This window comes from Rhinatrema bivittatum, chromosome 14 (assembly GCF_901001135.1).
Source record: "Rhinatrema bivittatum chromosome 14, aRhiBiv1.1, whole genome shotgun sequence".
Taxonomy (NCBI): Eukaryota; Metazoa; Chordata; class Amphibia; order Gymnophiona; family Rhinatrematidae; genus Rhinatrema; species Rhinatrema bivittatum.
Window position 1 is genome coordinate 7675555 of NC_042628.1, and position 240740 is coordinate 7916294.

The 240740-nt window shown below is 45.6% G+C and overlaps 1 protein-coding gene and 1 non-coding gene across 6 annotated transcripts; both read right to left on the reverse strand.

Moving 5' to 3' along the window:
• Positions 1–84737: 84737 nt before the first annotated feature.
• Positions 84738–221446, reverse strand: USP22 (ubiquitin specific peptidase 22). Of its 5 annotated transcripts, XM_029576576.1 has the most exons (17): positions 220835–220971; positions 218238–218400; positions 217614–217837; positions 215449–215533; positions 177772–177904; positions 156677–156790; positions 156242–156286; positions 152566–152667; positions 119131–119300; positions 106648–106795; positions 100412–100517; positions 91646–91804; positions 90682–90808; positions 89827–89918; positions 88723–88785; positions 87768–87917; positions 84738–85363 (listed from the first exon to the last, which is right to left on the reverse strand). In XM_029576576.1, exons 5-17 carry the CDS (start codon positions 177881–177883, stop codon positions 85321–85323), a joined length of 1431 nt encoding a protein of 476 aa, XP_029432436.1. In that variant the 5' UTR covers positions 177884–177904; positions 215449–215533; positions 217614–217837; positions 218238–218400; positions 220835–220971; the 3' UTR covers positions 84738–85320. The 5 variants fall into 5 exon arrangements, with proteins under 5 accessions (XP_029432436.1, XP_029432437.1, XP_029432434.1 ...); XM_029576577.1 differs by lacking the exon at positions 215449–215533; XM_029576574.1 differs by lacking the exons at positions 215449–215533; positions 217614–217837; positions 218238–218400 and having other exon boundaries at positions 220835–220987.
• On the reverse strand, positions 196725–196811 carry LOC115076369. Its single transcript, XR_003852737.1, has one exon. It is a non-coding gene; the product is annotated as a small nucleolar RNA snoR110 (small nucleolar RNA).
• Positions 221447–240740: the final 19294 nt, after the last annotated feature.

Genomic DNA, 240740 nt, shown 5'->3' on the forward strand with positions numbered 1-240740 from the left:
GCCCTAGGCCGAGGGCCACACAGGACCCAACTCCGGCCACTAGGTGTCGCCGTTGCAGAACTCCCCCCCCCCCCCCCCCCCCGAGGACCACGAGCACTGCCGGTGCACCATCCCCGGGAAAGACGCAAGACCCGAGGCAGGAATCAAAGCCATGACTCCTCGCCCCCCCGCAATGCCCGAAAGGTTTGCTGGCTTTGCAGAAGCACTGGTTCTCCCGCATGGAAAACTACTAAGACATGAAGCAAACAGTGCAAGCACAGCCTACCAGAGCTCGGATAATCTTGGGTTTTTATTTACCAAGTTTCAGTTCAGCAACTTCAGCCTTTGGCCCACAGCCAAGACCACTGAATACCAGCTCGAAGCACTCAGAGGAGAGCTCCTGGGGCACATCCTTCCTTATTTTATAAATATCTTTAAAGCACAACAAGGAAGGATGTGCCCCAGGAGCTCTGCTCTGAGAACGTCTCTGTGAGAAGCCTCCACACCCCAAGGATGCCATGAAGATTCAGGAAAAAATGCTTTTCCTCGGCCACGGCCGCGCCATTCAATAAGAGGCACATTAAATGCAGAAAGGGTTAAAAGACGACAGCCCTTCAACTTGCTAGAGGGGAAAAAGGAGAGGTCACTCGCAGAACCAGGGAAGTGGCGGTGGTGGCAGGACTAATTCAGGTCCAGGCGGCCTTCTCAGGTTCTCTCACCATCGTCTCTTCATTGTACTTTCAACTGAAACAAATCCTCCCCATCGCCTAAATCCCTCCTCCAGCCAAAACCATCATGTGCTCAATGCTACGAATTAAGCACCAACTGAAATAGCTCCCAGGTTCAGCTACCCTCCATAAAATGGAGATAGCTCCATGACCTTCTCCGTACCTCCCACAGATACCCAATAAAAAATCAACCGGCACATCCCAACCATGAGGTCATTCAAATGGATGCATTTACCCCCTTTTTAACCCTCTCTTGCTTCTGTGCACGTGAAATGATGTGATAGGTCTTTGACATCAAACACCATCAACAGCTGTCGGCAGAACGTGATGGGGAACCCAGGGTCAAACCCAGCTTCCTCCACCAATGCTCCTTGCGATCTTGGGCAAGTCGCTTCACCATATACCAACTTAAGATTCTCTGGGGCAGGATCATCCCTACTATACCTAAACTAACTCGCCATGCGCAGATTTGGAAGGCGAGTAACACAAATCCAACCTTCCTGCAGTGAGTTCAACACCTCTGTGTTCAATAAAGGCATCAAAAGTCTCCAGCTAAATGATGAATCACCTCCAGCTCAGTGCAAAAAGCCACTCGACGGCACGGGGAAAGGGCAGGAAGGAAGGCATCATGAGACATCTAGAAGGATACACAGAAGCAGAGGGGGTCAGGAGGACTCCCTGCTTTAGGTTCTTACAAGGTAAATATAATCACAACCACCAACTAAACTTTTGGGAGGGAAGAAACATTTTGCCTGTAAACTGAGGATGGTAATCCTTCCATGGCTCTTCCCTCTAGGGAAGGGGATGTTAGGTACAGACATGCGAGCGAGCTCTCAAACATTCCCAGCTTGCCTGCTAAACGCCTGGGGCCTTGGTTAATGAATGATCAGCTTTGGATTGCAGGAGCCTTATTCTCTTACATAACTTCAAATGAGTCATCTGAAATCTAAAGCAAAGGGCTGGGAGCAGGGCTCAGGGTTTCACATCCTGCCAAAAGAGTCGAAGCTTCACGCCAACTTCCCTCCCTTGCCAAGCTGGTTTCTTGGGCCCCTGTGACAGAAAGGCTCCCTGTGCTGGAACGAGCGAGGTACACCTTTCCCTCTGCAAACACATCACGTACTGTACAACACACTAAGACAAAGCAGAGGGGGAACCAAGGTGGTCACAGGAGCTCTGCTCCGATCTAAGGAATTCTCTTCCTCTTCAGTTTCTTTTCCCCCTATCAAATATTCCTTTTTCTAATGGGAAAAAGAAAAGGGAAAGCTCGTATCCTTCCGGAGGCTTCAGCAACACTGTTAGTAGGCCCCATGGATAGACATCTCCCCAGACTGCTGCGTTTGATCTCCGTTGGACTCAGATGAGTCGCCTGACTTATCCTTTTACTCTGGAACAGCACTTGACTCCCTTGGACCCGGGATGCAGATGGTCGATAGAGGAGAGCCTGCTGTATCTTCGCTGTAGGCGGATGACATCGCAATTCAGCCCAGGACATCATCGCTAGACTCCCGGATGGGGGGGAGAGATTGGACCCCATCGAGTGGCGTACAGATGGAGGCTCTCCCCAGGGGGACAACTGGATCTCAGGTACAGCAGCGACAGGATGAGACACCTACTTTTGCCATGCCCAAAGCACCTGCTAATAGCTTTGGATCTCATATGGGAAGCAATCTCAAATTTATCCTCGCCAGTGGGAACAGCAGGGGCTAACCCTCTATGTTACAGACTTGCCAGAAAGATGGCCTCCGTCTCAAAAGGCTGGAAGTTTGGAAATTAAAAACGACAACGTCGCAAGACTCTGTCAGGTCTCTGTCTAAAGGCCACTCGTTTCTCCAAAATAAGTTCGAGGTATTGGAAAATGAGGTTTGTCAGAGGAACGTTTTCTAAAAATAAATAAAACTTGTTTCTGTCCTTGGTAAATCACTAAGGAAATAATTTATGGAGATATTCAAAATCTCAGAAAATATTTTACCTCCTATATCGAGGTAAAAGCAAATGTTCCAAATAAATCTGATTTATAGGGCACAGCACATCAGATTACGCTGTGCAGGTGTGTGCTACAGACAGAGCCATCATGTACAGTGTTATACAGGAGCCCCAGCTAGAACAGCCAGGATACCACTATGGGGCTGGTTGGGTACCATACAGATACTGGTTTTAAAAACAACAAAACAGAGCACAATGATTAAATATCTAAAATATTAGTCAGAGCTTCCACGGGATTAAACAGAAGGTTAATCCGAGATTCCTTTGCGTGGGGCTGGTACCTTCTGTGGTTTGGTATTGTGCAATGGGGCATATGTGGATTATGTACAAAGCTTTAGTAAGGTTCGTGTTACTGGCTGGCACCAAAGGCTGCCTCAAACAGCCAGGGAGAGTAGGTCCAGGGCAAACCTGATGTGGGGGCGATAAGAGAATTCCACAGAGTTGGGACCAGTCCTGCAAAGCTTTCTCTTGTGTTGAGGCGGCGCATTGTTCTGCTGAGTACAGGGAGCACGTGGATACGCACAAGGTTAGGGATCTGGTGAAGTAGGCAGGTGCTAGGCCTTTGAGAGCTTGGTACACTAGAATAGGAGTTTGAATTTGGTGAAGTAGAGCGCTGACAGCAACGTGGGGCTTTTAGGACAGATGTGCTCAAATTTGGCAGGCTGCAGCATGTTGGATGAGCTGTGGGTGGTGGTTAAGGGTATTTGGCGTTCCAGCAGTCTGGGTGGGAGATTACAGTGGCTCAAACATCAGAAAGGGGCAGAGATGGGGGAGTTGGAGGTGGTAGAAGGTGGTCGTTCTGGTCACAGCTGGGATCTGGGGTTTGGTGGGATTCAAATTGAGGCCCCCAGGCTTGGGAATTAAGGGTTAGGGTTCCATTCAAGGTCACTAGGTTCAATTTTCTGAATCCCATAGCATCGTTTTTGGATTTAGGATTAGTTAGCCATGTGTGACTGAAGAGCCAGATGTTATCCTTCTCCCTTTGAATTATCCTACTGGCAAGTGACTTCCACAAGATGATACCATCTTGATAACTCTCAGCAGCTGCTATTTAAGAATGTAAGACATGTCATGGTGGGTCAGACCAATGGTCCACTGAGCCCAGCATCCTATTTCTGACAGTGGCTAATCTGGGTCACCAGGAAGACTCAGCAAATCCCAAATTTCCTGAGCCATCTCCTCTTTGGAGATATTTCACCTTCAATTTCTCATTTAAACAAGATTCTCTTACAGAGAACTGGATCAGGATTTCCTCTATGAGACCACCCCAGGTTCCTAGCTTGTCAGCTCTCTCTCATCAATCTTGTGTTGAACCATCAAGCTCCATTTCCTTCTGAGCAGTTCCAGCCTCTCCGCTCCGGTTCTGGGTCTGAATGCTGCTGCTGGTAGGGGGTGTGGAGTCTTCTTACCCTTCTGTTCACAGAGATCACGGATTTTGGCACCAAAACGTTTTTTATGGAAACTCACAGCTATTATAGTTCAAATTACAAGGTGCAATCGGTTCTATTAAAATTATAGCTTTGCTTTGCTCCAGAACCGAACACAATGAAGAAAGAAAGGCAAAAGCTTATAACAGCTTACATCAACTCGGGAATTCTCCTTTTCTCAGCCTCCCCTGCAGTCTTAAAAGGGTACAGTGATCAATTTCGTCAACATGTATTTACAGATTCAATATTTCCAAAGAGGCAGCCTTCAGTAGCCACCTCAGAAAATATTTCTTCATACAAAAGGGGGGTGGAGGATGCATGAAAACAGCCTCCCAGGGAAGGTCGTGAAGGTAAACAGTTGAAGGAGGCCTGGGATAAACAGAGAGGATCTCTAGCTGTACAGGAATGAAGGGAAAAGCCAGAAATCAACCGAAGTCTACATTGCCACAGGAATGAAAACGGAGCAGACAGGCCTCGCGCGCCTCATCTGCCGTCAGATATTCTGTTTCTATGCCAACTGCATTGCAATACGGCCAATCCAGCATTAGCCACGCCGAAATCCTAACCTGCAAGGTTACAGCTATTATACACACCCCAGGGAAATATTAAGCAAGAGGTTTAATGGCCTCCAACTCTGAGCAGCCAACAAAGCAGTAAACCCGGGCTGAAGGCTTATTCCCTGGGAAGGAACGCAGTGTTCCCGGAGCGCACTCCTCCACAACTTATGGCAGGCATTCCTTCCTGACAGACGCACAACCCTACAGCACATGCATTGCCAGGAAACAGCCTTACTGGGCTATTACCACACGCTTCAGGTGCACTGTGGCACCAGTTCAAAGGCCAAGTGACCCTCGTAAAGGGCCAGAAAAAGCATAGCCCGGAGGCGCTGGCTGCAATTATAATAGACTTTTTTTTTTAAGACGCGCACAAGGACAATTTACTTCGCTGCACGGTATCCTCACGTAATACGCTTCCAGCTTGATATTTAGAACAACCGTCAAATAATCACAAATAAAAATCATTTTCTCAAACCTCAGTCCTCCTCCGTGATCAATATTTATTCCAGACATAGCGAACCCCAAAATCAAGTTTGTATCACCCTGCCAGGACTCCACTTACACCAAATCACAAGCACGGATGCCAGAACAAATGAATAAATACCACCAAAGCCCACCTTAAAATACAATAACAATCAAAGAAAGAACAGATACAATAAGTGCGTGTTGGAATAAACGAAATCTCATTGGAGATGTCTCTGTCTTTGCTTGCTCTGGCAAAGCATCCCATTAAAAGCGAAAAAAGCTTCTCTAGATTCCACTAAACAAATTTGTCAAACAGAGGGACTTGTTAAATTTTGGTCTGAGGATCTTGGAGTGCAGGCAGGATGGTGAACTTTTGAATTAAAACATAATTGGAGCCAGTCTACGAGTCAAGGCCTTGAATTTCATTCGTCAACTTACAGTAACCAACGTAGACGACTTAGCACAGTCCTGTGATCGCGAAGCAGCATTTTGAATGATCTGAACACAATCCACTACAGAAACGACAAAAGCATGCGTCGGAGTCCGGAAACCCGTTTCACTCGGAAACAGCTCGAGGTGCCGAAGCAAGCGGAGTCTATAAAAACTTCAAACCGCATTCCCAGCTTGAAGTCTGAATGACAAAAAAAAAGGACCCAACACGATCCCTAAATTACAAATCTTTTTAAAGATCCTTAATGTCCACATCTGTGCCAGAAATCTCAGCCAAAGCCGGGAGTCTGGGCCTAAAATCAATGGTGATAGCAGGTGTATTAACTGCTAAAGGCAAGAGCAGAGTTCCTGCAGATCTTCCGGGTGCTACACCGAGCCGGCAGAATAAGATTATTTCTTCATACACATCTGTAGGCGTAGGAATCTTGTGATTTTTCAGGCCATGGTTGACCAGAATCTGAACCCATCCGTGCCCTTGGGTTGCTAATACCTAATCATGTTACCTGGCTGCAGTATCTGGAAGGTCCACACCGCCAGAGTGGTAAATTTAATGCCTGGTATTTTTCTGTACTAAATAAAACGGAGATATACTGCTCCTTAGCAAACCAAAGGGCAGGATACAAGGAAGATGCTAAAAGGAATACAGTAATGGAGGTTAATATTTTAATAAATGTTAAACTCTGCCCTTCCAGGATACAGGAAAAGAAATCCATCACTCAAGATCTGCCTTAATGTTTTGGATAATAGGAACATAATTAGCCTTATGCAGATGATGTAGTTTGGGAGTCACTTGTATTTCCCAGGTACATAAATCTCAGAATTGGCATCTCTCACAGGCGATGGACGACGAGGTGGTTTCATTTCAGGGACTAGCCCACATATTTCAGGCTCTGAGTAATTTATTTAATATCCTGAGATTCTGCTGTCAACATTTAGTAAATTAAGTAAGGCTGGCGAACAGGACATCAGCCTGGAGATTCAGATCTTATGGACGGAGACCTTGGTATACAAAAAACCCTGTTATCTACAGCGCGTTAACAGGCCCGGTGCTGAGCACTGCCGCATGGCCGGCTCCCAGTTCTGGTTGTCTGCTCCCGGGTCAACTGGGGCTGGGGGAGCTGTGGTCACCAGGGAAGGGTGAAATCTGGTAGCAGGACTGCAGGGTCTCAGCTCAGCGGTGTCACTGCAATGACCAGACCGATGGCGGGAAGAGGCTAAATTTAAAAAATCCCCAGGTAGCTGTAATGGCAGATCACAGTCCCGGTTCCGATTGAGCTGAAAGTACTAAAGAGCAGGAGGAAAATAATCCAAAACATTCGATTTAAATATTGTATGAAACTGCCTGAATGCTTTTACAGCACAGGAAGAGCATAATGGAAACACTAGCCCCATCGGCCAGTCAAAGTACTGCTGTCATTCACCAGTATTGAAGGGTAGCACAGGGCATTTCAAGATGGCCGACTGACAAGGGACCTATTCAAACTCCCCCCTGGAATAAAGGTAAAGAGAAGCATCTGCATGCGTCTGCTTCTAAGAAAGTTATCCAGCTTGTCTCTACACGTCCAATCGCAATCCTTTCCCCGCAGTCTCATTCAGTGGCAAAAAGCAAAGAACAAAAAATAGCTTGGCTATGGCAGGGCCAGGAGAGGATCACGTTTTCCAGCATTTAGTGGAATGTCCAAAGTCAGGGTGTTGGGAACAAACTTGGCCCATGGCAACGCTCTTAATCCATAGCTCAGATGCCATGGGTGCAGGGCGTTGCCAACGCACGGCATAAGGGATTTGCTAATGGAAAACATGGCTCAGGGACTTTGGAGCATGTGTTTACGTATGGATGGAGGCAGCCGTAGCATTACACATCAGGATTTACAACGGGTGGGGACACGAGCTGAACAAACGGAATCTGACGCAGCCCTCAGCCAAGACCGAACACGACTTCTGAACAGCCAAGCAGCCAGAGATCATTTATTCACAGAGCGCAAATGTGCAAACACACGGGTTGAATACTGAGCCCTTACTGTGTGTGTATAAGTGCATGCAGGGCTAGGCGGCAGGAGGGATTAGTCCACGCAACGATTACACTTTTTAAGTCACCACCTAACTCTGCGCCCTGCTTCGCTGCAGATGGAAAAAGTCCGCAGTGCACCGGCCCCCGTATTATCAAACGTGAAGCATGCTGGGGCGTTCCCCTTTGAAAATGAACTTTACAAATGCTAAGTCACAAATTACAAATCACGTGTGCCGACTGCTTTAGCATCGGAAATTATTCTACACCTTCCTCAGCTGGAAACATGCTTCGCTTTGACATTTCACACTTCCACGGCGCATTTATCAAAAGTGCTTTGCAAATTCCTGACACGTCAGGAGGGTCATACGTAGGGACATCAAGGCTAGCATATGATGGGGGGAGGGGAATATCTCACAGGAATTAAGCAGAAATAGATTTCTGAAGCGAACGGGAACCTTGTGGCCGGAGCTTTACCATGGAGAAGCGGCTCAGGGTCACCAGTTCAAGGCTTCACGTCAAACTCCCGCTGTTGGGTGGAGCCGATTAGGGGCCTAGAGAGAGTTCAGGCAGGTACCATAGTTACTCCAGCACCCAACCGCTGAACGAACTGGAAAACCAGTGGCGGAAACGTTCCCTCCGCTCTCCCAGCTGGAGAAGGTGGGGTAGAGATGATTGGGACGCCCTGATGTAAACAGGGTGGGGTGTAGAGAAGGGAAGAGAGGCAATGTACAGCTTTGCCCACGTAAGCAGTGGTTAAAAATAAATAGATTTGCAAAACGATTCTCTCCTTGGTTTGGGTTTTTCTCCCCCTCACATTTTTTGGCTGAAATCTGACTGCCCTCCAGTTAGTAATGGATGAACGCCCTTCCCGTCAAGCACTCTTTGCTGGATCCATGCACGAGACTCTGCCAGAGCAGGTGGCATCATACAAAATCAGCCCCCACCTGCCCCCCCTGCCACCGCTACTGCCAGCAGCAGAGGGTAGCGTCAGAATGCACGCTCACAAGAAAAATACGCAAACTCCCAACACAAGCAGTGGATTCCTCACAGTGTCACGGGATTACGCAAATTCCCAACACAAGCAGTGGATTCCTCACAGTGTCACGGGATTACGCAAATTCCCAACACAAGCAGCGGATTCCTCACAGTGTCACGGGATTACGTCGTGCTGCCCAAGAAATGGGCACGGAGTGAACAAAAGTTACCCGGGTCACCAGAACTGTAGGTTCATGCCCTGAAGAATTTACCATCCCTCTGATGAGCAAAAGCAACGGGCAAGCCACAGAGGGCCATCTAGCACAAAACAGCAAGTCAGACTAGCACACGGTTTTGCAAAAATTCAAACAGAAAAGCTAATGGCAGCTATCAGCCTATTGTGCCCAATTTAATTCCCTTTATATTGCTGTAAGCTCTCACTTTATATCTTGGTCTTCCCATTTGCAGCTAAGGATCCCCTGCCTTCCTAACTTCTGTCACCACTTCACTAGGGAGCTGTTCCATGTTACTCTGAAGCGTATCCTCAATGAGCTTTTGAGGAAATGCGTGGTCAAGCTGGTGCTGTCACCAAGGAACAACTGGGACCCTCAAAAAAACAAGGCATCTTTTGCTGCTCAACAAAGCAGGAAGCCATGTTGGCATCCCTACCAGAATTTAGTGAGGCAGGCACCTGACTCGCCCACAGGCCTGGCCACTGCGTGGCAGAGCAGATTCAGTTCTCGTGACCAGAGCTACCCAGAGAGCTCCACCACTTCCTGCACCACCAGGCAGTGTTTACAGCTGCCGAGCTCACCAGGAAGTATCCTTCCCTTACGTCCTCCCTGCTCCAGCAGACGGACCTTTCTCTGTCCTCATTTGCATCAGAACCCTCAACTTTTAATTTCGCCTGGCCCGACCAGACTCATATTTTGGAACAAGTTTTGCTGCCTCGAGGCTGGGGAGGGTGGCATCCTGCTGCACCCACAACTGGCATGGCAAGTGACGGAGGGGGGGGGGGGGGGGGGGGGGAGATGCATTTTATTCCAAAGGGGGAAAAGGAGCAGCTGCTGGGAGTGTCTGTGCGCCCGGGAGCTGGAGCCGGAGCCCTGAAAGAATGAGTCAAAACCCTTCCTTGTTTCCAAATAACAGGTTGAAGTGGAGAGAGAAAGCTTTAGAGCAGGACACACACAGGGAGGGACTCTCCTTGCATTTTCATTCTGCTCTGTCCTATTCCAAAGTAGCAGGAACCGAGACTGGTAAGCACACCCAAAGCGTTCGAAACTGGAGGGCTTGCCCCGGCCCATGTTGAGAAATCAGTAGCAGGCGCAACAGGATACGGAGTCACCCCCTGTGCCGGAAGAACGCCAAAACCAGGGGCTCCCTTCCCACTCCTGGCAACTGCTGAGCGTCCGTTCACAGGGAAGGACGTGCCATGCAGTCCAATCGTTCTGGACAGACAGGAGGGCAAACAAATGGCCTTCTCATGTGATACCTACACCCAGGAAACTGTAGCCATGCTACCCCCTCACCAGCAGCTGGCGCCAGAACTGTGCTCCCCGGCCAACGGCTGAGCCAACCTCAAGTCCACAAACAAACATCACAAGAGTCCACACCTACGAGGCCTTAATTTAGCAGACGTACATTATTCATATCGGACATATTTCAGTCGGTTCTGTATTTTGCTGGACTGGTTTGGGGCATAACGAGGGATGAGACAGAATAAAAGAAGGTTTAGGTTCTTTAGATTGACAGAAACGGTGCAACAATTGACTACCAAGCTTCAAACCTGTAACCCAGGCAGCCGGTAATCCGAAGAGCCATAAAGCAAACGGTCAGTGGTTTTTCATCTCTTCCTCCGAAGAGAACGTGCATCGCGACATCAGACGCTGTACAAGGAGCGGCATCCTCACTGGGGGCAATAATCAAACTGCCCGTGGCGGTGCAAATCCTTTAGGTACTTTTTCCCTTCAGGCTGTTTTGCTTTTGGATTTTTGTCCCTGGAAGGGGAAAAAAAAAATTTTACCCCCAGAGATTTTGCCTCCTTTCTCCACAGGGAATTTTACCCTGAACAATGCCTACGTTAGTGGTGGCCTCCCCGTGTCCACGGAAAAACGCTTTTCTACCCATGGAAACGGCTTTGAAAGCCGAAAGAAGGGCTTCTGACCGGCTGCGCGTTCCTTTCACGCGATGGATCAACTGCAAACGCAGAGAACTAATGCTCAGGTGACGGGCGGATTCCTCAGGGCTAGAGCCACGCAGCCGGGCGCACCTGAAGTGAGGCGTCCACCACAAGCATGAGATGCACGAAAGACTCTCCCGACGTGGCAGGTCAGGCCCATCTCCATCAACGGGCACTCACAAACATTAAAGAAGAATTACGCGCCAGCACAGCCGCACGCCAAACAAGCCAAGAGTCGTTGCAGGAGCGGCCAAATGAGGTTCCCCAATACTCTGGCTGTCTATGCCCCGTTTCCTCCCTGCCGACAGGGACAGTGCTGGAAGCCAAGATTAGCCACAGCTGCGACCGACCGACAGCTGCCCCAGCCTGAGACATCCCTTCCAAGCAGGAAATTCCAGCCCATTTAGAATTCTCTTCTGCATCCAGGGGAGCTTTTAAGGCGGTGGGGGCACATCTAGGGGCGTCACACCCCTGTTTAGGATGCTGGCTGAGGGTACTCTATGGGGAGGTCTATCACGGTGGATTGGTAAGTGCAGAAGCCATGCTGAAAGGGACTGCAACTTTATTCTCCCTAGAAAGCGTGGGGTGAGCCAGGGTTCTGGAGCAGTTTTTTGTATTCGCTGATGTTCCTATTTTTTAGGCTTTATTACTGTGCGTTGTATTTTATTGATGGATTGTTTATTTTATGTTGTATTTATTGCTTGATGTAACCCACTTCTGAGTTGAACTTACTTTGAGGAAAGCAGAATAGAAATATAACATAAGGAGATTAAAAATAAAATAGTAATTGGCAAAGGAGCACCTCAGTAAAAAGCACCTCCTACTACTGAAACAAATTAACCTCCAGGGTAAATATGGTTAATAAGAATATTCCTCTATTTTCAAAGAAACTTTTTTGGTGATGTGATTTTAGAAATTTTTAAGAGGCAAAGCACCATGAGAGGTTTTAGGAGGGGGACCAGACTTTCAGAAGAGCACGAAAATCCTTGGCAAGTTCACAATGCCGGGCGGGAAAGGCACCAGGGAGGAGGCTCTAGCCGAGAGGCTGTGAATGAGAGTTGGGTTGGGTTGTAAACAGAAACCTTTCCCAAAGTGCTTAGTCTGAATTAAGGGAAAGTGCCAGGAACAGCACAAGTGATTCTAACACCAACGCTGTCTTGTTAATTTAAACCCCCATCAGTTAACAGAAGCATCACCTTCTTCCGCCAACACCACATCCAGGAGCCTTGGAACAATTTTTAGAGCAAGGGTGCGGAGAAGGGGTAAAACGGAAGCCTGCGACCTCCAGGGCTGCTGCAAGGCCCCGGCACCCACGACAGTATCTGCTCCGCACAGCCCTCTACCCTGTGCAGGCCTCTCCTCACGGACAACAGCGCCTGGCTTAGCCCGAAGGACTCTAGCACAGCACCTGATGCCATGCAGGTAGCGCGTTACTTCCCGACAAAGGCCCAATTGTTCCATCATCATCTCTGCTTCTAACAAATGCGGCCCGACAGGTTCCCACGTCTCCCGACTGGCTTGTTCGGCTTGACATGTTAGCACGTCGCCCCCTGTTATAAAACCCACACTCATGGAGCATGTTACTATGTGTGTGCAAACAAAGCTTGAAGCGTCGCCAAGCCTGCAGGGGGAATGCCTTCCATTTTAAAGAGAGAGGCCGTTCCTGGAATTCCAAAGCTCCTAGCAGCAGTCGATAGAAATGGTAAACCGGCACCAGCAAGCCAGCCCCATGCCCCCCCCAACCTAGTCATGCACCTACAGGCTAGCTGGACCAGTGGCCCAGCGTTGCCACTAAACAAATCCACATGAAAGCCAGTTTACAAGCACCCAGAGGGGCATTGTCCTAAGCCCTGGTGAGGAAGAAGCAATCTGCTCCACTCCCGGGAGGCCAATTAAAAGCAGCTTTGCACTACGGAGAAGTCCATGACCTACAAAAACCATAGGGGTGCACAAGATCTCGTAAGATAATTGGACAAAATCAAATTTATCATCTCATCTTCAATATAACAAGCCAATATAACAAATATAACATCAAAAATTCTTTAGCCACAAAAACAGACATTGTAAGTGCCCACAAACATGCAACGTACAAACCGTTTGCGCGCACACCAAATATACACACCTACCCGCCATCTACGCAAACCGTTCACGCACACCTACCCCCCCCAACTGCGCAAACCGTTCACGCACACCTACCCTCCCAACTGCGCAAACCGTTCACGCACACCTACCCCCCCCAACTGCGCAAACCATTCACGCACACCTACCCCCCCAACTGCGCAAACCATTCACGCACACCTACCCCCCCCTACGCAAACCATTCACGCACACCTACCCCCCCCCTACGCAAACCGTTCACGCACACCTACCCCCCCCCTACGCAAACCGTTCACGCACACCTACCCCCCCCTCTACGCAAACCGTTCACGCACACCTACCCCCCCTCTACACAAACCGTTCACGCACACCTACCCACCCCAACTGCGCAAACCGTTCATGCACACCTACCCCCCAAATATACATAAAGCGCCCCCAAACCCCCATAGGATTTAGCTTCTTACAAAAGCCTTCACACTTAAAGGTCTCTCCCTAGGGTTGATTCACTCATTTCATACCCCATCACATTAGAACTACGACGCCGTAGCCCTTAATTCTCCTGTCTGGCTCCACACTTACTTCAATCTTCACCCATGTTTATTAAGTCGGTTGTAATTCAGACTTTGTTAATTGTTGTTTATTTATTTATTATTTGTAATAATAATGTTAATTTTAATCCTAAATAGTTTTCAGCTCTATCTATAAGTTCTCAGCATTAGCTGTAATTTCTCATGATGTTAGACCTGTTATTTGTACCCTCTTGTTTGATATAATGTTCGATTGTTCGATGTAATTTCCAACTTTGGTTTTATGTAAACCGACGTGATATGTACCAGTACATGAACATCGGTATATAAAAGCTTTTAAATAAATAAATAAAATAGGAAGAAATATCATTTTGATATTATAGTTATTATATTGGTTTGCTATGTTGAAGATGATGTAATAAATTTGATTTTACACAATTTTTTGAAGTCGCCTTGGCACACCTTTATGATATTTTGCATTTGATTGGGGAGGTACCTTTTAAACCTTCATGTATATAGTTCTGTGAGACTGCAGGTGCTCCCAGACACCAGCCTCGAAGGCGGGACAGAGGAAGACAAAAATCATTTTTAAAAACCCCAAACAAGCTGCAGGAATGACAACGCATCAGAACCTCATCAGGCCTTCTACCTCTGCAAAGCTACAAAAGCCGCCTGGCTCCTAGCCGGGGCCCTTTGCAGGAGGAGGAGGAGGATGGATGACCGTGCAGATGATATACAAGTCAGAGCACTGGGCGAGAGCTGGAGAGAACGAGAAGGAAGGGTCCCAGGGTAGATCAGATAAGGTCCTTCCGCTTCTTATTTAGGGGAATTCTGATTGCTAAGTAGCAGGCAGAGCGAGCACCTAAAACTGAAGGCAAGAGTAAATGAGTGACAGGGCAGGGGGGGGCAGGGAGAGGGCGTCCCTCCCTGCCTGCCAGAGGGGAGCACATTTGTCCAGGCCATTACATAAACCATAGGAGGCTCAGCCACATACCTCCGACAGCTCCTGTGTACGTGTGGTGCATTAGAAATGTTCAATGGTGGCGCCAAGAAGATTGATCACCTCCATGGTTAGCCAGAGGCTACAGCACACGAGGAAGCAGCAGGAGAGCAAATAGAGAGGGGGCCAGAGACGAGCCTGGGGCTAGGAGGAGCTCCAAATCTACAGGTAACGCGAGGGAGGGGACCGACCCGTCATCAGAACTCTTCTCAGTAAGACAACGTTCCCAGTGTTGCAAAGGGCCAGCAGCCTTCAACCCAACATTTGCGAGCGAGGACAAAGCTTCTGGGGGGGTTTGTTTGGGGTTTGGGTTTTTTTTCAATTAAAATTGTACTGAACCACAGCAAAGCAATAAAGGACAGAAAAGAAAAAACAGCCGAAGAAACCCAGCAAAGCACCTCCTTGCATCTGCCTTGGGGTTCAATCATTTTAACCATAACATCCATCTCCCCACCATCCCAACACCACCCCAGCATGGGAAAAAAACAAACCAAAAAAACACCATAAAGCACTGAAGCATTCAAAGCATAACTGGCTGGGATCATACTCATTTCTCTGAGCAGAACTGAAAAGGTTTCCAAACGGCATTGAATTTCTCCTCCTCACTACACTTAACTGTTGTCTGCTTATTAAGGTAAGTCGTAACAACCCCACGGAACACGCTGAGGCACTCCTTCAATAGTGAGCGACTGCCAGCCCAGCTGCAACAATAATTTGAAAAATAAGTTGCATTGGCAGGAAATTTCAGGTCAGGGGGAACCTAGCAGGAACCCTGGGGGTTGGCGATCTCATGAGCGCAACACCTCCGGCACCTCTGGACAATCCCACCTGAGCGGAACTTCTCCATCAGACCTCCTGTACCTCGGGGTGCAACTTACACAGCCTCGCCGGCGTCAAGTACCAATAATATAATCAATTCAAACCATCTTCCTTGATGAGAGCCAGAAAGGCCCTTGACCGGTGGGAGTGTGAACATAGCACACCAAGAAAAACCAAGGTGGTAGAAAGGAGTCACGCACAGGGGGAGAGAATTAAAAAAGCTACGCGACGCGAGCAGGGCTTCCCCAGTTCCCTCCCCGACCCCTAACCCACTGCTCCTCAGGAGCAGAAGTAATCTCCTCGCGCTTCCCCGGGGCAGCCCAGACCCCGCCCCCAGCCCGCTTCTTTAGAGAGGCCCGGCACTTCGGCGCGCAACGGGGTTTATGCGCATGCCTGGGCCCTTCCGAAAGTGCGCGCAGCACCCGGCCAGGCACATACCTCCCCATTTTTATGCGCACGGGCTTCTGAAAATTAGCCCGTAAGCATTTTCCATAGACAAAGAATGGGAGAAAGGGGCCTGATCTGCTGAGGCTTGAGTGAGGATACACAACACCCAAGCAGCATCTCCGAAACCGGCCCAGCATGCAAGCGGCTCTTTTTAGCTCTCTGATAGGGTTCTCTGCTGAGAATGAGAGTTTTAAATTCACATCCCTGGATCACCAGCTGGAGAGGAAACGAGGAGGCTGCAGTGCTACAGCGAGCACGGAACGTCAAAGAACAGCAGGCAAGGAACAGAGGTCCGGCAAGTAAAGCCATCCCCTGGAAACACCACCCCCAAGATAAGTCAACGGACTCAACTTGATTTAACCAGCATGATGTGATTGTATCATGAATGCCGGTATATAAAAATTTTAAATACATTTTAAATAAATAAATAATTGGAAAACAATTAAGGCAAATAATTCCCAGACTGTACCCTGGAGCTCCCCCAAAATCAATTCATTCATGAAAAGAAAAGTAATTCTATAACCAGTTTCAATATAGGTTAGTGGTACAAAATATCACCTGGAACCGCCAGGCCAACCTCTCTGAGCGGGCGAACAAAGAATTAGATTGGAGCGATTGCAGGATGTGGTACACTTAGATTTCAGTAAAGCTCTAGACGCTGTCTTACCGGAGAGGCTGGGAGGTGGATCCTCCAGTGTGACCAGGGAGGCTGCACTCGGCTGTGCGTGCACAGCCTTACTCTTGATTTAACGCAGAAACCAGAGCAAAAACGTGCACACAGATTAGTGCTCCTCCATGCAAGTCCCAAGTTATGCAAGACATTAGCTATTTCTCCCCAGTGCGGAGAGGTGCCAAGGCTTAACCAGTTTTCTTAATGCTGGAAATGTAACTCCTGGTCAGAGGTGAAGTAAGGTTTCTGGAGCTGATCCTGGAGTTTGTAGTACACAGGGGTCCTGTACTCAGCATTTATGCACAGAGAATGTGCTTTATGCAAAAATTGTGTTTTCAGCACATAATATGCACACATGAAATGTTGTATGGAGTTAGCACTTTTTTTATTTTCCAATGCATTGGTTTACTGCATCGGGAGTTAACTTTTTTTTTTTACGCAGAAGTAAAGAAAACAGGCGGTGAAGTTTAGTGTGCACACACATTTTTTACTTGCGTCTTTGGGTTAGAAAGTGGTTGATGGATGGGTGACAGAGGTCTCTCCTGGCAGGGAGAATCATCAATGGCGTGTGCCTGAGGGATCAGTCCCAGGGCCAGCACTGGTCAGTTTTATAATGCAGAGGAAAGGTTTGCATTTGGTCAGATGTAAGTAAAGAAAGGTGATTCCCAAGACCTGCAACACAATGGACTCTCCGTGGTGTAGACATAAACGAGGCCTGATTTAAGAAAGCTTGAGGAGCGATCAAGAGGTTTGGCAACAAAGCTTTCATCCGCAAAAACTGCAGAGCCATGTTTTTGGGATGCAGAAAACCAAGAGTGGCAGACGGGTGTGTGCGCGGGAGGAGGGGAGAAGAGTGAGATCTGATGTGTGCCAAGCAGGCGAGGGACATCCGATGATCGATGAGAGCTACGGTAGGAGCACGCGCAAACCTGTGGTGCGGGGAGCTTGCTATTCATGTTGCTAATGTTGCTTCACTGCCCAAAGATTGATTCCATCCGCGCTCTGCTACACCGCCAGTGCCAAGGAAGAGAGCCAGAGAAAAGAAGGATGTTTATCTTCAATGGGATTAGAGCCTACTTAAGGCACTACAATGAAAGTCCATTTACAGCTTTTGCGCCTATTGACACCGTGCTTACAGGAAAGCCACAGACCAATGCAGAACAAGATAAAACACACAAGCCTGCCGACAGGGCCAAGGCGCTCTAGGAAACAGATTTCTCTGGACGCGCAGGAACTCCTTAAGGACAGGAGCGCATGCTGAGTTGCTGAAGTGCATAGCTGAGGATGACCAGTACTAAATGAAGCACTCGCTCGGTATGTACCGAATGACGGTATATAAAACTCGATAAATATGCAGTCTTTGTACACGTCCAGCCTTAAATCCAAAAAAACTATTTTAGTAGGTAAAGCGAGAGGGGTGCATGGTTTTTAAATTTTAGAAATTAAAAACAAAAAATACATACACACAAGCTAGGCAGGCAAAGTACTTCCTAATCCAAAAATGATTCAAAATGAACTCTGCTGTGAGAAAAATAATCTGCCAATATAAAATAAAGACAGACAGACATATAAGGTCATTTCATTAGCTCCTGATGAGATCAGGAAACACTAGGGATCAACGCAAGATAAAATATTGCACTCATCCAACAAGGTTCATAAATGTCATCAGAAGTTCGAGAATGGCAACTTTTCTTACCATCCGTTCCCAACCTATTCACTCCTGCCGCCGTCTGACCTTCCCCTCCTGTATCTATCCAGTCCGAGCAATCCCCCAGAAAGTCAGGAGCAGAAATGCACACCTCAATGGTGTTAATCAGAGCAGCACTACACAGGCAAAGCGCACACCCAAAACATTCACGGGAGGATCGGTCCAGACTGTCATCAAAAAAAAAAGAGAAAAAAAACCCTTGCCCTTCTATGACCCTCCCCAGCACGTGGCAGAGCAGCATCGCACAGAGCGGGAGTCCTTGTAGCACGGAAAACGCCACCCACTGATTACGTCCACCTACCCACCCACCGTTTCATGAAGACATGGAGTCCCTTATTTCTACTTTCGCTAGGCCGAGTTCTGTGGCCTTCCTTGTGCCACTGCAATTCCATGCAGAGGCCAGGAACTCCTTCTTAGAAGCACCACACGAGCTGAGTAATTGTTAACACTTCCTGAAAATCCCGTCTCTCCCTGATAGTACTTTAATGCACTTTATGACTGGAGAGCGAAGTTTCACCTCTTTAGGATTCAGAAAGTCCATCTGCTGGCAGGGGAGCACAAACCCTCTGGTCCCCAGTCCATCTGTCTACACGAGAACACTAGGAAATGCGTGAAATGATTTCTTGGTTAATGTGCTTGGAAATAATTCAACTGGACACCAACGTGGAAAAGTACCTACCATCAGGTTATCCGGGGGAAGAAAAAGTGACACCAAGAACTGCGTTTCATTTCACTTCCACTCCCTCAAACCAGTGTGAAACTCAAAGGCAGCAGCGACCTCTGTACCTGCTCTGTTTTCACAGACCTTGGCGACCACGGGACTGATTTTCTTGGTAAAATACTACAATCTTCTGTACCCGCAGCACCCTGACATCACAAGCAGCCTTCCCATCTAGGCACTGCCTAGGCCCCGCACTGCTTAGCTTCCAAGACCTGACGGGACTGGGTTAATTCAGGGGGATGCTACAGGGGACAATTCTTTAAGGCATCTGCAAATTCGCTGCTCTTGAAAGAGAAAACCTCAGCTGGATAAGAGACAAAAATACCATCAATCAAACCACCAATGCTGTAATTATGTAATCTCCTGGGCAAGATCAATCATGTCGGGCTTGGGAGCCGCCCAGCGCGGTGTTCAGCTGCCTGCTTCATAGCACCATCGCATCCTGCATCCACCGGAGTCTGCCGTCACAGGGAGGGTAATCTCATCAGTTTTCAAAGCAAACATATGCGTAAGCTGAAGGTTACCCCCACCCAAGGGTGCAAGGCCAGAGCAGTGCCCCCCAGCCTAACTCTTTGAAGAGTCCCCATGGCGAGCTCAGACGCACTGCTTCCCACTCCCCGACTCCGACAGCTCTGCTCTCCCTCCCCTCGCTCTTCAGTCTGAGCAACTCAACCCCCCCCCAGGGCTGATCTCTCCAAGGAGAGGAGGGGAGCACAGACTTTGCTTGTCCAGGAGAAAACCAAAAACAAGAGGACAAAACTACTACACTGGCTTCTAAAATGCAATACACTAGAACTGTATTACCTGCGGCTATCTCACGATTATGACCAAACACACAAACGGCCTCTGACCTTAACTTAAAAGTGAAGGCAAGAGAGGACTCAAAGCATGGAAAGTCAGAGGCTGGGCCGGCCTGAAGTTTGATCTCCCCCCAACTCCGAGGCTGGCTGGCAATGAGGATGCTGCAGACCGTGCTCACAGGCCCTGGGGTGGGGGGCAGACGCACCAAGCAGCCAGAATCGGGGCCGGTTGTGAATAAAGGTTCCTGGTGCCCGATGCCATCCCCGGCTCCAGGGGAAAAGGAGCAGGGGAAAAAAAAAAAAAAAAGTCAGAGGTTAATACCAACTGTGATGCACACTCCAGAGAGCGCGGCAAGTCAAGAAAACTGGCCCGACATCTTCAACATATACGTACGGGATACAAGCGCACAGACTGGCCAAGTCACCTTTGACGTACCAAGAAGTGGAATAGGTTGAAATGCTGTGGTTGTACCGTGCTGCACCATAGTCTACGCGAACACAGCCAACAGCACAGGCCGAAGGATGAGCAACAAAGTGAGGCGAAAATGCAAGGCATATTTTCTGTAAGTCAGGGCTCGCTTTGGTCGTGCCAAAATAAAATTTGCTCCTTCCCTTGCAGAGCGGCACCCCCTTTTAAGGCCACAGGAGTAGAATTACACCCTCCCGCAGAAGAATATGTGCACCCCCTTTTAAGGCCACAGGAGTAGAATCACACCCTCTCGCAGAAGAATATGTGCACCCCCTTTTAAGGCCACAGGAGTAGAATTACACCCTCTCACAGAAGAATATGTGCACCCCCCCTTTTAAGGCCACAGGAGTAGAATTACACCCTCTCGCAGAAGAATATGTGCACCCCCTTTTAAGGCCACAGGAGTAGAATTACACCCTCTCGCAGAAGAATATGTGCACCCCCTTTTAAGGCCACAGGAGTAGAATCACACCCTCCCGCAGAAGAATATGTGCACCTCCCTTTTAAGGCCACAGGAGTAGAATTACACCCTCTCGCAGAAGAATATGTGCACCCCCTTTTAAGGCCACAGGAGTAGAATTACACCCTCCCACAGAAAAAATAAAGCCCCAAGTGGAAGAAAATCACAGGAATTAAATGGAAGCAGCGTCTCCCCCTGCTCTGCACATACAATGGTGCAAACCACACGCCGACAACGGCAGAGACGTCCAGGATGGGACCCAGAGGCAATCTAAGCCCTCCGAGCACCACACGGTGCATCCAGATCAAGAGAAGGTAGCACGAGTAGCCAGAAGTTACAGGTGAACCTTCTCTGGTTTATTTTTGGGGGGGCACTGATGCACAGGAATATCCGGCCTGCTTATCTTGCTGTCCTCAGTCTCTCTACTCCGCAGTCACCTTTCTTTACTGCCCCCCCCACTCTCCGCAGACACCTGGCGTCCCCTCTGTGGGGGGAGAAGCAACGTGACAGTGCATAAGGGAGGAGAGAGATCAGAAAGGGAGATCCTCTCGGTCCTCTGCGCCCCTGAAAGCCGGGTCAGGTCAGACCGGGAAAGATGCCGGGGACTGCGATCACAGGAACAGGACACGAGCACCGCCCCACGCCCAAGGAGAGCCAGCGCCAACGAGACAAAAGCGAGGCCCTGCTGGGCAGTACCGACACCGGACCTCAACAGAGGCCTCCACCCTGAGCCCGGCGCCGGGCTGGGAACGCAGAGTTCTCGCTCGCGCGCGCGGCAGGAAAACCTTCCAGCGCCGGGGCGAGGCTGAAGCTGCAGTACGTGTGGGGAACCCTCCATTTTAAATGCCGATTTATAAATATTTGAAATTCCAGATTGATTTGCCGGAAACCTCACCCGCATCCCGCCCCCCCCTCCAAGAGTAAACAAGACTTAAAGGCCCATTGTTAAATCCCCTAAGAGTGCGGATGGCAGTTTCCCTAACCTGCATGCAGAGTAATTACAGGAGCTGAAGGAGAGCTTTGATGAGCAGCGCCAGACGCATGTTTTAAAAGCAAACAATGCAGCCTTTTGTTGGGTCGGACGTGCGAGTCAGACGCCGGAATCACCGCTGCTGCCCAGGGAAGGTGCGAATCCTGTCCCTCCTGCAGCCTGAACCCTGCGTGTGCTTGTACGGGCTCCGCCGCCCAGCCGGGGAATTTCAGTCCACACGGGTCGACCTTGCTGGAGGCTGACAAAATAGGCAGAGGCTGAAGGTGGGTGCAAGGGGTGGACCAGGCACTGGGGCCTGCGGCGCAGGAGCTGCAGACAAAACACGGCAGCGCGATACCAGCACCGGCAAGCATGCAAACGTGGCCACAAAAATCCGCGAGCGCCCAACATCGCCTCGCCTGCCGCACAACTGGATATGTGTGTCTTGCCTTTCACCTCTTCTTGTCTGGATTAATCATGGGAACAGCGCTATGAAGAGTCTCTGGTTTATCCCACAGATTTCTTCAAGAACGGACCTGCAATTGCACTTTTCCCCCCTCCCCTCTATTGGTGAAAGGAAATCGTGGTTGCAATGCCTCCCAGCTCACAGAACGAGAGCCACAGAAGCATCAATCGCACGCCTACTCTAGAAGGCAGTGCGGATGAAGGGGGAAACGTGGCTCTCGGGACAGCTGGAGGGAACGTGGCAGGGAAGGGAGGGGGGGGGGAGGTGAGGCGGCAGACAGTGATACGGTGGGAGCTGTCAGGTCAGCAAATGAGTTCCAGCCGGCTCCCTCTCTGTGTCCCGGATGGGGGTGGAAGTGACCCTCCAGACTATTCACAGACCCCTCAGCAGCTCCTTCCTGCCTTGCACAGCCCCCCCTGACCCCCTCCAACATCCTCCAAGCTCCTCTGGGACAAAGCAACGCAGATAATTCTGTTTATGGTGCAGGCACTGGGGAGGAGGTGTAGGCCTCGCTTATTCATCCCGACTCATTCTCGCTGGGAAAATGTGGGAACAAAGCCTCAATTAGGCAGGGGCGGTAGGGGAAAAAAAAAAGAAGAAGTCTGTGTCCAAATTTAGGAATGCCTGAGAAAGCTTCAGGGGCCTGAGGCAGGCGTGGAGGATGTGGGCTTCCCACAGACTCTGGGAGCTAAATTCTATTCCCACATGAAATGTTAACCACGTAAAGCTCGTTCTGCCACCGAGGGAAGAGAGAAACGCCATGCGCCGCGGACAGGGGAGAAGCAGAGACCCAAACCTGCACAGAACTGCGACCGCACGCTCGCTCCATTCTCGTTTAAGGCTAAAAACAAGAGCACAGGGGACCTTTTTATCATCATCATCGATCCTGGCCCCAAAAGTAAAGAGAGAGAAAGAAAATTACACCCAAACTCTCCCAAAGGGGTTCCACGTATCTTATACACACGAGGGGACAAGAACCCGTCCATACCCCGATGCTGCCCGCTGTAGGTCAGAGAGACTCGGCCCAGATTAGGAGAAAGGTCAGGCACCGGCCGCACAGCGTGGGGCAGCAGCGGCAAAACTAAAACCACTGTTCACAAAAAAAAACCAAAAAACAGTGATGGCAGCGCGTACAACGCCACTCAAAAGCCACCCATATGCCCGTAACACCCCCGTCCCGGGGAGCCGAAATTCTTCCCTTTGAGAATGGCAGGGTGAGCTGAGCCGATCAGGTTTACGGGATGAGAGGATGAGAAGGCGTCTCGGCCGCTCCGTGGCCACGCTGCCAAATCCTGAGTGGCAAAGCGCCTGGGCCTTACGGTTCACATTCACGGGCGTTTCTCTGGCGAGACAGCAGAGGCCTTCACTTCCCACGCTGTGAACTCGCGAGCCAGACGGACTCGGTGCCGCGTAACGCCCAGCTCCAGCCCGTCAACGGGCCACCCCCCGTGCATGCACTCTTTTTCACTTTATTTGGGGAGTGGGGGGGGGGAAGAGTAATTCTATGAAAAACTGAGGATGCCAAAAACGAGCGAGTAAGAGGACATAGGAGTTCAGCTGCCAATACACAGCGGAAAGGGAGGACAGGCCGGTAACAGTAATTAGAAGTGACAGATAACTGGAAGCACGGAACATCACTGACAATTAATCAGAAACACGGCTCTGCCGACAGGCTTCCAGCATCCGGAGAGGAGACTTTTCCATTCTCATGTCCTTATTTCTCACATTTACCCGACGTAACTCCTAATTTAACAAAGGAAAACCAGTTACAGGGGGTGTGGGTAGCGGGGTTTCTGCAGAGGCGCACCCGGACTAATGGTGAAGAGGTTCTGGGGGAGCCGGCTCCCGACATGGATACTTTTCCAGTGAAGCCAGCTCTCCTCCCAGCACGCGGCTCCCTAATTTCTCCTTCATCAGGAAACCCCGTTATCGACCACCGCTGGAATTCCTCTTCAATTACTCTCCCTTAGGTGCCTACCTTCCCATTTGCTCAGCAGCGCTCTACATCTTATTACCTTCCTCTCCCATCCAGGACCACGCTCATCCCCCTCGTTCCCGTAATCACCTCTCCTCAATAAGGCCCCACCCTTCCCATTTATATGCACCTCCCTTCCGGACTCCCGGGCTCACTGCAAACAGAGACCCAAACGTAACTGGAATTGAGGTATAAAATTCGTTTGAAATCTGCCTTGGAAGAGGCGGAATATCCAATGTTTCTAGCAAGCCTTGAAGGACGCGCCACGGGACGGAGACGAGCACTGGCGCCAGGGAGCAGACGCTGAAAGCAAAGCGCAGCCAGGATCAGGGAGGCCGGCCCTCCAGGGCCACAAAAACCGGGCTCCTAACTGGCACTTTTGGTGGAGGAGCCAAGGCCAAGGGAAGGAGGAGAGGAGGAGCGGGCGGCAGCAGCCGTCAGGGCCAGAAAAAGCAGCGGCAAACCCTGGCCAAGGAGGAGGAGCAGAAGAAGCCGCCGGGACGGACGTGAGCAGCGGCGTTCGGGGCTGGGAGTACACGGAGGAAGGAGAAAATATATCGGGAGAGCAAAGGCAAAAAAAAGATAAAAAAAATGCAGTGAAGATTTTCCCTCCCCCACAGATCCATGAATTTTGGCCAGAAACTTGAGTTATCGAAAAATATTCTACCCCCATTATGAAAGAGAGAGGCAGAGAAGGCGCCTGCCAAGCATAGAAACCTCTTATGAAATGAGGAGCTTCACCAGAAAAAACAAAGACGAGCCAGGGAGGTTTCATCTGCTTTTATAGCGAGGTGAAACGGAGCCACTCGAGTGGCAGAGACCCCATCCCTACGCCGATCTAACAGACGAGGGGCTCGACGTGCGTCCACAACCCCCCAAGCTCTAAGGGCAGCAGCGTTTCCAAACTCACCCCTAGCTAACCACACGTAAATGCCACGTAGAGGAGGCTATTAACCGGTACTCTGCGACGCAATACACTGCCGCTCGCCCAACGCGCCTTGCTAATGCGGCAAATTTAAACGCCAGCCCCGGAGATGGCGTTAAGCTTTGCTGCACGTCAAGGACTCACAACAAAAAAAAAAAAAAAGCCACAACAAATTCCTGCTTTCTGTGGTGCCTCCTACTTATTATCGCGTCGCTCCTGAGGAACCACAGAAGGCTGCGGCGTGACAAAACGAAGAGGGGAAACAAATATTCCGGGCGCGCGCAATCCGCACGCAGAATATCGTGCCGGTGGCTCGCGCCGAGCGTCCCGTTTTCCTAACCCACTCACGGCCACGTTCCCTGGGCACCCATCGCCAGGGACGCCCAGTTTTCCCTAGCGCGTCTTTTAGCGAGGCAGCTCGTTTTCTTATTGCATCGGGCGCGCCCAAGGGGGTGTGGATGCGCCCGTGTCAGGAACACGGGCGCCCAACACGCGCGCGCTTTCATTGCATTGCCCGCCCCCCCCCCTCGAGCGGTACAGAAGCCCCAGCTAATTTAACACAGTCCAGCAACGCTGCGAGGAAGCGCCTGGAAAACAGCTGAACCCCCAGTGCAGCAAGAAAGCGTGCGAATGCATCACGCGTTAAAGCGTGCGGACCCCGGTTTCCATGTGCACGCAGGGCAGGGACTCGGAGCAAGGTCCAGTGCTGGGCGCCTTCTCCTCCCCGTTATGCACAGAAAACCTGCTCTGTGTGTGTGTGTTTTCCGCACGTAACGTGATTTTTAGGCCCTGAGCATGCATTTGGCACATAAATCCCAAATGACAGGTCCCGGCACTGCACCGCCAGCTTCTGCCCATGGCCTGACAGTAACCCCAGAAACTTAACTCCACCTCAGTCTAGAAGACAAGCTTCCAGCGCTAAGAAAACACGAGTTAATAGGCACCTCTCAGTTTACAGAGCTGTGACCATGCTCAACTGTGTGTTCCTTTTATTTTTATTTGAAATTAATACAAATTTCAAACAAAAAAAAAATAAATCTGTGGGATTCTAATCCTGGCTGTGTCTGTCCATCCTTCCGCCACGTTATATCATTCACTGCCAGTGTGCTGTCAGCTCCTTGGACAAAGACCGGGTAAGCTCTCGTTTTCAGCACCACATCCAACGCACAATAAATATTTCATGTGCAATCAAAGCTCCTTGCCATCAGCTCCCATCCTGTCATCTTCCAGGGCCCACCCCCACTGAGGAGGAGGGGAGACACACTGCCCGGGGGCGGTGGGAACAGGACTCTCTCCTAGCCGGCCACATAAATCCATGTAAGGAAGCAGAAACCACAGAAGCGTGACCACCAGCGCACACACAAAACCCAGAGGAGCCACACACACTGCAAGAGACAGCTCCATCACCCCAACCACGGGCGGCTCCGGGGGCCTCCTCTCATCTGCCCTCGCAACTCCTCCAGATTCAAATCTGCTCCGTGTGCTCATCAGGGTCTTCTCTCTCCTATCAAGTGGACCTGCCGCCAGCACTGCTGCCGCCGCGGAATCAGATTTCCATAGGTCAGTGCACAAAAACGCAGAGGTAGCTGCATCTCGACAGCAGGTCCTTAATGTCTGCACTCGGAGCAGAGCAGCAAGGACCGACGGCCTCACTCACAGGAGCAAAGGCTCCCGTTCCCCGGCCAGGTCACTGCGGCTGGACAGTGGAAGAGCATTAACCAGAGTCCAGCAGCAACGCCACGAAACCCAGCTCCAGTCCCTCGACCTTCCTCTCTCGCTCCAACTCGGAAACCTCTCAACTCACTCCTCCTGTACTGCGCCGGGAGGGGGCACGAACCACATCTACCTCCAGCGCCAAGGGGGTCCGCTTCGTCCTGCTTTCCCCTCTCCTCAACACATCAGGTAACTTTCAGCAAGTCACGTCACCCAGCCCCACATAAGCGATCTCGTGCAGTGCTAGATAAAGCAGAAAAAGGCCACAAAAACGCAAGGCCCGGGCCGTCCCCATGCTTCCTGGACAGGCACGGGAGGGACGCTCTTACTGATTAATGCTGCACTCACATCCCCTCCCGCCCACGGCTGGCGCCTTCCACACGCAGCAGGAGGGCACCCGGCACAGCCACGTTTTCTGAGCTCAGCCGCCTGGGGCGCTCCCCAGCATTTCCACGGACCCCCAGAATTCCCCTTTCAAGGAGCACAGCCAGCAGGGCGCTACTCACTTGGGCTTCAGGGCCCACGGCGCTGCGTGATTCAGCGGCCAGAGTCTTCCCAACCCACTGGCATTCTCCCACGCCGTTTGCATCCATTAAAGGCTGAAGCTACCAACAGCAAAATTACTGCATAAAATTATAGCAAGAAACAAAAGGGGAGCCTGGAATATGAACGCGCTCAGCCGGAAAACAGCATTAAAAAAAAAAAAAAAAAAGTCCAACCGAGTTAGTGCAGTAAGAGCGGGACAGGGCCTGACCAGCACCGCACCCCGCCAATGACAGGAGCTATAAACTGGAGATTTTGCGATTAGCCGTCGAGACATTCATTCTTAAAAGCCTGGGCGCCTTTCATGCAAGCAAAAAAAAAAATAGGAATTAATCCTCCTGAATCCACGTCAGTTGATTTTGTTTCTAGCGTGGAAAAGCGTGCGAGTACTTTTTTTTGGCTGCATTAAAGAGAATCATGTGAGGAGTAAGGGGGCAGTTTCTGACAAGTCCACACGTAGCGGGGCCTGCCACCAACACATGCCCTACACGCCATCGGCCGCATCGCCGACCGGATATTCAAACTCTGCACATGGGCACCCCCCCCGTGACGGGTGCTCAGACCTTTCCGTGTTTTTGGCTCGGTTCCAGTTCACATGAGGAAATTTAAATGCAAGGCACGTTACGGTGCCTGGTGCAAGCTGAGAGATCTAAATCCGTCGCAGCTAACCTCAAGCCACAAGTGCCGGGAAGCATGCATGAAACTCTACATTTATTCAAAGCTCCTAAAAATAAATCCCACGCACTTATTTGTAGCGTCAGACCCAAAAGGCAAATCCTTCCGGATAACGTAACTCATTCTGAATCTGTGGTGGGTTTTTATTTTGGTTTTTTAAGTGACCCCTTATTCTAAATCTGTTAACCTGAATGTTTTGGGGTCTGTTCCAGGTCAGGTTCAAGAGAGACTTTCACACAGTATCTCTGGATCTGTTTGGTTCACATTCCCTGGTGTGAAAATTTACCAGAAAAAAGACGCGTCGTGTTAAGACAGCGGCTGTGCTCACGTTTTCAGCCACCACTGCGCACACCCATGCATTTTATAAAAAAATGTTTTCTGGCTGCACTAACTTTATTGGCTTTCTAAGGAGGCTATGAACGTCGTTTTGGATAGTCTGATCTGTTCCTTTTTGTTGTTCTGTTTGCAATTAAGGGACGTTCAACCACAGATTAGAAAGGCCTTCAAAAAGCCAAAATTCTTCCCACACGTGCAGAACCAGACGTACTTTTCCAAGGCCCATTCTCTCAGAAGATGTGACAAGCCAGCTCTTTACCGTCCAATTCTGGGGGCTTGCTGTCAGTGCCAGGCTGCCCGCTGCCCTCTGGCGCCCCCGTTACACAGAGCAGTTCCTGCAGTGCATACCCTTCAGAGGAGATCCCGGAGGAAACTGCATGCCCAACCTTCGCAGTGCATCCCCTGGCCAAGAGCCACAGGGGTATCTGACACGCATTTTGCACAGTAACAGGAAGTGCCTGCCCCGACAGAAAAGTGGGAGACATGTACTAACATACACACACAGGGGCTGCTGCGATATTTCTTCAAGTATTCTGCAAGCAAACTCACCAGCTACAAAAAGAAGAGGACCTATGAGATTCTCCCTATATAGTGCTCCGAGAACCACATGCAACTTACTCCCAGCATCTCATCTCGCGGAGCTATGGCAGAACACAACGTTTCTCTAAGACAAATACATTAGCCAGAGCCCAGGGGACACGAGGGTGGTCAGATTTCAAGCCCTTATCGCAGAGAGTTCTCACTAAACCGTCTCGCGCACTCTCCAGACCTCAGCGCTGGCAGCAACTGTGGTTTCGGCCTGCATCTAGGCGCTACTATTCCATCCTGGCAGTAAATCAAGTTTACACTGCTCAAGCCCTGGGCAGGCCTTAAGGAAGATACTTCGTAGAGGAAACCGATGAGAGCCGTATGAAAAATGCCAACCCTTCGTTTATCACCATAAACCCACTGGTGTCAACTCGACACCCATTAACGCTCCGCAAGGGTGTCAACGAGTTTGTGGGGCTGAATGATGGCGAGAAAGGATGGAGAGTGCATCCAACGGGCTTCACTGGTGTTGTCTGGGGAGAACAGGGGTATGAGGACAGACTGCATGTCCAAAGATAGGTCACAGGGTTAACTTGACTCTTTGCCCTCCCAGTGCCAGAAGGCGAGATTCCCAGACTGGACCAGAGACTCATGAAAGAGTTTATAAAGTCAACCAAAAGCCAAGGCTCTAAACACACATATTGACCCCTTCCAGTATAAATACTTAAAAATGCAATTCCATTATCAGATAAGCGTCTTCAAGGCACACACCACTCCATGTCGACATACAAGGCAAGATCCCATATCTGTTGACCCAATGTAACAAAACAGATTTTTGCTCCATGTAAAACAGGTCCCTATAAAACAATGCATCCAGTAAAAAACTAAGCAACTATGCACACACCTACACTGAGTCAATAAACCTGGAAGTCAATAAACCAAGCATTCTCCTAACTTCAGCGTTTATGTTTATTCCAACCTATGATCCCTTTCATAGGTAACCCCCAGAGAGCAATATTAAAAACCTAGCCTTATGCCCAACACCTGTTCGTAACTCCAGCCTACATTAGGCCCCATATCTGTTACTTTATGTTGTTAACCCCTTTATTTTTATCCAAGTTCACTTTCCCTGTTTATTGTAAGACATCCTCTTGTCATGGTTATTGTTTAGAATGTAAACCGACTTGATTAGTAATTCTGTTACTGGAAAATCGGTATATAAAAGTGCTAAATAAATAAATAATAAATAAGTCATGCAAAGTAGCACAACACGAGCTGCATTGGTACAATGCAATTGTTTACAAAAATCTCCCTGACACAGTGGGCTTAGAAATACAGAAAGATCTGTACGCATAAGCGCAAACACCTCACGTTCCAGCTCTGAATCTCCCCAGCGTGGAAGAGCTGGTGAGGAGCACCCCATTAAAGATTTAAAGAAGCCAGCACGGAGGCTTACCCATATCCATCTGGGTGGTCACTTCGTTTGTGCTGCTGCTGAGCCCAAATCTTGCCAGCGGAGGCTATCACAAACTTTCCCCCCCTCACTCCCACCCGCGACACTGTCTAAGGATTCCAGCAGCGCGGCCTCAGGTCCAGCGAAGCCAGGACTGAAATCACACTGCCTTCTCCTTGTGACCTTAGGCTTCATGTGCAAACTTAGGGGCCGATGCAATAAGACGCTCGCTGAAAACAGGCGCTCGTATAATTTGCCAAGCCCTGTTGCTTCGAGAATGGACGTGGCCATTATATTAAAGAAAAAAAAAAGTGAATGCCTTTGGTTCTAACCATATGCACATTTTTAAGAAATAAAATACCATTGGACTAAAAATAAAGCAGAGTGTGTTACATCAGTTAAATAAAAATTAGAAAAAATAATAAGAAAGCAGGGAGAAGATGGAGAAGTAGAAGACCAACAGCGGGAGACGCGTCTCTGAGAAACAGCGTGTTGAGGTTCCGAAGAAATCGGCTTTAACTCAGGTAGCAAGCCGCGATATGGGGACAAAGCAGGAAGTATCTCCTTACACTTCATGCATGAACTCAATTAGCTTCGTAGCCAAAGACGAAAAGGACTTTCCGCTCAGGGAAGGCGGACGGAGTAAGGGGAGCAGTACGTACGGGTACGGCTTCAGCCAGCCACGAAGGCTCTGCTGTCCTTCATGTGGGATGCAGATGTTTGCACAAGGTCATCTCCAGAAGGAAAGAGAGATGGAGGAGGAGAGAATCAAGACTGGAGGACAAATGCAAACCACCTAGGGCCTTGCTACAGGTTGGTGCAAGACAGTTCTCCGAGATGAATTCATTTGAAGGCACCTGGGAGTCTCTCTCTTGACCGACCACCACCAGAAATGTGACAAATATGGCCGGCTGTATCAGACTCCCCCCTGAGGGAAGAATTGAGTTTATCCTCCGAGCAGCCCCTTCCAGGCAAAGATGTTAGCACATCTGCATAACAGCGTTTTAAGAAAATATTTAAGTTAATAAAATGCATAAAGAACTTTATACTAAAAAATAAATGGTCCCTACTGAGTATGGGCCTCCACGGAGACAGATTCTGTCGAAAGCTTCTTATTCTTTGATAGTTTACACACTTTGCTCCCTAAGTCCATGTACATAGAGGCATCCAAAATATGTACACGTAATTCTCTCCTCTGTATCTCCTGGAGACTCAAACTCCCCTCAGGCACCACCTCCCTTATCCCGGCCTTAACAAACCGAGCTTCCTGTATCAAGGTCCCTCCACCCACCTCTACCCAGGAGAATTCCCCCACTATCCATCTCCCTAACGTTTCCACACTGCTGCATAAGAACATAACCTCCCACCAGACCAGGTCAGTCGAAGGTCCACTGAGCCCAGCATTTGCCTCCAACAGTGGACGATTCAAGGCGCAAGTACCCGGTGGAGCCCAAAAAGGTAGATCGGTGTCTGGTTGCCCATTCCTAGTTTACCTGGCTAATGATGTGTTATGGGCTTTTTCTTCAGGTGTTTCCCTCAAACCTCTTTTAAAGCTGCCCTGACCACCTGCCCCAGCAACAGATTCCACAGCTTGATCGTGTGCAGAGTGAAAAAATACTTTTGACAATTTGGTTTAAATCTGCTACCTGCTGGTTTAATGACGAGCCCCTTGTCTTAATATCATGTGAAAAAAATGTCTATTTGCCCTTTCCATGGCACTCGTGATTTTTATAAGCTTCGCTCATATCCTCTTCCAAGGTGAAGAGCCTTAACCCGTTCAGCCTCTCTCTATAAAGGGAGCCATTTTTCTATTGTGTCTTAAGACAGGGTGCGCAGGTGTGGGCACATCATGGGTCAAAGATGTTATGATATTCTCTGTTTTATTCTCCATTCCTTTCCAAATAATTCCTAATACTGTATTTGGTTTTTGACCGCCATCACACACTGAGCTGAGGATTTCAAAGTATTGGCCACAAGGACTCCAAGGTCCTTTTCCTGGATAGTGACCGACTCCTTATATGGAATCCGGTATTGTGTTCCTGTAGTCGGGATTATTTTTCCTTATGTGCATCACTTTGCATTCGTCCACATTAAATTTCACCTGCCATTTAGATACCGAACCTCCTAACCTTGCAAGGTCCTTCTGCAATTCCTCAATCTATTTTAACAACTTTGAATAATTTCACATCATCTACAGATGTGATCACTTTTCTCAATGCTTCCTTTTTCAGATCATTTAAGAATATGTTAAACAGAACAGGCCCCAGTATAGATCCCTTGGGGCACTCCACTACTGACCTCTCTCCATTCGGAAAACAGACCATTTAATCCTACTCTGTTTCATATCTTCTAACCATTTACCAACCAACAGGTCTCTACCTCCTATCCCATGACTTAATTTCCTGAGGAGTCTCTTATGAGGGACTTCGTCAAACGTCTTCTGAAAATCCAAGGACATGTTTATTTACACTTTAAAAAAAATGTAATAGATTAATGCAAGACTTCCCTTTGCTAAAACCATGTAGACTCTTCCCCATTAAGCTATTTCTATCTATATAAGCACACATATATATATATATACATACACATATACACACATATACATACACATGTTTTTTGGTTTTTTTTTTAATAGCAGCTTCTATTATTTTGCCTGGCACAGACTCACCAGTCTACAGTTTCCCAGAACACTCATGGAGCCCTTTTTTAAAGATTGGTGTTACATTGGCCACCATCACTATTTGCTACTCGCTGAAGATCTCATTGCTCTTCTAAACGCAGGAAGCTCTGGGTGTTGCTTACAGCTCCAGGATCACTTCACTTCGCTTTCTGAAGGTAGATTTCCCTAGGACACCAGTGATTGAGACGCTGCTGTTATTCTTAGATGTTTAAATGATTGACCCCTGAAGCAAGCGACTTGTTTGCTGAAGCATGGGCTTATGTTGGGACTTCAGAGTAATACAGTGAAGTTTTAGGGCTACATAGGTAGACAGAACAGGGCAGTGTGCAGATATTTCAATAGTTTTTAAAAGGAGTTCTATATATTAAGATAATTGCTTCTCATTTTTTTTAAATCTTTTGGTATTAAGATGATGAATAAAATAAGTCTAAAATGATAGATTGGATAACAGTTGAACCAGTAAGTGGTAATTTTTAATACTGTTTTCTGATACCTCATGCTGCCCATAGCAAGGCGAGAGGCGGTGGATTAGATCCTTTGCGCATTTTACCTGATACTGTGCTCACAATATTTTATTTATAACATTGATACTGTGTTCATCTACACAAATAAGAACTCACTGCTGACAGGAGTTTCTCCAGTTATTCATTACTAGTAACAGGTTTGCCATTTCACATCCGAGTCCTTTCTGCGATGAATACCATCCGGTCCTGGTGATCCGTTACACTTTAGTTGGGTGATCTGAACTATTACATCTTCCAGTTTCACAGCGATTTGCTTTAATTGCTCAGAATAACCACCAAAGACCATTTCCTCCTCAGGAAAGACAGAGAAAGAGCAGCAACTAAATGAATTCTATTTTCTTTGTCCCTCTGTCATCTAGAGATCCAGCTGACATCTTCACAGCCTTTCTTCCTTCGAGTGAGCTGAAATTACGGTGGCCTCTACCTCTACAGCAAGTTTCTTTTCAAATTCTCTCTTGGCTTTCCATCCAACGTGCCATTCCCTCCTCGATCATCGCACACCCCCCAGTTTGTGAACAAATGCCTTAAACAGGGGCTGGAAATATATCTAGAAAATTTAGGCACCGGTCAAAACATTTTAGGAGCTTTAGAAAATGTTCCCTTTTTTTTGTACTTCACCATTTGCCTTTTTTCTTCTTTTGCTCTTTAACTGAATTTAATTGTATTTCTTTTATTTATTTACAGTATTTTATATCCTGCTACTTCCTATATCAGTGTTCAGAATGGGTGACAATTAAATAAGTGTTTTTGCTTATTTTTACTCTTCACTTTTTTGAATTTTAGCCATCAAGTTTCATAGTGTCGCTGGGAGGCGGGGGATTCACATCCAGTTCGCCCAGAGACCGCTATGCAGAAGACAAGGCACGGGCGGCTCACCACTACAATGAGAGAGAGAGGGGACGACAAGCATGGTGGGTGACCAGAGGAAGCAGCACCAGGTTAAGCAGTGATGGAAGGATCCAGGAGCACCACCACACCACACAGCCACCTAAGCAATGCCTCCGATCTCTTCACTGGGAGTCTCCACAATCTCCTCCTGCAGGCACCCTCAAAACGTAGGTTCGAGAAAGGATATTCTCCACTGAGAGCAGACACAGCAAACCCACATCTCTAACATGTGCAAGGGGCTGGCCAGGGAAGAGAGAGCAGTCTCCAGAACCGTCCATCTGGAGTTAATCACAAGGGTTTTGGCTTGTAGCTACTTCTTGTGTTTGATACTTTAAGAGTAGATGTTGAAGGCTGGAGCAGTGACACAACTCTCCCCCCCCCCCCCGACAAAGCAGAGCGACACAGCTGGCATTCTTGACTCCGCGACCTTGAAAGTCTCCTTCAGCGGCACAAGCTCAGAGATTTCCCACACAATCCCCTCCCGTGCACGGACTGAGAGGAGCGGGGATCGGTTTTGACTCCCTATTATAATTCTCCTCCCTAAACATCTCAGAAACAGGAAGGGGACAGAGACCCCCATCTTCCCCACTAAACAAGAAGCAGGTTCCCCCAGAGGCGATAGAAACCCAGAAGGGACGCGTGCACACAGTGGCCTGGGAAGCTGCCACAAAAACAAAGCTGGTCTTCCGTAACGTCGCGATGGATCGATGCGGACTGAGACGTCACGAACGCCGGACCCTCCAGAGGAGACAGTCTGCGTTACACGCATGAATCTCATCAAACAGCACGGCAGAGAAGAGCTTCACGGGTTTTTTTCCCAGCTCTGGAATGAATGTTACACAACACACAAAGATACGCACACAGCTTGGCTGATTGAAATCAGTCCCGGGCTGGAATGCCGAAGACGTCCGTCCACCTCCAGCCCTCTCTGCCAGCATCGTCACTGCAGAAAGCCACGTTTCAGGAGGAATTCTAAACTTTAAACATTCCCTTCTTCTCCCTTGTCCATTTAGGGTTTGCAGAGGAGAATGGAATGTGCCTCGTATTTATAAACCACTTCCCTTCGGATCGGCGCTGCTCAGCACCCAGCCGACTCCATTGCTCACTCTGGCCTGTACCATGGAGCTTCGTCACCCACCCACCCATCCTTCCCCCCCCGTGTCATGGAGCATAGCGCAATCAGACGCAAAGGAAAAATTCTGTCCCAACAAAGAGAGAGTAGGGAAAAATAAATAAACTGAGAGAGCCCCACCCCCAGAGGGCATCCTCATGCGAGCAGTTCCTCCGAGGACGGAGGCCTAAAGCTCGTCTCTCTAATTTCATCCCAAGATAAACGAAGCGAGCAGCCCAGTACAAAACAATGAACAAGATCAGAATGTGCCGACTTGCAAACGACACTATCGCTGCTGCCATCAATCTCTTGGCTGCCATGAGAGCAGAGGACGCTCTCTACAAAGGTTGCACCAGCAAGTCAGGATGGGGAGAATGTGAGGCAGCAGGAAGACAGGGGCTGAAGGGGGTGAGGGCGGGGGGGGGGGGGGATTGTAACCGGGAAGATGGTAGAACTGTTTGACTTCTGCTGACATAAGAACATAAGACTTGCATACTGGGTCAGACCAAAAGGTCCATCAAGCTCAGTTTCCTGTTGCCAACAGTGGCCAATTGAGGCCACATGTACCTGGCAGGATCCCAAGCTTATCATCCCAGGCAACTCCACCTTAACATCCCAGGCAACTCCACCTTAACAGTGTTTATATGGACGTTTCCTCCCGGAATTTGTCCAAACCTTTTTTTAAACCAGCTATACTAACAGCTTTCACCACATCCTCTGGCACTGAATTCCAGAGCTTAATCATGTATTGAGTAAAAAAATATTTTCTCTTATTAGTTTTAAATGGATCACCCTGTAACTTCATTGTGTGTCCCCTGGTCTTTGTACTTTTCGAAAGAGTAAACAACTGATTAATGTTTACTCATTCCATTCATTTTATAGGTTTATTTTATTTAAGACTATGTTTTTTCCATCTATACTGGAGACCTGTGCTAGGCAGATTACAGTAAAGTTAGAATTATATCAGTAAAATCACATTACTGATATTAAATATATAAAAAATGAACAGATTTGACTAAATAAAATTAAATTACGGTAAACTGTACTGTTAAAAGCTAAATTTATACAGAGCCATAAACCACTGACATACTTGTACACAAAAATGGTTTTCAACTGCTTGCAAACTCTCTCCCCTCAGGCATCTCTTCTCCAGGCTGAAGAGGGGAATCGTTCCATCCTCTGACTGTTAAGAGCCCTGAAAAGGACATTTCTTCTGTTTCTCCACAGGGCCACAATAAGTGCAGTCAGCACTGCGGTTTCCCCTGCCCTGATCCACGGAGGTGGAAGGCACCATCTGCTCTTCTCTACCTGAAGCAGATCACAACCACCAAGAGAGAGTTCGCTTTCATCCAGGAGCTACTGAAGGACAACGTCCACTATGCTACAGAAAGCCAAGTACTTGGGACAGTGAACACCAACAAACTGGTTACATGGAAAACTCTTAGGAGAGTCAAGGATGACCATTATCAATGCCATGGCCAACAGATTTTCTGTTTTGCAAACCCATATTTATTAAAGAGGAAGACAGCAGAGGGAAGAGGGTAAAGCCAGGAGAGTGCTAGCTCTGCCCAAGTCTTCAGACAAGGCATGTCTGTCATGTCCCCCCGTCCTGCTCATGAAGCCGAGATGTGGAGGTCAATCACCATAAACAGAGGAACCTGCTGCTATGCTTCTATGCCTTCCTGGAGTTTCAGAAAGACTCTCGTATACACTCAGCCGCCACTCCCACCTCATCTCAAAACTAAGAGTACACAATGAGCAGCTTGAGTGGCAGCTCACCAACTGCAAGAGTGCCTGGTGCTCTCCCAGGGGCCACGCCACACTACTCCCCTCCCAAATCCATCAATAGCGGTATCGGTCAGGGGCCACTCCACCAACCTTGCACGGAAGCAAGAGATTTGCACCCCCTTCCTTGGTCTGACTACAGAGTACACTTGAAGGGCCACCCATAACTCACAAATATCACAAGGAGAACCAAACCCTTCCTCCAGACCTTTCAGCAGGACACAGCAATGAGCAACTATAAACAGCAGGTCAACCAGCTCTGCACTCGCTAGCCTCAGGCAAATGCTGCTGTCCACCAGACGTCCTCAGAGAGGCCCAAATCTACTGTGTAAATCATCAACTTCAGTAATGCTGAATTCCACAGCAAGTCACCGTGATGAGTTATTGAACCAGCAAATCAGAGTCGGCAGGTTGTAGCAAGAAAAGACTTAGTTGGATACTAATTGTACCAGGCCGGGAAGGCACTGGACAACATGGAGACAAAAAACAAACATTACTTTAAAACCCAACTGAGCAAGTCAACATTTTTAAACGAAGCAATGACCCCTTGCATACATCATCTAACACCCAGCCTGCAGCATCCCACATCCTTGAAGGCTTGTGGTGGCTTTAATGCACCGGCCTCGGGAATTGTGAGCACAAAAAAAAAGTCACAAAGTCCTGTATTCAATCAACAAAAACGGCCAAATCGCTGTGAGCAGTCACTTATGTCTGGAAAAAAGAGTCAGGCATGCCTTTTCACTTGATGCGTCCGATCCAATCCCCTGATCTACAGATACGCCTCCGGGATAAGCCTTGGATTTTAGGGATCTTTGGAGGACTCTGGATACAAAAAATAAACCAAGAGGAGCTTTCTAACAATAGAACAGGATTTCAGAGACTGGAGGAATCTGGAAGCCCCTGACGCTCCCTTTAAAAGGAGGGAGCAGAAGAGAGCGTGGGGGTGGCCACAATTACTGAAACAGAAACATTACCTACAGGGCCTGCAGAATGACCTTTTTCACAATCTCTCTCTAATGCATCTGTTTAAAGAGGAAGGGAAAAACACACCAGGGAGTATTCAGATGCAAGAAATAGGGGAAGACGCAAGCAGTGGCGTTCAGGAGGCAAAGCAGATAAACCCATGCGGACATCACAGGGGAATAAGGCTGACATTTCCGGCTTTCCGCTGAACCTGGACACCGGTCGGCCCATCCCATGCAGTACAATAACGGACTTTGTTCATGTCCTTTTGCCCTGCAAATGTTTCACTTTCCTAGTGCCTGAAAGCTCACAGAAACATCAGAAGGAAAGCCACTGGGGAACAGTTTAATTTATACCCGAGGAGTCAGGAAACCAGGATAGCAGGGGGTGAAGAGGGGGACAGAGAAGGGCATGATCAGACCATCCATCCATGGGTCCACCCAAGACCCGTATCAGCCATGATTCCTGGGATTCCCTACACAACTGCCACTCGGGAGATGGTTCGACGCAGTCGGGAACCTGAAAAACGATGGAGGCCCGGGGACTGGGAAAGCAGCCTGTTCTGTAAAACTTGTGGACAGGCCTCGCGGGCGATCAACATGCAGCCGAGAACATGGCTCAGCACTTCCAGAGAGAGGTCAGAGGGTCACCGTCACTCCCTCATTCGCTTGCCCCTTCCAGACCACAGCGTTTGACAACGAAAAGCTTTTTGTATATAAACTGTTCTTATGTTTGTATTTACAACAAAATATCTGCAAGGAAAACCCACTTCTTCCGTTTCTTTCTGGTGCTGAAGCTGGGCTTCCTCGCACTCACCTGGCAAGAGCGGGGACTGTCCCCGCCAGACAGCGAGCACAGCTTCCCGCGCCATCCTCACAGGTTCCTGAAAGCAAGGTCAACATTCACTGCCTGGGTTCTCAGCTCAACCCACAGATATCAGCTGCAGACCTGGCTTTATTCCTTGTTTGGGTTTAACTTTTTTTTTTTTTTCAATTTAGAAGGCAACCGTGCACAATATTAAACCCCCAGTAATTGCCCTGGGGGGGGGGCTCGGGCCAGTGCTTTGCTTCTGGATGACTTCCGGCTTTGCACCCGTGACGGGGATTCACCGCACAAGAACGCACTATAATCTCTGTTATGTACAAAACAAAGCCCCAAAGATAAATCAGGTGACGATCAACCACCTCTCTCCAATCTTCCCAAGGGATATCGGCCACCGCAGCAGCATTCGCAGCTCCTAGAGGGGGGTAAGGGGTGGCCGGATGTAGAGAGCCTAATACAGAGTTCCAGAAGGAGCCCTGGTGTGTGGCTCCCGGACGGGCAACGGTGGGAGCAGGGTCAGAACATTGCCACCACGCGGAAGAGGGCGGCGAGGGCTCTGCGCCTGGAGATGCCGAGGGGCCAGCGCCCAGGCTGAGGGCTCTGCAGGCTGCAGCCATTTGTCTCCCCGGCTGGGGAACGCTGCTACCACGGCTCAGCGGAGTTGGGAAGGAGGGAATGAAGACGCCCGGCACCGTAGCCCAACAAAGAGAGAGAGAGAGAGAGAGAGAGAGAGGCTCTGATTGAGCTGCGAGAGCCCAAGAGGAGGAAGAGGAAACCGCTGGGCCGAGAAAAAAAAATATTCTACTGGACAAAGAAAGCTCAGCTGGCACCATTCAGACCCCGTGCAGCACTTCCCTCCCAAGAGCCGAAGGAGAAGCTGGTTCCCCCCCCCCCCGGCAGTAAATCCTCCTTCCTGGCGGGAGGGAGGAGCCCGGCTCTCTCTTTGTTCTGCAATGTGAAATATTACGCCAGCCAGCGGCCCCGTCGCTGGGATACCAAACATTTACTGCAAGCTGCTGCTGCTGCTCCCGACCTAAACCTAAATAATTTAGAATGAGCAGGGATGTGCTGTGGGGAAGCTGCTTTTGAACTATTATGACATGTGCACATCAAACATGCAAACGGTAACAGGTAAAGAGGGAGAAACGCTGCACAGCTGTTATTTCCTCTGCCAGGGAACGAGGAAGAGGGGGGCCAGGGCTGCGTGGAGAGCCCCCTTTTCAAAATGCCAGCCCTTCATGCCAGTAATCCATCTGGGCTCGATCATGCAAGCATGAGAGGGGGGGAAAAAAAAAAAAAAACAGACCTGCAACAAAGGCGAACGCTATTTCCAGCCAAAGAACTGAAACCAAGCCGAGGAAAACTAAGGTCCTCCCCCGAAGTGGCATTATTCTGCCCAGCACCAGCACAAAAGCGGCCTGAATACTCAGCACGAGAACAGAGGCAGCAGCGGGAGGGGGGCGGCTGGCATGGGGAGAGCAGCTCAGGCCCTGAGATCTGTGCCAGGGAAAAATTCTACTGCGTTACTTCCCAGGCAGCGAGGGCGCCAGCCATGCAAGCGGACGCTCCTGCAGCCAGGGTCCTCCACCATGACGGAGACGACAGCCGGAACATGCAAGTCAGCAGTCGGGCTCCTGCACAAGTCACAGAAGTGCCTCTCTCTCGTCCGTGGCTGGAATTCCCGCAGACTGAAAAATGGCACCAGAGGGGCATAAAATGGCTCACAGGAGCCACGCTGGGCTCCGTGGGCCTCAGAGTCGCTTGGTCTCCGGTCTTGCACTGCGTTCCACGGGAGGGGGGGGGGGCAGGTTAAGCTCGCCCCCCCCCCCGGTGGGGTCCTAATGCCGCATCACGGCGTGGCCCTGACTGGCTAGAGTGGTCAAGTCAACCTTGTACCTACCGACCACGTCTGAAAACCCGAACCTCAAGCCACACACGACTGCTCCCTACGTCCCCCTCTCACTAACGCCCTCCCCACTGCCACATCAAGCAACCCGGTCGCACGTTTGAGGTTGAAAGGTGGGGACGGGGAAGGTTTGAATCATAAATCTGGGTACCCCCACACCACCCCCAGTGCGTCTTAATGCAGCGCTGTGGACTACACCCGGTAACAGCACCGGTCCGCTGCCAACTGTCTGCACCGGTCCCAAACACAGAACCCAAACCTAGTGACCAGAACAAAATTCCTGGAGCTCTCTCTCACCAGCCACACGTACTCCATCAGAAAGCGGCAATGCTCAGCCCATCATCTCCGCTTCAATGCCAGAAAACAGGCCCCAGCACTTACGGGACCACAAAATGCTCCACTTTCTGAATGGAAGTACGAGAATTCCCAAAACTTAGCCCTCCATCTAAGAAATAAAACATCACCACTAACGTTGCCAGGATTAGCAGATCGACCCATCGGGCAGGCCAATTCTTGACATCAAGTCTGAAGAAATCCCAAGGCAATTCAAAATACACAGAACCAATGGGGTTAAAAGCGTGACGGGGTTATCGCCATCCAGACCCTGCCGAAATCTACCATTAACAGCAAAAAAAAAAAAATTAAAAGACCCATGCAAACACCACCCAGACTGCTGCCAAGAACGACGTCACCAGAGAGGTAGAGAAGGGGTCGTCACTTACCATCTCGTCCAGGGCGTAGCGCAGCAGCCCGTGCTCATACAGGATAAAGAACCTTCGCTGCCATTTCTGAGGTGAAAGCGCAGGCCGTTGGGGAAATCATTGGAAAAAGAGAGAGAGAAAGAAGACCTGGGTTAGAATTTGGCTCTGAGTTCCAATCCTTCAGTAAACAGTCACAGGCTACCGGAGGTGGGGACAGGCTGAGCCAGAGGGGCAACTTCCCTGCCACCCACAGCCCCAACCTCCCCAAAGAAAGGGAAAAGAAAAATACAAAAATTACACGAAACCAACATTCAGCAGGATGACAGGAGTGCAGAGTAAAATCAGAGGTTTGCATTAGGAAGAGGAGGACGGCCACAGCGAGCTAGGGAACCTGCAGCTGAGCAATCTGTTCATTTCTGATCCCGAGTCCCCGGTGCGGGAAGGCTGGAGCCCTCCGCTAAGCCCACGGGCAACCCCCCCCCCCCCCTCCCTTTATCTGTTGGTCACAAGCACACAAAACAAGTCAGGCCTCTGGTGCAGAGTTTCCCGAAAACGCGTCTACACTCCACCCTCTTCCACGTGCCATCCCAAGGGGCTCCGCCGGCCAACATCATGCGACAGAAGACGGGGCCCGGTCGTCGCATTCCGACGTGGCCAGAAAGATGCTGGGAGCAGGCACGCAACCGCCCGGCCTCGCTTCCCGCACAAAGACATCTTTGATTGCTGGAAGGACACGTTCCTGCTCTACGCATTTGTCACACCGCGCAAAAGAAGGAAAAAACAACAAAAAAAAAAAAGAGAGAGAGGCGAGAGAGATCATCTCCTTCATTTTGATTCTCCTGGATCGTCTTTCAACTTCAGCTCACGTGCCCAGGCCCTGCCAGTGCAAAGGCTCGGCGGCTGCTACCCTTTAACTACGTGGCCACAGAGGGCCCTCCGCCCACCCGGCACCTTTGCATCGCATTCCTCGCCTCTCCCCGACTGCTGCTCCTCGATTCTGTAAGGTGCACTCGAGCGGCATCAGACGGACGCCACCGGAATGCAAAGTCCTCCGACTCGCCGAAGCCACAGACGTCACACGCGCCCTCACGGTCAGAACCAAGGACCGAGACGTCCAGAGGCCCGGGTGTCCGGTCCCGACCCCAGCGCTTCCCGCGAGAGCTTCCAAACGCCTCGCGACGGATCGGAAGCCACCCCAAGCCCTCGAGGCCCTCAAACACGAGCGTTTTTCCACGCCCCCCCCCCCCCCATGCTCGCAATGTGCGCGCGGTTAACGGCGTCCGTTATTCTGGAGCACGGACGCGGGGAGAGGCCCTCGAGGAACGAGGGAGACCACGCTAGGTCCTAGAAGGGGGCGAAAGAAACTTGGGAGCAGCACAAAAAAGCGTGCGACGACTCTACGAAAAAAGCAGGGAACAAACCGGCGTCCTTTGCAGTGCGGGAAAGCCAACTTTACGCTTCTTTCCCAGAGAGCGTTTCAAAGGATGGAAGCAGGAGAGGGAGGACAAGGAATCAGCAGGAAGGGGTTGTTTTTGGGTTTGGTTTTTTTTGACTGTTCTGCGTCCCCAATCCCCCCCCCATACTTTGCTTCAATTTTTACAGTTCCGGGAAAAATAAACCAGGCTCCCACAGCAGCAAACATCTGCTGGAAATTAACAGCAACAGCTGGGCAGAGTTTGCCGTGCAGTGGGTGGGGAGGGACAGAGAGGGAGTGGAGAACTCTGCCCTTACACTTCCTTCCTTACCCGGGACCTGTGGACGGGATTATCAAAATCTGTCCCCTCGGGAGCCAGCAGCAGCCATCCACCGTAAATGGGCTTAGCCTGAAAGAGAGAGAGAAAAACACAACGTCAACAGGAAGGTCAGACGCCCGCACCTGTCCCCAGGTGACACCCCCCCCCCACCGCATGCAGGTTCCACCGGGGAAACCCAACCGGCCTCGGGGGGTCTGTGCCAGAGCCCTTTCAAGACCCACATCCCCTCTGCCCTCCCTCAACCCTGCTCCCCAGGGGTCCTCCGCCCCCCCACACTCCAGGACACCACTTCCCCCTCCAGCTCGCCAGCAGAGATGGGGGGTCATCGCCAAGTGCCCAGGAGAGACGAACAGACGGGCGACACGCGGAGGGGGGTGAACTCAACTGGACTCCCTTTTACTGATCTAGGACCGGCACTGTAAAGACGAAAATCCCGCCCGAGCTCACGAGGCCACACAAAAATGCCACCCTGTGCAGTTTGCAGGTACGAAAACAAAGGGAAAGCAAACCATTTCACTGTAAGGAAGGGAAGGGGGAACATCTTCAGTTTAATTTAAGAAAACATTCAGGAACATGAAACTGGCAGGTGTAAGACTTTAAGAAGTGATGCTCCCAGAGGTACCTCGGGGGGGTTAATAAAATTAAGGACGACGACGACAGCACAACTAGCACGAGATTAAAACCCTATGAGCTTCAGAAGCAGAGAAAAAACACTCAACGTACCCTGGCCTAGGAGCGAGGTTCATCCCCGTCAGGCTACGTGTGACTGGGAGTGAAAGGACGAGGCACCCTACAGCCAGCAGAGACTGTAATGACGGTGGCCATGTCACCCTCGGGTACAGGAAGTGAAGTAACCTTTCCCTTGGCTGTGAAGCACTAAGTATGCGTCATGTGTTATTGGTTGGTGGATTTCCTACACGTTATCAGACACTGCCGGGCTGTGCACAGATGTCCTCCTGGGATCCTCCACACCAGAGGAAAAAAAGCAACCTCTTCCAAAACACACAACCACCTTTCCTGCCTCTCAGAGATGAAAGATTTGCCTCGATCCCAGTCAGGCAGCGAACAGGAAACGCGATGGCCTGGATCCCGCACAATACTGTCTCAGGCAAGCTCCAACAAATATAGCTTCATCTGAACAGAGCACCGGCACTGCCAAGGAACACGGCCAGGAACGCGGCAACGAGAACCAGAGCACCGGCAGGGCCAGGGAACACGGCAACGAGAACCAGAGCACCGGCAGGGCCAAGGAACGTGGCAACGAGAACCAGAGCACCGGCAGGGCCAAGGAACGTGGCAACGAGAACCAGAGCACCGGCAGGGCCAAGGAACACGGCCACGAGAACCAGAGCACCGGCAGGGCCAGGGAACGCGGCCACGAGAACCAGAGCACCGGCAGGGCCAGGGAACGCGGCCACGAGAACCAGAGCACCGGCAGGGCCAGGGAACACAGGCCACGAGAACCAGAGCACCGGCAGGGCCAGGGAACACAGCCACGAGAACCAGAGCACCGGCAGGGCCAGGGAACACAGCCACGAGAACCAGAGCACCGGCAGGGCCAGGAACACAGCCCGAGGCAGCAACGAGAACCAGAGCACCGGCACGGCCAGGAACACGGCCCAGGGTGACGACGAGAACCAAAGAATCGGCACTGCCAAGGAACACGGCCAGGAACGCGGCAACGAGAACCAGAGCACCGGCAGGGCCAGGGAACACGGCCACGAGAACCAGAGCACCGGCAGGGCCAGGGAACACGGCCACGAGAACCAGAGCACCGGCAGGGCCAGGAACACAGCCACGAGAACCAGAGCACCGGCAGGGCCAGGAACACAGCCCGAGGCAGCAACGAGAACCAGAGCACCGGCACGGCCAGGAACACAGCCCAGGGTGACGACGAGAACCAAAGAACCGGCACGGCCAGGAACACAGCCCGAGGCAGCAACGAGAACCAGAGCACAAGCATTGCCAGGAACAGCCCGAGGCAGCAACGAGAACCAGAGCACAAGCATTGCCAGGAACAGCCCGAGGCAGCAACGAGAACCAGAGCACCAGCAGGGCCAGGAACAGAGCCCAGGGTGACGACAAGAACCAGAGCACCGGCAGGGCCAGGAACAGAGCCCCAGGACAGCGAACAGAACCAGAGAACCGGCACGACCAGGAACACAGCCAAAGACGGCAACAAGAACAAAAGTCCAGAACAGCAACGAGAACCAGAAAATCAGCACCGGCAGGATCACAGCTCAGGATGGCAAGAACCAGAGCACCAGCACAGCCGGGAACACAGCCCAGGGCAGCTATGACTACCAGAGCACCCCCTCCTCTTCTCTCTTACAATCTCCCTTTCCTCCCACCAAATTTTATTTCCTTAAATTTGATATTCTATGCTTTCATAGACCATAAGTAGGATTACAAGAAATCTTGACACAATCATAATACAAATTTCACAGTTTGGATCAGGTGCCCACTTTTGCCCTTTTGAAAATTTTATATTTTATTAAAATAATAATTAAAAAAAAAAAAAAAAAGAAAACCATTTCTAGTCCACCTTTTCCAAGCAGGGTTTGTCCAAAGCATTCGAGTGTCTAAAAATAGGCTCCTGGTTTCACGACTCAGCTCTTAACTTTAGGAGCCTAAAAAGTGGGTCCTACAGGTCAGGGAAAAGGCGATAGGCTTTTCCCTGACCTGTACCAACAATTTCAATGTGTTATCCACTATGATGCCTAGATCTCTTTCTTGGGTTGTAGCACCTAATATGGAACCTAACATCGTGTAACTACAGCACGGGTTATTTTTCCCTATATGCATCACCTTGCACTTGTCCACTTAAATTTCATCTGCCATTTGGAAGCCCAATCTTCCAGTCTCGCAAGGTCCTCCTGCAAATTACCACAATCTGCTTGTGATTTCACTACGGTACTCTGAATAATTTTGTATCATAAATATATTGAAAACCAGTCCAAGTATAGATCCCTGAGGCACTCCACTCTTTACCCTTTTCCATTGAGAAAATTGACCATTTAATCCTACTCTCTGTTTCCTGTCTTTTAACCAGTTTGTAATCCACGAAAGGACATCGCCTCCTATCCCATGACTTTTTAGTTTCCTTGGAAGCCTCTCATGAAGGACTTTGTCAAACGCCTTCTGAAAATCCAAGTATACTACATCTACCGGTTCACCTTTATCCACATGTTTATTAACCCCTTCAAAAAAATGAAGCAGATTTGTAAGGCAAGACTTCCCTTGGGTAAATCCATGTTGACTGTGTTCCATTAAACCATCTTTCTATCTGCTCTACGATTTTGATCTTTAGAATAGTTTTCACTATTTTTCCTGGCACTGAAGTCAGGCTCATTGGACTATAGTTACCTAGATCGCCCCTTTTTAAATATTGAGGTTACATTGACCATCCTCCAGTCTTCAGGTACAATGGATGATTTTAATGATAGGTTACAAATTTTAACTAATAGATCAGAAATTTCATTTAGTTCCTTCAGAACCCTGAGGTGCATACCATCCAGTCCAGGTGATTTGCTACTCTTTAGTTTGTCAATCTGGCCTACTACATCTTCCAGATTCACAGTGATTTGGTTCAGTTCATATCACTCATCACCCTTGAAAACCATCTCCATAACCGGTATTTCTCCAACATTCATAAAATAAAATAGACATAAAATTAAAATGAGTACCTAAGACTACCTTCATGACAAACATTGGATTAACATAATCCTCAAAGTCAATTTACTTATCAAATACTGCAAAGTAATACTTATTTATAAAAATACAAGGGAAAGCCAGGACTACCAGATATACGAGCACAGGCACTCCTTGTATAATCACATGAGAGAAAGTGTACAGAAATATTACTATCAGATCTGTAAAACGCATGACAAGAGCGCTCACAAAATATATCTTAGCATTTGCTCTTAAACCCATAAATCACGCTCAATCAGCCCAGCTGTAAAAGGTCATTTTCTGTTGCATTACTAGCCTCTCGTGGTGGCCGGGTGGTAATTTTAATGCTGCCCTTCTAGCTGCTTCAACCCCTGGGCACCACCAACGTGGCAATCAGGCAGATAAGCAATGCCACCATTACCAGCTACCAGGACAAAGGGCTTCAGAGCTCCCCAAAGTCCACTTCTGTTCCACCTTGTCCTGGCATCATGAGGAACCAGAGAAAAAAACCTTTACATGGGACCGACTAGGGCTCCTTCCACTCGATGCTGGCCCGATGAAGGGAGAATACTCATCTATACACATTCAAGCGGATACTACGCAATATTCTCCGTTCCAGAGGCTGTTTCTATCAAAGGATTCCCACTGCAGGAGGATGTGCGTGCTTCCACATGGCAAATCCTCTGACAGCCGTCTCCATACCCCTCCTGATACCAAGAGCCCTACGTAACTCGTGCACCTGAGTGAGGGAGCAAGAGGAGAGGTTATCCAAACAGGAAAGATCCACTACAATGGAAAAATCGGACCGCAAATCCTAAATAACCTCTCTTTTTAAGAACAACCCTGGAAACTAAGCAATTACCCCTGTAAAAAGAAATTTACATCCTTATTCAACTTTTATGATACAATTAGTTTTACATATGATACAATGCTGTGGCATAAATTGCATTTGTAGAATCAGTGGTTAACTGCTCAATGTTTAACTATTGTACCAGGCCTAGAGAATTAATTTATAGCATGTAATAAAAACTGTAATCTGTATTCTCCAATCATTTTTTGAGACATTTGAACCTTTAAATGAAAATCATGTTGAAGAAATCTTCCTAAGGTACGGAGTGTGAGGTTCCCCCCAGTTTGAAGTCTGCGGCGTTCTGTGCGAGTAGAGCACCGGTGCGAGGGGGTCCCACATTGGGCGCCGGATGCAAGCTACGAGGAGAGACACACAGCGACAAACCAGAAAGCTGTCTGCATCTCAGGCTCTGCTCCAAAAAAGTCAGATAAAAAAAAAAAAGTCCAAGTGCTTTATTTTTAGAACGCAGTATCTTGCTCTGCAAATCAAAACTAGGTCAGCCTGGGATGGAGGCGGGCGAGAGAAGAGAAGAGGGAGCTGCGTGCAGCTGAGCTCCAATACCTCCCTAGGCTGGAGCACATCAGTGCGGGTAGCAGACAGAGCAGTGCACGCCAGCTCCAGGCAATATCTTTCCTCCGTGGGAGGGAACCCCCCCCCCCTGCTCTGCAGACCTCAATGGCAGGATGTAAATTTAACAGCAGCATCAGGAACTCCATCGTGGTGATTACATTTCACTCCCCCAATCCAAAAACAATATCCCACCTTCCTTACCAGTTCAGCCGAAAAAAGATTTTCCCGTTAAGAAGAGGCCCTCAGCCAGCTCAGCAGGGAGCTGCAGAAGGTGAAGTTTTACCCCCTTAATCTCTCCCCCCCCCCCCCCAAGCAGCAGCAAAAGTGTGGCTCTGGTTGCACCCCAATGCTTTTCTTAGGAAAACCCGCAGTACACGTCCCTGCATGCAACGTGGATCCTCCCTGCCCCGAGGAAATGGAGCCAGCTGGCAGCCCCATCTCACATGCTCAGCAGAGAGGGGGGGGGGGGGGGCAAGGGACTGAACTTGCCAGAAGCCCCAAGAAACAGCTGCTGGACACTTGGAAATTTCACAGTAAGGGCAAGGCCTCAATGACTTCCCAGTCTGCCCCGTTGACCACGCTGCACATCCATGGGGGCTCTAAGGCAAGGTCCTCCCCTCACTCCTGTGAATTACTTCCTGGGACGGAAGAGAGCTCATAAACTCCTGGTTAGATGAGTCTCTAGCTGGCCTGGAGGGTCATCGGCAATGTTGCAGACCTGGGTTTGATTCCTGCGGCTAGCACCTGCTCCAGAGGCAGCGTTCAAGAGTCCCCTGGGAGAGGAAGTCAACATACAGGCGGGCTGTGGAGGGAGCTGCGGTCTGTGGTCCCTAATTGAGGAAATGTTGCTGTAATGGGTGGGCTTGATCGGAGAGCGGTTTATGAACTGGAGGAAACCCCCTGGTAACTGCAAACAAAGACTCATGGGGCCATAGCCCAATCTGATTGAGCTGGACACCCAAAAGGAAGAGGAAACTGACAGTTCAAGAATACAGAAACAGGCCAGCCGAAAAAGACCCAATGGCCCAAATTATCCGCCCATCCCCAGAGCTGCTCAGCTCTACAATCCCTGCCACTCCCTCAGGAATCCAAGGCGCTTCTATCAGGCTTTCTTGAATTCAGATACTGGTTTTATATCCACCACTTCCAATGGGGGGGCCGTTCCACGCATTCACCACCCTCTCTGTAAAGAAATATTTCCTAAGATTACACCTGAGTCTACCCCCTTTTAACCTCATCCCATGACCCCTCGTTCCTTTCCACTGAAAGAGTCTGCCTCCTATGCATGGAAACCTTTGAGATATTTGAATGTCTCCTCTATCTCACATTTCCTCTAAGGAATAATTTTTAGATCTTTAAGTCTATCCCCATATGCTTCAGACCGAAGACCACTGGCCATTTTAGTAGCCGCCCTCTGGAGCGACTCCATCCTGTTTATGTCCTTTGGAAGGTGTGGTCTCCAGAATTACAAATGAGGTCTCACCAGGGACCTTTACAGGGGCAATATCACCTCCCTTTTCCTGCTGACCAGCCCTCTCCCTATGCAGCCAAGCATCTTCCTGGCTTTTACCATCGCTTCATCCACCTGTTTGGCCACCTTAAGATCATCAGATAGAGTTATCCCCAGATCCCTGATCTTCCTTTGTGCTTAGAAGAATTTCACCTCCAATACTGCTCCTTCCCCTTGAGATTTTGCAGCCCGAATGCATTACTCTGCATTTTTTTAGCATTAAATCGTAGCTGCCAGACCCAAGACCATTCCTCAAACTTCACTAGAGCCCTCCTGATGTTTTTCACACCTCTGACTGTCTACTCAGTGGCAGATCTTCGGCAAAAAAACAAACCTCTCTCAACAGTCCTTCAGCTATTTGCTCCCAATAATGTAAAAAAAAAAAAAATGGTCGAAAGAGCGATCCCTGAAGCGCACCTCAGAGTAAACTCCATTTATCTCTACCTTTTGTTGCCTCCCACTCAGCCAGTCCTTAACCCCATCAGTCACTCTAGGTCCCATCCCAAGGGAGCTCTGTTTAATTATAAGTCACTTATGCGGTGCAGAGTCACCGGCCTTACTGAAATCCACCTGGGCTACATCTAGCGCTCTCCCTTGATCCAGCTCTCTGGTCACCCAAAGAACGTGATCAGATTGTCCTTTATACCGGGCTACCGTCTATTCAGAAAGCACGGGGTGTTTGAAGGATACTGCCTCAGGGACTGATATCCAAAACCTACAAATTATTGGCAAAGCGTCCATTAACTAAACCTGCTCATCTACTAGCTTGGGAACGAGATCTCGGTAAGACACTTACTGAAGAGGAATGGGCAAGCATCTTCACTCGACCTCCACATGGGTCAGTTCCGCCCATATCATGGAAGCCAATTACAAAGTTTTATATAGATGGCATCATTTCTGTACAACTAATGATCTGCTTTGCTGGCGTAAATGTCGCCAACTGGGTACCTATCGTCACACGTGGTGGGACTGCATCTTTATCCAACCGGTCTGGCAGTATACGTCCGAGGTCCTACACCGCACCTTTTACCTCGCTAAAGAGCAGGTACTCCTCCATACCCCGGATGATTTATTTATTTATTTTATTTGTTTGCAGTTTTTATATACCGACATTTGTTTAGTAACCTCACATCGGTTCACAGATAAACATTGCAGCTGTGCGAACTAGAACAAACATATGCAACAGTGCTTTACAATAAACATTTACAATAATCAATAAACTTGCCTGATCCCTTGTCTGCATCCACACAAACCTTTCTACAAATGGTTTTTACAGCCACCAACATGGAAATTGCTGCCACATGGAAGAGGACCATACCACTGACTCCGTCCGAGAACCTGGGCTGCCTTGACAGGGTCTGCACCCTCTACCGATTCACAGCGCGTAAATACCACAAATCTATCTAAATTCAACCTCGATTGGAATCCACATCTCGTGGAGACAACTGACGTTTTCATCATTCCACTAACAGCAATCCCTTTACTTTAATATAAAACTTTATCCAGCCTACTGTAGTCATGCTATGGCATTGGGGGGGGGAGGGGGAAATTACGAGCTATGATTGTATAATGCTGTTCAATTCTTGCTTCTTGCTGATGTTGTTTATAAATGTTTTTGATTGCCAGCAATAAAAATGACTAAAAAAAAAAGGAAGCACGGGGTGGGAGGGAGGCGGTGGGATAGTGAGCGATATATGAAAGCGCCAGAACCGCAGGGCTTATGAGGTAAGGAGGCGACATTGGGGGTTAGTCTGGAAAGAGGGGGCGGAACATATCACCATCACCCATGCCCACCTCGGCCAGGCGGCAGCCGACTCCCAAATCAACCTGCGTCACCAGACCTTCTGCCTCCCCCCCCCCCCCCCCGCTGCCAGATCCGAAGGTGGGGATTTGTCCCGTCTCACGTGGCTCGGGCCAAGCTCGGCGGCAGTAACGCGAGGGGTGCTGGGGGGACGCGCGTACCGAGGGGGCTCTCTTGCTCAGTCCATCCCCTGGCCCGGCCTCGCTAAAAGTCAACGACAGCGGGAGCCGTACAACCAGGAAGGAGGTTTAATGGCCAGGAGGGGCGAGGGGCACCGCGTATTGTGTTACACAGTCTTCCTTCTCCAAAAGGAAATCAGGGAAGAAAAACAAGAACATAACAATGTGTTCACTCATGGCCAAAACTCTGCAGCTGGATTTAAAAACAGGTGCAGAGAAACAGGGGAAAAAAAAAAAACCCAAAACCTACAGAGCTCACCCCAGACAGCTGGAACAGAGCTCTCGTCTTACCTTGCTACCGTCACTGCTGATGCACTCAGCAACGCAGCGCTACACATAGCGCTCCCCTCCCCAGGGAGACACGCAGCTACACAGCCGAGCCACGACAGACACGAGTCAGCCGTGCTAACGCTGCAACATGGCACCGTGGCAGGAAGGGCCTTGGTGCGACGCCAAAGTGGCTTCCTCAGAGCTCTCAGAGTCCCGATTGCCTGGGAAGCGGGGACATTTGGCCTAATCCCCGGAGATACCGGGACACGCGAGGGCAGGGTCACGTTAAACCGAAATGCTCGCCAGGAAGGGAGCATCCGCTTGCATCAGAGGAATCTCCGGCTGGAAGGGCGATTACAGAGCTTTCACGTGCTCCTTGCCCACGTTATGTGACCTGGTCCACACCACTGGCAGCCTAAAGCTAGGCGCGCTGCACAGTGACCCACATAACCCTCCCGCCAACCTGTACTCTGTGGCAGAAGGGAGGAAAGACGATCCCTCAGTCACGCAGAGAGAACTGAAAAGCAGGGAAACGGGTGCCTGGGACCCCAACCTGAGAGCCAACATCAGCGACTCAAACAGACCCCCTGGCACTTGGTGGCATCAATGTCAGCCTTCCACCCAGGAGGCCACACTCAGAAACAAAAAGATCTTAAAATGCCGATGCTACAAGAAAACTCACAAGACCTAAGGTATTTGCCTGGCAATTCTTTTCCAAGCTGCGTTCCAGCTGCCACGGCCTCCTCCGATGCCCAAAGCACATCATCAGCAGGGAAGGCAAACAGACATCGACCTCCATAAATGGGATGGAGCAGATCACAGTGGAGCAATCCTAAAACCTCTCTCACAAAATCAAGTTCACCACAAAACGCCAACCTCCAGGGAGACAAAACGGTTCCTTTCTTTCACTAAATCTGTACAGAGTTCCACGTCTGGCGACACCCACCCTACCCGAGGCAGGGGGTCTATCGACACCCGCCCTGGGCATGCCCTGCTGCCCTGTTATGTAACGTTGGCCGAGTGACTCACTGGCAGGAAGTCACTTACAGGAAAACAATTCCAAGACAGGGGACCTGGCGTTCTGTCCTTCCACACCGGCTCAGATCAGAAGGAGGCTGCTTTGAACTTGTCCTTGTACACACACAAAAAAAAAACACACTTGAATGGGAACAAATGCACTAAAAATGTCACTTTTGGGCATGGTGGGGATTAAGATGCTTTACCTGCCTTCCCTGTGCTGGGAAACAGATTGGGTGATCAGTCCCTGCTGCCGGCGTTATTACATAACATCCTAAATGGCGACAGATAAAAGACCAAGCCTGTAGTTTTCTCAGAAGACCCCCTTGTAGGCTGGATAATACCCCCCCACACACGCAGGATGTTTCCTGCCCTCCTGACCCGGACTTGGCAATGCCAGAGTACAGAGAAGGGCGACCAAAATGATAAAGGGGATGGAACACAGAAAATGCTGAAGAGGTTAGGACTGTTCAGCTTGGAGAAGAGACGGCTGAGGGGGGATATGATAGAGGTGTTTAAAATCATGAGAGGTCTAGAACAGGTAAAAGTGAATCTGTTATTTACTCTCTCAGATAATAGAAGGACTAGGGGGGTATTCCATGAAGTTAGCAAGTAGCACATTTAAAACTAATCGGAGAAAATTCTCTCTCACTCATAGAAACATAGAAATGACGGCAGAAGACCACCAAATGGCCCATCCAGTCTGCCCAGCAAGCTTCACACATTTCTCCTCTCATACTTATCTGTTTCTCTTAGCTCTTGGTTCTATTTCCCTTCCACCCCCACCTTTAATGTAGAGAGCAGTGATGGAGCTGCATCCAAATGAAATATCTAGCTTGATTAGTTAGGGGTAGTAGCCGCCGCAATAAGCAAGCTACACCCATGCTTATTTGTTTTACCCAGACTATGTTATACAGCCCTTATTGGTTGTTTTTCTTCTCCCCTGCCGTTGAAGCAGAGAGCCATGCTGGATATGCATCGAAAGTCACTCAACGCACAATTAAGCTCTGGAATTTGTTGGCAGAGGATGTGGTTAGTGCAGTTGTTTATTTATTTATTTTATGTGTTTTATATATTTATAAATTTATTTATTTATATATACCATCGTTCCAAAAGAAGATCACAACAATCAAAGGAGCCTAAATGGGAGATTCCTGCACTTCCCTACGACGCAGGGATTCCTCGTACAGACAGACATGTTTAGGACACACTCAAAGGGTTTCCACCAGAGACCGTCCCTCCTTTATCCAAAATGTATTAGTCTTTGACGCTCTGATCTATCAAAGCTGACGCAGTGCCTGTTTCGTTACCGGTCTCAACGGTTTAGAAGCTCCAGAGAGAGGGAGAGACTGCATCTTAGGAATGGTTTTTTGTCATAAAGAAAAAAAAAAAAAAAGAAAAACAATCCATCTTAGGTCTTTGCATTACTACCCCTCCCTCACCAGAGGTCTCTAAACTCCGTCAGCGGCAATAGTTTTCTTTACATGCCGGTATTTAAGTGCATCTCCTGAAATATCAAGGGAGCAGTCATTCTGACACACATCACATGAACTCTGTCCTGCTGGCTCTCCGCGAGATGTTATTTACTCTCTGGATCCTGGTTCCTACATCCTGCCTAGCTGCACTAGATAAGGACGGGGATGTTGCTGTTTTGCTTGCAATTCCTTGGGGGGGGGGGGGGGGGGGGTTTATGACGACTATTTGTCCTGACAGCCTTCAATTCTGTCCATTCTTGGCCCCTCATAGGGCTACAAGGCTTTTGGTATTATCTAACTTGACTTTAAGCGATGTGGATTTTTCAATGGGCCACTGTATTTCTTTCAAATATGTGTATTTGATATCTAATTCTGAAATTTAAAAAAAAAAATCACTTTTCGCAGCTGCCCAGTGCAAAACTGCATACTGCAGTTTTGCAAATCCGGGTGGGCTGACAGTAGTTTTAGTTTGCAGTTCAAAACCAAGCTGAAACCAAACTTCCAATCCTGCTGGATTAGAAAGTCAGATCCGGGTGGTTTTGCATCCGATCTGCTGCCACGGCAGAGTGTGGCTCCAGCCCTTTAATGTCCGCCCAGGCAGAGACCCCGCTGCCATCCAGCAAAGGCTCCCGGGCATTTGAGCGGAGGTTTCTAGAAAGCGCGCTCCGGGGCAGGTGCTGCAGAGTGGGACGGGTTAACTCAGAGCGGCGGTGCCCACATGCTTGGCCGCACACAGCGAGGAAGGGAACAGCGTTCTTTTCCTCAACCAGGCCTGCTGCCAAGGACAGGACGCACAGGCCCCCTGCGTGCTGCAGAATATTCCAGGCTTGCACACAGGCAGTCAGACATTAGGATTCAACTACATTTACCTTCCCACCCCCCCCCCCCTCTTTTTGTATTTCCAGTCACTGCCTCTTTCAAAATGGAGTCAGCGTGTTCCTGTTTCCCATCCTCGGGAACCAGCAATGCACGGGCCCAGTCTCACACTGATCGACAGGAGGGAGGGGGGATGGAGCATGAAAACTGCGGAGGGTTCCCACAGGAGAGCGGGGCTGTGTGAAGGAAGGGTGAACGCTCTCTCTCAGAAGGCAGTTAACAAGGTCTGGAAGAAGCAAGACTGGTTGATGCAGCTCTCGCACTACATCTTCCAACTCATCTGTAAACACAGCAAAACCCCACAAGCACCTGGAATAGCTGCTAAGAACCAGTATAGCCCCCCCCCCCCCCAAGCCTCTGCAAGGAAGGCACCCAGCACAAGCTTGTTTGGAGGAAGAAACAACCCAGAGGCGTCACAATGCACCCCCGGAGCCGGCGTTAAGTCTAGCGTCACGGGCTCACTAAAAAAACAAAAAAATGATCCTGCTTTCTGTGATTCCTCCTACTTTTAGTATCATGGCAGCCACAAAAAGCAGCAAAATGGGGGGAAAAAAAAAAGTCAACAGCAGTCAGGTTAGGAAAATGAATGCTCAACTGAACAGCATCTATTTTCCTAACCCGTGGCTGTGCGCACAGCCTCGTCTCCTGGGCGCCTGACGCCAAGGACGCACTAGGGAGGCACAATTGATCCCTAGTGCCTCCACTTTAGCGTGGCGCCCAGGAAACGTGGCTGTGTGTGAATGTTAAAAAAATAAATAAATAAAAGACGCCCAGTTTGGATGCACATTTTTATGCGCGGCTTACTGCACCGCGCGTTAACAAGAGGCTGTAACACACGTATCAGCAGCCTGGACAAGGGTAAAGCCTTTAGTGAACAGAGGGGCCGATGCAGTAAGGTGCACTCAACAGAGTGCAGCCTTACCCACATGTGCGCATAAAACAGTGCATCCTGCTTAGCACCCTCGAATGGACATCCCATGCAAACCAGGGCATTAAGCTATTAGCCCCTCAAAGCAGAGAGAGAGAGAGAGGTTTTCTGCGCTGAAAGCATTTGTGTGTCCAATCACAAATGAGAGTCTCCCACAAATTTACAGTGCGCGTTCAGCCTGTGCCGAGTGCACGTTTCACTTCGAGTTTGATGCATCACCAAGCCATTAGCTTACTGCATAGGGAGGTAAAAACCTGGGCTTGTGAATTCAGTGCAGAGTTTTAAACCAAAGGCTACATTTAAATATTAATCCGCTCAGTCACATCTGAATGTAAAAATCCAAGTTAACCAGCGTTACCACTAACAAAGGCACATTAGGGCCAATTCATAAATAGACCCCCTGTCATGTTTAGAGCAGGACATCAGAGGAGTTTTATGTTCATCCTCATAAGAACATAAGAAATTGCCATACTGGGTCAGACCAAGGGTCCATCAAGCCCAGCATCCTGTTTCCAACAGTGGCCAATCCAGGTTACAAGTACCTGGCAAGTACCCAAACACTAAAAAGATCCCATGTTACTGTTGCTAGTAATAGCAGTGGCTATTCCCTAAGTCAACTTGATTAATAGCAGTTAATGGACTTCTCCTCCAAGAACTTATCCAAACCTTTTTTAAACCCGGCTAGACTAACTGCACTAACCACATCCTCTGGCAACAAATTCCAGAGCTTTATTGTGCATTGAGTGTCTTTTTATATGCTCTGTGATTTTGATCTTTAGAATAGTTTCCACTATTTTTCCTGGCACTGAAGTCAGGCTCACTGGTCTATAGTTTCCCAGATCGCCTCTTGGAGCCCTTTTTAAATATTGGGGTTATTGGCCCCCTCCAGTCTTCAGGTACAATGGATGATTTTAAATGATAGGTTACAAGTTTTAACTAATAGATCTGAAATTTCATTTTTTAGTTCCTTCAGAACCCTGAGGTGCATACCATCTGGTCCAGGTGATTTGCTATTCTTTAGTTTGTCAAATCTGGCCTACTACATCTTCCAAGTTTACAGTGATTTGGTTCAGTTCATCTGACTCATCACCCTTGAAAACCATCTCGGCAACCAGTATCTCTCCAACATCTTCATTAGTAAACACTAAAGCAAAGAATTCATTTAGTCTTTCTGCAATGGCCTTATCTTCCCCCTAAGAGCCCCTTTAACACCTTGGTTTATCTAATGGTTCAACCGACTCCCTCACAGGTTTCTTGCTTGGGATATTTTTTTAAAAGCTATTATTATGAGTTTTTGCTCTATGGCCAACTTAGTTTCAAATTCTCTCTTAGCCTGCCTTATCAATGTTTTACACTTAACTTGATAATGTTTATGCTTTTTCCTATTTTCTTCAGATGGATCCTTCTTCCAATTTTTGAAGGATTCTTTTTGGCTAAAATAGTCTCTTCCACCTTAACTTAACCATGCCAATAATCGTTTTGCCTTCCTTCCACCTTTCCTAATGCATGGAATACATCTGAACTGCGCTTCTAAGATTGCATTTTTAAACAATGTCCATGCCTGTTGAACACTTAACCTTTGCAGCTGCACCTTTCAGTTTTTTTCTATTTCATTTTATCAAAGTTTTCCTTTTGAAAATGTAGTTAGAGTTGTTGATTTAGATAGTCCCCCTTCCAGTCATTAGTTCAAATTTGATCATGTTATGATCACTATTGCCAAGTGGCCCCACCAGCATTACCTCTCTCACCAAATCCTGCTTTCCACTAAGAATTAAATCAAAAATAGCTCCTTCTCTCCTTGGTTCCTGAACCAATTGCTCCATGAAGCAGTCATTTATTCCATGCAGGAATTTTGTCTCTAGCATGTCCTGATGTTACCCCAATATTGACTGGGTAAATGTAATTGAAATATCCCATTATTACTGCACTGCCAAATTGGCCAGGTTGACTGTAGTATACTCCTATCACTATACTCTTACCCAACACACATGGGATTTCTACCCATATAGATTCTACTGAGCATTTACTCTCTTGTATGATTTTTATCCTGTAGGACTCTATACCCTCCTGGATAAAGTGCCAGACCCTCACAAAGTTGATCCTCCCTACCATTGCGGTATAATTTGTACCCTGATATAGCACTCTCCCATTGGTTAGCCTCCTTCCACCATGTCTGTGAGATGCCAATTATGTCTCTCTCATCATTTACTACTATACACTCTAACTCTCCCATCTTACTTCTGGCATTGGCATACAGACATTTCAAAGTGTGTTTTTTTGTTTGTATTAACAACCTGCTTTTCAATGGATATCAACTGAAAATGTGATATGGATAATTTGGAATTCTTTAGCTCAGGTGATTCTTTACTTATAGGCCCATGGACTATGTTTGCTTTATTGGAACCTCTCTGTTGGGATGCCCTAACTCTCCTGTTTATTACTATCCTTTGAAGATACCTCCCTCCAAACCATGCACTGCTGAGTGACTGTCGGCTTTCCCCTGTGTTCTAGTTTAAAAGCTGCTCTCTCTCCTTTTTAAAGGTTAGCACCAGCAGTCTGGTTCCATCCTGGATAAGGTGGAGCCCATCCCTTTGGAAAAGTCTCCCCCTTCCCCAAAAGGTTCCCCAGTTCCTATAAAACCGAATCCCTCTTCCCTGCACCATCGTCTCATCCACGCATTGAGACTCCGGCGCTCTGCCTGCCTCTGGGGACCTGCGCGTGGAACAGGGAAGCATTTCTGAGAATGCGTTGAGTGAAAAAGAATTTTCTACTATTAGTTTTAAAATGTGGAGCTCTCTGCCCTCTGTAAAGATTCCTTCGACCTGTGCCTGCCCGCTCAAGGCTTTGTCTCTTTTGTATTTCTGGTGATTATCTTCATTTAAAAAAAATAAATCTTTTTGAAAAACCCAAATGTGTGTAATTATTATGTATCCCAAGTTAACATTTTTTCCGGTTATTAAACTAATATACGCTGATATAACAAATTAATACTGATTAATTCATGTATTCAAAGCATGGAAAAAAATCTGAATATTGTAATGAGGGCCCTAATAATGTGAAATCAAAACATTTCTATAAGTACCTGCAGAATGTAAAGTCTAAACGCATGGTGAGAGAACGGCTCCTTAAAAAAAAAAAAATCCTCCAGCACTGTTAGAACTTTAAATAATTCAGAGAGGCGAGAGAGAATGTCTGAAGAAATGTCAAATATTTGGAATCCAACGTGGCAAATGTATTGTAAACGGATGATATAAACACACAACACTCCCAAGTATTTTATGTCAGAAAGAAGGGTTGATTTTGTTTGTTTATTTTTTTTTTGTTTTGTTTTTTTTTTAAAAGCAGCCCATACCGTTACCAGGCAGGCCACAGTATCAGGTACAAATGCTACGAGGTAGAGATGCAACCAGAATCTCCCCAATTAATTCATCTGCGATCTGCTCCCAAGATAGGAGGCAGCTGCCAGGGCCTGCAAAGATTCCTGTAGCAGGATCTCTCACATCAGGCACTGCCCTCCGAAAGGCAGTCGACTGGTTCAGCAATTCCTGGAAAATCTCCGGTGCATGAAACACATTAACTGGGAAACAGGAAGAATTCTGAATGCCACATTAATAACCGAGCAACACCAGAGCAAAGGGCCACACCAGAGGGGAAATGCAATACTAGCTGGGGGGGGGGGGGGGCTAATTTTATAGGGCCAGGAGACAAAGGGGGCCTGCGCTACAGGGCCAGAACAAGGGTGGCTGAACTCCAGAAAAGGATGAGCTACTGGGGCAGTACAGGGCCAGGGGGAGCAGAGCCCCAGAGAGCCTGGGCTATTGGCTCAGTGCAGGCCAGGGTTGGGGGGGGATGTTGAATGTTACTTTTGTAATCCCTTGCGCTCTTCGTTTGGAACCAGGTATATAAAGTGTCTTAAATAAATAAAACCATGCATGCATGGAGTGAAGAGAGGGGAATTCATTTCCTGCCTCCTAGGGTGGATTTAGGTGCAACATTTCCTTAAAAAAAAGCTTGGAACTGGATTCCGGCTCCAGATGTCAATCCTCAGGCCGGGAAACAGGGACTTGGAAGAGGCAGTGATCCTAAGCTCTGAGCGGCGCCTACCGGGGAGCCCAAACCCCCAAGACACAACCAACATGGCAAGGGCAAGAGAGGCCCGTTTCCTTCAGGAAACCCCAAGGGCAGGCCCGGCCGGGCTCAATGGGAAGCGCCCCTTCCTCTGGTTTGTTTCTCTTTGCACTGCCACTGTTGCATATTTGCTGATTTGTTTCATTAACCCCCTCCTCCCCCTCGCAGGCAGCTTAATCCGATTTCCTGCCCAGGCACTGGGATCAGGGAGGGCAGCGAGGAGTCGGCGCAGAAAAGGGAGCCAGGGATGGGATGCAAGCACCACTTTCTCTGCCCGATCGCCGGTGCAGCCATCCACGCAGGGGATCCGGGCCGAATTACCCCGATAACGCAAAGAAATTACAAAAAAAATAAAAAATATATCTTTCAAATGCGAGGCCCCGCAGGCGGAAAGGCTCCTTCCTTCGCACGCCAGATTCTATCATCCTCCGGGTCAAGGGGGGGGGGGGGAAGCGAATCCCCCTCCCCCCCATTATATAAGATGATAAAACTGTGCACCGTGCAAGCAACCTGCAAAGACCACAATCCTGGGCAGCGAGAAAGGCAGACAATGCACTCCCCGAGCCTGGGATCGGGCTCCTGGCCCGCAGAGCAAACGAGAAAACATGGAAAAGGACGGACTCACCTGGTTCAAATCCTCGTCGTTTAGCAAATGCGACTCCCGAGGCTTAAAGCAATTCTGGCATTTGCTTTTATTGAAAATATTTGCCTGAAACTTCCTGCATGGATTGTCTTTAGTAGACATATTTCTGCCCTGAAAACCCGATGGTCTCTGCCCAAATCAAAGAAAGCGACCTCCGCTCCGGGCTTCTCTTCCAAAAAGGACAATCCTCCGGCGTTAGGGGTGGGAGGAACCCGCTCGCAGATCTCCGTGTCTCTCCCCCCCACCCTGCAAGCGCCCTGTGGCATCAGAAGGCCATGGGCTCCAAGCCTTCCCCGGCTCAGCGGATCGGGCTCCAAGTTCCAGAAGTACGAAGCAGGGCAACGAATCGGAGACAGAACCAAGCGCGCGCTCACACCCCAAGCAAGATAAAGAAACGGAAAAGAAGGGTCCTTTTCACCGGCCCATATTCCTTCCACAGGAGGGGGGGCAATGCCCCCTCCCCCCCAAACGTAAGGAGCCGGTGCCACCGGCCCGAGCGTAGCGGTCACGGAGCGAGCAGCGCGAGCCGGAGAGTGAACGAGGGCGCTCTCGCGCACAGTCTGCGCCGCGCTAGCCCCGCCCCTCCTGGCTTCCCTGCGGGAGGCGGGGCCTAGGAACGCGCTCCGCCGTGCCGCTGTCGCCACGCCCTCCCCCCAGGGGAGGTGGGACCTAAGAGCGTGCTACGCTGCGTCGCAGTAACCCCGCCCCCTCGAGGCCTAGCCCCGGCCCTTTCTTCCCTGGGATTGCAGCAGGCGGAGTGCGCAGGGTGCTGTGCGCCTTCCAGCTCCTCTCCTGTGCGCACACCGTACACCCCCTCACGTTACCCCGTGATCAGACAGTAAGCCCCATCCCAGCAGCAACTGCAAGAGACGCGCGTGTACCCTCCCCCTCCTGCCCCAGCCCCCCGTTCTAAAGGACCTCGGATACAAAACTGCAGACACAACTATGGCAAGCCCTCATGTCCCAGTCCAAGCCGCCTCTGGAGCCGAGGAGAGCACATAATGTAACACCAACTTTCCAAAAAGGCTCCAGGGTGAGCCAAGTAACTACAGGCTGCTGAGCCTGCCTCAGTGCCAGGAAAAAACGGTGCAAGCTATTGCTAAGAATAAAATTACTAAACATAGGAAACAGGGAAGAGCCAGCATGGATTTAGCAAAGGGAAAACGTGCTTTTTCTTTGAAGGTGTGAACGAGCCTGTAGACAAAGATGAGGAAGTCAACGTAGTGTATTTAACAGGGTAACGTAGCAATTGGTCCATCCAGTCCGCCCAGCAAGGAGCTTGGGGGTTGTTATTGCGGCGGCTACTACCCCTAACGAATCAAGCTAGATATTTCACTTGGATGCAGCTCCATCACTGCTCTCTACATTAAAGGTGGGGATGGAAGGGAAATAGAACCAAGAGCTAAGAGAAACAGATAAGTATGAGAGAAAATATGTGTGAAGCTTGCTGGGCAGACTAGATGGGCCATTTGGTCTTCTTCTGCCGTCATTTCTATGTTTCTATGTAACTGCCGCTTCATGCACATTACCCCATCCCTTCTGTTTTGGGTTGTAACTGCAGTCTGTGTGGGTTACGTCCATGCAGAAATGTTACAGTAAAAGTTAACAGCGGTTGCACCATTTCTTCATCTCAGTCCTCCCATTTTCTCCCGCTCAAGCAGAATCGGAGTCTTGGGCTATGGCGTCCTGAGATTTCATTCACATTTAACCAAGGGTTCCCACGTTATATCCCTCCCTCCCCACCACAGTCCTCAAGTAGGGGGTCACAGACCATAGCCCCTTCCACCTCTCTCCCAGCTCAAATAACCCAGTCCTTGGCCAGAGGCCATGCACCAGGGCTCTCTCCAGCATCCTGCAGGCGTGGGCCCTAGGTTTGATCACTGGGTGTTACCATTGCATCATGGATGGGTCGCCCCAAGGCCTGTGAATGCTGCCTTCACATCCTCCACCTCCATCCTGCCACCTTCTTGTGACCTGGATTGGCCACTGTCAGAAACAGGAGACTAAGCTTGATGGACCCTCACTCTGAGCCAGTATGGCAACTTATATTCTTATGTACTAAGATATCACTCTCACTCTCCCAATCTCTCGCTGGCTCTCTTTTTTTTAAATTTGTAAATCTTCCTTTCCCATTGCTGCTCCTTGTGACCTTGAGAAGTCACTTCACCCTCCATTTAATCAGGTACAACTCGGGGGCTAATGCAGTAAAGTGTGCGTAAAAAATGTGCTTCCAAATTGGATGCCCATCTTTTAATGTGTGTACATTCACCTCTCTTGCATAGCCAATGCAATAGGCAAATGAGCTCCCGCGCTGAAAAAGACACGCCTGGGAAAATTGCACGTTCTTGGCATCGGGCGTCCAGGAAACGTGGCTGTGGGTGGGTTAAGAAAACAGATGCTCAATACTAGTGTCCACTTTATCCCACCACCGGCATAATATACACAGCCTGGAGCATGTATATTGCGTGTGTAAATTGTGGGCCCGGAATTCTTTTTCCCCCTAGCTTGATGGACTCTCTACCAGGGTACTATCAAGCTCGGGTGAGAGAACACTGAAGTAATCTCAGCTTAGTCTGACTTTCCTCACTCCAAATGATGTCAAATCTTCACTGAGGGTCTACTGTGCTGTTCATACGTCTCACTCTGCCTGTAGGCTCTCTCTCTCTCTCCCCACACCCACAAAAGTAAGGAAATGCCTATGTGAGCACTTGGCGAGTAGCAAAGTACAAATATCGCAGGCTGCAAAAACTTTAACACACGTTGCGATAAACTACCTCTGCGAAGCGTTAACATAGCGTGCGGTAATTCTAAAATTAACATAGCCACGCCCCTTTTTCTTAGCACAGGCGTTATCCATGCAAAAATTATAGCATTTTGATGAATCTAGGGGTAAGTTCTTTAATGGTAATTGTCACACACCCCGCTTCATTTACGCTGCAAATATGTGCAAAAGTTACACCAAAGGGGACGGACGTGCACAAGTCCCGCCAAAATTCCCCCGTACAAGTTACACCTACAATTTGGTGCGCACAAAATTTTCTGGAAAATTCACAGGCATATGGTCAAATTTTAACAAGTATGCATGTAAATCCAGACCCCCTCCACAACTCCTCCCCTAGTAACACCTCTGCGCCCACAGGCGCACGTTTGCAGGTTTACCGGCATATTGGGCAGGCAGTTTGGTAAAAGATCATTTCTGCCCAGAAGATTCTTTGAAACCTTCTCCCTTTATGTATTTGCATCTATTATCTGCCCGTACAGATAGCGTAAACAAAATTCAACACACGTCTTGGGCTGTAGCTGAAGCAGTACAATGGAAAGAATCTTTTTTTTTAAAGATTCTACTTGTTTTATGTTCAAATATTTATATACTTGCCTTTTTTAATTGTATAACGCTTATATAACTCTGTTAAATGTAAAACGCTCCGGCGTAAGTTCCTGTTCACTGTACACCGACGTGATATCTTTGATGAGCGGCGGTATATAAAAATTTATAAATAAATAAATAAATAAATAAATAAGTTCACTCTTCCTTTTGCTGCCCTGGTAGTGATCACTGCCCCCCTCTCTCCCCCCCCCCCCCCCAGGTACCACCAAGCACCATGTGGCCTCCTCTCGTTACCTGGCACTGGCAACCTCCAGTCTCCAAGCTGGAGTGTGGAGTCTCAGCCTGAGCTGGTCAAGTCTGGGGCCCTTTGCTGCTGGGGCTGATGGGTCTCTAATGCCCCCTGCAGGCGAGACTGAGAAATCTCTGCTCTGTGAGAGTAACCTGGACAGGAGGAGGTGAGGAGAAAAAAGCAGAAAAACCTCAAGGAATGTAAATCTGAATACTAGAGAGAAGTGTTGTGTGATGGCAGTCCCTGTATACTTTTGTTAAGAGGGAATGCTCCATTCTGACTATTGGCTTCCAATCTGAAAACCTGTAGGAGCGGGAGGCTAGCACTTCACATATTTCTCTGTTGCACACTCAGGTTTCCAGTATATCCTAACGAGTATGCATGAAAAATATTTGCATATGTAGGAGGTAGTGCATACAAATAAATCTCATGCATATTCATAGAAACAGAAATGACAGTAGAAAAGGACCAAATGGTTCATCCAGTCTGCCCTGCAAGCTTATGGTAGTATCTGCCGTGCCGTACAGGTCACCCCCATACTTATCAGTTTCCAGACCGTCAAAGTCAGGGCTCTTGTTGGTTGCTGCTTGAGTCCAATTTCCCGTTACCTCTTGCCATTGAAGCAGAGAGCAATGTTGGAGTTGCATTAACAGTAGGAAGGCCCATTGGTTAAGGGTAGTAGCCGCCAATCAGCAAGTTACCCCCATGCACTCTATTCCTCATTTCCATCCTCGAGCCTTCTGGGATCCAACAGTGTTTATCCCACGCCCCTTTGAATTCTCTCACTATTTCATCTTCACCACCTCCTCCGGAAGAGCATCCCAGGCATCCACCACCCTCTCCATGAAGAAATATTTCCTGACGTTGATTATCAGTCGTCTTCCCTGCAGTTTCTTTTCATTTCTCACTCATCCTCCCTGGAATTTCAAATTTGTGACCCCTAGTTCTACTGTTTCCTTTCCAATGGAAAAGGTTCAAAGTCCATGCATCATCAAAACCTTTCAGGTATCTGAAGGTCTGAATCATACCTCCAGGACTGGTGCTAGCTTTTTCTAATGCCCTACGTGTATATGCAGCCCACCCCCTCCCCACCCTCCGTCCTGCACCCATCAAAAAAAGCCCAGCTCCCTCCAGCAATCTTATTTTTAAAAACTGACACCCCCATGGTCAAGGGAAGGGTGTCAGTGTGCAAGGCTGTAAGGCCAACCTTACAGCCTTGCGCACACACACACACAGTTCAGACTTACAACTCTATGCTCTCTTCAGCCTAGGACACTCTTGTTCCTTCTCTTACCCACCCTGTAAGGCGCACTAAACCCCAGCCTTTGCTCACCCCCTACAATTGTTCCTGCACCCACTTTGTAGAACGTCTCTGCCTAAAATCCCATTGTCTATCTGCTTGGTATTTCTACTGGCTGAGGATCCTGGAAGGCATTTAACCATTGTGTCCCCATCAAAATGATTTCCCAAATTGGTTCCTCTGATGACCGAGTCTCCCAGAAGAAGCAGCTTCCTTTTATGATCTTCGATACTGTTTAAAGGTTTCTGGGTACACAGGGAGCCCTCATTCCTTTCAGGCATCAGCTCATTTTCCTTTCCTGGAGCTTCTTTGTTCTCCGATGCAGAGACGGTGGGGAGAGTGGGTGTCACTTCATCACAGGCCTTATTCTGCCAGAGCCCACTGTAATCCATTTATTCCTGGGTTGCTGAATCCTGAATGTCCAATTTCCTTAGAGACATCCTGAAAACTTAACTGACCGATTGGAGCACCCCTGCCCCAGGTGGCTGCCGAGTCTGCCTAGGGCTTCCACTGGCCCTGCCGGACTCTGCTTTGGCACAGACACAACTAGGACGCATTGACCTCCAAGAGTCAGGATGTGGCATTGCTTCCAAAATAAAACAGCAAGAGGTGCTGCTGCCAGGATATTAGCCAGACCGGGCCCTGTAAACGTAGGTCTGAGATTACGTAAGAGGCATCTGTGAGCGGATCGCCTATGACAGGCAAACAACTCTGTGCACCGGCTTTGTGGTTCCCTGCCTGCCTCCGCACAGTAGGGGACACAGGTCCGGTCCACTCGAGGTGCCCACGGTGTGCCAAGCAGAACCATGTCCATGGTGCCAGTAGAACAGGAGCACAGAAGCTCTGCCAGTCTGGAAGTGGCTGCAGGAGCACACAGGGGTCACAGGCATCACATTTGCTCTCTTATTCGTTTAGTTTTGTTTTTTGGGTTTTTTTGCTGCTTTGGCCTTCCAAGTTAATTGGAGCCTACGATAACAAGGTCATATGTCACGGGTCCTCGTTCACAGCTACCCAGGATTTTCCTCCATTTTTATTCCTTCTGTCTCTCCCATCCCATCCTACCCACGGCAGCAACAGCCTCCAAGAAAGCAGAACCGCAGTTCCCAGCAGAATCTGACACATTCGTTTGCTTTCTTGTCCGCCATTGCACCTGGAGTGGAAGGTGGAGGCTGCCCCCCCCCCCCCCCCTGGCATCCAGAGCAGCTTGTCCCAGCCAGCCCACGAAAACAGCGGCTGGGTCTGGAGTTGAACTCGGGTCTCCTGCCCAGGAGGAACAAGGAAATCAGGTCAGCCCTTGCATTCTAAAGGCTCCTGACAGAACAGATGCAGTTCACCCTCCCGCTGACAGCTTTTTCCCTGCTGACACAACTTTTTAAGAATTCTAGCGTTCATTGTACCAGCAGGAAACACCACTGGCAGGGCTTCAGCGTGCGCTTCTCACTTCCGTTCTCAGGACCTGCCCTACGAACTCCTGGCTGTTACTTACAGACGGTGGCTTCCCCCTTGTAAAACTCTTGGCTCTGGTGGAGGGGATGGGGGCAGGGGGAGAGAAGCAATCCACATGGAAACTCAGGGCTGGCAGAGGCAGGACAGAACTGATAATGGTGGCAAGAGCACTGGCTCTGAGGAACAGGACCCAGAGCAAACACTACAGGATACCTTTCATTAAGTCCAGGATCCTGCCTTACTTAGTTATTCAAAAAATGCGTATTCCGCTGACCATAAATCTCAGCAGATTACAAGTAACATACACAAAAATATTTAATGACAGCAATGAAACAGCAATTGATTACAAAACAAATAGTGAGAAACAATAGTCATGAGAAGAAAGGCAAATATTCATTAACCAGCGAACCTAAGTTCTGTCAGGAACAGCCAGAGAGAAAAAAATGTTTTCAGCTGCTTTCTGAACCGTAACAGGTCACTCTGTACTCTGATCTCAGCAAAGTATAACTGCAGCTACACTGAAACTCTGTTTACAGGATCCCAAGAGGTGAGCCTGCTTGAGAGAGGGTAATCCCATTGTTATTTCTCTTCTCTCCGGCCTCCCTCACCGTTCATTTACACTTAGAACGTTATTTGGCGTCTCAAAGACAGAGGAATGGGTTGAGGGCCGGAACCAATCTATTTTTATAGAGAGAAACTGTTTTCTTATAGAACATGGGGTAGGCATTTTCGGTCCCGGAGGGCCATCAATGGGTCTGGTTTTCAAGACATCCACAATGACCATGCAGAGAGACCATGGGCTGACAGAGAAGATTCCCCAGCCTCCTCCTTGTGTAAGCACAGCCTTCAGAGACCATCACCACTGCAGCCTGAATCCCATGGGATTGGGATTCTCTGCCCACCCCAAGTGCTGTAACTAGTGTCACGTCCTCCCAAGCTCCTGCCTGCCTGCTGAGCAAAAACCATTCAGGAATCAAACCTTGGCCTCTCGCTTGGCGACCTACGACCCCTGTCACTGGGCCAGCCTTGGGATTACTATTTCGTTTTGGGAGCAAGACTGGCACGTTCAATTCATAGGAAGAAAATAAAAATATATATATATATAAATCCATATACACTTATCTATATCTAAAGTCATGATCCCTTGCTTTCCCAAAAGGAACAATGAAAGCAGTATCACAGAGGAAAGAGAGATAGGATGCTTGGCTCCATGGACCTTGGCCTGACCCAGCTTGGCCTTTCCTCTATTCTAAAGCCTGCACAGGTACAGCTAAGGGGCTGCTGCTTTTTCCTTTCAGTGTACTTTTTTTTTTTTTTAATGTAACCCAAGCTTATTACTTTAGAAGAGAGAAATGTAGGCGGGTTCTTATCCCACTGGGTGGGAGAGAGAAGAAGCATCTCCAGGTCCAGTGCTGGAGGCACCACAATCAGAAAGGTATTTACAGCAGAGCACAAAGGGAGTTGTCCCCCCACGCGCATCTCCCCCTCCCTTCCCTGGCCAGGATGGGCGCTCAGAGATTTGGGAATCCACTTTTCAGGCCCTGCACAAGGACAGGGCGGCGTCTGAATTCCTCGGATCAGGCAGGGCTGATCTGCTCTCCTGGCCTCTCCACCACTCTTCCTGGGGCAAAATCTCCCCCCCCCCCCCCAGCTCTGTGCTCTGCTGAAAGCTCAGACCTCCCCTCACCTCCGGGGAAGATCAAGACCCGGATCTTGCTCTCTACAGCGTTCTCCGCGCGCCCTCTCCTGGCAGAAACCGGAAGGGACCATCCTCAGCTCAGCTCTTAACATTTGATTTAGCCAAAAAGAGACAGATTAAAAAAAACAAAAAAAAAACATGTCACGGCCTTCCTTCTAATTCTATCCCGTAATTCCATGAATTATGCTGCTGTTGGAACCTGCCCCAGAAAGGTGTTTGGGGTAGGAGCAAAGATGCAAGATTTCCCTCCTCCTGTCCCCCTCAACCACCATTGCAAATCGTTTTCTACAAAGCTTGTTTAAATTGGGCTGTTCTGGACCGTCCCTGTGACAGGTCCTAGAATGACGCTGGCATTGACCTTGAGCCTTGTTATGTTTTGTAGTAAAAAATAAGGTAAAAACACATGAAATAATCGGCTTTGCAACGCCCACACCACAGAAGCCCCAACCTTGATCCATGCCCACACCCCAACATGGGCTCTGCTGAGACAGGACGCTCAGCACCTGAATCCATGGGAGGCAGAGAATGGTAAAGACAAGAGAAACCGCACGCCTGCTTTTGTTGCAGAATCAAAGAGCTGGCTGTGCAGGAGGGGGAGGCTTTCGCCTTTCACAAGGCAGCTCCATGAAGGTCTCACAGCAGGGATGAACGAAAGCTTGGCTGTCAAGTGGCAAAACCTGGCTGCAGATTCCTCGCTGGCCACCAGAGGGCAGCCTTGCTACACAAAGGCAAGAATATCATTATTTTGGGAGTGGGGGGCAGTTCTAGCGTCACTTTTGTGGGACCCTACAGATTAAGATAACGTTACGAGCAAGACAGTTCATTTTTTTATGAATTTTATTTCTATTCATTTGATATACCACCTTGTTCAGGCAGACGTAGGGATATTTGTTTTTATTTTATTTTTCCTAGGAATTTCAAGGTTATAACAAAAAAAATAAATAAATAGTGTAAAAACGACATTTGCACTGATTTTGCTCCTGTGTGCTTTTTGCACAGACTTTGTTTCTTTATAACAGTGAAAATGAAGGTTCCTAATGATAAGGCAGAAGTTTGCATATGGGCACCAGCAAAGTAAATGACGAGCAGGCCGATCCAATAAAGCAGCACGGAAAACGGGCACTCACTGGTGAGCCACCTTCTTGGGCGTGCGATAGAATATTTAAATGAGGGGGGGGGGGGGGCCACGCTACCAAGAGGATGCCAGGGACAAGTGTGCACCCCTCGCTCCTCCTTGGCAGAGGTGGCTGTCAGTGGCTTAGGGAAACAGACGCTCAATTTTACGAGCATCCGTTTTCCAAACCTGGGCACAGCCATGGGTTAGGAAAATGGATGCTTGTTAATTGAGCTATCCTGACCGCCAGCACACTTTATTTATTTTTAAAGTTTTTATTTTACATTCTCATCCTTTTTGTTCCTCTGACTTAGTATCACCACAATATTAAGTCAGAGGAAGTACAGAAAAGCAGTATTTTCTGCTTTTTTTTTTTTTACACTTTTCGGGCTGCTCAGAAATTAACGCCTGGTCAGGAGAAGGCATGGGGGAACGACGGCCCTTCCTGGTAGCTTCAGCGGTGGAAGACATGGCCTCAGCCACACGCACGCGGCCCACCAGCTAGAGCTGCAGGCGCACAGCCAGAGCCTCGAGAGCAGGTACAGAATAAGATAAGCAATGGCTTCTGCTGAGCCCAGGCCTCTCACTCACATTCCTAGCCAAGAGTGCTGATCTGCCCTAACTTCAAGCCAGAAATAAAATGAGTCAGTCCAGGGGCGGATTGGCCTAGCGGGGGATCGGGCATCCCCCCGATGGGCTGATCATCCAGTCACGTGGTCTGCCGTGCACGGCCGTGACAGAGCCGCGGTCAGCAGACCACGTGATATTTTCTGGGTGGCGAATACCCGGGCTGGTCCGACATCGTGACTCTGCCACTGAGTCAGGCACAGACAGACCCTGCCTCTTACACACTGCTAGCATGGGAGATGATTATAGAGATAAAGGGTTTTAGCTCCAGGTTTTCCCCCCATTTTGTTGTCCAGAACTAAACAGGAAGGACTTCTTCTAGCACTAAATGCTGGACCTTATATTTCATGAAGGGTTACAGGGGCAGAAATCCACCCCTGCCAGCACTGGCACAATAGTATCACTTTAGCAATGGGGGAGATACTGGGATGAACAGCTTGGGCCAAGCCCCAGGGTGTAACTCCTGACAATGTTTGCTAATTGACAGCACTCCCTGTTTTACCAGGGCCATCTGGTGCACAGCTGGACTTTCCAGGCAGAGATTCATGCCTTTATGTACCCAGATGTAGGCCCCTGCCTCCCTGATACATAGGACCCTAGTAACAGACAGCAAATAAAAACCAAACGCAGCCCTGCAGGCACCCAGCCAGGGGTTTGGGGCTGTAAGTGCAGCTCAGTGCAGGTTAGCCCATGCCTTCAGCTTAGCATCGTAACTGCAGCCTCACAGACAGAGCCTAGGCCCCTAGTGCTCCTAAGACTTTTACCAACATTGCAGTTGTATTATGCATATTTGTTTTCTTTTAACTCACAGTTGGCTTTGACTGCTGCAGTTTAGCGAGGAGGAGGATGGCCCACCGAAGTCTGAATTTTGTCATGAGTAGGAGAGAAGGCATCGAAGCTGTGGCCGTATTCCCTTCCTGCTGCAACAGTGTAGACCCCACTGCAGCTCCAGCTTTACTCCCACCGCCCCTATGGACCATTCTTTCAGGGAGGTAGGGAGATGTGGTACCCCCTCTCCCCGTTTAGTGGAGGGCTGTTCTGTGCCTTTCCTGGTAGCGACTGAAAGCTGAATAGCTAGCGGGTGTGGATTGGGCGGACATGATGGGCCTCGTGGCTTTTTTTTCTGCCATCCCATTTCCTCCTTGCTGCCAATGGCCTTGGTAACATTAATCAGCCTCAGCTACGACCAGTTCAGATGTGAGCAGTAACTTTTTATGCACAGGTCCCAGTTGCCACATCTCATTTTCTTAAATCCTGCCGGTATTGCCTTTTGCTTGGCAGTGTCACCACTATCCATGCCATACGCAACAGCTCCTGGGCTTTGTGCAAGATCCCCATTTCTTTACAGATGAGGTGGACGAGAGCCTAACCCTCGAACAGTTTACACATTATAAAGTGCACCGTGCCTAGGTTAAAGCTGGTCGTGAACACACATCCATAACTCCCGCTGCAATAAGGCTAAAGGAAGAATTATTTTGTATTTATATGACATAAAAAGAATTTGAAATTTCACATCTGAGATAGCACAGCCCTTAGGATAAATACATTGGAAAAGGTCCGAGACGCTTGAGGGATCAGTGGCAAGACAGAAAGCAAGAACACCACTATTAATAAGCACTTTTACACAAATCAACAAACATTCACAAGGTATGGAGTCTATTGTCTCTTTTGGAAAGGGTAGGTGTCGTTTTGGAAGGGCCAGGGTTTTTACTGCGAATATTCCAAAAGCAAAGTCAGCATTGCACAATTTTCTGGAAGGCGCCTCACCAGTAAAACACAGTTGCTAGCAGTAATTGTTTTTTGGATTTGATAGTTGTTTGGTTTTTTATTGCAAATATTACTACCCTTATCATAAGGATTGGGGGTAACTCTACAGACTACCCTTAAGCGAAAGCTGGGGGTGACCTACACAGCACCATAGATATTAGCATAAGAAGCTTGCCGGGCAGACTGCATGGAGCATTTGGTCCTTTGCTGCGGTTGTTATTCTGCATTTTATAATGAAACAGCAGGCACAGACTCTGAACATGCAGGCGGGCTGATACTACCACAGCACTTTGCAGAAGTAGCAGTGCCACACACACAGTCCCAGGCAGGGCTAAGGAGGCCATCAAGGCAACATTATCATCTCATGAGGGGGGAGGGAGTAAGTGATGGCCCCATCTATGGGTTGGATTTAGGGGCCATGATAGCAAGGAGGGCTGCTGTATGAGCCCTAGCTACAGCCAGGCAAGAGGCAACATAACTGAGGAAAGAGAAGAGGCCTCCCGGCCCGTGGCTGCTGTAGAAGCCAAGACTCCAGGCCACCCTGTCCGCCAGAAGGCTGCTGCCACCTCCGTGAAAGCAATCACCCGTTTCTGGATGCTTGAAGGAGGTTGTTATGGCGACAGTGCACTTTCAAATAAAATTCAGAGGCTGTTTTATGCATGCATTAATCAGCAAGCTGGGCCGCTGTCTGTTATAGCAAAGGTTTACAGTTAGTATTCTCTCATTTGTGGGGTACCTGCCCCGCAGGAAGAATATTACAAGTGGCTTAGTCCTCAACTTCAAAGCCCAAATAGTTTGTACTGATAAATTCATGGGCCCACAACGCTTCACTGATACTCGAGCCCGATGGCTCCTGCCATCTGTTTAAAAGAGAGAGCCCCCCAGGTACAACCCCCCCCCTGCAGTTGAAAACATTACATCCCTCCCTCCATCCCTTTCTTTTGCTCTCTGGTTACCAGGCGACTGCAGCGGAGTCCACGTTGCCTCCACTGCCCAGCAATTATTACCTGGCCCGAGCTTTCTAGTGCACGGATTGGACTGGTTCAGAAGTGTTAAAACGCAGCACATTTCTGCACCGCTTAACAAACAGAAAGCTAAGTTGGAGTGGACTGGGGCTTGGGTGTTGGATGTGAAAGAGGCTCTGCCCTGCTGGGGGTGGCTTTGCCATTGTCTTCCTTACTATTTCTGAATTAAAGAGGAGAAGCACCAGAAACAGATGACTGTTTCCACCCCTGCACACAGAAGACACAAATGCTAAACCCCACCCAACCTTAGAGAGGGTTTTGTTTTTTTAATCCAACACGTAGCTTAACAAAGCTCCATTTCAACTCAGCTTTTTGTAAAAAAATAAATAAATAAATAAATTCTTAACTTTAAAACCAAATATCCACAGCAGAAAGTTATTTTGTTTGTTTATGTTAAGACACACACAAAGCTGTTTGCAAAAATTTAGCCACCCTTGGTCAGCCTGTAGGTTTCAATGAATCTCTGAGTGAAAGGAAGCTGACACAACCTCTACCTGGTACAAAGTTAAACAGCTTTCTGCAATGTTTAATGCAAAATTACTATTTGCTAATTTTAACCAATTGAAAAATTGCATGGGCAAAAGTTTGAACACCCTTTCAGTTGATTCATTACTCTAAAAAAACAAAACAAAACAAAAAACTTAATAAGGCCCCAAAAATTGATTGACTCAGGCAGCCTTCAATTAGAGCTGAACAAATACTCTGATACTTCTAAGCTCTCAGGTTTGATTGTTTTATCTGCTTTCAAGAACCTTGGCCTCTCCTAAGCAACAGCTGTCTAAGCATTTGAAAATGAAGATTTTTCACTCTTAGAAAGAAAGAAAAGGAAGGCTATAAAAAAATCTCTGAAGTAGCAATTTCAACTATCAGAAACATGGTGAAGAAATGTAAGTTACAGTACCTTGTATAATTGTGGTTGAACAGTTAACTTTTAATTTCATCAGCAGCAAGCACTTTGTTCCAAAAACGTTTCAGGCGTTTCAAGATTTTTTTTAATTTTTTTGCATACTTTAGACATTGTGGAAAATGTTTCCCCACTGACAACTCTCCCATGCAAATAATTGTTATGTAAACAACATTGTACTGTGGACAGCTAATCCAGCGTCAGTTACACTTTTCAGAAGGTCATTTGTAAAGATCTGTGAGTTCTGTTGCACAGATCTGACCAGTTTTCTGACCGTTCTTTCAGAGATTTTTCTTGGTCTTCCAAATCTTGCCTTGCCTTCAACAGTTTCATGTAGCTTCCATTTTTTTAACACTGTTTCTGACCATTGAAATTGCTAGCAGGAAGTGTTTGAAGATTTTTTTTTTTTAATATTTTATGGGAAAGTTAATTGAGACTATTAAAGGAAAAAACATAGTAAAGTATCTAGAATCCAGCAGGGTGCAAGAACTGAGGCAGCATTTTTTTTTTTTTACCTGAAAGAACTGGTGTCTACAACTGTGATTAGTTTATTTGAATGTGAGACTAGATAATTAGATCAACAGCCTGTGTTGGATGTGGTTTACTTGGATCTCAGCAAAGCTTTCAATGGTGTCCTGCACAAGAGGCTCATTAATAAACTGAGCAGCCTGGGAAGTAAGCTCCAAGGTGGCAAACTGGATTAGAAACAGACTGAATGATAAGCAATAAGAAAGAGTAATAGTAAATTAAATTCATCCCAAAGAGAGCAAGATGATTAGTGAAGTGTCTCATGAATCTGTCCTAGAGCTGGCTCTGTTCAAGAAACTGATGTGCATCAACCAAGGGTGAGATCTTGGGATGTTCGTGTCTGATTATCTGGATTGTAAGTCTTGGAAGGAGATTCATACATTTTTACAAATAAATGAAATAGCGAGGGGGATGCTGAAGCACATGAGAGCAACAGAACCAGCAGAAACAAGGTGGTTAGCGTGGCCTCATCTACAACAGTGGTTCTCAGCCTGGTCCGTAGGGACTACAAGGCCAGTCTGGTTTTTCAGGATATCCTGGACAAGCATGCACAAGATGTACCTGCATACTTTGAAAATCACCCGTCCATATTCATTAGGGGTAGCCTAAAAACTAGACTGGTTAATTGGTTCCCAGGAGCTGGGTCGAGCATCACTGATCTAGAATACTGTATCCAGTTCTGGAGGCTGCACCTCCAAAAGGAAGTCCAGCTAAGGGCTATCTAATGGCACAAAAATCCCATGAGAAGACTTCTGAACTGAATGTGTATCCCTTAGAGAAGTGGAGATAAGATGGGGGGTGTGGGATAGGACTAAGGTATCAATTTCTCTAAGACAGTGGTTCCCAAACCTGTCCTAGCCAGTCAGGATTTCAGGGTATCTGCAGTGAATATGCAGGAGATTAATTTGCATACACTGCCTCCACTGCATGCAAATTTGTCATGTGTACTCATTGTGAATATTCTGAGAACCTTACTGGCTGGGGGAACCACTATTAAAGATATAAATCAGGCAGAAAAAGTAAATCTTTTTTCCAGAGGAAAGATAGCACTAGAACAAGGTATCATCCATGGTATGAGATTTGGGGAGTGGTCGGGGAGGTACATCAGGAGCAACATCAGACAATATTTCTTCAGAGAAAGGCTGGTGAAATCATGGAATAAGCTCCTGAGGAAGTGATAGAGATAAAAACAGTAACAGAATTCAAGAAAGCCCAGCGGATCCCCAATTGCAAAGTAGTGAGGGAAAGACAGAGATCAGCCGGGGTCTATGGCACTGCCTCAGTAATGAAACTGCAGACAGAGATTAGAGGGGCCTTGTGATCCTTTGCCACTCTCACACCTACCGTATGTTTCAAAAATAAGAAAAAAAAAAAAAAGCTGTGTCCTAAAAGAAAATCTTCTTATAGAGGCAAAGACCATAACCAGCTAGCTTTCTGGCCCAATGACTTTTCCCAAAGGTCAAAGGGTGTTTTTAGGTGCCCAAAATCACTGCAATTAAAAGTTCTGCACCGTGGGATTTTTAAGATAAAAAAAAAAGCAGCAGCTAAAAGCAGCATAAGACATCACTGGCTGCAACAGCTTTGCCTGTTAGGAGTTCACACAAGCTGAAACTAGAGCGATGCGTCAGTCCCCTGCTCATCCAGTGCCTCTGCAGCTGGCCCAGTGAGAGCATGGAAATGAATATTCCTCTACGAGGCTGAGAAAAGGATTCTAACATTTCTGACAGCTGCTGGGCCCAGAACACATTCATTTATTTCTAGAATACTTTGCCACCAGGGGCTATGCATCTCCCAGTTAATTTACCTTACCGCAAGTCTAAATTTAATGCAATGACCACAGATTTAATCAGCAGCAAGGTAAGTTTTCTCATTACGCGAGCTTTCCCATGCTTTCCTGTTAAAGGCACCTCTATGCTAAATCAGGCTGATGCAATGCCGTGTGCTTGCGGCCAGCGCATGGCTTAACATGCGATTGGACGCGCGTTTTGGACTGCGTCCATAACCCCCCGATGCAATACGGGGATTAGCGTGTCCAAAATGCGCCCACACGGCCAAGGCGCCCATTGTAACACGGCAAACCTTTCGCCAGCTCGGGGCTGGCGTTTAGGGTTTTTGCAGCACTCAAGGTCTCACTGGAAAACAAAATTCCTGCTTTCTGTATCGTCGTGACACTAAAGTAGCAGGAACCACAGAAAGCAGACTGAAGGTAAAAATTTAAAAAAAAAGTCTTGAAAAAAAAAATTCTGGGTGCCCAATATAGACGGCCCAGGCAGAGCATCTTGAGGGGGAAAGGACACTTGCACTGAGCGTCCGTTTTCCCAGCCCGCACTGACAGCCACCTCTCCTGTGCACCCCAACGCAGAGGAAGTGCCAAGGACGCACAACTTTCCCTAGCGCCTTTTCAGTGCGACCCCCTCATTTAAATAATGCATCGCGCCCCCAGGAGAGGTGGCTAGACGCGCATTAAGAGAGCGGGCCGCTCAAAGGAAAATTAGTTTCTTACCTGATAATTTTCGTTCCTGTAGTACCAAGGATCAGTCCAGGACACCTGGGTTGTGACTCCGCACCAGTAGATGGAGACAGACTAAAACTTGTGGGCGGAGCCATATATGCCCCTGTGCCAGTCACAGCCCCTCAGTCTTACGGAATGTCAAAGTAAAACACAACCAGAGAAGTAAACAAAACTAGATACCGCTAACTAACGGGGAAAGAACACCCCTTCTGGAAACGGACTCTCCAACCGAGAGAGCGAACAAGCGGAACAGAGCAAATCAAAACACAGAGCGGACTCTCCATTACTTCAGCGCAGCACCGCGGGCGGGATCCTGGACTGATCCTTGGTACTACAGGAACGAAAATTATCAGGTAAGAAACTAATTTTCCTTTCCCTGTACGTACCAGGATCAGTCCAGGACACCTGGGATGTACCAGAGCAACCTACTGAGGGTGGGAAGCAGAGAGTCCCGCTCGGAGTACCCTCTCTCCAAAACCCCCGGAATCGGTAGCCCGGACATCCAGCCGGTAATGCCGGACAAAAGTATGCAACGACTTCCAGGTGGCCGCCCTACAAATCTCTTGAGGCGACACCTGAGAAGCTTCCGCCCAAGACGCTGCTTGGGATCGAGTCGAGTGAGCCCGCAGCCCCACGGGAAGGGGTTTTCCCCGCACCAAGTACGCCGAACCAATGGCCTCCTTGAGCCAACGGGCGATAGTTGTGCGGGACGCTGCAGCTCCTTTCTTTGGTCCAGAGAACAGGACAAACAGATGATCTGTGACCCGAAACGGATTAGTGACCTCCAGATATCTGAGAAGGGATCTCCGCACGTCAAGCTTCCGTAACTCCCTCTCTTCGGTAGCAGAGGAGTCTCCGCATGCAAAAGCGGGCAACTCCACCGATTGATTCACGTGAAACGACGAGACCACTTTCGGAAGAAAGGAAGGAACCGTCCGTAAGGAAACCCCCGAATCGGAGATACGCAAGAAAGGTTCCCTACAGGACAGGGCCTGCAACTCGGAAACACGCCGTGCCGAGGCAATCGCCACCAAGAATGCCGTTTTTAAAGTGAGATCCTTAAGAGTTGCGCGTTTCAAGGGCTCAAACGGCGCCGTGCCTAGAGCGGAGAGAACCCAATTGAGGTTCCAAGCCGGACAAGGAAGACGTAACGGGGGGCGAAGGTGCTTAGCCCCCCGAAGAAAACGAGCAATATCCGGGTGAAGCGCCAGAGACTTACCTCGCAAACACCCCAGCGCCGCCACTTGGACCCGTAGGGAACTGCACGCCAGACCTTTGGCCAGACCCGCCTGGAGGAACGCTAGAACATCAGAGACGGAAGCCGAGATGGGGTCCACCCCTCGCTGCACGCACCAGTCCTCAAAGACCACCCAGACACGGACGTAAGCCAAAGACGTCGATTGTTTTTTTTTTTTTTTTTTTTAAGAAAAGCGCCTGTCGCTGTCCACGGTCCTGGAACCCTAATCCAGCAGGGGTGAGTGAACCGGGCTCCCCGGTGTCACCCCTGACGCTGCTACTAGGCCAGCTGGGTCCTCGACCCTAGCAGCGGCCTCAACCAGGGGGGGGTGGTCCCCTCAGAACCTCACAACCCCCCTGGGAGGCAGGGCGAAAGGGACCTAAGGACAATTTAGAAAAATATTCCCAAATAGAAATCCGTAGCCTAAAACTGGCCTAAACAAATCAAAAAAGGAACCAACCCTGACGGAATACCAGAACCAGGGCAGGCAGGGCTGTGACCGGACCTGCACCATCTACTGGAGACAGAGTAAGACTGAGGGGCTGTGACTGGCACAGGGGCATATATGGCTCCGCCCACAAGTTTTAGTCTGTCTCCATCTACTGGTGCGGAGTCACAACCCAGGTGTCCTGGACTGATCCTGGTACGTACAGGGAATGGTGGACGCCCGTTTTACGCGAGCAGATATTGCAGCGGCCTGAACCCGTGGATTTCAAACACACATAGAGATGGAAAACCACATTGCAACCAAGTACATTTAACAATGCAGCGGAAAACCAAGCCTAACGGGAACATCTCGGGCACAAGTTCGAGCACTTCCCTGAGCTACGAGCAGGCTTCGAACCAGCTAGGGCCAGCACTCTTTCAGCCAGGCAAGTCAGACTCCTCTGAAATTGTTCCTTCTCATTTTCTGTGCCCCCTAAAGTAAACCTAAGGCCCTTCTGGGGCTGCTGATTTTGACTTAACTAAGGGCCAGGCACACAAGGTCCAGCCGTGCTGGATCAGGTTTACTGGGTTATTAAATGCAGCAGAAGAGACTGTAAAAAAAAAAAAAAGTTAAGTGCCGGTGTAGTTCAAATGGCGCGAGAGCGCGCATTCTCTTCCTCCAACCACCAACAAAATCAAATCTTTCCACCCGTTCTCCACCTTCATGACAGAAAGCTTCTGCAGTGAGGCAGAGCAGCCTTTTTGTGAAAAAGCAGCTCCAAAGGACTGAACAACAACAGACAGAATCTTTCTAATGCACTAGGTCAAGCGAAAATCCCTTCCTGGAACAAAGACTGGGACAGAGTAAGAATACTCGGTCATTGTTTAAAGGAGAGGAAAGCAAACAGCAGTATCCCACTAGGATCGAGGCTGTTCAATATATTTACAACCAATTTGGAAAAGGGAATAAACAGCAAAGTGGTGTCCAAGTCTGCAGATAATACTCGACTTTGGAAGCTCAAACCAACGTGGATGGTGACGAGCTAGCAGGGAATCTCATAAAACCAAGTAAACGAGCAATAAAATGGTGGATCAGTTTCAGCACCAAAAAAAATTACAAAGTAAAGAACATGGGATTTAAAAAAAATCCAGTCTTCTCAAACACAATGAATAGTAAACTCGGGAAAGACCTCGTTGGACAGTTCTCTAAAACAATCAGCGCAACGAGTGGCAGCAGAGAAAGAGGATAATATAATGTTAGGAATTAAGATAAGATTTACAAACCAAACAGAAGACGTCATGATTACATTATACTAATTATTAATTTAGCACCGTTCTATGACAATCGCAGTGGTTCACAATGCACAGATCCATGGTGCATCCGTATCTTCAGTTTTAGGTGCAATTCTCAGGGTGGTCTCATGGGGGTGGGACAAGCAGGGAGACTGCCCAGGACCCCATGCTGAGGCAGCACCTCATCTCAAAAAGGACACAGCACACCTAGGAAAATGCAAGGCAGCCATGTTCATAAAATGCCTCTCTGAAGGGGACGTGAACTAGAACTGGAGGGAAAGGCATCTGTCCAGCCTTCATAAGGGCATCAAAATGCTGAAAAGCATCTGCATTACAGCAGTTTTGCAAAAACGAGTTGTTCAAACTTGTATGCAAGTAGGAAGAAAGAGGTCATGGGCCTGGGATTATTTGCAGCTTTCCTCCATCTGGTAACAAGTGGTTGGTTCATAAGAACTCATTTATAATCGCGTTACGTTAAGGGCAGGAAAGCAAAACCTGAGACTATGTCAGGAATGGGGTCTCCAGCTTCTTCACGTTTTGGTTTGCACATGAAAGCCTTTGCTGTCCGAACACAGAGGGAAAATAAAACAGAATAAACTTGTGAAAGGGGGAACCGTAATCCCAGAACATTTGAACTGATTGCACTCAAACTTCACTTGGAAAATACGGCAAATCCCGGCGTGCATGAACTGACAGCACCGGGCAGCGTTCTCTGGTTATTAACGGGGGTATGCACGTTTCTACAGACTTACCTTTTTTCAGTTTAATGTTATGACTGAAGAATAGAAAAACACTTATAAATCCAAGTGTCCTACCCTCTGCTGTGGGAGCTGCTTCTGTGCCTTGACGGTCAATACTGGTGCGAAGCTTCAGGACTTGCAAGCACCGCATGGATGCTGTGGGCCAAAAGCCAGAGTTTAGACATTTGTTGGGTTTTTTTTTTATATTGTTGCTAGGCTTTTCCTGTCTCTAGTTAGAATGAGAACATAACTAAACTCAGAGCCAAGCCCATATCCTCTCACACTCATCTTCATCAGGCTGAGCTTGGTCCAGACTGGAAGACGCTCACAAAGAATCAGAAGTGAGAGATTTCTACTTCTGCCACATAAAAGACTTACCGCACACCTGTGCTCTTCTCGGATGGGTTAAATCTTGCTTGCAGAACTCTTCTCTTGAGTGCATCAGGTTTACTAAAGATGTGTACTGAACTCCAAATGCTGGCCTTAAAAATATTTGCCACCCATGCATCCTCTCTCTTTCTCTGCCTGTGAAATCATCACAGAGCTCACTGCATGAACTATTAAAGATTGGGGTCAAAAAGCCTCTCTCAATGGATGTTGCCAATCTTCCGTTCACAGACCAGGTAGTTTCATCTAGCATTGGTCAGAGATCTGTTCCCCACAATCTGGGCAGGAAAAAACCCCCAAGCCCTTTTATTTGCCCTCGTATTTCTTCTCCAAGAGGAAATAAGTACGGTAGTGGTCCCCAGCGTTGGCCCTACAGTCAGATGGAGTGTCAGAATATTCACAATGAATATGCATGAGAAATATATGCAAATTTGTCAGGCATATTTATCGTGCAGATCCTAAAATCCCAATTAGTTGTGGAGTTATCAAGATAAACCATTAGACTAGGAGCTTTCTTAAAATCTGTTTGCTATTTGTTCTGCAGCTGGTCCTGGACACCTTGGCACATCTCTCTTCCTTCTCTCAAGATCGTTCTTCCCCTGAGCTAGTCAGTGTCCATTCAGGCCCACGGCCCTCCTGCATTCCCACCCACATCCCCGGATTTGGGGGTGAGCATGGCTGTGGTCAGATTTTGGGCCACTCTGACAGATAAACTCTCCAGTAAATGTCAGCTGTGCTACAGGAACCAATGGCCACCCCCATCCAGGGTGCTGCATGAGGATCCCACTTTCACATCAACTGAGCAATGAGGAGACTCAGTGAAATGCCCCATCTCAAAGAAGAGATAGTAGAACTAGAAAAGGTACAAAGAAGGGTGATCAAAATGATAAAAAGGGGATGGGATGGGCTCCTCTATGAAGAAAGCCTGGAGAAGAGACTGCAGAGAGGATGATAGAGGTCTATAAAATTCTGAACAAGGCAGAACAGCTAAACAAGGAATTATTCTTTACCCTTTCCAATAGTACTAGGACACATTTAAAACAAATCAGAGAAAGAACTTTTTCATTCATTCATTGCACAATTAAATTGTGGAATTTGCTGCCAGAGGATGAGGTGAAAACGGGTAGCTTAAGTGCGTTTAAAAAGGGTTCAGACAAGTTTCTGGAGGAAAAGTCCTGAAGCCATTATTAACCAGGTAGACTTGGGAAAGCCACTGCCTATCCCTGGTTATGAGCAAGGGGAGGACTGGAATTATTCTTTGGGATCCTGTCAGATACCCGTGACCTGGATTGGCAACTCTCTAACACAAGATGCTGGGCTTGATGGACCTTTGTTCTGACCTAGTATTGGTATTTCTTATATTCTTATGAGGAAGGTGAGATGGAGAAGAGTTGGCATTGAACCCTATATGATGCAGGCAGACATGCAAGAATACATGCAACCACCACACTGATTTTCAGACAGCTTCAGAAGAGGTTCCAAAAGATTCCTGCCCCGATAGAGTCTGAAACAACATTTTGCAGTGTTTTTCCAGTTCCTCGTTTCCTGCTTTAAGTACCCTCTCTAAAACGACTGCAATAAAAATCCATCGTAGCTGCCCTTCTTCCTCACACTGCTGCTAAAATCTCTTACCAACATTAGACCTTTAACATTTTCAACCAGAGGCCTTTTAATCTCTAACAGATTAGCTAATTGCTCCAAATAATTTAAACTTGCTTTCAGAATTCATACAAAAATACATCAGTGCCTGTAAACGCACAGCAGAAAAAGGGCAGACCTTTTTCCTTGTCATCAGAAGGTTCAGTGGTTGAGCATTTTACAGTTAGGATGTAAATAATCCTTGCTCTCGATAGCTGCCTGCAATCCAATTTGTGAAGCTGTCTCTTGGGAGTCGAATAACCAGCAAGGACAAGCAAAATGTCTAGACAAGGAAATGGAGTGCAGTGAAGTCAGTATCCTTCCTGCTCCTGCAAAGTGCTTGGATCTGTGCCTTACTGAAGATGCCTTCATAGAGTAAACAATGAATAATGGATGATATTAAACGGGCTCTTCTCATGGACCGTTTGTGAACAGTTACTTCGAAACTCACAAGTGGCATAGTGGAAGCTCCTCCTCTCATAAGTGAACGGCGAGAATAAAATCTCTCTTCTGAAGTTAAACAAAATTCTAAATTACTAAAGATAACGAAAGAGTTTTTATCCAATGGGCCACCATCATGGATTATGCCAGTTCTCTAGCTTGACAGCTTTTAGACTGCATTCTTCGGACTAAGCAGGTGAATGCTTTTGCAATGCTGTCAAGTACTGTGAGATAGCTAGGGCTCGCCATCAGATGGCTCACTGCAGTCAAATGGCAATGCAGGACTCAATCAAGCGCTGGAGTGCCACCATGCCAGCCAGGTACAGTGTGAGGCACAGGGCCAAGGGTCATAGTTCAAGTTAAATCCACCATCTAGCCTTTGACCCTTCCTTCCACTCCGCCTCCCGTCCAATTATCTAGACCAATGCAAGCTCGATCACATTCCTCAGCTGTAAGCAGCAGACAGGTCTTGTATTTTGAAAACCACTATAAGGTGGGGGAAGGGGGGACGGACGACCCCTCCCCCCCGCCTCAGTCAAACAGGAATAAGAACACAGTTTTCAAGAAAGATTTGTTCATAACATTAAAAACATATAAATAAAGAATCAAGACTGCTTTTTACAGTATAAACATGCCAATTCATTAATTTTACTGATATTGCATTGATGAATTTCATTGTTGTGAAAAGGGAATAAAGGAAAAAAAATTAAGAAAATAGTTATCCATAGAAAAAAAAACAAAACAAAACAAAAAAAACGGGCTCAACAACAACACAAAAAAAAAAGTGATAAAAAAAATCCCCCAGCATGTTCTGCAATGCCTCCGTCAGCAGCAGTGTAAGGGCGTCTCGTCACCTGCACAGCAGCAGCTTCCCTCAGTCCTGGGATTCACAACGGCGTTTGCATTGGTGGAGAAAAAGAGAGCTCTTAATAGTTTCATACTGTATTTATTTAATAACTAAAATTCACAAATAAAGAGAGACTTGCAAGGTCCTTTAGTTTTGTAATACCATCCCCTCTTCCGTTTGCACTGCATCCAAAAAAAAAATTGCTTGGATTTTTTTAAATCAATAATAATAGCTGTTATATGATTGGTCAGTTGGAGCTGAAGCACCAATGGAAAAGATGCTTGATGGAGATGAGGGCGTCCCTCCCTCCCCCCCCCCCATTGCCTTCCCACACATTTTTCCCGGGGACCGTGAGGCGGGGGGACTCTGTGCCAAGGCTGCTCGGCCCCCCCCCCCCCCCCCTCCATTCACACTGTCCGCTCTCATTCCTCTGCCACTGGCTGTAGCCTCCGTCCTGGACTGCTGTGCCCGCCGAATGTTCCTGCTCCGCCACGCGAGTGAGAGAGCCGGTGTCAAGTAGGTCCTGTTACAGCTCAGTGCTAGTTGCTTTGAAAAGTTTTTAAAGTTTTTATTTTTATTTTTTTCTTCTTTCCAGGTAGGTTTGTGTGTTTATTTCAGAAGGCTTGCTTTGTTTTGAGTTCTTTTCTGAAAATCTGTTGGATAAGGCTACTCGTACTCGAGGAACTTCTTGTGATAGAAAAGCAGATACCTGAAAGAAGAGAGAACACCCCCCCCCCCCCAGAAAGAATTAGATCCTACTCTCAAGTTGCACTACAGCTCTTACCACTCAGTGTTAGATCTGGAACCAGACTTCTTAATGAGCAGGTAACACTAGTTTGGTTATGCACCATGTATTTTAGCCAGGAGTGGAATACAGAGTAAATCAGTGGTACAAGTTTGCAAGCAGAAAGGTCAACAAGCAAGCTGTAGATGAGGCCTTTTTATTGGGCTAACGTAATAGCAATTAATGTATATCTGTTAGTCCAATAAAAAGACGTCTCACCTACTGCTTTGCTTGTTGACCTTTATTTCTGTGCATCCAAGCGGACCTGACTTACAGAGTTCTGAAATGCTTCCTCTTTCAGTTTTTGCAAGGGCAAAATTCCACCCAAAAGGTTTCCTAAGTAAAAGCTTGTGCAGACAGCACAGTGGAACATTTAAAGATCAGGTAAAAATCCTTATGTGGCCTTCCACCCTGGCAAAAGTTTAAAAAAAATCAAAGCAGATTAGGCAAAGGATGCAGCATTCTGAACCCCTGCAAGTAAACTGCCTTGCAGGCTTTTGGCATTTCTTCACTTTTTTTTTTTTTTACCCAATCTTTACAAATTTGATTTCTAGTTGAAGACCCCAGGGGCTGGGAAGTGGAGAGTAGCCTCGGCTGTTGCACAGCTGTGACAGCCAGAGTTCAGGGTCTGGCTGGTGGCCTGGGCCAAGGAGAAAGAGTTAATAACAGGGAAAGTCCCCACATGCTTGTAGTGCAATAACCTCAGTAACCTGGGAAAAGCAAAAAGAAACTGCTGAGCCAGAAAGTGATTAATGCACAGGTTCCCCACAACCGGTCAGGTTTTCAGGGTTTTCGTAATGAATATGCATGAGAGAGATTTGCATATATTGGAGATCTGGTATAAACAAACTTCTCTCGTCCATATTCATTGTGGACCGTTGTGGGGTTAACAGGGGGCGTTTGGCAACCACTGTATTAATGACTGCCAAATGGGAAAAAACTGATGAACACAAGAGAACGAGAATCAGATGCACTACCAAGCTCAGTGTGGAAAAAGGAACAAACGAACAACTCTCTTTTGTGGGGGAGCAAAGAAACAGCAGAGAAAAAAGGATCACAGGGCAAAGGAGACTGAATAAGGTTGACTGGACTTTGTAATCTGTAACTAATTTTCGGTTAAATGCTTTATATAATGTACGGCTCGCCTTCTAAGCAGGGTTATGTTCTTTTCGTTTGAATAAAAAACGAATCCAAAATAGGTGCACAAAAGAACCACCAGGAAACTCAGCAAGTCATGGGCGGTCTGTGTCTATTTTTAAGAAAGAAATTGACCTTACAGCTAAAATCTTGTCTGGGATATGGGGCGTACACCATGCTGTGCATCATGGGAATTAGTTCAAGGGCTGCATTTTATTCTCTCTTGGATATATTTAGAACATTCGAGACTTTATATCCTGGATAATGATGCTCTGTCATACATTAAAGTTCCCGCTTGTGGCAGAGGAAGCCTCATTCCCTCAGAGTAAGTTCTCTCTCTCGCACATCTGGAGACAGAGCAGCAGATACTTTCTCTTCTGAACAGAAGGCATCCATGTGCATTTCTCTCTTTCATCTTACTCTTATGATTCAACAGCCAATTACACACTTGTAATTAGAAGGCTTAGTTTGCATTTAACAACCCAATTCAACCAAGCAAGTTTTATACTGGAGAACTCAAGAGACCATCACAGGGTCTCTGTCCTTATTAAAATACATGAGAAGCTAATGAAAGTGGAGAATCCCTGCCTCCATGAGAAAGCCACTCCCCTGGTAATGTGCAGCCAGGCCTCCCTGCAGCGCTGCCCAGCAGGTATTTAAGTCCTTTTCTGGTCCCACCTGACTACAGACTGCTGGGGAATTGACAGTCAGTTGTATTTTTCCTTTTTATAGCAGCTTAAGCAGGAAAACAGAATCCTCCTTCTAAGTCCTTTCCAACTGAGCTGCACTGGCAAATTCAAGTATTGAACCCCTTCAGGGCCTGACCTTGCCGCAGTACAGAGAAGGAAAGAAGTGGCTTTCAGGGATCAAAACTGATTTTTTGGATGGCTGTGCTCTCACAAGCCTTACTCTGAAGTCACCCTGCACGCGCCCCGTCTCTTCATAATGCTTACTGTGGACAAGGATATCGAAGTGGGGGTCAGAGGAGAAGATCAAAGAGTATTACTGCAGTATTAATGAAGCCTTACTAAGAGCCGGAGCACCACCAGGGTTACAGCCCTTTGACAGATAAGCTGCAGCCAAAACCTGGTAAGCAGATCCCCGAAGCCTTCACTGGCCATAAGGAAAGAATGACAGACCTGCCCTGTTACCTGGTATCTACAGTGGTTTGGCATTCTGGCAATACACATACCCTTCACTGTCTAGAACATCTTTAATGCTAGCCTTGGTAATAATGGCGTCATCACATTTGAACCACTGGTCCTTGTGCTGCCGGATGAAGCTGGTATAGTGCCCGCTCTCCAATGTTCCTTGGTGATTAACTACTGCAAACAAGGAATACCTACAGAAGAAATTATGGAATCAATGGGCATTCAACACAGTTTTAGTACAGACTGTGTGCCTGGTATAATCTTGTATAGGAGACACAAATTTTCCTCAAATTTATTACAAGTGCAATACAAAAAAACTGGTTGAAACTGTTTTGGTTTTTATTAAGAAACTGTTTTAATAGATTCATTTTTCAAATGCACACACTGACGTATCTGGCACGAGTGGAGACTTCCTCCTCCCTTACCATGTCAGATCCAGATTTAGGGAGCAAGTTAATCCAACTGATATAGAAAACACCTTGCTTACGTGCACACCAAGCAATTCAAACTCTTCTGCATTTGGGTGAGCTTTCCTCTCTCTGCCCCAAGCAAAGCTAGCTTCCGCTCCAGTACACTACACGCCGCCTATGGAAATGGTATGACCGAATAGGGAAGGGCCTCATCTCACCTTCAGGCCACAGACAACAGGCCTGTTACAGAGATGCTTTGCAAACTGGGAAAAGCTGAACACAAACTCATACTCAGGTTTTATTTGCATGAGGGGGTGGCCAATTCAGGATTTTACTTAAAACCCTTGCCCGACTCTGCTGGAGTTGAAAGCCTCATACCAGCAGATGTCGTGCACAGGGAAGGTTCTTTTAATAAGCAAAACCAACGCCTGTTTATATCTTTAAAAGGAGGGACGCCAGCGATGTTCCCGGCCATTCTCTACGTAAAACATGGTATTTTCATACTAATCACAACCCTAATGCCTACTAATGTAATGTTACCCTAAAATGGAGGAGGGGGAGGGGGGTAGCCAGATGACACACTTACTTGTTGTCGTTGTTTAGACTATCTGTCGGCTGTGGATATTGACCATTCATTCTGCTCTCTTTACTGCAATAAAAACACACAAAATAGATGCTATGTAAATCCCAAACTTGTAATCCATGACGATAAGAAACCAAGGATGGTATTTTAAAACCTAACGGTGCTGACGAGATCCCACAGAAATACAGAGATCTCCCCCCCTTTGGCATGCATTGGCACAATCTGTGCATCCTCACAAAATGCCCCGGTCAGATTCACACTCCTACACGACGAAACAGAAGGATTCTCCACTGGGAGCAGCACTGCTGCCAGGAAAACTCTGTTCCAGGAGAGTGGATCTGAGGGGAGGAGAGGAGAGATATGGGACAGCTCTCAGCAGCTCCTGATATCCAGCACTGCAGTTAGTTACTGACGAGATGAGGATGTAGTGGGGGGCTTCCTTGCACTGCTGGCTATAAAGGATGATGATATTCTTCCATGGGCTTAACTCCCCCCCACCACCACTGCATTACAATGTTTGGTTACAAAATAGTGTTTCCAATATCGTTGGGTATTAAAATAATGATAATAGCTCGGGCTGGGTTCATGGCCCCCTGAGGGAAGGGAGTCATGGGCAAGAGTGACACCTAGTGGTCAGCTTCAGGGCCCACGACTGCAAAGTTCCAGAAGGAGCCCCCCTAGCACATGACGTCCAGCCCTGGACTCTCACTGCAATAACCAGAATGGGCATGTTGGGGGAAGAGGGGTTATAAAATAGGGGGAAATCCCCAGGTGGCTGCAAATGGAAGGCCCATAGCACCAAATTCCCAGCCCTGGCTCTCATTAAGATGGAAACTGCAGGGTCGAAAAAAAGAGAAGAAAAATAATGCCATCGTCTCATCTGCCACGGTGGGTCCAGGGCACTTATGGACGGCTAGTGAAGAGATTATTTTATCTTTAGCCACAGATCAACCTCCTGGAGGACAGAGACACATTTCTATACAGGCAGCAGTTAGGCAACCCATAAACGTATGCTCTCCTGCCGTGCCACCTTACAGAATCACAATCTGCATCAAGGAGCTGCCAGCCACACAACGCGGCTCTGCTCCCATTCTCTCCACACCTTACCTTGAGGCCATAAATGGCGTCATGTCCAGCTCCAAAGGAAAAGAGACGTACGTAGTGATCTTTCGCCTTAGTTTGGCTGAGTGTTCAAACCGCTGTACAGAGAAGAGAGTAATGGGCAAGGGAGGGAGGTTAAGTTCTGCTATTCCATGCATTATGTGGAAAGGAAGCTTGGGGGTGCCCCTTGGCTGAGATCGCCCTCCCTGTCAGCGCGGTGGATCTGCTGAGCAGCCCTGCCTCATACCAGCGCTCGCCTAGAGCAGGAGGCTGACGGAATCACAAGCCGTCTTTGTAAAGTTAGATTCAAAATCTAGATGTGCGTAAAGCAGGAAGGAAATCCTTCAAACCACAACAGGAAACCTGACTCTATTCTATTTTAAAACTTTAAATTCATGAACTATAAATGAGATGAAGCAGGAAGATGCCAAGCAATACATATTGGTTACATATTTGCTGTTTAATACTATTACAGTGGATAAATGTCTACAGAACATAGATATAGAAATGTAAGAAGAGATTATGAATTCATTTAATATGATGAAAGTAATCATTCCAATTCCCCAGTACATTGGGATTGCACCTATTAAGTACAGTGGTTGTGAACCGCCCAGTAAGAACTGGGGTATCATAAAACGGGAGGCACGGATACATCTGTCCGAGGGCAAGGTTGGGTCACCCGGCACCCACAAATAGAATGACATTAATCAGGAGCAGGAGATGAGAAGGAAAGCAATCAAAAAGGTCAAATGTGACAAGAGATGCTCTTTGCTTCTCTGTGCTGAGGGAGGGGCTTTAAAACACAAGCAATAAAAGCAGCTGACATGCTAGCGATGTGTATTCCCTCACCCCATCACTTACTTTGAGATGAAAACAGGCCACAATAGGTAATTTCTTCATAGTGAGTTGTTTGGTAGATTCCTGGTAGCTATGGCAACCGCTACATTTGATTTTGGCACTGCTTCCTAAATGTTCCGGCCTTGTAAACCTGGCAAACGTTAAGAAACAGAGAGAGAAACACAGCAGCATGAAAGAGGGCGGCAGATAGGCCAGAGGGTTTGCCTCGTCGCTACCCTTCCCCGGGAGGCCCTGCGCTCTTCCCACGCTGCAGCCATGCAGGAGAGAGCTTTGCCCTATAGACGAGGGGCGTGGGCTTGAGGGGCCCCGAGAGGCCTAGCATGAAATCCAAAGGCCAAGCTCTACAATCTGATTTAGGGAGGCAGGACGCCTGAGCATTTCCAGCTCTGTAGCAGCTGTGCCTTACTCCTGGGTGCTGCGTATCAGGTCAGCGGGGCCTCTCCTGCCGGGAGTAAAGCTTCAGTTCTTTCGTTTCACTATTGCCATGCCAGGGGATAAAGGTGCTTAAAAGACAGAAACCGTCAAGTCGGTCCACGTAGAAATTTCTCTGCCACTGGAATCAGGCAATTATGTATATTGTAAGTGCCCTGTAAACCATTCTTTGTCCTTAATAAAGAGACTGCCCCATTCATTAACACTATCTGAGAGGGTTATATAAACAGAGGCTTCTTGTCTGTCTCCACTGCCTTCAAAGCTGATTTGCATTTACTCATTTAAAAAGCAGCTTTAGAGTTTTACCAAAAAAATATTTGTTCTCTGATCAATTCGGATTCCTCTTTTGGCAGGCGAATTTACTGTGCGCTTACAGTGGAAATTCCAGCTCGGCTTTAAGGTGCAGGCATTACCACTGGTAGTTAGGATATGTTGTAAAACCCCGCTTCACAGAAACTTTGCAAAATAAAGCTGGAAACGAAGCCCTGCATAGAAAAGGAGACGGCAAAAGAACCTGAAGCAAGGAGTGCTCTACCTTCTCAGGCAGTCTGTGAGCGTGGTGCTTCCCGACACATGGCTTTCCCCGTTCACCGTACTGCCGTCACTCCCTGGGCTCAGCGGCCAGAATGGGGTGGAGGAGCCTGGCAAGTCCAAACTGATGTCCCAAAAGGGATCTATTGTTGTGGAAACACCACTGTGGGGGGAAAAAAGCAAAGGGAAAGCATTAAGTACAAAAGGAAAAGCCTTTGCCAGCTGCTACAAAAGAGGACGTAAAGTTACTAGACTTAACCACTAGAGGGCGCTCCAAGATTTAAAGTGCTGGCAGGCTTGTACCATGCCTGATGCTGCATTTAACATAAGCGACTCCTCTAAAGACTGATTTCCAAACACACACAAAACCCACAGACTGAAAAATAACTGCATTGCACACACTGAACTCAGGATATACATTTCTTACAATGTACAGCTAAATAAGATGCAAGTGAGTTAGAGCCTTCAACGATATAGGGACTGGCCAGTAACTGGTAGAGCAGCGCAGCCCTCCTCCCTAGGCAGAGCTGCAAAGCATCCTGGGATACAAGAGCAAAGCCAGTCAGACCGACAGCGAGACCGCTGCAGACTCATTGAAAGATGGAAGGCAGCCAATGGCTTCTGCCATAGGGAAAGAGGGCAGCAGAGACCCACCCTGATAAATACAATACTGCCGTCGCTTAGTCATGAGCCTGGGGATCATCTGAACAAAAGCAGACTGCGGTGCCAAGTCAACGATTTCAAGCCCAGAACAGATCGGCTCCAGGAGGGGGCATCGTTCACCTTATTTTCAAATTGTGACATTCTAGTGGCCACATCGCTCCCGGAGAGAAGTAGATTCTTTGCCAGCAGCACACGAGCGAATGAGACCGCACAGGTCCCCTTCTTCAGAACCTCAAACCATTTAAGATGGTTCCGATTACGAGCTCCATTTAGACCCAATTTGGTGGTCGTGGTCACGGTCTCTCTACGTTAAGTGGCATCTACACCGCTTCTGGCGCTAACAACGCGCGATGCCGTTCCATCTCAAATGTCAAGCATCCATGTTTTCATGACAAAGGAATTTCACGAGAACACAAAGCAAATAGGTCCCTCTGCGTTATCAATTCAGGGATCGCTGTTGCAGCAGAGTGCAGGGTCGATGCCAAAAAGGCAAAATCTGTCTTGAAGGATTTTGCTGGAGGGAGAAGATTAAGTTGGCTCACCTGTAACTATTGTTCTCCGCAGACACAGCAGGAGAAATCAGCACCGAGACGGAACAGCTCTCCAAAGCTCAGAAAAACTTAAGTGTTTTTTTCTGAGCTTGTGTGGGTTACTCCTGCACAACCACCAGTGTACGAGTCTCCTCATTCTCTTTACCAAGTCTGCCTTCAACTCTGTGGGGAGGAAGGAGAGATTGTGCGGCTGGGTCTGTCCTGCTGTCCATGGAGAAAACCCTTTACAGGTCAGGAACCCTGCGTTCTCCGTAGACAAGCAGGACAGTAATCGGCCACGCAAGTAGGGACTCCCAAGCTAAGGGTCACGTGAATCAGTTCTCTTTTTTTTTTTAAAACATGCGACTCTGAGGTATGGCAGCAGGTATTAAGTAAAAAGGCTCTTTAGTACTGCTTGCCCAAAACTGCTGTCGTGAAGCATTCTCTAGACCAGTGTTTCTCAACTACTGGTCCATGGACCGGCACAGGCCCCTGGTGGCATTTCTGCAGGTCCGCAGAGTGACGTTGACTGCAGGAAGTAGCACTGCACCCTGCACCACAGTCAGCAGAGACTTTTCTTAACCCCCTTGCCCCTGCTCTGTGGACCTTTTTTTTTTTTCCAGCTGGGGTCAGTCCCGAGGCCCCATCTCCGAGAGCCGAAGGTTAATGAGCCGGTGTGAGACCGAGTCAGCATCTGCTCCGCCTCCCGTACAGAAGCCAGGAGGGGACGGGCCTGAGAGCGGAGCAGACGCTGACTCTTAACATTCGGCTGCAGTTGCTCCCCTCCCTGCGAATGGGCCTCAGGACCAGCCCCCAACTGGAAAAAGAAAGTCCAGGGGGGGGGGGGGGAGAATTTCTCATCTTTCTTATTTTTTATGAGGAGCTGGTGGCTGACTGGGATGGAGGGGGAGATTTTTTTTCTCTTTTCTGAGGATAGTACTACTGGCTGGCTGGGAAGAGAGAGAGAGGGGGGACATTTGTTTTTGTTTAAGAGCAATGCAATTTTCCTAAACTGGCTAATCATCTTCTTAAAATGACAGAGCAGCTGCAGGGCTGAGCCATAACATTAAAGACTGGGTGGGGGAGGCAGTCTGTCCTTCCCCAACTCCGCTCTTTCATTTTCTGGGGCTCTCCCCCTCCCTCTCTCTACTTACCACCACCACAACTGGTTCCCATAGTTTAAGGAAGGTAGTCAGTCAGTTTCTGGTTTGCAAAAGGCTGAGAAACAACTCGAGACAAGGAGGTATTGAAGTAAAATAAAAGGGGAACGAGACACTTGAAGGAGGTTCTGACTGTACAGAATCTTTTCCATTTGAAATTGTAATATCTTCTGGTAGAGTTGTTTTCGCAAAACTAGGAGAACTCTGCTCACTTCAGAGAGCAAGTGCCTGGCAGATGTCAGGAACCTGTCAACATCCAGTTGGTGCCAAGGAAGGAATATTGGGATGAAGAAGATTCCTGTTGGCTTGAATGATACGAATGTGGGCAGCCTGAGCAGGTGTTGAGTTGCTAGGTATTGCAATCTAGGAAACCAGGCTTGACAAAGCCTCCTTCACTTCTTAATTTTTGAATAGCTCTGGCAAAAAGAGAAATTAGTGGATATGCATATAGAAGGCCCCGATTCCACAGAATAGAGAAGGTATCTGCCACCAGCCTGTTCATCAAGAGTGCTCTGCAACAGTAAATGGGAACACTGTTTACTAGTGTTGAAAAAAGGTCTGACAAATTCGTGTGTGTGTCGTATACGTGTGTGCCTGAGAGAGAAGGAATATGTGCACATGTGTGTCTGAGTGTGGGTGTTTAAAAAAAGGGAGCATAGCCTTGGTTGCTTTGTTGCTCTCTTTGAGCTCATGTTGTTACACTGTATAATTTATTACACGCTCACGATGATGAGTGTGAGGATGAATGTGTGAGCATAAACGAGAGGAGAACATTTGTGACTCCCTTCCCCTCCCACTAATCCAGGACAATCTCGGGGTGAATGGAATTCAAAAAGTTCCCAGGTATGGACAGTGAATGATTTTTTTTGAATCCTTATTGGTTTTAATTAAATCAGGTGTTATTTGATGTGTATGCTGTTTTGAAATATTTTATTGGTATTTGGGAAATTTAAAAATAAATTGAGTTTTTAATTGGATGTTATTCTGTTCAACTGGTTTGAAATATTCTTTTCATTAGTATTAGTATGACTAGTATGACTTAATATAGTTTTACTATTATGATTGATGTTTTATATTTCTTGATTTTGTTTGATGTTCTCTGAGGAATGGTGACGTTTGTTTTTTCATTGTTGCACTACATATAGAGTCTGACTTGCTGCAGTCTCCAGTTCAGTTTTTGTCCACACTTTTCCATTTATACTTTACTGTCACTTTATTCTGTATTTGGCAAGAGTCTGTCCGTGTTCCGTATGTGTGACTTAGGTGAAATATTCTACTAATGTGTCGTTTCTATGTAGGGATCTATAGCAGCTTGGCTTGTTCTGTTTTCCTAATAGGAAGGAAGCATATTGAACCTTGGGACACAGACGATGAAATCTAGGGTTTGAAAGGTTTCCATGGTAACAGTGGGAGAATCAGGAGTAAGCCTCTTGATGAGTTGACTAAAAATAAGCCAATCATCCAAATAAGGGAATACAAATATGATTTTTATCCTCAAGTGGGCAGCTAGTACAGCACAACATTTTCTGGGTAGAAAAGGAAGAATCAGCATCCTCTATTATGAGGTGCAGGAATCTCCTGTGGGATTTGTGAATTTAGGATGAAACCATTCTTGAGGTATAGGGTGGTCAGCTGATCTTCAACTAAGGGAGGATGGTACCTAAGAAGTTCATTTTGAACCTCTAAGATCCAAAACGGGACGGAAACGTCCTTTCTTTTTGGCATCAAAAAGTAGCTGGAATAGAATCCTTTGCTCCTTTCCTGAATAGGGACAAGTTCTATAGTGTTGGACTGGAGGAGCGTTGCCATCTCCTGCAGAAGTGTCGGCTGATGATTGTGCAATAAATTGAATCCTTTGCTCCTTTCCTGACTAGGGACAGGTTCTATAGTGTTGGACTGGAGGAGCGTTGCCATCTCCTGCAGAAGTGTCGGCTGATGATTGTGCAATAAATTGAATCTTTTGCTCCTTTCCTGAATAGGGACAGGTTCTATAGTGTTGGACTGGAGGAGTGTTGCTATCTCCTGCAGAAGTGTCGGCTGATGATTGTGCAATAAATTGAATCTTTTGCTCCTTTCCTGACTAGGGACAGGTTCTATAGTGTTGGACTGGAGGAGCGTTGCCATCTCCTGCAGAAGTGTCGGCTGATGATTGTGCAATAAATTGAATCCTTTGCTCCTTTCCTGACTAGGGACAGGTTCTATAGTGTTGGACTGGAGGAGCGTTGCCATCTCCTGCAGAAGTGTCGGCTGATGATTGTGCAATAAATTGAATCCTTTGCTCCTTTCCTGAATAGGGACAGGTTATATAGTGTTGGACTGGAGGAGTGTTGCTATCTCCTGCAGAAGGGTCAGCTGATGATTGCGCAGTGAATTGTTCAGGGGAACGTCTGTGAAGTGGTATGTCACAAAATAACCTTTAAAACCCACCAGTGTTTTGTTAGCAATGACCAAGGTAGGAAAACTAAAATGTGTAGTCTTCTCCTCCCCCCCAATCCCGACATACACACTGGAAGATTGCCAAATCGCCATGGGGAATCCAGTGAGAATTGTGGTCAAAAACTTTGATTTAGCTTTGAAGGCTGCTGAAGACATTTTTGATTGGATCTCTCTGCTACAGGTCTCACTGCCATTGGGGTTGAGGCCACTAGTAAGGGTAGGCTAGTGGTATTGCCCAGGACAGAAATATTGCCTTTTATTATACTGAAGACAGGTCTTCGGAGATGTTGATGATAGTTTCTTTGCTGATGAGAGAGTAAGCGAAGCAGCACAATGATCCTTTATATGCTCTACTGTCTGTAACTCTCTCTTTGAAGAAACTGTACCCAGGACATGGGACATCAGCAAGCTTTCCATGAACATCCTCATGGAGACTGGAAGCTCAAAGCCAGGCTAGTCTTGTGGTTCCAATGGCTACTGCAGATATCCCAGAAGAAGTGTCATAGGCCTCATAAGCTAACATATTCAAGTGTTTACCACATTCCTCAACATCTGGAGCAGCGGTAACAGAGAATCCTTTGCCTCTGGCGAAGAGTCTTACACCACATTTTCCACAAACATCAATGCATGCATTGTCCCATGCATAACTGGTGTGCTGCTATCCTGGAGTTTAATATTGCACCGTCCAAGAAGGCAGAACCTTTACTAAGTGCTGAACCACAATGCGTCTTTCCATGCTTTGCCCTTTTCAGAGCTAATTGCACCACAACAAACTGGTGGGGGAATCTGAACCTTTGACTTTGTACTTTTATATCTAACATTTTGGAAACTGGAAGTGTCTGCCACATCCCTGACTGAAATTCCTGTAAAAGTCTGAGCACCGTACAAGCACTGCCTGTTTGGGATACTTGAACTTTAAACTGGCCAAAAATATCCTCTCTGGGTTCCATCTGCTGCTGCAAGAAGAGAATCTCTTGCCATATTTTGCAAAAAAAAAAAGCTGGATATTCAATATCTTGTGGAAAAGTACCCGAGGAGGCTGCAGAGATGGGGACAAAGGAAGCCCGGTGACAGAATTCCCGTGAATTTGACAGAACTATTGATGTCTCCTCTGCTTTTCCCCCTAAAGGATTGGCATCATGAGATCGCAGCTGTATCTCAGGCTGGTAGTCCCCTTACCCAAAGTGGCATGGGGGAGTATAAAACAGTTTCCTTCATAGGAGCCAATGACTCCAAATCTGGATACAGCTGCTCCAATGGTGGAGGAGGAGGAGGAGGAGGAATTAGATCAGGGAGACAGCGCTTCACAAAATCCACCCACCTGTTTCTTACAAATATACAGTATGTTGCTTAGATGGAGGAAAAGCACTAGAACTGCCCAACTCAGACAGCAAAATGGAGAGCACTGTTTCCAAGCGGAAGCTTTCATCGAGTTTTCCCATTTAAGTCTGTAGAGAGATCGCCTCAGCAAAGCCTCTGTGCTGAAAGAGAAGTGCCACTCAGGTTTGGTGCTGAGAAGGAAGTCTGCCGAAAGCAGGTACTTCTGTTTTGACCTGAGTCGAGTGAGTCGTGCCTGCAATGCAGGACCCTCTTTAGCAGACACTGAATCTTTTCCTTTCCTACGGTCTCTGAGCAAGGAAATGCTTCCTCTTCACTGAAAACGTGCAAGCTTCAGGAGACTCCAGAGAATCCCTCAAAACATGGCTTCTCCTGGCAAACGGGCAGACCGTGGGACGGTCCCAGGCAGCAAACGCACCAGTCACGCTGGCCTGAGGGACATCTCTTGAATCCTGGCTCGTTCACCTAAGCCGCACTCAATTCTGAATGGAAAATGAGGAAAAAGAAGAAAATAAGCCTGCTCTCCTTTTATTTTTGAGATTCACAACAAATAAAGTTATAAGATAAAAAGAAAATACCAAGAATTGAAAAACTAAAACCTCTGATGAGTGGCAATAAGGAGAATGGAAAAAGACATCTTTACTTACTAGTGGAAAACGGACGACCAAGAAGGCTTACGCGGCAGCGGCTGTGCAGGAAAACCTCGGGAGAGCTGTTCCATCTCCGCGCTGTCGAGAGGTCACCACCTATTTGTATGGTGGATGATTGTCCCTGCTTGTCCACGGAGAACACATTCTGTACCCCAGATCAAGCATAAAGCTCCGAAGTGTTTGAGAAATCCCTTCGCTAAATGCGGTCGCAGTTATTTATATCGAACGACTCAGCTACCGTCTCTCTTCTGTGACGGGGGGGGGGGAAGCAAAACTGCCCACACTGGTGCACAGGGGTGGATTGGCCCACCGGGGGATCAGGCATCCCCCGGTGGGCCGATCGCTCCAGTCACATGGTCTGCCGTGCGCAGCCGTGACAGAGCCACGCTCGGCAGACCACGTGATGTATCCTGGGCCGGCCTGGGCGGCGAATACCCAGGCCAGTCCGACATCGTGAATCCGCCGCTGCTGGTGCAAACTCTGCAGCCACTTTTACCCGTGGGATTTGCACCAATAATCAAAGCAAAAAGCCCATACTTGCTTTTGCTTGGATTACTGCCCCCTTTAAAAGTTACCTGCAAAGATCGTGCACCTTCCGAGTGAAACTTTCCCTCTTGGGAACAACGCACATTGTTCCAATGATACTAAACTCTCTGCGTTGTTCCGGATCTCCGCCACTGTCCACCCCCCACCCTAGACTGCAGGTAAGGGTATGCAGGTCAGGCAATAACAAAAAGCACACATTTCTAGCATTTCCCCCGTGGAAAGCGTTTTCATTATTGCCCCTTTTATGAACAAGCACATAACTGTACAGCTGCTTTAGACAGCAAAAGCAGCGGGCCTATACTCTATTGAGAAATGACTTCATGCTGGAGATTACAGGATTTACGACAGTATAATAAAAAAAAAAATATGCAGAAGGAAAGAACATTTTGAGAAACCAGATTTACTTGCTTTAGACCAGCGTTTCCTAATCCTTTCAACTCCAAGGCACAGCTACATTAACAAAAAGGTTGCATGGCACATCAGCCTTCTCCGAGGAGGCAGTGCAGACATGGCGAGGACTCATATGGCCAAAAGAAGAGCTTAGGAGGCACTGCAAGCCCCTCCAGTCTCTCTTCCAAACTATAAAACAAAGGGGGAGAGGGGACTGACGCAAACAGGGACCTGTCACAACGCAGCAGCGTTCCAGTGATTTTTGAAATTAACGGATCCACCAGCTTCTTTCCCAGCTTTAAGCAGAGAAAGGACGAGGAGACGTGCTGACAACGAGTTTTCCTTCACCATCTCCATGGCTCCTCTGGCAATGAACGAGGAAGTTGCTTTTGTGGGTTATGTACAACTTCTTTCGCTAACGTTTTCCTGGACTTCAGCTACAAATCCGGCCCTACTGGTGGGCAAAGAGGGATCTCACCGTGGCGCCCTGCCCAAACTTCTGATGCTCTTCGCTTCAGTCTCTCCACGCTCAGCTGTTTTTACATCTGGGTCGCATCCAGCGCTCGCTCCTCCCAACTCACTTGGCATGAGGATAAAAAAAGGATGGAAGGACTCCAAGGAGGCAGCTCACGAGGAGAGAGAGAGAGAGAGAGAGAGAGAGAGAGAGAGAGAGAGAGAGAGAGAGAGAGAGAGAGAGAGAGAGAGATGGTGGTGTTTGTACAGCACAGACACTGCACACAAGTAGGGCCACTCCTGCCATTGGCCTGCATGCTGCCCATTAATTCCCACGCTGCAGCCTGGAAGGAGAGGCGTACGTGACTGCAGACCTACTCAGAAAGCAGCTCCTGAACATCCGAGAGCCATCACTGGTGTCTCTTGGTGCTGGTCTGGATTTGAGAGCATCAGGCAGTGTGACTTTTTCACAGCACTCCAGGTCTGATCACCCACTGGTTAGGAAACCCTGGTCTATTCACATTCTCAGGTGACTCGCTGGTTTAAGGACCTGCCTTGGAAAGACACATTTATAGGAGGTGCGTATTAGGAACAGGACACTTACTGGCAAACTTGACAGGTAACATCCGACTGGAGCCCACCAGTGAAGATTTGGTCTATGATACAGTTACAGTGGTTGGGGTTGTTGGCCTTCTTCCCATTATCATCACCTATAGTGGGGGAAAAATAAGCAGACTTAGGAATAAAAAAAGCCTCCTGGAAAAGTTTAAGTACTTATTGCTTGTTCTCAGATTTTATTTTATTTATTGGAGCAGCTCAATAGAGTGAAACACAAGGATTATGAGACCAGTTTCAAGTATAACAGAGGAACACTAGGAGAGCTTTCCAGAAAAAGCTTCAAGGCCGAGCAAGAAGGATGCGTGTGAACATTGGACTATCGCTCAGTTTAAGGATGAATAAAGACAGGACATGATAAACATGTGAGGGGTTATTATAGCCAAATAACATTTCTCTGAAGACAAGCACCTGAATGACAGCAGACATACAGGACTAATTACTTTGTGCTCAACCAAAAGGGGGTAGACAATGTGTAACAACCAATAACTTGGGGGTTTTTTTGTCAGAGAATCCTATTTTTCTTTTCATTGCTTTTCAATAGAAATGAAAAATGTTACACATAGAATGCAAAGAGAGACCTTGAGAGAGTGGGAGCTGAGTTTTATCAGGAAAAGTGACCTGGCAGCATAGCTCCGACTGGCAGCCAGCATGGGCTCTAACATGCCCCTTTAAGAACAATCCAGAAATGCCACCTGCAGGCCAGCGAGAGGTGCTAGTTTCCATAGGGATTCCATGGCAAAAGAACGTTTCAGGTACTATGCTCCGTTCTGGATAGAAGATCACAGCTCTTTTGCAATCCAGCGATCTGCAACTTCTTTTATGAGCATAAGGGCAAGAGTAAAATGTTGGAAAGATGACTGAGTTAAGCTGAAGTCCTGAAGACTAGATAGCTGTGAGGTTTAATGCTAACTGGGTATGTCCCTAGAAGCTGGGGGCTCACACATTCTGTAGGCTGAAGTGGCAGCAGATCTTCCAAGTCAAGTACATGAGATCACAAGAATCCCCAAGGAGGCCTTTCATCAGACATTGAAAGCTTATGCTCATTAATGGGGAGAAGGTCTCTAATGTCTGGGTGAGTGCCCACCTCAGCACCGGCGATCAAAAGGTAGGGTCTGATATCGCACACAGGATGCACAGAAGTCACATGAAGACGCGGGTTTTGAATTTCAAAAATTCAGACTGTGTCGAAATGGGGGTGTGCCTAGAGGTGTAACTAGAAGACTAGGAGAAGTGGAACAGCAGCCAGCCAAACTAAAGAGAGCAATAAGTAAGAAAACTAAGAAACTGATCTGGTTCTCAAAGAAGGGTGCTGAATAAATAAAGGCAAAAAGAACAGCGTTCAAGAAATATAAAGGAACCCAAAATGAGGAACCCAGGGCAGATTATCTGGTGAAACAGATGAAGAAGAAAATCAAGAGAGCTAAAAGTCAGGTGGAAGAAAGGATTACCAAAGAGGTAGAGAGAGGTTACAAAACATTTTTCAGATATATCAGAGAAAGAAGGAAGGTCCGAAGTGGTATAATGAAACTGAAAGGTGACAATGATCAATGTGTGGAGAAAGATGAAGAAATGGCAGAAATATTAAACAAATACTTTAGTTCGGTGTTCACTAAAGAAGACCCTGGAGAAGGACCGCTGCTGGCTGACAAGATCGTAGATGGAGATGGGGTAGATTAAACTCAGTTTACAGAAGAGGATGTATGGGAAGAGCTAGGCAAACTGAAAGTGGACAAGGCCATGGGGCCTGATGAGGTTCATCCCAGGATACTGAGGGAGCTCAGAGATGAGCTGGCGGGTCTGCTGTGTGACCTGTTGAATAGATCCTTGGAAACGGGAGTGGTGCCGAGTGACTGGAGAAGAGCGGTGGTGGTCCCGGCTCCACAAGAGTGGGACCTGAGAGGAGGATGGAAACTACAGGCAGGTTAGCCTCACCTCGATGGTGGGAAAATTAATGGAGACTCTGCTGAAGGAAAGGATAGTGAACTATCTACAGTCAGGAAGATTGCTGGACCCAAGGCAATATGGATTCACCAGGGGAAGGTCCTGTCAGACAAATCTGATTGATTTTTTTGATTGGTTGACTAAAGAATTGGATTGAGGAAGAGTGCTAGATGTGATCTACTTGGATTTCAACAAAGCTTTTGATATGAGAAGCTTAGGAGTGAGCGCCAAGGTGGTGGCGTGGATTACAAACGCGTTGATAGACAAGAGGACAGCATGTGATGGTAAATGGAACCTACTCCGAAGAGAGAAAGGTGTTAAGTAGAGTGCCACAAGGATTGGTGTTGGGACCGGTTCTGTTCAATATCTTTGTGAGCAACACTACAGAATGTACAGAAGGTAAAATTTGTCTATTTGCAGATGAGACTAAAGATCTGCAACAGAGTGGATATGCCGGAAGGAGTAGAGAGAATGAGATGTGATTTAAGGAAGCTTGAACAGTGGCCGAAGATATGGCAGCTGGGATTCAATGCCAAGAAGTGCAGAGTCATGCATCTGGGGTGCAGTAATCCGAAAGATGTATGTGATGGGGGGGTGAAGGGCTGTTGTGCACAGAGCAAGAGAGGGACCTTGGGGTGATAGAGTCTGGTAATCTGAAGTTGGCGAAGCAATGTGACAAGGTGATAGCTAAGGCCAGAAAAATGCTGGGCTGCACAGAGAGGAGGTGATAATCCCCTTGTATAGGTCCTTGTTGAGATCTCACCTGAGTATTGTGTTCAGTTCTGGAGCCCATATCTCAAAAGGGATAGAGACAGGATGTAGGCGGTCCACAGAAGGGCAACAAAAATGGTGGAAGGATCTCCAAATGACTTATGAGGAGATGTTGAAGGACTAGAATATGTATACCCTACAGGAGAGGAGGTGCAGGGGAGCTATGATACAACCTTCAGATACCTGAAAGGTTTTAATGATGCTCAAACAACAACAAACCTTTTCCATTGGAAAGAAGTCAGTAGAACTAGGGAACATGTAATGAAACTCCAGGGAGGACGACTCAGAACCAACGTCAGGAAACATTTCTTCACAGAGAGGGTGGTAGATGCCTGAACTGCCCTTCCGGAGGAGGAGGTGAAAACAAAAATGGTGAAAGATTTCAAAGGGGCATGGGATAAACACTGTGGATCCCTAAAGGCTAGAGGATGGACATGAAGAACTGAGTGCATGGGGGTAACTTGCTGATGGGTGGATACTACCCTTAACCAATAAACCTTTTTGCTGTTGATGCAACTCCATCATTGCTCTCTGCTTCAATGGCAGGGGAAAATATGAAAAGGGGAATTAGATTCTGACAGCAAACAAGGACATTGACTTTGTGGTCTGAGAAAACAATTAAGCATGGGGGTAACTTGCTGATGCGGCTGTTACTACCCTTAGCCAAAAAGCCTGAAACTCTTGATGCAACTCCAACATTGCTCTCTGCTTCAACAGCAGGAAGAAACAGGGAATTGGACCCAAACAGCAACCAAGAAGGGCCTTGACTTTGATTGAGAAACTGAAAAGCATGGGGGTGACTTGTATGGCGTGGCAGACTCTACCATAAGCTTGCTGGTCAGACTGGATGGACTGTTGGTCCTTTTCTGATGTAATTTCTATGTTTCTATGACATTACGAGGCCTTTTATGAAAGGCTTCATATGAAGCACACACTACATAAACATGAAGGCCATGCTGGTATTGCTGACTATTTAGCTTATTATAGAGCCTTGTGATTAGGCATGAGAAAGGTGGGTGCTGGGGGGAACTAAGCGGGGATATTATGTGCTCTTCTACCTAAGATAGAGTTCCACCAAAGAGGACAACCACCACCACCAAAAAAAAAAAAAAAAAAAAGACTGCTCTGGATAAGCCAGCAGTCTGGACTGATCCTGGTACGTACAGGGAAGGAGAAATCTTGTAGGTGGTCACAAATGTAGCTGCACCTGGGATGCGTAATAGTGTGGGCAGAACAACTGGGCAGACAGAGGCGCAGAATGTCTTTTTCTGCTACTATGACAGAAGTCTGGGCAGAATTCCGGTTTCTATCTGTAAATGGGAGGTAAACAAACTGCTGCTAAATCTTCCATGTAAAACCAAATGCCCACTGGGGATTCAAGATGTTTCTTCAGATCCAGCCAGGTCTACTGTTCACCGAGTGACTGGGCATGGGAAGACTCCCAGCCAATGTAGTATTAGAACAATCTCATGTACCCTGACTGAAGTTTCCTAAGTCTTGGCTACCAGAAACAGGGAAGCCATGTATGTCTATCATATATCATTTTCCTCCCAATTAAGGGAGAAGACAGTCACTAAACTGCCTTTGGACCTGTTCCTGAAGCACAAAACCGGCATCTTTTTGTTTAAGATTATCACATATAGATCCCACTGAAGGAAAGGCTGGTTTGCTACTTTTTGACCCCAGGACCATTCATGAAGGGGTCCAGCATATTGTAATTGAGTTATCTACCAGGATATTTTCTCTTTCCTGCTGTTTTACAGTTTTCCAACACAGGAAATTGAAGTCTGTTAGGGCCTGCTTCCTTCAGTAACACATAACTGTCAGATTGCTACACTGACATGATTTTGTTGATCATTTAGTTTCTGAAGGTTTTAATGTGTTTAGAATAGACTATCCTAATGTGAAATCTTTTTTTCTTGATTAGATGTTGCAGTGGGGATACAGAGACCTCTTGAGACAGTGGTAACACTCCTGATGATGATCCATGATGGACGTCTTGTACAAGAATCTGAAACACTGGTCGGCTTCATAAACAGTCGAGACCAGAAAAATAACCTAAACCAAAGGCAGACGTTTTCTTTAGAAAGACAATTCCAGCAAAAAAAGAAACATCAACTTGGCCACGGCCTACCTCAGTAAAGGGATGGCTGCAATCACCGTGATGATGACAAAATTAAGGAAGTGAAGAAAGAACTGAAATGTTTAACTAGGGATAAGAAGAAAAAAGGAAAAATTCCTTTTCCTGGAAAGCTTTCCAGATGTTCTGAAACTGGTCATATGACCCTTGCCCTGAGAAACACTAACACACATCAAGTGAATTTTAAAAGCCTGGTGTGTGCATTAATTAGGGGGGTGGTGTGAATACCGGATTTTAAAAGCCACCGAGATCCGCGTGCATCTCGAAAGTCTTCAAAAAGGGGCGGGGCATTTCGGGGTGGGAACCAAAGATGTGGGCGTAAATACCGACGTGACCCCTGCCGCATAACTTTACTTCTGCTATGGATGCCGTGTAAGCTAGGAGGCAGATCTGCAGGGTTTTAGGGTTCAGGGCAGGCTATAGAATCAGGAGGGGGAGGGGGGTAGAGGAACTGGGAATGGCGTCGGCACGCACCCCTTTTAAAATTCCTCAATTTACAGGGTAGAAGCGGGATCTACGCGCATTATCATGCGCCCACTTAAAATTTGGCACAAATGTGCGCGCGGCCAGACTATTTTATGCCATGTGCGCATACGCCTGCGTACGTTATAAAACGGCTGCGTCCCTGGGTGCGCTGGTTTGAAAGTTACTGTCAGTTTCTCCGAGCATACGTTATCATGTCCGATGCTCACGGATACGTCCCTACGAAAGGGCTGAATGGAGACATCACAAACATGCCAGCTAGGGTTTACTCAGCCCTGAAGCACTGCTGATGAAACAAGGGACCTGTGCTGGGTTCTGAAGCTCGAACAGCAGAATAAATATTTGTGGTGTTGTGGATTACGCAACTTATAAAATTGATAAAAAAAAAAAAAAGATTTTTCCTTACAAAATGTGCAAAGTGAAGCAAGATTTATGATTAAAATATGAGCTGCTAGCCACGAAATAGCTGGCATCATGCTCAATGTTATGAAGATCTTCAAACCCTTAATATTTCTATACATGGTACACAGTGTGGTGGGTTTTGTTAAAAAAAAAGAAATTAAAAATTAAAAAAATTCTGTTCAGAAATTCTCCATTAGTGGTTCATTTTTCTTGGAGCTAAAGTACTCAACATCCATTTTACTATGTTCTATACCACTAAGTTACCACAAGAAAATCCTTCCAGACATGCTAAGAAATCAAGCATCACTGATAATCTTGTATTTCTGTGTTATATCCATAGAGACCTAGTAGTGCTGTCACAGGAGGGTTTGGGGGAGGCCTGGAGGTAAGAGAGATCCGATGGCTCATGCCATTAATATCACAGCCAATGCAGAGGGGAGCTAGGGCAGATACACCCCTGGAGGAAGGGGCAGTGCAGGCCTTACCTTTGCAGTGTCTGTGTAGCACATCCAGTGCAGCGATGAGAAACTCGTGTGCATCCTGCTGCTCGTACCCTGCTAAATGCCGCGCATGTGTCCAGACCAGGTGCAATAACCTATAGGGAATGTGAGGAGATCGGTGCCCAGAGTAAAACTGATAAAAAAAAAAAAATACACACAAATAGGTTGTTACCTGATTTTAGTGATCAGCACCAAACATCAAATCACTCCTCCAATACAGGCTGCATTAGGAAAACGGACACTCAATATTATCCCTGTGTGTATTCATTTCACCTTTCATGTGGTGACTATTGATCACGTCACAACAGTCCAAGCTGCTCCTATAATTCAAATGCCAGTTTCTCTGCTAGTGCTGTACTGTGCTAAGAAGCTCCTCAGTAAAGGGATGGCTGCACTGCCTCCATAGCATGCAAATTTTCTCTCATGCATATTCATTGTGGGTATCCTGAAAACCCGACTGGCTGGTGGGCCCCCAGGGCAGGGTTGGGGGACCACTGCCGTACACGACTGCCAACCATCTCTTCCAGCTAGCAATCAGTGGCAGCTCCCCTGTGCAAGGTGGAGGGGAAAAGATAAGGCAGTCAATTGGGCTAACTACCACCGTATAAAGAGAAGGGAATCTCTCGTCCTCACACAAGCCTGTTTTGATCAGTTCTGAATTTTTATGTTTCAACGTTTTCAAGAAAATCAAATTACCTTAACATCTTAGTCTTAGTTGAGAGTTTTATTTATTTATTTTTTTTAAATATGCATATTAAAAAAAACACTTTCATTTTTCGATTGCAACCAGAGTCAAGTGCTTCCCTGCCCAAAACCTGCTAAGTGGCCTGCCAGCTTCAACCAGCTGCCAGGCTCCCCACTCAAAACCCATAGGCTTGTGGCTCCCCTCCCGCACCCTCATCTCCCCCAACGCACCACCATTAAAGCTGCTCAGGTGTCAGCTGAGGACGCTGCACTTACTTTTGAAGCCCCGCTCGTGGCTCCTCGCTTGAAACCACCCAGCAGCCTGTCAGCAGAAGTTGTTTCTTTTAAGCCCCAAACAAAACTGAAAAATGACAGGAGATTCTCCTCCTCCTGCCAAGCCCAGATTTAGGAAACTGACTAGGGGGTCAAACCCTGAAAGCACCAAATACCTGGGGCTGAGAGGAGCCACTTGGCTTTAGGGCTCATCCATCAGTCTCTGAGAAACGGAGAACTACCCTCCTGCCCCATGGCTCTCTGGCCCTGCCTATGGTCACCAAGCTTAATGCTAGTGGGCAAGCACATTCGTTTCCTGGGCATCTCAATACCCCATTGCAGGGAGAAAGGGAAAAAAAAAAAAGGAGTGAAGAAAAGCGACAACACCATTAACAAATCAAGAAGAAAAGGGGAGAAAAGATAATTTAGAAATGCACTGATTGCTTCCTTCTGAGTCATCGTATATTCAGGCCAATACAATGCACACATACCTTTCCATTCAGCTGGTTAGAAAGATTTCTCTTATTGAGAAAAGTGCAAGGAAAGATCCTCCTTAGCTGAGCTCTCTTACTGAGTTTTGCAAGCTTGTGACTCATTTCTCTGCAACAGTGCCTTCTTGTCTGTGCAGCACTGCTGTAGCCAGACAATGCAAAATGGATCGACAGGTAACACTGAAGCCATGCAAGATGACACCCAGGGACTGGAGCCCAGGCTCCTCTGCTAATTGAGATTTGCTGATGCAATCTTTGTTCAACATAATTCAGGGAACTACAGCAACCATGCAACTTTGCAATTCAGCCCAGAGCTCACAGGTCATCTCCGCCAACAGCATAACGCCACCACTCCAGACACAAAAGCAATTTGTGCAAAGAGGTGCCCTGCAACTCTACTGGTGACAACAGAAGGAGAATGCAAAACTAACCCATGAACTTGAGAGACAAGTCAGCCACAGGCTCCGTCTCCTCCAGAGCAGGGGTGCATGTAGATTTTAACTCAGACTGAGTGGGGCAAACAACCTCTCTTTACCTGTCATCATGTATTATATGGGCATAAAGAACAAATCCAAACAAAAAAGAGAAGGAGATATCTTTTAAGATGGTTTTGACCTGAGGAAGGGACTAACAAGACATTTCTTGAAAGCTCGTCAAGAAATGCATTGTTAGTCTAATCCACAGGTGGCAAACTCCGGTCCTCGAGGGCCACAAATAGGCCAGGTTTTCAGGATATCCACAATACATATACATGAGATAGATCTGCATGCTCTGCCTCCACTGTATGCAAAACTCTCTCGTGCATATTCATTGTGGTTATCCTGAAAGCCTGGCCTGTTTGTGGCCCTCGAGGACCGGAGTTCGCCACCCCTGTCAAAAGGTATCACCTTCATATATTTTTATTTGTTAATTTATTACCTTACATTATTTACTGTGTTACCACAAAAAAGAGTTTTCACTTACAATCTGAATGACAGGCACTATGTATCACTTAGATCTGGTGATGCATGTAGATGATGCATGTGGATAACAAATGCACAGGAAGGGAGGGTTCATGGCTGCCAACTCACCCAATTCCTGGAGGGGAATTTCAGGCCAGTCCTGGTTTTGACAAATCTCACCCTCATGCATTCTGGTACCTGCGGAGCTGATTTCAAATAGCAGAAGCAGAGACTATAAATAGCAGAATGCACCAAGATACAAATTAAAAAACCAGGACTGGCCTAAACTCCCTGCAGGAACTGGCAGCTCTGCATTTCATTTTCACTTACAGCTCCAGATTCTCCAACAAACCAGTGAGCCCTGATCTGAAGACTCCAGGCAGAGTTTTGCACAGACTGCTTTAAAACAGGCCTTGAAAAACCAGGACTGGCTCAGCTGTTCCTTAGACCCAGATACTTAGCACAGCTCAATGCTTCCCAAACTGTGGGTTAAGGACCTGAAAGGGGCCAGACAACCTTCAGCTTCAAACGACAGCCCTCTTAAGGCTCCAAAAACATCAGTACAGGAAGGCCGCGAGACAGGACCTTGCATGAATTTCTGGGGTAACAGTAAGCCTGGCATAAGAAGGGATTGGGGCCACTGAACCTTCATTACTAATGTTGGCTGCTGCTTGCAGATCACAGCTGAGCTTGGGATCAGTCATGAGAATAGGGAAGGGGAGGGCTAAGTATGCCTGGACCGCTGAAGACTGCCCTGGCTCTTCTCTCTTCACCCACCACTGAACCGACCCAAAAGAAAAATGTATTCATAGAAACATAGAAATGACGGCAGAAGAAGATCAAACGGCCCATCCAGTCTGCCCAGCAAGCTTCGCACTTTTTTTTTCTCATACTTATCTGTTACTCTTGGCCCTTAATAACCTTTTGGTTCTATTTCCCTTCCACCCCCACCATTAATGTAGAGAGCAGTGTTGGAACTGCATCTAAGTGAAATATCTAGCTTAATTAGTTAGGGGTAGTAACCGCCGCAATAAGCAAGCTACATCCATGCTTATTTGTTTACCCAGACTATGTAATTCAGTCCTTGTTGGTTGTTGTTTGTATAGATCCACTTTTCTTCATTCCCCCTGCCGTTGAAGCAGAGAGCTATGCTGGATATGCGTGAAGTATCGGTCTTTTTCCCCTGCCGTTGAAGCAGCCTGCCTGTCATCAGCCTGCCCCCTCTTTTCACCAGTTGTCAGCCCAAAGGAAAATGTTGCCCCCTGGCGCTGGTGCAGGGAGATGTTGAGAGAAGGAAGGGATCAAAGGAGAGGGTTGGATCAGCTGGCAAGGAAATGGAGGATGAGAAACGGGGAGAAAAATATTGACTGGAGGATGTAAGAGTAGTTTGGGGTTGGAGAGAAGGCGATAAGGTTGGGAGGTGACAGAAGGGGAATAGGGGATAGGGTGAGGAGGAGGAGATGACAGTGGATCACTTGAGGTTTATAAAAGAGGAGGATGAGAGAGGATCGGCTAGGAGGGTGTAAGAGAAGCTGAAAGAGGTGGCCTGGGAGATGGAGGATGTAAGAAGGGGAAAAGATTGAGAGAGGAGGTCCACTGGCTGATGGAGATTGAGAAAGAGCAGCTCCCCATTCTTGTGAGGATTTGGAAAGAAGGTGGGCAATGTGATGGTCTAATTAATGTGAAAAGTCACTTTGTCGTGAACCGAAGCCTACAACTCACTGACTCTTCTGGCTGAAGTTAGGGCTACCAAGAAAAGCACTTTCCATGTGAGATCTCTCATGTGGCTACTCTCCAAGGGCTACTCCAGCACCAGCCTGAGGTCCCACGGTCCAGGAGGCTTTGGCACTGGTGGTCTTAAGTGCAAGATGCCCTTCATGAATCGGGAGACTAGCAGGTGGTTAGATACCAGGAGATCACTGCACGGATGATGATAGGCTGCAATGGCACTCACACAAACCTGCACTGAATCTGTCACCAGCCCCGTTAAATATAAGGAATGGAGACACTCTAGCAGGAGCTCCGGTGATCATTTTTCCTTGTGATGACACCAGGACGACCTGATCTCCGAAGGCAAGTGCAAGGGGCTCAATACTGTCCTTTCAACCTCCATGCAGTGAGATGTAGCAAGGAGTGCATGGGGTGAACCAGAGTGCTGCTGTTCTGCATCAGGAGGCCCATTCTCTGGCCTAGGGGAATAGGCAGAGAGATGGAGAGTCTCACTAGATAGGTGTATTATGATTGTCTGGGCCAAGCCGAAGCTACCAGAATGAGATCCACAACATCCATGATACACTTCTCTATCATTCTGGAAATGAGTGGGATTGGGGGGTAGACGTAGAGGAGCCCCGTCACCTACGACACGAGGAATGCATCCGGAGCGAGTCGCTCCCTGCTGAGATACACAGAGCAGGACGTCCTCACCTTCCTGTTACGCTCCATGGCAAAGAGGTCTATGCACAGAAGTCCCCACATTGCAAAGAGGTCGTCCGCCACGCTCTGGAGAAGTTCCCACTCATGCCAGTGGAAAATTCTGCTTAGTCTGTCGGCTGTGGCGTTTTCCACTCCTGGTAGATAGATCATTCCTCTGCCCACTCCAGGATGTGGACCACTTCCCTGCACAACCTCCAGGAACCTGACCCGCCCTTCTTTGTTTATATAAAGCATCGTGACCTGATTCTCTGTGTGGATCATGACAAATCTTCATTGCAGGAATCTCTCAAACATGTGTGGCATTGCCAATTGCTCGGAGTTCTAGGAGGTTTATCTGCTGCCTTCTCTCCCAGCTGAACCAAAGGCCCTGCGTTAGACCCTGATCCAGGTGGGCCCCCTACCCTTTGTTTGAGGCATCTGTGGTGAGGATTACTTGATAAGCTGGGGGGCGAAATGACATTCCAATGCTAAGGATTGTGGGACACAACCACCAGTCTAACTCCACTTTCATGGCTTGGGTCAGAAACACTCGCCTAGTCAATGGTTGGGAGAACAGAGTCCATTGCGCCTTCAGCCCCCTTTGCAGGTGCTAAATGTGCAGGCAGGTGCATGGCACCACGAAGATGGCTGCCACCTTATGTCCCCAGCATGGTTAAGATGGGGCGGGCCGAGGTATGAAGACTGCCCTGCAGTTGAACGGCCAGGGTGTGTAGTGTCTGGGCCCTGTGGTCCGTCAGCAACATCCTCCCTAGAACGGTTTTCATACAAGCCCCAATGAACTGCAGGTTCTGTGTGAGTTGTAGGCTGGACGTTTTGTAGTGGATAACATCCCAGTCAGCATGGCTAATTCTTGCAGATAAGTAGGATGAAAAACTGCCAGCTCAAATCATCTCCCCAAATAAAACAAAAATCTTGCATGCATATAGGGCAGTAGATCCTGACTGGCTGGCTGATTTGAAGTTCATGTGTGAATAAACACTCGAAGCAGAACATTTATGACTGAATCAAGGAACTTTGCTCATTACTGTAGTAAACAGATTTAAAAAGACCCAGACAATTAAATTCTTCCTAAAAAACCTGGCGCCCCCTTGTGGCGGCAACATGCCATGTGTTTCCGCGACTCTGGCAGCTGACAGTAAGGCTGTACAGATTTCTCCAGCTTCAATTTTGTAACCAAAAAAAGCCAAACATCTCTGAATGCAGTTTCTGCCATGTCAAACAGATTGCTAGATATTCTCAGATATGCCTGCTGCGGATCAGTTTCTGGGGGACACAGAGATGCATTCAAAACAAAGCATCTCAGCCAAGCAATGCACAACTCGCTGCTATGTAAGTAGCAACAGACAGAAGGCTAAACCCATTTAAACATTAAGGGATAATTCTCAGATCTCACAACTGCTCGCTGCGTCATTTCCATGTTTTGGGAGCTTACAGCGAGAGCTGTGTCTGGCGGGGGTTATTGCTAAGCAGCGGACTGGGTATATCAAACCGTATAGATTACTTTATTCTCAAGAACACTTAGGAAAACTTGGCAGCATTCACAGTGGAGGAAAATATACTCCTATATTTTAAAAAGCAAACATGAAAAGGTAGGCATTTTTCACGGATTGGGATGGGTTTTGGGGGGGCTGCAGTATTAAAATGGTTCTTGGATTATGGGAACATTTTGTGAAGCAACCTGTGTACGTTTAGCAGCATTGGGGGGGGTAGGGAAGTTTCCAGACCGGTAATCTAGCCGTGTTAATTATTAATGCTGTTAGATGCCACTGAAAACCGTCCTCTTAAGTGATGGAGCTGCAATGCTAGGACTACCTGACAGCAGCTAGCCAGCTCAAAATGCCATTTCAGAACAAAGAGCCTGCTGTTGCTAGCCAGACAAGGACGAGGAGAACGAGGTGCCATGTGCCAGCTTCAACGGAAGCAATTCATTTTCTAGAACAGCTTTTGTTGCTGGGCTCTGTGGCTAGTGCAAGATTAAGCAGCATGTGCGCCATGCACGGCTCCGTGCGGGCACCAGCTGCCACCAAGACTTGCTCTGTACTTTCAGTGGCAAGACATTCGTGGTGGATTGAAAGCGGTTCCATTTCTTCTGATTAAGCACTCTCTCTCTCTCTCTCTCCCGTCTTATTACGCCCCAGACTAGAACAGGCTCCCAGACACAGCTATCTGCTATCTATTTCACTTTACATGGTACTGCCCCTCCTCTTCTCCAATTTATTTTGCCAGCTTACATGAGGGCACAATACCAATTCTGTCTGTTTTGTCACAGTGCACCGCTAAATGTGGTCATTATCACAGAGCTAATAGCTAAAATGCTAATGCTGGTAATTATCTATTTAAAAAAAAAACAAAACCCACAGCATAGATGGCCACACTTGAAATAACCGCACAGCACTAACTAATGAAAACATAGGGGAATTCCACTCCCTTAGCAGCGGTTCAGGTTTATACAGACAGCTGACATCGCCCTCAGCTTATTTCTTCCAGAAGTATCTCTCTGGCTTCCAAATGCGCATCTGTAGTGGCCATTTATCGCTCACATGCAATTTTACAAGCCTACACAAAACATCCTCCTAAAGGCAGAGCAGAGTTCCTCTTGCAGCAAACTTTCATAAAAAACCAGGATGCAGGGTGCAAGTTGGATATTCAGAGAGTTCTCGCAAGTTAACAGAAAGTTGTCAGTGCTCCACATGTCTCTCTGCCTTAATATTCACGTCCAGGTGTTTTAATCTGCTGCTTCCCACAGCGGATCCCGTGCTAAGTGCTCCTGAATCCTCAGGCTGCCCCACTCACGAGAGATTCATAAAAACCTCTCAGCACAATCTGACACTTCTCACAGCAGACAGCATTTTTAAGATTCATCCCCTTCAGCACCCTTTGGTGTAGCGTTCCACTTTATTTGCTTTGAATACAAACATAATGGGCTCTCTCTCTCTCGTTTAGTCTGGGGATATTCAACTTGAGGCAAACGCACGGTTATGGGTAATGTCAACACTCCACACGTTTTCAAATGAGCGGCCAACCTAAAACCGCGAATCTGTAAAAAAAAAATCCATCTCTTTCAATCCAGGATTCCTTACCAAGGACAGAAATGAGATTAAAGCAGCAGCAACTGCAGCTTAGCAGGAATCATCACAACCTGCAGTACAGGAAAAGTAAGGAACTGCCAGGGTGGTCTTTTTTAAAACCGCTGTTTTCAACGTAGGTAAGGATCCTAGCAAAATTGAAATGGGAAGAGGCCTGGCGTTCTTACCACTGGGAGGGTAACGTGGCTGGGTGCCCTACCACTGCTGTCTGCCACTATTTTCTCAAATCTGTAGGTTTGTTATTGCATAATAATGACTGACAAAGAGGGCACTTCCTGGTATCCATGCCCTCAAGAGCAGAGCGAAAAGTCACGTTTTTAAACAGGAAACGCTCAGCTCTGTAGGGCATCCCATCAATACACACGTCCTCCTTTACTTTCTAAATTTGGTGTTGTTTGTAAAAATAAATAAATAAAGAAAGAAAGAAAGAAATCTTAGAAATGCTATAATGAACGTTCAATTTACTTTTAAGATTAGTGGTTCCCAAACCACAGTCAGTCGGGTTTTCAGGATATCCACAATGAATACTTAAGATAAGTTTGCATATATATATGCTATGCCTATTTTATACTTTTGTTATAAGTTATATGTAAACCGATGCGATGTGCAAACGGTTGTCGGTATATCAAATCATTAAAATAAATAAATATATAAATATATAAAGGGGGGGGGGGGGGGGTGTCGCCAAAATATGCAAACCTCTCTCATATATATTCTCTGGATATCCTGAAAACCTGACTGGCTGTAGGGTTAACAGGACAGGTATGGGAATCACTCTCCTGGATCCAGGGACCTCTGAAGCAAACAATGCTCCATACCATAGAAACATAGAAATGACGGCAGAAGAAGACCAAACGGCCCATCCAGTCTGCCCAGCAAGCTACGCACTTTATCCATTTTTTTCCCCTTTTTTTTCTCTCCCACCTGTTACTATTGGCTTCCAGTACCCTCCAGCCCTAATTCCCCTCCACCCCACCACCAATGTAGAGAGCAGCGCCGTATCTGCATCCAAGTGAACGTCCAGCTCAATTAGGGGTAGCAACCGCTGTAACAAGCAGGCCACACCCTTACCCCATACTCTTACCCACCCCTGTTTTTGTTTTTTTGAGATAGCAGCCCTCCATCCTTCCACTCCGTGGAGGTGGAACACCATCCAATCTCTAACGCTGTAAACCGTTCATAAGGTTTCTAATTAGAACTGAGTGGAGGCGCTATGGGGTCGGTCCACTGTTTTGTTGGTCTTTTGTGTACTTTTAAGGATGAAATGGAAGACGGTTTCTGTCATGTGACTACTAGATCACTACCCAGCGTGGGATTTTGGATGGCTGGAACTTATCCTGTTTTTTGAGATTGGGACTGCTCTTTAAACCTTGAACCCTTTTGCAGATGGCAAACCCCCCGGACCCACAGGACAAGGGCTGGACACCCGAGAGCCCTTTTCTACTCCCTAGAAGAGGCAAGCACCAGTGACAGATTAACATCAAGCACAGGGAGATTTTTATTCCCATTTTGTTTGTGGGGAGGTTTTTTGATCCACCCCTCCCCTCACTGGGAAACAGGGCTGGGACAGCCAGTTTCCTGTCTACCACAGACTTTTCTTCCAGAAAAGTCACAGACCACAGAACTTTCTGAATGAAAGACCAAGATCATGGGGACCCTCCACGGGATCTCCGCCCAAAGGGCCCAGGACCCAGGCTGGGTGACCGAGAGTTAACAACTGGGTCTAAGGGGAATCCCCACGAGTAAGGTCTCCCTTACCAACTCAACCCCAGGAACCTGAAAGGAAGGGAGTAACATCCACGTCAGTCAGCTGTAATCTCACACATTTGGATAAACTTTAAGGAATCCAATGTTTATTTTCAGCACCCGGTCCTGCTTGTCCCAAGAACAGCGTTACAGTTACTAAAGAAAGAGCTGGAAAGGCACCGCCACCTGGGCCGAAAGCTTAAGCTTCCCCCCCCCCCCCCCCCCCCCCACAAAAAGGACCCAACCCTGGGGACAAAGAGTGATGGGAGCAGCCCCAGAAACAGAAAATGAGTTTGTGCGCCCTTGGGAAGCAGCATCCAGCCCATCAAAGGGTTACACAAACAGAATCAAAGCCCTTCAAGCGATCGCCGGCTCGTCTTAGATTTTTAGTTCATTAATGAGCCTGACAATTTTGTCCTCCTTTAGGGTACAGTCGCTGACTTATTCTTTCCAGGCATTCGTCACGGCGTGTCAGCGGGAATGGTCTTAGGCAGGCAAGTCAATCTAAACTAAGTCACAATTCAGGTCCTGCAGTTACTTCCCTGACTTACAATCTGGTTTGCACCTGAAACAATGCCCTGCCCTGGGACCTTCTTGGCAGGCCCATGGGAGTGTAGGGTTGGCACATTAATGAGGCAGATTCCTAGCCCTCACTTGGGTTCGGAGACCTTGCACCTCTGACCTGGAGTGCCATGAATTTTTCCAAGTCTAATATCCCTTTAAATTAATGGAAATTGAAGTTGCACTGTGCAACTTTCTCTTAGATTTACAAACAGCTTGTATTACATTTGGGATTCAAGGAAGCAGTAACTGATGCTGCTGTGTATGGAGACAGCAGTCAAAAATTCTCCAAGTTCAGAGGTGGCGAGGGAGGGGCAGGAATTATTCCTTCATTTTCAAACCCTGTTCCCTCCTTGAATTGCATGGGTTTCCCCTGCTCTACTGCGCCGATTTTAAACTAAATCTTACAGTTTGTTTTAGAGAAAGATCCGTTCGTGTAGACACCACCAAGGCTGCCACAGAAATCCCCTCTCACAACTTTCCAATAAAGTCAAGGAGCATGCTAAGACTCGAAACACGAAATAAATTCAAGGAGCGTCAAGATTTGGGAGGAGGGTGGAGGGTCTAAATATGGCACAAAACAAGGACTGCATTCTCTACCCTTTGATGCTGGTTATAACTAGAATCACAAATATTAATGCAAGGTAACTCACATGGAAACAAAGTGGCACTATTTTGGTCAAAGTGAATGAAGACAGCAAGAACTTGGCAGTAATCGGAAGACAAGGGCATGAGAAATATTCTATTAAAGGCACTTTGACAGCTCACCCGGCCTTAGGGGAATAAGAAGAAAAGGGAAAGGATCTGTTCCTCGTAGCCTGCCTCTATACGAGCTATGACACAGGTTGCCTATTGTGTGCTATACACGGACTTGTATGTAGCTGCACAGAAAGGAAGAGATGACAACAGAATGGGAGGGGGAAAATAAAGCAGTTAAGGAGAAAGTCAAGCATGGGTCAGATCACCTGAATTCTTGCACGAGGGGGTGCTTTTCATGCAGAAATTGGATCATCGAAAGCCGCTGGCCTGATATAAGTTACCAATCAGTGCTGTATTCCTCTAAAGCTTCACTAGCCAATCCCTGAACTCTGCTACTCCTTTTTTGGGTCTTTTCGAATATGATTTTGTGTTACTGGTGTGCACCAACATTAAGATATGAATTAAATGTAAAAAATAAATAAATAAATAAAATTTGACTTCAATTAAAAAAAAAATACAAAAAAAAATGATAAAGGGGAAGTAATGGTTTTGGTAGCAGTGCAAACCACACTGATAGCTCATGTGATCTGCAATATTTGCAATCTGAGCAGTCTTCTAGCACGCTCTCGGAAAGCTTGTGTACACAAGGGAAGGTTTCCCACGTGCTGCCAGATGCTCTTCTCTTTAGGAGGTTTGGTTAACTGCACCTAAATATAAAGCTGAAAGTGATGCTCCCAGTCAAAAGGTTATGAAAATTAGTCAACGCCGCACCCAAGAGAGCCACGGAAACCAATCACTCCCATTTTACCGTCACATGGTACCTGCACAAACTTGTTCAAATTTACAGTTTCAGTGCTATCCAACCTTCATCTAATTTCTGCAACAACTGGTGCATCCCTGTAGGAAGCCTGCAGGTCAGAAATTGGGGGAACAGTACAGTGCGAGGTCAGCAATGATAGAGTCCCCTCTGCTTTGTTCTTCTGCTAAAATGCCAAAGGTGGCAAGGTTGGGAATGGGGACTCTTCTGGGCAGAAGGGTACCTGTCGGGGAGAGCAATTTTAGGCCTCAGCAAGGTCGTGGAGGGCAGCATACCATGCTATTCCATGTGTGCTCATTAAGGCCTCATTTGCCTAGGACACCACTTAATTTGCATGTGGGTACCTGCTGTCATTACTGCTACTTTTTGTGCATGCTAAGACGGCCTTAGCATGAATGCCAAGCTTTAGTGCTTTAACACATCAATGTATTTATAGCTTCGTTATGTTCAGTTATTTACTTTGCCATATTTGGAATAGGTTGAAGATTCCTGAGCTTCGGCAAGTGTTTTATTTTTTCATAGCCCTGCTCTCACCCGATCAGGCGGTGACATCATCAATGCTGGATCTGTGAGATCTCGGAACAGTTCCATGGCAACAGACTCGATTACAGAAAAGCAGGCGTTGTGGCGGGCAGAAGGCAAATCGTTGCCTCACACAGACCAGCATCTTTAATCATTAGTTACAGAAAAGGGGGGGGCAGGCACAGTGAAGAGCCCCGTCCCAAACCGGCACTCACCTCCTGAAAAAGCGTAGACATCTCACAGACCAGACATGAGCTTGGGCTTTGCATTTCACATTTGTGCCTGTCAGAGAGGAAGAAATCTCGCAGTAGTGGAGTGTGAGTAAGTGCCTGGACAATACAGTTCATAAAACATGTGTTCCCAAGGTTGATTAGCCCTCGTAAACCTAGAGAAAGAAAAAAAAAAACAAAAAGCATTTTGTTAGCTACAGCAGCATTCGAAATGCTTTTCCATTCGAGAACCATCAATACTTGAATTTATATACAAATATTTTTTTCTTTAAATATCAGATTAGATACAAAGAACCCTTATGGCAGGCAGCTTACTGTACAAATGCCGCTTCCTGCCAAGGCAGTGTAAGAAGCCTTCTGGGAACAGAATGGCCACATGAAATAACCAAAAGCAGATTTGACAAGGGATCTCACCTGTAGCAGTTACCTTGGATAAATCTCTCATCAGGAAGAAGCTTTGTTTAAATGTCAGTTCAAAGGAATGGAAGGCACTCATACAAAGCAACCGAAAGAAGCCATGCCTGGTGGACAGGACCCAAAATACTTCCTCCCCCCCCATCGGTTCTCATTCTCCAACACATACTACAGTAGACGCTCTTCCTCCCAACAAGAGCAGAATACACTTGTCAACAAGAGTTTTGGTAACTTTTGCACCAAAGAACAAGATATTTTTAAAATTCACACAAACTTGAGAGTAAGGCATGTTTTTCCTACATTCTCATTTCCTTGTCCTTCCCCATAAATAGAGATAAGAGAGTGAAAAATATACAGAAAGGCTACATGATGGCTTACCCAGCCCTCCTCCCACCACATTTATATCAGGAGATGAGGTTCTAGAGTATTTCCTGAATGCTCACATTTGCTAGGATTGCAAGTGAAACTCTTCTAGACTACTGCTTTGTGTTAATAAATAAGCTTATTTCAGTCAGTATACTTTTTAAGCGTTGGTAATTAAGGACACACGAGACATCGGTGTAGCCAGGAAAGGAAGGTATTATGTTGCATTCTTAATAGAACAGCCCAGCTCTCACCTAATGGTGGGGTCTGCACGTGTGTGACCAGCACATCCAGCAGGGTGCGACTAGTGCAGAGCACTACATGCCTGCTGCAGCCCAACAAAACAGAATAGTGCAGAGGCCCGCAGAGAGGGGTGCAGGGCTGCCAGCAGAGCCCATCCCGCTGGTGGCCAACGAGCAGAGCTGCCAGCCAGTGAGAGGCCTGGGGCCTCTGGTAGAGCCCATTCTGCTAGCAATCTAAAAGTGGAGAGAGATGGGGCCAGAGGAGGATGACCTGACACGGTGCTGCGATGCACGATGACCAGGGTGCCGGTGAAGTTCCCACCCCCAGTCGAAAAACAAAGGAAAGTGGGAACGTGCCCTGCATATTGTGGACAGGGTTTTCTGTTAGTAGATTTACAGAAGCTAACTGGGTTGAGGAGATTACAGGACAGTAAGTTCGGTGTCACATATCTAGAGATATTTTTGCATGTCATTAAAATACATTCACACCAAGGAAGAATGAGAACTGGTTTTTCATTACCATGAAAAAGACTGAGGGAATGGCATATACTTGCTCACAAACTTTGAAGGAGCAACTTTGCCCTTCTGCTTTGCCCATTGTAGATCATCCTCTGGATTAACATTTGTCCAGAGAATCTTTTTGGTCATTACAAGTGAGACTGATGTCACGCTACAAAATAAGTTTATATACATCCTTCAACGAAATGCTGTCTCTTGTTGAGGCACTTGTGGTTTTTATACTGTCATCTGCCCAGGTTCTCTGATATACATTGTAAAGTGCATTTCACATCTGAACGTCAGAACGCTGCTGTTTGAAGGCAAAAAATATATAAATACCTCTCTAACTCAGCATTGTGACATAATTTTGATTCTTTGCAAGGTTTTGTGTTGGATCACCTTAAAAGGTTCTTCTAGGAGTGGAGACTGTAATGGTTGTGTTTTACAGTGGGAGCAGTGCTGGATTCTTCGCTTGCACACTCACAAAGGCTGCAAGGGTTGAACATGAATACAGAGTGGAATTATTATTTTTATATAACTTCTTTATTGAGTTTTGAAACAGTGAGTTACAAAAATAAAAAAAAAAGATTGTGTACTGGAGGTGTTTACCAGCCTGTGTTCAAAGTGTAAAACCAAGAACCTAAACAAAAAAGAAAAAAAGGAGTTTGTTAAAACTCAGTTTCCTTCCCCCACTCTCACTCCATTTGCAATTCTCTTATTCTATAAAGGATGTTATCTCTCGCAACATGCCTCTAATATCCTAAAAACTTATCAAGTCGTAATAAAAATATAACAAAAGCACACGTATGAGGTAAGGTTGATCAGCTAAATGCTCACACTGTAAATACTAGGAGCAATGCGGGTAATACACCAGCACACCACTCTATGTCAAGCCATAAGACCATCAGCACATTTTCATATCCAGGGCTTTCCCCAATGTATTATAGATTTAATATTACATTGTGCGTCGCTGGTGAGAGGCGATCAATAAAGAGTTGCCACACATCCAACATGTCTTCACGCTTTCTTTTAGATAAGAATTTAGCAGAAAGAAATTCAAACGTTAACAACTTAACCAATCTAGATTTCCACTGAGCCAGTTTAGGTTCCTGTTTTCTTTGCAATTATCTAAAAACAATTTCTGTTTAGAACAAAAAGTAGGTTGAACCCCATATATTCCAAAGAGCCAGACTCTTGGCCCTCCTACACAGACCACTGAGCAACCTCAAACAAAACACCTCTACTCCTCTCCAGAATGTTTGTATTTTTGGACGTAACCAAAACCCATGTATATAATCACCTACCGCTTCCTCACATTTAAGGCAGAGGTCTGAGGAAGAAATCTACATTTTATGTGCTCTTTTTTTGTGACATAAAACTGATATAAAAATTTGAATTGTGTTTCTCTTAACACTATATTTTCTGTAACTTCCGGGATTCACTTGTAACAATATTGGAACTCTTGTATTGATAAGGTAAATTCTGAACACTGTGGCCATCTTGCGAAAATTTCAAAATGGTCCTCTCAGTCTCCTAGTTTCATTAAAGCTTTATTAAACTTAGCACAGGATAGTTTTATCGATTTCTTACCTAAAAGGATTTCTTTCAAGGGCTCCCTAAGCCAACATCTGGGTTAACTTTAAGAAGTTCTTTAATATATTCAGTTTTCTTAGTAAGGGGTCTATGGATAAAATGTACAATAAGGTTGAAAGTGGACAGCCCTGTCTGACTCCCTGCTGGATTTGAAAATCAGAGGATTTATAACTATTGGCTATTATATTGGACAATGGGTCTTTATTATAAGAGTGAGATTTTTAACTATGTTCCCCTTAATGCCAAACCTTTTGACAATTGAGCACACATATAGCCAAGAGACACGATAAAAGGCTATTTCAGACTCAAAGCCAATGGCCATAGCTGAAATCTTTTGGCTTTTACATAGGGTCATAGCTGTTATTTAACTATATGCAAACTTGCTGTTCTTCCCTTTACAAACCCTACTTGGTTACTGGATATAATTGAGGGGAAAACTTGGCTCAACTATCTGCTAAGATTTAGCAAAAATCTTTAAATCACAATTCAGTAATGATATTGGAAGAGGGGACTAATGGATCTTTCCCCAGTTTGGCTAAAACTGTAATATATGCCTGTTAAAATCTTTTGGGAGTCTCCTGTTGAAGTGCGGCTTCAAAGAACTTGCTCATTGGCCCTATCACTTGCGACTTCATTATCTTATAATTGTAAGAGAACCCATCTGGGCCAGGAGCCTTATTAGTCTTATTTATGTTAATTACATTTAGAATCTCATAGGATTGTATAAGTCTATTCAACTAATTTAATTGTTGCTCTGAAATGTTAGGTAAAGATTTATCTTTGAAGTTGGATTCTTCTGGTTGGATATTCAAGGTCACCCTTTAAATAAGCTAGGAATTTCCATATACTCTTCCCCCCTCCCCCTTTTATTTCTCCACCAATCTAAGGTCAGTCCAAATAGTCGCCGAGATTCCTAAAGTTCTGATCTAGGCTGAGACTTCTCTGGGAAACCAATCTTGAGAAGTTAAGATATAATCAGTTTTAGATAGAGACAAATGCACTCTGGATACATGTGTGCTCAGAATTCGCCAGGCAGTTTCTGGCATAAAAATGAGATACTCTTCCCTTCTTTACTTCCAACTCTTTTGGAAGTAGGAGACTTATCTAGCAAGGGATCATGAACACAGTTTAAATCACTAGCAAGAATTAGTTTCCCTTTCACATTTGTAATCAAGAGATTTGCCATTTTTACAAAAAAAAAGTGATCATATTCGTTAAGTGCATACAGATTACATACAATAACCTCTATGCCTAATAATTTCCCTATAAGAACTTTAAATTTCCGTTCTGGATCCTTGATTTCCTTCATCATTTGTAGGCTGGAATTCTTGTGAATTAGGATGTCTACCCTTGGTTTTCTCCCTTTTGCTGCAGAGAATTAGCAGGCAACCACCCATTCTCTTTTCAGTTTCTGACTTTCTGCATCTGTGAGGTGAGTTTCTTGAATGCATGCTATCCCAGCTTTGGTTTTCTTTAGTATTTGTATTATATTTGATCTTTTTATGGGAGAGACCTGCCCATTAACTTTTAAAGAGAGACAATTCTTACAAGGTCACTTAATGCACTGATTACTCTTATTAATGAGAGTTAGAGAAAAACATCGTCTCCCAATGCAGGACCCCCAGCTTAGTCCCACATCCTTTTTCCTTGATTCTGGTCCTAAATAATTCTGCCCTTCAGTAGTTTTTAGTTTCAGATACTTAATTTCAGAGACCCTATTGAGAATTGCCCCATGTTGCTCCCAAATCCTTTCCCCATACTCAATCTACGTCACTTAACCCCTTCTCCCCCATATAAACAAACACCAAAGCTCTCTCAAAGAGCAGGTGGTCAGTTGTATGTGTACGGATGACAATCCTCCCAGCTCAAACATTCAAGATATTAAACCCCTGCTTGGAAAGGTACAAAGTAGGAAATGCTATAAAACTAAAATGCTCAACATAATAAATTTGAATTTAAAGTTTGATTAAACTGAAATCGACCGCCCTGCATGACATGATGTCAGTCAACCTCAGAGTCAGCAGTGAATCCACCTTATTAAGTAATTCATCCTTAATTCTTCTACTCTTTTGGCTGTCAGCATGTGTTGTAAAGATCAGTCTCATCACCTTTTCTTAATGAAACAATTAACGAGTTCAATCCATTCCCCACAGAACTCCAAGGTGATAACTGTGGAGGTATTGCTGTTGGCGATCTTATGTCAAGTCGTAGAACTAATGCTCTTGACGCAGCTGATATCGGAAGAGGATTCCTCAACCAGCTGGGAGGGGCAGCATTGTTTATGCTCTTGCTGAAAGCTGGGGTGGATAACCACCTGCATGCCTTTGCTCTATATCTTGCCGACACCATGTATGGAACCACGTCTGGAACCAGAGAGACTGAGAATTGGGGATGCTCCCCCCATCTATAAGAACATTCATCAATGATTTGGTGAACTGAAGTTCAAAGAAAACTTTAATGTCCCAGAAAATTGACAACTCTGCAAACGACTCTTTGGGTGCAGGAGAAGAAAAACTGAAAACTGTTTCCACTGATATCAGCAACAAGAATAGGTAAGGAATTAAAGCATACTGACAAATTGCCTTGCTTTTTCTACCTCCTCAAATAGCTTGCCTTACCTTGCACCCATTCTTTGAGCTTTGCAGGATATTGAAGGGAGAACTTGATCTGTTTTTGGATTAGTGTAGCACAGAAGGGATTAAATGTACGCTTTTTGCAGACTTGACACAAAGTAATCTTTGAACAGGTGGATATTTATCTCTTTGTATTTTAAATCTTTTTCCGGTATGCCTGCATTATTTCCTGTTTGTGTACAAAATTTTAATTTTTCCCCCTCCTTTTTACTTCCTAGGCGGTGTGTGAGTTCCACTTTCATAGTGTTTTTCAAGTTGGGCAGCAGTAAAACTTCAGAGATCCATTTTTCTAAAGAACTAGGCAAAGAGGACTCAGATCTCTACTAGGAGTCAGACTTAGAAAATCGCTCCAGAAGAAATAATATTTGCAAACTCCTCAGTTTTTTCCTTCTGCATTTTTGCCCATTGTCCTAGCTTAAAAAGCCGGCCTTCCTGTGCCACTGCCATGTCTTCAACAAAAATTCTTCCTTCAACTCCTTCCATTCGCGAATTAAAATCTGAAATAGACTTTCTCTCAGCAATTTGTTCCGAGATTGATGAAAGAGTGCCTTTGAAGGCAGCCAATACAGCCTCAGTCAGTTCTGCTATCGTTTCACTGAGTCTGACTTCCCACAGCGGCGGCCATCTTACCTTCATCCTCCTTTGCCCCTTTCATGGGCAAATTTCTGGGAGATTTGTGCATAAAACAATAGACATAAATGCTCGACTTCTAGTAAATTTTTCCACCAGCTCCAGCTTCTTTTGGGGCTGGACTGCAGAGGATTAGGAGTGGCGGGGGCACCCGGAGCTCTGAAAAACACGACCTCTCAGGCTCACCACATTACGTGGCCTCTCCAGAATGGGATTATTTTTATGAATGAACAGTGTTTTGGTTAGTCCATCTTTTCATTCACCTGCAGAATGTACTTGTTTGAATTTGATTTGTTCCTCAAGAATTCTATAAATGCTGGCTTTTTAAGCTGATATCCACAATAAAAATCTCACTTCGTGGCACAAAGTAGATGTGTGTTAAGGAGATCTTATATAATGAAACTATTAAATTTAAGTTTTTCTTAATTATCCCCGAGTCTCAAAAGGGTACATAAAGCAGTTTTCCATGTGCTAAAGTATGATGGTCATTCACAAATTTTCATAAAAATATATTTTTAAAAACCCTTAAATTTAATAGTGAGATTTTTATTGTGGATATTGACATTTTTATACTTTATTTATTGTATTTATTTAGGATCTTATATATCGCAACCTCCAGACATCTGTTTGGTGCGGATTACATAAAAACATTCATAAAAAATGTAAACAGAACACAGTTAAATCAGTTACATCTTACAAAAACTTCAATAAATTTATACATAAATTACCAACTCAAGAAAATGCCTCATGAAACATTAATGTTTTCACTGTTTTCCTGAAACATCTGAAATCCTGTTGCTGTCTGAGAGTGACTGGAGCATATTCCACTCGTGTGGCCACAGAAGCAAAAAAAATCCACGCCTCTTGGTGTGGACCAGCCTAAGTTTATTAGCCGTATTAACTGCTAAAACTTCAGAGTTTATTTGACATTCAGGCTTTTGATGCTGAGCTGTCTGTTCCACTAGCAAATATGTGGTAGGCACTTGCACTGCAAATTGTTAGAAATTTTAAGTATTTTGGATATTTAAGCAATATGTTTGAATTTGAACATTACTATTATACTCTGTTTAGCCTGCTGACCTTTTCAGCTTATACTGCCTGAGAAATGCCATTGCTCTGAATTTGTTTGTAGGCAATGAGAACTGAGGGATTTGCTTTATTATATTTTTTGAAAGGTATGGCCTGATGCAGCCCAATGGCGAAACAGTGGCCACATTGGCACATTTTTTCTGCTCAGCTCACTGGTAGTTTTATTGAGATTAGTAACTGTCCATTCGAACATGGCATTGGTGGGTTGGTTTTTTTTTTTGGCTCCTATTCAACAATAGGAAAGATGGCATCAGTTTATTCCACCAAGTGGACTTATCATTGAACTGTGGATAACTCGAATAAGAATTATATCTATACATTAACACTTTGTGCCGAGACTGCTTGAACTAGACAGAGTGCATCACCTTCTGGCACTTTTTTAGTTCTGACCAGAGGACAAGGACATCTGATTTTCTATTTTGTATGATTGTACTAAAGACTGTCTTTCTAGTGAATTATGAGCAACTTTATAAGATCAGCAGCTTTTCTTGGTTGGGGACATAACTTTCCAATGTACTAACACTTTGTGCCATTTTGTGCTCAATACTGGTTATGTTGGATATTATGGGGCAGATTTTCCAAGGGGTACGCGCGTACCCCCCGAAAGCCTGCCCCAAGCTCCCCCTGCGCGCGCCGAGCCAATGTTGCATAGGCTGCCGGCGCGCGCAAAGCCCCGGGACACGCGTAAGTCCAAGGGCTTTCCGGTGGGGGGGGGGGCGTGTTGCGGCCTGCGCGTCATCGGGGGTGGGGCCGCAGCCTCCGGACCAGCCCCCGGACCGGAACATGGCGTGCTGGCAGCCGGCCCAGCGCGCGCAAGTTACGCAGGCGTAACTTTTCCAACAAAGGTGGGGGGTGGAGGGAATGGAGGCAGGCTGCGCGGCTCGGCGCGTGCAGGCTGCCGATTTTGTGCAGCCTTGCGCGCGCCGATCCCAGATTTTAAAAGATATGCGTGGCTATGAGTTTGTGCCAGTCATGTGAACAAAAGTAAGCGCGGGCGCAGTTTTTTAAAATCTACCCCTATGCTTTTTGTGAGCTGCGGTCAAAATGAGATTTAATGAACATTTTAGACTTGCTGCACCACTGGCATGCTGACTTGTATGTATTACTTTGTTATCCCAGTGCGCATATTGTATTTATGCAGTTCCTTATTTGCTGTTATGATTGGTACAATGCTGATACTAATAAAGTATTTAAACAAATTCAAACTATAATTCAGCTGTTTCTTCTTCTCCTCTAAGTATCTGTTATATGAATTATTTAATATACTAGTGAATTTTGTATGTTTTGTTCCCTTTTTAGTGGTGACTTCACAGCTTCCCATATCTACTTTTGACGTTGTTGCCAATCTCGCATCAAAAGAAAGGGTGAAAGCATGGCCCAGGTTTAAGGGCTGTGCAACACAGATTCTTGAAGCCTTCAGTATGCACCTCCACTTCTCCCCTGCAGCCTCTTAACTCTGTCACAGTCTAAGGAGAGAATCTAAGTCTGCAGTCCTTGGCAGCTTTAAGTCAACACTGGAGGATTTTCTGCAGTGACCTTGCATCAAACTGCGCTGCCAATTAAAACTGGTGCCAAGAAATTTTCACAGCACTGGACCAAAGGCAGAGCAGAGCAAAACCCAGAGTGCTGAAAGAACTGAAAAATTAAATTGCAAACCTATTGTAAGTAATCTGTAAACTCTCAATATCAGCTACTCTACCCAAAGACTCAAAAATTGGCAGCAAAGCCCCAGTTTTTAAAAAGGGTTCCAGGGGTGATCCAGAGAGCCTCATGTCTGTGCCAGGAAAAATGGTTGAAACTATTATAAAGAATCAAATTTTGACCTCAGAGCCAAGGAACGTACCTGGCGCAAACAACCTACACCCACACACAAAATGGCCTACAAACATACACTACACACATACCGACAAGCAACTCTGCACGCCAAACGTGACTTCTACGCAGCAAAAATCCACAGCTACAAATTCAATCCTAACGCTTTATTCTCCTTCGTTGCAGATCTCACAAAATCTCCCTCTCCATCCTCCCAAGAAGAAAATAGTATAGAGAAATGTGAGAAACTAGCAGATTACTTTAAAAATAAAATCTCCCAAATTATTACTCGGCTCCCCTCCAATCCTGCCCCCACAGACCCACTACCTATTGACAATAAAATTATTCTCAGCTCCCTTGACCTCACCTCCTCGAAGGAAGTTGAATCCATACTAAAGAAGATGCGACCAGCCACACATATCGCAGATGCCATCCCATCAAAAATTCTCCTCACCATTCCTTCCGCCATTGCAAAGCCAATAGCAGATATTATAAACTGCTCCATCACCACCGGGAAAGTCCCCGAACCACTGAAACTTGCCATTGTGAAGCCTCTACTGAAAAAACCCACCCTCGACCACAATGACCCAGCAAACTACAGGCCCATCTCCAATCTGCCTTTTATATCAAAAATCATGGAGAAGGTGGTTAACATGCAACTCACTGATTTCCTAGAAGAAAACAATATCTTACATCCCGCTCAATATGGCTTTCGCCAAGACCGAAGCACCGAAAAACTCCTGCTTGCAATAACTGACACCGTCCTCAAAGGCATGGACCACGGTCAATCATATATACTTGCCCTCCTTGATATCTCTGCCGCTTTCGATACCGTGAACCATCAAATCCTGTTATCACGGTTAGCGGAGATAGGCATCTCAAATACAGCCCTATCCTGGTTCTCCTCATACCTTGACCACAGAAAGTACCTAGTCAAACTTGATAATTTTGAATCCGCTCACATTCCCCTCACACAAGGCGTACCACAAGGCTCCTCTTTATCGTCCACCCTCTTCAATATATATCTACTCCCACTCTGCCACTTACTCTCTAAACTAGGACTAAAATTTTTCTTATATGCAGATGACGTACAAATACTCATTCCCATTCGGAAATCCCTCACTGAAACCCTGCAATATTGGGAAACTTGCCTGACATCCATCAACTCTCTCCTCTCCAATATCCACCTTGCACTCAATGCCTCTAAAACAGAAATCCTCATCCTAACAAATCAATCTATCGACTCGATCCACCAAATGAATCAAAACGCCTCACAAGCTCACACACTACCGCCCAGTGTCAGAGATTTAGGAGTTTCCCTAGACAATCAGCTAAGCTTCAAATCTCACATTAAATCACTACTAAAAGGGGGCTTCTTTAAACTTCAAACCCTCAAAAAACTGAAGCCCCTCCTCCACGCCCACGACTTCCGCACAGTTATGCAAACCACCATACTATCTAAAATCGACTATTGCAACTCCCTTCTCATAGGTCTCCCTGCCTCCACTATTAAACCCCTCCAAATCCTCCAAAATGCTATGGCTAGAATCTTAACAAACACCAGGAAAACTGACCACATCACTCCCATACTACAGGATCTCCACTGGCTCCCCATTTCCTACCGTTCCCAATACAAAACACTTACTATCCTCCATAACACATTATACAAAAACAACTCCCCCTGGCTTGAGGATATGCCACATTTCCGTCAAACTAATCGCCCCACCAGAAACACCCTCGCTGGCACCCTTCAAACCCCTTCACTCAAAATTGGGCACCTTACCACTACCCGGGACAGAGCCTTCTCCATTGCGGGTCCTACCCTCTGGAACTCCCTTCCTGCTAAACTCCGCCTAGAACCTTCCCTGAGCCACTTCAAAAAAGGAATCAAGACATGGCTCTTTAAACAGGCATACCCCAACTCCTCCCAATCCTAGTCATTGTCATGTCTCGAAATTACTCAGCTCCCGCTCAGCCTACACACCCCCCCTCAACCTCCCCTTCGCCATCCCAACTCCCCCTGCTCCCCTACCTTCCCAGCTCCCCCTTCTCCCTTACCATTTTAGCTCCCTCACCCTCCCAGCTCCCTCCCTGCTCCCTTCCCCAGCACCCTTCTGCCTCTCCTCTGCTCCCTTCCCCAGCACCCTCCTGCCTCTCCCCTACCCCCCCCCCCTCCCTTCCTACGAACAGCCTTTCCTTGAAAGTGCCATTGCCTTAACGATCTCCTATACCCCTACCCCTACCCCCTCCTCTCCTTTCCCCTCCTCGCTCCCCCTCTCCCCTCTCCCTGCCCCTGCATTTAACATTAATATTGTAAATAAGTTCATATGTTAAGTTCTTAAGTGTACATGCATCCTTAACATCCTGATGCATATCTACTCTTAACATGGATAATCTTCATCCAGTTCTTTTACAAAGTTGTATCCCTGCTCGTTGACTCTCTCTATCCTTGTTCCTAGTTCATTGTAATATCGTTAACTCTCTCTATCCTCGTTCATTGTAATTTCCTTTCTCAGTTAATTGTGAACCGACATGATGTGTCCTACGAATGCCGGTATATAAAAATTGTTAAATAAATAAAAAATAAATAAGTCATAGTTTAATGAGACAAAGCCTGCATGGATTTAGCCTCACCAATCTGCTACATTTCTTTGAAGTTGTGAACAAGCATGCAGATAAAGGTGAGCCAGCTGATATAGTGTACCTGGATTTTCAGAAAGCATTTGACAAAGTCCCTCATGAGGAAATTAAAAACCCGTGGGATAAGAGACAATGCTCTATTGTGGATGGAGAACTGGTTAAAAGACAGAAAACAGAGTAGGGCTAAAATGGTCAGTTTTCTCAATGAAGAAAGGTGAATAGTGGAGTGCTCCAGGGATCTGTACTGGGACCACTGCTTTTTAAGGTATTTATAAATGACCTAAGAACACAAGAGGTTGCCTTACTGGGCCAGAACACAGGTCCATCAAGCCCAGCATCTTGTGTGCAATTCTGGTGGCCACATCTCAAAAAAGATATAGAAGGTACAGCGAAGGGCGACCAAAATGATAAAGGGCATGGAACAGCAATCCTGCAAAAAAAAGGCTAAAGAGGTTAGGGCTGTTCAGCTTGAAGAAGAGATGGCTGAGAGGAGATATGATAGAGGTCTATAAATGAATGAGAGGAATAGAATAGGTAAACGCAAATTAGTTTACTCTTTCAAAAACTACAAAAACTAGGGGACACGCAAAGAAGTTACTAGGTGATACATTTACGACAAATAGGAGAAAATATATTTTTTAACTCAATGTGTAATTAAATTCATTGCAGAAGATGTAGTAAAAGTTAATATGTAGCTGGATTTTTAAAAGGTTTTGACAAGTTCCTGGAAGCTGCAGAAATCCATTGCCTATGCCTGGGGTAAGCAGCATGGAATCTATCAACCTTCTGGGATCCTGCCAGGTACTTGTGACACTGGATTGGCCCCTATTGGAAACAGGATACTGAGCTTGATGGACCTTTGGTCTGATGCAGTGTGGCAAATCTTACATTCTTATGTCCTTAAACCCAGTTGGAAACTTTGCTAGTAAAAAGGAGCGAGTACTAAACCTCCTGACCCCTCTACCATGCAAAGTGAATGAAGACTGTGTTAAAATTATTTAGAATTAGCAGGAACTGGGGAAAGACGGTCCCTCTCTTAGCTGCTAATTCTCTCTCTCCCTCCCTATTCTAGAACATTTAGAAGCTGAGCGCCACCAAGTGGCTTGGCAGACTAACTCCAGTCACCTTAAGAAGTGACCCCATGATCCCTTCTTCACATGATCCCTTTAGCTGATCCTCCTCCCTCAGTTCAAGTGCTTCTCCAGCACTACTGCAGGCAATGTTAATTTAATGTAAATATCTTTATCTAATGTTATCCTCTCCCTTTCTTCTCTATTCCCAGTTCTGGTACCTTGTTATTTGTAACTGCTTCCTCCTCACTAATAGGTTACTCATTTGTTCTTTGTACACCCCTGTTCTATGTAAACCGGCATGATGTGATTGTATCATGAATGCCGGTATATAAAAATTTTAAATAAATAAATAAATAAAATAAATGAGAATACCGATGGGAAAAAACCATGTTATAGCCTTTCACCTAAGTCCCTTTATCTGGTGCATAATGACAAGAGACTATCAGAAAGAGAATTACCAGGTAAGAGAAATTATTCTTCTGTTATTTCTCTGCCGGTCTGTACTACAGCACTGCTCTGTTAGGGTAGGTTAAATGCAGCTTGTATAACTCTTCTTCCAAATACTGCAACCACTGATACATACCCATCGGTATAAAATATTCAGTAAAAAGAATGTGCTGCAGACATGCAGATGAAATTCTCCCACTGCACAGGACCCCTATTGTACAGACTTCCAAGTGGCAGCCATACAAATGTCTGATGCATCTACTCTCTCTCTCTGCCTTGTGAAGTTATCAAAGCGGTCATTGAGTAGCATTCTCTGAAATGCTCCCTGTTCCACATGCAGGTCCCCAGAGGCAGGCAGAGCTCCGGAGTCTCAATGCATGGATGAGATGATGGTGCAGGGATGAGGGATTCAGTTTTATAAGGAATTGGGCAATCTTTTCTTTTCCGAAGGGATGGGCTCCACCTTAACCAGGGTGGAACCAGGCTGCTGGCGCTAACCATTAAAAAGGAGAGAGAGCAGCTTTTAAACTAGAACAAGGGGGAAAGCCGAAAGTCACACAGCAGCGCATGGTTCAGAGGAATGTATCTTTGAAGGATACTAATGAAACTGGAAAGTTAGAGCATCCCAACAGAGAGGTTCCAATAAAAGCAAACATAGTCCATGTGCCTATAAGTAAAGAATCACCTGAGCTAAAGAATTCCAAATTATTCATATCAACTGAAAAGCTGAATGTTAATACAAATAAAAAACACACTTTGAAATGTTTGTAAGCTAATACCAGACGTCTAAGAAATAAGATGGGAGAGTAGGAATGTATAGCAGTGAATGATGACACAGACTTAATTGGCATCTCAGAGACATGGTGGAAGGAGAATAACCAATGAGACAGTGCTATGCCAGGGTACAAATTATATCGCAATGACAGAGAAGAGCATCTTGGTGGTGGGGTGGTGCTTCATGTCCAGGATGGCATAGAGTCCAAAGGATAAAGATCCTGCATGAGACTAAATGCACAGTAGAATCTTTATGGGTAGATATCCCATGTGTGTTGGGGGGGGGGGGGAAAGAGTATAGTGATAGGAGTATACTACCATCCACCTGGCCAAAATGATGAAACAGTAAACTGCTAAAGGGCGAATTTTAAAAGCCCTATGCATAGCAAATCTGGGAGATACGTGCGTGACTGGGACGCACGCGGGCCAGTCGGATTTTAAGAGGTCCGCAGCCACGCACGTATCGCCTGATACGCACATTGGAAAGGATTTCACAAAAAAGGGGCGGGCCAAGGCAGGATAGCACCATTAAGTCAGAGTCACGCACAAGCATGCACTGGGATCAGATGACCGCATAAGTTGCTGCTGCTATGGACTGCAGGTAAGTAGTAAAATAAAAAAAATCTAGGGTAATCAGCGGGGTTTTAGAGGTTGGAGCTAGTAGGGTAAAAGGGACAAAGGTTAGGTAGGGGGTTTAGGAAGGCCGCTCCTTTACAGGGGCAAATTGGGAGGGAATAGGGAAATAGGCCCTAATGAGTCACTGCATGCATCTACTAAAATCCCTCCCACTTACTCAAGATGGCATTCGCACATAGATATAAATTCATGCGGGTGGGTAGTGGATAATGTGTGCATAGACGCATGCATGTTATAAAATCGGCGCATCCATGAGCCTGCGCCGGCAAACGCACACAACTCTTAAAATATACCTTTAAGAGAAATTAGGAAAGCTAACCCAACTGGTCGTGCTGTAATAATGGGAGATTTCAATTACCCCAATATTGACTGGGTAAGTGAAACATCAGGACATGCTAGAGAGATAAAGTTCCTGGATGGAATAAATGACAGTTTTATGGAGCAATTGGTTCAGGAACAGATGAGCGAGGGAGCAATTTTAGATCTAATTCTGAGTGGAGATCTGCGCAGTGCCAAGCAGAAGCAAGCAGGTTCCCATAGTGGCAACTGCTGTATCAAGGCACAAACATCCTGAGTCCATTGCAAAATTTCTGGTCACCAAGGTGATTTGGCACCTGAGATTTGTCAAGTCTTGTTTTAGTCGGCTCAGTGTGTTGCGGCAGTCAAAAAAGCAAACAATGTTAGGAATTATTAGGAAGGGAATGGTGAATAAAACGGAAAATGTCATAATGCCTCTGTATCGCTCCATGGTGAGACCGCACCTTGAATACTGTGTACAATTCTGGTCGCTGCATCTCAAAAAAGATATAGTTGTGATGGAGAAGGTACAGAAAAGGGCGACCAAAATGATAAGGGGAATGGAACAGTTCCCCTATGAGGAAAGACTAAAGAGGTTAGGACTTTTCAGCTTGGAGACGAGACGGCTGAGGGGGGATATGATAGAGGTGTTTAAAATCATGAGAGGTCTAGAACGGGTAGATGTGAATCAGTTATTTACTCTTTCAGATAATAGAAAGACTCTGAGGCACTCCATGAAGTTAGCATGTGGCACATTTAAAACTAATCGGAGAAAGTTCTTTTTCACTCAACGCACAATTAAACTCTGGAATTTGTTGCCAGAGGATGTGGTTAGTGCAGTTAGTATAGCTGTGTTTAAAAAAGGATTGGATAAGTTCTTGGAGGAGAAGTCCATTACCTGCTATTAATTAAGTTGACTTAGATAATAACCACTGCTATTACTAGCAACAGTAACATGGAATAGACTTAGTTTTTGGGTACTTGCCAGGTTCTTCTGGCCTGGATTTGCCACTGTTGGAAACAGGATGCTGGGCTTGATGGACCCTTGGTCTGACCCAGCAAGGCATGTTCTTATGTTCTTAATTCCTGGTTTAAATTCCTCCTCCTTTTGGTTGTAGGTAGTGTGATTAGCCAGCCCATTTGCAAATTCATCTTCTCTACTATATGAACTGCTCATAAAACCAAGAAGATTCCTCTCTGCCCAGGATAACCTTTGTAGTGTATCATTACTCAAAAAAATAAAAAAAAATAAAAAATGTGGATGTTCACATAAAAATCAGACCTATTGCAGAATCCTTGGCTGCAAGGCTACTACAGCATTCCTCAATGCTCTTATTTTCCAGAATATTCAGGTGCTGCTTCTTCTCATCCTTAAACCAAAGTCCTTAAGATGAAATTCCTTCATATGAGGAAGCTCATGTTCGTCAGAATTAATATCAATTTTTTATTAACAAGAATATTCTTCTCTCTCAAATTGTCTCCAGTCTACGAGGTCAGAGCTTGGACCACATTCTTGGGACAGCAGAAAATTATATCATTTTTGTGCTTTTCACTGCATTGGCAACAGTGCTCTCAGACAGAGATGGTACGGCCAGGAGGTTCTATTATTGCATTAATGAATCTTCAATATACACTTTTCTGCCGTCACTACGTTTTTGAGATTGTGTCCTTCTGGCCTACTCTGCCAGATGAGTCCCCTTGTCCCCTGGCAGTCTTACCATCTTACCTCTTAGTGACAAACTTAAGCTCCAGATGAGACAAATCTTAAAAGAAAAGAGAACATGGCTTGTTCCCTCAACACAGCTCTGTCTCCACAAAGGATATGGCTCTTATCAGTATATCTGAATAAAGACATACAAAAGATTGCTTTTTCTTGAAGCCACTTTTTCCTTGATCTCTGATTACATTTCTTAGTACTTAATGATCTCTCTCCATACATGGTACAGAATAGTCAATTAGTTCCAATATTTACATTAGTAGCGTTTTTGTGGTTTACTCCTTTACCACTATGTCTGGTTCCTTGCATCAAGCTTTTTATTGGTTGGTCTGGGAATAAATAATTATACTCTGATTTACACAAAGAATTTATAAAAGAAAAAATGACTTAACTAAACGTTTAGTAAGAAATTGCCAGTGGGAAATGGAGGCAGACCTGGGGTCAGAGATTGGTTGCTTGCTTCCCCCTTCCAACAAAAAATGTTCTGCTGTCCCACCCCCATCTAGATTTTTTTTCTATTCATTTTTTTTTCACAAGTAATCCCTAGTAGGGAACTGCATGTCCACTATCTGCTGGAGATGGAGAATTCTAGCGGGCTGATGTTGGGGCGTTCTTGAGCAACTGTCAGGTTTCCTAGATGGTTCGAGGGTGCAAGCGCAGCAGCATACAGAAAGTACATTAAGTTGCCATACAATTCTACCCTTTATTTTATTCTATTGCTAAAAGAAATTGTTCATCTAACGCCACTTGCAGGCAGTTATATGGCAAAAGAACCATTTAAGGAATGCTCAGCAGAGAATTCATGCACCAAAATCAGAGAAAAAAATTCTGTGTCAAGTTTAAAGAGCAACAACAAGATGACCCGTGTGAACTAGACACAGATTCTCTCTTTGTAATGTCTTCAGGTATCTGTGTGGGGTTCTAGACTTTATTTTAACATTTACCAAAATAAGAAAACAAAAAAAAAAAAATTCTGAAGTGTAAATACAAATCTAATTTGCTAAACATGATACAGAGCATCTCTAATTTTAGGCTGTGTTAAGTAAAGGATACAGATTCTGGTCAGCTGAAAGGATCTCAGGATGCACGTAATGAATGGGTGTAGGCACCAGTATACAATTTAAGAAACACTGAAGTGTAAAAGAAATCCAGGATTAATTTAAACTATTTAAGCTGAATTTCAGGCTGATTTAAAAGGTTGCCTCTACTCGTGCTTCTCCTCCTCATCACTCCACCTAATATCAAAACAGCTGCAAAAGTCACCTGCCGGCTACAACTTTTCCTCCCCCTAAATTCAAAAAAGGCATTTGCTCACTCTCTTCAAAAGGATCTTCCAATTCCTCTTTTCTTTTCATAAAATTGCAAATGGGAATCTAGGGTGATTCTGGCTAATCCTCCTTATGCTCTTCCAGTTGTTAAAGGGAGGCACATTGGCAGAGTCTTCACTTAACTTCCCTTCATATGCTAATCAGAGGCAAGCTGATACTTAGCTAATGCTGCCTACAGAACACTTCCAAGACAGATCTAACGTTGCAGGAGCAGCCTGACAGAAGAACTGGGAAACGGGTCCATAAAAACATACCATCTCCTCTTCAAATTTGGTTTGGTTGTTTTTTTCCTTTGACGACCTCCAAAAATTTCTTACTCACCCTTGTGCAATGACCATGGCATGGAATTTCATTTGCCAGACTTGTTCACTCAGATTAGTTGGGAGAGAAAGTGTCGTCGTGAGTAGAGGTACTTCAGAGAATCCCTTGCTGCTGGCTAATCATTCCCCCCATTCTGAATTTCTAGGTGGAATGTATCGCGCTGCCTACAGTCACGAAACCCTATTCCCTTTCATGAGACACCTCATGTAAAATTATGCTGTCTGTTCCTTGTTCTACATGAGTGAGAATGCATGTTACAGATGGTACTGAAACCAGAGGCGACACGGGCTAGAGAGGTTACAGCATGAGGCTGATTCAGGACAAGCCACAGGACATAAGTTTAAAACTAACATCTGCCACAGGGTGGCCCTGTTTAAATCACAGTCTACCAATGGGACAGCTGAAAACAGTCTCTCTCTTAGTTTGTTTTTTTTTCAATGCAGCAGCTATTGCTGACCAAAATGAAATCGCTCGCTCGACAAAAAGCACAAAGGGTCAGCTAGCCTTACCTCAAGAAATAAAAGGTCAAACAAATAAATTGTGGGTTACATTTTGTTGGATTAACTTAATACATTTGTGACTAGTTTTTTTAAAATGCTACTCCTTTTATCAGGTCACAAATATATCAAATATTGTCACAAAATGCATCAAGTTAGTTTAATAAAACAGCATCACCCAAAAGTGTAAGAAAAGGTTAATAAGCGAGTTATTTAAGAAGATAAACATGGCAACCTCATCATTCCAAGAACTCATAGTGGGGATGGAGGGAGCAGGAGGCAGCCACCTACGGAGAACATGCGGGTGCAGTTGACAAAGTAACTAAGCAATGGACTACACTGTGCACCCCACGGAGAATATCTGGTAAGTCTCCAAGGAACGTAGGTGGCATCTTTGCAACAGCCCCTCCGCTTCTTCCTTTCTGGACTGAAGGAACAGCTGCAGAAGTGGAAGGGGGCAAGAGGCTGACCATTGAAATGGTGAGAGAAGAGACTGGAGGGGAGGAGGCAAGAGAGATGGGAGCAGGAGGACCAAGGGAGAGGCTGCAGATGTTGGGAAGATCGATGAAAAGGCGAGAAGACGTGGGGGGCTGCTGGTTACCTGCAATCGGAGCCCCCTCGCTGTCAAAAAGTTTGTGTATTCCTGACCCATAGGGAATGTGTGAGATTAAATGCACCACCAGCCACTTACCATACAACAGTGAGCGCTGGGCAGCCCCTCCCTCTCTCCAACAGTAGCGGAAAGGAGAGGGGAAGGTTAGAATGTGCTAATCCCAACACTCAGATTTGCTTTTCTCATCCATGTGTAAAGCAGGTCTATAACTGTACACGACAAGGCAAACTAGAAATGAAAGTCACTTTACTTAGGAAATATAAGAAAACAAAAACTTTAAAGCTATCTGGACACAGAGCAATGGCAACACTCGGGGATAAACCAATCCCAGAATGTAACGTCAGAACTGCACACTTTCACTCTTTAGTTGCAAGTCTAATGTCACTGATAGGCCCAACCTGGGTCCATCCAGGGTTCACAGTACAGAAGTTTTAAATTAGCACAGAATAAAACGGGACCAACACCTATAATTAATGACTTGTGGCTAAGGCAGCTCATTGAGGACCCCCATCTACCAAGCATTCACCAACACACACAAACTGGGAGAAAAGGTTTCATACAGGCTGCTCAGTGTCAGAAAGTAGAGTCTAACAGGGCTACGTATATCAACTAAATGGCAATGAGCTTTTTAATTAAAAGTCCAATTGCACATAGGAATTTAACATTTAAATCACAGAATTCTCCTTTTGCTGTTGCTCTGGCTTCAAGGTGAAAAACCTCAAATCAGTTGCATCATGCATACGAATGAAAATTCCAGCTCCTCTAAAACATTTTTTTTTTAATATTTGGAGTCCCAGAAATTATTCCATTCACAATAAGATTTTTAAGTCACAAGAAAAGTTAGCTTATAGAAATATTTGCAGTCAATAGTGTGGATTTACAATGATCCTTCAATCAAACTAAGGATCATCCCCTGGGAAGAATCATTGCCCAGTGAATGCAAAGTTACAGAAAGAAATTCCCCAGTTCCTAGTGTATTTTCACTCAATTTTGGTGAAGACCAGAACTGTGAAAGACTTCAAAGGGGCATGGGATCCATAAAGTCTAGAGGACGTGAATGAAGAGTGAGTGGCTCGCGGGAATGACTGCTACTACCTGGAGATAATACCCTTATTCAATAAACATATACACGGTTAATGCGACTCGAACATTGCTCTAAGCTTCAACGGCATGAGGAAATGTGGAAAAAAGGATATGCATTCACAAAAAAGCAGGGAGTAGCTTGCTTGTTACGGCGGTTACTACCCCAAACTAAATAAGCCTGATACTTCACTTTCAATGCATATCCAGCATAGCTCTCTGCTTCAACGGCAGGAGGGAATGAAGAAAAGTGGATCTATATACAGACAACAACCAACAAGGACTGAATTACATGTGGCTTCAGTATTTAGCAAAGTTAACAGTTGCAGCCCCTTTTCCTCTCTCATATGATAAAATATATCTTCTGACATGGATACAGGACACCACAGCTGAATGGCTGATTGGCCTGCACACAGGTTGCTTATACACAGTTCTCCCTCTCTTTTTTTTTTTTTTTAAGCACATTAAACCAAAAACAAACTGGCATAAATGTAATTAAGTCACAAAATCATTTTGGGTGCACAGAACAAAAATGATGCTCAAGTATAAAATCAGATAGAAGCAGCCTCTCCAAACAGAGATCGTTCGACATCCAGGTGCCCTGACATTATTTTGAATTAGCAGGGGGAAGGGGGGGGTTGCTTTTGCTTGCAACTTTCTCCTCTCTCTGTACTCACAAGCTCTCTCTCACACTTACACACAGAGGCTCCTAATCACACATCTACACCCATTCTGTCTCTCACATTTACACATGCACAGGCTTTCAATCACACACACACACATGCTCTCTTATACACACAGGCTCTCAATCACACATATACACGCTGTGTGTCTCACACACAAAGGATATCAATCACACACGCATAGGCTCTCAATAGGAAAATTAGTTCTTACCTGTTAATTTTCGTTCCTGTAGTACCACGGATCAGTCCAGACCATGGGTTGAGCCTCCTGTCCAGCAGATGGAGACAGACCAAAACTGAAAGGGTATCCTATATCAGGACAGAGCCTACCCTGCAGCCCTTCAGTATAACCATTGTCAAAGCAGAAAAAAAAACACAAAAGAACAAGATCAAGCAAGTAACTACAAAACTCAATTGAATAACTCCTCAACCTTTTAAGGAACTCTGTAGAAAGAAACGCTCTTGCATATACTTGGTCATCAAAACCAATGCTTCCGGTGTTCTGAAGAGAATACAGTACTGGCATCCGAATATCTGTAGGAAAAGCTTCGAGTGGACGACGTGAAAGAGCAAACAGGGAAGGGCATCTGGACTGATCCGTGGTACTACAGGAACGAAAATTAACAAGTAAGAACTAATTTTCCTTTCCCTGTACGTACCGGATCAGTCCAGACTGTGGGATGTACCAAAGCTTCCCTAAACCGGGTGGGACCGAGACAGTCCCTCTCGAAGCACTTGCCGACCAAAAGAACCAAAAAAACGGTGCTTACACATCCAGGCAGCAGTGTCGAGCAAAAGTATGCAGGGACGTCCATGTAGCGGCCCTGCAGATTTCTTGCGGAGAAACCGATTGACTCTCTGCCTAAGGAAGTAGCTTGAGAACGCAACGAATGAGCCTTTAGGCCCTCAGGAACTGCTCGACCTTGACAAAGATAGGTCGAGGACATTGCCTCCTTCAACCACCGAGCAATAGTAGTCTTAGAAGACGGTTTGCCCTGATTTGGACCACTCCAGAGGACAAAAAGATGATCCGAGACCCGAAAGTCATTGGTAACCTGGAGATACCGGAGTAAAACGCGTTTAACATCAAGCCTGCGAAGATCGCCCTCAGTGGTACCCGCAATCTCCTCTTGAGAGAACGCTGGAAGCTCCACCTACTGGTTGACATGGAAAGCGGAAACGACTTTCGGCAAGAAGGCGGCACCGTTTTGAGAGAGACTCCTGAATCAGAAAACCACAGAAAAGGTTCCAGACAAGACAACGCTTGGATCTCTGAAACCCGCCGAGCGGAAGAGATAGAAACTAGAAAAACCGCCTTGAGCATGAGATCTTTTACCATAGCCCGATGGAGGGTTCAAACGGAGCCGCACAGAGAGCCCGAAGGACAAGATTAAGACTCCACGACGGACAAGTGGAGCGAGCAGGCGGCTGCAGGTGCTTGACGCCCTTCAAGAACCGAACCACGTTCGGGTGGCCCGCTAAGGGATGACTTTCGACCCTTCTGAGAAGAGAGCCGAGAGCAGAGACTTGCACGCGCAAGGAACTGAAGGAAAGACCCTTGGAGAGAGACCCTTCTGGAGGAAGGAAAGTACCGCCGAGACCCCCAATTCCGCACAGTCTAAAAAACTTTCCAAATGCGTACATAAGCCAGAAAAGTCGACTGCTTACGAGCCCGCAGTAAAGTAGAGATATCCTCCTCCTTATAACCCTTATGCCTCAGGCGTCTCCGTTCAAAAGCCAGGCCCCTAGACAAAAGCGATCGGCCTGGTCGAAAAATACGGATCCCTGCCGAAGTAGACGAGGAAGATGGCCGAGCCGGAGAGGTCCTTTCGTTGCCAGGTTGACAAGATCCGCGAACCACGGTCTGCGAGGCCATTCAGGTGATACCAGAACCACTGGCCCTTGATGGAGTTCTATTCTTCAGAGAACTTTTCCCACCAGAGGCCACGGAGGGAGCATATAGAGAAGGACGTCTGCGGGCCAGGGGAGAGCTAGAGCATCCACTCCCTCCAAACAGTGCTCTCTCCAGCAGCTGAAGAACCTGTTGGCCTTGGCGTCCAGGTGAGGGGGACCCCACCTGCCAACGATCAGAATCATGGCTTCTTCCGAGAGTTCCCACTCTCCCGGATCGAGAGACTGGTGACTAAGGAAATTGGCCTGTACATTCTCCTTGCCCGCTATATGGGAGGCCGCCAGGGAATCCAGATGATGCTCCACCCAGGCAAAGTGACGGCTGGTGACTGCGAGGGTCCCCTGATGGTTGATATAAGCAATGGTGGTGGAGTTGTCGGAGAGAACCCTCCCCGCCTTGCCACGGATCAGGGGCAGAAACTTCTGTAGAGCCAGATGCACCGCCCAGGCCTCCAGCCGATTGATGGGCCAACGAGACTGAATTGAAGACCAGATCCCCTGCATGGTCTGGGACTGGCATACTGCACCCTAGCCAGAGAGACTGGTATCCGTGGTTACTACCATCCACTGTGGAGTCTGAAGAGGCATTCACTGGAGAAGATGAGGAAGCAAAAGCCACCACTGCAAGGCGGCGATGGTAGAGGCCGAAAGCGGGAGAACGTGTGAAACTGTTCAGACACCGGCTGCCAACGGGATAGCAAAGCTCTCTCTAACGGTCGCATATGCGCAAACGCCCAGGGGACTAGGTCGATGGTGGAGGCCATCGAGCCCAGAACCTGGAGATAGTCCCACGCCGTCGGGAGAGGGAGCGAGAGAAGTTTTCGTACCTGGTCGATAAGTTTGAGAGCCCAGGCGCAAGGTAGGGACACCTTGCCGATCTGAGTATCGAAGCGTGCCCCCAGAAATTCCAACACCTGGGAAGGCTGAAGATTGCTTTTGGGAAAATTGACTATCCACCCGAGGGAGGCGAGGAGAGCTAGAACCCGATCTACTGCCTGCTGGCAGCGACTCTCCGACTTGGCCCGCACGAGCCAGTCGTCCAGATAGGGGTGGACCAGGACTCCTCCTTGGCGGAGGGCAGCCACCACCACCACCACGACCTTGGTGAAGGTGCGTGGTGAGGTGGCCAGACCGAAGGGCAACGCCTGAAACTGAAAATCCCAGTTGAGGATGTGGAAGCGAAGACACTTCTTGTGATCGTGGCGAATCGGAATGTGGAAGTAGGCCTCTGTCAGATCGAGAGAGGCGAGGAACTCGCCAGGATGAACCGCCGTGATGACCGCTCTCAAGGTCTCCATGCGAAAATGTGGGATCTTGAGAGCTCGGTTGACCCTCTTGAGGTCCAAGATTGGACGAAAGGCACCTTCCTTCTTGGGTACCACGAAGTAAATGGAATACTGGCTGGCACAGAGTTCCTCCTCTGGAAATGGGACAATGGCGCCCAGACTCAGGAGCCTGGTGAGTGTTTGGTCCACCGCCTCCCGTTTGAGACAGCCGCAAGGAGAGACTACAAAGAGGTCCGGTAGGTCTCGAGCAAATTCTAAAGCGTAACCGTCTTGGACAATCTCGAGAACCCATTGGTCCAACGTGAATTTGACCCACTCCTCGAAAAACAGGGAGAGACGACCACCCAGAAAGGGAACCGAGGAATGGGTCAACCGAACTTCATTGTGGGACTGGCTTTGGGGTGGCGCGCTGAGACGCTCCCTCACGGAAGGGCTGGCGCCCACGAAAAGGCTGGGACCAAGATTGAGAACAGGAAGAATAACCTCTAGAGGAGCCACCGCACCTGCGAGGCGTATATCTCCGTTGACCCCGGAATCGAGGACGGGGTGGCGCAAACGACCGAGATTGTTTCAGATGGTCCTACGGCAGCTTATGAACCTTGTTTTCCCCCCAAGGAGTTAATAAGCTGCTCAAGGTCCTCTCCAAAGAGCAACTTACCCTTGAAAGGCAACGTGCCCAACCGCACCTTGGATGATGGGTCCGCGGACCAATTGCACAACCAGAGAAGCCTTCTGGCGGAAACCGCCGAGACCATCGCTTTCGCCTGGACGCGGAGGAGGTCGTACAGCGCATCTTCCCCATACGCGAAGACTCCTTCCAACCGTTTAGCCTGCTCCGCCTCTGCAGACGGGAGGTCCTGGGTGCCGAGGAATTGCTGAACCCACCTAAGACCTGCCCGCTGCATGAGACTGCTGCAGATAGTCGCCCAAACTACCAGGGCCAGAACCTCGAAGATACGTTTTAGATGGGCTTCGAGCTTACGATCCTGTACGTCCTTCAGGACTGTCGCCCACACTACTGCAATTGTGGTGTGTTTGGTGACTGCAGAGACAGAAGAATCTACTGTGGGAATTCTCAGCATGTCCAGGCAGTCCTCCAGGAGGGGGTAGAGCTTGTCCATAGCCCTCCCGACACGGAGCCCCGCTTCGGGAGCTTCCCATTCCCGGAGGAGCAACAACTTATGCATAGGATGGAAGGGAAAAGCACACGCCAGAGCCCTAAGTCCCGCCAGGACGGGTCCATATCCTTGGGCAGCAAAGCCAGAGTATCCGCAGGGGGCCCCCTCAATCCCTAGCTCCTGGAGGACAAAGGGAATGAGGGGTTCCAATTCTTTCCCTCTGAAACATCCGGAGAACCTGGGGGTCATCCCCCTCCGGGGGGGGGGGGGGGCGGGGAGCGCCCCCGCCAAATCCATGGTGGGATCCGGATCTGGAGTGACCAGAGGCGTCGGAGGATCAGGGATGGGAGGTACCCCTGGGACCACCCGCACCCAGACCAGCCCCTGCGGCTCCGGAGTCGGAGGAGCAGGTGGCGGAGTTGGTCGTGAGAGTTTCGCTGGCAGGGGACCTGGGGAAGGGTCCTCCTCCTCCTGCAAGCTGGCCAAGTAAGATTTGTGCATGAGAAGCACACATTCTGAGGAAAAATGGGGCCTAGCCTTGCCGGAGGGGGGGGGGGGGGGAAGGGGACCTCGTCCTGGGGCAGCACGGGGCTCAAATCGGGGGAAAACTCCGAAAAATTCAGTTCCTCAGCACCTGGCAGCCCCGAATTGGGAGCTGCCGAAACACCCAAGATGGCCACCGTTCCCGCGGTTTGCCGACCTGGGAACGGCCATGCCATGCAGTGAGGAACACGACCCCGGGCTGGATTTACAAGCGCTGCCGAGGAGAGACCCTCCTCACCCGGCAGACACGCAGAGCAGAGCCCCTCACGGGGTTCACCACAAGCAGTGCAGTCAAAATCAGCTGAGAAGAAAAAAAAATTAGCTGCCGGCAGGAGCGGAGACAGAGGAATGAACCCTGCACGCTCCTCTGCACTAAAGACTCCGGCTGCCGGCTTGTGGATTTATTTTACTTATGTCTTTCCCTTTTACTATTTTTTTTTCCCAAACTGAGGAAAGTGAAAACCTTCCCAGTGCAGGGAAAGAAAAAGAGGAGCGCTGAGCCCCCAAGGCAGCCAGAGAAGGGGGGGGGGGTGAGGGACTGGACCATCAGTTTCACCCCCCACACCAAGAAAGCAAAACAGGCCTTAGGCTATGCCATACACAAGGGGCCAAGCCCCGCAAAAGCCAGGAGACAGAAGCGTTTCCTGTGAAAGAAGAGACAGGTAGAGTCCATCACAAACAAATTAAACATTTTTTTTTTTTTAAACACTAGAAATAATTTACTACTTGCATTATCCTTTAGAGAGAAAAGAAAGCAACAGGAAAAACAAGGGCTGACTAGCCGAGATCAGGGAACCGCAGGGCGAGCTGATCCATCTGCTGGAGACAGACAAATCCTGAAGGGCTGCAGGGTAGGCTCTGTCCTGATATAGGACACCCTTTCAGTTTTGGTCTGTCTTCATCTGCTGGACAGGAGGCTCAACCCACGGTCTGGACTGATCCGGGTACGTACAGGGAACACACACTTACATACATGCTCTCTCCCCCCCACCCCCCACCGAAGAACAACTGGTGGCAGCAGCAACGTCCTCTTCAGGGTGTCCCATTGGCCACGGGGGTTGACCTTGTTCCTCTTTTTGCTCTGGGCCGATGCTACCTGTGCTTGCAAATTACCGCGTGCACAGCAGCTGCACACAACGTCCTCTTCCGGGCCGTGGGGGCAGAAAAAGAGAGACCATGCTGCTAATGCCGCTGATCTCAGCTATCCCGCAGCATTACAAGCCCGAGCGGAAGAAGAAGTTTGCATCTCGCTGGGGTAAAGGGGATTAAGCTGGACCCGTGGGGGGACCGGGAAGTTTGGCGACACACTGGTTGAGAACTGCTGATCTAGAAGAAGAGATCACAGGGTATGAATTTCCAAAAGGGTAGATGCAGGAGCAGTATCAAATATTCCTTCACAAAGGGAGGGGTAGATGAATGGAATGGACTCCCAGTGGAGGTTTTGGCAAGAAAACCAGTAATGGAATTCAGAAATGCCAGAGATAAGCACCCAGGTTCCCCGGTGCACAGGACAATAAATCACATTGGACATCAATATCAGGATATTAAAAGGGGCAGCCGAGATTAAGAGAGCAGAGATCCATGGCTGTGGTTGCTGCGTTGCTCCCCTTTGCTGTTCCTGGCCGCCGCCTCCTCTGTCACTGACTTGCTCTAATTTCTGCCGCCACCTCCCTCTCTCTCTCTCTTGCTCTCTCCATCTCTCCCTCTCTTCTATTGCACTCCTCCAGCATCTTAAAATCCACAATGCACCCTGCTAGTTGAGCCCTTTAAATATATGTGAGCTAAAAGGTTTAACACCTGGTCGGAGATGTGTGTTGTTTTGGCCTTAGTATGCATGCACTAAAGCCTAATTTGCATCAGACCTTCCTTCATTTACATGCATGTGCCAATGTCTTCTGGGTCTGGTTTAGCATGCACGCCAGGGCCTTAGTACACAGGCTGCTATTCTGACTGCACAACCCCATAATCCACTAAAACGGACTAACCTCAGATTCCACATCTCATGCACCTGGTACATGAAATTTAAACATATACATTGTGCAGCAGAGGAGAGACAGGGCAGATAAGATAGACGTGCAAATACCCAAAAGGTATTGATAATGATCCAGAAGCAAGCCTATGTCAATGGAAAGAAAGTGCTAGGACAAGGAGAGATAATATGAGGCTCTGGTGCGGCGCGGGAGGGATCTAAGGGAATCTTGTAGTATGCTTATCTTCTCAAGATGGTAGCGTACAAAGAGAAAGACAAAATAAATAAATAAATACGATTCCTCTCCTGGAAAAGGAGGTCAACACTGCGGCTGCCAAGATGTATCCTAGGCAGTGTGGACAGAATAACTGGATGGGCCGACAGGTCTTTTTCTGTCATGTACTCTGTTACAAGGAAATAGAGTAACAAAGTAATAATATCAAGTAGGGCAATAAAATTAATTATCGAGAAAACTTCCAACTGTTTGCAGTGCTAGAGAATAGCACAAAAAAAAAAAAAAATAGAAGAAAAGTTCATTATTAAGGCAGAAAATCTTCCTGTAGTGGTGGCTTGGTTTCCAAGCATATCTTGACAGATTCTTTAGCCATCACACAAAGCACATCTGAATCATTGCTGACTCAGTACTCATTCCATCAAATGCAGAGGCTGGAAGAGGCGGCACTCTTGCTGCAGTATAATCTAGCATTTATATTATAAAGCCCTAAAGTGACTGTAGTTATTTCTACGTGCAGAATGGCCAAACCATAGGCATGCACTTCGTCTGCATGAATGCAGAGCATACAAATGTTTGCATGAAACAGAAGTGGTGATATTATTAAAAGAAGATATATTTAACCTAAGACACAGTATTAGCTGCTCTTTACTAATACTTTAATACCTAGTGCATAGGATTCGCATCCATGCCATTGACAAATATCCTAAGACAGACTTAAATGTTGATTTAAGAATAAAAGGCTCATCCCAAGAGATCACTACAGCCTTTCCACTTGCTCCAGTGCTCTTTCTAAAAGGACATTAAAAAAATCTTCCTCTAAATCACATCTCCCTCTGTTTTCAACTACATGGTGCCCTGGGAATATGTCCTTGAGGTCTGGCGGCCACTCTTACGAGCACAGAACTACTCGATTCCTCAGTGAAAAGTTTGCATTTATTGGTGGGAAGGTGGAGAGTATGAGAGGGGACAAGATTGCTTTTGCCCAGCTTCATTTAAGCAGACAGTTGAAGAAATCAGATTTGTTCAGTCTGCGAGCCAAGTCCATTTGACCAGAGCTGAGAAATACAATAGTAAAACATATGCAGTTAATGGGACCCTTCTCCCCTTATCTTTTATCTGCTGTAAAGACTAAACAGATGTACTGATGTCTAGAGCTTTGTGCGTGGATCAATAAAGGAGCAAGGGCTGGCAGAAACAGGATCGAGACTGCAGCACTGGAGTCTGCACGCAGGCTTGCTACAGATTCTCAGTCTCAGCCTGATGCGTCAGTGTGAAGAATGTGATGGGAAAGAGGCAGGCAGGTATATATTTAGAAGAAGGTGGGCGAAAAAGGTGCAAGGGTAACACCAATATTTCTGGGGGCTTTTTTTTTTTGCTTCAAATAGCACACATTTCTTTTTTTTTTTTTTTTTTAAGAAAGCAATGCCTCCCCCCCCCCCCACCAAAGCCCAGTTCTTGGCTGGGAAAGCGTGTGATAAATGAGGACGACATCAAGGGCCTAGGGTACCTTGGCATGGGAACTCCAGGGCTCAGTACGAGACATTAAAGCGAGTCTGAGGAAGTAGAGGGAGAGCGATCACTTCCCCAACTCCATATTCCGGAAGTATATTCCCTCCCTATTCCCCTCTTCTTACTGGAAGAAAGTTCATGGAGCCAGCAGCACCGACGACATCCTAGGAATTAAACTGTTAGCTGAAAACCAGCCATCGACATCAATACTGAGGTTTAAAAAAGCAGTTGCAGAACCAAAATGTCATAACCTACAGCACGCAATGGTTGGCCTGGGAGGGATGCAGAATGGAGGAGTCGTCATCTCAGTTAAGGGGACTATGAGTAAATAGCCGAGAACCCCTCTTGAACATGGTAGATGCAAAAATGCCTGGCTGGCAAAGGTCAAACGCCTGAACATATGCGCTAACAGAAGATAAGATCTGGAAAATGTGATTAATGTTGAGATGTCAGCTACATATATATCTATCTTTATATTTGTAAAGAAATCAGTTTGAAAACCATAAAAACAATGTGAGAAGCAGATACAACATGAATTTCTGGTTATTCAAAGCAGTCTGATGTAAGTGCAAGTTTCTGAATTCTACACCCCCTCCAGCAAACGTGCAGTTGGACTGAAAACCGTGGCCTTCCTACCTCCAGATGTTTCCTCAATCTTCCTATCGCTTCAGACTATTCCAAAGGCTTAGATACCCCCTTTGAATATCAGATTGTTCTTCAAGTTTCCACCCAACATTTCTTTTCAACCCTAGGGTTGCATTATTCACGTACTACTGTTGACCCAAATGCATCAACAAAGACAATGGCGCTCCCTTGTTATTTCCTGAAGCATACTGGGAAGACACGTTATTAGATTGCTGCACAATGATTTAATGATAGCTGCAGCAAAGCCTGAAGGCTAGGTAAACACCTTTATAAAAAATGTATACAAAGAAAAAAAATCTAGCATCCAAGAAATTAAATCTCACCTTCCAGCATACAATATTCATCACTCCTACAAGCCTTAACCATGAGGTGCCGATGCATGAATTAAAAAAGGTAGGGATGGGTTTTTCTTTATTTTCAGAATGCTACAAAATGCCCTCAGATACAATATGATGGAGGATTATTGCCTAAATCTTGGCTGCTTGGATTATAAACAGGATACATATACTGAAAGAAGCCAGATAAAGGGCTACAAAAAATAGTCTCAGCATATGAACTTGAGGAGCTTTGAGTGAGGTGGGGTAGCTGAAGCCAACACAAAGATGTATTTCATCACCTGCGAGATCTGCACAGAGAACATGCTGACAAACAGATTGAAAGCACGAAGCAAAGCTCTCCTATGATATTTCTCATTCATTTTCCACACAGAGAATGGTGAAATCACTCACATTGCTGGGTGGGAGACTCCAGTATATCACCATCCTGGTGGCATCAATGAGATTCATAAAGTACATCTGGTCGGACCGACTTTCCCCTGTCGCTCTTGGTCTCAATGGTGGTTCTCCCATGCCTTTTATACCTCTCTCAGCACGTACCCTGTAACGTTCCTCAGGACCTCAATGGAACCATTATCTTCCTTTTTATGGCGGTGGAAACCTCCCCAAATAAAACTTCTGGATTTTGCAGTTCCCTAGGACTTGGGGGGGGGGGGGGGGGGGTTGGATATCCCGAACTTATTTCTTTATTAGCTAGCTTCAAGATTAGTGGGTACTATTAACTTAGCTAGCTGGGTGCCGGAGAGTTTGCGGTTGGGGGAGCTCACCTTGACCTCGCTTCTTACTTTCCCTAATGCTTCTCCCCTTACTATGCAAAGCTAGGATGGGGTTCAACTGACCTATCACACATCCTTAAGGTTTGCTGTACTGTCAATAAATTATTAGGCTACCAAAATGAGGGATCCTCTCCTATTTCCTGCCTTCAGAGTAAGCCGGTTTTATCCCTTCTCACACTGTCCCTGGATCTGAAGGACTGGGGTCAGAAGGATTTAAGATTTCTAGACCAGATTTGGATTGGGGGGGGGGGGGGTGTTCAGTTTAGGCGTTTGAGACCTTCAGGCCGAGTTTCACATTCTAGAGCACACACGATGTGTCTTTTCACAATTGCAGAGAGTCATTATGCAGCACCCAGATCACAGTGGGGTACTGCATCCACGTTCAGGACTGGAATCCTTATTGATTCAGCCTAGTTTGTAATACTAAGGGCACCCAGTATCCAGCATCTCCCAAGGACACTTATAATGCCTATTAAAAATACTTTATACCTTTTACTGAGTCTAAGTGTTCTTGTGTCCCTGGCCCTAAACACAGAGTATTATTTACAGTCTCGAAACCGTTTGAGCTCAAGGATCTATAAGTACTCAATGGATGGAATATTTGACCCGGAGACATGTCCCACCATTATAGAGAAGTAGAATGAGGATTTATCATTGAATCTGGATGAGGAGGATTAGAGAGACATTTGGAGTTCACACACTTAAAGTGTCCCATTGTAATAAAGTTCGGGAATTAATGTTTCACCTACTACATAGAACTTATCCCCTTTTTTCCTCAACTCAGTGCATCTAGCCCTCTGTGCTGGCGGGGGTGTGGAGAACCCGCTTCTCATTTTCACGAGGTGGGACTGTCCTACTGTAAGTAATTCTTAGCAGCAGGGGAGACCCTGACCAAAGAAATACTGGGCCGACCTCTTCAATTTACTGCCTTTCTGCTGGGTAGATGGGGTGATTCCAACTTGAATAAATCTGCTAAAGTCCTTGCTATTTCCTTTACAGAATGTCGCGCATATCCCGAATGCCTACTATTGGAAGCCAACTCCTTTGATTAATCACTGGAGGTTGGCGATAGCGGACTTTGCTATAATGGAGAAAGTCTCCTTCTCTCTCCTTAATAGGCAGGCCTATGACAATATACGGAAGATGTGGAGATAACAGACAGAGTCCCATCTCTGGGTGCTGTTACATTCAATATAAACACTGTTAAAGCTTCCGTCCCTTTATCATCACATTATTATCTATGTCACATTGTTCTTGATAAGGGTTAGGGCATGGTATCCTACTCCCTTTAATGTCTTATTATTGCTTGTTGGGACTTTGTTGCCCTGTTTCTTCTTTGTTGTATCCCTAAAATAAAGAGGATCTGCATCTGGGCTGATTCCAAAGCCTGGCTGAAGATGCCACAGAGGCAGAGTTTTCAGCCTCCGCGAGACGGGAGGCTTGGCCATTGACAGAATCCTAGCCAAGGAAAGGGCTGGTGGGCATGTGGTGTGAGAAGGACCCAGCTGGTTGCACAGTACAGCTGAAAGTCCAGGAAAACTGCCAAACAAACAAAAAAAAAAAATCCCCAAAAACCAACCCCTCCCCCCCCCCACAAAAAAACCCCCAAACATCCTCGCACTCAAACCCCCTTTATCAGCTGCGTCTTTGACAGCAGAAAACTTAGCCCATTCCTTGACAGGAAGGACGTGCACAACAATTTCTTCCACTCACCTATGGTGCAGTTTGTAGTTATTTTCCTGCGCTTCGGGTTGTGTCGCAATAACTCTAACTCCCGTTTGGTTGGCTCCCAAGTTGAATACTTTTCTCCAACTCCTGAAAAGAGAAGGGAAGTTTGGGTAGCACAACAGTGAAGGGCGGTCTCAAAAGGAAAAAGCTGCGAGCTGTGACTCAGTAAGTTGGACTCAACAGACGTGGCAGCACAATATTATCCATCTTGCTTTTACTATAGCTCAGAAAAGCATCAACCGACCTTGACAATGTGCCTTCGCAAACACAATAACAGTTGCAGCTACGAGCACCGAATTCTTAAGTTTGAGATGCACCATTCCAAAAAGGAAAGAGCATCAGTAAGATGACCCAGTATAAAGGCCAAATCAGTGCCTATTTTACTACTACTTTCAGAAGCAGCTCATATGGCTAATGCAATTACATCTTCAGGCATGAAGCATACATAAAAACCAAAGGCAACCTGGGGATTGATGTTAGCATTTCTACAAAGAAACATTTTTTTTAAACTATCCATTGGATCCAACTTATTTAACAGCAGCATCCTTGATGTAACGCTAGGCAGAAGCTAGTAAATAATATATGCTCCCAAATAGTATATTTCTTCTCTGTGCCAGCTTTCAGCTCTTTCATTAGGTCAGCGGAGACACCGAGGAACAGAACACCCAAGTTCAGAAGAGACCATGGCTCTCACTTTCACTCATCCGACAGGTGAGAAGACTACAAGTCTGCTATGAGAGCACCTCTGAAGGTTGAATTAAAAACCAGCATTAAACACCTCAAAGCTTTAGTTGGACCAGGGAATTTAAAAAGGTAGCACCCCCGTCCCCCCTCCACCCACCCCAAATAAAAAGCAAAGAATATTAAGACCTTATCACTCCCGTTTCAGACTTTTTAACCCCCGTTCTATTGTGTACTCAAAATATCCGACTGACAATTGAGTAGCAGACTGCAGAGCCCATGTTTCTCAGATTTCTAGTAGCAGGTGCTTCTGTAGCACACAGTTACAAACAACGAGACAGGTTTATGCCTTGAGATCATCTTTAGTCCTCAGCAACATTAAGGAATGGCAAGCTGCAGGTAGTGGAGAGCGGAGGGGGAAAGCAGCAGGCCGAATCACCATGCCAAAAATTGGACGTTATCAATTGGGTCTTCATTTTTTTTTTCACAATTTAAAACCAGACTACATATCCCACTATCATCTTCTGGACAGAAGTATTTTGAAAGTGAGGGAGGGAGGGCCATCCAATTTTTACTGTCACTAAAAACAGGAGTAGCAAGATAAAACCGTAAAAAGCTGATGCAGAGTATGATGCTAATAAAAGAGAGATATTGCTAGCCGGAATGGATGGACAGACTAGATAGAAATGTGACAGCACAAAGAGACCATGTGGCCTAGGTATCTAAGCCATAAAAACATTTTGGCATTCAGACAGGCAATCTAGTCTAAAATCGACAGATTAACGTCGATTCGGTTTATTCTGTGCAGAACGCATCCTGCAGAAATGGGACTGCAGCAGAGAAAAAGAAAACTATAGCTACAGAAAGAGTGCAAAACCTCTGTGAAGGCTTTACGCCCATTCTTTTAGCTTTATAGGACTTTCATCGATTTTCAGTAATTAAAAAAAAAAAAGTTAATACTAGGGAGTTACCCCACCTAAAATACAGTTCTGTCTCTTTTAAGGACACATTGAAAACCGTGATCATACCTTTAAAAGGCATAAGGAAATACTATAGCTTTTATCAATCTATTCCCTAAATATGATTTGCAGTCTATGCAGTGAATCTGTATACACTGCTGACAGAGTCCACAGTGCTGCACTTTGTTCCCTTCTGTTTGCATGGATTTCTTTGACCTTCAATCCTCATTATTAAAAAATCACGAAAATGGAAGGCTCACAGTACAAATTTTTTTTTTTTTTAAAGGAAAACAACACTCAGGAGCACAGTCAGCCCCATCCGGTGACGGAGTGGCCACCCTGCAAAGCTGTGGTCCTGCCTAATAGCACTTTGGGCAGAGAGTGCATTCGTCTCCAACAAAGATCAAGAACACAAGTTGATATGGAACACCAGTCTGGAACTCGTTCGACTAAAACTGTGCTTGAACATCTACTGGGAAGGACAAATGAGTTTGGGAAATTCCCAACCTGTTAATCATTCCCAAAAAAAAAGCAATCTTACAGTGAATCCTGAATATCAAAAACTAAATAAAGATGCATGTACAACAGACAGAACACATCCCTTTATGTAATCCACTCCCCTCTGAATTGGCCTGTAAGTGGTAGAAATACAAGTAGGATATTGGATTGAAAAGGACAGAAATTTGAGAAAGATGTTGCTGTGGTGAAGCACAGTGCAGTTTCTGTAGTTATAAATAAGCCTGCGCCCTGGTACACTGGTTGTGGGAATCCGATACCACAAAATCCCAGAAGTGCTGCAACCACCAGAGATGATGCATGGAGGAGGGGGGCGGGCCTGGAAAGGAGTGGTTTTCACACAGCCTCTTGCAGCACAGTTATGTCGGACTCCAAATCTTCAACAAAGAAATATTTGCAAGGTTTTCGGGAAGAAGATGGTAGATTACATTCTAGTACTGGCTTCTTCCTACTCCTTAGAAGGAACCTGCAATTTTCGCCCACCTTTCCACAAAGGAAACCTTAGCCCTCTGCGTGCAATGCAATGTTTCAAATGTAGACAGATTAACGCCCTAAAAGAAAAGCTAATCTAACTTTTACTGCGGTTCTTTTTTAAATTTTGCAACTTGTGCCCTTAACTCTAGAAGATGCTACATTTAGAACAAATTTCCTCACACGAAATGGGATGAAATTTGTTCATTTGACAACACCGCCCAATGTGCACCTCTCTCATCTTGCAAATATGAAGTAATTTGTGATCATCAACCTGGCTGTTCCCAGAGGGAACTCAAAGGCTTATCGAGAACACTTTTCATGAATACAACATGCACTTCTGACGTGCTGGTCATTATTAATGTCCGTGTACTGCTCAATGAGAAATTTTCTGGCAATGAACTGGATGGAATGAGATGAAAGCCTGAAAAGGGGACCTTAACCCACCAGGGGATTAAAAAGGAAAAAAAAACAAACCAAAACCAAAACCAAAACACTCCACCTTGCAGGGCATTGCAATTCTAAACTGCACTACCAGGTTAAAAATCCTTTATTGTAAAGCTGTCACAGTAAACATTTTGTTTACTTCACAAGGTCCCATCAGTAGTTTCTGTGAAGTTAACAGAATGCTGGCAAGTAGCCGATCGGCCTGCAGGACTTGCATCCAAGCGTTTTGGACCACTCCATGATGTCCACAAATACAGATTTATTTATTTTTTTTTACAGGTAAAACATCACTGAAAGATTTCATTACTGAATGATTAAATTTAAGCAGCATGTTTTCATCTCTCAATTGCATGCCAAGCGAGAAAATCACATTCTGGGAAGAAAAAAAACAAACCATAAAACGTCCAATGTTCGTATTTCTAGCAGAAAATTCAAAACAGCTCCTTCTTGTCATCTCCGAAAGGGGGGGGGGGGGGGGGGGGGGAAGGAGAAGCAGCACGACAAAGCTGAAATTCCTAAGCATAAATCTCATCTAGCAATGGCAGGACAAATCTGTGGGAAGTGCGCCTCCAGCCCACGCCTCTTACCTGTCATTGTACACTGGTAGGGAGAAACCATTGTTGGGGTGAAGGCTAAAAAAGAAAAAATTAGGGAAAGCAAACTGAATAATAAAACAAATGCGTGCATTTATATCATCTCTAACTCTATGGGAATCACTGGAGGGATTTATGAGAAGGGGGGGGGGGGGGGGGAACAGATCTACTCAACATGGCCCCCATGACTAAGGAGCAGACAATTACAGTCTCTCTACCTGAAATAATCCACCTGCCTAACGCTGCCTCAGCTTAGCAGCATTAGGGCAAATAGGAGGGCTGTGCAAAGAAATTAAAAAGTAGTCTTAGCTACTGCAAAGTGGCAGGTGGCCCCCATCTTTGCTGCTCTCTTCCATGGGTTCACCCCCTCCCCCCGCCACCTCATCCTTAGCCCAGACATTTCAGGCAGGTACTAAAGGAAAACCAAACCTTGTAGTTTCCAAGCCTTCCGTTGTTCTTCTTTGGCAATTTGTTCCATGTCTTTGTCGTAAATGTAATCTTGACACATAAAGCAGTAAATACCCCCATACAAAAGGTCTATGGCTGCAAACAGAAGACAAGAGATGCCGGAATTAGTGATGAGAAAAGGAAGGGAATAAGATGCACACTGACTTCACATCTTGCACCATTTGCACTGTATCTAGGAAGCTTTATTGTGCAAACTCAATGACTTTTTCCATGTAGAGCAGAAGATATTCAGTCAAAACCCAAATAGCCAAAAAGATACATGTTAAATCTGCTAATCCTACTCATTAAGCAGGCAAAGAACAAGTCCAAAATCATTAGATCTGTCACCCAAGCAACTATGGATGCCTTAAAAAAACAAAACCTGCTGGAGCAAACCATATTTCATCAATCCAATACATGGTTAGATTGCTCGATAATCACACCCAAAGGCGCACTTTATAGTGCCGGCATGCCTACCCTTTTAGGGTCCTGCACTTAGGGGGCCACGCCCCAGGACTTAAAATGACTTCCTGGACATTCCAGCCAAAATTAGTGATTCCGAGCTAGACTGCAGGTAGCGAACAGTCTCTGCTATGAAGCAGAAGAGTCTCGCTTTCTTCACAGCTTACGGAGAAAAATGATCATTTCCTTTTCTCCAACCAGGCTAGTACAGGAAGAGCCTGGGTGCTGATCATTTCCACCTGTGGGATAATTCTGCCTCCAAATTAAAACAGAACGAGGATAACTCCCTGGGGGAAAAAGTGCAGGCAGAGCCTGGCACGTCTACTTGTTGGACTCAGCTCAGTTGTACGCTTGCATATAACCTGGATCCTAGTGAAAAGGCCATACTCGAGATAAGATGATGCCCAGGAATTCCTGCAGGAGGAAGCATCTGTCCTTCTCCTAGGTTTGTTTGAAGAGACCAGAATAAGACAAAATGTCCTGGGGCCAAGGAAGCATGCAAACCCATTCCAAGCCCAGGGAGACTTGTGGGGAATTCTGGAGAAGTTTTGACTGAATATCATAGTCACACAGATTCTGAAGAGTCTCCTTTGCTACCAGCTGCAGGACGACTGCACGCCCACCCTGCTGAAACCTGCTGTGCAGCTAGAATTCTGCACATCTGGATTCAACCCCGCATCTCTCGCACCAGAACAAGAAACAATGGCATTCTTCATTTCTACTCTGCCTACTGGATTTTCTTCAGGTATGAAACTATATTTGCATTTCAACACTTAAGTACATTTTTTTTTTAGCAGACTTTATACATGCTCTCTTGTACTGTTAACCATATTTCTGGCTTGCTCTCCATTTTACTGCATGTTCTGTAGTACTGCAACGCAATGCAGCTTCACTTTCATTATATCTAGGAATACAAATCATTCTAATCCTGACTGTTATGCATAAATGCAAAGGTTTAGAAAGCATCACAGCTTAGGTCACCATTACCTGGGTGTTGGGCTCTGTGTCCAAGTTTACACTTTTTTTTTTTTCTCAGACAAGAAAACAGCAATTTTGGGGGCATGGATCACACTGCCTCAGGCTGCTCTGCCCTTTAACTGGCTCTTACTTTCATTTTCAATTTCAGTATCATAAACCAGAAGGAAGTGCGACATTCTAGACAGCCTCGATGCCACTTTTGTGCAACACAACCAACATATGTAAAACGTGACACACAGTGCCTTGCAAGAGTCTTCATACCCTTGTACATTCTTCATATTGTGTTATCAAAAAAAAAAAATACAATATACATCAAAGTGACATCATAAATCAAAGTAGGAGCTTGTTTCTTCACCGATCTATAAAACACTTGACACTTCCATCACTTTTAGCTAGCTGTATTTTAAATTTATGCATGTTCTATTATAAACTGCCTCTGAACTATGGAGGGCGCAAGTATATAAGTAATTTTAAATAAAATAAATAATGAACTATTATAGAACTATTGCAAAGTAAATAATTAAAAAAAAAAAGCCTTGATTGCATAAGTCTTCCCACCCCTTGCCTCAATACTCTGTGAAAGCCCCTTTGCAGCAATAACCGCCATGAATCGTTTCGGGTAAGTGTTTACCAACTTTGCACAGTGGATGGCGCAGTTTGTGTCCATTTTTCATGGCAGAAGAACTCGAGCCCTTTCACGCTGGCTGTGGGATGCAGTCTTCAGTTCTCGTCACAGATTTTCTGTTGGATTCAGGTCTGGGCTTTGCCTGGGCCACTCCAGGGCATTCACTTTCTTCTTGCTGAGTGGCTCCATTATTGCTTTTGCTTTGTGCTTAGGTTCATTGTCCTGTTGAAAGGTGAATCTTCTCCCAAGTCCCAGCTCTATGGCAGAAGAGAACAGGTTTCCCTCCAGGATCGGCCTGCACTTTGCACCATCCACATTTCTCTCCATCTTCACAAGCCCCCTCCCCCGTCCCTGCTGCAAAGCATCCCCACAACATAATGTCGCCATCACCGTGCTTTAGTGTAGGGAATCGGGTACCACGACGATACGCTGTACTCGTTTTACGCAGCACTAACTGCTTAGCAATGAAACAAAAAAAAAAAGGTTCCAAGCTGGTCTCATCAGACCACAAAACCTCCAGCCACATGCATGCAGCATCCCCTGAATGTTTCTTTCCTAAAGCTATGAGTCACCTCCATTGGCTTCCTTCTTGCCACCCTCCCTTAAAAGCAATGAGTGTGAAGTAATCTTGGAACTGCTGATCAGTCAATAGTTCATTGATTTAAAATAATATATACTGCACCATAAGCAAAACTATCAGGAGCAGCTTACAATAAAACCAATCCTCCTCTTCAATGCTAAAGCCCTGCAACCCTGCCCATACAAGCACTAGAGGACAGGAAATATTTATTCAGATATCGAAATAAAGGGATCAACAAACAAAATCTAGACTACCTTTTCACTGGACTAACAATCCATCTGTGACCAACACTCGAGGGTTATCCTCTCTTCATCAGATCAATGAAGGTACTCTGCGCTTACACTGGGTTTAAACAGAGTCTTATTTGGGTCTTAGGCTGCCTGCCTGCACCATTATAGCTCAGTAATGGGGAGAAGGAGTTGAGTGGATGAGACGGTAAAACATTACAGTTTAAAGGGCCTGTATCCGATAATGGGTGAGAGCCAAAATAAATATTTTCCCCAGTCTCAGCCAGAGGCCTCTGTAGTCCTTTTAAGAAGTAATCTTAGGCCTCACAGTGACCTTCCGCAGCAGTTTTCTTAATCCACGGCTACTGACTCTGCAGGGACGGCCTGATAGCGGCAGTGTCTTTGTGGTGCCAAACTGTTTCCATGTTACAATGATGGACCTGACAGTGCCCCAAGAGATATTCAAACACATTGACATTTTCTTAGAGCCCTTCCCCAATCTGTACCTTTGAACAACAACATCCTGGAGTTCTTTCAATAGCTACTTGTTCAGCATATTTTGACCTTTGCTATAAATTGATTTCGTACAACAGAAACAGACGATTCTTCATCCAGAACTATTCAACTCTATCAACTACTGTGACTGGACACAAGTGGGCTCTATAACTTATTATGGGCCTTGTTAAGGCAAATTTTTTTCGTGTTTGCTATGATTTATGGAATCAAGACACTGGCTTTTTTTTTATTCTTAATTACCTTTGGAATATGTCAAATTAGTTTTTAACAATGAAAGTGTAGAATACGTTGTGTAGATTAGTGAAACAACTCCCAACTTTTATGCATTTTGATTTTTTTTTTTTTTTTTTTTTTTTAAGATAGCAGAAAATTTAAAATACATAAAGCAATGATCTATCATGACTTATTCAAAGCTTTCGATATGTAATCAATTTCAAACTACCGTATATTCTAGAATACAAAACAGCAGAGGCACAGTAATTCTCGAGAACCCATGAGTTGAATTCTGCCCCCATGTATTTCTTCACACCTCTTCCTATCTCCCCCTCCATTCCCCCCACATAAAAAATTCACTTGCAAACTTTGAAACATACGAAAGTCAGATGTCTCGGCTGCGTACAAAGTTTGGTTGAGCTTCATCTAGTCATTTAGAAATCGAAAGGAGGACACACGCACACGAACATCTGATAAGTCTCACCTGCTTAAGGAAACGAGACCTATAAAAGGAAGAAGCTATTGCTTCTTATAATATAATTTATAATATGTAAAACTCCATTTGATTGGTTACATGCTACCATATATTTCCCAACAAGCTCTTATGTTTGCATGCCTACTCTTGTGGTCTGAGAAACCTACACTAATTTATCTTACCCTACACCTTAAATTTGTAACAGTAACACTCAGTGGCACAAACGAGTCTTTGCTGAAACAGAAGTACTCAAGTAGCGGGGTCTGTCTTGCAGGCTACACGCTCCTTATGTTCACCAGATTGGTGCGGCAGGTGGCTGGTGGTGCAACATCCGGAAAGGCCACAGGGACCTGGGGGGAGGGGAGTGCCTGATATCTGAATAAATGTCATGCTGGTGTTGATGGCTGTTTGGTCTACCGTGGGTCCTTGTCATTGGACACGAGAGCAGAGAGGTGCTGGATGTTAACTAAATGAGGACCTGGCATGCTCGGCTACTTCAGAGGCTGGAATGGATAAGGAGCAATGTCCTACAGGCAGTCATGCTTTATGGCTGGCAGCTGGGATCTACCTTTGACAGTATAGACAGGAATAACTGGGCAAACTGGAAGGGCTCTGCCTTCATCAGCTATGTCCCTATATTACTTAATCAATGCAGTTTGCATCAGGTTGGTTTTTTGTTTTAGGATTCTTACGTTGGTCACAGATGGGTCAGGTTCAGGGGGTCACCATCCAACATCTAGAACCCCCCTCATACATTATGTGTGTCATGCTCCTAATCTAATCTTCAATTTTATTTTTTTTTTAACATACCTTTCCAAGTGACCATGCTCACAGCCTATAAACATAGCAGTACTTCAGGCGTTTTGCTATTTGTCTCTCTGTTCTTACATTCCTTTGAGCTGTACTTGGGAGGGAAGGTGATCATGTCTGTGAAGACTATTTGTAGAGAATACAGAAAGCATTCAACTACATTACATGCAGCCTGGTTTCTGAAAACATGTTAATGGAAGACCCTGTTACAGCAGCGCATGCAAAGCTTCGCTTCCAGAAGTGTTAGCCAGCGGGTTACAAAATGCAATTCTTTTTTGTGTGCCTTTCTGATATGGTTAAATATTTAGTTATCCGAACACTATATGTACAGTGTTCACTGGCATTAATTTACAGATGGCTTGCCATCAGAGATAATGCAATTATTTGTCTTCCTTCTGCAGTATTTCACTTTACCCTAAGTTTTAAATAGGTTCTCAGAGAATTAAAATTAGAATGTTTTAATTTTTTTAAACATTTTCATAGACTTCAAAAGCCATGGCTGTCTGTGCTTTGCTTGAAACCAGGGTTGTACAATTTTGCCCGCTTAGCAGACGCACAGAAGGGAAGCGTTGCCATAGCAACAGTGTGGGGGCGATTCTGTAGCTCCACAAAAATATATCTAGAAGCTTTCCACCGAAATCTGGGCATAGAAATTGGCTTTTAGAAATGGCGTGTGCATGGCTACTGTATAAACAAAGCCATCTCTTGTAGCCATGCTGCAGTCATTCTCAGCTCTTAATCAGAAATATTTATCACCAACAGTATTTGATGTACTGGGGGGATTTTTTGGTCCTCTTGCTCAGTCGGAACTGGGGCTGGTCTCTGACCCCATGAAAGGAAACTTGGTTCTTACCTGCTCATTTTCATTCCTGTGGTACCACAGATCAGTCCAGACTCCTGGGGTTTTGCCTCCCTGCCAGCAGATGGAGACAGAGAAAGTTTTACTGCCACTGCTACTTAACCACGTGTGCCACCTGCAGTTCCTCAGTATTAATCTGCACCCAAGCAAAAATCAAGCCGCCAAAATTTCAAAAAAACTTTCAAAACTTGAAAATATACCTCATCAATACTGTATCCCATGCTATAAAAACAGAATGAGCGGATGATTCTCCCCCTCAATAGAATGGGCATGTTCTGGACTGATCTGTGGTACTACAAGAACAAAAATTAGCAGGTAAGAACCAATTTTCATTTCCCTGTATGTGCTCAGATCAGTCCAGACTCCTGGGATGTACCAAAGCTTCCTACTCAGGGTGGAACCTGGAGAGTCCTGCTCGCGGAACACTTTCACCAAAGGATGGGGAACCCGTACCTCCCACATCCAGACGCTAGACTTCCAAGTCGCTGCCCTGCAAATTTCCTGTGAAGAAACTAGCTGAGCCTCTGCCCATGAAGAAGCCCGAGAGCGTGAAGAATGCACGCAAGCCCTCAGGAACCGGATGACCACTAATAATGTAAGTAGATCCAATAGCCTCCTTAAGCCATCATGAAATAGTAGTCTTAAGTGCTTTCTATCTGAACCGCTCTACAGAAAAAACAGGTGACCCGATCTCCTGAAGTCATTAGTTATCTTGAGATACCTCAACAACACTCTTCTTACATCTAAACAGCTTGAGCTCCCTCGTGTGAGGAGTGGACATGTCCACCTCGGGAAAAGCTGGAAGTCCCACTGTCTGATCCACGTGAAACGGCGATACCATTTTAGGTAAAAAAAGAAGGTACAGTCCTCAATGACATGCCCAAGTTCGAAATCTGAAGGAATGGATCACAGCAAGACAAAGCCTGCAACCCAGATATTCTCCTAGCTGAACAAACGGCCACCAGAAAGACAACCTTAAGAGTCAAGTCCTTAAGCGTCATTCTTCTAAGCAGTTTAAAGGGTGCGTCACACAAACCTCCAAGATTAAGAGTCCAGGATGGACAAACTCTCCACACCGACGAAAGTAAATTCTTCGTACATCTAAGAAACCGAATCGCGTCCTGATGAGCAGAAATAGTAGAGCTTTCTAGTCTACCAAGAAGACAACCCAGAGCTGCTACCTGGACTTTAAGTCAGCTCAAAGACAACCCTTTGGCCAGACCTTCTTGAAGAAAAGCCAAAGTATCAGGAACTGAAGACATGAGAGGCCGAACCCAGTCAACTGAATACCAGGACTCAAAAATCTTCCATACCCTCATGTATGAAAGGTTAGTAGACTTTCTCCTGGCCTGCAACAACTTAGCAATGACAGCCTCAGGATAACCCTTAAGTCTCAATTTCCGCCTCTCAAAGGCTAAGTCACTAGACAAAAGTGAGCAGCCTGGTCTGAAAATATGGGTCCCCGATGAAGAAGGCCCACTAGGTGACTAAAGCGAATCGGGCTGTCTAAGGCCAAGTTGATCACATCCGCGAACCACAGACAAATGTGGCCATTCTGAAGCCACCAAGACCACTTCGCCCTGATGCTTTTCTATTCAACACAACATCTTGCCCACAAGCAGCCAGGGAGTAAAGAAAGTAGAACTTCCCGAGGCAAAGGTAGTACCAGCCCAGATGCCCTTGGCCCAGTGCTCTCTTCTCCGGCTGAAAAACTGAAACACCTTGGCATTCAGACGAGTCACCATTAATTCCATATGGGGGGAGCCCCACCTCTTGGGAATGAGCTGCATTGCGGACTTTAACTCACACTCGCCCAGATCCAACACTGTGCGACTCAAATAATGTTTGAATGTTTTTGACCCCGGCAATGTGTGATGCCACTATTTGCTCCAGTGTTGTTCCATCCAAAGAATCAACTTGAGATTCCTGGGCCACTGCTAGACTCTTGATTCGGCCCTGCCAATTGATTCAAGCCACTGTCATCGTATTGTTCAAGAAAGCCATCATTGAACGACCTCTCACTAACAACAGAAATTTCTGTAAGGCTAAGTGGACCACTCTGGTCTCTAACCAATTGATAGACCAAACAGACTCTCTCATGGACTAGCAACCCTGAGCAGACTAATGCTGATAAACTGCTCCCCAACCAAAGAGACTGGCATTGGTAATAAGCACTAACCAATCCAGAACTTCAAGATCTAACCCCTGAAGGAGATTGGGGCCTAGAAGCCACCAGGACAGTGTCTCCCGAGCGACTCCCTTGAGGGGCAAAGGAAGAAGAAACTCCTCTGAGACCAGGTTCCATCATTCCAAAAGTTCCCTCTGCAAGAGTTTCAAATGAGCAAACGCCCACGGCACCAAATCCAGGGCAGAAGTCATAGAACCCAGAACCTGCAAATAGTCTCAGACCTTGGGCATCGTCATCCCTAACAAACACCGAATCCGCCCTTGCAACTTCCGAACACGCTCATCCAAAAGGAACACCTTGTCTGACAGTGTGTTGAATCAAGCTCCCAGATACTCCAGGGACTGTGACAGTTGCAGGTGACTCTCTGCCAAATTCACCACCCAGCCGACTCGAGAATACCAATAGCCTTCTGAACCGACTGGCGACAAAGAACCTCCAACTTCGCCCTGATAAGCCAGTCGCCCAGAATCCCTTCCTGACACAAAGCTCCTGCCACCACACCATCACCTTGGTGAAGATGCGTGGTGCCACGGCCAACCTGAAAGGAAGGGCCTGAAACTGAAAACACTGTCCCAGAATCATGAAGCACAGAAAAAAAAAACTGAGTCTGGATGTGTAGGTATGCTTCCGTTAGATCTAGAGACGCCAGAAACTCTCCCTTGTGAACTGCCGCTATCACTGACCTTAGGATTTCCATATGGAAATATGGAACATTGAACATCGCGTTTACCTTTTTTTAAATTGAGAATCGGCTGGAAAGTGCCTTCTTTCTTTGGGACTACGAAGTAAATGGAATATCTTCCCATGTGAACCTCCTCGCGGGGAACCAGAATCACTGCCCCCAGCCGTTGCAGACTGTCCAGTGTCTCCCAAATCGCCAGGGGAAACTAAAAAGTTGCAGATGGGATGAGCAAATTCTAAAGCTAGCTGTTCTTTACCACACTGAGAACCCACTGGTCCTGAGTAATCCTGGCCCACTCCTCGTAGGAACAACTGAGTGGACCGGCCTCGCATCACTGTGAGGACTTAAATCCAGATGCACCATCCCCGGCGGTGCCCCAGAATGGTCTTCGGGGACCCCAGAAAGGACTGACCCCGAAGAGAAAAACTGCCTTTGAAAAAAAAAATCTCTTAGCCTTAGGCTTATCCTTCGGTAACCTGAGGACCTTATTGTCCCCCAGAGATTGCATCAACTGCTCAAGGTCTTCACCAAACAAGAACTGACCCTTAAAAGGCAGTGAGCCGACCAATTACGCCAGCCAGAGCAACTTCCTAGCGGAAACTGCTGATCCCACAATTTGAAACGACGTATAAACCAAATCATACAGAGCATCCACACTGTAAGCGACCGTCGCCTCAACACATTCGGCCCTGTCCGCCTCCTTGCCTGACTTTGGCAGGCTTTCTTACATCTGTTGCACCCAGCGCAGACAAGCACACTGCATAAAGCACTGCATAAAGCACGCAAACCTACAGCTGATACCTTGAAAATCCTCTTGAAGTGCACTTTCAATTTACGATCCTGTAAGTATTTCAACACCGTGGACCCTACCATCAGGATAGTCGTCCTTTTTGTAACCGTTGAAATCGCATCAACTTTAGGCAGGGCAAAAAGCTCCGTCTGTTCAGGCAAGGGATAAAGCTTCGCCATGGCCCTTCCCACCTTTATACCAGAATCAGGAGTTCCCCACTCTGTTTCCACCAGATTCTTAACGGATTTGTGATATGGGAAGGCCATCGGGGGGACCCCAAATCACCCCCTCCAAATCAGAGTCCTCCTGGGGCATGTTAACCCCAAGTACCTGAAAAGCCAGAGGAAGTAAGGCATTTAGTTTCTCCTGCCTAAAAAAGACCAGGATTCCCTCAGGATCATCCCCCTGACCCATCCCTCCTGCCACCAGATCTACCTGTAAATCTTGGCCAGGAGGGTCCCCTATCCCCACCGGAGCTACATCAGAAGCCTCTGACTCATCCCCACCTGAGCCTGATCCCGAAGGAGGACCCAAAAATCTCTGGACAGGGGAAACACATTTTGTAACAGACAGATTCTGCCTTGGCCCTATAGAACAGCCCCCAGGTGGCTGGGACCGAGAATGCATACCAGCACAAGTTGCCTGCTGCTTGGCAATATAAGCCTCATGCAGCAGTAAAACAAAGCCCGCTGAAAAAGGACTTGATGTCTCACCCCCATAGGATAGGAGCTAGGGACTGGCAGCATGGGATTCTGTTCCTCTTCCGAGTCCCCCGATCACGTCCAGAGACAGAATGGGCTGGAGACAAGTGCGGGGTAACATCCCTCTCCCCCCCTCTGACAGCATGGGAACGGCCGAAAGTGAATCCAAAATGGCTGCCATTCCTTTAAAGCAGGAAGGGATCAGCACCCCGGCCCAAACCCTGGAACGGTGCAGAGGTGGGAGTGGTGGACGTCTGTATTTTTTTTTTTTTTTGCAGCTGCTGGGCCAACGGACAAGCCCTCCCCACCCTTTGAGCATCCGGTGCACAACCCGAGCCGGTTGAGACGAGACTGTGCAGCATGCTGACCCACAGCCCATCACGATCAGGGAAAAAGTTGACCGAGCAGAAAGAGAAAAAAAACCCAAAAAAACCCCAACCTACCTCAGTATTAAAACAGCGTCACAAACAAAAATACACACACCAGTTGCCAAAGCAATGAGGAAGCCGCCTGCACAGCAGAGCTGCGCTACTGCCTTAAGCTTTTTTTTTTTTTTTTTTTAACTGTATTTAACTCCCCAAAGCTTAAACAGAGGCTTCAAAGAGGAAAAGGAGTGCCTCAGAATAAAAGAATATCCCGAGCCTGCAGCCACCTCAGCCGCCTCATGAAGGGGAAGGATCTGGACCACCAGATTTACATCCCACAGGCGCATGGACCGAGCACACACAATGGTCACCAACCCCTGGCTCGTCCGCCTCAACTGGACAGGGAAGAACCCACCAGGATTCACAAAACAACCCCGGGAGGAAGGCTCAAAAGAAAAAATTTGCCCAAATTGTAGAACTGCAGGTTTTGCACCATCTACCATCTGCTGGAGACAGAGAAATACAGAGGAACTGCAGGTGGCACTCGTGTCATTAAAACTTTCTCGGTCGCCATCTGCTGGCAGGGAGGCACAACACCCTGGAGTCTGGACTGATTTGGGTTCGTACAGGGATCCTTCATTTACAACTGCTTAGGGATTCCCCCCCTCCTATTTCATATCCCCTCCAAACTCCACGGTCTGGGATCATCCTGCAGGCTCCTTCAAGAGCTCAAAATCCAGCCACTGTGTTTCATTGTGTGTTGGCCATGGCCTTCCTCCCCTCCGAGGTCACCAGAGCATCCCCAACCCTGACCAACTTGGGAGCAGAAGACCTGAGCCCTGAATCAAAGCCAAGTTCCTCTTCATGGCAGTGCACCGCACGCTCACTGAACTACCAGGCTGGCCCCTATACTGGATTTTTAAATATGGAATTTGGGTTAACCATAGAAGCAACGGTACGAGTAGTACATCCCGACTTACGAAGCATTTTCCCCCGTAGAAGATGCAGAATGAGAGAAAAGCCTAGCAGTTGGTCTTGGACCTACCAATGAAAAGGTGGGGCTAAATCTAAATAAAGGGCTTCATTTAAAATATTTCTCTGAACACTTCCAGCCTCTGTCAGTTTCTCCTGAAATTTAAAACTGTATTGAACTACAAATAAGGCAGGAGAGGAGGCTGTAACAATGGCTAAAGTTACAGCTAGAAATCCAGAGGCTTATTGAAGGAAGTCAATATTTTTCCTTTCAGCAAAAGCTGCAGTTTATATTTGCCTTCAGACACAATTCTTAATTAAAAAAAAGGTCTAAAGTTTGCCTTCGTGTCCTCTCTATTGCCTGCTGTGCGACTCGGGGCAATAGCTTGCTTTGGTGTATTTGCGACACGCTATAGCACCCCCCTCTCGTTGGCTTGCCACCATTTTCTTTCCCAGTCTTGGACCTGAGCACACGACTTCCGCAAGGTGCACAGCCCCAGACAGCCCCAGCAGACAGGGCTCTCGATCTGTCACCCGTGCTGGCACTACAGCCAGTCCTATAAATCACTGCTCCCAGTTTCCTGCGACAGCTTAGGGGGTAGAAACTGTTGCAAGAGTTGGAAAGGTCCGCAGCAATCCTGTGGTGCATTTGCATAAACATGCATTATCTGGCATATTAAATATTAATTTTGCATAATAAAAGTAGTTTTTCAAACTTGCTTGTGTGTAATTTATTTTGTTCTTGTTGGGAGTTTTAGGAGTAGAGGATCTCCAATATCAGTATGGGGAGGGACAATACCTTGGGTATGAGAAGAGGAAAATGATTTTTGGGGATTGGGGGTGTTTTTCTCCCACGCTCACCCTCCATTTCCCTCGGTCCATAATCTTGGGGTCATCTTTTATGCCTCTCTGGGTCTCTATGTGCATCCAAATCACTGCTAAAGCATGCCATTTCTTTCTCTCCAACACTGTTAAAATCAGTTCCTTCCTTTCAAAATGCTACCAAAACCCTCATCCACTCTGATCACCTTCCGCTAGACCACTGCACTTGCTCTTCGCAGGCCTCCTGCTGCGCACTCTCTCCACTGCAATCTCTTCAAAATTCACCTGCGCTGTTTTAATAGAATGTGATAGACCATCAGTCGTCAAATCACAGCGATTTCCAGAGAACAAACATTAAAAAAAAAGCACAGATTTAAAATCATAAAATCTTACATGGTTATAGTAACGCTGAAAGAACTCCTCTTTCATGGCTCCCTGTCCACTTCTGCATATAGTTCAAGCTTCTCATTCTGCAACTCCTCAGTATCTATTTTATCTTCTCTCTCCCTACACCCTTCTTTTATCTCCGACCTTCTCTTTCACCCGCCAACTTCCGACTCCATGCTTTCCACCTTATTGTGCCGGTGCGTCATGCTCCCTTTCTGGCCATATTCAAATCCAGTTTAGGAACTCATCTTTTTGATATTGCTTTTAAAGTCTAACCACTTTTCCACAACAGCTGCACATCCCATAGACTCTTGTGCATCATGTATGCTTGTCTTGACTAGACTGTAAGCTCCACTGAGCAGGGACTCTCTCTGTGTCTGTACAGTGCTGTGTATGTCTAGCTGCACTTTAGAAATGATAATAGTAATTATCTGTCAGTAAGAAAACCGGTGAGGTTTAATACTGCCATGTTTGAAATCGTGTCACAAATTAACACAGTAAATCATTGTTTCCCCTCTATAACCTTCACTTGTATCTTGTCCTTGTGGTGGTGTGCAAGTCACACTATGCATCCATTCTGAAGTTTTGCAAGGAAGTTTGGACAAACATACCTTGGGAAATTGAATAAATAAAAGCATATTTAATGACTCCATATTTTATGTAGTAGATTTCATTCCATTAAAAAAAAAATAGATAACTGTTTTGAATGGATTCTGAGGATGCCTGCATGTAGGCAGCTAGTTCTGCTGCGACAAAATGGAATAAGAAGTTGCATAAAAAAAATAAAAGGCCTTGGTTGCTACAGGTTGGATGCCTCCTTGCACAGCATACACCTACACCAGATCTTGCCAAGATAGCAGCTCAAACACTTCTATGCACCATTAGGTTAGAATGCTTCACACCAAGGGTCTCCTCTGCTGGACATCAGAAAGGCCAGCAACTCCAGCCTTTGGCAGACCAGCAACATAAGGTCTGGAGAAGCAGAGAAATAAATGTGGGATCCGAAAGAGTGCCCACTTATTTCACAGATTTGTAGCCCGCTAATTCAGAGAGCTTAGTGGGTGACAAGAATTAAGTACAAAATAAAAACACAGTAAGTTACAAACAGTACAAAAAGTAATACAATGCCTAGACTAAAACATAAAAAGTAAAGATTAAAATCAAACAGCAGCAAAAAATTGCTAATCATCAACCACAGTAAAGCATACTATAAGCCCTTGTGATAACTAGGTAGGGAAAGCTTAAATTCAACTTAACCTTCTTCTCAGGAAGCTGTAAAGCATTTGTATTTTGGTAGTACTTAAATATAACAGACAACTTCTGAACCAGCAGTGGAAGTGTTGCTTTAACTCTCTGGATCGGAACTGGCTTTTCCTCCGGCTTTACCCCCCCATCTCAAACACAACTGCTTCCAAGAACTAGGAGGTGATTTAAAACTACCACATCAAGGTTCACACCTCAGCTTTACTGGCCAGAAAAGGCAAATCTGCTCCTAGATTTTCTGAGGCAAACCAGTTCCTGAAAAAATACAATGGTCCAAGCTCCAAAAATTGTTCTACCAAGCCTTTTATTCTCTCTCTCCTCACGGCAGACGAGACTCAAAAAAATAAAATAAAAATCAGTAAATAATTCAAAGCTTGGAAAGGGATCTAAGAAAGGCTGGAATGCAAATCTGTGACAGCCCCACAAAGCAAATTCTTCAAAAGAGGGATTGTGGCTGCTCCGCAGATTAAAGTGAGGTGAGCTATGTCAAAAGGGAGGGGTTGCAACCGAATGAGGTAGATAACCCCGAGATACATAACCGAAGGTGGATTAAGCCAACAGTTGCGGGGGGAGTTGTGTTAATGCATTACATTATTGGCAAATTTGCAAGCAGTGTAAGGCTTTCACGCTCTCTCGTTTCTTGCTTGAGTGTTGCAGTGTGTTTTTTTTGATTCGCCAGTGCCTATCAGGGGTTAGGTTACCAAAGGCATCCGTCTATCGGGACTCTGGAAAACTCATTGGTAAGTAAAACTGGGGGATTCGGGTCTGTGCTGGTGCTCTCGTGCCACTAAAGCACACCCGGGCTCCGTCCTTCCTTCCCCTTTAAAAGGAAAGAAAGATCCTACATAGGGAAGACACGCTTTCAATTAACCTAGAAATTCATTTTTGGTTTTAAGTGTTAGGATTTCAGAACTGGCACTCAGAAAGCAGTTTTGTAAAGCAAAGTTCACACTAATCGCAGCCAGTGTTGTTCGGACTGAACTGCAAGAGAGATATAATGCTTAGAAGGCTAATCTCTCCTCTACAAGCGTCATCCCATCAAAACTGTGGGAAGAGGTTACTTTTATTGTTTCATTTTACCAAAAACCTTCACAAGTACTACATTCTCTCTTCCTATCTACCTAAGGAACTTGTGAAGCTTGATTCAAAAAAATAAACTCCAGGAGGCGGGAATTATGGGGGAACAGGATGTCCAAGGAAAGGAAAATGGGTGAAATTATGGAATGTTTCGATATTAGTTTTTCAGTTCAGGAGGAATTGTAGGGATGTATCCATCTTTGGGGCTGCTCTTCATAGGAGCATTACGCAGTAACAGTATCCACATAAACTATTACCTACCTTCCCTTTTCTCTGTCAGTTCTGAGCCTCAATATATTTATCAGACAATTAAGGATCAAATTATGCGTTTGTCCTTTACCCTTAGTACTACCATCTACTAAACCCAATCTTTTCCCCAGGACAAACATAGCTACTGCGACTGCCACACACTCACCAATATGGATGGAGTCAAAGAGTTTTGGTTGATGATTTAATTTGCACTAAAAATGTGGCATGCATAATCCCTCTATGATTTTTAGATTCTTAAAGAAGTCCCTGGACAACAACATTTTTCCCCACCACCACCAGTTTGCCACAGATTTTTGTGTTGGGATCTGATCCCCACCCACTTTATGATGATGTCATTTAAATAGGACTGGGCAGAGGAGCCACCACTGCAGGCCCAGGTGAAGGAGGGCTGTAGAAGGGAGGCTGAGGGTAGGGCAGGAGGAGAAAGGTTGTGGGACAGAGAAAGGGAGAGCAAAGAAAAGCAAAACAAAAAAAATCAAATGCTTAAGAAAAAAAAAAGAAAACCAGTGAAAAAAGCAGTTAAAGAGAAATCTGCCCCCTCCCCCCGGCTGCATCCTTAAATATTTTAGCTGGCAACTAGGTTTTCTAGCACAAAACAAATTCCACCCCTGGTATCAAACTTAGCTCTCTGCCATTCTGATAAGACTCACAAATATGCCGAATCTGAAAGGATACTATTGTTCAGTACAAACTGAAATTAACTCTGCAAATGTAAATCTCATAGATTCATTGTTTTAATGGGTGGTTGGGATTTGTAACCAAGAGGCTGATGCAAAAAGGCCCACAGCATAGTGCACAGTTTTACCCTTAGTTATGTGGCAGCAAGGAGCTCTGTGCACAAGACATGTGCGCTTACGTTAGCGCCCTCTCATGGAATCTCCCTGCCACTGGCGGCACTCTCTATTATCCCCAATGCTGGCTTACCTACTGTCTTCTTAGAGCTAGAAATGTAACGCCTCCCATCAGGACCAATCTCGGCCTACCAGCAGGACCTGCAATTAATAGTTTTGCCCAAAAAGCATGTTTTTCATGCATAAAATGATTTGTGTGCACAGAAAGCCTTTTGTGTGTGTGCATAACTTACGTGTTATACTCTGAAAATATGATTTGTGCACAGAAACCGTGTTTTCTGCACATAAATCACTTTGTGCTGTGCACCATGTGATCTTTTCAAAGATTTTTTGGTTTGTGCGGTTTTTTTTTTGGACTCCCGATGCACTAGCATACCGTCAGCTTGCTATATCGGGAGTTAAAAAAATAGCTTGTGCATCAAGAAACTGTGTGCTGAATTTCAGTGCTCAGTTTTAACACTCAGCTTTTTGCATCAGCCTCCAAATTAGCGGAATTGTATGAAAGTGCCTACCCACTGTACTTTTGCCCTGTCCAAAGAAAATCTGGCCTTGTTCCGAAGCTACAGTATTTGTAAAAGCTCATCAAGAGTAAATTAACAAGGCTAGAATCCCAACATTCATTAGTTGAGTTTGCTACTTTCCAGGGTGAAAATTCTGAACACTGACTGGCTGTGGTGGTGGGGGTCCACGGTGACTGCTGAAAAGCTGCAATCCCCTGCAACTGGGCAGGAAGAGAAGTCCTTCTTCATTTTGTGGGATGCATGACCATGCTGGAAACTGCCGTGTATGAAATGCATCCCAACTGCATTGGTGCCTAAACTGCAGCTTCTGCAATACCACGTGTACCAGATTCTTCTTCCTCATCACCATTTCCTGCTTCCCTCTCACCTTTCCCTCTGCTGCTTCTCTTACCGCATTCAGCTCTGCTTGTGTTCCTCTTCCTATTTCTGCTGTGTCTTTTTTCCTTCTCCCCTCCATTTCACTCAGAAGTGGAATATTTTACAGTAAATGTTTTGTGTAGCAGACACTATTTAAGATGTAGTAGTGAGTCAAACTGTGTAGCACATCTAAAAAAACAGAATTAAATAAACATACTCCCTACATTTTCAGTGTCTGAAGTTTTATCCTCTCCTCTCTGTTCTCTAATTTGTTTTTCCTTTATCTTCTCTCTTGAAACTGCACTCCTGTTATTCCTTCCTGTCATCGTTTTGGTCTCTTTTTTGCCTAATCTAACATTCTCTATTTTTCTCTCTCTGTCCATCACAACCCCTTTTCTTCCTCACAATTCCTTTTTATTCTTTTCATCTGCTACCTCTGGAATCTTCTTCTCTCCACCTCTCCCTCAGTATTCTTGTGCTCTTCATATCTTCTCTACTTTTACTCCTCTTCTCGCCATCATTTTTTCCTGTGGTCTCTCTACATTACCTCTTAGCTACCTACCTTTCTTCTCCGCAGTCTCTTGCTTCCGCCTCTGCCGTTGTAACCATTCTCCCTTCTTTTTTTCCTCCCTGAAGTCTCTTCCTCCCATTTTTCCAACTTTTTCTGACCAGTTCTCTCCCAGACTTCCATCTTCTCCTCCGCTATAGTCTCTCTTCCCTCCCCTGTAATCCTTTATACCACCCCCATAGCCTGCCCTCCTACTATCACAGCGGCCTCATGGTCTCTCTCCCCACCCTAGCGCAGGTCCCCATGTCCATCTCTCCCGCTGGAGCCGCTTTACCTTTCAGCCCAAGTAACTGCGCTGAGCACCTCTCCTGGCTTTGCTGGTAGATAGCTGGATAGGTCTTATCCAGCTAACCTTAGACCTGCTGAACATATAGATAGGCAGAGCCAACATGGCTGTAGCCAAGGCAAGTCTTGCCTCACCAATCTGCTACATTTGTTTTTGAAGAAGGTGTAAACAAACCTGTGGATACAGGTGAGCCGGTTGATACAGTGCATCTGGATTTCCAGAGAGCATTTGACAAAGTCCCTCATGAGAGACTTCTTAGGAAATTAAAATGTCATGGGATAGGGGCCAGTGTCCTACTAGGGGACTGCCAAATGGTTAAAAGATAGAAAACAGAGAGGAGGGCTAAATGGTAAATTTTCCCAATAGAGAAAGGTGAAAGGTGGAGAGCCCCAGGGATCTGTTCTGGCTATGTGGCGATAATATCAACCTTATTAGTTCCCCAAACTTAAACTATACATACGTGTCAGAAAGTCTATACCATACTTAGTCACTTTTCCATTTCTCATCTTAGGAGCATGATCCTTTGGTTGCTTCTACACAGGACACCAACACAGACTGTTTTGGCATCAGGGCACAAAGATGTTTTTCAGCAAACCGATCAGCACGTGCAGTGGAAATCTTCACACAAACGGCTTCCAGTCCACCGTGGCGATACGTCCGCCTGAGGATTTCTACTACATATGCTGAGCAGTGTTGTTGTTCATGGTTTAATCCGTCATCACCGAACACAAAATGGTACCACCGGAAGAAGAAGAAAAAAAAAGAAAATTTTAAAAAGATTGTTGGGCAGACTGGATGGGCCATTTGGTCTTTATCTGCCGTCATTCGCTATGTTACTGAGCATACACTAAAATTTAACTGTTTCACTTTGGAAACTCCCCACTACTCTTCAGTACAGGAGTTTCAAAAGTGGAAAAGACCTGAGCCCTGGCACATCTGTTGGAGCAGGAAAGTTGCTGAGCGTTTCTTCTCTGCTCGTGAGGCTGCGTGCCCTGGCCATGGCTGGGATGGCTCCTCCATGGTACAGCCTCATACCAGGTTGTTCTCCGCCCCAAATCCTAGATCCTCTCCTCACATTTCCTGGCTAGCTACCACCTGCCTCTCAGATTTTCTACGCGCACTCATTCTGGAGCATGGGGGGGTGGGGGGGGGGGGGGGGGGGGGAGTAAATGAAGGCTGTATGGAACTGGGAGAGCAGGGACCATCAACAATACACCTTCCCTGCAGAGCCCCCAACACCCTCACTGTGAGGCAAGCACCCTGCCTACCATTCCTATCTGTGTAATGGGCACTCAACAGCCAGCACTGCTTGGCCACTCGCCTCCAGGGCCTGGCAACTCTTGGTGTTCCTGTGGCAGCTTGCATCGCTCCTTTGCTGTATTTTATTTCCCCCTCGACCCAAGCTGGAACAATCCCTCTGCACTCAGGGCTCTGAACGGACCAACGATCCCAGCAATGCTCTCAACTCCCATCTTATGCTAATGCAGATACCGTGTATGCTTCCACTCTCAGGCCTGCCTGCAGCTCTCCAAATCTGAGGCTCTGGCAGGCTAAAGCAAATGATTCTGCTAGCCTGACTATGGTTTGAACCATGCAGGAGCTCCCTAGGTGAAACCACAGTTTCAAGCACAACGCGGCTGCCAGAATCTTTTGTTTGAATCTGACCCTCGGGCTCCTGGAGGCTCACCACAGAGGGAGAAGTGAGGGTGCAGTTCTGTTTAGTAAATAGTAGTATTTTACCTTTTTAATGCAAGCAGCAGGTCAACACAGCAGGAGCAAGCAAGTGAGACAGGAGGTGTGCTTTGATCAAGTGCACGGTTGCAGGCAGACAGCAGAGGAGTCTCCCCTGCTGCTTTCAGGAACTCACAGGAGGACACAGGCATTGGGAGAGGTGTCAGCCTTGGTGCAGCCGACTGCGTCCAAGCACCTGGACCCCGGTCCCGCTGTGCAGACTGGTCAGGCTCTGTCTCCAACTCCTCCATTGGGGAAGGCAAGGCTCAAGGCTGCATAGGTGGAGGCTGGGAGGGTTTACAGGCAAACTGCAGTGTACCAGCAGCAGAGCACAGCTAGAGGGATCTTCCACACATATTAAAGGCACACATGATCTGGGAGGCTGGCGTGCACGTGCAGCGTGTACACTGCTACAATCAACCTATCGGCACACAGCAGGTGCTGGCAAAAAATCATTGGTTGAGTTGTTCAAACCAGGGAAGGATTTAGACATGGGGACTGCACAAGTTGCAGGCTGCATTCAGAGCAGGACTCTGAAGATGAAAGTTTCTACGGTGCTGCTTCTGGCTTCCGGACAGAAAAGCCAAAATCTGAAGGGTCTGGAAAAAGTCCGGACAGTTGGCAACTCTAACTGGAATTGTGGTAGCTGTTTTTATATCTTAAATTACATCTATTAGAATTGTGCACGTACAGTATGAGCAAACATTAAGACTGTTAGGCCAGCTCAGCAGCAAGCGCTGCCATGCAGAAGGTCCCTGGTTCAATTCTGCACCCCAGGTCTGTGGGATGCTGTGGATACAGTGTTGACAGCCCCTGGGAAGGGGGAGTTGTCATCACTGTTAACACTCCACCTGGGTGATTATTTAGGACCCGTGATACTGGGCTCTAGAAGGAACACTGCTGCATGCCTCCAGGAAGTGTAGGAGGGCCTACATCTCCGGATAGGGGTGAAACGTGGCACATGGTTACAAAATCTCAGATTTAGCTGGGAGAAAAAAAAAAACCAGAGGAACTTCCAGTGGGGTTGCCAGCTGGCTCCATGTCTTAAGGAATAGGTGATTCCAAGCTTGATTTTACCCTACCACATGCAGGGACTTCTTCTGATTTTTCCTTTGGTTTCCCCTAAGAAAATTCAGCACTACAAATCCAGGCATGCACTGGGGTAAAGGCGGAACTGGATAAACCTGTTGCTTACGACATGGAGCCAGGTCCTAACTACCAGAATACAGGACAAAAAGTTTAACAAATGATGAAGCATCAATACATACACACACACACATGCTTTTTAGATAAATTAATGAACCAAACATTTTTTGTTTTTCTAAATTATAAGCTCTTCCAATACCAATGTTTTTAAATTTGATAATTTGCAGGGTAATGTGTCCCCGTGCCTTAGAAATGTGAGGGTAGCACGGCTGTGCTTTGTTTAGCATCAGGTAAATTTGTCAGTGTTCGAGCTTTTCATACAGAGCTGACTAGGAATTCCAAGAAGGTGGCTTACCTAGGTTGTGTCGTTTTGTCTTCGCGTGCTCGTGAATGTGTTTCTTTGTAAAACAGCCAAAGAAGACACAGTAGAGACAAGAGTGGAGTCTATTCAGATGGGCACCACACATATGACAGATACACGATTTTGCCTGAAACACAAATATGGAAATTCACTGTGAAAAAATGACAACTTGTATTTATGCAAACTGGCACGTGGCTGTCCTGTCCAAACTACTAGTTAGTCCATTTATTCAGTTATATCACATCTAATAGTGTCAATTTTAAAATTATGAATTGCTTAAATATTTAAAAAACCCAAAAAACCCATATAGATGCTGTAAATATTTTATTTATTTAACAATTTTATATACCGACCTTCATAGTAGATTACCATATCGGATCGGTTTACAGTTTAACAGAGGGAAAAAACTAGAGTAACAAATTCACGTAAACGAAAGATAACCAAAGCAGGAATAAGTCAAAGTTACAATCAACAGGGGGCGGGAACTAGGAAGCTTGCAACAAGCTGGAAAGAAGAAAAGGCCAGTAAAGTAATTTTACCGTAGAGTACAAGTTACAAACTTAAGAACGGTGCTTTAATCTGTACAACACTGTTTGACATGGTAACCTTGGCAGATAGGAGGTCATTTGGTCTGGTTTCCCTGCGGTATCATGTTGGTTGACCCTAGTGCCTCCTCCTCTCTTGGAAACCCAATGCAGTTGTACTGCTGCTCTGCAGTGGCTTCTCTAATGTTCCATGAGAGTTAGCACAGAGAGTTCTAAAGCTACTCCCACTCTCAGCCTCCCTCACCACTGCTTCATCTCTCTACTGCTCCCTCTCTCTCCCACGTAGGCTGAAATTCTGTCCCAGTTTTGGTCACTAGCACCTCTAAAGGTGCATTCATTTATTTCAGGCATCCACCACCTCTTCCAATGTCCAACATCATGCTCTCCCGGTCCTTGCCTCCTCTCAGTTTATGGAAGCCTGCTAAATATTAAGGCTTCAAATCATACCCCTCGTTTTTCTCTGTTCCCCCATGAGCACATTTTGATTTCCTTTAATTCTCTCTGGAATACGGTTTGTGTTTCAGGCCCTGTACTGGTTTTGGTGGCTCTTCTCTGAACTGCTTGCATCTCTATATTCTACATTACTTACAGCATTTAGTTATAAATTATATCTAAAACATTGGCATCACCACCATCATTTGGGCCAACCTCTTCGATGTCGCGTGGTGATATAGTCAAGTTTACATCATCGGTCAAGAATGAACATGCAAGATCAAAGGCCCAGGTCTTCTAGAAAGACAGCGACAGGTTTAGGGTTTTGCCACTCCTAGTGCTGTCGCCCACACCCCAGTAAGGAAGGACAACAGAGAGTGTAATGTCTAAGGCACTAACCCCCCCAGTTTCCTGCAGCAGCTCAGAGATAGATTTTGTGGCAAAAATCCAAAACACATTGACAAATATTTCCATCTTGTTTTAAATTCTAAAAATAAAGTAATTTTCCAATCTGGCTTGTTTCTATGTAATTTATGTTCTTTCTACTGCATGAGGAAAAGATATCACCTATCAGTTTAGGGAAATTTATTTATTTAAGTTTTTTTATACACCAACATTCAAGACGGTAGTCCCATCATGCTGGTTCACAAGAAACAGGGGTGCAATTATAATAAACTTTACAATTTGAACAATAGTGCAGAAAAGCAGTTACATGTAACAAGGAAATAAATAAAGTTACATGTAACAAGGAAATGAATAAAGTTACATGTAACAAGGAAATGATCTCAGAGATGGGGAGAGGAGGAGCAGAAGAGCTGGGGGGGGGGGGGGGGGAGGAAGAAAGGAAGGGTGAAGAAGGTGAGAACTGGGGATGGGAGGGGAGGGTGAAGACCGGGAGGGGAGGAGAGCATTGGGGTTTGCAAGAGATCAAGGTATGGGGGGGGGGGGGGGGGGGGAGATCAGGTATCTAAGATGGGCAAAGTGGAGGGAGGTTCTGGGATTGAGAGGGGAGGGCAGGAGAGAATAGAAGTGGTTGGGGCAGGGCGAATTCCAAGATTTGGAGAGAAGGAAAAGAGGTGGATAAAATCTGAGATCAAATAAAAGAATCTGAATTATGGTGGGAAGTGTGGGGGAGGGGAGAGGAGGCAGTGGCGGCAGCAGGATGTACCAATCTGGCATTTACACACAGGAGCAGCCAAACCTCTCTTACACATATATGCCGTCCAACGGATCCCGTCTCATCCCCCAGCTCTATCTTCACCACCACAAAACAATCCCCCCCACTGGCGCTCTCTGCTCCAGGCTCACACCCACCCTTCCGGTCCCTGAATGAGAGGATCTGCATTAGGAAGAACAACCATTCTCTGCTTGGTCTGCTCCGGGCATGCCCCTCCCTTCCTCTCTCTCTCTGCTCCGGGCATGCCCCTCCCTTCCTCTCTCTCTCTCCGGCATGCCCTCCTCCTCTCTGCTCCGGGCATGCCCCTCCCTTCCTCTCTCTCTCTGCTCCGGGCATGCCCCTCCCTTCCTCTCTCTCTCTGCTCCGGGCATGCCCCTCCCCTTCCTCTCTCTCTGCTCCGGGCATGCCCCTCCCTTCCTCTCTCTCTGCTCCGGGCATGCCCCTCCCTTCCTCTCTCTCTCTCTGCTCCGGGCATGCCCCTCCCTTCCTCTCTCTCTCTCTGCTCCGGGCATGCCCCTCCCTTCCTCTCTCTCTCTGCTCCGGGCATGCCCCTCCCTTCCTCTCTCTGCTCCGGGCATGCCCCTCCCTCCCTCTCTCTCTCTGCTCCGGGCATGCCCCTCCCTTCCTCTCTCTCTCTGCTCCGGGCATGCCCCTCCCTTCCTCTCTCTCTCTGCTCCGGGCATGCCCCTCCCTTCCTCTCTCTCTCTGCTCCGGGCATGCCCCTCCCTTCCTCTCTCTCTCTGCTCCGGGCATGCCCCTCCCTTCCTCTCTCTGCTCCGGGCATGCCCCTCCCTTCCTCTCTCTCTCTGCTCCGGGCATGCCCCCTCCCTTCCTCTCTCTCTCTGCTCCGGGCATGCCCCTCCCTTCCTCTCTCTCCTCCGGGCATGCCCCTCCCTTCCTCTCTCTCTCTCCTCCGGGCATGCCCCTCCCTTCCTCTCTCTCTCTGCTCCGGGCATGCCCCTCCCTTCCTCTCTCTCTCTGCTCCGGGCATGCCCCTCCCTTCCTCTCTCTGCTCCGGGCATGCCCCTCCCTTCCTCTCTCTGCTTGGTCTGCTCACCCCTCCCCTTCTGTTTCCTGAGTGCTGCCTGGGAGAGTGGAGACTGGATCAGCAAGCAGAGGGCTGTTCTCTGCTGAGTGAGATTCAGCACAGCTGGAAGGGAATAAATCTTCAGCAAGCCTGCTCCCTCAGACACAGGCCTAGTGTGCCTACTGGCAAAATCCAGGCCTGGTGCCATATATTAAAATAAACCTAATCCAAATACAAAACCTAACTATGCAAATATTACTGTAAAACCATGAATGTACTCACTGAGGTAAGACAGTATTATTCCTACGGCAGATTTAAAATTGGAGTATATTACATCACTGCCACATGGCGATGGTATGGCTGACCCACAAGCATATAAAAAGTTTCTCCGATGCATTTTCCTTAAGTTTCTTAAAATGGACCAGGTCCATTTCCTCAAGATGTATCAAATTAATCTCTTCTAATGATCCAAAATTGGCTTAATCTCTATTATTTACGCGACAAAAGGACATTTTCACAATAAACCATTCAGGCACGCAAATATAAAAAAAAAAAAAAAAATTGCATTACTCAAGCTGCTATTCTCTCTCAGACAAATATTTTAGCATTAACTTAGTTGCAAATATTTTAAGACATCCTTCCAATCTTTAAAACCCAAAACACTAGATTGCTGCGATTGTTTTCACAACTGGGTTATCTATTAGCTTATCTACATGGAGTGAAGGTACCCTGGGAGTCATAGAAGTACAACACAAGACAAAGCAAGTTTGCTTACCTGTAAACAAGGCTCTCTCTATAGACAGGAGAACGAAATAGCCATAGGAACGGTAACTTTGAAAGCCGCTGTGCAGGCGCGCGCGTTTGCTGGCTTGTGTCCTGCGCGTATATGTGCGCAGGGTATACAACAGGCTGCACGCACGTGCACGCAAATGCCTCATCTAGCACGCCAATGCCAGACTGTTTCCCAGTTCAGGGATAGCACTTCCAATTTATCATCCTCCCTTTCCCTGATAACCCCGATCCTTAAAACCCTGCTGACCAGCCTAGATTTTTTTTTTGTTTTTGTACTTACACGCCAGCCATAGCAGTAGCAATGTTACGTGGCAGGGGACCCCAGCGCACGTCTGTGCGTGTACATATTTACACGCACATCTCCTGGCCTTTCCCTGACAAGCCCACAGCCCACCCATGCCCCTTTTTCTGAACCTTTGACCTGTGCGCGCAGCGGGAGGTACACACGTACATGAGTGCCTTTTAAAATCTGCACGGCGCGCACCAGCCCCGCCTGTGCACGTATCTCCCCTGGCTTTGGCACACGTAGAGCTGTTAAAAATCATCTATACGCGTGGATGATGTCAACCAACCGCACCGACAAGGTCCCAGCTCTCAGAGCCCAAGAAAGACTAATGAGCTTGAGCAGGAGTTCCCGCAAGCAAGCTGCCTTGTGAGCCCCTCGGTCTCTTCCACAAGCTTAAGCTTTAGTGAGGCAGGCAGGTATTGAGTATGGCTAACTCATCTGCTCTCTACAGAGAACCCTGTCTGTACCATAGTGGGAGCTACTATGCTGAAGTGCTCTGCTCCGACGGTGCACTCGATTTCCACACAGATTATACTGAACCCTCTCTTGAGCTCAGAGCTGACAACACAAGGGGTCTGGGAAAAACAGATTGCTCTGTGCCTTAGGAATCTTCCACGCAATGGACTGATGATGGAGGACCCCCCACTCCAGTGAAGCTTTGTGCCAACAGTGCTGCCCTCTTTGACTGTGAGGGGGGAAGGCCTCAAAAAGAAGTCTGCCATGACACTTTGGCACTTTTCTCGCTATCTCAGGCCTTTGTGCCATACTCAACTCCTGACCTGAAGTGAATCCGAAGCGGGGGGAGGGGGGGGGGGGAAGGAAGAGGAGTTTTCCCGTGTTTGTGGGATAAAGGAGGAACAGCTCCTGCTTGAACTTCTTGTGCTGGGAGCCCAATAATCCTTTGGCTCAACAAGGAAAGTCTCTGCATCTCAGCCTTGCACCAACACTTGGAGCTTTTACTCATGGCACCTTTCTTGAGGCTTTATAAGCACACAGCAGACACTTCTTCTCGTAATCTTAGCACAACCAACCCTTAAAATCAAACTTTCATATCTCCTACATTATAATGCTAACAAACAGCATCAAATAATCGGTGCTAGAAAACGCAATAAACAGTTTCTTACCACGCAATGGGCTGCAATCAGCCTTAAAGACATAGCACCATCAATTTCTTTCATTTGCTGGTTCAAAACTGCACATAAACACTATACACCCCATCTCAATCTTAATTGTACTTAACTTATAATTTTTCTAAAAGGTTCTGAAGCATAATTTTCCCAAAATACTCAAATGCTGTGTAATTTATATTTAGCTCTGAACAAGACACATCACCTCTCAACAGAACCCAACATAGGCCCGTGTTTCGGGAACTCGTTCGCCTGCCTCAGGGATCATCATATCTTAAAACTCATGATATCTCATTCATTGTTTAGCATCAAGCCGTCAATGAACGAGATACCTTTCTTGAGGATTCCAATTTCCAGGTGAGAATAATTTCTACAGATGAGAAGGGCATCCTGCTGTTAGTCTGAATGAGCCAGTAAAGTAACCGCACTTAAATCCATTTCTGCAGTCTAGCAACATGGCTCACTCTGGATTGAAACTGAGCCTAACTCCGGCGTGACCCACCCACATGATAAAGCGCTGAACTGAAAATACTCTGCCCTACTTGGTACACAAGCACAAACAGTAGCGATCACACTTAGAAGCAAAGTCACCAAACTGGAAAAGGTGCAGGCCAAAAGCGGCAAACCCCCTACATTAATGCATGCAGGGCAGTTACTGGACAAAAACAGTGCCATGGGCAAGGACTGCTTTCTGTGCCCATGGCAGTCTGGCACACAGAACGGCTTTCCCTGTTTGCCCAAAATATGTTAGAGTAATGTGATATACAGACACAAAAATACTTTAACATAAACAAAGAAACATGACAGCAGAAAAAGACCATATGGCCCATCTAGCCTCCCATCCCATATGTACATTGAAGCTGCCACTAGGTGCTTGGTGAAATCAGATCTCATTTTTCTACAGTTTATCTACTGTATGTAAATATATTCCTTTAAAGCAGAGAGGTTCCTGTTTACACAGAAATACAGAACGTGATGGTAGATAAGGAGCATAAGGCCCATGTACATTTGCTTCTTTTTGCACGCACAAAGTACTGTTAACCTTTCATTTCTCTTTTTCCATTCACTTCTCTGCAAGTAGGGATCCTCTGTGCTTTGTCCATGCTTTCTTGAATTCGTACTGTTTTTTACCATATCACCACCTTTTCTTAAAGAGTATTTCCTAATGTTACTCTGACTCTTACCCTCCCCACCCCAAACCTTTTGTTTTAGAAATTTCATTTCCACTGACAAATATTGATTTTTGATATCTAAATGTCTATCAAACTGTATATCCGTGTTCCCAACCAGTGCACCTTCAGACTGATCAGAAGAGAACGCTGCCTGATACTCAGATCCAGACCAGTACTGGTCTCTGGCGGCTCCTAAAAATGGAGGAGCTCCTTTCTGAGCACGCGAGCAATCGTGCACGCCTCTCCTTCCTAGCTACAGCAGAAGCCCTGGGCAACCTACAGAGCACGGCTAGCTGGGTCTTGCTTTTTGTAGCGCACATTGCCTACAACATCTCCTTGTCGTCCTCCACCTCCGAGTCCTTCCAGCCGGTGTCTTACCTCCAGCCTGAATGAGACGGGAAAAGTGGATAAGTGGTGGGAGAAGCACAGTGGAGGAAACCTGGCAGCCATAAGTGGGCAGGTAACTGAGCCAGCTGCTCACGCCATAGTCTTCCTCTATATAGGAGTGCGGGAGAAGGTATCTATTGTGATGGGTTAATGTGCATCTCTGCCCCTCTCTCTGTTTTAAAATTTGGAAGAGAGAATGATAGGGCTTTCAGTGCTTCCCTAGCTCTGGGCCCTAGGAGTCCTCTCTATGCCTACACTGCCTGCTCTGCCATACCTTATTGTTAATGTAGGTGTACCTTGAGCTTGAAAAAGTTGGGAAACACTGCGTATACTCTCCCGGGTTATGCCTTTTTCTATGCTGCCTTATCACCTTGGAAGTCAGATATGACCACCCTGATCTCTCTCTCGATTAGTACATCATTACCTCTAAGCCCCTATCATGTACTGCTCCCCTGGAGTTCTGCATCCCAAATGACTCTCTGCATTTGTTTGCATTGAATCTTAGCTGCCAAGCACCTTACATAAAGGGTTCTTCCATTGGTATAAAAATGAATCAAATGAGATCCTAGTGCGTTAAGCTTTAATCCGACAGGGCTATCCACACTTCAATGATGCAATAATTTAAAAGTTGGGTGTAGTTTGCTTACAAGTACAAGCAATAGTAAAAGAGGCTTGCACTGTTCAGTGGTTCCTTTATTCTCAGCTCAGCAGTTTTCATCTGCTCCTTTGCACTTCCAGTTCAACCGGATGCCGGATGCCAGCCCCATGAGCCTTCACTTGCGACTACCAGGGGGTATTATATCCTCTCTGCTAGTGAAGTCACTGCAGTGACGATCTCAGGCCAGAGGCCACCCACCAGGCCTCCTTCCAGAACTCGATCAAGCAGTGACCATGACTCCTCCCTCCACAGCATCCCCATGTTCAAGCAGGGCTAGTACAGAGAACACTTTTATAATCAGAAAATACTAATTTTCCATTGACGCACAGCTCGTCATGGGATGTACCTAAATCACACCCACACACCATGAAACATACATTGCAGCCTCTTCAGATGTTGTATCTTGCAGAACATACGATCCTGTTTGGGATCCTGCCAGGTTCTTGTGATCTGGATTAACCACTGCTGGAAACAAGATTCTGGGCTTGATAGATCCCCGGGTCTGATCCAGTATGGCAACTTCTTATGTTCTTAAACTACTTTGTAGGCCGCAATTATATTGAAATTGTTCTGACGCACATTCCTCTTTCACCACGGCCTATATTAGTGTACACCTTTTTTGAAAGCATTCAGAATAAACATCCATAGATGCTATTTCGCTCACTCCTTTGGAAAAATGACTTAATCAAGAGCCAAATCTGGTAGTCACGCTTTCTAGCCCAGACACATTGCATAACATCTCTATATGGGCTTTCGGTAGGTAAGGCATGGAAATCATATTTGGGTTAAGGCTGCTACATAAATACAAACTGATAATGCATTCAATGTTCTTCCAGGCACTCATCTCTCAATACCAATAAATAATGACCAAAATGGCCACCCCTTCAACTGAAGAAAAGAAAGACAACTACAACAGAAAGGATTCTGTTTTTTCGGTTCTGATAATGAAAAATTAAAGATCTGTAATTCTACCTCCTGCAGTTAAGGATGAAGCACACAATCCATCAAACAAATGGGAAAATAATTACTCTCAATGAGATAAGTTAAACAAGATGCGAACAGAATAATAATGCTGTATTCTAAGAGTAACTAAATGGCTTCATTTGACGACAAATCTATTCTGCTTATGTATAAAAATATACCATAAGCAAACATTTAAAAACTGCATTTTCTTCAGTCAATCCTATTTGTTTTCCTGAAAGTCCAATGAAATTGGATGGCTAATGTGATATAGGATATGGATCAGACATCTTAAGTTATAGACTGTGTGTGATTTAAGAGTGCCCAAACCTGTATTACCACTGCTAGCTAAGTAAAGGATTACCTCTCCTATAATGTTGTAACATGCTTAACTTCAACATGTGAAACATAGGCCTCACCCTGTTATTCCTGATCACAGATCTACATTTTATTTCACCCAATTTAATCGGGTCATCTTCTTTCCTTGCATCGCCTTGCCATCTCTTTGAATATGTAATGGGTTGGTCATCATATCCTGCACAACTGTATTAAATTGTCAGGCTTGTAGTATTTTAGAAGGTATTTTATAGCTTGTGGCTCACTGCCACATCACAAAAAGCAAAGCCACTGGGGGAAACCCTTACTTCTAGTTCACTGCATTCCTTGTCCAACCAACTACTGAGAAATGAGGCAACACTGTGCTTGAGACGGCTAGGCTGCATCAGGAGGAGGATGCTCAGCTGCTGGTGGTTCACATACACAGGCTACAGGATTGTTTTATAAATCTAAAAGGCTGTGCCTACACCTTATCTGTTTGGAAAATTATTCAAGTGATCACGTTTTTTAGTCACCTCGATGCTAGAGTTTTCTTATACAAGAGATGTCCGTTTTGGGTCCGTACATTGCCCCATGCATTCTACTGTACTTTCTCCCAGCAAATAAAAAGATCAGAAAGAACCCATTGGCTACTGATGAGTATAGATTTAAGGCACTCATTGACATAACATGTCAACAGTGCTGCATCAAGCTTCCTTCATGTAGCCAATTCCATGCTGCAGGCAATTACAGCACGGACTGTTTTGCTTATCACTTTCATGTGGCTAGCTTGCTTTGGCCTTCTCTATATGACCTCTGTAGGAAAGGTACAGTTGAGATGAATACAAAGGTAGATTGGATTTGCCCAATGAGTGAGATTTATCTCATACCAACTGATGTAAAGTGCATGCTTAGCACCTCAGGTTCCAAACGAATCCATAAACTTGTAGTTTTCCCAGTAGTTGGTTGCCTGCATTAATCATGGCTCTACTAAATCAAATTCTCTCTGTTGTGTGGTAAAATCTGATCTTCTGCTTGTGTAGAGTTCCATGATTAATGCAGGCAACCAACTACTGGGAAAACTACAAGTTTATGGATTCGTTTGGAACCTGAGGTGCTAAGCATGCACTTTACATCAGTTGGTATGAGAAATCTCACTCATTGGGCAAATCCAATCTACCTTTGTATTCATCTCAACTGTACCTTGCCTATATTGTGCAAGGATTCACACAGAGGCGGAGAGGTGTTAGGATATGGACTTGCAGAAGGCAGTGTCAGAGACTAATTTTGCACAAAGGTTCACAAAGAATCTTCTGCTCTCCAGAAGTTTCTGCATCCTTATTACACAGAAACATAGACATGACGGCAGAAAAGGACCAAATGGTCCATCCAGTCTGCCAGCAAGCTTTTGGTAGCACCAGCCATGCCATACAGGTCTCCCCCATAAAGATATCATCAGGGGGTGGCAACCGCCGCACTATACAAGTTACCCCTATACTTAGTTTCCTAAACTGTTAAAATCAGGGACCTTGTTGATTGCCGAGTCCAATTCTCTGTTATCTCTTGCCGTTGAAGCAGAGAGCAATGTTGGAGTTGCATCAACAGTATGAAGGCTTGTTAGTTAAGGGTAGTAACCACCAGACGAGCAAGTTACTCCCATGCGCTCTTTTCATCCCCTAGCCTTTAAGGATCCAGTGTGTTTATCCCATGCCCCTTTGAAATCCTTCATTGTTGTTTTCACCACCTCCTTCAGAAGTGCATTCCAGCCATCCACCACCCTCTCAGTGAAGAAATATTTCCTGATGTTGGTTCTGAGGTGTCCTCCCTGGAGTTTCATTTCATGACACCTAGTTCCATTGACGTTGCTGGTCATTTTTAGTAATTATTCTAATATCCCGCGGGAATCTGGACAGTAGTCCAGCACTAAAAAAAAACCCCAAAAAACCTTGTCAACATCAGAAGGCTCAAAAAAAGGAAAGAAAAAAAAAAAAAAAAAAAAAGAAGATTGCCCAGATGTACATTCTGCATCCAATTTTAACTGCTTTCTGAAAAAATCATCTATTTTCAGCTAAAAACCATTTTCCCTCCAACCATCCTGGCTGGAGAGGGCACATATAATGCCTTAGCATGACATATGGGTGCAGGGAGCAATTCCCATAAGAGGGAAAAACAAGTTTGGGCAAACCTCAAATATAAAACTACTGACCTGTATATTCTACATCTGGTATTCCAACTGAAAATGGCATTTGTAAACAGTTTCCATGAATCTAAATCCAATGATGGATATTCATGCAGGCTACATGAGGATGAAGCAAGCTTTGCTATTCAAATTAGCCAGTTTTTATTTCTTTGATATAGGTCAATCTCCATGCCTTATGCCATAGTTTACACATTAATCCAGTTCTTATCTTGTGATGTTAACTCTGTTACATTAAGAAGCACAGAGTAAGTAAAGAAATTTAATACGATGGCAAATAAGAGTCTGAAGGGCCTATATGCTCTAATCAAATTACTTCCTGTTGCAATTCCAGAAAACCTAGTTCATATCTGGCTCTTCTTCATATCTTGTGCAACTAGAGCTCTGAGATTTTGTGCATTGTTATAGTTCCTGCCAAGATGCTTCGCCAATCTAACAGCCTCTTCTAACTTATTTTATATTTTATTTATTTATTTAAGGTTTTTATATACCGGCAAATCATGAGCACATATCTTGCTGGTTTACATGAAACGGGAGTGCATTAAATACATCAACTAGAACTGTGGTGATCGAAGGAGCAGTTACAAATAACAACTTCACCATGAACTTTCACATAAAATGCTACCAGTTTAAAAAGCTAATTGAATAACTGAACATATTCTTATCTATAAAATGTATTGGGGTTTGTAATACTACTAAAACACAAGGACTCTCCATGAAACAAACAGACTGAGTCCTCTGGGGACAGGGAAATTCCCACAGAAAGGCGGAATAGAAATCAAATTAAATAATTATAGAAGGTGCTTTTTATTCTGTGCACAATTAAACAGCAATACATAGTCGTCTTGAAATCCTGGCTTACAGGTGTACAAGTGCTATTACACCGTGCTATACATTGTTCCGAGCCACAAATCTTAGGGATTTCTCTGAAAAGTGAATAGCACTAGTATTGTATCCCTAAGGCTATTTCATCGCAATTTATCCTGTTTTGTGATGTAATACATTGTATAATACGCATGAATCTGAAATATAAATCTAATGCCTTGTTTTATAGGAGGCTAGTTAGAATAAAGTTACTAAAATATTGGCATGTAGTTAACCCTGATCTTCTTTATCTACTAGCCATAGTAACATGGGATCTATTTAATGTTTGAGTCCTTGTGACTTGGATTGGCCACTGTTGGAGACCAGACACAGGGCTTGATAGATCCTTGGTCTGACTGACCCAGAAAATGGATAGCAACATTCCAATGGTTTTTGTTCACTTTCAAAATTCTTTGATTGGATTATACCATGTAGGATTGGTGGAAAAGGCACAAAAAACAGTATTTTAGGAGAAAAGCCAGCAAAGGAAAAAGCTATTAGTTTGTGTATCCCATACATTTCATCTAAAATGGCAGGAAAATTTTCAGAAGAAACTGACCACACCCATGAAATACAGCGAATCTAACAGTAGCTCGCAGACGAGGAGTTGGAAATCAGATCTCACAAGCAGCATATTTATATATCCTCAAAATGAATGATTACCTTCACCATGGGCAGAAAGCTAAACGCAGCTGTCCCAAGTCTGAATGAACTGGCTCAAATTCTATAATTACTCCCTTGTCTGACAGATTTTCAAAGGCACCATGGAAGTCTGTTAGACGCTCGTTACTTGCAAGACTTAGTAACATGCAAGCCACTATAACACTGTAAGGACTAGAAGAGAAATCATGTATACAAGAAAACTGTACACAAAAAAAGGAGACTCTCAAAAGAGAAAACGTTTATAGAAAACGTATTTTACTGAAGCTAAAATATGCAAGCTCATCACTTATTCATACCCTCTATAGAACCTCACGTATACACAGCTACACACAGTTTTTATCCATATCCTGCAATGCACCACTGCAGTAGCCAATACCATGAGTAGAAAATGATTGCCAAGGCTGCAGTAGTGTTCTCCAAGATCTAGTATAAAATCTATTACTTTATACCTCCCCATTCCCCTGTGTCAGCAAATCGTGAAAATGTTTTTTAATGTCTTATTAGGTAATGTATTGATTTAATCTTTGACACACGACTTGGGAGAGTAATGAGGCAGGCAAACTAACCATGTACACATTCTACAGCGAGCCACGAGTCAGAGAACGTAACCCCTACCGTCCATACACAAGTGGAGCACGAGGCTGAAAACCCGCAAGACAAAATGGATTTTCAATCAAAACTTAAAAGTTGCAATTGCTTTTGGGATATATTCTTTACCCCCCAAAAAAGAGAGAGTGGGGATTTAGATAAAGTGTGGCTGAAGGAAAGAAAGAGAATGTCTACAAGGTTAAAAAAAATAAAATAAAGTTTGCATTTGTAATTGTCATTCTCAGATGAGAATAAGCAATTAATTTATATTCCGTCTTTCTGTAAAACAGCCAAGGCAAAGAACAAAAATTGTGCATAACAAAACAGTGGAGTAGCTGCCCAGTGGTTAGTGAGAACCAGAGAAGCTGGAGTTTGAATACCACTTCCAGCACAGATGCTGCTTATGACTTCGGGAAAGTTTTCACCCCCTTCCATGTCAGCTACAAACTTAGGGCCTCATTCTGTATCGATGGGGAAAATGCTTACATTGCAAGCCCTCTATGGTAAGAGCTTATCAACTACACCTGTCTTAACAACGTGCTATGAACTCAGATTTTTCTGTTCTAAACCTATACCATCTAGCATAAAAATAAACAAACCCAAAAAATGCAAACTTACACCCATATCCATAAAATAAATCACAGGGCAATCAACCAACAAAACATCCTAAATCAAAAACTCAAAATTCAATCAAATGCTTGTTAAAATAAAAACAAGCAAACAAGATGTATCTGAAATCTAAAAGTTAAAGTTTTTGTTTTAGACAAACTTCATTTGTTAGCACAGATTACCTGTGCTGTATTATCTCGGAAAGTTTGCACATTTTTGGGTGGCTTCAGTTGAACATGTAAAAGAGCTAGAATATTTTATTGAGAACCATAAGAAAACTCCCAACAAATTGAGGCAGGTGAGAGAATCTTCAAAAGGATATAATCAGGATGGAGTCTGTCCAGAAGGTGGCTACTAAAATGGTCAGTGGTCTTCATCTTAAAGCATATAGAGACAGAGTTAAAGATGTAAATATATACACTCTAGAGGAAAGGAGGGATAGACATTTAAATACCTCCAAGGAATAAATGCACAAAAGGCAAGTCTCTCAACAGAAAAGACACTCACGGATGAAGGTGAAAGCGAGTAGCCTCAGGAGTAATCTAAGGAAATATTTCTTTACAGAAAGGGTGGTGGATTCATGGAACAGCCTCTGTGGAGGTGGTGGAGACTAGGACTGTATCAGAATTCAGAAAAAGATGGAACAATCCCAGAGGACCTTTGAAGGATACCGAGGGACTAGAAAGCTGAGCAGGAGATGAATCTGGGCGGCTAGATGGGCTCTATGGTCCTTATCTGCCACCATGTGTCCCATATGTGAGAGGTATTTTACTATGTAATTAGATTAGTTTTGCATATTTAAAGAAATGTATCCCCTGAAGAGCCAGGATCATCACTTGGCTATAAGAGTGCTGAGAAATCTATCTTTCATTAAAAATGGGCAGTGTTAAGATCCTAAACAGAGTTAGGCAAGCTTTGATGATCAGCTTCAATCCTTAAATACTTAAAATGTGTGCTTCCCCAAGCCCCTACACCCTCCTTCCTCTTCCCAAACAATAACATCCCCCCTACAAACCTGTTTCTCCACTGATATTTAGATCAGAGGATACTCCTTTAAGAGTCTGAAGTCAGAACGTGCAGCTCCTTCTGATCCAAAAATGAGGTGAGTGAATACAGGATGTGCTTTCATGTTAAACAGTTTTTTCTTTAAGATCGAATTACGATAAGCAGAAAGACAGCAGCCGGGATTAAAGCCTCAACAACTGGCGCTACTACTCACAAATTTCAAAAGTGTGAATTTGTCCTTTTTGCATTTCCTTTTTTTGGAGGTCATAACCGTAGCAGACAAAGATAACTCTGAAAGCCAAATGAAATGAGTCTCAGTAGGGCAGAACTTAGGCTTTACTCTGCAAATAGGATTAAGAACATAAGAAATGCCCGGCTGGGCCAGACCCAGGTCCATCGAGCCCAGCGTTTTGTCTCCAACGGTGGCCAGACCTGGTCACAAGTACTCGGCAGATCCCCAATAAATTGATTTAATTCTTGTATCTCACTCCCAGGATAAAGCGCAGACCTTCCCAAGTCTGCCTGACTAATAACTTGTGTATGGACTTTTCTTCATGAACTCGTCCAATCCTCTTTTGAACCCCACTATGTTAGCTGCAACAGATTTCATAGCTGTCGTGCCTATGGTCAATGTGGCTATGACCATAGGCACCACTATTAAAATGCACCACAGCGCTGCCATGTGCCAACGAGAGCAGTAAGGCCGGCAGGTCCTTAGCAACAGAAAATGGCGGGGTTGGTCAGCACGGCCTTAGTAAGTAGAAAAGCACGTTGCTGATTCTGGTGGAGCCCCACTGCTTTTCCCACTTACTAAGGCCACGCTGACCACCCCGTTGATTTTGACGAGGCTGTGCTGCTTTGGAGGAGGAGGAGGAGTGCACCTTGTCCTGCCAAGAGTCGTACAATGTTACAGCTAGGTCAGCCACGTGGCCAGAAGTCGTTCCCTTGGCCGCAGGGGCTGAAGAAGGAGACTGCTGCTTCCTGCTACTTCAAGGAGAAAGTGAGAGGAAACTTGAGCACGTGTGTGTGTGGGAGAATGTGAGAGCGTGTGTGTGGGAGAATGCGAGAGCGTGTGTGTGTGTGTGTGTGCAGAACTACCCCATGACAATTTCAAGGCTTCTGGAAATCAAAAGTTCCAAGGTATGGATAACGGGGAATTTTAAAAAAATCCTTATTTTAATTGTTGGGTGTTATTTGATGTGTCTATTTTGAAATATTTTATTGATGTTTGGAAGATGTTTATATGCGTTTTTAATTATTGAATGTTATTCTATTCATTAATTGTTTTGAATTATTCTTTTATTGATATGGGTTTACTAATTTTGTTTTATGAGGAATGGTAATGTTTCTGGTTTTTCCATTGCTTCAGTCCATACTGAATTTGGCCTGTTGTGGTTTCCAGTTTTTGTCTGTATGGTCTCTTTATTCTGTATTAGAGGGTCTGACTGTGTTTTGCATGTGTGACTGAAGTGAGTTATTCCATTAGTGTGTCGTTTCTATGTAGGGATCTACAGTAGCTTGGCTTGTTCTGTTTTCCTAATAGGGGCGCTGTATTACTGTTTTAGGCTTAGTGCAATATTTGTATTATTAACTTTTATTGGTAGGACTGTTGCCGTTTGCATGCTGGCAGTTAGAAATTAAGTTTTCTCGTGGCTCTCTGAGGGTCATGCCCATGCCCAAGATGCATTACAGGCCCGATACCATATAGGTTCCAAGTATCTCTTGCTCAGGGTTTTCTGGTTGGCACCATAGCAGTGCATGTAAATATAATATACATATTGCAAGCAATATTTTTACCTCATAACTGTTTTAAATCTTTTTTCCTGTAAAATCTATTAGAAATGCATAATTTGTATGTGAGAGAATAGAGAGTGATGGGATGGGGGAGTGCAAGGCTGTAAAGTTTTCCTAGGGCACCTAATACCCTTACACTGGCAGTGGGCATTGCTGTACAAACATTGAACAGAGTCTCCCAAGGATAAGCAATGGATTTCCCCAAATCTATCTTAATAATGACTTATGGATTTTTTCCTCCAGGAACAATCAAAAGCTTTTTTAAATCACACTATACTAACAGCTTTCACTTCATCCTCTGGCAACAAATTCCTGAGCTTAATTGTGTGTTGAATAAAAAAATATGTTCTATTTGCTTTAAATGCACTACTTAGTAACTTTATTGCATATTTACTATTCAAAGCTGGAATAGAGGCCATACCAAAGATCAAATGTGACAAATATGAGCCATCCTGAGCTGTTACTATTTCAAGCTGCAGAATGCATTAGTTGCCTCATTGCACCTTATAGAACTGCACATGGGTGTCCTACAGAAAAGACAAGGAAACCAAAATGAAAATGTGACAGCAGCATGATTGAAGGATGAGAAGTAAAAAAAAAATATATACATATCTGCCCATGCGTCTCTCATCACTCCATCTCGTTTGTATACTCTCTGAAAAGCTTTTCTGCCCTGGCTCCACAGGAATCAATATGGGAAACACCAGCACCAGCACTCGCACACAGAACACAAACAAGATCCACAAAAAATACTTAATACAGTCAAAAACAAATGACCAATGTTTTAGCAAAACCTGATTGCATGCAAGGCCAACACGTATCCAAAATGGCAGGCTTTGCTTCCTGCTAACTCAATCTTTTTACTTGGGCAAGCTTGAAAGACACACCAAATCCAATTTTATGACGGCAGATATTTGGGAAACCATGATCTTTTCCTCTTGAAAGTCAACACAGGCAGGTGTGAATCACTCCCTACATATGTGATCTACAATTAATCAGCATATTTCTGTGGATGTTCTGTACTAAATAACTCAGATCTTTTGGCATCCCTAATGTTTTCTCCAAAGATTATATAAGCAGGTGCTAAGTAAACTGGATTAACCGGCAGGTAAAGTTTGACTTGTGTCATCTAATTGTAGTGCAGCTCCTAAGGTGTTACCACTGCAGTTTTTCAGCCTGCAGAGACCTTGACAACACCAAGTCCTAGACAGGTATAACGCAAGCTGGGAAACAAGTCAATAGAGTTTTTCACCCCACAATGGAAAGTAAAAAAACAAACATGCTCCGAGATCTGGGTATCTACCACCAGACACACTCGGAAGGATTTCGTCTCCATATTCAGCAACAGATAAAATACTTTACATTCTCCTGTCCAGAGAACAAAATGCAAATGAGTTTAGTCTTCTATAATCCTTTGGTGGTTTTTTTTCAAATTATACTATTAAAAGAAATGGTAAGTTAGTAGTTTGAATTCATTCAACTGGCTTTAAGCCAAACAAATTATGGACTGCAAAAATATTTTTGCAATTATACTGACAACTTATTTTGACCAATTCTGTAAACTGCTGTTAAGCACAATTACCCACTGTGAATCCATGAAGGAAAATTCATCTCCTCTCTTCACATAGATTCCAGGGAGAAGCAGAAAGGTTGGCAACCCTTTCCCTAAAAAATGTTAGCAAGATCACTCTCAAGTCATTTTGGGGGCATCAAGGAGCCAGGAAGGTGGTCACCAGTGCACCGTCCCTCTGAAGATGCGGCCCAGTGGGACTTTGCAGTTGCTTTCCCACAGGTGCAAAGTTTGTGCAGGAAAACTATGCACGGAGAGTTCAACATGTGCTCCCTTCTCCTCCCACTCCTGGCCACGCTGGGGATGGGGAGATTTTCAAAATGGGCAGTGCAGCCACGTTAACGGGAGATGCTCTACCCTACTCGACAGGTGTAAATCAAGTTGAAATATCTCCTGGGGCTGCATTAGACCTATACATTCTACAAGAAGAAAGTCAATCCAGCACATTTTCTCCATGATTTCGGTCATGTGCTAGGACAATATCAGTTCTGTCCCCAGCAACAAATGTGAGCTCCCGGACAGACTCGCAAGGATTCCTCCTTGGATTTAACAGCGGGGTCAGCCAGGTGCCTGACATTTGGAAGTAAAATCGGAAAGTTATTTAAGAATTTGAAACCTTTTAGCGCTAGACACACAGAGGCATATTTTTAAATTCCTTTAAAAAAAAAATCAAAACCCTGTAATTAGCAAGCTGTGAACCAGGGAAGACAGGGTTGACCTCCCACTGCCATTCCTTGTGAGCTTGGGCAAATCACTTTACTCTCCATTGTCTCCAGTAGAGATTTAGGGCCTGATTTACTAAGCTTTTTTCCTCAAAGACAGAATGGGGAAAAAAGCCTTAGTAAAAACAGGCCCCTACATTCTGGGGACAGAGAACACCTGCAATGCCTGATAAAAATACAGGAAGGTGTAACTGAGCTTTTCAGCAGTCTCCCCTTAAAATTTTAAGGACATTACAAGAAGCTGAAAGATTAGATTTTCCTATTGGATCTATGAAAGTCACACTCATGCAACTAAACAATGCAACTCGACGTAGGAAATCAAGGAGCAAACCAAGAAATACAGGTATTTTCCCACTGATGTGTGTGCTGGAATATAAGGTGCTAGACCACAGCAGATCACCAGGATTCATTCAGCCAACATCTCACTGTAGATTTAAAACGATTTCCTTCCAAGTGTATGCAGAATTACTGCATGAGAGCCATACTTGAAGTAGTTCCAACCAGACCGGCCTGCTATTTTAAGTATTTGCACAAGGTTAATTGGGAAGATTTAAGAGAATCAGATTATTTCAATTGTTTAGCTACTTGGAAACAAATATGAAATATGATCAAGGAGGATGCTAACTGTCAATGGTTGCCTTAAACAATGGTACATGTCTTTCCCATTTAAAAATCCCACCTGCTTGAGGCAAAAATCAATGTTCAAACAGGGAGGGTTTAGCTGACCACAGTCTAAATTCTGGAATGATGCAGTCTCTATTCAGGTGTTCCAAGTACTGCAATATTCTTCAACAATTATTCTATTTTGCTAACTTACACCTTTAAAAAAAGGTTTTGCATGCATTTGATAAATCTATCAGTTGCTTGTGAACTCAAGCAGGAGGATCTGTTGAACCATAAAAATATATTTGATTTTGTCCTGGATTACAAGGAGATGCTTTGGTTTTTAACGCAGCAGCTCCTCAGAGGAGGAGCAGCTGTTTAGCAGATTCATGTACACTTCTACATGGAGAGGCACTAATGCAGCCGGACTAATAGGCCTGGAAGAGTCAACCTACACTAAAAATCTATTGCTTTACTGTTCCTGTCTGCACAGTGCAGCAGCTAAGAATTAACAGATTAAAGAGAGACAGAGAAATCGTGTAGATGGCTGTCTCTCTGACTGATAAGGACTATCTGTGTCGGATGTTCCATTCAATATTCCAACAAGTAAACAATTTGGTGGGGAAAGAGGCAGGCTTGCAATATTTTCACCATTTCTGAAGACAGAAAATATATATTTCTAGCTCGCAGCACCTAGCTCAATGCACTGTACTACTCCTGGAACCCCGGAAGCGACCCCTCATACCAAAAGGGTGCTGTCATTGTTTCTTATCTGGCAACTGAGGCACCCCACTTACAGGCCAGTTTCCCCAACTCACTCCCAAACAAGAGCGATCCTTTAAAGGGCATCTTGCTAAGATTGGCTTTGGAAGCTGTGTTAGCTGACCAAGTTCGCAACCAGAGTTGACGCCTGGCCACTATCACCAAAGCCACTCCTCTGGCTGAGGTCCGGACCAAATCACAGCCTGCGGCAGCTAAAAAAAACAGCAACCGGCTCCACAACCGCTCTGGAATTCCCGCCAGACTCATCAACCTCCTGAGAGAGAAGCAGACAAGATCTCGCTACTAAGGCACAACAGGAGGCAATCTGTAAATTCATCGCCACTGCCTCAAAGGCTTGCTTAAGAAAGGACTGAGGCTATTCTATCATGTACATCCTTTAAGGCCACTCCTCCCTCCACAGGGATAGTCTGCTTAGACACGGCACATACCAGGGCAAATGCTCTCTCACAGCTGGATCCAAGGGGATAGGCCTTCCAATGTCCAACCCTCTTTAAATTTTGCCTCTGGGGCATCCCATTCCAGATCAATCATATCCTGGATTGCATCCATCACCGGGAAAAACAAGAGGCTTTACATATGGAAATCAAAATGGGATTCTTCCTCGGCTCTGACATAGCATCCAAACCAGGAACATCCAGCTGTTTCAAGGTCTGGGAAACCAGGGCCGGCAGTTCATCTCTATGAAAGAACCGCAACATGGTTCCATAGGGTTCCAGCCCTGGAGGAATTCCAGGGAATCAGGATCAACCTCATCATCAGTGCCATCTGGATTCTTGTTGGGAACACCCGCAGGGAGCAGAGGCGAGCCCCAGCGCTTAAGCATAGGACTGGAAGAGGGAGGAGCCACTGGCTGAGGGTCTGACTAGACAGAAATAGGGGAAGCCGAGGACTGCGCCTGAAGAAAAGCTTGTAAGCCTTAAAAAAATTCCCACTCAAGAAAAAGCAGCAGGGTCCAGACCAAGCCAAGAAGGAACTAGAGCTGGTCCCACAGAACCGCCTTTGCCAGCGAAGGAGCCAGTCAAGGGAGAACCAAGATCTGGCATCCCCCCAGTCAAGGCCGTGATCAACCCATCATCAGAATGGAAAGAGCCAGCAAAATCTGAGGAAGACAACTGAGCGTCTGAGCAGCGCTGACACTGGTTAGAAGCCAGGTCAGGCTGAGAAGCCCTAATACGACAGGCAACACAAATAGGAAGACGCTTAGGCTTCTTGTTTACAAGCACCATCACTGCGGTAAACGTGCGCCGGAACGGCTTGTGCTCAAAATGAAATGCACCTAAAATATAAAGCACCTAGAAGAAAGCGTGGCAAGGCGAACGCACGCATGTGCCAAGTTAAGCACGTAAAAAGGTTTGTGCACATAAAAGGCATGCCCAAAAAACAGAGCACACAACGCATGCGCAGAGCTGACATACTGCCCCCAAAAGCTCGTGAAAATGCCGCCATGGCCTACCACGTGGCGTGCAAGAAAACAGCCTAAGTGCGGGTCCTGCCCACCGGAGGCCGCACAACCCACCAGGCTGCCCAGTTCCTCAACCCCAACCGGAGCGGGAACCAACGTTGACACGGCATGCTGAGAACAGAGACCAGAGGAAGTCCTGAAACCCCTCTCTCATTCAGGTAAAACTCTCCTTTTTTAAAATCTTACCTGAGCTCAGTGCTAACCAGCTGAGTACAGAGACTGTCTCTGGCTGTGGGGGGAGAGGGCATCTGCCGTCACTGCCGTGCTTGACCTCCTGCACCCACTGCCTTTCAGTTGAACTAGCTGTTAAGTCCACGCCATGAAACCCAGCTACCGGACCAGGGCACACATCTGTGGGACCACAGATATCACCTCAGGAATTCTCAACTGGGGGAGGTCCCTTTAGGTATCCGCACATGAGAGCAGAGCGGGGCTTTCTTTTTCTGAATTTAGAATTTCAAATTTCTCCTTTCAAAAAGCTCAAAGCAATCCCCATAGGGAGATGCACGTCCACCATCTGCTGGAGATGGAGAATACTGGCAGGCTGGGATCTCTGCAGGGTTATGTATACTGTGATGTTAGCTTGCTCCATCTCCATCTGTTGGCAGGGAAGCATAAACCCACTGGTCCTGAGTCCATCTGTCTACATGCTAGGAAATAAGCAGTTTGGTATAACTGGAGTACTATGTTCAGGAAAGGACAAGAATGACATGGAGACTGCTTTCACTATACTCTGTCAATCACTCTTATTTTCATGTGTATTAGAGAAATACCACCAGGAGCTCACTTCAAGTCTCCACACCTCAGTTCTCCCTCCCCCCCCCCCCCCCCCCCCCCAACACAAGTTCAGTTGGAAGACTGTCTTGGTTGGTGCTCACCACTCCATCTTTACAATTAAAATGTATGAATCGCTTATACCCAAGTCCTAAGTGACGTACATATCATACATAGTCAAAGAACCACAGAATACAAAGCAGGCTGCCCAAGTACCTTTACACAGCTGGCATAATCTCGACTCCCCAGACATGCCGAAGATCCTATTATGTCGGCAAAAGAAGTTGAACCTGAACCTGAACAAACCTCAAATCTCCCCGCTTGGCTCCATCTGTCATCAACTTCTTACTGGCTCCTTTCACTCACTGCCCGTCCCCGACAGACACATACACTTCACACACTTTTCCCAGATTCCCCTCAAACCCTCACATCTTCTTCTCTGTTTCTCTCCCTTCCAACTCAGTCTCCTTTATTTTTAGCTCTTCCAGTCACCATCTGCTCATCCCCACTTTTCTGATGTCCCCGCAATGGGCCCATGCCTCTTTCTCCTGTTCGAACCAAAAGCATGCACTGCAGGCCTGGGAGGGGTTTGAGGTATTTGCAGGAACAATGAGTCCTGCGTTTAATATTCCATGACTTTCCTGCAGCAGCATGGAAGGGCTCCACTAGCATTACCTTCTCCTCTTCTGACCAGCTTCCTTGACCTAGGATATCTTTTGAGGCTAACTCATGGAGTGCACCTAATCTAGTCCATCGCTTTTGAAAAATCTTCAATAAGATTCTGCACTTCCCCACAGGTTATTTTCAAATGCTGGCTCCTATTTTTAAAGTGATACTTTGATAGTAGAAACTTTACTAATGTCAATGCAGGAATTCTAGGCACTCCGTAACATCAAGCTTAGTCTCCACTACACCACACCACACTAAACAAATATTCAGAATCAAATGTTAAATCACAAACTCCTAGAGGAAATGACTGGAATGTTAGTGATACTACTTAAAAAAAAAAGAAGCTAATTTTATATTGTTGGCATGTAATTATTGCACAACCAATGCACACCCTGAGATAGTTTCTTGCCTCACTGAACCATGTGCCTAGGCTCTTGCAAGATAAGGAACGTAAAACCTGGCTGTTCACCAACGCCTACCAAAACACCCAATGACTCATACACACCCTTCCCAAAATATAACACAAATCTGGACTGAAAACCTCCTCACCCCTGCCCTATTAACCTTCATTCAGAGCCCCACCATATTCCCCTTGCTACGTTAAGCACCCCCTCCCCCAAACATTTCTCTCAATATCATCTCAGTTATCCAACAACTCCTATTTAAGTTTCTTTATTTAAGCCTCGTTAGTAATTGTATAGTTTTTTTTTGTTGTTTTTTTTAAATCACTGTTTTCCCACAAGTTCTATGTAAAGCCTCTGTTTTGCAGATTTTTGAAGTTATAATGTAAACCGAACTGATGTTATTCTACAAAGTCCGGTATATAAAAACCACAAATAAATAAATAAGAATATCCCCCTCAATCCTAATAATGCTTTAAATGAACGCTGTATGTACATCAATGCATCTACTAACCTTCTAACATTTTATCCATCGAAAACGTGTTAACCAATATTAATACGATGTTAATCCCCATCCTAACCTCTTACCCATCGAAAATTGTAAACCATTGTGATGGCAAAACCGAATGACTGTATATAAAACTCAATAAATAAATAAAAATATATACTTTTCTCACTATTAGAATTACAAAAAGTAGAGCTCATAATGGCCTAGCCAATGACTATCTGGGACCTCCAAAAGGTCCTTTAACCAAACACTTGAGGCTCAACCTGAAAGCTACCATGCTGGCCATAGCATTAGCATGAAGAACCACCATCCAGACCTCTGTATACCTGGATTATTTTATTTATTTAGGCATTTTACATACAGTCGTTCCAAAAGAAGATCACAACGGTTTTCAAAAGCAATATTCATATTCTACGTCAACATTCATGATCAAGGTCTATACAACAACAAATACATGTTCTACGTAAACACAACATCAGATACATGTTAATTAGGGCAAGGGACAGTAGTTTGTGATACATAAGTTCCAATCTGAGGACTATCACGTCTTAGTCAGTGAGTTGTCATGATGCACTTCACAATCTCTCATTACTTTTGCTCAGTCTGCAAACAGTATCTATGATTTTTTTATAGTGAAGTTATCTGAGATTGATAAACTAAGTTAAATCATATGCATTTTTGAAGAGCCATGTCTTTAGCTCGTGTTTGAAACTGTTATCAGACGAAATGCCTCTGGTAGAGTTCCACAACTTGGGACCCACTATGGAAAACATTCAGTCTTATTTGTGTTAGATGTGTACTCCGTGTTGTAGGCACATTTAATAATCCTTTGTTTTGTGATCTTAGTCTTTGCTGCGGTGTGTAAGGATGAAGTGTCACTCCTATTAAGCAGGGGTTTGTCTCAAGGATATTAAAAATGAATGTCAGTACTTTATAATGAGTTCTGGACTGTACTGGCAGCCAGTGCAGTGCAATCAGCGAGGGGGTGATGTGGTCAAATTTCCTCACCCCTAATAAAAAAAAAAAAAAAAAGTCTTGCTGAGGCATTTTGTAATGACTGTAGAGGTTTTAATAGTCCTGAAGGTAGGCCTAGTAAAAAGGAGTTACAGTAACCTATGTTTGAAAATATTTGTGTTTGTAAAACAGTGTGGAAGTCCTGTAGGGTTAGTAAAGGTTTTAATTGATGCAATATTCTTAGTTTGGAATATCCTGATTTGCTTATATGCTTTTTCATTGTCAAGTTCTCAATCTGTTTGCCCAGATCCTGTACTTGATCAGAGGGTGCGATGTTGAAATCACCCAGGTCTAGAGGTGGCAATTTAACTCTAGAGGAGTTTATCCTTAACCACATGATTTCAGGTTTTTTGTGTGTTTAAAGTTAGTTTCAGTTGAGAAAGTTTGTTGTACTACTTTCATTATGTTGATAGTGTCAAAGCAGTTTTTTTTCAAATGATTTGGTGAATGGAATGTAGAACTGAATGTCATCTGCGTGTAGGAAGAAGTTAATGCCTAGTTCCGCTAGTAATCTACACAGAGGCCTCATGTAAATGTTGAATAGTGCTGCCGAGAGTGCTAAACCCTAGGGAACACCAGTATTGATTGGGAAGGTGTCAGATGAATGATTGTCTAGTTTGACTTGGAATATCTTATCTGCTAGGAAGGAAGAGAACTATTTGAGAACATTTCCGTCTATTCCAGTTTCTCAACTGATGGCATAACAGGGTATGGTCCACAATGTCAAAGGCTGCTAAGTCAAGTCAATTAATACCAGTATGTAAAATTCTTTATTGTCAAACCCTTGAAGTACAGGGTCCGTTAAAGAAATGAGTAAAGTTTCTGTTGAATGATTTTTTCTGAACCCAAATTGGTTTGGATATAGAATATCATCGTCATCTAGGTGGTTTTCTAGTTGGGATAACACCTCTTTTTCTAGGAGCTTTGCGATAAAAGGCAAGTTGGTCGATAGTTGTCCCAATCGTCAATTCTGCCAGATTTATTTTTTTGGATTGGTTTAATCACTGCCTGTTTTGCCCTAGTAGGAACCAATTCTTCTGATAGTGAGTGATTATGGTTGTGATTGTTGGAGTGATTACACAGTGGGTGGATAGCAGGCTTAGTTTTGGTAATGATTTGGTTGATTTCGAGTTTTGGTAATGATTTGGTTGATTTCGAGTTTTGGTAATGATTTGGTTGATTTTGAGTTTAAATACTATGTCGAATGGATTCCATTTTGCCTGCTTCATGTTTTTCTTCAGTTTCTTTTGTTGGCGAGCAAATGGAGAATTGTGTTTTTAACCTATTGATTTTCTCTAACAAAGAAGAGGCATATTTCTTGCAGGAATTCTTTGAAAAGTAGTAGTTACTCGAGATGGAGGAAGATGGGTCCTTGATTACATTTTTTTTTTACAGTTTCGAAGAGTAATTTGGAAATAAATAACACACCGTGGATCAGTAATCCTTTTTTACTTTGCTACTAACAAAATACCGTGCATAAATCAATCTGTATTTTCCTAGAGATTCAGCGGGCAGGCATTTCCACCATTGTTTCTCTGTTTTTCTCAGTGTCTGTTTAGTACGATCTAAGTGCGTCTAAGCTCTTCACTGAACCATGGTTTCTTTTGTTTTGAGTTATTCCGTTCTTTTTTGGAATTTTTTTTTTTTTTATCTGCACTGGGCTTAGGGTCTGCTATCTTGCTGACAATTTTATCCCAAGAGTCAAAAGCTGAGGAGGCATTAGCTTGATTAAAATCAATTAGCTTATTTGTAATTGATTTTTCAAGTGCTTCAGGTTCAATCTTTTTTCTGAAGGTGAAAGTTTGATTGTTCTTTAAATTTGTTTGTTTTGTGTTAAGGAAGGTTAAATTAGGTTTTATTAATTGATGGTCAGACCAGGGCAAAATTCTTTCCATACAGCTCTGCATTGGAAAATCTACCTACACACGCCAATGACAGCACACCCACTTATCCAACATTTGTTTTCCCAAGTAAAAGTACAAAACACTCACCACAAGTCGTCTATAGACAAGTGCCTTGCTCTGTTCAGTAACCTGACAAATACAGTCAAATGTTAAAAAGTATCAGCATCACAGAAGAGGGTTAGTATGGCATGCGATTCTGCTCATTGTTTTCCTAGTTTTAATTCTGCATGGACCTGATGAAGGAAGCACAAATCTTGAAAGCTGGATGCAAATGTATTAAGCTAGTCCAAAAGGAAAAGCCTCCACTATAGCTTGTCTGTTGACTTCTTTCTGCATATCTCCATGAAAACTATAATCTGATATTCCAAGCTGAACACTAGCTCAACGAAACCCTAAGGGCCACAAGCTCGTTGCATTTCTCCCCACAGAAAGAATGGGAGAAAAGCTTTAGCAAGTCTGGTCTTAAGTCTCACATGTTAACTTTTCTTTCACAAAGTTAAGTCCCTTCCAGCTGATGTCACCCAATTTTTATATTAGAACTTGAGGGAAAAATGAAACACTCAAATATTAAATGATCTTTTCATGCTTGTCCCTTCCTCCTTCCAAATTTAACATAGGGAAATATTTGTTTGAAAGACAAAAATGCACTTTTTGGAGGTGGAGAGTGTTTTTGCTTTGCTCTACAAAGATGTTCAAAAGACAGTTCAGGCTGGTGTCTGGAAACACCGTTGTGCAGACAGATGAGGCATTAGCAGCCATGCTAACGCCAAGCTGCAGAACACATCAGGTAGCTTACTTCCTGCCGAATGTAGGGGGAAGCGCATGATCTTTGTCTAAAGCAGCTGATAACATCAGCAGAAAGTAGCTGTTCCAGCACAAAAAGGAGACGCACAGACAAATGTGATCAAAGATGCACAGGTATAATTGAAGACAGAGAACAAACACAACCATACCAATATAAGAAAGCCTATGTAAAGGCCACTTGGACATTGCTGAAAAGGTGAAGTAATACCAGTGTCATACAGGCAGTAACCATGCATGTGCTGGTGTCAGGGACCACAGTGCATTATCATCCCTGGCTGCAGCGAGTTTAACACTAACAACCCTGCTAAACTCCTGGGAAAAGTAGGGCAAAGAAAACAGGAATAAGATGCAGGATTTCAACTCAAGGGGAAAGGCAACTAATAACCTAAGCAACAAGCCAGTGAAGCACAGACCATGGGAATTTAAACCAAAGTTTTTACGAAGCTAATCCTCTAAATAGGACACTGGGACATAAACAGGCTGAGGAAACCGAAGAGGAAGCCGATAAATGAAAAACGGCTTAAAATTCAAGATCTAAGTGTTACGACTGTCGCTGCCCGACGTCTCCACTCCGCCCACCGTACCTTTTTTGCGACTCCTCCCGCAGTTGATGGACGTCTGGCTGCCGCGGCGTCTGCTTGCCGTTCTCTCCAGCGTCCCCGGTCCGGCTTGGGCGCTGCATCCCACCATGTTGTCCAGGTACCAGAGGGTGCGCGCGCCGTGCGGCCCTGCTTCTTATTCTCTGTTTGGTGCAAACCTCAGGGGCGTCTGCCTGTGATGATGTCACACATCCCGGATACAAAAGCCTACACTTTTTGCTAGCTAATAGAGTTAGCAAGGTAGGAACTCCTTATGGATGGGATTCGCTCTCCGTACCTAGCTACTCTGCCTCTCCAACTTTTGGATTTTATCCTAACGAGGTACCCACTCCTCGGGGGCCTCTCTCATTTCTTGCAGGTCGCTATCAGGAACCGGTACTCGCTTCTCGAGGGCCCATGTTCCCTGACTCGCTGCCTGAACTTATTTCTTCTGCTTGGAAGAATCCGCTGCCTACATCAGTGAGTTACCAACTTTATATCCCCAGGGCTGTTCCCTGGAACCAGGTACTCTCTCTTCGAAGGCCTGCCTCTATCCCAGCTTCTGTGTCACCTTCCGGGAGAAACCGCTGTGTGAGTAACTTTACCAACGAGGCTCTATACCAGAACCCTGTGTATGCTCCACTGTACTCACTATCTCAGTTTTCTTCACTACAGCACAGCCATAGAGGGAATCGCTGTTCCAGTATCCTGAGGAACCCTAGCACAGCCAGGCTTCATCTCTACTCACTACTGCCCCCTCTGGTGGCTTCTCAACTCTGTCTAATAAAAGATCTCTCTGTGTTGTGTGTCCCAAAGCTGAGCCTGACCTGTGGCCCCTCACGGGACTTCCCCCGTGGGTATGGACAGCTGCCACAGTGTCCAAGGGTCCACCCAAAACCTTACCAACAATAACACTAAGTTTACCTGAAATAAGCATGGCATCAGTAAATAAGGCTTGTACGCAGTGCTAAATGTGCAGAAATCAGCCTTATTGACTAAGGCTTTCCATAGGAAAAATACTTAGTCAATCAGGTTTTAAATTGATAAAAGTCAATTTGTATTGTAAGACTGGCCCTCCAGAAACATACAAAGGGAAGCGAATAAATAACTTAAATTGTGTTGATGCTATACTTAAAAATCACCTTATTTATTGACAGCCACCAATAATGGAAGAGGTGTCAGGAATGAAAAGATGGAAATAAATCATTAATTAAATTAAATTCAGCTTTGGTTTAAAGACAGAACAGTTACTATTATCTGCATGAAAAATGCAAAATCTCATTAAATACCCTCAGATATGTACATTTTGTCACTGCCTGTATGTCTCAAGAGATCATATTAGCTCATTACGCACTCTTATTTACAGGCATGTTTTTTTCCATGTGGATTTCCGAATTCCTCGTTAACTAGTGAAAAGGCCCATGAAAAAACAGCAGGCAATAAAGGTACGTATACGCTTAGACCTGCAGCCCCCGAAACTGCAAGGTCCCTGCAGCTGACACCGAATACGCATGACTAAGCACTTTTAAACTTTTCACAGTGGAAAAATGACAAGCATTCTTACATGGTGTGTAGGCTTTTACCCGCAGAGGCGTGGGACTATCTTCGGAAGCATCCTGTTCACATCCACGGCAAATGTATAAAAGCCAGACCCGATTTTAATGCTCTCTCTCCTTTAGGGTCTTATTTGCCAAGGTTTTACCATCTTGTGTCTCTATGGGAAAAAAGCTTAGTAAATAAGCCCCTTAATTATGATTCCTAAGGGACAATTGTGTGTGGGGCACTGAGAGGACCACTTAAGGAACCACGCTCACGCAACAAATGGCTTGAAAAGGCAGCATAAATATGGATGCAAATTATATCTCTGTATGCAAATTTACACATGAAGAAATAATTTCTTTTTAGGCTTTTAAAACCAACTTGGTGCTGCATGCAGCTTGGATACTGAAAAGACGCATTTCATGCCAAGAGAAATTGTATGCAAGCTGTGAGGATCTGTTGGGCAGTTCTACTCTCCTGCCAGCAGGGGTCCTCACTGGACCTTGTAGACTGTCTGCCTAGTCCTCCCAACACTGTGCCTGCTAGTCGGATGCTCTGGTAGGTCCTCCCAACCCTATGGCTTGTTCATCCTGCTGGCGGCCATATTGTTTCTGTGCTGCCTCAGATATAATCTAAACTCACACTTTGCATATTGCCACAGCTTGGACCTGGATCTGCTCCTGGAAATGGGTCCAGTTTTGCTCTCATGTGTGGTAGCTTAGCTCTTGCTCCTTATCTTAGTTCTTCTATCTTTGGTTTTGTCTGGCCTTAATATGAGACCTTACCTTGTCTCTACTCTTGTGCCACATATTTTTGTCTTTTTTGTGTTCTGTTTTTTCTTGTTTTAGCAGGACCTTCTTGTTCAGTTATTGGAAGGTGCCCGTAGAAGCAGAGCTATGCTGCAAGACTGGTATCAATATCTAAGTCTTGTTGGTCACCAGCACCAGAGGGTTCAACCCAACTGGAACTTGACCAGTCTAGGCCTAAGACTGTCACCAACTTGTTCCAGCCTGCTTCTGTTCCTGGGTTTACCATACAAGCAGTACATCCTGACACCAGTAGCACAATTAGGACTTTCTGCATTCTTTGATTACTGGCCTTCGGTCTCCTGTCAGTAACTGATTGGTGCGTACAATGCCTACTTCTAAAAGATTTTAGATTTTTCTTTTACTTTGAGAAGAAAGAATAAAGTGTACATACATCATATTCTACTGCATGAAACAAATACCCTGACTGGAATCAAATCAATTTACTAAAATTTACTAAAATTAAAATTAACAACATCAGCATCTAAGCCCTCATTTTGGAGACCCAAGTTGGGAGGAAAAAAAGATACAAATAAAGAAAAATATATCTGCCAAGTTACCATCACTGCAATTTAATTCCATTCCACTAACAGACTGGGGTTTGCTGGACTGGAGATTCAGATAGGTGGACCATTTTCTTACTCTTCAATAACAAATCCAAATATCTGGGATCCAGGAAGATATATTGCACCTCCTGCATTTCAAGAGGAACAGACAGTGTAATCTCAAAATTGAGCTTCAAGAGTTAAAGCTTGAGGAATATTAAAGATTTTTCTTCTTTATGGTTTAAAAAAAAAATATTTAAAAATATCCAATCCCAATCTGGTTGCAACAAAAACACCATTAGTCCAATCAAAAGCTAGCAGGCCTTCCGGATCCTGAGCAGTCCCCCGTTTCCATTTCACCTGAGGCAAATGTATTTATTTTTAACACAGGTTGATAAGCGTCCATTGGTACTTTCAAAATTTCCAAGAAATATTTCCTTAAACATTTCAACAGGCTGCAGCCATGGAGACAAGAAGAAAATGTATAAATCTTAGAAATTCAGGCTAATATTGTTTTCTAAGTTTTCCAATTTATTCTTCAGGACCTTGTTTTCACATCCTAGACCTGCTTCTCCATCACTGCACTCTTTCAGCATGGCCCATAGTAAGCTTGTCATGTGAATCCACTTCCAAGTGAACACTGGCCAATAGCATCATAAATGGTCTGTTTAATTTGCAGAGAGAACATTCCGTTTTCTTACGCTGCATCCCCAACAGCCTCCAATATAATAAATTTTAGGTCTTGCCAGAGTCTCCAGGTCAAGATGTACTATCACCGCAGGAAAGAAAGAGGCTCCAAGCAGCTGGCCCACCACAACTGGTCCCTCCATCCTTCCTCTAAACACCGCAGACACCCCTGTATCTCCGCTCGCTCCAACCTGGGATGTTCCAACAATAAAGGCCACAGTTGGGGTGCGGGGGGTGGTCGCAAGAGACGCCATCGGTGGGCGGAAGCCAAGAAATGTCTCCCCCAAGCCCGCCATGTGTCACCATCCCCCATGGTATCATTGTAACTCTCCCTTCTCCGATAACATCCACATCTGACAAGGAGGACACGAGACGGAGACAGAATTTTTCATTCCATACTTATTTCATCGCCAGCTCAGCACGATGCTCATTATGAGGAAGGCATAAGGAGCAACTTTAAAAGAATCAAACAATTATCTGCATGCTACATAAAACCATCAAATTTCAAAGCTGCACATAACCATATTCTGCTATAATAAAATAAGAAACAAATGTTACAGTAATTTTAGACAAAGTAAAGCCAACTAGGGAATACAAATCACTGGAAAGATGTTTAGTTCCTGATATTCTGATGCTAGCATCCCATATGGTTTCACAAAGCAGATCAACATGTCACCATAACGGAGCAAAGTCTCAGCAATGTTGAAATGTGGCCTCCTGCACAAAGTAAATAAGCCCGACACATGGTTTCAGGTTAGTATGAACCACTCGCCGGTGCCGCCATAATCCCAGACCTCTGTCTGTAGCCTGGGTGCTGCCAGGACCCAGAGACAGAAACCAAGACCTCTCCCTTAAATGCCTGTGTGACTGCTGCTTTGAGACAGATCGCCAAAGAACCAAGATCAAGAGAAACAATAAAACAGATGCATTTAAGATTTTTACTTTGCTCATTCTTAATGTTTAGAATTTAAAATGTGCTCAGAACTAAACATTTACTGGCAGTCTCACCCAGGTAAAAAAAATATTTCTTAATAAGGTCTTTAGTGTAGCAATTTTTATCTATCATTTTGTAAAAAGATGTTTTTCCTAAGCTTTCAACTTTAATAGAATATTGTCCCCTACCATGTATAGTTTTAAAAATCCATGGTGACAATTAATGATAGTCACCCACCCCTACTGTACCGATGGGAGTAATCATGTTTGGGAAAGAGAATTACAATTTACCTCACACAGAATATCTTACTGGTTTCTAACGAGTCCAACATTATTCTTAACATATCCAGAAGTAGTACAAATAGTACAGGGATAAAGTTTAGCAGCTGGGCCTGACATTTTCCACCTGCCAATCCCCCACACTAAACCAGAAAGAAAGTTTACACACAGTAAGAAGGACCAGATATCAGATTTCTGCCCCCAAAAAATGTGAAGTATTTCAGCTTTCCAATCACCCAAACATCCATATTTATCCCATTTAAGTAGCATCATAACAATTAGATTTGCTACACTACAACTATGCAATTAAAGTGAAGCCATTACTTTGTTAAATTGTTCTGTGCTAGACATCAGAGTATGAAAATGACAAAGTTTGCAAATAAAATAGCATCTATCCAGTTCCAGTAGCTAAAGGAACAGTATGAATATTTTCAACTGTTACAGAATATTCATTCATCTCTTTATAAGAGAATGGGTTTTTTTTAATTAGCTATGAAATTTCTGATAAATCCTGAGAGAAAAGCTAGCACACACTGAACAAAAATTAAAAAAAAAAGATAAAGCCATAGAAGGGAAGAAGATGGGAGGCTTCCCCTGTGGTCCCTGCTACATCAATGGACTCCTGAAATATTCCCAGACATTGTGTCAATTGCCAAAATTATTTTTTCTTGCAGCTGTAAGCTTTTCCATACTGGAAACCTAAGACAATTAGTATCCAAAAGGTGACTGGTTACATTTTCCAAAGCGAGGCAAGAAGATACCTAGCTATTACTAGAAAATGTCCAGCTAGTGAGTGTTGCAGGGCTTCTGCTCCTTGCTCAATCAGCAAACTGAGTGCAAGCATTCCTGGGACCCAGGGTAAATCTAGCCCAAAAAGGTAGGCAACTCCGGTTCTGGGGAACCGCAAACCGGTCTAATTTTCAGGATATCCAAAATAAATAAGCATGAGATAGATTTGCATGCACGTCCTCCATTGTATGCAAATCTATTACATGCATAGTCACTGTGGATAGCCTGAAAAACCAGACCCGCCTTCCCATGACTACATTGGACAGCTTTCCAAAATACAGCGACGCTTTGGACAATTCCAACCAGGGGTGATCTACAGTTGCAACATTTTTACATCATCTTCAGCTGCGCTCATCTTAAGCAACGGAACCTTGGGAACACAAGACTGAGTGTATGGTGCACTAACTGCTTTCCATAAGCTCACCCTAATATATGTATTATACCCCGAGGGCTCCTGCTGAGGGCGTGCTACAGCAGCACCGGTCACTAGGACTACAGCAGTAGATGGCGATGGAGAAGGCCTGGAAGAGAGAACGCTGCTGCGTGATCTGCGCAAACCCTCAGGGCCAAAAAGGGAGGCAGAAAGAGACAGAGCGCTTAAGTCAGGCTGGGAGAAAGGCGGAGAGTCATCGAGTCAGAAAAGAGAACGCTGGGTTTCAACTGGGCCCGGCGACCGCTCGACAGGCAACAGCTGGGTTTTGTACATTCCATGGCCTCCAATCTGGTTTGAGTCTGAGGAGCTCCAGCGATTGCTCAAAGGCCATATTCCAGATCCGTGTGGCTCCTGGCGGGACTAGAATATACACGAGGGAAGAAAACCCCGAGTAGTTATGAACAAAAGGTTCTTGGCAGCATAATCCAGTATAAAGGAAGAGGGGGAGACTACACCCTCCTCTCCTCCCATAAGAAGTGGCTTTCCTGAATGCGAAGACTCGGCAACCTTTGGAAAATAAATGCCAACTACAAAACAGATTCCAGTTATTACCTGCACTATTGTAAAGATGTATAAAAGACACACTAACAGAGAATTTGAAACAAAGCTGGCCGTAGAGGCAAAAACTCTTAAAACCTTTTAAAATATATCCAAAGCAGGAAACCTTGAGGGAGTTGGTTGGACTGTTAAATGATCGAGGGGTTAAAGGGGCACTTAGGGAAGATAAGGCCATTGCGGAAAGACTAAACATTCTTTGCTTCAGTGTTTACTAATGAGCATGTTGGGGAGATACCAGTTCCGGAAATGGTTTTTAAGGGTAAGGATTTCAAATGAATTGTTCCAAATCACAATGAACCTGAAAGATGTAGTAGGCCAGATAGATAAACTTAAGAGTAGCAAATCACCTGAAGAAGAGATGATTATACACCCCAGGGTTTTGAAAACTCAAAAATGAAACTTCGGATCTATTACTAGTAAATTGTAACCTATCTTCCATTGTACCTGAAGACTGGAGGGTGGCCAATGTAACCCCAATATTTAAAAAGGGCTCCAATGGTGATCCGGGAAACTGTAGACCAGTGAGCCTGACTTCAGTGCCGGGAAAAATATAGTGGAAACTATTCTAAAGGACAAAAATCACAGAATAAATAAAAAGACATGGGGTAACAGGACACAGCCAGAATGGATTTAGCCAAGGGAAGTCTTGCCTCACAAATCTGCTACTTTTTTTTTTTTTTGAATCTGTTAATAAACATGTGGATAAAGGTGAGCCAGAAGATTTAGTGTATTTGGATTTTCAGAATGCGTTTAACAAAGTCCCTCATGAGAAAAAAAAAAATAAATTAAATTAAAATTTTAAAAAAATCATGGGATAAGAAGCAATGTCCTTTTGTGAATTGCAAACCTGCTAAAATACGGGAAACAGTAAGATTAAATGGTCAATGTTCTCAGTGGAAAAGGGTAAACAGTGGAGTGCCTCAGGGATCTGTACTTAGACCGGTGCTTTTTAATATATTTATAAATGATCTGGAAAGGGGTACAACGAGTGAGGTGATCAAATCTGCAGATGACAAAATAAATTACAGTTGTTAAATCACAAGCGGATTGTGATAAATTGCAGGAAGATTGGGCACCAAACGGCAGATGAAATTTAATGTGGACAAGTGAAAAGTAGCCCACGTTTAGTTACATGATTTAAGTTCCTTATTAGGAGTTACCACCAGGAAAAAGATCTGGGCGTCACAGTGGACAAAATATTGAAATCGTCGGCTCAGTGTGCTGAAGGGGTCAAAAAAAAAAAAAATAGAATGTTAGCAATGTCCTAGTACATCCGTATCACGCCATGGTGAGGCTGCCCCTTGAGTACTGTATACAGTTCTGGTCACTGCATCTCAAAAAATATATAGTTGCACTGGAAAAGGTTCAAAGAAGGGCAACCAAAATGATAAAGGGGATGTGAAGAAAGGCTAAAGAGGTTAGGACTGTTCAACTTTGAGAAAAGACGGCAGAGAGGGGATATGATAGAGGTCTATAAAATCATGAGAGGACTAGAATGGGTAATGTGAATTGGTTATTTATTTCAGATAATATAAAGACTACGGGATACCCCATAAAGTTGCAAGTAGCACATTTAAAGCAAATCAGATAAATTATTTTTCATTCAACGCACAATTAAAGCTCTGGAGTTTCCAGAGGATGTGGTTAAGACAGTTAGAATAGCTGGGTTTAAAAAAAAAAAAAGAAGAAGAAGATTTGGACAAATTCCTGGAGAAGTCCATAAACTGCTATTAATCAAGTTGACTTAGGGAATAGCCACTGCTTATTACAAGCATTTGTATCATGGGATTTATTTACTGTTCAGGTATTTGCCAGGTACTTGTAGCCTGGATTGGCCACTGGTGGAAACGGGATGCTGGGCTTGATGGACCCTTGGTCTGACCCATTATAGCAACTTTTGTTCTTATACATTACAATGGGTATGGAAGCAAGGGGATATCTTTTCTCGAAACCTTTGCGGGAAACTTCAATTCCCAGAAACTCAGAACTAAAGAGAAGGCATTTCCAAGGGAATTAATTTGTACAAAGACACCAGAGCCCTGGCTCAAAAGCCAGCAGAACAAGCAGACAGCAAGACTAATCGACTCTCCCAGAGGAAGGTAAAACCCACTACTTGTTGGGAAACAACTGGGGAAGGAATCTTTGCCTGCAGATGGCTGCAATAACTCTCTGAGAAAGCCAAGAAAAATAGCTCAAATGGTAAGAGAAAAGGTTGGACCACCTCAGAACCCAAACCCACAGGATATCCGACTGCCCGCAGACTGGAGCTATGAGACTGGGAACCTTTTAGCTTCCTGAAGCTAAGGTGGGGACTCTGCTGGAAGTTAAGGTAGAAGGAAATCGAATGCATAAAGCCACACATCCCATGGAAAGGATGTTCACCGGTAATTGGGCCCACACTGCGGAACGCTTTGCCTGATGGACTGCATGCAGAAACAAAACATTTAGGGAAAAAGTTAAAAAGGGGCATTTCTTTATGCAGGCATTCGATGACTGATGGCCCGTTCTGGACAAGTTTGCAGGTTGATATTAAAGGGCCTCAAGCCCTGCAGTGCTCTCACAGTGGTGGGATATTAACGTACATGCCAGGTTCATGTATTGTTGAAACCAGTTTGTCCTATTTTATGTATGTGTTTCTTATAACTCACCAAGGTTTAGATATAGTGTGGAGTATAAATATTTTTTAAAGAAAATTAAAAGTTTAAAAATTACCTGAGCACGCAAGGGACCAATGTAAAGAAGACACAGCTAGAGAAGCTGACAACTACACAATGGTGTGAAGCAGGACTTGGTCCTCCTGTAAATGGGATGGAGAAGACAAGGTTTGTGACATAAAAACAAGATAGCACATTGCTTTCAACCACTGACCGGGAGAACAAAAGCTGAGGTAATTCAGGAACTGGGGGTTGGGTTGCAGGGCCTATTGTTTCCGTAGTCTCTGATCCAGCTATTTCCTCCTGCTCCTTTGGGCTTTCAGCACAATCCAAACTGACCTATGCTGGGTCTTCATTTGCAGCTACACCAGAATTTGTCCCTTGTTTTGTCTCTCACATCTCTACGTCTAGTCTCTGCTGCATGACCTCTGCAGCAACCCCAGCCGGTCCCGACTCAGGAATGAAGCCTTGCTACTCCGTACAGATGAGCCACTGGGCCGGCCCCTACTCTATTTACAGTATATATGGAGGTTGTACCCCGGCCCACTGGGACTTCTGAATTTTGCATTTATTTCAATAGGATTAGTTTGCACTTTATCATGATAAAGAGCCAGGATTCAGCCAAAGTCACACTATGATACCAGGAAATAAAACAGTAAACAATATAACACTGAACTAAAAGTACATATGGACTAAGCACTACAGAAGGCTGCCTATACATACAGGAGACAATGGTAAAAAATAAATAAAATAAATAAATAATAAATGCCCAGTTGTCTTCCTCTCTGGTTGTTTCACTTTAGATGGTGACATATAAATTCCTATACTTAAAAAAAAATAATAATAATCAGCCCAACCTCTCAACTCAATGAATGTTGCCACCATGCTAGTCCTATTCTGTGTAACATCAAATCAAACAGCTAAAAAAAAAAAGAAAAAAAAGAATGCAATTCCTTTGGGAAACCTGAACCGTTCCCATCCTACTAACAAGAGAACAAATATACAGCAACCAGTAACTTTATCCAGAAAAGGGATCAACATGAAAAGACAAAACAATCCATAATGAAGATACCGCACTACTTATTCACATACTAATCCTTGCAAATGTCTTACTACACTGAGGACCATTGAAACTGAACACGCGATAGCAAATGCCTAATTACTATTAAAATTGCCATCCCACGTGCATTGCTGCTGACAGAACTTCAGCTTTTCATGGGAGTTAAGGTCTGTGAATTGGAAGAAACAGCACCAGTTTAAAAAGCTTTTCCCTGGGCATTACTAAGAACTACTCATTTTCTGCACTCTAACCAATCTGCGTGCTATGCTGTATGCAGTGCTATACCTAAGCCAACTGCATGATAAGAACGGGTGCTCTAAAGGCACATATATTATAGGATCCTTTAAGTGAGACAAGAGCACTGAAAATTTAGGTGGGATTATTGCAAGCCTTTGGTGAAACAATGAGCTGAAGACCTTATAATTTCAACTGTATGAAAGAATGCTACAAAATTCAGAAAAATGTTCACAAAGGCTTTTCTTCCATGTATCTATGGGAAAAATGCTTTGTGAAAGACACTAAGTGCATGATTGTCTTCAATTGAAGAAAATCGATTGTACAACTTGTACACAGATTTATATTTTTCATTATCAGATTGTATTATGAAGTAGCTTTATTTTACTGGGGACAATGTGCAGCTTTCATGTGTGCATCGATATGAAAAACCACTCCCTTTTATGTGCAAGGATACCTCGCCTTCCTAAACGTTCACAACCTACACCAAGCATCAACTGGAAAGTAAAAAAAAAACCCCAAAAAAAACAAAACCTTAAGACAACTTTGTTTGTGCAATCCAAGACCGAAGTGAGAGAACCACCTTATGTCCATATCCCTGAAAAGGTTCCGATTGCTGGAAATTAAACAGGAAATCCTATTTGCCTGCAAACCTCTAGAAGAGTGGCTGACAGTGGTCATCAGGTAAGACAAGAAGACAACTTGTCAGACTAAGCCTAAAAACAGGGAAATAACTGAACTGAAACAGTGGACGTGAAATGTCCAGGGGTTACTGTTGTGTGTCATTTGTGTTATTGTCAATATGCTAAAATAATAATAATATTGCATTTAACAACTCTTATGTCCCTATAGTATAGAGAGTTTAGCACATTTACATTTAGTTTCTAATTGGAAATCTTTTGTGAACACACATTACCTTCAGTACTTACCTTCTATACTTCCTTACTAAACAGCTGCATCAACTTCACATTTCATCCAAATGACTGAACTGTTTCCTTTGTAAAGATCTCAATAAAGAGCAAACATTAAGAAAGGTAGGTGCTAAAGCATCTCTATAGCCCCTTTTGTCAAACTGAGGCCTTCGTACGTGATCTCGCTTTATGACCTCCAGGCCGTGTTTCCTAATTTAGCAGCGAAGTTTTATAACGTGTTACTGCAAAAGAAAAACAGTGATTTCTGAAGATATTACTGGGTATTTTCTGCTCTCCTCCAGGTTTAAAAAATTGTTTAATAAAGCAAGATCTAGATGAACACACAGGCCGCGTTTTATCTTTCCATCCACCGTAAAAATGGCTGTAACTAAAAGTAAGCAGAAAAGGCCTGAAAATCACACAAGTACAAGCTACCAAGAGATGCAACAGCATATAGACGCTTTAAGGAATGTTTAAAATGATCACAATAATTCTGGGGCTTTTGTGGTTTACAAGGCAACAGTGAAAATTCAAGAGTAATACCTTGTATTTCTTTAAATACTAGGCCTAGAATCCCAAGATAAAAATCAACACGTCAAACTGCACGTGCATCATGTAATTAAACTTTACTGCTTCATTTACCTGCTTCTGCTCAAGGGAAGTTTCTATTCTGAACTTTTCTGTCACATTCTGAAGACAGATCAGTCCCCATATTTTACTGGTTTGACACCAATGAGCCATGCTGGAAGATCGAGAGTATTCATGTCATCTGCTGTATAGGGAACAGCTTTATAAAACAGAACTTCTGGAGAAGCAACAAAATTATTATATCAAATAAAGCAGTGAAGGAAAAACAAAACCTAAAAAAAAAGCTACTAGTGGATTATGTCCCTTACCAGGTATCCAAGCTAAGAACTAGATCAATTCTTGGAATATTTTGGGAACGTCATCTCTTCTAAACTTTTTGCAGAAACAGCACTCAATTAGCACTGAAATTAATCTTATAGCGGGTTTTCTACATCACCTCCAGCAAGAATTCTCAAGGTACACTAAGTGGTATAGCAGGCGTTACTGTAAGGTGTGTGTTTATGTTTACATGAATGTGTCGTCATTAAAAACATAGTAATATAATATATGACAACAAATGAATACCCAAATGGTCCATCCAGTCTGCCCCGCAAGTGAGACTCCATGCAGATTACAATCCATGCCTTCTATTACGGGTAGTAGCTGCCACTCTGTGCACATTACCCTATGTTTTATATAGCTGGTTAGGTTGAAAGAAGAAATCCATCAAGCCCACACTACTTCTAGTTGCTTAAAAGCTCTATGTATCATCCAGGAGAAAAACAAAAATAATGTAATTTGTAGCCGATTCTGAAAAATGGAGAGAAAAATCTCTTCCTTACCATGAATCAGCTCTTTTCCCTAGAGTCCAACTGCATCAAAGCCACCAATCTCTTTCCTCCATAAAACTGCCCAGTTTTCTGTTGAGGTTATTAAAATATTGTAGCTAGGAGAATCTTTGGTAGAATTTTCTATAAATGTACTACATCAAAGAAAGAATATCTTCCTCTTAAAGCAGCAAGTTATTTCCCCTTCACTTTTTTTTTTTTTTTTTTTTTTTTTTTTAAAGAGGATACTGCTTGATCTGTTAGTTTCTCCTGGAACAAAAACGCTTGCTTTCAAAATCCTTGTAGAGTTCACTGATATATTTATGAAGTGGTAAACTGCCCATGATCCTACTTTTCCCTAAAGAAAACAGTGGCAGAATTCAAGCATCCATGGGACAGACACAAAGGGATCTCAGTGGTGGGAGGCGGGGCAGATGGCCAAAGATTTGTGATAGCACAGTGGGCAGGCACAAACGAGCAGACTGAGTCAAACAGTCCCAATGCACCATCTGGTTTTATGTCAAATTTGTATATTTCTTTTTCAGCATACAGTAGTCATATTTCCCTATTACCTTCGTCCTCTATCCTTTTTCTAAAACTGCTGATACTTAGACTGGAAAACATTCTCACTAATGTAAACATCTTACTACATGATCAGCAGGAGAAATATGGCATGTGGTTTGACAATTTTCGTAATCAGACAAATATTTGTATTTATATGCTCAAGTTTTAGGGTGGCATCCCTTTAGAATTCGGCTTATGTCCTTTATCCACTGGCTTCAGCAAGAAGGATTTTTTTTTTCACTATCCAGGTCAGTAGCTCTGAAATTTTGCTACAGGTACTGCAATTGCAGTAGGCAGTATAAAACAATGCAAACCGGTGGTCACTATGTAATATACCATTCCTCCCTTATGAATGTTTACTGCAGTCCAGTATTAGCAGATATCTAAAAAAAAATAATAATAATAAAAATACTGCACAGTGGATGCATTCCTCTGCAGAAATCTCTCAGTTAAAAGCATTCTGGAGCTTGCACATATATTACATCTTGTAGCTTCCTCTCTCCACACATTATTTATCAGGATATGGATCTATGAAAAGCACAAGTCGATCAATTATTCCCCTCTCTCGCACATATCCTCACACATTGTGCTGTATGTAAAGATACAGGTGATACCAGGCAAATCTATAAGTCTTCTTACAGTCTCCATACCCAAGCCTCTCTCTCAAACGTTTCTTGCGGGTAATTTGCTAGATTTTATCATCAGCCTTTTCAACTGTTCCGTAGCTACGACTAAGTGCCAAACTGTGGTCCTAAAACACCTTTTCTTTGCCCTACCCAGTGACTCACTTATGGCTACCTCTTAATAATTCACAAGCAGATGACAGACTGGGTATTCGCGATTCTCATCCCTCAGCACTGTTCTCCCAGGCTTTCCTCTAAAGCCCGGCGAGATCCTCGCCGAGGACCAAATGTACAAGGCAGCGGCAGCAGCAGCAGCAGCGGCCCTCTCCCCACCCCACGAGCCGCAAAGCTGAGCGAAACCCTGCAGCCTGTGCAAAGGAAGGCCCTAGAAACGAAGATGCTGGGCAGATCCATGAGATCCGGCCCATTCACTCTCTCCCTCTCTTCTGCAGCTTCCGTATTGCGGGAGGCAACGAGAGACCTTCCTGTAACGCGCATCCCTGCCCGCAGCAAAGCCCCCCCTGCGAAAAGAAAGCCATTAGTACTACCCCCCCCCGGGGGGGGAGGGGAGGCATTCCTCCTCCCCTCCGACTTCCTCATTCACCCAGACACCCGCACTCCGGCCTCTCCCGGGGCCTCCGCCGGCGCCGCAGCCCACCTTGCGTTTCCTGGTCTCGGGGGTCCCGCTCCAGACGAAGCACTGGTAAATCACTCGCAGGTTCTGCTTCCAGTTCTCCACCTTAAAGCTGTTCACATGGGAGCAGCCGGCCGGACTCATGACAAAAAACACATCAATTCACCTGGGGAGGGGGGGGGGAGCTGCGTGCGGCTCTGCCTCGCCGAGGGGAGGGGGAGATAAGGAGGAGGAGGAGGAAGGGGGAGGGGGCCGCCGCCGCTCCGTACCTCAGTGCTCCCCCTCCCTTTAGTGCCGGCGGACCCGGCCGCTCCGAAGCCCCTCACAGAGCGGGCATGGAGAAGCTCCGGCCTCCGGCTCCCCTCACCACCACCACTACTCCGCAGACAAAAGCGCCGACGGGCAGACAAAGATGGGGACCGCGGGGCGAGGGTGGTGAAGGGGTGAGGAGGAGCGGCGGCGGGGGTGATGGCCTCCCGCCCTTCGCTTAATTTACTGAGGGGAGCATAAATGGGAGGGAATTGGGGAAGGAGGTTTCCCGGCACCGCTCTCCCCCCCGCTGTCTCTTTAAATTTCTCCCTCACTATCTCCAGCTTCGCCCCTCTTTTCTTCCCCCGCCTCCCTCCCCCCCACCACTTCTTTTAATGCTCTTTCTGCGAAATCAACCTAGCCCGCCAGCAACGCGAGACCGGGAGGCGGGAACAGGGGCGGGGAAAGCGCGGGAGCCGCCCCCTCAGGTCGGCCTGGAGCTGTGGGTGGAGGGCAGCAGCCGGCGCAGCGCCCTAGGAGACGTCACGGCCGCGCGCCGGGGTGACGTCACTCGAGCGCTGCGCCGCCGGGATCCCGCCCCCCCTTGAGGAACCGATTTGAAATTTCAACAGCGCAGGGGGATCCGGATTGGTCAGTGAGGCCGCCAATCACAATTTCGTAGACCAGCCCGGCCCCCGATCTGAGGGTAGGGTAAGGAACTACGTGATTGGCTGGTTTGTGCAGTCAGTCGTATTGCCGAGGGGCCATCTCGCCCGCCCACACCAGGCTGGGTTGTTGGTGCGCGTGCTGTCATATCCGCTTATCTGTGCAGCTCCTCTCACTTACCCCAGTAATTTCCTGCAGGGGAAAGTGCAGGAGGGCTGCCGCTGGTCCCAGGTTGCCTGGAAGCTGCCTCTTGGGCAAGATAAACGCTTAATTATTTTTTTGTCAGCCCATTGCTGCCCTAGTTAACTTCAATGTCTGTACTGAATAGGATGCTGCTGTAGTCTCTACAATGATTAAGTATTGAAAGCAAGTAATATGACCAATAAGGTTTTACCCTTAACCATGCTCTGAATGAAAAAATAATACAATATGCAAATTATATTTTCAAAGCCAATGTTTATCTTCATGGCCTTCACTGACTGGAAGAAGCAGTCATCTATACTGAAGCCTTCATGTGAAGATATCCAAATATCAGGATCTTGAAGTGTACCTTTTTAAAGAAAATAATTTTGCACATTGAACTAGTTAGCTACCTATGGGGGATACTGCATATCCCACATATAGAAACCCTTTAACCCTGTGCGGGGAGGTGCACTATGATAGACACTTTTTTCCTTTGTATTCTGTGTGACACTAAGAGGATTACATTCAGATATACTGTCGGTATTTCCCTATTCCCAGAGGGTTTACATTCTAAGGTGCCTATTTATTAAATATTTTTTCCCTTTCTGTGTCTATGGGAAAAATGGTTAGCAAATAGGATCCTAAGTATCTGCCTGAGGAAGTGGCAGGTGAAGTAACTTGGCCAATGTCAGAAGGCATGCCAGTAGGATTTGAACCTTGGCTTCCAGCTTATTGCTCTAACCACTAGGCTATACCTCCACTGCATGTTAGCTCTGTATCAGAGTTGCTCAGCTGTTGAGTAAATCAAGGTTATCAATTCGGATGATTACTACCACAAAATCCAGAGGCATATTTAGATAGACCTTGGAGTCCTTTTGAACAATACTATGAAATCCTCAGCTTAGGGTGCAGTGGTGGTCAAACAATCAAATGTTAGGAATGGTCTGAAAAGGAATGAAGAATAAAATGAAAATTACCATAATGCCTCTGTATCAAGCGATTGCACTTTCAGTATCGTGTGCAGTTCTAGTTGCCCCATCTCAAAAAAGACATAGCAGTGTTGGGGGCGCTAGTAAACACTGAATAATGCCGACAGCCAGTAAGAGAAAAATCTTTAGTGTTTTATTATGATATCTCATTGTCATTTTCCGGGGATGTGAGCCCTTGGGTTGCTACTAGGTTGTTGAACACGGATCAGGTCCTAGCAGATAGCAGCTAACATGCCACGAGGCAAGATCTGCCTGGCTGGCGCCTCCTCCTTGGGTTGAGTTCACAGGTTCTGGCCACTGGCATGGAGCAAGGAACAATGAGTCAGGCAGGACCAAGGCTGGCTGAGGTCAAGGGCAGCGGAGTTTAGACAGAGTCAAGAACAGACAAGGGCTAGCAGAGAACTAACAAAATAATTTTACTAGACAGAAGATCCAAAGTACTACTGTCAGATATCAATAATTGTGCATCTTTACTACTTGGCCTTCCAGACAACACATTAAGATCCCTGCAATTATTACAAAATTTGGGTGCAAGGATTTTAATGGGTCAGTCTCATTATGACCTCATTACTCATGTTGGCAAAATTACACTGGCTACCAATTCAATATAGGATTCAATATAAGATCTTAACACTGTTACAGAAAATAATAATGGCAGCTTCCCTATGGTTAGGATCAATACACCCCACAGCAAATATTGTGTTTGGCATATAAGGGACTTCTAGACGTCTCTCCCAATCCAACAGGCACATTTAGGAGAAGTCAAAAAATGCATATTCGATAGTTGGAACCATAATGTGGATTGCAACCCCTGAGTATTTAAGAACCATTTCCAATAGTAAATTATTTTAAAAGGCACCTAAAACCTGGCTGTATGAAAAGGCTTTCGAACAAGAAAATTGATACGAAGATCATCATGGTTTTATGATAACATATCTTTATCTTTGTGTGATGATCTGTTCTTAAATATTTTATATGTTTTAAATTTTGTAAACCGCTGCAGTACATGTGAGCATGTGGTATATAAATAATTGTAAATAAATAAATAATGAAGTCAGGGCCAAGGCAGGCAAAGAACAAGGAAGGTCAGTGTCCAGAACAAGCACGGTCGGTGTCCAGGCAGAAGGAAAAGCAGGGTCAGAAGACAGCCTGGTTCAGTAACAGAAGAACATTCCAAGGAGAGGCTGACTGGATTGCAGGGCAGGAGAACAAGGCAAGGCAGTGCATAGAGGTAAGGCAGAACAACAAGGCAAGGCTGGAAAAAGGAAGGAACCCAGCAAGGCAAAGGCTGGGACAATAGCAACATAGCACCAACAACTATCATAGGAGGGCCTGTTGCTGAGGCACTAGCTGGTTACAAAGGACTTCCTTATGCATCTAGACAGGATGTGATATCATCAGCCTGTGCAGCAGGAAGTCCCAGCTGCAGGGCCTAAAAGAGAAGCTCCAGGTTATTGGAAGTACTATACACAGCCCTTGAATGCAACAGAGTGGGATGCTATGCCGGAAGTGCTTGGAGGTAAGGGGCATTGCACTCATAATAGGAGCAGTGCTGCTTACCAGACATTGCAGAGTAAAGGCCATCTCAGCTCTTCTGTGACATTCCATTTAGTTTATTTATTTATTTATTTATATAGCATTTTTTTATATACCGAAGTAGAGCAGAGTAGCCTTCACTCCGGTTTACAATTATAACAACCTGTTACATTAAACGTTTTACAACATTTACATTAAACAATCTGAAAACTGTCATAACAAATTAATATAAACAGGCAAGATATACCAAAGGATAGGTACATTTAAGTTAAGTACGGCACCACCTCTAAACTTACATACCAATGTGTTAGTTGTATAACATTTTCCAACTGATTGACATGGTTATGTTGCTGAATATAATTGGATAAGTTATATCCAGAAAACTTTAGACCAGCTATTGAGCAGGTCTAACTTATTTGATTAACATAACCGGATAAGGCTGAATATAGGCACCCATTCAGTTAAGATAACCGAATAAGTTGTCCTGACTCAGTCTGACCATTCCCTGCTCATTGACTTATCTGGCTAAGTAGCATTTCAATATTGGCCTCATGATTTCTTGTAAAGAGTCCAGAAGGCTTTTAACATATCTTTTTAGCATTTCAGCAGCCTTGGCTATTCCTGAAAGTTGATCAATGCAATCTCATTGTGTTGTGATTATCTTTTTCTTCACTGCCACCAAACTAGTCTGGCTTCATAGAAAATTCTCTCAAAGCACCCTTACTAAAGAACTAGAAAAGGTGCCAAGGAGGGTAATAAAAATGTTAAAAGGAATGGATCAGCTCTCCTGTGACGAGAAGCTACACATATTAGGGTTCTACAAAGCTTGGAAAATTGGAAAGGACAGCTGAGAAGGGGACATGAATAGAAGTTTATAAAATCATGAGTGGCATTGAATGGCCAAATAATGGACAATTTACCATTTCACATAATACTAAAACAAGGGGATACTCCATGAAAACTAACCAACAGATTTAAAACAAATAATAGAACGTGTTTTTTCACTCAGCACACAAACTGTGGCATCTATTGACTAGCATGGTGGAGTTTAAAAGAAGTTTGGACAGTTTCCTGGAGGACTAAGGAAAGCCATCGCTATCCCTGGGAGTGAGTAAAGAGAATTAGATTTTTGGGATCTGTTGGGTACTTGTGACGCAGACAGAATGCTGGACTTGATGGACCTTGGTCTGTCCCAGAATGGCAAATCTTATGTTCTTATGCCAGGATAAGGGGGAATTACAGCTGGCCTTTTTCTTTTAAAAAGGGCTTAGCCGGTTAGCGCTAATTTTCATCTTCAGCTGACTATATTGGACTGGATAATTCTAGCTGCTAGATAAGGTGAATTGTCCTCTGACAACCTAGCCGATTAGTGTCAGCTAAAAATTTCCTAAATATTACCAGTTATAGCTGCTCAGTAACTGTTTTAACACGCTGCCTTTGCTCTATGACTATTTCAGAAGAAAACGGTTCCAGTACTGTACAATATTTAACAAGTTAGAAAGGCATACGCCTGCGGGGGCCGGGGGTGTACCAATGTAACCTTCGTTTGCGCCTGAGACCTTGCTGAAAAGGCTAGCAGTGTTCTCTCCCTCGCCTGATTCCCAAGTCAGCCACTTCCGTGTGGCTGACCCTGGGCTCCACCCCTGACTGCCATTATCCCCTCTTCTCTGCCACAGCGCTCTCAAGTGGTAGCTCTCCCCAGCCCGCAAGACACACGTGGCCACTCGCGAGTGCCAGGGCTCCAGCTGCCAGCACTGTCTAGCACCTGCTGCCCAGATCGTGCAAGCGCCTGTGTCCGTATGACTGCTTCACGCCCCCAGCTGCTTTATCTGCTTAAAAATATATTCAGCTAATAACAAAAAACCTATTCTGAGCAGATTACAGTATTACACAGAGCATCATATAAAACAAATACCACACATTGCACAAAAAAACAATAAAGCCTAAACAAAACTTAAAATGTAACAGACAGCAGAATATTGAATAGTCAGTACCCAAATCAGCATTCTGCTCTCAGTGAGTTTAAACCATGTTGTATCCAATAATGGTAAGCACATTTTTTTTTCCGTTGGATATGACCTTATGTCCTGGTTGCATCCATCTGTCTGTTTGTAATCTCTTTCATTGCAGTACTCCGGGCCATGATGTGAGGGGGAGCCTGTCGGTAACTGCAGCAAAATACCTTTCCGGGTTCTGTTGGACAAACAAATTTGGACTGCGTATTCCTTGGGGAAGTTGGACCGCAAATAGGAGGAACAATCTACAGTCCTTCCAGTCAGTCTGGGAATCTTTTCTGAAGTGGTATGATTCAACTGCAGGAGCAAATCCTTTATCTTTGAGAGCATCAATGGCATCAGCCACAGACTGAAGTTTGTAAGTACATCCCTCCCAAGTGAAAGAGAGACCAAAGGGATGGAGCCATCTGTGTTTTACATCGCAACTTCCCGCAGCTCCAATCTATTTTGCAGTGTCGCTTGTGATAGATCAGCAAATACCGCAACATCCTGGCCTTCCCACTGCCAGGTCTTCTGCTTTCGGGCCACAGTGGCTACCGGTTCCTTCACACCATAATCATTAAAGCATACTATGATGTCTCTTACGTGGTTGCTGTTGGGCGGGCCCAATGCCCTATGTGCTCTGTCCAGTTTAATGTCCGGTACTGCTATTTCAGCGGTGTCCTTGTGGGATTGCAGGAGGTGCTTACAGAAGCGACTGACAACTATGGAGCAGTCTGCATTAGCTGGAGTTTGTAGTATCCCTCTGAATCGTAGGTTGCTCCTGCGAGATCTATTTTCCAAGACCGCCAGTTTGGTTTTGATAGCCATATTGTCATCCTGCAAGGCTGTGCAGTCTTTCTTGGAGATGTTTAGATGTTTCTGTTTGGGCATCCTGGCGGACATCAAGATCATCCACCCTATGGCCCAATACAAGAAGTTCTTCATGAAAATCCTCCAACATGCATTTAATTTCTTGTTTATAACCCTTAATGTCCTGTCTGAGGCTGGTGAACCATTCTCTAAGTTCAGCACGGGAGGGGGCCTCCCCCGACGTTGTCTGAAAGTTATCCTCTGCTCCCTCCGGCGGCATTTATTTATTTATTTATTTTTAATTTTTATATACCGGAATTCCTGTATACAATACAAATCAATCCGGTTTACATGAAACAAACAGAATTGCCCAGGTCTGGGAGTTAGGACCGAGGTTTTTTTACAGAGAACATTAAACAATAACAATAACAATAAATATCAATAAATAACAATGAACCATTAACAATTTGCAGGTTAAACTTGAATTAATCATAAATTGAATTAAAATGAAGATGATTAGCAGGATATACGTTGCATATTATTAACTGTAAAACAAAATATTCCAAGTTCAATCAGAGTAGGGCGCTTAGTTACATTCTGGAGATTGGAACGCTTGCCTGAAGAGCCAGGTTTTTAACTTTTTTTTGAACTCTGGTAGACTGGGTTCGAGGCGTAGGTCTGGGGGGAGGGCGTTCCAATGGTGTGGTCCTGCAGTTGAGAGTGCTCTCTTTCTTAGTAGTGATGTTGCTGGAGGGGCGAACAATGTACCTCTGTAGGCGCTTCTGATGGGTCTGGAGGATAGGCGAGGACGAAGTTGGATTTGGAGTGATATAGGTGCGATGTTATGTATTGATTTATGAATAATGGTGAGGGTTTTAAAAAGGATTCTCTGTTTGATGGGTAGCCAGTGGAGGTTGCTTAGAATGGGGGAAATATGATCTTTTTTATTGGTGTTTGTTAGGATTCTGGCAGCGGCGTTTTGTACCATCTGTAGAGGCTTGATACTGTTGTTGGGGAGTCCAAGTAGAATTGCGTTGCAGTAGTCGAGTTTTGAAAATATAATGGATTGAAGGACGAGGCGAAAGTCATTGAAGTGAAGGAGTGGTTTTAACTTTTTGAGGATTTGAAGTTTATAGAAGCAGTCCTTGGTGGTGGTATTTATAAATTTTTTTAAGTTAAGTTGATTGTCAAGCCATGCTCCTAGATCCCTGACGTCTGAGGAGAGATCAATTTTTAATGAGGAGGATTGCATTGTAGCATCGGGGTCAGCGCCGGCGCCATCTTGGCTCCCTGTGTCCTCTGCACTCTCCGCGCTCTGGTATGAAAATTGGCGAAAGTCTACCGACTTTTGTTTTGCTGCCATAATCGCTGGTGTCTCGAGCTATTTATAAACGCGGGGGAGAGAAAAAAACCCACTGGCTGTCGTGTTTTGAATCGCTTTCGGGCTCTGGCTGGTGAGGAGCTCTGGAGTCAGGCTGCCATCAAGACGATGACGTCACTTCCTCCTCCTATGATGTACTTAATTAATGGTTATGCTCCTTGCATGTTTATTTATGTATGGTGTGTACATCAATAAAATGTTAATTCAAAAAATGAAGTGGTATGATTCAAATTTAGCTGTGACCTCTTAATGTGTGCATATATATATATTTATTTATTTATTTATTTTTTTTGTACATAGAAACATGATGGCAGAAAAAGGCCATATGGCCCATCCTGTTTGCCCATTCGCCCAGTTAACTTTACAATTCCCATCACTTCCTTAGAGATCCCCTGTATTTATCCCATGAATTGAATTCAGATACTGTTTTTTGTCTCTACCATCTCCACTGAGAGGATGCTCCATATGGTCACCTCTTTTGGTTGCTAGATACAAATAAACCTTCCATCCAGAACCAAATTTGAATCTTTTAAGGCTTTGATAGTCAAAGACAATTTTGAGCACTGCTAGAAGGATTGAAGCGATTCAGAAGAGTATTCATGTGATACCTTTTCTCATTTCCCTGCCTCCTCAGCATTTTGTGGCGCTCTCTTTTTTTTGGACTGTTACTATTGTTAGATAAGTCAATACAAATATGTTTATTATTTACCAATATGTAAGTTACAAACCAAGCATTTTTCCCATTGACACAGAATGGGAGAAAAGCCTTTAGTAAATCCGGCCCTAAGTTACTGTAGAAGACAGTAATTCACCAGCAATAAGTGTTCTGTGAAGACAGAGGCCCTCTGATCTCCCTTTAGCCAGTAAAAAAAGGACTTTCATATTTCTTTAAATTATTTAAATTCCCATTTGGAGCGAGGATTCACTTTCAAAGGGTCTGCAGTGCCTTGCTTTCCATTCCTGGCTGTAGCAATTAGTGATTGCTGGGAAGAAAAGGAATCTGTTAGTCACAGTCATATGGGGTGAGAGTTTGATTTTAAAGTGCTCATTCCTGCCAAGTCACTTTAGATATGTAACTTATTATTCACCCCTGGAAATTTGGGTTAACAATAGAAATACTGACATGGGTGACGTGTGTGTCATTGTAATTTGCCTTGAAAGCTTCCTTCTTGAGAAATTATTGGGAACTCTACAATGAAGCCCTACAACTCGCCGACTGACATCACAAATGATCACCTTTCAAGTTCTGCAGCCCGCGGCATCAGACAGCTTAAAAGCAGCTACGGAAAGAATGGGAGAGAGCGAGGTGCTCTGGCCCCGCAGCAATGGAGAGACGAGAGCTCTGTTTCCTGCTGCCTATCTGGCTAAGAAAAGCAAAGTCTGGTCTAGGTTTATCTGCCAGAGATCCCCCTGTGAGCTTTGCATGGCTCGCTTCCAATGCAGCTGGCCCCACGTTGTGAAGGTGGTGGTCAGAAAAGAAGGGTTGCATTTGCACTGCTTTGAAACTTGCCTCACCAAGGCTTCATCCCAAGTTGGGCTCTTTCATTTATAGTTCACTTTTCACTCAGGAGTAACTTTAGAAAGGATTTTTTTTTTTTTCAGAAAAAGGGAAGTGGATGCACCAAACAGCCTTCCAAGGGAGGTGTTGGAGGCAGAACCAGTAACAGAATTTAGAAAAGTCTGGGACAAGCACAGAGGATCCTTAGTTGCGGAGAAGCAAAAGGAAAGCCAGAGATGAGCTGGGGCCCATGGTATTGTACTGAGTTCTCTGCACTCAGAGTCTCCAGACCCAGGGAGCGAGCATTCGTATGGTGGAAAAGAGAGTGCTGTAATCACACACGCAGATTTGTTTTCCTTCACACACCCAGAGATGTGGAGGAAACAGTTTTGATGGACACAGCATCCCTAGTCCTGCAGAAATCCCACTGCCAGTGAATGACACATTTACCTCGCTGTGGAGTATGGCATTAAGAAACAAGCTGGCTGAGCAGGTGGCTTTTTGGAGGCCTAAAAGTTTCCTAATTGTGACCCAAGAAATGCTTATTTTACTGCATGGTTTCTTTTTCCCCAAGTTACTATAACCATAAAACAAACACAATGCATGAATATTTGAAAGAATGCATTGTGGCACCAAGCTTTAAAGCTTTCGATATGATTTAATACAAATATTACACACAAGTATAAGTTGATTTAAAAACATGTAAGTGTGTGGTGAAGTAACTAGAAAATACTTAGGTCTTTTTTGATCCACCTCAGTTAACCCATTTCTTCGTGGGAAAACCCCCATAACATCTGCAACACCCGCAGTACCCAGTTTAGAGGCTCCTAATCCCTCATGGAGCGTAAAACTGTCGCTGTTAACTATCTGCGTATTTCCTATTACGAGTTTTTGCTTTTTTTTTTTCTCCTTAAGGTAATGAATGATCTACCCCCTCTATATGAGGACTTTAATAGAGAGAGTTTAGAATAATGTTATTTCCTGATTAAATACAGGGTGTTATTTGTTTATATGATCTAATTCTCAATTTTCCTGTTCAAGATTGGTTCTTGTAATTATTGTAAACTGGCATAAATAAAAAATTAAAACCAAAACCATAACAAATGACCAGCATGGGCCATCCAAGTCTGCCCAGCAGCAATTAATCTACTTGGGATAGATGGAGCCCACATCAGCTCCCTGGCCTTCACCCAGCCCTTCGCCGTACTACCACTGCCTTGTGGGGTTATAATTGCTTCTCCTTATAGATCACCCCAGCGCTTTCTTGAATATTAAATGGCATCCTACCATTGCCACTCCCTGCGGGGGAGCCCGGTGCTTCATTTCCAGCCTCTTGCCATTAGGGATCTTCTGTGTTTATCCCATGCCTTTTGGAATCGCATTATCTTTTTTATCTCCATCCCTGGCCTTCAAGAATTTATGCGAGGCATCCACGACTGTTTCCATGAGAAAAAAAAAAAAATTCCAACCATGTTCTTGAGTATTGGAGTTTCATATTGTGACCCCTAGTCCTACAGCTTCCTTTGCATTGAAAAAGCTTGCCCTCCTGTATCTAGGTGTCATAGTGGATAACACATTGAAATCGTCGGCTCAGTGTGCTGCGGCAGTCAAAAAAGCAAACAGAATGTTGGGAATTATTAGAAAGGGAATGGTTAATAGAACGGAAAATGTCATAATGCCTCTGTATCGCTCCATGGTGAGACCGCACCTTGAATACTGTGTACAATTCTGGTCCCCGCATCTCAAAAAAGATATAATTGTGATGGAGAAGGTACAGAGAAGGGCAACCAAAATGATAAAGGGGATGGAACAGCTCCCCTATGAGGAAAGACTAAAGAGGTTAGGACTTTTCAGCTTGGAGAAGAGACTGCTGAGGGGGGATATGATAGAGGTGTTTAAGATCATGGGAGGTCTAGAACGGGTAGATGTGAATCGGTTATTTACTCTTTCGGATAGTAGAAAGACTAGGGGGCACTCCATGAAGTTAGCATGTGGCACATTTAAAACTAATCGGAGAAAGTTCTTTTTTACTCAATGCACAATTAAACTCTGGAATTTGTTGCCAGAGGATGTGGTTAGTGCAGTTCGTATAGCTGGGTTTAAAAAAGGATTGGATAAGTTCTCGGAGAAGTCCATTACCTGCTATTAATTAAGTTGACTTAGATAATAACCACCGCTATTACTAGCAACGGTAACATGGAATAGACTTAGTTTTTGGGTACTTGCCAGGTTGTTATGGCCTGGATTGGCCACTGTTGGAAACAGGATGCTGGGCTTGATGGACCCTTGATCTGACCCAGTATGGCATGTTCTTATGTTCTTCTTATGTATCGTATCCCCCTCCGGCCTCGCATCTCTTCTAGGGTGAACATATGAAGTTCCCTCAGTCCCATCTCATAGGGCTTCCAGTACAAACCCTGCAGCCCCCTCATGAAGATGGAAACGTACTTACCTATCACTTCCCTTTTGCAAATGTGTAGTTTAAAGCCGATTTTTCAGCTAGCTGAGGTTACCACATCTGTCTGTATAAAACTGCATGCTAGTCCTGGTGAATAATTCAACAAGGGCTAAACACAAGAAAAGAAACAATGTTCATCTCCCCATTGCCCCCTTCCATTTTTTTTTTCAGCAAGCAATAATGACAAACAGCTTTTCCAACAGCAGCGGGCTGGAAGAGAAGAGAGAGAATTTCAGGAACATTTTGCTTGCACAGAAAGAGTTTGATTCTATTGAGTTCCACCTACTTGCTAAGATGCACGGCTGCTGCCAGGCAACAATATACATTACTTATCTACATTGGTAATGACATTTAGCAATGGCATTTTGTCAATTGAAAAACAGAGAGCATGTGCACTTTGGAACGTTTAGAAAAAAGGAACATAGTCACATTTCTTTTTAACTGGATCTATATGAGTCACAAGGAAGGATAAGTACATCTAACTCTACTTCCAGAGGGTTGGGGAAGCTGCTGTATGGAACTGGGGTTGGGTTACACACAGATTCCTCCGGGAGGGCAAATAAAACCTGTTTCTCATACACATTGGGCTAAAATTGAAATAATTAGCTTCCCAGATGTCTGAAAATAATCCTTATTTGGAACAAGCATGAGGGCATTGGGTTCCACACTTAGAGCCTATTAAGCCAGGCTAATGTACTGCCTGAGAGCAGAACCTGCCCCCGGGGGCTCCAGGGAGAGGAGCTGTCCCCAAGGAGGGGATGTCGAGCTGTCCAGGGGTTTTGTGGTTTTCTGTTTGTATGTGTGGGAGGGATGGAAGAGGTACTGACAGTGCTGTGGGTCTTCAGGGGGTAAACCTGAAACTTCTCTGGAGCTTTGCTAATGTTTTAATGAACAGAATGAGATACCAGGGGAACTAAATGCAACAGGAAAGACCAGGAATCTATTCTCCTGCCATCAGTCTATCTGCAGCTTTCTTTGGGACAGGTCCTGGCTTTATGTTAAGGAAAGGGACCCTGACTGCTTCATCCCCTTCAGCTGCTCTCCTCCCCAACCCCTCTTTCAGGCAGGAAACCAGGGCCTTCTCTTCTTCCTAGCTGTAAACCTATAGAGCTCCAGCTGCAAGGGAGCAACCCATGGATGGAAACTTTTCAGGGTAAGGAGCTTACCTGTAAAATTTGTAGCCATCGTTACCCTTCTTCTCCTCGAGTCCGTTCACCAGAGTCCGATTTCTTTGCACCGATGAGCTTGTTGCAGGACTTCAGCAAGATCCTGCACTGTGCAGTGTGTGCCCTCGAACAATTGGCAGACCAGAAGGCCTCGGCTCTGGCAGAGCATCCCTACTTCATCATGTCGGCTCTTGATCTGCTGACTGGTGCGCGGAGGCATTTTAAGTTCTTCCAGGTGGTCCAGTCCTCCTCTGCCCCTGCAGAAAGCTGTTCAGTTGCTCCGACATCCAAGCTAACCCCAGCGAGAGGATCTGCAAGTCCTGCCTGCATGCTTCCATGTGGGCAGGCACAGATGAGGTGTGTATGACATCTTTTGTTGTGAGGAAGTTCATAAGTGGCTTCAGGCACTTTCTGGCCATGGCTTGACCGTAGACAGCAGCGTTTCTCAACCCAGTCCTGCAAGAACACCTAACAGCTCCGCTTTCCAGGGCAGCCACAACGAAATAGGCATGAGACCTTTGCTTGCCTTGGCGACCCAGTGCATGCAAATTAGTTAAGACTCTCTTGAAAACCAGCGCAGTTAGGTGCGCCTCCAAGACTGGGTTGGTAACCAAGGATGTCCAGCACCCTCAGTTTGTCATGTTCTTTCTGTTTGGCAAAACACAGCTCTTTGGATACCTGGCAGAGTTGTTTCATCAAGGACATAGGAGCTGTTAGATTAGTTGGTTTAAGGCAGCCTGTGATAAGTCAGCAGCTGTCAATATTCGTTGCAAATGTGCGCAGCACGGGCATGACATAAGACAAACACAGCGGTTTTGATCGTTGCTCAGTACATTCCCATCTTGAATTTATACTCTTATGGATGATGTTATTTGGGGCACTGACCTTATCTGATGTTTTTCTGTAGACATTGAAGCAAAGCGTACAAGTCCAGGTCATGGCAAAGAAAACTGGATTCAAGTGTATGCCATTCTGCTTAATGTTAGTTCTTTATTTGTATCAAAATTGCACAGGTGGAAGAGGCTGACCTGTGTCTTATTTAGATTTGGTCAAAACTGATTAATGATAGAGCATCCTGGCTAGTGCCGCTGTCAAAGTGAGCTTGAGCTGGTTGAGGTCTCTTCCTTGTGCCGCTCTTGCTAGATCATTGGCTGCAAGCAGCTCAAGGAAACTGTTTCCCTATGCTGATGTTTTAAACAGTAGGCATGTTCAGACTGATGATATACTTTTACCCTTCTTTCTACCCACGTTTTCATTTGAAATCTTTCTTTCATTCAAACATAAAAGTATGCACTTTAGAATCTCTCTCACTGAGCATGGAGTGGGTGATCCCAGACATCTCTGCAGACTGAAGGTTCTGACTCCAGCAGCACAAGCTGGCACATCTCCTCCCAAACTGAACCGAGTTCTTACGGACTGCAGGCAGCCTTCTCTGTCACAGATTGTGAGCATCTGATGCTAGAACGCCCGGTTTCTTGCTTTATTTTTGGTTCTTTTTTGACCCACTAGTTTCCTCCTGTTGCTTTGGAAACAGACTGGGGTCCAGCATCATGCACTTTCATTTTTCTCCTATTTTATACCCTCCCTCCCAACTCACAGCCCAGTCAACACAGCGACTGGAGCCATGCACTAAGGCTCCTGCCAGAACCCTGGAATCATGGGCCCAAAATCCAGTCATTAAGTGTCACCATTGCTATGGTACCCACCCAGGACTATGAGTGCTGCCTCCGCAGCATTTCCAGCCCTGGCTAACCTGACCTGGGAATTAAACCCAAATGCCTGAGCACTGCTTCCCTTCTTTCTAATCACACGGTCTGATCTCTTCAGTTCCTCTGCATATTTCCTTATAACAAGCACCGTTGTCCAATAACACCAGCTGGTTTTGCACTGCCCAGGACTGCTTAATACCAGATGTCAAGTGCCATGCTCACATCTAATGTGAAAATCCTGACCAGAGTTGAGGCCCTCTCAGAAACGCAGACACCATGTGACCCTAGCGCTGCGAGAATTGATTAAGTTCTAAGTTGTCATCAGAAATCTACATTAAGGATTTTCCAGTGGTGTGGCCTCCCTGGTTGCCAGAGACAGAATACAGACAGCCTGGGACTCTCTCAGAAGGTCCAGGAGACTGGAGCTGACTGGAGCCTCCTCCTTCAGTTACCATATTAATTTATTATATACAAAAGAAGTCATACACACTGCTCCTGTGACTGCCCAAATGGAAATGGGCAGGCAGGACTTGCAGATCCTGTCGCTGGGACTGGCTTGGGTATCAGAGCGACTGAACAACTTTCTGCTGGGGCAGAAGAGGAATGGACCAACTGGAAGACCCTAAATTGCCCCCGTGTGCCAGTCAGTGGATCAGGAGCCAACATGATGAAGTAGGGATGGTCTGCCAAAGCCGAGCCCTGTGTCTGTGCGGAGCTTTTTCATAAGAGCTCCCCGAGAGTGGCTCCATTTTGAAGCTTTGACGACGGGGGGGGGGGGGGAAGGGGGAATTGGATTCTGACAGCAACACGGGCCCTGACTTTTAAGGTTTGGGGGTACTGATTGGGAGACATTAGGGAAAAAGCACAGGACTGCTTCTACGGCCAAAAGCAAAGCAGTGGTCTGCTGCTGGCACTTGCCAGGTGGCCTCATACAAGTACTAGCCAGGCCCAACCCTGCTTAGCTTTCAAGATCTGACAGGTTTGGGCTTTGTTGCTGGGAAAGCACTGTAGCCACGTTAACAAACTTGCCCCCAGCCACACGTCTCTCGCATAGAGGGGAAACATACAGACGACAAGGTGACCAGATCCCCTGACTGACCTCTGTGCTCTTTTCCAAGTTCTGTCTCCCCACTATGCACAGAGAAGTCTGAGCAGGCCTTCAACTGTTTCTCCCATTTAGTAGCCCAGGGAAGAATCTTTATGGCTAAAGCCAGGTGGCTGGGCTGCATAGAGAGAGGATTAACCAGTCAAAAAAAGGTGATCACTCTTTGTACAGGTCCAGTTCAACGGCAATGTTGGAGTCTCATTAACCGTGTGAATGTTTATTGAATAAAGGTATTAATCACCAGGTAGTAGCAGTCATTCCGCAAGCCACCCCCATGCCTCTTCTCTTCATTCCCATCCTCCAGGCTTTATGGATCCACAGTGTTTATCCCACGCCCCTTTGAAATCCTTCACAGTTTTGGACTTCACCGCTTCCTCCGGAAGGGCGTTCCAGGCATCCACCACCCTCTCCATGAAGAAATACTTCCTGACATTGGTTCTGAGTCTTCCTCCCTGGAGTATTAAATCATGACCCCTGGTACTGCTGATTTTTTTCCACTTTGACGGTGGAGGGGAAAAAAGGGGAATTGGATTTAGATGGCAACCAACACAGGCCCCGACTTTTATGTTCTGGGGCTACTGATATGCAGATGTAAGAGGAAAAGCACACAACAACTTCTATGACCAAGTCCAAAAGCAAAGCAAGTCAGCATTGTCTGAATTTTCAAGTAATTTTCTATGGGTTTGACAGTTGCTTGGATTTTGATTGTAAATATCACTTTCTTAAGGATTGGGGGTAACTGAATGGACTTCCCTTAAGAGAAAACTAGGGGTGACCTTTGCAGCACAATATGTATTACCATAAGAAGCCTGCAGGGAAGACTGGATGGACCATCAGGTCCTTTTCTGCCATCATTACTCTGTTATGTATTCACATCTCCTAGGCGGAGGCACATGTAAGGTGATCAGGACCATTGAGTCATGCCTGCATGGGATTCACATTCCCTGCTCAGGATGCTGGAAAGGAGGAGCAGGTCTCAGCTCCCAGCCCATACACTCAGTTTCATTCTGATAATTTTATTTTTTTTTAAATCCCTCTTTGTGGTCTACTTTTCCTGTTCGTCACAGTACAAAGGGGAACTGGCTAAAATTCTCTTCCTAGGACACAGGGCAGCCCAATCCTGTTAAAAAGGTAGGAAATATAGTGATTACTTTCATTAGGGGACAGACTCTAGTGTAGGTAAACATTCAAACTCCTAGAAATATCCTCTAACATGATACCTTCCAAATCTCCAGCATTTTGCTTAGATTCTCCAGGGTTCTGGCCTCCTGGTGCTGTTTATTGCTGGAGTGTTCAACACTTGTAGTTTCTGAGATTCCCTAGACCTCTAGCACAATCGCTATACAATATCCAATGCAGCATTGAAAGTCCCTGGGGGCAGGGCAAATATATGCCTTGAAGAAGCCTTGCTAAAAATCAATGTTCATTCTGCAAAGAGAAAAGCAGCTGAGCTGCTGAGGGTGAGGCAGACAGCCTAGTGACCTTGGACAGGGACTCGGCACATAAGTACAAAGATGCACATAAAAACCTTTGTCCGCATTTACAATTGCTAAAAGGGGAGGAATCCTGGTCAGGCTAAATTTTTAAGAAAATTGTCCTAAATTTTCCCCGTACTCTTCCCCAGCAGGGGTAAGGCATGACCTCTAAGGCAGTTTCCACATGGAGATAGAAAACACAGAAAGAATTTGGCTCAGAACAGCCAAGTGCCATCAATGCTCCAGCAAAAAAAAAAAAAAAAAAGGAGTGAACCAAGAATTCTTTCTTGCCCTGGTGTCAGGCTATCCATTCATCACTAACAATCTCTATGCAGAACGTTAGATCCTGAGCAGGGAAGGCTGCAGAACAGAGGAAAAATAATCTAGAGTAGAAAATGTGCAGTACAGAGGAACAGTTAGATCTCGGTTCTAAAGTGCCATCTTGTGGATAAAGTGAATTCTGCAGCTATCTGCCTTCACAACCTTTTTATTTCTTGTTTATTCTGCTTGCTTTAAGCATTACAGAACTGATATAGATCCATAGTCTCATTCTTCATGGACTTTCTGAGCTCTGCATGAGACTGGCAGGATTTTAATTTTGGCCTCCCAGGGATACTTTCTTTCACTATCCTACTGCACCTAGATTCGTAGGCCTTCAAGGCATGTACCCTGTGCTTAACTTTGGACACCGTGTTTAAGGTTTTTTATTTAGTACAATGCAGTATACTCTTGGGGCTCATGAATTTACTGTGCTAATAAAAGCAGGATGCTTGGAGGGTATGTGTACATCTCAATAATGCAGATACTATTTACAAAAAGCCATACTGCCTTAAAAGAGAAATGATAAATGCATTGTATGTAGATGAATATAAGCCAAGGAATACTTAACCCAGTTCCAAGACTGTAGTTTGTCTTAAAAAATACAGACTCGTGCATGAGGTCTGCAAAATCCCAAGGGTGCGGAACAGTCAGGAGAGATATTATTCTAAGTGCAAAAGAAGAGCAGAATCCGGGGGTGACTGTATCTGATGAAATTAAGGTGGCCAAACAGGTGAATAAGACAAGAGTAGCATCAGATGTAACGCCACTTCTCTGCTTTGGTGCCTCTAGATCCCCCTCAGGCTCCTGAGATTCCTTTAAGACAACCAGCCCCCCACCCACTAGACAAAACCCTCACTTTTAAATACAGCAACTCACAAAGCCATTGGCTAAGGATCACTTTAGTCACCCAATCACTGACACACGCCTGCTAGGGCCATCCTTTAAACCAAGATTGGAACCTTCCCTAGACTACAGAATCAGGTAAACTTTAAACCTTCTAGGGGCAAGGGCTACTAAAACTCTCCTCCCCTAGAATTCACCACTTCCTATAACCTAAGGATAACCCTTTGACCCAAAACATTCCCACTGTGAAATTCAGCACAAATTTTAATCTCACACAATAGCCATTGGTCCTGGTAAAATACAGGGCTAGATATGTCATCTAGTGGCATCTATGCCACTTGATTTTGACCAAATGCAACAGTCTAAAACAGTATGCCAACACACTAATGCCCACTTTCATTCACAACGTGTAGTAGTAATGAATTAAATGTGACAGCTACAACACTGGCTCTAGATCAATGTCTTCCTACTATATTTTTTAAAACAAAAACTTTATTGATAAAAATGTTACAAGAGTAAGCATTAGCATGGCATCAGATTCCATAAGGAATAGCTGATACACAGTCATAAAAAGAAACCAAGTGCCTGTCTGTTGTAGTACGGCAGGTACCACAAAGCATTCTCAAATCGCAGATAGAGCAGTTAGGGAGGTAGTGCCAGGCTGCTACAAACCTCCGGGAACCACCAACTATACCAGAACAAGGTAAGGGAGCTGAGGATGGGGCAGAAACGATTATGTACCCTTTTTTGAAGGATGACCCTGAATCCCAAGGGTCCATAAAAATACTTATTCTCTGGGTCTAACTCTTCTGCCACTTCCCACTCTTAGGGTCCCATGGAGAGAACCCTTTCTACGGAAGGGGGGGCTGACCTTCTTGGGCTAGGCAATGTAGTGAAATCCCTTTCCAGGTGTGTGCCACTCAACCCCTGCATTTTATGCTGTGCTCAGGGACCAGACAGGACACAGTGCTGGGTGTTCAAAAGTAAAACTTTACTGTGATTCTCCAAAAAATAAATGTCCAATCAAGTAGATAAATTGTCCAATTTACATCTGTGCTAACTCTACTTCCATTCCTCTGTGAACATGTCCTCAGTACCAGATCCTGGGCTATAATTTATTCCTCAGGGCATGAGCAGATAAGAAAACCTCAGCTGAGCAGCGAAATCCCTAGGTGTGTCAAGGATCCCCTTCATCACAAAAATGTACATGAGGTCCACCTAAGTTCAGTTCTTTCCCAGCCTGTGTCTCAAATGGATGGAGCTCCCGATGGAGTTCTCCAAAACTCGTCTCTTTTTCGTGGACTCCTCTGTTGTGACCTCTTAGTGGAAAAGGTCTGCACTGAAAAAAAAAAACAGGCTAATATAGCCCAGCTTCCCTTCCAGGAGGAGGTGATTCTAAACCTCCTCACAAACCAAAAAAAGGCAAAACACTCTCAAAGTCCAAAAAGCTTCTGCTGAGATGACGAGACACTGCTGCCCTTCCACTTCAAGGGAAAGGCGTACACAGGTCTTTTCACTTCGGATCCTTGGGTTTGGGTCTTGAC

Bases quoted from the DNA above. Each gene is read 5' to 3' on its own strand.
- USP22 (XM_029576574.1), bottom strand. From the start codon at position 220,954: ATGAGTCCGGCCGGCTGCTCCCATGTGAACAGCTTTAAGGTGGAGAAC. The intron at 156,791-177,771 runs GTAAGCCACCTT...TTCTGTTTGCAG, and splicing joins GACAAAACGACACAACCTAG to CCATAGACCTTTTGTATGGG. The intron at 106,796-119,130 runs GTGAGTGCCGGT...TTTTTTTATCAG, and splicing joins TGTCTACGCTTTTTCAGGAG to TTTTACTCTGGGCACCGATC.